This window comes from Giraffa tippelskirchi, chromosome 4, assembly GCF_054371585.1.
Source record: "Giraffa tippelskirchi isolate mGirTip1 chromosome 4, T2T-mGirTip1v1.2.pri, whole genome shotgun sequence".
NCBI classification, from domain to species: domain Eukaryota; kingdom Metazoa; phylum Chordata; class Mammalia; order Artiodactyla; family Giraffidae; genus Giraffa; species Giraffa tippelskirchi.
In genome coordinates, this window is record NC_137278.1 from 116,359,109 (window position 1) to 116,647,466 (window position 288,358).

A 288,358-nucleotide genomic window follows, 5' to 3' on the forward strand; every position below is an offset into this window, starting at 1 on the left:
TCTTTTTTTATTTCTTCTATGTCCTTGTTAAACATTTCTTGCATCTTCTCAATCCTTGGCTCAAGTCTATTTATCTGTAACTCCATTTTGTTTTCAAGATTTTGGATCATCTTTACCATCATTATTCTGAACTGTTTTTCAGGTAGACATCCTTATCTTCTCCTCTTTTGTTTGGTTTGGTGGGCATTTATCACGCTCCTTTATCTGCTGAACATTTCTCTGCCTTTTCATTTTGTTTAGATTGCTGTGTTTGATGTGGTCTTTCTCTAGACTGGAAGTTTGTCATTCCTCTTTATTGTGGAGGTTGCTCCCTGTGAGTGGGGTTGGACGAGTGGCTTGTCAAGGTTTTCTGGTTGGGGGATCTTGCATCTGTATTCTGTTGAGTGGAGCTGAGTCTCTTTTCTCTGGAGTGCAATGAAGTGTCCAGTAGTGAGTTTTGGGGTGTCTGTGGTTTTGGTGTGACTTTAGGCAGCCTGTATATTAATGTTCAGGGCTGTGTTCCTGTGTTGCTGGAGAATTAGCGTGGTATGTCTTGCTCTGGAAATTGTTGGCTCTTGGGTGGAGCTTGGCTTCTTGGTTCTATGGTAGGTATGGAGGCTTTTGGATGAGCACTTGTTTTATGTTCCCTGGAGTCAGGAGTTTTCTGATGTTCTCAAGTTTTAGATTTCAGCCTCCTGCCTCTGGCTTTCAGTCTTACACTTACAGTAGCCTCAAGACTTCTCCATCCATACAGCACTGATAATAAAACATCTAGGTTAATGGTGAAAAGGCTCTCCACAGTGAGGGACACCCAGAGAGGTTCACAGAGTTACATGGAGAAGAGAAGAAGGAGGAGGGAGCTAGAGGAGAGCAGGAGGAGAAGAAGGGGAGTCAAATGGGGAAAGAGAAATCTAGCCAATAATCAATTCCTTATGTTCTCTCCACAGTCTGGGACACCCAGAGAAGTTCATGGAGTTACTTAGAAAAGAGGAGACAGAAGAGGAAGATAGAGATGACTAGGAGGAGAAGAGGGGGAGTCAAAAGGAGAGAGACCAATCTAGCCAGTCATCAGTTCCTTAAGTGCTCTCCACAGCCCAGAAGACCCAGAGAGATTCACAGAGTTAAGTAAAGAAGAGAAGGAAGATGGACGAGATAAAGGTGACCTGGGGGAGAAAAGGGAAAGTCAAAAGGGGAGAGAACAATCAAGCCAGTAATCACACCCCTAAGTGGAAATGGATACTGAAGGTTAGATTCTTCAGTTACAAAATTGATAGCAAATACCAAAAAGCAAAGATTAAAAATCTAGAGTAGGGGTTAGACTTCAAAAATACAACATTAAAACTGCAAAACAAAATCAATCACAAAAATTACAAAAATATACATATGAAATTTGCTTTAAAAATTGGGTCTTTTTTTTTTTGCAACGTAATAGTAGGTTATAAAAATTAAAATTAAAGGAGGAATAAAGAACCTAAGATAAAGAAATTAAAAAAAATTAAAATGATAAGATTAAAAAAAAATTAGGAATTTCTCTGGAGTTGTTGAGTGCAGTGTGGGGTCAGTTCAGTTTCAAATAGTTCCTTGTTCCAGCTTATACTTCTTCTCAAGATCTATAGGCACCTTCCAATGCTTAGTCAATGCTAACTACAGGGTTTTAATCTGTTGAACTTGTCACTTCCAATGCTAACTCTGTAGTTAGCATTCCGTCTTCTTTGTTTATTTTGGCTTCCTCTGTTTGCAAGTCTCTTTAGTGTCTAATTTCTGCCCTGACACAAGAGGGAGAAAGTGGTCACTTATTTAGGCTTATTTGTTCAGGTGTGTTGTGAGGAGGGAGGAAGACTGCAAGCAAATATCATTGGCATGTGTTGGGAGTGCTCACAGTTTATGGACCACACTGGGTTTGCCCCCGCTCATGGAGGGATGTGCTTTCCTGGTCTACATTGGTCAGGATCCAAGTTTCTCTGCAGGGGTACTGTGCAAAGCAGGCCCTGTATTTTTGCACTTGTCAGGTCTAAGCTGCTCAGGTTCAGATTCTCGGATACTCCACAAAAGCTCAGACTAGGTTGAATGTGCATTTTGTGCCCTTCCCAGGTCCGAGCAGCTCAGGCAACCAGGTGCTTTGCAAGCACACGGTCCCAGGAGGACCATGTGTCTTAATCACCTTCCCAGTCCTGGCTGCTCGATTTCCCGGGTGTGCCGTGAGAGCACCAACTCAGGTGTGCTGTGTGTCTCCTCTGGGGGGATGATCTCAGGCTTCCACCCTGCTGGCAGATGTCAACCATCCAGGATCCCAGGAAGATTTGGTTAGAAACTGGGAGCCTGCTCACAGTTTGGTGGAGGATGCTGTCTCTGGGGCCGAGATCGCCTCTTGCCTTCTGGCTCTGGCTGTTGCACGCCTGCCTCTCTGCCTCCCACGGGCGTAGGGGCTGGTCTGCAGCCCGCTAGCTCTCCTTTGATATTTGCTCAATCCTTTGTTCTGTGAGCTGGCCAGGCTGCACCTTAGATCAGAGCTTTTCGTGGAAAAGTTCTCTCTCTCTTTTTTTTTTCTTTTCTCTCTGGCTTTCTCTCAGTTTTGGTTGCTATCTCAGGTTAGCTCCCTCACATTGTCCTCAGGGCATTCAGGCCCGGTCCTTAACCTAAGCATTCAACCTCCGCCTCCCTGTCCAGCCCCTGCTCGCTGGTGGTGGACGTGAGTGTCTGGGCTACTTCTCTGATGGGAGTTTCAGTTAGGCATGTATTCTGTAGTTTTTGTTTTGTTTTGTTTCCTCCCAGTTATGTTGTCCTCTGAGATTTCAAAACTCTCCACAGACCCACCAGTGAGAGGGTTTCCTGCTGTTTGAAAACTTCTCTTCTTTCATGACTCCCTCCCCAGGACTGGTCTCAGTCCCTAACTCTTTTATCTTTCTTTTTATCTTTTATATTTGATCATACCTCCTTTTAAAGAGAATGGGCTGCCTTTCTGGGTGTCTGGTGTCCTCCACCAGTTTTCATAAGTTGTTTTGTGGAAGTTGCTTAGCATTCAAATGATCTTTTGATGAATTTGTGGGAGCAAAAGTGGTCTCCCTGTCCTATTCCTCCACCATCTTAGGACAGCCCCTGAAAAATTGATTTTTTTTTTTAAAAATGTGTGCTATTTATCTTCTCACATAAAATGTTGCAATGACAAAATTGAAGCTGATTGAATACGATAAAAACTCCCATTTGGAAAAAGGAAGATTGCAAACACATTCAGTTATCAATTCCTAATAGGCAGCAATCAAGGTGTTCTGTCAATGGAGTAAGTTCTTTTGTCAGCCCAGCAGGCTGCACTTCGTTCTTTTCTCTGAAAGTAACTCTTGTGTCCCTTGTTTTCTGTGGTTCCTGGTTTTGTTCTTGGAGAGATATTCCTTAAATCGATTTAGGCTAAATATTGTTAATATTCAATAGTAATGAAATCCTCTCTACTTAATAGGCATAGGAAAAATTGTTCTTCCATTCTCATTTGAAGTTACATATGGCCATGTGCCTTTTTTTGACCAGTGAAATAAGGGGCGCCTCTTTATGATGGTGGAAACATACAGTTACATGGGAGCCATCTGCCTCAGAGAGATGTCTGATTTCACATTAAATATTGTAGGTTTAAAAAAAACTTTTTTTTTTTTTGGTCTTGTCCTATAAGATTTTGATCTTGTAGTGAAACTGTCTACAATGACTGATGCATCATTTTTTTTTTTTTTACATAGTCACATTTAATGAGTGTTAGAATGTGTGTCTTCTCTAGACATGGGGAGCTTTTGGAATCTACTTTCTGCCAGTGAAATCTCAGGGCTGTTATAGGAATAAAAGAACCTGAGATAATTTTGCAATTCAAAGTCATTTCTCTGGCAGTAAATTTATGTAGTAGATTTCTAGTTTATTCAGTTCCAGAAAATTCTGCTGTCGAGTAACCATTCCTTAAGCTCTGTTCTTGACATCACATTTAAGCCCACTGATTATCTTTTTTTGGTTATTGTCATCTGTTCTTGAATCACCTGTCTCCTCTTGCTTTTAATAAAGACATCTGAAGCAGTAAGCCATCTGAAAAACCTTCCTTAGACTAGATTTACCAGAGTTATGACTCATAAGATCTAGCTGAAATTCACAAGGAGACACCTCAAAGAAAACCTCTGAACAAAAATGCTGTTCTCTTCTAATTACATTTGAATAGCTTCTCTAAACATGATATACCAAAATTATTCAATGTAGCTATAGACTTATGGGTATGTGGTCTGCCTTCTAGGTTAACAAATAACAGCAGTTTTACCAAATATTTGCCATAATATAATAAAGATCACCAGCTTTTTAGCTGACAGTACTGATAAAATTTAAAAACCTTTAGCAAGACTCATCAAAAATAAAAGAGTACCCAAATAAATAAATCAGAAGTGAAAGAGGAGAAGTGACAAACAACACCATAGAAATACAAACAATTATAGCAGATTACTGTGAACAGTTATACTGCAAGAAAGTGGATGGCCTGAAAGAAACGTATACATTACTAGAAACGTACAAATTCTTAAAACTGAATCAGGAAGAAATAGAAAAATGAACAGAATGATTACCCGTAATGAAATTGAATCAGTAATCAAACAAGCTGTCAACAAACAAAAGTTCAGGACCAGATGACATCACAGCTGAATTCTACTACACATTTAAAGAATAATTAACACCCATTTTTTCTAAATTATGCCCCAGAATTGTAGTGGACAGAGTACTTCCAAACTCTTTCTATGAGGCCAGCATCTTCCTGGTACCAAAACCAAGCAAAGACACCACAAAAAAAAGACAGAAATTTATAGGCCAGTATCATCAGCTAATACATAAGCAAACATCCACAACAAAATATTAGCAAACCAAATTCAACAATACATTAAAGAGATCTTACACAATGTTCAAGTGGGGTTTACCCCAGGGATGCAAAAATGGTTTAATGTCTGCAAATCAGCCAATATGATATACCACATTAATAAATATGTTTGGATATTTAAACTGATAGGTTTCTTGATCAATTAATAATCCATTTGGTAACATTTGAATATTCAGTAACATTAAACAAACTTTCGTTTTGGTGTTTATAAATTACTTCCCTTCCAAAGTCCATGATGTTATATACGTTTTACTGAAATTGGGGTGAGTTAGAGGAAGTTCAGTGACATTCTCTTAGCTGCCCTTTGTGAGAATCATGAAGAGCAAGAATGCATACATATATGTATAGAAAGAGAACCTCTTTCACACTCTTGAGAATAGAAAAGAGTTTTGAAAAAGGAACATATTGCAGATGAACATTAATTACTCAAATGGTCATCATTGAGTGCTAGCTCTGACCTGGATACTATGCCAAATACTAACAAAGGAAAGGTTAGTGAGATGTAGTGTCTCTCACCAAGGATTTAGACTAATCAAAACAGCAAACGTTAATAGGTATTTTGTGATTCTTATTCAAGATTTTGAACTAAATTGATCTTCTAGCCCTCTTGGAAGCTTATTACAATTACTTGTTTGTTATTGTTGAGTCATTGAGCCATGTCTGACTCTTTGTGACCCTTGGACTGTGGCCTGCCAGGCTCTTCTGTCCATGAGATTTCCCAGACAAGAATACTGGAGTGGGTTGCCATTTCCTTCTTCAGGGGATCTTTCTGACTCAAGGATCAAACCCAAGTGTCCTCCACTGCAGAAGGATGCTTTACCACTGAGCCAAGACATGTGAACACACATCAATAGAACAATGGTGGTGGGGCAATTGTAACAAATAACTGGAATAAGACCAGTGTAGTGTGTCTGTTTGCTGGATAAAGTAGGCAGTGGAAGTCATAGTTCAGGACATCCTCAGAGAAGGCTGAATAAAAAGGAGAAATGATTTGCCAATACCAAATCACCCACTTCTGCACACAGGATGATTAAAAGGCAAGCATCCACCTCCTAGGTAAATACATATAAACAAATGTAATTGTACGACTTGGAGGACTAGAATAGTTGCAGCTGTAGCCCAGAATAAATCATCTACATTTTGGCATTTGGGACTGCTCAGGAAAATGTCAGACTCTTCACCAAGTCATTTTAAAATGAATTTTATCAGTTGGAAGGTTTCATTTATGAGTGTAAACCACATAGTAGCCTATCCTTTTACTTTATTTTTAATATAATTATATGATTAATTTCTCACAAAAATTAAAACTGTCCCTAGAGGAAAAATCTATTCAGGGAATTGAAGTAAGCATAAATAGGAAAAGAAAATCACATCTGAAAAATTAGAGAAGATAAGTTAACATATTTAAGCAATCTAGGAGAGCCAATTCCACCTAAAAGGACCACATAGAAAGTAGAGGAAATTGAACAGCAGAGAATATAAAAAAAATTCAGGAAATTATTTTTAAAGTGAAACCCAAATCCTTAAATAAAATGATACATAGATGTGTATGTGTATGTAAGTAAAGTGAAAAAAAGTGGAGTATTGATGTATTAATATTGCATTTAAAAACAACTATTAATAGACAATTCTGAATGCTTTTTAATTATTTTTCACTTCAGCATTCATTCCCTTGAAATGAACTTTTTTTTCTTTTCATTTGAGATGATGATTGTGGAAGTATCAAGATAATAAAGTCAATTGTGGTAAAATCTAACTGAAATAAAGATTTAATTTTGAATTTTTTTGAAATATTTTAGATTCCTTCCATTGTTTATACATCACCAAATTAACTCCAGATTTACAAAGGGCAAAATAATCATATAATAATTGCACTTTGAAAACTTCAGATTAGTCTGGAATCCAGTGTACACATTGGTACAATAGATGTAGAAGTCTGTTTAATATCAGAAGAAACTGAAAAACAAAAAGTTTAAACAAATTATGTGGCACTCCTGAACTTTTGTACCTGGACTACACTGTGAGTTTCTTTTTATAAAATTCAAATGAGAAAAGTTGTTTCTTATGCATTTTTAGTTTAAAATTATATGCATGCATATGATCCTCAAGCCAAACTTTTTTATTGTAAATTGTAGATTGTTCAAAATGTAGAACTATTTTTCATAAAGCATAAAAGCTTAAATAACCATATATCTAATGCCTGATTTTGGCTAGATACTGAATTAGATCTGATGGATATAGATAAAAATAAACCATTATAAGACATACCATGGGAAACTTACATCATTTGGAAATTGGTTTTGCCTCTGTTGAAATTTAATTAAAAATAATTACAATGCAACTCCATTTATTTGGACCCATCATATTACATATTACCCATCATTATTAAAATGGTAAAAGTTTCTGGACTGGAAGTTATAGATATCTCAAAATGAAATAGATTACTTTGAAAGATAACAGTCTGTACAAAAAAAACTGAGAGAAAGTGAATGCTATATTCATATTATAAAGGGTTTCTGATATAATAACCTCCCATACCTACAAAGACTCATGTTATACTGATGTAATTTTCATTGAATCTACCATGAAAATGATTAAAAATACCAGTTTTCTATTTAGTCAATTTTTGTGGTTTTGTGTATTTGTGTGTGTGAATGCCAGCACAGAGTAATGATACATTATCTACCAAAGAATGTATGATTTTAGTTGAACATCTACCTAGTGATGGGCTTCCCAGGTGGTGCTAGTAGTTGAGAACCCACCTTCCAATGCAAAAGATATAAGAGACTTGGGTTTGATCCCTGGATCAGGAAGCTCCCCTGAAGAAAGTCATGGCAATCCACTCCAGTATTCTTGCTGGAAGATCCCATGGACAGAGGAGACTGTTGGGCTACAGTTCATAGGATCACAGAGAGTCAGACACGACTGAAGTGACTGAGCACCCACGCACTACTTAGTAATACCTAAGTTGATATTAAATCAAGAAAATTAAAATTGTAGATTACAGGATGGTTTATGAGTTTTTTTGGAAAACTATATTTTATGCTCATTTGTATATCCTTCCCTTTCCCACCCAGCCCAAATTAAATATATCACTTTTTTTGTGTCTGTGCTCACTGAATATTTTATACACATATATTTTCTGTATAAGCATTGTGTTTTATTTATTGCCTTTGTTTTTTCCCCATAAGAGTGTAATCTCTCTAAGGCCAGCATATATACTGCTTGTTTACTTATCTTCTGCTCTTACCACATCCATGGGAGGTTTGCAGATGCTTAAAAAGCAGTTACTTGATCTCTAGATTAAAGCAAATATAGGATGATATGTAGGTTCTCACTGTGTGTTTGTTGTAGAAATGAGTATTTGTTTCTTCATAAACTACTCAAGAATTAGATATGAATTAAAAAAATGAAATGTTAAAATATTTTATTAAAAATAAAAAACTAACAAGCAACCAAAGCCATAGTAAGAATCATAAAGTATATTTATATATTTTTGATAAGTTTAGAACATATTCTATTCTAATTAGAAGAAAAGCCATGGTCAATGTTCAAATGACATCAATGTTGCTATTACAATGAAACAGTAAACATGTCAAAAAATTAGTAAAATACACTCTGAAAAAATATAGAATATAGAGTTTAAAAAAAATCATAACAGATTACATATCTTCATTTTTTTAACTAAGGATTACTCAGATTTCAGTGAGAGAAATGGGAAAATGGCTTGTTGTTAAGCATGGATTGTGTTGACAGATAATACATGGCAGAGGGTATTGTCCTCTGGCATTAGTACCAAGATGCTGTTGATAATGCTAAAACAGGGGAGCTTAAGCTTCTCCAGCCTCAACAGTGTAAAGGTACAAGTTTGTGTGCATGGTCAGTTGCTTCAGTCATGTCCGACTCTTTGCTACACTACGGACTATAGCCCACCAGGCTCCTCTGTCCATGGGAACTCTCCAGGCAAGAATACTGTAATGGGTTGCCATGCTCTCCTCCAGAAATCTTCACGACCCAGGGATCAAACCCATGTCTCTTAAGTCTCCTGCAAGTTTAAACTGAGCAAATTCAGGAGCTATAATTCTGCCCTCACGCCCTCTCTAAGACAATTGCTATTACTTCCTCATCCAGAGTGCCTTTCTTTCTTGTGGTTAGTCCACCATATTTTTCCTAGAAGCACATTACAGTTTTTGTGTTTGCTGCCATATAGCCTCCATCTCAGTTGCTTTTCATTCTCACTTTTGTTGCCAAAAGAAAAAAATCTTCCTGGACATGACTGTTGCTGAATTGAAACAGGAGAAGAATTTAGAGGGGAAGTTGGGGAGGTAAAAGTGAGGAGAACGCAGACTAGCTGGAAATACCTAAAAAGTTACATCTGTCTCCAAAAGTAAATTTTTATTAAAGAATAAAAATAGTTTATAAGAAATTGAAGTCAATAGTTTAACAACTATGTAAAATTTTTAATTGAGGGATTATTTATAATGTATGGAAATATCAAATCATATGTTGAGTACCAGGAACTAACATAGTATTCTAGGTCAATTATACCTCAAAGGGCAAACAAACAAACAAATCGTAGAAAAGGAGATCAGATTTGTGGTTATCAGAGGTAGAGTGGCAATTGGATACAGGTAGTCAAAGGTACGAATTTATAGTTATAAGATAAACAAGTACTAGGGGTGATGTACAACATGATTAATATAATTAACACTATTGTATGTTATATATGAAAGTAAAGAGAGTAAATCCAAAGAATTCTCATGAGGTAAAACTTTATATATATATATATATATATATATATATATATATATATATATATGACAGATATTCACTAAATTTATTGTGATAATTATTTCATGATGTATTTTAAATCATTGTGTGATATCCCTTAAACTTGTATGATGCTGTATGTCAATTATATCAATAACACCGGAAGAAAAGATATAAACAAATTTAAGTGAACTTTTTAGTCTCTATGAAGAAATGTTCTATATTGAAGAATAAAAAATATATGTTTACAATGGAAATTTTAAACTTTAGCAAATGAGTGTGCAGGCAGAACATAAACATGGTAAAGAAAATATGATTAAAGAGTCACTATGAGTTGACTATACCAAGGTCCTCATGATTATTTCTCTGTTAAAAAAAAAAAATCTACTTTTCACACCACTGCTGCAAACCAAAGTAGAGTGGTAGCTTATGTTTCACAATTTGTGTTTCTGATTTTAATTTCTCTCATATCTTTTACCTAAAGAGATTTCCATGACCTCTACAAATTGAGACTAACATGTGATCCACTTTTGCCTCCAATATTTCTTTCTTCTCATAGATACCATCAGTGATACTAAACTGAGCCTTGCTATTCTACTCCAATATTACTTTGCCGAGTTATATTAAAAAAAAAGTTTCTTCACTTACTAAAAAAAAAAAAAATTCAAGAGTAATGAGTAGAAATTGATCATAGACCTCTAGAAGTATGCACTACTCCTTGTGCATATTTATAGCAAATTATCTGTAAAGTGCATATAGAAGAATTGTACATCAGTACTTAAGACAAGGAATGAGCATTTGCTAGACACAGAGTTAAGTGAACTACAGAAGACTTACAGTTTCCACTCCTCTCTCCTCCCACCCAACAGAAAGGAACAATATGCAAGTTAAATAACTGGCAGATATCCCATGGAGTGGAGAAGTAAGATAATAATGAACCCTTTTTGGCAATATTATTACAACTGAAAGAACACCTAGGCATATACTCATATAGTTAGAGAGGTAAAATCATGCTAAAAGGCTTTCAAAATTTTTCTGGTTTTGGTTACCTGTCTTAGAACCAATTAATAACAAGAAGGGACACGAATTACCTCTGAAATTAATGATACCTTTGCCATGAGAAGCAAGCATTATCTTAATGTATTGATAAAGCATTGCTTATGAATCCAGGAAAATCTGGATTCAACTGATTTACTTTCTAGCTCTGTGATACTGCTCAAGTCACTTGCCTGTTTCTAAATATACTCTCATCAATGTAAAAAACAATATGGGAAGCAAAGGCAAAAATAAACAAATGGGCGTACATTAAACTAAGGGTTTTCATCGTGAAGGAAACTATCAACAAAGTTAAAAAGCGACCTATGGAATGGAGAAGACTTTTACAGATCATGCATCCAATGATGTGTTAATATTCAAAAGATGCAGAGAACTTATACAACTTAACAACCAAAAATAAATCGCGATTCAAAGATGGACAGAGGACTCAAATATACATTTTTCCAGAGAAGATATGCAGATGGTCAACAGACAACTGAAAAGAAGCTCAGTATCACTAATCATTAGAGAAATACATGACAAAACCACAATGAGATACCACTTCACACTGGTCAGAATGGCTATCATAAATATGACAACAAATACCAAGTGTTGTCAAGGATGTAGAGAAAACCCCTCATGCACTATTGGTGGGATTGAAAACTGCCTCTATAGAAACAGTATGGATGTTCCTCCAAAAATTAAAAGTAGAACTCCTATACAATCCAGCAAATTCACTTCTGGGTATTTACCTGAAAAAAACAAAAAACACGAATTTGAAAAGATAAATATACATCAGTGTTATCAATGTTCATTGTGGCATTATTTACAATAGACAGTATATGAAAGCAACTTAAGTACTCACTGATAGATGAATGGCTACAGAAGATGGCGTGTGCGCGTGCGTGCGCACACACACACACACACACACACACACACACACACAGGAATATTAGTCACCCTTGAAAAATGAAGCCCTGCCATTTGTGACACCATGGATGGATCTAAGTGGTATTATGCTAAGTTAAAGAAGACAGATATAGAAAGACAAATACCTTTTGATCTCACAATGTGGCATTTTAAAAAAGAAAACAAACAAACAAAACAAAATTAAAACATCCATAGTTATAGAGAATGAACAAATAGATGGTTGCCAGAAGGGAAGGGTATTAGAATGTTGAGGTAGATATAGTGGATTAATAGGTACAAGCTTCCAGTTATACAATAAATAAGCCATTAGGATGTAATATACAGCATGATGAATATGGTCAATAATATTGTTATTTTCATAGCTTTGAATTGAAACAGAAGATTTTCAGATTCGCTGTGGTGATCATTCCATAATGTATAAAATGTCAAGTCACAATAGCAGTATACTTGAATCTAATGTAATATTGTATCTCAATTATATATCAATAAAAAAGAAAGTAATACGACTTTAAAATCATATATGTTAAATATTTGGGTTAATTACACATCTCTGTTTCTCGAACTTGGAACAATTGACAATTTCAGTCAAATAACTCTCTTTTGATCCGCAGTATTTATTGTAGGCTTCCCAGGTAGCTCAGTTGTAAAGAATTCGCCTGAGATCCAGGAAATGCAAGAGACGTGGAATCGTTGTTTAGTAGAATCCATGGCTGCTGTCCACTACATGCCCACAGTACCCATTCTCCCCAGTTGTGGAAATCAAAAATATCTCTAGACATTGCCAAATGTCCCTGGAGCAGCAAAATTACCCGCCTTTGAGAGTTATTGTTTTAGAGTAAAGAACTCAGATCAGTTATTGGGAAATGCAAAAGACAGATATCAAGTGAAAAGATTAGAAATTTCTTTTTCCAGACACCAACATGCATGGCACTTTATTTATTTATTTATATATATATATATATATATTTTTTTTTAATAAATTTATTTATTTTAGTTGGGAGCTAATTACTTTACAATATTGTAATAGTTTTTGCCATACATTGACATGAATCAGCCATGGGTTTACATGTGTTCCCCTTCCTGGACCCCCCACCCACCTCCCTCCCCATCCCATCCCTTTGGGTCATCCCATTGCCCCGGCCCTGAGCCCTTGTCTCATGCATCGAACATGGAATGGTGTTCTGTTTCAGATATGATAATATATGTTTCTGCATGGCACTTTAGACTGACAGGGTTACACTTGAAAATTGTTATGAGTTTACTCAGTACAACTTCTAATTTGATAATGGAATCACCTGTACCTATAGCCTACAGATGTTACATCTCAACTTCTTGAGAAATTTGGCAGCTAGGCTAGTTTTATTCCTCACCCCCACCACTTTTCTTCCAAATCTAGAACTTAAGAAATAGCCAGGCATTGCCATTGGGATAATTCAACAATGGAAGTGTTATATTGTCTTGTATTAGAAACATACAGAGAATCTGAGGGGACATCTCAGTAGAAGGTTGGATGGAAGGCCTTCCCACACTTTATCAAATTCCTCCGTTAGATAAAAAGACAGAACTCCAAGTATAATTTTGTTCATATAATAATAGTGATTTTATTGCTTACATATGCAGTTATTAATATGAAGTAGCCAAGTTGTTGCCTACCAGCCACTTATATATAAAGATGTTGAGTCCTTGTGCTTACTTCAGCCAGGCTGGATGGTACCTTTCACTTGACAGGCAGCTTGCCATGACTCACTCAACACTTTCATAAGTTCAATAAATACAACCAAGTGAAAATTAGTAAGAAAGTGTGCGTATGGTCTCCAGATGCAATTTTGCTACTATAGAACCACTAATATAATCCAGGCTCAGTCAGTTTAACCTGGAAGACACCCAGACAATATGGAAACACTGACTTTGTTAACAGGTAGAATCAGCCCAGAGTCTCTGAAACCATACCACACACAGAAGGTTTCTACTAAACAGAAATCATTGATTTTACTATTATGTTCTTAGAGATTCGAGGATCACATGAGCATTAGTTTTCTTGCCATTATTAGTTTCAGCAAGTTCCATGATCCATCACAGTTAGACAATAGGAAACTTATCAACTAGCTGCAATAAACCTGTGAAAAGCTAATTCATCACTAGTCAAATGTCACTCATTCAATCAAGTACACACTTACTGTCCACAGGATTTTACTCTCCAAATTCATATATAAATTTTCCTGTAGATAATTTTCACTATTATAGTACATGTAGATATAGATACAAATATATAGATATAGATACGTAAACACAGATATATATATATACGTTCCTGTAGATTTCTATATTAGTATAGATGATAGATATAGAAAGAAGATAAATAGATTTAGAAAGAAATGTCAGGGAAATACATTTTGTAAAAATTGATTTATTTTGTTGTGTTATGAATAAAATCTATTCAGCAATGAAGGAGCATCATGAAAATTAATGAGCTTAGTAAGAAAGACTCAAGCAGGATTAATTATTCCCGGATATGATAAAAGAGATGATTTGAATAACGTTTTCTCCAGTTGAAACCAACTAATAAAAATCCAGATATTGAGGATTACTTTGGCAAATAATTTGGTAAACTATTGGCACTTGCTATCTTTGACCCAGGTAATTAGGAAGAAAGTTTCTCTAGATATATGATGAAACGGTAGAAAAGAAACATGTAATTTTTCATTTTTTAACATTTTATGTAGTGTAAATAGAACAATGAAATAAAAAACACAGGTATTGTCATATCTGGTTTTGTAAACCAGGATATATTAATTATTCTTTAGGTTAATTTAAAAAATTGATTTCTACTTTTCCATCAAACTATCTTATAAACAACCTTATATGTTGCCTAATTACAGGGACCTTTCCATAGTGCTTTGTGGAGGGACACATGTGCACCCCTGACTGATTCATGTCGATATATGGCAAAAAAAAACCCCACAATATTGTAATTAGCATCCAATTAAAAATAAATTAATTAAAAAAATTCTACTTCCTCTCCGTTTTCCTCAGTTCTAATACACTAAAAAACAAAAGAATCTAACAAATGTATTCATGGGTAGTGCATTCTGTTTTAGTAAATCATGTGCATACACTATAAACTGAATTAATGAAGGAAACTTATTTTTAAAAATAAGAAAAGGGAAGCTTTCAAATAGTTTGAAGCATAGGGAAAATTGCAAGATTTTCCTTTATTTTATATTCTGTGCTCACTCATGAAAGTTTATTCCCAGATATGAGTATTCCTGGGTACAAGAAGCATCAAGTGTGTGGATGGAATAGAATAAATACATAACTATTTTAAGGAGGCAGTTAAAAATGCTTCTAGTAACTATGGATATTGTATTTTCTTAAATGAAATTGCATAATTTTCTTAGTAAGATAGGAGGACTCACCATATGAATCCACTTCATGGAGTAGCATAAAGCTGCCTACTGGTTAATCTATATGAAAACTCTGTGTGATATTTAAGTATTTTCAGAGTTGCCATGGTGAAGCTGAGAGGCAGACAGAAAATCAATCCCAGAGTAAAAATTGTACCTTTAATGTTTTTATTCTTGAATGTGCTCTGAACACTCTTCTGATTTTTCTAATACAACTATTTATATTAATTAGGATAATCAATACGCCAGGCACAGTCCATTTACATCTCATATAGTCTTCCTAAGAATACTGAAAATTTGTTTATTATCCATATTTTAGATGGATAGAACTTGTCACCAGCTAATGTAGAGCTAATTTCAAATTCAACTACCTTAAACTACAAATTTCAGGTTCTTTTGAAAATATTAGAGGCTTTTCATTATGTATTGGAAAAATATGGTTTTGTGCATACAGGTGACATAAAAAATATCAATAATATTAATGTCTGATGAAATTTCTAAGAATTACCTCAGTATTTTACACATACTGTAATAGTTTGTCTATGTCTCTCAGTCTCTCTCTCTCTCTCTTTCTCTCTCTCTCTATATATATAGAGAGATGTATATTTATACATATTTGTCATAATTTAAATAGTAGAAATGGGAAGAACTAGAACTATAAAGACTTAGTAATTAGTATTATTTCTGTCGTTAACTGAGGTGATAAATATCATTTCTATATTATCATAATCAGATTAATTTAACAACAGCTTTCTAACAGAGTTCTCCTCATGACATCAATATTAACCTCATGACATGACATTGTTAGTTTTTCCAATAAGTTTTCTCTTTAGTTTCTCTTTACTTTTTCCCTAAACAGAATTTTAGGTTTTATGTATCTTTAAGGTTCATTATTTTTTTTTTTTAATAAATTTATTTATTTTACTTGGGGGCTAATTACTTTACAATATTGTAATAGTTTTTGCCATACATTGACAAGAATCAGCCATGGGTTTACATAAGGTTCATTATTTTATGTGAGGAAACTAGTTGTCAAGGATTGGGGGGGTATTACAAACTTACTGACAGAAATAAAAAACCTTGAAAGAACTGAAGTTTAGATAAAAAATTTAACTTATAAGATCTTACAAAAAGAAAAATAAAATATAAAGTTTTGACAGAGTTTTTTCCCTTATCATTGAAAATAGGAATTATTATTTTCCAGAAAGAATTTAAAGGGTTACTGTGGTTTATAAAACCAAGAACCTTTATTATAACACAATTTTGGGAGGTCACAAAGGATAGGACATGACTGAGCAACTAAGCTACACACACATATAATTGAGGAATATTTATCTGTAATTTATAGTCATCTAAAAACTCTATAATTTCAATTGCACGGTATTACTTTACCTTGGTAACTATTGTGAAAGTGAAGTCGCTCAGTCGTGTCCTACTCTTTGTGACCCCATGGACTGTAGCCTAGGAGGCTCCTCCATGCATGGAATTTTCCAGTACAGAGTACTGGAGTGGGTTGCCATTTCCTTCTCCAGGGGATCTTTCCCACCCAGGGATCGAACCCAGGTCTCCTGCATTGCAAGCAGATGCCTTTACCGTCTGAGCCACCAGAGAAGCTCATTGTAACTACTACTGTTAACCACAAATACTTTTTTATGTAGAGATGTTGTTGCAGTTAGGAATAATTTTGATTTTTAATAATTGTTTTAGGAATTTTTGCCTGCAAAATCTTTATGCAGTCTCTTTTCTACTGTTCCAGTTTTTTATTATTAGATCAGTGAAGTTTAGAATGAAAGTCAAAGCAATATAGTGTTTGTGTACTATATTTGTAGTTTCTGAAACTAGAAGCTATGCTAGTAATGAATCTAAAGGCAAGTAACAATCTGATCCCAGGAGTCAACCTTGATAAGATCCAATATACTAGCTGTAGCATCTATAGCAATTATCAAAACCTGTGGCCTACCACAAATCAATTTGCACTTAGTAATATGTGAATGGTTATCTCCTCACTTTTGCCAGCAGGCATAAGAAAGAATGTACTTTTCAGGAAAAAGCAAAATGAATAAAGCAAAATAATAGCAGATATTAATTTCCACCATAATCTATTCATAAATTCCAGTAAATGTTACAAATAAAATTTAAAAAAATGAACTCATAATCAAAACATATGCATAGGGACCTGGAATGTTAGGTCCATGAATCAAGAAAAATTACACGTGGTCAAACAGCAGATGGTAAGAGAGAACATTGACATTTTAGTAATCAGAGAACCAAAATGGACTGGAATGGGTGGATTTAACTCAGATGACCATTATATCTTCTACTGTGGGCAAGAACCCATTAGATGAAATGGAGTAACCATCATAGTCAACAAAGACTCCAAAATGAAGTACTTGGATGAAGTCTCAAAAATGACAGAATGATCTCTGTTCGTTTCCAAGGCAAACCATTCAATATCACAGTAATCCAAGTCTATGTCTCAGCCAGAAATGCTGAAGAAGCTGAAGTTGAATGGTTCTATGAAGACCTAAAGAACTTCTAGAACTTATACCCAAAAGAGATGTCTTTTTCATTATAGGGAACTAGACTGCAAAAGTAGGAAGTCAAGAAACACCAGGAGTAACAGGCAAATTTGGCCTTGGAGTACAGAATGAAGCAGGGCAAAGGCCAATAGAGTTCTGCCAAGAGAACATACTGGCCATAGAAAACACCCACTTGCAACAACACAAGAAAAGATTCTACACATGTACATCAACAGATGGTCAATACTGAACTCTGATTATATTCTTGGCAGCCAAAGATGCAGAAGTTCTATACAGTCAGCAAAAACAAGACCAGGAGCTGACTGTGGCTCAGACCATGAACTTCTTCTTCCCAAATTCAGACTTAAATTGAGGAAAGTAAGGAAAACCACTAGACCATTCAGGTATGACCTAAATCAAATCCCTTACGATTACACAGTGGAAGTGGCAAATAGATTCAAGGGATTAGATCAGATAGACAGAGTGCCTGAAGAACAATGGACAGAGGTTCATAACATTGTACAGGAGGCAGGGATCAAGACCATATTCAAGGAAAAGAAACACAAAAAGGCAAAATGGTTCTCTGAGGAGGCCTTACAAATATCTGAATAGCAGGAAGAGAAAGGCAAAGGAGTAAAGGAAAGATATATCTATTTGAATACAGAGTTCCAAGAATAGCAAGGAGAGATAAGAAAGTCTTCCACAGCGATCAATGCAAAGAAATAAAGGAAAACAATAGAATGGGAAAGACTAGAGATCTCTTCAAGAAAATTAGAGATACCAAGGGAACAGTTCATACAAAGATGGGCACAATAAAGGAAAGAAATTGTATGGACCTAAGAGAAGCAGAAGATATAAAGAAGAGTTGGCAAGACTACACAGAAGAACTATACAAAAAAAGATCTCATGACCCAGATAATCATGATGGTGTGACCACTCATCTACAGCCAGACATCCTGGAATGTGAAGTCGAGTTGACCTTAGCAAGCATCACTACAAACAAAGCTAGTGGAAGTGATGAAATTTCAGTTGAGCTATTTCAAATCCTAAAAGATGATGTTTTTAAAGTGCTGCACTCAATATGCCAGCAAATTTGGAAAACTCAGCAGTGACCACAGGACTGGAAAAGGTCAATTTTCATTCCAAACCCAAATAAAGGCAATGCCAAAGAATGCTCAAGCTACTGCACAATTGCACTCATCTTACACACTAGAATTAATGCTCAAAATTCTCCAAGCTAGGCTTCAACATTACGTGAACCATAAAATTCCAGATGTTCAAGCTGGATTTAGAAAACACAGAGGAACCAGAGATCAAATTGTCAATATCTGCTGGATCATCAAAAAAGGAAGAGAGTTCCAGAAAAACATCTCCTTCTGTTTTATTGACTATGCCAAAGCCTTTGTCTGTGTAGATCACAACAAACTGTGGAAAATTCTTCAAGAGATGGGAACACCAGACCACCTGGCTTGCCTCTTGAGTAATTGTATGCAGGTCAAGAAGCAACAGTTAGAACTGGACATTGAACAACAGACTGGTTCCAAATAGGGAAAGGAATACAACAAGTCTGTATATTGTCACCTTGCTTATTTAACTTATATGAAGAGTACATCATGTGAAACACTGGGCTGGATGAAACACAAACCAGAATCAAGATTTCTAGGAGAAATATAAATAACCTCAGATATGCAGATGGCACCACCCTTATGGCAGAAAACATAGAAAAACTAAAGAGCCTCTTGATGAAAGTGAATGAAGAGAGTCAAAAAGTTCCCTTAAAACTCAACATTCAGAAAACTAAGATCATGGCATCTGGTCCCATCACTCCATGGCAAATAGATAGGGAAACAGTGACAGACTTTATTTTGGGGGGCTCCAAAATCACTGCAGATGGTGACTGCAGCCATGAAATTGAAAGAGGCTTGCTCCTTGGAAGAAAAGTTATGACCAACTTAGATAGCATATTAAAAAGCAGAGACATCACTTTGTCAACAGGTATCTGTCTAGTCAAAGCTTTGGTTTTTCCAGTAGTCATGATTGGATGTGAGAGTTGGACTCTAAAGAAAGTTGACCGCCGAAAAATTGATGCTTTTGAACTGTGGTGTTGGAGAGGACTCTTGAGAGTCCCTTGGACTGCAGGGAGATCCAACTAGTCCACCCTAAAGGAGATCAGTCCTGGGTGTTCATTGGAAGGACTGATGCTAAGCTGAAACTCCAATACTTTGGCCACCTGTTGTGAAGAACTGACTCATTGGAAAAGCCCCTGATGCTGGGAAAGTTTGAATGTGGGAGGAGAAGGGGAAGACAGAAGATGAGATGTTTGGATGCATCACCAACTCAATGGACATGAGTTTGGGTAAACTCTGGCAGTTTGTGATGGACAGAGAGTCCTGGCGTGTTGCAGTCCACAGAGTCACAAAGAGTCGGACATAACTGAGCGACTGAACAGAACTGAACTGATAAGACTACTAAATCTGACTAGTGAACAGACCCTTTTATCATTATTCAGTGTCCCTGTAGCTCTAGTAATTTTCTTTTCATTGCAGTCTGTTTTTTTCTTCAGATATTACTATAGCCAGTTTTAAAGAAAATTAATGTTTTCATGGTATGTCTTATTCCATCACTTCATGGGAAATAGATGCGGAAACAGTGGAAACAGTATCAGATTTTATTTTGGGGGGCTCCAGAATCACTGCTGATGGTGACTGCAGCCATGAAATTAAAAGACGCTTACTCCTTGGAAGGAAGGTTATGGCCAACCTAGATAGCATATTTAAAAGCAGAGATATTACTTTGCCAACAAAAGTCCGTCTGGTCAAGGCTATGGTTTTTCCAGTGGTCATGTATGGATGTGAGAGTTGGACGGTGAAGAAAGCTGAACGGCGAAGAATTGATGCTTTTGAACTGTGGTGTTGGAGAAGACTCTTGAGAGTCCCTTGGACTGCAAGGAGATCCAATCAATCCATCCTAAAAGAGATCAATCCTGGTTGGTCATTGGAAGGTCTGATGTTGAAGCTGAAACTCCAATACTTTGGCCACCTCGTGCGAAGGGTTGACTCATTGGAAAAGACCCTAATGCTGGGAAGGATTGGGGGCAGGAGGAGAAGGGGACGACAGAGGATGAGATGGCTGGATGGCATCACCGACTCAATGGACATGGGTTTGTGTAGACTCCGGGAGTTGGTGATGGACAGAGAGGCCCGGCGTGCTGCAATTCATGGGGTCACAAAGAGTCGGACACGACTGAACAACTGAACTGAACTGAACTTATTCCATGTTTTACTTTCAATCGTCCTATATTATTGAATATGAGGTGTGTTTTCAATTGCCTAGTCATGTACTATTCTTTGTGACCCCATGGACTGCAGCACACCAAGCTTCCCTGCCCTTCACTAAATCCCAGAATTTGCTTATAGAGAGGGTGATGCTATCTTTTCTCATATTCATATAATTTGGTCATTTTTTTAAATCTACTTTATCAATCTGTCTTTTAAAAATGATGTTTAAATTTAATGGGACAGTTTAATAGCAAAACACATATATCAGTTATTTCTGAGATTTGACAGTTAAAATAAATTATATTCAAAAATTCAGTGACTTGCCCAAAATCATACAGACAGGATCAAATTTTAACATGACCAATAACCTGATGGGAAAGATTGAGGGCAGGAGAAGAGGGGGACGACAGAGGATGAGATGGTTCGATGGCACCGACTCAGTGGACATGGGTTTGGGTGGACTTCAGGAGTTGGTGATGGACAGGGAGGCCTGGCATGCTGCGGTTCATGGGGTCGCAAAGAGTCAGACACGACTGAGCAACTGAACTGAACTGAAGTGTATAACTTCTGACTTGAGTCCAAATAAAATAATTTCTAGTTTCTTCTTATACATTATACTTAACACTAGTATGAATATAAGTTAATACAAATCTTAGGATTCTACAAAAACATATAGTTGATATACAATTATTCTCACACTAGTAGTATAAGCACAGTCGTTAAATCAAGACCAATTATTTCTGAGTCATTTTTAGTCTGTAAATTTTAATTCTTTTGTATAATACTAGTCATAACTTTCACATTGGTCTTACATAGGATGGCATATGTTTTGAGTTCAAATGCTTTCTAAGGATTGCTTAAATTAGTATTTCTGAAAACTAATATGTATAGGATGTAGGTGATTTCTTTTCCATCTTGCAGAAGCAGGTTCCTATAATTTTAATACCTTTTTTCAAAGATGTACTTTTATCATTATTTTAATTGAGGTTTGAGTCCCATGATAATTGTACTATGACTTTTACAACCAACCATAATATTTTACCTTAGCTTTCATAGTTTACTACCACAAGGTGACAGCAGATATCAGGTGTTTAAGAGCAAAAATTCTTAGTTACAAAACCCCAGGAAAATGTAGTTCAGACTTTAGAAAAAATTGTACAAATCAAATCTCCTGTATAGTACATAAAATAAAGCCACTAGAGACATAATGATAAATATAAATGGCGATGTGTTATGCTGGAGATAAAATACTTTGAAATGGGCCTGCAGTCCTATGTTATTTTCTAAGTATAAACCAAATTAGTAAAATTGATATAGATGTTTTGGCTCTCTAAGTTAAATGTATTCTTCATTGGGAAAAATATCTTCCCTCTACCCATTATAGCAGCACATTTTAGAAAATGAATCATAACATTACATTTTGAGAATTGGATAAGCTCTGTTAATTGGAAAATAAGTTGGTTTGACTTTATAAATCCAGTAGGTACAAACATTTTAACTGAAGAGTTTAGATACTTAAATTATTAAAAGCATTGTTTTCAGTTTAAAAATAAGCAATAATTTTCCTTAGTAGGAATGCATAATGAAAATAATTATACATATGTAGCTTGGCTGTACATCTCCTCTCTAGAAAGTATATGGAATGGTTTAGAAAATAAATCGAATATCTGTGAGTTACCAAAAATTCAGATTAGAATCATGACATTTATGATCTTTCTTAAAATATATAAAATATTGTGTTAACAAACTGCTTATTGGATTAGAAATAGGAGGCTACATAATATAGTGGCTAAATGTTCAATTTTTAGAATAGACTGCCTGAGTTCAAGTTACTGTTTTATTCACTCTGTCTGTGACCTTTAATTACTTACTTAATTTTTCTGTGTCTGTTTCCCCTTCCATGATATACATTTAAAATTGTAGAATAACTTCTGAATTATTATTTCTATATTCTATTTCATGTTCTATATTCTAAGTTTAGTACAATAATTTCTATCTCACAAGGCTACTGAAGTATTTAAGTAGAATACACACATTCAGTTAGCATGCTCCTCACAGTTTGTAAACTCTATATAATTAAATGCTGAGCCATTTTTAAAGCAAGTTCAAATGCCTTTCTCTGTATTTTGCCAAAATGCTATATGGTTTATTGCTTTTCATGTTGACGATTCAGAAGTTCACACTATGTTACTTTGGGTGTGTATATGAGTATGTGTGGACACTTTTAAACTTTTGGACACTGTTAAACACTTCAAAGTTTTGGGAAATCTTTGAGATCTTATTGAAACCAGAACATATGAAATCTGAGTGGTCTGATGACCCAAAACACCACTGTTTTTTCCATATATTAACCCACCTTTTGGTGAGTTTTAGAGATTCAAACAGTCAGGCAATTCTAAATGCACCATGAGTTTTGTCAGTATTCTTGCTGTTAGAATTCTGGATAATGGCCAAGCTATAAAAATAGTTTAGACATGAGTAAAGTGATGGAGTCACTCATGGGGAATAACCCTGTTATCCTCCATTCTTAAGTGGGAGGTTGCAAAACCCGTCAAATAACTCAGAGGGGGATGTTGGCCCCCTCTTCATTAAAAGGGAAAAAACCCCCAAAAAACAGAAACAAAAAGTAACATGACTTCTGAGGACGTTAGCCATTTGTCTGTGCAGTTAGCCATAAATAATAGAACTTTTCATTTCCTAATATTTGGGTGTTTTGAGCTAAGGAAAGTCAAGAATCATTAAAAAATATAACAGCATAAAAATTGTTTTTAAAAATTAACAAAATAAATATTTGTTAAATTCCACTTTTGGATTCTTGACTATGAGTGGACTATTGCATTCATTTTGTTTCTCTTTAAACTTTTTTGTATCTCCATTTAATTTTTTAGATGATTTTTATCTCCACTTAATTTTTGCGATTTTTTTATCTCCATTTAATTTTTGTGATAATTTTTAAATTACCTAGATTTTAACTTTTGAAGAGAAACATTTTTAAGGAGATCACTTTAATATGAAAATTAAATACTTTTTTGTATAGCTGATATTACAAATACTGCATTGAAGTGTATTTAATAAGAGAGTTATTTTACTTTAGATACATGACAGCAGTGCCCTTCTATCTCTATAAGCAATAAAATTTGAAGATATTTTCCAAATCCACAGTTTCAGTGCATTACTTATAGAAAGCTACAATAATTCTCATGTGAAAGATCACATTAAGAGAATTTAATTATATATTGTGAGAGTCAGTGTCACTTGAGCCTAGATCAGAATATTACAGCCTCAAATTAAATTGACCCTTACTCCCTTGTGCCAGAAGATCTTTCCAGGTCAGCCAAATTGCTGAATGCAGTATACTTATTCATGTCAGTTGGTAAGAAAATCCAACTATTGTCCTAGTAATTAGGCTTATATTTTGTTTGCATTTATCTGAATCACACAGTTTTAAAAAGGTAAGAAGCCTAGCCACATATACAAAAATTTCCCCAAATGTTAGTTAATAACAGCATTCAGTAATTATAAAGCAATTTTCTCCATAGACTTAACAAAAAACTTCATAAATTGTTTTATTCAAATAAATCAATTCACGTTTTTTGTTTTCCAAATGAAAAGTACCATTTTCTATTCATTCAGTATTTAGTCAACAAATACAATTACATCCAATACCTTGAATGGCTAATCCCCTAGAAACCACTGAGAATTCCCATTTGTCTATTTTCATGCCCCTGATTTTATTTTTCCTGCCTCAGATTTCAAAAGGTCATAATGGACTTTTACTTTACAACCCCCGAAGGAGTACTGCACAGCTCTGTCTGCCTTCTGTTCAAATTGCTTAAAGAATTTGGGGCTGAAAAACCATATTCTTTTATTAGGACTGAAACATACTTCTCTACACAACCTGGAGTTGCTCAGAACAACTGGTAGAATTGAAATGAAAAGGCTTATCAAAATGCATTCTGGATGTCTAGAAAACAATTAGCAAAACATGATAATTGTCAAGTTTAATTGTATCCCTTCATAAGAATAACTTCATTAGAATGTTTGTGAATAATTTCCATACAGTGTTGGCAATAAGCCACTTTTATTAATTGTACAGTTATCTAGAAGGAATAAAAGCCAGTGAGTCCCTATAGAATCCCACGATTTCACTGATAGCTGTCATGTTTAATTATGATTATTATTACAAACAGCATTTTGAAGGATCTTTTTACATAATGTTTGTCCCATTATACTGAAAGGGATTTTTAAAAAAAAATTAACAAGTATATTGCATTGTTTAGAATATAGTTAATACACATTTTAGGAGATATTTATGTGTCATTATTTTAGACCTTGAGAGGAGTTGAAAGAATGTACCACAGAGCAAGTCAAGGGTAAGAAGGTAATTGTAAAAAAAAAAAAAAAAGACAGAGAGATACACACAGAGAGATAATATAAAAAATGACCATGCTATATCAGAGACCTGGCTTTTTTCTTAATGAAGTCTTATAAACAAAGATGAGGCCACTCAAAACATAAACTGCTCATCAAATTCTTTCTTCCTCCTCACTCCCTCCTGCTTTTCTTTTCTATGGCTTCGTCTATGATTGCGTATCATATTATGTGTGTGTATAAATTGCAATATATTCTTTGTTGAACATTACTAAATGCTGGTTTTTCTACAAACAGCTTGCTGAACAATTAAGTTTTTCATTGATTATGTAGATACTTTATTTGGTTTCCAAACACTTAAATCATAAATTTTAACATAATGATAAATACATAATAGAAATAAACCAATACTTAAAATAGTGTTCCAATTTGTTTTTCACCTATTATGAAGATAATAAGCTGATGTATATTCAGAATATTTCAAACTGATAACTGTTTCTTGCAAATCAAAGTAGAGTAGAAAATGGCAACCCACTCCAGTATTCTTGCCTGGAAAATCCCATGGATAGAGGAGCCTGATGGGCTACAGTCCGTGTAGTGCAAAGAGTTGGACACGACTGAGCATGCATGACTGCTACAAACAGCACTTCATGGTATCCTTAGAAATAGCAGGGTCTAGTGAGACCTTTTAGGCTATAGCTTCCTAAGGTTATAAGATGTAGAATTGTGAATAAGAATGTTTTTAGAGTATATATGCCAAATGCCCATATTTCTTAAAACAAAATATTTGCATTCTCATTCTGATATCGCATGCTCACCCTAGAAAGAGCTGAAAAGCAAAAGACAGAATTTCCAAGAAGATCCTTCTAGAAGTAGTTTGATAAAATCTATGTGCTGCGTAATAGGATGAACCCAGTGATATCACTTCCCAATGAGTTACATCAACACAAATACTTTAGTTACACCCATGTGCGTCTTTTTCAATAACCCCACTAAACTTTCAGAAGTATGTTAGCAGTTAATGTTCATAGCAAGTTGCCATAGCATCTCAAAACCATGTCCTGAGAACATTCTTTGCAGTTAACACTGAAATGGTCTAACAGAGAATCTCCAGGGGGATTTCTTCTTTGGCCAAGGTATCTCAGTGCCCCGGAGTTTTGAGATTCGTTTTAAATGCCAAGAACATAATGAAATCTAATAAGACATAATAACTAGTTAAATATTTTTAGCACCTTTGCTAACAGACCCAAACTGGAAGTATATAAATTCAGCAAATTTTTATGTAGATTTACTATCAGAAGCTGAATATTAGATAAAGTCAAAATCTCATAGTCCTTGTAAACATTTGTCACAACACAGAATCTGTTTTTCTATCCTTACACAACAAAGTAATATCTTTTTAACTGTAGTTATTTATCTTCATAAACTGTAACACTTCTTGTCTCAGTGCTTAAATCAACAATTCATAGCTTGCCTGTTAAAATCCCTCCACAAATCTATTCCAAAGTAGCAATCATTTTTCCTCGTCACTGAATTTTAATTTTAATAAAACTAAACAAATCCCTTACATACAGCTTTCATCTTCCTGATTTATTGTTTTGGGCCTATACAATCCCTTTTCTAGAATATTGATCCTCCTTAAATACATGTTTTTTTTAATACTGCAATCCAAATTCAAATCCCTCTGCCACCATGAAAATTTCCCCCCAGCCAGAATTAATCTAGTCCTCTTCTAAATTCCCATACACAGGAGCAATATTTGTATCCTGTCATATGTTATTTTGTATCCTTTGTTACAGTATTGGCTTATGTCTGCTCTTATTTTCAGTTTGCATAGTCTTCAAGAACAGAGGATGTATGTTTGCTTATATATTTACATGTCCTTGCCCAGAATAGTGCTTTGCACATATTATGTATATGTTTCATAAAGGAATTGGTACTTGAGTTACTAACCCTGAATGTGAGACATCAAAAGAGACACAGATAAACAGAACAGTATTATGGACTCTATGGGAGAGGGAAAGGGAGGGATGATATGGGAGAATGGCACTGAAGCATGTAAATTATCATATGTGAAACGAATCGCCAGTCCAGGTTCAATGCATGATACAGGGTGCTCGGGACTGGTGCACCAGGATGACCCAGAGGAATGGGATGGGGAGGGAGGTGGAAGGGGGGTTCTGGAAGGGGAACACATGTACACCCATGGCAGATTCATGTCAGTGTATGGCAAAACAAATACAATATTGTGAAGTTAAAAAATAGAAAATAAACTAATTAAAAAAATGAGATATCTGTCTAAAGTTTATATGAGCTCTATTTAAGCAAGATTTCCATTTTTCAGAAAGATGGCATTAACTTCCAGTGAAAGAAGTGCTAATTTATCTCAGGATAACAATCGTTGAAAACTCTTAATTATAAATGTATGAGACAGTTTCCCCATTTTTCAAACAATGCCTGTGAGCTTTGCATCACTGTTCTTGGTATGTTTGCCCTACGACTATTCAAATCCTAAAATACTAAACAATCCACCTTCAATTTTCACTCATGTTAATGACACATTCCTCTGTTTCTCTCTGGATACTGTGATCTTTAGAAGGCCTTATACTTTAGAGAACTTCTATATCTTTAAACTCTCAGAAGACAAATCTATGGTAGGTTGTGTTTTCCTGTCCACAGGATATGTATGAAAAATTAATACAATATTTTCTCCAATTTATGTACATTTTATATATCATGGGGTTTAGAAAAAATGTTGTGTTATTTTGTGTGTGTGTGTGTGTGTGTGAATATTCATGTGTAATGAACACTGCAACTATTCTTGGGAGAAAGAATTTCCAAAATAAATAAGTAATCACAGTTGAGAAAGAGAATCCTGGCAGGATGAGAGCTATCTTTAGCAATGAAGATAAATGTTAAAAGTTTTTATAATTAATTTTATAATTAAATGTTTTTTCCTATACTAATTACTTTCCCATCACAGTTGGTTTAATGTTTTCTCATACAGGCAAAGGAGAAGGTAGCAGTCTGCTATCCTCCTGCTTCATATGTAGGTGCTATGGACTCAATGATTCTGTCCCACTAAAATGTATATGTTCAAGTCCCAACCCAAAATGTGATTAGTGCGATCTTTGGTAGGAAATTAGGTCGTGAGGGTGGAACCTTCATGAACAGGATTTCAGTTCAGTTCAGTTCAGTCGCTCAGTCATGTCCGACTCTTTGTGACCCTGTGGACTGCAACATGCCAGGCTTCCCTTGTCACCAACTCCTGGAGCTTGCTCAAACTCAAGTCCATTGAATTGGTGATATCATCCAACCATCTCATCCTCTGTCGTCCCCTTCTCCTCTTGCCGTCAGTCTTTCCCAGCATCAGGGTCTTTTCCAATGAGTTGGCACTTCACATTAGGCGGCCAAAGTATTGGAGTTTAAGCTTTAGCATCAGTCCTTTCAATGAATATTCAGGACTGATATCCTTTAGGATGGACTGGTTGGATCTCCTTGCAGTCCAAGGGAGTATCAAGAGTCTTCTCCAACACCACAGTTCAAAAGCATCAATTCTTCAGCGCTCAGCTTTCTTTATAGTCCAAATCTCACGTCCATACATGACTAGTGGAAAAACCATAGCTTTGACTAGATGGACCTTTGTTGGGAGTATTAATTAATGAACAGGATTAATATCTTACTAAAAAACAACAACAACAAAAAAAACCCACAAGGATCTCTTGCTTTTCCTTCATGTATACATGCATGCTTAGTTGCTCAGTCGCATCCAACTCTTTTCAACACCCTGGTCTGCAGCATACCAGACTCTTCTGTCCATGGGATTGTCCAGGCAACAATACTGGAGTGGGTTGCCATGCCCTCATCCAGGGGATCTTCCCAACCAAGGGATTGAACCCAAGTCTTCTGCATTGCAGACAGATTCTTTACCATGTGAGCCACCAGCAAAGCCCCTCCCTTCATGAGAACACAACACAAAAAGATTGAAATCTGTGAACCAGGAAGGAGGCTCTCACCAAACACTGGATCTGCCAGCAACTTGATCTTGCACTTCCCAGCCTCCAGAACTGTGAAAATAAATTTCTATTGTTTTATAAGCCACCTCATCTATGGGGTTGTCTTACAGTCACACAAACAAACTAAGATGCTAAGTGAAAGAAGCACAAATTTTACCTAGTGCTGTAAATTATGCTACAGGCAACTTTTATTTCTATTACCCCTTCACATGTCACAGACATTTTTATTCTTTTCTGATGTGCTATTGCAGCGATCAATGCAAAGAAATAGAGGAAAACTACAGAATGGGAAAGACTAGAGATCTCTTCAAGAAAATTAGAGATACCAAGGGAATATTTCATGCAAAGATGGGTTAGAAAAAGGACAGAAATGGTATGGACATAACAGAAGCAGAAGATATTAAGAAGAGGTGGCAAGAATACACAGAAGAACTGTACAAAAAAGATCTTCACGACCCAGACAATCACGATGGTGTGATCCCTCACTTAGAGCCAGACATCCTGGAATGTGAAGTCAAGTAGGCCTTAGAAAGCATCACTATGAACAAAGCTAGAGGAGGTGATGGAATTCCAGTTGAGCTATTTCAATCCTCAAAGATGATGCTGTGAAAGTGTTGCACTCGACATGCCAGCAAATTTGGAAAACTCAGCAGTGGCCACAGGACTGGAAAAGGTCAGTTTTCATTCCAATCCCAAAGAAAGACAATGCCAAAGAATGCTCAAACTACCGCACAATTGCACTCATCTCACACGCTAGTAAAGTAATGCTCAAAATTCTTCAAGACAGGCTTCAGCAATACGTGAACTGTGAACTTCCAGATGTTCAAGCTGGTTTTAGAAAAGGCAGAGGAACCAGAGATCAAATTGCCAACATCCACTGGATCATTGAAAAAACAAGAGAGTTCCAGAAAAACATCTATTTCTGCTTTATTAACTATGCCAAAGGCTTTGACTGTGTGGATCACAATAAACTGTGGACAATTCTGAAAGAGATGGGAATACCATACCATCTGACCTGTCCCTTGAGAAAGCTGTATGCAGGTCAGGAAGCAACAGTTAGAACGGGACATGGAACAACAGACTGGTTTCAAATAGGAAAAGGAGTACGTCAAGGCTGTATATTGTCACCCTGCTTATTAACTTATATGCAGAGAATATCATGAGAAACGCTGGGCTGGAAGAAACACAAGCTGGAATCAAGATTGCCAGGAGAAATTTCAATCACCTCAGATATGCAGATGACACCACCCTTATGGCAGAAAGTGAAGAAGAACTAAAGAGCCTCCTGATGAAAGTGAAAGAGGAGAGTGAAAAAGTTGGCTTAAAGCTCAACATTCAGAAAACTAAGATCATGGCATCTGGTCCCATCACTTCATGGGAAATAGATGGGGAAACAGTGGAAACAGTGTCATACTTTATTTTTTTGGGCTGCAAAATCACTGCTGATGGTGACTGCAGCCATGAAATCAAAAGACGCTTACTCCTTGGAAGGAAGGTTATGACCAACCTAGACAGCATATTTAAAAGCAGAGACATTACTCTGCCAACAAAAGTCCGTCTAGTCAAGGCTATGGTTTTTCCAGTGGTCATGTATGGGTGTGAGAGTTGGACGGTGAAGAAAGCTGAGTGCCGAAGAATTGATGCTTTTGAACTGTGGTGTTGGAGAAGACTCTTGAGAGTCCTTTGGACTGAAAGTAGATCCAACCAGTCCATCCTAAAGGAGATCAGTCCTGGGTGTTCATTGGAAGGACTGATGTTGAAGCTGAAACTCCAATACTTTGGCCACCTCATGCGAAGAGTTGACTCATTGGAGAAGACCCTGATGCTGGGAAGGATTGGGGGCAGGAGGAGAAGGGGACGACAGAGGATGAGATGGTTGGATGGCATCACCGCCTCGATGGACATCGGTTTGGGTAAACTCTGAGAGTAGGTGATGGACAGGGAGGCCTGGCGTGCTGCAATTCATGGAGTCGCAAAGAGTCGGACACGACCGAGCAACTCAACTGAACTGATTGCTTCACTGAGTACCTGGTTCGAATATGACTTCACTGCTAAAATAAAAATGCATTCTTTTTGTATATTCCTGTTGAATTCCAGAACAATTTACAAGCCACTTTTAGAAACTAATCTGCGGTCTGGGAAAGTCACCAGGAAGATTAGATAGTATAATCAGCACACATTTGAGCAGGAGATAGTGAATTTTGCTTTTTAATACTTTAGGTTATACTTGTATAAAGTAATATCTCACTGAAGATAGGCTTATTTGTATTTCATACTTCCTAATATTTTCTATAATAAAAGTTGTTATTTTTCTCTTTTATAATCATCATTAAGATTACATTATCTGGGTATTAAAGGAATTTCTCTATGTTATGTATTGAACCTTGCTGTTAGGTAATTATAAAAGACTACCTTGCAAAAGGAAAGAAAACCAAAAGCAAATCAATAACAATAATGAGCACCGAAGAAAGATAATGGATTAAGGCAATTATAACTTATTTATAACTTATTATAAGTCACACCTACAAATCAAGAAAAGTTTTAAAGAGTTTTCAAACCTGAGTTTACAGTCCCATGGTGTCCTATTTTTTAGGAGATGACAATAATACAAGAAAAATAATTTTTTAAGTAAAATAAATAAAAGCTTTTTTATAAGAAAAATGGTCAGCAGAAAAAAAGTGGGAGAAAAAAATCAGAAGCAGATTTAAAAATGCAGAAACAGATAAAAAAGCAAATTAATTTTAATAAAAATTATTTTAGACCTGTTCTGTGCTAGATGCTGTATCAGTTGCTAAAAATAAATACTTAAAAAGATGTTTTAAGGTCCTAATCATCAATACATTCATAATGTAATAGAGGAGATTGGTATTAATGATGATAATAATAGTAATGAAAATAAAACATTTTATGTAGTAACTAGAGTAACATGTTATATGAATGTCTTTATGAAGATTATGAAAAAAGCATGTAATTTCTTATTTCAATTCACTTTTGAGCATAGCATCACATTTACAAGGATATATTTTGAGGTTAAAGTAATCATAAATTACTAGAGTAGACATAGAAGTTAATACAATTTTAATGGCTGGAGAGAGTCTCTTCACTTGTAAGAAGCCATAGCTCTTTTTTTTCAGAGATGATGAAGTAGCACAGTATTAATTTTTAATGAGAAAAAATCTAAACTTTCAGTACTAGGAAAACTTGAAATTCTTGAGATATTTGTGTTGTAGTTTTATATGCTCACATGACAGAAATTTTGGATGTGGTTTATAAAGTAGATTAAGAAAATGAGCCTTATCTTTTACATTAGTTTTATCAATATTTTTGTAAGCAAAATATAGAAAATAGACTTTCAGAAACAGATCCTTTTCAAATACTTTTAATTAGGGAATGTTTCAAGCATGAACCAAGATAGAGGAACTTTCACAATACATTGGCATAAATCCATTTCATATCTTAAATATTATTTTATTTATGTAACTATTTCTTTTTTCTCCACCCAAATGCTATATTATTGAGAGTCATAGCCATCATTTCATTTCATCTGTGATTGTTTAAACACATTTAGGGCATTTTAGATTCTGTAGAATCGTTATTTACATCCCTTAATTTTACAGATGACAAAATTCAGTCCAAAAGACATAAAGTAGTATTTCTAGTAAGTGGTAGAGTAGGGAATATTATCTGACCCCAGTGCCTCATATTGTCCTTGTACAGCTGAGTTTTAGGAATTTATAAGAAGAATGGAACATTCTCATTAAGGAGTCACAGAGGAAAAGATGATATATCAATGAAAACATGAAGACCTCATGCTCTGTTTTCAGCCCTCAACTCTGAAGAGCCATTACAGCTGCAGTGTTGCAACCCTGCAGAGTTATAGTTCTTAAGAGCATTCCCCAGGATAAATTTTGCCTGCAAATCGCAGCCTCAGAATCTACTTTCTGGAGAAATTAACCCGTTACAAAGTTGAATCTTAGAGTTAAGAATTGTCATTGTTCTAAGTCTGTATATTTTGAAGGGTTTGATTCATCCTAGAAACAATTTACATGGTTGTATGACTTTTCCTCATCAGTGGGTGGAAAGCCAAGTATAAAATAAGATGGAAAATTACTTAGTTAAGCCAAAATTGGGATGTAAACTTGGTTATAGGATCTTAAGTAAATAATGCAGGGCTTATACTGCAGATTTGATAGGAAACAAGTGGTTGTTGCAAGTACCTATACTCCTGTCATAGTAAGAAATTTATCCCTATATAACTGGCTTAGCAACATCCATGTGTCAATTAGTAGGCTTGGATAGTAGGCTGCCAGCTTCCCTAATAGCTCAGTTGGTAAAAAATCTGTCTGCAATGCAGGAGACTCCGGTTCAATTCCTGGGTCAGGAAGATACCCTTCCCCCAACTCCAGTATTTTGGGGCTTCCTTTGTGGCTTAGCTGATAAAGAATCTGCCTGCCATTCAGGATACTTGGGTTTGATCCCTGGGTTGGGAAGATCCCCTGGAGAAGGGAAAGGCTACCCACTCCAGTATCTTGGCCTGGAGAATGTCATGGACTGCATTGTCCATGGGATCACAAAGAGTCAGACATGACTGAGCGACTTTCACTTTCAACTTTTCAGTAAGCTTCCATCTCCACTGATAAGTGGTAGTACTTGCCAGGATATTATACAAACTGACAAAAGGAATACATGAAAGTCATAGACTACAATTTTTTTCCCCTCAGATATATGGGAAGAGAGGTCAGGGGGTAGTAATCTATAGCTGCGTATAATAGCAGTCACGAAGCAGCAGTAAACATTTGACCATTTTCTACTTGGCTGGGTTACCACGATTGCTAGAGTTGAAATGTGTGGGTGTGTGTGTGCACGCGCGTGTGTGTCCACGCTCAGTCGCTTGTCATGTCCGACTCTTTGCGACCCTATGGAGTGTAGCCCACCAGGCTCCTCTGTCCATGGAATTCTCCAAGCAAGATTACTGGAGTGGGTTGTCATGCCCTCCTGGAGGGGGTCTTCCTGATCCAGGGATCAAACCCACGTCTCCTTCACATTCTGCATAGCAGACAGATTTCTTTACTGCTGAGCCACCAGGGAAGCTCAGAGTTGAAATGATAAGTTCCAATTAGGAGATCTGTTTATGCTTTACCAGGTCATTCATATTTTTCTCACTCAGAGGTGGCACAGTCCAAGATACCATAAAGAAGCTAGGGGGATACAATTGTGGAAGAATACTCAGTATCAGGAACCAGGGAATACTACAGAAGATATTTTGTTGGATAGTGGGAGGGATGCACCTATATGCAGTCCTTCTTCTCTTGGTTGTTTGTATTGACTTGCTTGTACACAGGGTAGTTCTAGTTTCATTGTCTTTAAACTTCATTCTGACATACAAAAATAAATCACCAAATAACCATAACCAATAAGCAATTAGAGCAGAATCACAAAATACAAGTTTAATATGTAGATGTCAACCTCTTTCCTTTATTCCCAGCGTGGAAAATTGAAATTTAAAATATAATAACATCTATATTAGCACCACAATGTGACATACTTAGGCATAAATATAGTAACATTCGGAGTTATCGTTCTTAAGAGCATTCCCCAGTATAATTTCTGCATGCAAATCTCAGTCTCAGATTCTACTTTCTGGAGAAATCAACCAGTTACAAAGTTGAACCTATAACATTCCCAAAGAAAGGCAATGCCAAAGAATGTTCAAACTACTGCACAATTGTACTCATCTCAAACACTGGCAAAGTAAAGCTCAAAATTCTCCAAGCGAGGCTTCAACAGTATGTGAACTGAGAACTTCCAAATGTTCAAGATGGCTTTAGAAAAGGCAGAGGAAGACTGACAATACTTGAATTTAAGACTTACTACAAAGATAGAGTAATCATGAAAGTGTGGTATTGAGAAAGAATAGGCAGGTATAACAAGGGAACACAGAAGAGAGCCCAGAACAGTTAACTGATCTTTGACAAAGGAGTGAAAATAGTCTTTCAAAGAATACTGGAAAAACTTGACATTGAAATGCAAAAAATAGATTTTATGTAGATATTTAATGCATATAAGACATAAAAATATATCTTACATATATTATATATATAATATGTATATAGACAAGAGCATTACATCCTTCACAAATATTGTCAAAATGGTTCATAAATCTAAATGCAAAACACAAAGCTGTACAACTTCTAGGAGGTATAAAAAATCTAGGTTGTTTTGTGTTTGGTAATGATTAAATATACACTAAAGACATGATACTTGAAGGTAATAATTGGTATTCTGGACATCATTAAAAACTTCTGCTCTATGAAAGATACTGTCAAGAAAATGAGAAGATTAACCACAAATTGAAAGAAATTATTTGCAAAAGATGTACATAGTAAATATTATATTCCAAAATATGTTATACCAATAAAGCCTAAAAGTCAACAATAAAAAAAATAACTCAAACATGTTCAAAGATCTAAAATAGATACCTTACAAAAGAATATATACTTATAGAAAATAGTTATATGAAAAGATGGCATTATATAACTATTAGAATAGCTAAAATCTAAAATATTGATGATATGAAATGCTGGTGAGGGTGTAGAGCAATAGGAATTCTAATTCATTGCTGGAGAAAATGCAGAAGAGTACAACTACATTGGAAAACAGAGCGACAGTTTCCTAGAAACTACACATGCTCTTATGACATGATCCAGTAATTGTGGTCCCAAGTGATATGAGGCCTTATGTCCACACAAAAATGTGCACATGGATGTTATAGCAGCCTTATTCGTAACTGCCAAAGGTTGGCAGCAATCCGATGTTCTTCAGTAGGTGAATGGATAAATAAACTGTAGTACATCTAGACAATGTAATATTGTTCAGCACTAAAATTAAATATGCTATAAATCATGAAAAAACAGTGAAATAAGTGAATGAAGCCAACTCGAAAAGGCTACAAACTGTGTGATTCCCATTACATGACATTCTGGAAAAGGGAAAACTATGGAGACAGTAAATAGATCAGTGATTGCAAAAGGATGGCAGAAGAAAGGATGAATCAATAGACCCTATAGGATTTTTAGGGCAGTGTAAATGGCTCATGTGATAATATAATGATGACTACATATCATTATATGTTTGTCGAACTAATTGAATTTACATCACCAGGAATCAAACCTAAGGTAAACTGTGGACCATGGATGATAATGATATGTCATTATTTGTGTAGGTTTATTGATTTTACAAAATGTACTTCTATGTGGCAAGGATTGACAGTTGGGGAGGCTGAGCATGAGAGACAGGAGGCCAGTGGGGATTCTATGAACTTTCTGTTCAATTTTGTTGTGAACTTGAAACTTCTAAATACTACTAAGTCTGTTAAAATATGAAAATTGAAAACTGAAAAAGATAAATTGCCTAAATAACATGTATTCTGGTCTAGCATCATCCATACCCTCAGAGCCAAATATTATCAATATAATTGACAATTTAAAAGTGAAAACACCAATTAACATTCAGTTACAAACCTCTGCATTATACTCAAGATCATTAGCCAGTACAAAACTAATGTCAATGGATTAGAAGCATTTGAGAACTAATTGGTGGATGTGCATAGAATTTAGAGTCTTGCAATAGGTGATATGTTGTCAGGAATATCTAGTTTTACTGATGGTGAATATTAGTTTACTTTCAAGTTGGCGTATTTGTGAAGAGGCAGCATGATGTGTTGGATCAGCAGGTATGGTGTGGAGTTTAACCAGTGGCTGTGTGAATACCTGATCTGTAGCTTCCTGTGTAAAGACAGTTCACTTCTCTGTAAAATGAAGATGAACTAATTTTCTTTAAATTAATAAATATAAAATTCTTTGAAGATGCCTTGCATGTAGATGATATTGGATGACTATCGTAAAGGAGAGCTATTCATGTCCTTTCTCTTTGCAAGGGCAGAAGAGATAATCTACACAGGTGTAATCATGCCATGAGCACATCATTTTTCACTTTTTTCAAGTAGCCTACAAAGCATTCTCACATACTGAAATTTATGGTTAACATCACTAATAATTCAGTTCACTTCAGTTGCTCAGTCGTGTCCAACTCTTTGTGACCCCATAAATCACAGCACGCCAGGCCTCCCTGTTCATCACCAACTCCCAGAGTTTACGCAAACTCATGTCCATCGAGTCGGTGATGCCATCCAACCATCTCATCCTCTGTCGTCCCCTTCTCCTCCTGCCCCCAATCCTTCCCAGCATCAGGGTCTTTTCCAATGAGTCAACTCTTAGCATGAGGTGGCCAAAGTATTGGAGTTTCAGCTTCAAAATCAGTCCTTCCAATGAACACCCAGGACTGATCTCCTTTAGGATGGACTGGTTGGATCTCCTTGCAGTCCAAAGGACTCTCAAGAGTCTTCTCCAACACCACAGTTCAAAAGCATCAATTCTGTGGTGCTCAGTTTTCTTCACAGTCCAACTCTCACATCCATACGTGACTCCTGGAAAAACCGTAGCCTTGACTAGACGGACCTTTGTTGGCAAAGTAATGTCTCTGCTTCATAATATGCTGTCTAGGTTGGTCACAACTTTCCTTCCAAGGAGTAAGTGTCTTTTAATTTCATAGCTGCAATCACCATCTGCAGTGATTTTGGAGCCCCCCAAAATAAATTCTGAAACTTTTCCCACTGTTCCCCATCTATCTGCCATGAAGTGATGGGATCAGATGCCATGATCTTAGTTTTCTGAATATTGAGCTTTAAGTCAACTTTTTCACTCTCCTCATTCACTTTCATCAAGATGCTCTTTAGTTCTTCACTTTCTGCCATAAGGGTGGTGTCATCTGCCTATCTGAGGTTATTGACATTTCCCCGGCAATCTTGATTCCAGCTTGTGCTTCTTCCAGCCCAGCGTTTCTCATAATGTACTCTGCATAAAAGTTAAATAAGCAGAGTGACAATATACAGCCTTGATGTACTCCTTTTCCTATTTGGAACCAGTCTGTTCTTCCATGTCCAGTCCTAACTGTTGCTTTCTAACCTACATACAGGTTTCTCAAGAGGCAGATCAGGTGGTCTGGTATTCCCATCTCTTTCAGAATTTTCGACAGTTTATCGTGATCCACGCAGTCAAAGGCTTTGGCATAGTCAATATTCTTAACATCACTAATAATTAGAGAAATGCCAATCAGAACTACAATGAGGTATCACTTCACATTGGTCAGAAGGGCCATCATCAAAAATTCTACAAATAAGAAATGCTACACAGGGTGTGGAGTAAAAGGAAGTCTTCTATACTTTTTGTGGAAATCTAAACTTTTATAGCCATGGTATAGAAGTTCCTTAAAAAACTAAAAGTATAGTTTCCATGTGACCCAGTAACCCAACTCTTGGGCATATATCCAGAGAAAACCATAATTTGAAAGGATATATAAACCCCAATGTTCATTGTAACACTATTTACAATAGACAGGACATGGAAGTAACCTAAATGTTCATCAACAGAGTCTTTGATAAAGATGTAGTAAATATATGCAATGGAAGATTGATTAGATAGTTAATATACTGTATACAGTCCCAGTGCAATTCATGGAGAAGGAATGTGGAGCTAAAGCATAAGAAAGGAACAACAGGGATGCATTAGGCTTATTGACATGTTGAGTGTTACTAACAGTGTGACAGCACTTCTTGGGGCTAGAGCAAAGGTGCTTCCTATACCTTGTCCTTACAATGACATCACCATAACCCTTACTAGAGACTCAAAATCTTCAACAGCATATCATATACAGCTACTGTGAATTTACATTTGGGGTTGAGAAAGTTTTGAGGAGAGTCTGAGCCATAGATTTGAATAAATGCAAAATCAGCAGGAAAGAAGATATTGTAAGACCACAGCAAAAACATGAACTTGTGCCTGAGGTAACCATGAGATATCAGATGCCTAGGAAATATGCAGCTTTATGATATGTGTTTTCCTCAGACAGAAGTTTGAATTGGTCTTAGAGTAGAGAGAGAATATTCAACTTGTAGAAAAGACAATTGAGAAAAGATAAAAGAGAATGTATCATCAAGGTTTGAAAGTGTTTCTTAGCATAGAGAATTTGATTTATGAAGCTAAAGACTACAGAACTCAGATAACTAGGGAAAAGTTTGTGGTGTATATGTGAGTGCCTAGTTGCTCAGTTGTGTCCAACTGCAACCTCATAGACTGCGACCTGCCAGGCTCCTCTGTCCATATGATTCTCCAGACAAGGATATTGGAGTGGGTTGCCATTCTCTTCTCCAGGGTATCTTCCCAAGCCAGGGATTGAACCCAGGTCTCCCACATTGCAGGCATATTCTTTACTGTCTGAGCCACCAGGGAAGCCTCTTTAGTCAATGAAGGAGAATTTCATAAATACAAACACATCTGTCTCTAAAATGTGCTATCTACCTAAGGGAGTAATGAATCCCTTACTGTCCACTTATCTAAGAGAAGAGTAAGCTGAAGCCTTCTTATCATTACTTGAAAGAATTGTGCTAGATTTGGTACGGTATTTTAGACTAGAAGATAACCAATGACTGTGTTTTTTAATTTTGACAAAATTCAAACAAATAAAATACTTTCTAATTATTTTTGGTCTATATATAATGAAGTGAGTATAAACTGGCATTCAAATTTTGATTTCCTTTTTTTTCTCTAGAGACATGCAATTTTATGGCTGCAAAATAATCTGATACAATAGAAACCCAGGATATGGCAATAAGAACCAGATAACATGAATGTATTTTTTAGTCACCTAGATATTTAACTGTAGCTTTTTTGCTATATTAAGAAGTTATACCAACTCTACCTAGGTGTTTCATATCTTGAGTTGGAGCACAAATCCTAAAGAATTTTTAGCAAGGTGCTATTTTAACCCAATTCCATGTACAGAGGAGACTGCCAGGCTACAGTCCATGGGGTCACAAAGAGTCAGATATGACTGAATAACTGGTGCACTCTACCCCCATTTTAATACAAGCACAAGTAGATAGCTTTCATGATGTTTGTGGTACAATTCATCATAAAAGAAAAAGTGAAAGGAATATGCACCTCCAAATATATATTCAGATTCTAATTACACTTTTTATAATGCAGAGAGCAGTAAATCTACCTGACAACATAGAGTAGGTTAAATCACAGTTGTCAACATTCTTGGTGCAAAAGAATAGTGCCATTTGTATGCTTAGAAGATGGTGAAAAAGTGAGGATTTAATTAATTAGAAGGCAAATACAAAGCAAATTATACCAAATTATAAGTAATATTCATATTAAGTTGGAAATTTGATAACCAAGAAAATAATTATTAGTATTTGAGTAGTAAAGTTAGGGGATTCACTAAATAATCTACCTGCAGTGCAGGACACCTCAGTTCAATCCCTGTGTTGGAAAGATCCCCTGGAGAAGGGTATGGGTACCCAACCCAGTATTCTTGCCTGGAGAATTCCATGGACAACGTAGCCTGGTGGGCTACAGTTGATGGGGTTGAAAATAGTCGGACATGACTGAGCGACTAACACTTTCACTTCACGGTGAAGTCAAATCTCAGATATTTTGGAAACTTCTATGGTTCAGTTCAGTTCAGTTCAGTCGCTCAGTCGTGTCCGACTCTTTGCAACCCCATGAACCACAGCACTCCAGGCCTCCCTGTCCATCATCAACTCCCAGAGTCCACCCAAACCCATGTGCATCGAGTTGGTGATGCCATCCAGCCATCTCAACCTCTGTCTTCCCCTTCTCCTCCTGCCCTCAATCTTTCCCAGCATCAGGGTCTTTTCCAATGAGTCAGCTCTTCGCATCAGTTGGCCAAAGTATTGGAGTTTCAGCTTCAACATCAGTCCTTCCAATGAACTCCCAGGACTGATCTCCTTTAGGATGGACTGGTTGGATCTCCTTGCAGTCCAAGGGACTCTCAAGAGTCTTCTCCAACACCACAGTTCAAAAGCATCAATTCTTGGGTGCTCAGCTATCTTTATAGTCCAACTCTCATATCCATACATGACCACTGGAAAAATCATAGCCTTGACTAGATGGACCTTTGCTGGCAAAGTAATGTCTCTGCTTTATAATATGTTATCTAGGTTGGTCATAACATTCCTTCCAAGGAGTAAGCGTCTTTTAATTTCATGGCTGCAATCACCATCTGCAGTGATTTTGGAGCCCAAAAAAATAAAGTCTGACACTGTTTCCACTGTTTCCCCATCTATCTGCCATGAAGTGATGGGACCAGATGCCATGATCTTAGTTTTCTGAATGTTGAGCTTTAAGCCAACTTTTTCACTCTCCTCTTTCACTTTCATCAAGAGGCTCTTTAGTTCTTCTTCACTTTCTGCCATAAGGGTGGTGTCATCTGCATATCTGAGGTGACTGATATTTCTCCCACCAATCTTGATTCCAGCTTGTGTTTCTTCCAGCCCAGCGATTCTCATGATGTACTCTGCATATAAGTTAAATAAGCAAGGTGACAATATACAGCCTTGACATGCTCCTTTTCCTATTTGGAACCAGTCTCTTGTTCTATGTCCAGTTCTAACTGTTGCTTCCTGACCTGCATACAGGTTTCTCAAGAGGCAGGTCAGGTGGTCTGGCATGCCCATCTCTTTCAGGATTTTCCACCATTTATTGTGATCCACACAAAGGCTTTGGCATAGTCAATAAAGCAGAAATAGATGTTTTTCTGGAACTCTCTTGCTTTTTCAATGATCCGTCGGATGTTGGCAATTTGATCTTGGTTCCTCTGCCTTTTCTAAAACCAGCTTGAACATCGGAAGTTCCTGGTTCACGTATTGCTGAAACCTGGCTTGGAGAATTGTAAGCATTACTTCTGTGGTAGAAGCAATGAGTTCAATGTTCCACTTATCATACTATATTTTTTCTTCTCTTGTATTGATTCCAGAGATGTACGACCTCCTCTCCAGAGAGAAAGATGAGAATGCATTAGTAATAAAGAGACAACAAAATAACAAAAATTGCAGCTGACATTAACTGAAAAAAAACAAAATCTGCATTGAAAATTTTGCAAATGTAGGCAGAGTGTAGGCAAACATTCCTAAAACACAAGTATTCTGTGTACACACACACTTACAAGTCTTACACTCCATGAGAATAAAACTTCTCTTCTTTTACTGATCCTTCACTTGCCCATTCACTCATTTTTAGAAAAACATACTTGACTATTGATGTTGCTTAACAACCCTGGAACTTAGCCACCTTTGTTTGCCTCCTTTAATGTAAATACTTCTACCCACGACCCAAGCTCCAGTGTACCCAAGGTTCTCTTTCTTATTTTACACATACATTTGTTCAAACTTCACCTTTAAAAAAATAAATATTTTATTTTGGGGTAGTTTTAGTTTTACAGAAAACTTACAAAGTTAATATATTGAACTCCTGTGTATACCTCATCTAGTTTTAGTTTTCCCCTATGTTATCTTTACAAATGTGTGGTATGTTTGTCAAAAACTAAGAAAACAACTTCATTACATTAACCAAACTCCAGACTTTATTTAGGTTTCCATTAGAATCCTTTTTTTTTTTTTTAAGAATCTGATTCAGAATATCTCATTGCATACAATTGTCATTTACCCTGATTTTCCTCTTTGTGTCTTTCTTTGTTTCTTATGATCTGCACAGTTTCTGAGGAGAACTAGTTAGTTATTACATAAAATGTCTCTTTCAGTTAGATTGGGACTGTGGGTTTTGGACAGTATACCACAAAGGGGCAGTTGGACTCTAAAGAAAGTTGAGCACCGAAGAAATGATGCTGTTGAACTATAGTGTTGGAGAAGAGAAGACTCTTGAGAGTCTCTTGGACAGCAAGGAGATCCAACCAGTCCATCCTAAAGATCAGTCCTGAATATTCATTGGAAGGACTGATGCTGAAACTGAAACTCCAATGCTTTGGCCACTTGATGTGAAGAACTGACTCATTTGCAAAGACCATGATGCTAGGAAAGATTGAAGGTGGGAGGAGACAGGTATGACAGAGGATGAGATAGTTGTATGGCATCAACGACTCAATGGACATGAGTTTGAATAAGCTTGCGAGTTGGTGATGGACAGAGAGGCCTGGCTTGCTGCAGTCCAGAGGGTTCAGTTGTATACAACTGAGTGACTGAACTGAACTGAACTGAGATTTATTGTTAAATAAGCTTTAGCAAATTAATAGTAATGGTTAAAGATATATCTGATTTTAATAGAGTTTGAATGTAAAAATAGATATGAATATTAAATCAAATTCAAGTAAATATAATCTTTAACTTGAAAACATTGCTTGCAATAGAAGTAATTGTGAAAAGTATTACATGAATTTGACAGTGCATGGAATTAATTGTTTTAAGCATGAGCTTATACAAAATTCTGCAATTACATTCTAAAAATAAACAGTTTTATAAAATTTGAACAGGAATCTGTATCACTGCCCCAAAACACTGATTCCTACTTTCTCACCTACAACTACTTCAAATGCCTAAAACATACTATGATGAATCAAACTCTATTATATATATTCAACAAAAGAAGGAAGAAAAAAAGTCCTATTTTGGAATCTTAATTCCAGTGTAAAAAGAAAATGTCTAGAAAAGAAAAAAAAAAAAACAGAATGTAAATTTAACAAAAACAAAAAAAGCCCTCTCAATGCTTTTAATATGTTTTGAAAATTTTTGACTGAAAAGATCCTCAGTTGTTTTAATATTTCATATATATTTTCATGGTTTTTTGTTGTTGTTCATTTGCAAAGTCATGTCCTGCTCTTCGCCACCCGGGGAGTGCAATATCCCAGGCTCCTCAGTCCTTTGCTACCACCGGGAGTTTGCTCAAATTCATGTCCATTGAGTGGGTGATGCTATCCAACCATCTCATCCTCCGCCGCCCACTTCTCCTTTTGCCTTCAATCTTTCCCAACATCGGGGTCTTTTCCCAAGAGTCAGCCCTTTCCATCAGGTGGCCGAAGTATTAGAGCTTCATCTTCAGCATCAGTCCTTCCAATGAATATTTAGGGTGATTTCCTTTAGGACTGACTGCTTTGATCTTGCATTTGAGGGACTCTCAAGTCTTCTCTAGTACCAAAATTTGAAAGCATGAATTCTGTGGCACTCAACTTTCTTTATGGTCCAACCCGCACATCTATACATGGCTACCGGAAAAAACATAGCTTTGACTATACAGAACATGTGCATATAGATGGCCAACACAGACCACTTTGGCTATACAGACCACTTGTATACAGACTATACAGATCACTTGTTAGCAAAGTGATATCTCTGCTTTGTAATATGCTACCTAGGTTTGTTACAGTTTTCCTCCTAAGGAGTAAGCATCTTTTAATTTCATGGCAGCAGTCACCATATGCAGTGACTTTAGAGACCAAAAATATAAAGTCTCTCACTGTTTCAATAGTTTCCCCATCTATTTGCCATGAAATGATGGGACCAGATGCCATGATCTAAGTTTTTTGTATGCTGAGTTTCAAGCAAATTTTTACTCTCTTTTTTCACCTTCATCAAAAGGATCCTTAGTTCCTCTTCTTTTTCTGCCATTAGAGAGGTACTATCTTTTCTGCCATTAGAGAGGTACTATCTGCATATCTGAGGTTGTTAATACATTGTCACAAATCATTTCCTATTCACCCAGTAAGTTTTATGCTTTCTTAATGATTAATCTTGTTGGGAATATCCTAACAGTACTTAGGATAAGTAATTCTCTCTCTCTCCTCCTGCTTTTTTTCTTTCTTTTTCACCATCACATGCATCTTCATATTCAATTTAAACCTACACACACCTGTAAACATATATGGCCATGCACTGCCCTTTCAGGCATTAAGAAGGATACCAGAAGAAAGATAAGATTGATTTTCAGCTTGACCATTACAATATAAAATTTTGATGGATAAATATATGCTTATACATACTAATTATTTATACATGATAAATAAAGTATTTGTACATGATAATTTGTATCTTTGAAGATAAATGCTAATGGAAATATTTCAATAATAAGTAAAACTTTAGAAAAAATTAGGAAGCACAATTAAATTTCAAATATTGGTACTTTTTGCCCTAATACTACATATAATGCAAGATAAGCTATATTCCTTAAGAATATACTTTTTTCAAGTGGTGAATAACTCATATTAATGTAAAGAATCATTTAGAGATATAGCCAGTGGTGTGTTGGGGTCAGCTTTCATGATCTTGTCAAGAAAACTGAATGTTTCTGTTGCTTCTCATCTCTTTGTTTCATCTTTAGTGACATATTGCTAATTTAAAATCAGCTATGGTGGGAGTATTTCTTTATGCAGTGAAAATCAACAAGCAATACAAAATAAAGGGTTGTTATGTGTGTCTTTGTGTGTGTGTGTGTGTGTGCTTGGGGAGTGGATTGCTAAAAATTAGACAACACATCACTGGACATAACCAAAACCTTGCAAATTTAGCAACATGGTATTCTGTTTTCCTCCATGTTTCAAATGAATTTTTTTATTATTATAATTTATTCATTTTAGTTGGGGGCTAATTACTTTACAATATTGTAGTGGTTTTTGCTATACATTGACATGAATCAGCCATGGGTTTACATGTGTTCCCCATCTTGAACCCCCCTCCCACATCCCTCCCCATCCCATCCCTCTGGGTCATAACATTACCCCATCCCTGAGCATTCGTCTCATGCATTGAACCTGCAATGGTGTTCTGTTTCACATATGATAATATACATGTTTCAATGCTATTCTTTCAGAACGTCCCACCCTCACCTTCTGCCTCAGAATGCATAAGACTGTTCTATGCACCTGTGTCTCTTATTCTGTCTCGTATATAGGGTTATCGTTACCATTTTTAAAATTTCATATATATGCATTAATATACTGTATTTGTGTTTTTTCTTTCTGGCTTACTTCACTCTGTATAATGGGCTCCAGTTTCATCCGTCTCAATAGAACTGATTCAAATGTACTCTTTTTAATGGCTGAGTAATATTCCATTGTGTATATGTACCACAGCTTCCTTATCCATTCGTCTGATGATGGACATTTAGGTTGCTTCCATGTCCTGGCTATTATAAACAGTGCTGTGATGAACATTGGGGTACATGTGTCTCAATTCTGGTTTCCTCAGTGTGCATGCCCAGCAGTGGGATTTCTGGGTCATATAAAGATAGTTACTGAAGAGTCAGGGAAGCCTGGCCTGCTTCAGTTCATAGGGTTGCAGAGTCAGACACAACTGAGTGACTGAACTGATAAAAGAGTCAGTAAAATTGAAAAATGTGATTACCAATAAAGTTTTTTGTTACGCATTGTAGCTTGAAAGTAGTGTTGAGAATTCTCCAAGCTAGGATTCAACAGTACATGAACCAAGAACTTCCAAACATTCAAACAGGATTTAGAGAAGGCAGAGGAACCAGAGATCAAATGCCAACATCTGTTGAATCATAGAAAAAGCAAGAGAGTTCCAGAAAAACATTGATTTCTGCTTTATTGAGTAACCAAAAAGTTTGACTGTGTGTATCACAACAAACTGTGGAAAATTTTTAAAGAGATGGGAATACTAGAACACCTTTCCTGCCTCCTGAGAAATCTGTATGCAGGTCAAGAAGCAACAGTAAGAACTGGACATGGACAACCAGCTGGTTTCAAATTGGGAAAGGAGTATGACAAGGCTGTATATATGTGACCCTCCTTAATTAACTCATGTGTAGAGTACATCTTGTGAAATGCCAGGCTGGATGAAGCACAACCTGGAATCAAGATTGCTGGGAGAAATATAAATAACCTCAGATATGCAGATGACACCACCCTTATGGCAGAAAGTGAAGAGAAACTAAAGAGCCTCTTGATGAAAGTGAAAGAGGAGAGTGAAAAAGCTGGCTTAAAACTCAAGATTCAAAAAACAAAGATCATGGCATCTGGTCCCATCACTTCATGGCAAATAGATGGGGAAACAATGGAAATAGTGAGAGACTTTATTTTCTTGGGTTCCAAAATGACTGCAGATGGTGACTGTAGCCATGAAATAAAAGACACTTGCTCGTTGGAAGAAAAGCTATGACGAACCTACACAGCATATTAAAAAGCAGGGACATCACTTTGCCAACAAAGGTCCATCTAGTCAAACCTATGGTTTTTCCAGAAGTCATGCATGGATGTCAGAGTTGGGCTACAAAGAAAACTGTGTACCAAAGAATTGATGCTTTTGAACTGTGGTGGTGAAGAAGACTCTTGACATTTTCTTGGACTGCAAGGAGATCAAACCAGTCAATCCTAAAGGAAAGCAATACTGAATATTCATTGGAAAGACTGAGGCTGGAGCTGAAAGTCCAATACTCTGGCCACCTTATCCGACGAACTGACTCATTGCAAAAGACCCTGATGCAGGGAAAGATGGAAGACAACAGGAAAAGGGGACAGCAGGATGAGATGGTTGGATGGCATCACCGACTCGATGGACATAAGTTTGAGCAAGTTCTGGTCTTTGGTTATGGACAGGGAAGCCTGGCACGCTTCAGTCCTTGGGGGTCACAAAAATTCAGACACGACAGAGCGACTGAACTGAACTGCAGCTTGAAAGAGATTAGGAAGCATATCTTCAAAATATATTTTAATATATTTAAGTATTCAAGTTTGAATGAATATTTTTTAGGAATCATGATTTGTAATAAACTAAAATTCTCTTTAGAAATGTTCTAGTCATTGTCTATCCTCTTCCACTGAATTTAGAAAATGTCAAAATCTATCTGCTTGATCAGCTTATCCATTTCAAATAGCTTTTAGAAAGCAGAAAAAATATGATAAAACTCATGGATGCATTGAATTATGACTATGATGCGCTTTTAGGTTAATAAAGGTTTGAACTGATAAGGAAACAAAAGGTCTTCTTCAAGTCAGTGTTTTCTCTCTGGTCAGAAAACGTCCTGTCTTTATTTTTGAGTTTAGTAACATCCATGTTTTCTTCCATGACTGAGAAAGCTACAGATTGTGGTGTCATATGCACCACTGTTGCCTGGAGTAAAGCTGGAGACTGCATAATGAGAGTATATCTAATTGTGTTTACTTCTAAGATGTATATAGCCTTTGGGAGTAGTAGTTTTGCATTTCTGTACCATGAAAAAAACATAAAGCTTTTCTTCTGTTGCTCTTGTTTTTGTCATTGTTGTTCAGAAATGTTGGAAATTGTGTTATAAGGACAAGCTTTTTTATAGTGAAGAAACAGGTTTTCTAAATTAGCTATCGCCTAGGTGCATCACAGTTGGTCTGTGTTCATTATTACACCAAATTTAGCCAACTCTCATAGTGAAGACATAAAAGGTGACAGTTTCTTTTTATGGATTTGGCTAGTTCACATTCTCTCTAGGATATTAAATTTATGGTTAACATGTGTCAACTTGAAAAATAGGTTCCAGTTCCATTAGACACCCATTGGCAACAGAATTTCACTGAAAATGATCAGTCAATTCTCTTTATCATAAATTCCATACTTGAAAATATGCTTACTAGAGAAAATTTATTTATATCTCTTTTTAAAAGTTAATTAATTTATTTTATTTGGAGGCTAATTAATTTACAATATTGTAGTGGTTTTTGCTATACATTGACATCAATACACGTAACAGTTTCATAGTCACTTGCAGATTTTTGTGGAGAAGCAAAAAATTTGAGTTGCCTGACGCATTCCCAACTAAGGCCAAAGTGACATTGTTAATCTTGCTTTAGCTTTTATATTGTAAGTTTGAGTTCTTTATGTGATCTATTTAGTGCCAATTTTTGTGGCTTTTTGTTGGTGGTTTTATTGTTTTAAATGATACCCAAGTATAGTGTTGAAGTGGGTCTCCTGTTCATCAGCACCAATAGGCACTGATGTGTCTTAAGGAAATACTACATGTTAGATAAACTTGTTCAGGCAGGAGTTACAATGCAGTTGACTTCTATTGCGTTCATTGAGTTCAATGTTAATAAATCAATAATGTATATTAAATAAAGTTGCCTTTAGATAAAACAAGTTTCCTACTAATCAGTCGCTAAAAGTGTTATGACCAGAGGCTCACAAGGATTTAACCCTGTATTTCTCCTAGGGGCAATGATTTAGTATTCATTAATTCAGTGTTTGTAGGTACTTTATAGATTATAGCTACTGTAAATTATGAGAATGGATTGTATCTTGAAATAATGTAGTGAGATAGAATGTTATACCTTAAAAAGTTTTGTGGAGAACTATTAGTTTTCACAAACATTAATTAAGTGATACTCTTTAACTAAACAAAATATAGATATTCATAATCAAAATTTAATAAGTGATAATAATGATATAAATTTTAAAGTCACCTGAAAGTAAATTCTATAACTATCAGTTGGCCAAGGCATTCCTAAAACTTTGGCTCATTTTGAGGCTACTTGATTTTGATAATCAATATTAGCTCCCTATGGGCTTCTCTGGTAGCTTAGACAGTAAAGAATCTGTCTGCAATGCAGGAGACCAAGATTTGATCCCTGGGTCGGGGAGATCCCCTGTAGAAGGAAATGGCAACCTATTCCAGTATTCTTACCTGGAGAATCCCATGAACAGAGGAGTCCGCGTAGTTACAGTCCATGGAGTCAGACACGACTGAGCAACTAAATACACACACATAACTCTTCTGTATACTCTAGATGATGTAGACATTCAATTTTTATAATTATTCAACTCATCTAAAAACTATAATACATATAATAGAAAAATGAGGGGAAAAAACATTAACAGGGCCTACATTTTCAGGTCATCTTCCTTTGAAATACAATAAACTTCTACAGTTTACATATATCACAAAATATATTGCCTTTATAATATCAACCCATATCATTTAATAAGAAGAAAAATAGATACCATATACTGAATATATATTATGAAGCTGATGTTTTCCTTTGCTCTTTACATATTATTCTGTTTTGTCCAATAACTCATCAAGTAAACTATATTGGCATCCCAGTTATACATATAAGGATGCCGAGGGCCAAGTCTACTAATTAACAGGCTCAGAGTCAATGCTGAGCTGCTGAGGCAGAGCCCAAATCCAAAAGTGAGTAGGCCTGACTCCACAGGCCAAGAAATAAATATATAGGTAGATAACACTTTTAGCTACTAATATTTTATCATTTGAAGTAGGAAATGGCAGCCCACTCTAGTATCATCAACTCAATGGCCATGAATTTGAGCAAACACCAGGAGATAGTGAAGGACAGGGAAGCCTGGCATGCTGCAGTCCATAGGGTCTCAAAGAGTTGGACACAACAGAGCAACTGAACAACAACATATTATCAGTACATGAAAGTTCCATTTTCAAATCTACTCTCCATCTGTAATACCTAAAATACTGGCAATCTATCTATCTATCTTAATATATATGTGTAGACTATTTGCAACTTGGGATATTTCTTTAATATTCAAAGCTTTTAATTAAGAAACAGAGTAGTCATGAATATAATTAGGTATAAACTAGGATAAAGGTACTTAGGGAAATAAGTAATTCTCTAAGTTGTTGGAATGGCTAAATACTTAACAAATGATTTAAATAAACAGAGAATATTAGCAACCCAAGAAAAGAAAATCTAATGGATTTTGTACAATTATAGACACCTTTTATTAAGCAAAACTGATGACAAAACAAGTGAATATAATAAGAGTACACCTGTCTCAGAATTTAAATACAGCAGTCAGATCTCTAGTTCATTTTTTGTAAAATTCTCAGATAAATTTGGTTATGGTATTATTTTTTGTTTAATGTGTGCTATACATCATTTTAATAAAATAATTATTATTCCACCTTTACTTACTCCTAGCAAGTTTGAGCATCATCTTTCTTTTTATTTGTGACTGGATTTCTACATATTCTCCACCCCACTGAGGATCTTTCCAATTTTTCAAAGAAATATGTTTTTGACACTGTATTTTATAAATCCAGTGGAATCTTTAGTTCAGATATTACTATAGTTCTTTTATTTCAGCAAAGTCTTTTGGAGAGGACCAAGGCATGTGATCAAATGCAATTCTTCCAAAGGGCATTACAGTACAACAAATGTATTTGTTTTCTGGATTTGTGACAAGTAGCAAATTCTGTTTATAAATACAGACTGCACCATAGGTATTAGTGACACTCTGTCACATCGAATCACATAGTTTCACTGAATAATTTTAGGGTGCTTGATTTTTATTCTTTCTGTGCCTGTTTTTATAAGCTGAAGATGATCGGCTTCGTCTCACTGGAATAAAACTCACAACAAAACATGAAATCTACGCACCCTGTCGACTTATCCATCCTTGTTTAGTCATGGGTATCTGAAATGGCATTAAAAGCAGATTTTCTTTCATCTTCAAAGACAAAATAGTGCTTCTGCTACCTTCCTTTTTGTTTGTCCTTTATAGTAGGAGAATCTATCTCAAAACACTAACCAATTTACTACCTTCTCTAAAGTTTTATGGTAAATTAGGTACAGCTGAAATCAATGCAAAGTTCCTCCTGCAGGGTTTCTCAGGGGTTGATTCTTCACACATGGAATTTGCCAGGAAATCTCAATTATGGTTTGGGCTCTGCTGGAGGGTGTGCCTCCCTCTGGGGAGAATCTCTTGCAAGAGGGATGAAGACCATGCCTGCTGGACTGGCTCTGGAGTAACTCCGAGGATAAATAGACGACATGGTCTCAAAAGCATCCTCCCAGATACATAGAGGAGGGGTTTAGCAGCCACCATCACCTCCTAATTAGAAACAGGTGCACTGAATCTTTCATCAACAGCTGAAATTCTACCCTTCTCTACATTTCAGTAGTATGTCAGTGTTTGACAATTAGATGAAAAATGCCGATAAATGACTATAACAGAATGGAAGATGAAGTGAGGAAAAATACAATACCCAGGTTGAAAGTCCTAGATTCAAAAACAGAGACAATGGATTCCTCTTATGACTTTATGTAAGTCATTAATTTGTAAGAAGGAAATAAATTACCCATCATTATACTGAATAAGTAGATTCCACAGATGATGAACACATTCAGACCTGAAATAGTCATTGGCAAAATTCACAGAGTGAATATACAAATGTTTTGACTTGTCCTCAAAGACTGACAAAGAAATAGGTCTATGAATTGTGAAACACAGACCCAGGTGGCCTGGAGTCAAATGCTGACCTACTTTATAGTTGCATGATCTTGGACATGTCACTGCTTAACTCTTGTGGGTCTCAGCGTTCTCATTTTCCAAAACTGGAAGTGTTAGTAAGACTTGCCTTATAAAACTGTTGTGAGGATTAAGTGAGTTTGACTAGAACTAAAGTGCTTAGAACCCCTCTTGTCATAAGGTAATTATGGTCTGTGTTAGCCATTACTTTTGTTATTATTATTGTGTTTCTCTTTGGTATTAATGAGATTAGCCAATACGTGGCACGGCTGATCATTTCTTCTTAGAAAAATTACTTTCATTTGGCATCTGAACCACCATATTTCTTAGATTTTCTATTTCATTGTTCTTTTCCAGTATACTGACTTTTTCATCTTTGGCAGTTTGTCTAACATCACTGTCTCCAGGGTCTTTAAATTTGGGGTGTACCTCAGGGATCCTTCTTTGGACTTCTTTTCTATGTATATTTAGTCCCTTGGTGATACACTCATGACTTCAAATTCCCTCTGTATGCTGGAAATTCCCAGAAATATATATCCAGCCCATATATATTTCCTAAAGTCCAAGAAATTGTTTATTTCCACATCTCTGCAATAATCTGTACAATTCAGGAGCAAAAGCAGGTTTTCTGAGACATAAAATTTATGTAGTTTGGTGAAACTTTAAGAAAACTAATACAATAAGATAAATATAAAATTAGGCCTAAAAGTGTTTTTGTTTTTTTAAATTTTCTCCCACATGTGCCATAGAGCTTCACCATAATTTCTTCTGAGATAACTTTTAGCATTTTACCATAAATGCTCATACTATATATAATACAGTCTGTCTACACCCAACTTTTCCTTCTTCAATTAGACACTCTTCAACGCCCCTGATACCTCCCTAGTTATTGAAATCTGTATGAGAGGTGCCAGGGTTTATCCCTCACCAGCTAAACACTAAATCTGCCTCAGTAGGAGGGCATTTGAATTGATTCTAATATATTCGTCCTTCCTCTTGTTTAAAGACATTGGGGAAGAAAGTCTCTTTGAAGCCAGGGTTCTGGATACAATTTTTTTTTTTCTGATATTTTGATGCATTTGTGCAAGTCTAGGAAGAAAAAAGCTGCATGTAGATATGTTTCCTCCAAGTTTAGGCTGTTGCTTTAACAGTCAAGTTTGTGAGGACACATTAGTCTCTGAAAAGCTTTCCCGTTTCCACTCTCTGGGCTGGTGGGTGAAAGAAGCTGTGGACACAGCAGAGACTTTTTGACCTGATTTAATCTCTGGAGCACAGATTGATGTATCCATTCTCCCACCCCGCTGGAAAGGAGAGGGAGTTAATAACGTGGTAACAGGAGAAGAGCTATTGTAGATAACTGAGCTCTGGAGTCAGAACTTATCCCCACCAAAGGACTTGGTGTTGTGGGGCAAAAGAAGAACCTCAAACATTTATTGGATGTGTGTCTAGAGTGTTTATTTTTGTCTTTCCTTTTTGGATAAAACCAGTGGAGAGTATATCAGAAAAAAAAAAAAATGTAGGTACAAAGGGCTTAATGAGTCAAGTAAACATTCATGACTCAACATTCCAAAGGAGGAACAGAAATATTTCATTTCCTGGGTCTGTCATGAAGGAAGCTGAAAAGATAAAAAAAAAAAAAAAGTCTTTCTGCAGCTTAGCATGAGGCAGCCATAACAAAAGTGATTCCCATTCCTAAGAGAAAATTCTAAGTATGAAAAAGAGCACTAAATTTAGCAGAGACCACATAAGAATGAGGAGCACTTAGCAGAAATCAGTGAATGTTGAAAATTGATATCTCAGACAAATGAACCCCTGTAATTTTCTATGCATTACCTAGGAAAAATTAAAACATCCATAGAAAGATTTGTATACAGATGTCCCGGTTTTACTTATAACAGCCAAAAACCGGGAAAAAAAATAACTTTAAAGTCCAAAAATAATAGATAAAGAATGTTTTATGTTCCCATGATGGATTAGAAAGTTCTCCTCAGGGCAATGTTGTCCCCCTGGGGAAGCTCAGTAAAATGCAGACTAACTTTTGAGTGTCATGATTGAAGTGGACTGAGAGAGTGGTGAGTAGAGGCTAAAAATGCTCTGAAACGTCTTACAATGCAGAGGACACCCCCTTTATAACAAAAACTATAGGGCACAAAATATCGATAGTGCTGAAATCAAGAATCACTGTACCTGAAGTGCACCAGGAACCTGAATAGAAGAAGCTGGAAATGACGACCTCAGAAACAAATAGAAATATAACGTATTAATTCTTAAAGGGTACCGATTTAATTAGGTAGGTGATCAAGCTTTCTCTGTTTGCTTCAAGCTCTCAAGTTATTTTCTGCTTTGTTGGAACAGATTGATTCACCAAATTGCCTCTTGGGAAAATAAATTTTATTCCTAAATGAAAAAGTAAATTCTTTCTAACCCTCAAACATTTTACTTATTTTCTGATTATATAAGCTTCCCTAGTGACTCAGATGGCAAAGAATCTGCCTGCAATGTGGGAGACCTGGGTTTGATCCCTAGGTTGGGAAGATCCCCCAGAGAAGAGAATGGATATAACTAGTTCTATTATGCTTAACTGAACTTCCAAGTAGTCACTTCGGGGTTTCTATTTTAAATGAGCAAATATTTCTTGATAACAATGTATGCTGTATTAAACAATTGGGAAAAATTCAATGCATCATTTTTACTTGTCAGCTTAAACCTTAATTAGGTCATTTTCCCTCTTTATGTTTGTCTTTTCAATTCTAGATAACTTTCCATTAGCTGTTTTTTCTTTTCTGTTAAGATACTGGTTTTCTCATGCCAAGATTTCAAAGCTATATTATAGGTTTACATCACTGAGATCTACAGGTATTAAAATACAGGCACTAGTCAGACATTCAATTCAGCAATAGCTGGTATTTAATTGCTTTGCAGAAGAAAAATAAGGAAGTTATATGTAAAAATACCTACCCACTGAAATGTTTAAAATGGAAAAGTAATAGCCTAAATATCTATTTAAGTGCATGAAAAATATACAATGGAATTCAAACAAAACACTAGTTGTTAGTACCTGATGAACATTATTCATCTTTTTAAAATTTTGTCATGAACCGGTGAGCTTGTGATCTCTGGATCATTTTTTCTTAACTTGCAAGTATAGAATGTCACAACATTGGTTTTGTGGTGATCAAATACGAAAGCATTTCCGAAAGAGATTCTTATACACAGATCCTATGCAGGAGATAACATTTCAAACATAGCCAATGGCTTTTATTTGAACAGGTGTTAAAAGTTTATCTTGCAACTTTTGCCTTCAAATTTCTTCAAATACCTACATTATTTCCAGACCTTCATTGTAATTATAAACATATTTGTTTAAAATATGCATTATTCAAATAATTAAAAGCTATTTTTAAATTTTAAAGGGTCACAATTAACTGGTCTAGCCTACTATTACAATATTAAAATATTATAACTGATTTTAGTCCAGTGGAAAGGATTTCACTTTCTGAGTCAACATCTCTTAAAGGATTTATTTTGAAATAAAAATAGTGTATTAATTGCTACTCTACTCAAGGCTCAGTCCTATGTAACTTAACATAATCAGAGATTTCCATTTCATAAATTGATAACACATTTTCTTAAGAGAAAATTTAGACAAGGTTGCAGTAAACTAAGTTAAATATAAGTATTCTTCTATACTTTCAAATTTCCCTGTTCCAGCTATTAAAATGGATATTTAGGAAAGAAATTTTGAAAATAATTTTACAATATCAATGACATATTCAATGTTTCCTCCACTTCCTTCTCTTACTGTCTTAGATAGTTGGACCCTCAGCAGTTCCTGTTGTTTGTCAGTAAATGATGAACATAAATTATGGAACATATTGATTATTAACATATAGACTTTGAACAAAATTAAATTCCAATAATTGAATTGTATAGGAGAAACTGGGAGACGAGACCAGAACTAACAATTTACCGCTTGACTAACAATTTGTTTGGAGAAGGAAATGGCAACCCACTCCAATGTTCTTGCCTGGAGAATCCCAGGGACGGGGGAGCCTGGTGGGCTGCCGTCTATGGGGTCGCACAGAGTCGTTATGGTTCATGATATCACAAGTAAAGAGTATATAACAACACAGTAATTCCCTTCTGATTCAGAATGAGAGGAAAAATGGAATATAGGAAGTATCTACAATGAGCTAAATTGGGACGAAAATGACATTTACACTATAATCTTAACTATATTCAAAATCATTGCAAGAAAAAAGGGATGTAACAAGTGGTGTAACACAAACTGTTACTGATCATATTCCCTGCGTTGTTGAATTACTACTATTACTATTATTTGCTTTTCTTTGTGTATTTTCCAGAATTTTACAATTGCATGAATAGCTTTCATCTTTTCATTAGACAATAAACAATATTTTAATAGCTTTAAAAAACTGGAAACTGATAGAGAAAATATTTAGTTATTTCTCCATATCAATATTCATTTTAGAGTAAGAATAAAATCAAGATAACTATTGTGAAAGGATTATTACTTAAATGCTTAGAACAGGTAAACACAAAATATTGGTAGGAAAAGACTTTGGTAAACTTTAAAGAGTAACTTTCTATGAATGTTTAACAACTATATGAAATGTTTTGTTTTGTGTAGGCTGCAGCAAAACTATTAAAGATTTTTCCATCTTTAAGATTTAAGCTAAACATTACAGTTTAAAAGGATTCTGTAATTTGTCCTGTTGTGTATAAAAACTGTGGTTTTCCCACTGAAATTTGCAATCAGCATTTCCATAAAGTTCCTCTTATGTAAAGAAATAGCTGAAAGGAGGTGGCTATTCTATGCTTTGAAATGAAAGCTCAAACCCTTTAGAATAGGAATACTCACCAACATAGATGAACTAATAAAACATTGATTGGAGGCTTGCTAATGAACAAAAGGAATATAAGGTTTTTGCATCTATATTTTAGTTTCAATGATCATATAAACAATAAATGAAATATAGTAGTAGAGAAATGAAAAAAACGACTACCTTTAAGAAACACGATTGAAAAATAGCATAATTTCAGAGACAAGGTTTGTGGGCTATTAGACATTTGGTTCTGTCCAAAACATCCATAAGACATTGTTTCATAAGACATTATTTTCCCCAGAGTCATTTGGTCCCTTCCAAAAAGACCTTGCAATGTGGTCCTGTCCAAAATGTCCATGAGCATATTTGATCCAGGACAAATGGTTTTGGATAGGACCAAATATCAAGTATGTTTTAGTGTGGACTAGATGTCTTACGAGTGTTTTGGAAAGGAACAGATGTCTTACAAGGGGTTAGTGGAGAAGCAGTTTAATTTTAACCTCAGTTACACATGATGTCTACTCAGAATATGATCTTTCCAGGACTAAGAACATTTCTGAGTGGGCTATTTTTATGATACTACATTTTCACCATTGAAATCAAAAGAATTGTAAATAAAAATTAAAGAGAAAAAATTGATTTCTTCTTTGTTCCAAAATACGTAACATCTCAAAGACTCAAATCTTGAAACAGTTAATTTGGGGGGCATCTAATTTATGAAATAGGCTTCCCAGGTGGTGCTAGTGGTAAAGAACCCACCTGCCAATGCAGGAGACATAAGAGATGTGGGTTCAGTCTCTGGGTGGGGAAGATTCCCTGGAGGAGGGCATGGCAACCTATTCCAGTATTCTTGCCTGGAGAATCCCATGGACAGAGAAGCCTGGCAGGCTGCAGTCCATAGGGTCACACAGAGTTGGACACGACTGAAGCAACTTAGCACACATACAATTTATGAAGTAATTTATTTTGCTAATTTTTAGAAATGTTGAGATTTTGGATTATTCAGGGATACAAAATGAAAACTAAGATGGAAATAACATGCTGAGGGAAAAAATGGCATATTAAATAGATTGTTTAATCACTGTTGCCCTTTTTCCATGCCATTCATTTTATTTTACTTCCATTTGAGATTTAAATAAGGAAAATGTTTACTACATCAAAATATGATTTATCCATTTAATAATAACACGTATTACTATTTTCATTAAAGGTGATAACTCTTTTTTTTTTTTTTTTTTATAAATTTATTTATTTTACTTGGGGGCTAATTACTTTACAATATTGTAATAGTTTTTGCCATACATTGACAAGAATCAGCCATGGGTTTACATGTGTTCCCCTTCCCGAACCCCCCACCCACCTCCCTCCCCCTCCCATCCCTCTGGATCATCCCACTGCCCCGGCCCCGAGCCCTTGTCACATGCATCGAACATGGAATGGTGCTCTGTTTCACATATGACAATACACATGTCTCAATAACTCTTATTAATGATTTTATCATAAAATAGTCATCTACAAGGAGCCATGTAAATAGCAGCTAACTGAGTTGAGTTGTCAAAAAAGATAAAAGAAAACATATTCAATAATGAAAGATTTGAGAATCCATTACATGCATGATGTATTTTCTAACCTCAAATTCAATATAACTTCATGGGGGAATATAAAAAAATTACAGTGCAATAAAACCATTATTTTATATTAAGGAATACTATCATTGTTTTTTGTTTATGAGGTGACTTCCCAGTAAGCTATTTGATTTGACTGATATTTTATGCAAGTCCATTTACTATTTTAAATCAATATTTTAACTTTGATCAAATGTTCTTCAGCAGATTTCTAAAGTAAGATTTTTCATGTAACCTAGAAACATTTTAAACTGATTATTTAGACACCAGAATGGGTAGAATGTTGAAGTAGAAAATATGAGGGAAAATGGCAACTGTTTTCAAAGAGACGGTGCAAGGAAAAAGATTTTAAAAATCTTAAAGAAATCTAAAATGTGCCTTTCACTAGCCTTCCAACTGCCCAAGATTTTCCCTTGAAGAGTAAAGTTAGTAACTGCAAAGCTCTCAGAGACTAAGATCCTTTGCCTACTTACCGGTTTCTAAACTTCATCTTGCCTATGTTTATTTTTCTCTTTTCCTTAGAAATTTGCCACTTGGAAAATCTAGATCTCACTAGTTAAAATTATTCAAGGCATTGTCTCATTTAATTTAAAGTCTTTGCTTTCTGGAAAGTAATCTAGTTAACTTTCTCTTTCTCTAGGATCAGTATTTTGGATACATTTCCAACTTCACTGCCTGCCTTGTTTCTAGGCCAGTTTTCTAACTGGATGAGTCAGTGCTCTGTCAATTTCTTTTGTTTTATATAAACATTATGAAATGTTAAATCTTGATCTCTTTAATAGGATCTTTGTCAATTCAAATTGTGGGCCCTTTGGCACTCAACAGTTTCCATCAGACATTGCCTTTAAAACTATTCTGCCACATTGCAAAACATGAATGCCAAAGAAAATACTGTAGGAATCCAGCTAAGAATGTGGAGTTTAGATCAATTTTTCATAAAAACAAAAGACAAGTCTCTATTGCCACGTCTTGATGAGTTTTACACTGGGGAAACTCCAAAGTTTTGATAGTTATAGTGTTGTATATTGTATTATTATTGATTTAAATGGTTTTTTAAGAGTAATAATAAACATCAAATTGAAACGAGGAATCTTGCTTAAACTTTTCTAAGAAAAAAACTCTAAGAAATAATTTTTTAAGATGAAGAAGGAAAGCAGAAATATTTTCAGGATTTGATTTAGATTGTGTTCATGAGTGAAAGCAATAACTTTTTTAGTATGTTTGAGATAGTGACATAACAAAAATGCAGCACTGAGAAAAGAATGCTGGAGGGAATAACTTACTAAGGTTTGTTATTATTTTATTCAGCTCATCTGATATATATTTGAGTTATATTTAATTTTTATTAATAATTTTATGATTTATGCAATTATTTTTAAATATCTTAAATAATTTTTACAAAGAAATGTAAATTTCTTACAGAATTACATAAGGAGGAGACTTTCTTTATTCTTTGAATATCACCAATTTTAGAAAGCAAAAAATTCTTTGGTAAGTATAATCTGACTGTGGATTGTATTCAGAGAAATATAAATATAGCTCGCAAGGCATTCCAAGCTATAATATTGATATATAAATATTCAAAATAATATTAAATCATTCAATAAGAGTATGAATATGATAGACTATAACTAAGTATTATTCAATAAGAAGTACACATTTTTTATTGGGAAAACTTATATTCTTCTGTATATGTACCCCCAAAATGCTTATCTGAGTTAATTTTATCCATAGTTGACTGATACTAGTGACAATCCTTTCACCCACTGCACTGTGTTGCTTCTTTGTATGATCCCCAGATCCAAGCATTTTATCAGCATTGTTCAGTTTTATTAAGCGTATTTATATGGCCAAATACTTACTTTTTTCATGTATGCGTGTATAATTATAATAACATCCAATCTCTTCAAGTAATATTAGGATATCGTTGTCCTTATCCAAGGATAAAATGACTCATAGAAAATATCAATAATGGAAAACAGAATAAAGAACAAAACTGAACAAATGAATATTCTAGAATTAGAGAACAGATTATAGTGAAATAGACAATAATGTAAAAAGAGACAGAGGATAATTCCCCCAATGTCTCACTGATTAAATAACAAGCAAACCTGCTAAAACAAATTTAACCACTCTCAAGAAATACCCTGGTAATTTAAATTAATTTTGAGAACAAGTAATGTGACTACACCACGTGAGGGGAATGACAAAAAAAATTCACTGTAGAATAATAGAGGGGCTTAACATTAGTTCTAAGCAATAAAATATTATTTAGTAATGCTAGCTTATGATGAACAGTGTCAGATTTGTGATCTCTGAAGAAGGGAATTTAGCTTCAGGACCAGAGCTGAGGATTGATCACTCAGAGCTTTTGGGTAGCAGAGTTATATTACAGTGAAAAAAAGAGACAGAAAGCTTCTGACATAGACATCAGAAGGGGGCAGAGAGTGTCCCACCTGCTAGTCTTATCAAGGCCTTATATAATTTTTCAGTTGGCTTCCCTGGTGGCACAGATTGTAAAAGAATTTGTCTGCAATGTGGGAGACCTGGGTTCGATCCCTGGGTTGGGAAGATCCCCTGGAGAAGGGAACGGCCAACCAATCCAGTATTCTAGCCTGGAGAATCCCATGGACAGAGGAGCCTGACAGGCTACAATCCATGGGGTCCCAAAGAGTCAGACATGACTGAATGACTTTCATTTTCACTAACAATAGAAAGGTCTTACCAGACCCACTCCCACAACATACATTTTAAGATAACAGGGTTTAGTTAGAAGGTTCCTGTTAGGAAGGAAAACATACGAAAACAGAAAGATTAGGGGAGTATATCAAAACTCAAATCCAAATAAGTGGCATTTTTAGTCAAATTTCTGAAACAAAGAGATTAAAAAAACTTAAAAATAACCGATAGGTGAGTGTGACACTACTACTAATAACAATTTAACAAGTCAGGGATTATGGAAGACTTAAAGAAGATAGTATTAAATCAGGTTAAATGTAAAAGAGTCGTGATTAATTGCTAAATAAGATAGGATTGCACATATAAATCTTTAAGCCATCTTGTCATCTCTTTTTTCTCTTTTCCCCTGTTAATTTTTGTTGAGCAGCACCATAGGGAAAAACTTAAATATTTGTCTCTTTACTAAACAACCCAGATTTTTTTTAGTGTATGATCTAGTTTTTATTATTAGTTTTGAGTTGGGCTTATTGTATCTTGAACATCATCAAAAGTAGATTAGGATTTTCTTAAATTTTCATTTCTTATTCCAAGCATTCCACTCATCTTGTGGAAAATTCTTCATTGCTTATTTAAAATAACTACTAGTGACTTCCAATTCGAGTGTGATAACTTAGGTAATAGAAAGTCAATACTGCTGCTGATAACAACCAGAAAAAAAAGCTGGAAAAACTACAAAAATAAATCGTTTGAAGGCACCAGAGACTGTTTCAGCACAACACAGCCATTTCTAATTTAGTCCTATTACCTAACAGAGGAAAGAAGATACCTTATCTTGGAAAACAGCATCTTGTGCCTCTATTATTTTTTTAAATAAATCATTGACATAAAGTAAAAATTTATTAGACATGCTACTGATAAAATATGACAATATAACAGATGATATAAGCCAACCAAAAGGTAATTCAGATAGTAGACTTAGTAGAAAAACACTTTAAGCAACAATTAATACGTCCAAGAAAATGCAAAAAACAGCAGAAAAAAGTAGATGAAATTATGGAGACATTCACTGGAGAACTGAAATCTTAAGAGAAACAATGGAAGTTCAAAAAGTGGAAAATCATGTATTAATATCGGCAATTTAAAGAATGTAACATATGGAATTAACAGACATTTGATAGAGTAGAAAAGTATATTGTGAAACAGAAGATAGGTGAATGATAATAGTCAAATTGAAACATAAAAAATGAAAAATGTTAATAGAAAATAGAGCATAAAATATATGCTCTATATGATTATATGCTCATATAAAATATATGCTCTAAGTGATATGCACTGGCAACATCTAATATATGTCTGCCTTAAGTCCCAGAGACAGAATAGAACAGAGTTGAAGCAATATTTGAAGAAATATTGGCCTCACACTGGTCAGAATAGCCATCATCAAAAAAGTTACAAACAAAATGCTGGCGAGCCTGTGGAGAACAGGACCCCTCCCTACATTGTTGGTGGGAATCTAAATTAGTACAATCACTATGAAGAACAGTATGCAGATTCCTTAAACAAAAGTGAAAATAGAGCTAATATATGATCCAACAGTGACACTCCTGAATATATATCCAGAACCATAATTTGAAAAGATACATGCACCCCGGTGTTTATTACAGTCAAGGCTCAATGTGACCATTTCTTTAGCTTTGCAATTCAGGGAGAAGAGCTATTGAAGATATCTACCCATGGTGGGAATCTGGATCCCTCCATTTCTACAGCAATGAAGCTTAGGTTTTGGTGGGTCTACCAGTTACTTAGTTTCTTAGTTAATTCAAGAGACAATATTGGTACAAAATAAAAATAACTGCACACTCTCGCTCTCTCTTTGAATTTTATAGAGGGGATGAATTTTCTAGTGGCAGTGGCCAAGAAATTGTATTCTGAGACACGGAATCTGCCATATACCTGACAGACTGACTTTATTACCACTTCCCCCTCCAGACTTTTACACTGATGTTGTCACAGAATCTGATTCCAAATTTATTGCAAATTGCAAAGTCTTAAAACATTGTTTTGCATGGACAATATTTGTTTGTATTTACTCATATTTTCTCCTTTCCACTGTTACTTTGTTCTTGGATTGCACGTTCACATCCTGAACTTTTCCCTTTTGATTACAGAAATCAATTTTTTTTTTTTTTAGTTTAGGGTTGCATAGTGAGAAACTTTCTCAATATTCTTTTTTTTTAAATAAATTTATTTGTTTTAGTTGGCAGCTAATTAGTTTACAACATTGTAGTGGTTTTTGCCATACATTGACATGAATCAGCCATGGGTTTACATGTGTTCCCCATCCTGAACCCCCCTCCCACATCCCTCCCCATCCCTCTGGGTCATCCCATTGCCCCAACCTGAGCATTTGTCTCATGCATCAAACCTGGAATGGTGTTCTGTTTCACATATGATAATATACATGTTTCAATGCTATTCTCTCAGAACGTCCTACCCTCACCTTCTCCCTTAGAGTCCAAAGACTGTTCTATGCATCTGTGTCTCTTATTCTGTCTCGCATATAGGATTATCGTTACCATCTTTCAAATTCCATATATATGCATTAGCATACTGTATTGGTGTCTTTCTTTCTGGCTTACTTCACTCTGTATAATGGGCTCCAGTTTCATCCATCTCAATAGAACTGATTCAAATGTATTCTTTTTAATGGCTGAGTAATATTCCATTGTGTAAATGTACCACAGCTTCCTTATCCATTCGTCTGCTGATGGACATCTAGGTTGCTTCCATGTCCTGGCTATTGTAAACAGTGCTGCGATGAACATTGGGGTACACGTGTCTCTTTCAATTCTGGTTTCCTCGGTGTGTACGCCCAGCAGTGGGATTGCTGAGTCATATGGCAATTCTATTCCCAGTTTTTTAAGGAATCTCCACACTGTTCTCCATAATGGCTGTACTAGTTTGCATTCCCATTAACAGTGTAAGAGGGTTCCCTTTTCTCCACACCCTCTCCAGCATTTATTGCTTGTAGACTTTTGGATAGCAGCCATTCTGACTGGTGTGAAATGTACCTGATTGTGGTTTTGATTTGCATTTCTCTAATAACGAGCGATGTTGAGCATCTTTTCATGTGTTTGTTAGCCATCTGTATGTCTTCTTTGGAGAAATGTCTGTTTAGCTCTTTGGCCCATTTTTTGATTGGGTCGTTTATTTTTCTGAAATTCAGCTTCAGGAGTTGCTTGTATATTTTTGAGATTAATTGTTTGTCTGTTGCTTCATTTGCTATTATTTTCTCCCATTCTGAAGGCTGTCTTTTCACCTTGCTTATAGTTTCCTTTGTTGTGCAAAAGCTTTTAATTTTAATTAGGTCCCATTTGTTTATTTTTGCTTTTATTTCCAATATTCTGGGAGGTGGGTCATGGAGGATCCTGCTGTGATTTATGTCGGAGAGGGTTTTGCTTAGGTTTTCCTCTAGGAGTTTTATAGTTTCTGGTCTTACATTTAGATCTTTAATCCATTTTGAGTTTATTTTTGTGTATGGTGTTAGAAAGTGTTCTAGTTTCATTCTTTTACAAGTGGTTGACCAGTTTTCCCAGCACCACTTGTTAAAGAGATTGTCTTTTCTTCATTGTATATTCTTGCCTCCTTTGTCGAAGATAAGGTGTCCATAGGTGCGTGGCTTTATCTCTGGGCTTTCTATTTTGTTCCATTGATCTATATTTCTATCTTTGTGCCAGTACCATACTGTCTTGATGACTGTGGCTTTGTAGTAGAGCCTGAAGTCAGGCAGGTTGATTCCTCCAGTTCCATTCTTCTTCCTCAAGATTGCTTTGGCTATTCGAGGTTTCTTATATTTCCATACAAATTGTGACATGATTTGTTCTAGTTCTGTGAAAAATACCGTTGGTAGCTTGATAGGGATTGCATTGAATCTATAGATTGCTTTGGGTAGTATACTCATTTTCACTATATCAATTCTTCCAATCCATGAACACAGTATATCAGTATATTTCTCCATCTGTTTGTGTCCTCTTTGATTTCTTTCATCAGTGTTTTATAGTTTTCTATACATAAGTCTTTTTTTTCCTTAGGTAGATATATTCCTAAGTATTTTATTCTTTTTGTTGCAATGGTGAATGGTATTGTTTCCTTAATTTCTCTTTCTGTTTTCTCATTATTGGTGTATAGGAATGCAAGGGATTCCTGTGTGTTAATTTTGTATCCTGCAACTTTGCTATATTCATTGATTAGCTCTAGTAATTTTCTGGTAGAATCTTTAGGGTTTTCTATGTAGAGGATCATGTCATCTGCAAACAGTGAGAGTTTTACTTCTTCTTTTCCTATCTGTATTCCTTTTATTTCTTTTTCCGCTCTGATTGCTGTGACCAAAACTTCCAAAACTATGTTGAATTGTAGTGGTGAAAGTGGGCACCCTTGCCTTGTTCCTGACTTTAGGGAAAATGCTTTCAATTTTTCACCATTGAGGATAATGTTTGCAGTGGGTTTGTCATATATAGCTTTTATTATGTTGAGGTATGTTCCTTCTATTCCTGCTTTCTGGAGAGTTTTTATCATAAATGGATGTTGAATTTTGTCAAAAGCTTTTTCTGCATCTATTGAGATAATCATATGGTTTTTATCTTTCAATTTGTTAATGTGGTGTATTACATCAATTGATTTGTGGATGTTAAAGAAAGCTTGCATTCCTGGGATAAAGCCCACTTGATCATGATGTATGATCTTTTTAATATGATGTTGGATTCTGTTTGCTAGAATTTTATTAAGGATTTTTGCATCTATGTTCATCAGTGATATTGGCTTGTAGTTTCCTTTTTTTGTGGCATCTTTGTCTGGTTTTGGAATTAGGGTGATGGTGGCCTCATAGAATGAGTTTGGAAGTTTACCATCTTCTGCAATTTTCTGGAAGAGTTTGAGTAGGATAGGTGTTAGCTCTTCTCTAAATTTTTGGTAGAATTCCGCTGTGAAGCCGTCTGGTCCTGGGCTTTTTTTTGCTGGAAGATTTCTGATTACAGTTCGATTTCCGTGCTTGTGGTGGGTCTGTTAAGATCTTCTATTTCTTCCTGGTTCAGTTTTGGAGAGTTATACTTTGCTAAGGTTTTGTCCATTTCTTCCAAGTTGTCCATTTTATTAGCATATAGCTGTTGGTAGTAGTCTCTTATGATCCTTTGTATTTCTGTGGAGTCTGTTGTGATCTCTCCATTTTCATATCTAATTTTGCTGATCTGATTCTTCTCCCTTTGTTTCTTGATGAGTCCTGCTAACGGCTTGTAAATTTTGTTTATCTTCTTGAAAAACCAGCTTTTAGTTTTGTTGATTTTTGCTATGGTCTGTTTTGTTTCTTTTGCATTTATTTCTGCCCTAATTTTTAAGATTTCTTTCCTTCTACTGACCCTGGGGTTCTTCATTTCTGCCTTCTCTAGTTGCTTTAGGTGTCAAGTTAAGTTATTTATTTGATTTTTTTCTTGTTTCTTGAGGTACGCCTATATTGCTATGAATCTTCCCCTTAGCATTGCTTTTCCAGTATCCCATAGGTTTTTGCTTGTTGTGTTTTCATTTTCATTCGTTTCTATGCATATTTTGATTTCTTTTTTGATTTCTTCTGTGATTTGCTGGTTATTCAGAAGCATGTTGTTTAGCCTCCATATGTTGGAATTTTTAATAGTTTTTTTTCCTGTAATTGAGGTCTAATCTTACTGCATTGTGGTCAGAGAAGATGACTGGGATGATTTCAATTTTTCAGAATTTACCAAGGCTAGATTTATTGCCCAGGATGTAATCTATCCTGGAGAAAGTTCCGTGTGCACTTGAGAAAAAGATGAAATTGATTGTTTTGGGGTGGAAAGTCCTGTAAATATCAATTAAATCTAACTTGTCTATTGTATCATTTAAAGTTTGTGTTTCCTTGTTAATTTTCTGTTTAGTTGATCTATCCATATGTGTGAGTGGAGTATTAAAGTCTCCCACTATTATTATGTTATTGTTAATTTCCCCTTTCATACTTGTTATTATTTGCCTTACATATTGTGGTGCTCCTATGTTGGGTGCATATATATTTATAATTGTTATATCTTCTTCTTGGATTGATCCTTTGATCATTATGTAGTGTCCTTCTTTGTCTCTTTTCACAGCCTTTATTTTAACGTCTATTTTATCTGAAATGAGTATTGCGACTCCTGCTTTCTTTTGGTCTCCGTTTGCATGAAATACGTTTTTCTGTCCTTTACCTTCAGTCTGTATGTGTCCCTTGTTTTGACGTGGGTCTCTTGTTGACAGCATATATAGGGGTCTTGTTTTTGTATCCATTCAGCCAGTCTTTGTCTTTTGGTTGGGGCATTCAACCCATTTACATTTAAGGTAATTATTGATATGTATGGTCCCGTTGCCATTTACTTTGTTGTTTAGAGTTCGTGTTTAAACAACCTTTCTGTGTTTCCTGTTTAGAGAAGATCCTTTAGCATTTGTTGGAGAGCTGGTTTGGTGGTGCTGAATTCCCTCAGCTTTTGCTTGTCTGTAAAGCTTTTGAATTCTCCTTCATATCTGAATGAGATCCTTGCTGGGTATAGTAATCTGAGTTGTAGATTATTCTCTTTCATTACTTTAAGTATGTCCTGCCATTCCCTTCTAGCCTGAAGGGTTTCTATTGAAAGATCAGCTGTTATCCTTATGGGGATCCCCTTGTGTGTTATTTGTTGTTTTTCCCTTGCTGCTTTTAATATTTGTTTTGTGTTTGATCTTTGTTAATTTGATTAATATGTGTCTTTGGGTGTTTCGCGTTGGGTTTATCCTGTTTAGGACTCTCTGGGTTTTTGGACTTCTGTGACTATTTCCTTCCCCATTATAGGGAAATTTTCAACTATTATCTCCTCGAGTATATTTTCATGACCTTTCCTTTTATCTTCTTCTGGGACTCCTATGATTTGAATATTGGGGCGTTTCATATTGTCTCAGAGGTCCCTGAGGTTTTCCTCATTTCTTTTGATTCTTTTTTCTTTTTTCCTCTCTACTTCGTTTATTTGCATCATTCTATATTCTACCTCACTTATCCTATCTTCTGCCTCCGTTATTCTACTGTTGGTTCCCTCCAGAGTGTCTTTTATCTCCTTTATTTCATTATTCATTATATATTGGCTCCTTTTTATTTTTTCTAGGTCCTTGATAAACATTTCTTGCATCTTCTCAATCCTTGTCTCCAGTCTATTTATCTGTAACTCCATTTTGTTTTCAAGATTTTGGATCATTTTTATTATCATTATTCTAAATTCTTTTTCAGATAGGTTCCCTATCTCCTCCTATTTTGTTTGGTTTGGTGGGCATTTATCATTTTCCTTTACTTGCTGAGTATTTCTCTGCCTTTTCATCTTGTTTAGATTGCTTTGTTTGGCGTGGCCTTTCTGTATTCTGGTAGTTTGAAGTTCCTCTTTATTGTGGAGCTTCCTCACTGTGGGTGGGTTTGGACAGGTGGCTTGTGAAGGTTTCCTGGTTGGGGGAGCTTGTGTCGGTGTTCTGGTGGGTGGAGCTGGATTTCTTCTCTCTAGAGTGCAATGGAGTGTCCAGTATTGAGTTTTGAAATGTCTATGGATTTGGTGTGCCTCTGGACAGCCTGTATATTGATGCTCAGGGCTATGTACCTGCGTTGCTGGAGAATTTGCGTGGTATGTCTTGCTCTGGAACTTATTGGCTCTTGGGTGGAGCTTGGTTTCAGTGTATATGTGGAGGCTTTTGGATGATCTCTTATTAATTAATGTTTCCTCTGGCTTTCAGTCTTATTCTTGCAGTAGCCTCAAGACTTCTCCATCCATACAGCATCAATAGTAAAACTTATAGGTTAATTATGAAAAGATTCTCCACAGTGAGGGATACCCAGAAAGGTTCACTGAGTTACATGGAGAGGTGGGGGGGGTGAATGTGTGTGAGGTGACCAGGAGGAGAAGAGGGGGACTCAAACGTGGAGAGAGCAGTCTAGCCAGTAAGCACTTCCCTCTGTGCTATCCACAGTCTGGAACTCTCAGAGAGGTTCACGGAGATACATAGAGAAGGGGGAGGAAGGTAATAGAGGTGAGCATGAGTAGAAAGGGAGGAATCAAGAGGGGAGAGAGAGATCTGGGCAGTATTCTGTTCCCAAAGTGTTCTCCGGTGCCCAGAACACCCTCAGAGATTCACAGAATTGGGTTGAGAAGAGAAGGAGGAGGGTGGAAGATACAGATTCCCTGGGGGAGAAGAAAGAGCGTTAATAGGGGGAGAGAGTAATCAAGCCTGTAATCACATTCCTGAGTAAAAATAGGTACTAAAGATTGGGTTCTTAAATGTACAAAATTGATATCAAATATGTAAAACAAAGATTAAAAATCTAGAGTAGAGGTTAGGCTCTTAAAGAAAATACAATATTAAAAAAAAAAGAAAACAAAATAACAAAAAGTATAAGACACATGTATGCAGTTTGCTTTAAAAATAGCTTTTGGGGTTTTTTTTGCAAGGTAAGAGTGGGTTATAAAAACGAAAATTAAAGGTATAATAGAGGACTTAAAGAAAAAAGAAAAAAATTTTTAAAAATTAAAAAAAAAAATGATAATAGTAAAAATATATCCAGGACTTTCTCTGGAGCTGTTGTGAGCAGTGTGGGGTCTGTTCAGTTTCAGATAGATCCTTGTTCCTGCTTATACTTTTCAAGATCTATAGGCCCCTTTCAATGTAGTCGGTGTTAACTACAGGGATTTTAATCTGTTGGCCTGTCACTTCCAAAGCGCTTCCCTCTGTTTATTTGGCTTCTGTTTGCAGGTCTCTTCAGTGTCTAATTTCCACCCTGCCACAAAGGGGCAGAGGTGGTCTCTTTAGGTTCACTTGTTCAGTCTTGCTGTGGGGAAGGAGGAACACTGCAAACCAATATCACTGGCGTGTATGTGGAGAGCTCGCAGTGTCTCGGCCGCACTGGGTTTGCCGCTGCTCACGGCGTGTGTGCTTTCCCAGTCTATCCTGCTCAGGCTTCAGGTTACTCTGCCGGGGAGTGGGCCCTGAGATGCGTGCACTTCCCAGGTCTAAGCTGCTCAGGTTCAGGTTCCTGGGTACTCCACAAAGGCTCAGACTCGGTTGGGCCCGCGGTTTGTGCCGATCCCCGGTCGGAGCAGCTCAGGCAGCCAGGATTTGGTGAGCACACTCTCCCCTGTTGGGGTGGTGCAGCTTATCACCTCCCTGGTCCCCGCCTCATTTTACAGGTGCGCCCAGCTCCGGTGTGCTTTGTGTCAGTTCTGGGGAACTGGTCTCTGGCTGCGACCCTCCTGGCGGCTGTTGACACTCCGGGATCTCAGGCCGTCTTTGCTTAGAAACTGGAAGCCTGTTTGCAGTTTGGTAGGGGGTGCCCTCTCTGGGGCCGAGTTTGCCCCTTTCCAGCTCTGCCTGGCCCCGCCTGCCCGCTGTGTCCAGCGGGGGATGGGGCTGTCCGCAGCCTGCTAGCTCTCCTCTGGTATTGCTCATTCCTTTGTTCTGTGAGCAGGCCGGCAGTGCCTTAGATTTGTGCTTTTCGCGGGTTAGTTCTCTCTCTCTGGCTGTCCCACAGTTTAGGTTACTATCTCACGTTAGCTCCCTCAGATTGCCCTCAGGGCATTCGGGCCCAGTCCTTACCCTAAGCACTGCCGCCCGCTCCTCTCTGTTTAGCCCCCACTTGCTGGTGGTGGATGCGAGCGTCTGGGATTCTTTGCTGGGAGTTGCCTTTAGGCATGTAATCTGTGGGTTTTATTTATTTTTTTCTCCCGGTTATGTTGCCCTCCGAGATGCGAAATCTTCCCCCAAACCCGCAGTGAGAGGGTTTCCTGGTGTTTGGAAACTTCTCCTCTTTTACGACTCCCTCCCCGGGACAGGTCTCCGTCCCTAACTCTTTTGTCTCTCTTTTTATTTTTTATATTTTGTCCTACCTTCTTTCGAAGATAATAGGCTGTTTTTCTGGATGCCTGATGTCCTCTGTCAGCGTTCAGAAGTTGCTTTGTGAAGTTTGCTCAGCGTTCAGATGTTCTTTTGATAAATTTGTGGGGGAGAGAGTGGTCTCCCCGTCCTATTCCTCCGCCATCTTAGCCCCGCCTCCCTCAAAAGTCTTTATTCTTGTTTTACAATACATCTTTCAAATTTATTTAAAGTTTTTTTTTCTAGGTATAGAATTATACGTTAGAGATTTGCATTTCTCTAATTATTAGTGATGTTGAGCATAAGTTTAAGCATATAAAATGCTTTGTAGGATTCTTGAAAAAGTGAAAAAAGAGTCCTCATTGCAAGATTGCACCTGTGTAGAATATCTCTTCTGCCCTATCAAGGAGAAAAGACATGAATTACTTCCCTTTACAAAATGTTATATGCATTGCTTTTATACTAAGATTAATCAAAAAGATAATACATTAAAATGTCAAAATATATACATGGAATATCTTTTTTAGATCATGATAAATATTTCCCTAACATCTATCTAACAATTTGTTCAAACTGTTTTTGTTTGGAAATGGTATTTTCCCATGGTGATAAATTTTATATAGAAAGCCATTTTAAAAAAACAAATTTAGTTATATCACTATTAATATCTTCATGACTATATCTTCTAAAACATTTACAATTCAGAAAAGCTATTATCTTGAATTTTTCCATGATTACTTTAACAGCTACTTTCCCATATTTTTTTCTGCAAAGTAATGTCTTTACACCCTCTTATACTGCAGCCCTCTGTATAAGAAGTACATTATTTTTTAGGATAACTGCATTAGATTTAGCATTTTTGATTAGCACATCCCACCCTCTTCTTGATTTGCTCTCTTGGTATTATTTATGCTATTTTGGCTTATTGTCACAACGCACTGTCTAAAAGCTTTGTGTAATGTCTTTCAAGTGGTTAGACTTAGTAAACAGTACAGACTTTTTACTCAAGATGACTATATGGAATGGAAATAAATACATTGTCCATTTTTAACCCCATTTTGTAATTTAGTTACTAAAATCAAATGCATTTACTTGTGTGCACCAGCTTGGTTTTAACAGTTAAAAAAATAAAGTCCCTTAAGATGTTGTAGCTTCAAATCATACTTTAATAAATGTTCACTTGGGTAATATAGGAAACTCAACAAAAATTCAATTTTTCCAGGCACCTAAAAACCAAAGATACCAAAGAAAGAATGAATAATAGTTCATAACTTGGATAAAAATGAGTATACAATTAAAAATTTATGCCAAAAATTGTAAGCTTTTCATTTCATACAATCAACTAAACTACATATATTTCTTTAAAAATGGTTTCTTTTGTGGATGGATAACACAAACTTGATTATTAATGTTAAGGTGCTTTCCTTTTCTTTACTTAATCAGAAGTGAAGCTAGCATTATTAGTCAATAGTCACATGTTCAGCATCATACTTTTATAATATTCATGTATCATATAACATTTGTGGAAAGAAAGTTAAATATCATATTATAATAAGAGCTTCAATTGTGGTCTCATAACTCACATTGCAGTCCATCAGTCTCAGATAAAGCTTACAATAGCAGACACGATTACTTAAACAGTTCAGGAATATGTGATAAGATATTCAGTGATCTAGTATAAGTAATCATAGAGATATGCCATAATTTATTACAGTTAGATCAGCCAGTGGGTCCTGAAGCACCAGAAAAGTTATTTCACTTTGTATGTATACTCAACTAATCTTGTGATATAACAGACCAGGCAGTTGAGTCGGGGGAGGGGTGGAGATGACAAGGGTATCTGCTGCTTTTCATGTAAGCTATAATTTGAGGTCAGCAAAAACCAGAGTTTGACTTTATCTTTTCCCCTATGAAGAAGAAGTAAGATGCCAAAACATCTTAGAAGTTGGCTTTGATTCACCTGCAGGTGCAAAGAGTTGAATGTGAGTAGCCATGGTGATTGAATAATAAAAAAATAATGTGAAAATAAGTATACCTTTGAGATTTAAAATTTTACATTGGCCAAAATATGCTCTAATATTTTACAGGGATTTTTTTAAAAAGCAGAATGAAGGATACAAAAACTTACACATGAATTATTTGATTTTACAAGCTAATAGCTTATATATATATTTTTAGTAAATAGTCATGCAGAAACCTTTTTTTTTTTAATTTTTTTATTTTTCTAAAGCCATGAGCTCTCAAACGTGCTTTAAGGATTGCATTTTCTGGGAAGCACTTAAATCCTTGAGCTACATTTATTTTCTAAGTAATGGCTAAGGAATGATGATAGATATTTGAATATTTTCTCCAGAGTAAGCTTGCAGACAGTGATTAAAATGCAATGACTGATTTTACAGGGTATTATTTTTATATCCATTTAATCAAGTCAGATTTATAGAAATCTCTGTTTATTACCAAATATGAACAAATCTAGATTTAAAACAGTATTTCAGTGTTGTTTTGAGTATATTCAACCTCTGATTGCCAGAGAATATAATACCTGTAATACAGATTTTTCTAAGTATTTTATTTTAAAATGTGACTTTTCCTTGTTATCTAATTTACATCTAAAATTTCCTCTATCACTGAGGAATGTCTTATGGAATATAAGCTTATTTCTGTGTTATGTAAACTTAATAATTTAGATAATAAATCTGTCAATCATGAGTAGTCCAGATAAGAGAACCCTTCCCTAAACTGAGCAAATGTTTTCAAATACAAAGAAGGAGCTATAAGTAAACAGAACTTTATACAGAGGGGAATTTAGCTTTCCAGTTACTTCTTTTCATTAAAAAGCAGTGAAAAAATTGTCTTGATAGAAGTAGAATATAGATAATAACAGTATATAATATTTTCATTTAATTGTTATTCTTAACTTTATTAGAATTTTTATCTAAGTTGAAGTCCTAAGACTGATGTCTGACATCCTTTCAATTGATATTCCTTCTGTAGCAAGGCGTTTGAATGCTAAAGTTCTCATGCTGAAAACTATGGAGAGAGTTTCTGACATGTCAGCATAAAATTTGCTGTAGAGTAAGGCCCCACAAAATGCAGTAGACATTCCAGGCCAAATACCTATGGAGAATAAAATGTAAAGCTGCTTATTTATTTCTTAACCTTTGACATTTATAACATGTTATTCAATTGGAAATATCCAGACTGCAGAGTCCATATTTATTACAGTGTCATCAAATCTTAAAATCTCATTTTGTAGCCACCAAAGCTTACTCACTCCACATGTATTCCATTTCACAAGTTCTACTTTTTGCTTCTTTTTCCAAGTCTTGATACAATTCCCAAATACTTGGCACTTTTGAGGGGTCCTTTTGTCATGGACCAAGTTTCAAACCAATGGAGAATGACATCAACTCAATGAACACTCATGAAGGAGATTCATTTTAAATTACATCATAAACATTTTGAAATATTTTATTTTGTAATATAAATAAAAATCATGGTAATTAATGGCATGGTATATAATAAAGTTGGAATGAGGTAAACATTAATGTTTTGAGAAAAGATTAACAAAAATAGAAGTAGAATATAGGACCTCATATTTAACAGATGTACAGAGAAATAAAAGTTAACTATTAGTCTTTGTTAGGGTAGATATGGTCAATTCAGTTGAAAATGCATTAATTTAAGAGCTTTCTCTATCTTGGTCACTGACTCATGCACTATATTCATCAGATATTTATTCTTTGATGATCTGTTGTCATTCCACAAGATACATTGTGGAAAATTAAACCAGACAATTTTTTTTCCCCTTGGAGTAGTTTATAGTGTACTGAAAAAGAACTGTTAAGGCATTATTACAGTACAATAATAACTAATTTTATTAGTTAATTTAATTAGATAATTTATTAGTATATTAGATATCAGTATATTAGATAATATATATCTAATATCAGTATAATATCAGATAATATTGATATCTAATGTTGGTATATTAGATAATTTCTATGGAAACATACAATGACCCTTTGCAAGACTATAGATTGAGAAAAGACTGTTTGGGTGAGATTTTGCCTAAAATTATTCTTAAATGGAGAGTGCCCTCATATAAGAGAGAAACAGCTCATTTCTATGTATGATTTATTCTTCACATAATCTCCACTAAAAGCATTCTCTTGTTATCTTGTTTCCTCACCTCCCAGCTCCTTGTTTTTAATTATGAACAAACTGAAGCTTTATTGTTGTTGTATTATTATTGTTTGTTTGTTTCTCCTTAACAGTGAATATTTTGTTACTAGAGTTACTTAACTGTAAAGGTTATTAAGCTCATCATTATTATCTAATCACCAAGCTTTAATCGTCTCTTCAATATTAGACATAATTATTAGTTATTTTTTAAAAAGAACAAAAAATACTTTTTAACTCTTTATAGCCTCCAGAATATCTTGAAAAGTGAAAGTGAAAGTCACTCAGTTGTGTCCAACTTTTTGCAACCCCATTGACTGTAGCCTGCCATAGAAATATAGATTAGTGCTCTACACTTAATGACTTTCTTTTAACTGTTTGCTTTATACACACACACACACACACACACACACACACATATATATATACTCACTTACTTAAATGTTGTACATCCTTTATGTGTTGTGCTAAGTCGCTCAATCATGTCCGACTCTTTGCAACCCCATGGACTGCAGCCTGCCAGGCTCCTTTGTCCACAAGATCCTCCAGACAAAAATACTGGAGTGGGTAGCTGTGCCCTCTTCTATGTTCTTTATAGATTCTGTCAAATTATTTTCTATTTTTTATCCTTTTACCACTTTTTTTATGTGTTCAGTTCACCTTTTGTTTTTTACTATAAGTGATTATTTCTATTGTTATTCTTGTTATGTACTTTTCATTATCCAAACTTTACATGTAACAGTAACTATAAAATTATAATTATTAGTATCAAACTTTGATTATATTTCCATAATTTCTTACTTTTCTAAATGGTTTAATTATAACCCTCTTTGTATTCTTATTGTTTTATTTTCTTGCCCAGTTTGCCAATCTCTTTTTAAACACATTAAATAAAATACAGGTATTAAAGATTATGCATATATTTATGCATTAATCAAGGAAGAATTTTTATATTCCTAAATGGATTGGTCGAGTTGGGCTGTGAAGGAAGCTGAGCACCGAAGAATTGATGCCTTTGAACTGTGGTGTTGGAGAAGACTCTTGAGAGTCCCTTGGACTGCAAGGAGATCCAACCAGTCCATCTAAAGGAGATCAGTCCTGAGTGTTCATTGGAAGGACTGATGTTGAAGCTGAAGCTCCAATACTTTGGCCACCTGATGCAAAGAGCTGACTCAGTTGAAAAGACCCTGATGCTGGGAAGGATTGGGGGCAGGAGGAGAAGGGGACGACAGAGGATGAGATGGTTGGATGGCATCACTGACTCAGTGGACATGAGTTTGGGTAAACTCCAGGAGTTGGTGATGGACAGGGAGGCCTGGCGTGCTGCAATTCATGGGGTCGCAAAGAGTCGGACACGACTGAGCGACTGAACTGAACTGAACTGAAATAGATTGGTCATGAATTAGCCTTTTTAGCTTCATATTGTGTATAATCAACACTTCAAAATGCATAACATCATGAACTCAAAGATCACTCCATTGAAATATTTCTACTGAAAATCAATTGTTTTTTAAGCAAAAATTCTCTTGATAGCAGCTATTTTCAGGTGGCAATCAGATAAATAGCTAAGATGTTACCTCCTGGCAATTCTGATTATTTAGTCCCTATGTGAGGAGACCCATGAATAAAACCCCATGGTCTCTACCCTATAAAATCAGGGTTCTATAGATAAATTGTGAAATAAATGAGTTCACAATAACATTTGTGTGGAAGCAGAGATATTTTGGGGAGGGGATAATAGAGAAAAATACAATAAAACTTTCTAACTTTAATTTTAGCTTAAAACACAAAGTTTTGCAATGAAAACCAAAGGATTCCTGACCTGTCTATAAAAAACTATGGAAATTTTAACAAGACATCTGCTACCAACCTAATAAAATTCTTGTCATAGCCCGAATTCAATCCATCTTCCTAGTAGTTACTATTTCTTCATAATTTTCAGGATGAATTTCTCTCCCTTATTTATTTATTTATAATGAGATCTAAGAGGAAGTTGCTTAATTATAAGTTTATTCTCATTGTGTTTTAAGTTTTATTCTCTGGTGTGTCATAAAATGCTTTATTTCTAAACAGCTACCATCGCTACTTACAACACAGACAGGACTATGATTAATAAGCTTGTGTTGAAAAATTAAAATTCACGTAAGAAAAGAAACCCTTTGCTATTTCTCACCTCCCCATCTCTGTTAAGAGGAAATGTTTTCTATTGATGATGTGTTTGGGTGGAGACACAAAAGTTTAGAAGAAATCATCACGAAGATGCCAGACCCAACGGAGTAGTAAAATGTTGTAGTATTCACAATAATGAAGACATTTTTATATTCTGTTGTAGGATTTTTCCTATACCAGTATGATATAAGCACATAGTCAGACTTTATATTTACTCAGATTTTTTTTTTATTCCAGAATATGAAAAATAAAAAGGATGTGGTATGGTATTTAGAAATCTGAAAGATAACAGTTCAAAGAATAGGGCTTGCACTTGAAGAAAAGCAAGCTTTGACTGAAGACAGTACTGGTGAGGAAGAAAATAGAAGAATGTATAGATTAAATAGCTGGAGGAAATGTAGGAGTGAAAAGTAGTCAAGCTCAAAGGAATAGACCTCAGAGAAGCAGGGTTTTATTACAGGAAAAACCATTTTCTTGAAGCTGCCTCAGGGTTGAGGTGAGATAATGTGTGAGGTATAGGAAATGGGTATTCTCAAAGGAGACCTTATTGGAAGCTCAGGGCAGAAGGTAGAGAGATGATCAATCATGGAATGATTGGAGTTTCAGAGGACACAACGGGAAAATTCGAAAGAGAGAACAAAATGTCAATTTAAGTCACTGGAGGGGAAGCTTATATTATTATGTGTCTATAGATAATCAATCACAGTTGAGATAATATTATCATTTTAGGTATGAATTTAGGGGACTGGAATTACCCTCATGGTGAACATTAAGTCACATCGGTGCCCAGTGTCACACTGAATACTGAGAACTAAGTAAATGCATTTCCACAGGTCTAGTGGCCCTGGTGTGGTCAGAATAAATCATTGGACCAGGTGGCTGAGAGCAAATAATATAGTTTATCTGGCACTTGTTCCTCTCTCATAGAACCCTTGATATGGCCGCCGCGATAGACAGAGAAGCCTGGACTGGCAAGTATGGATTAGCAACTGTGTCACATCGTATGAAATTTTGCATGGACTTTCTCTCCTTTTCACTGCTGTAGGGAATAAAATTTCCAAGGATCAAATTTTTTTCTTCCAAAATGTGTTAGAATGGTGATAAATAATGTATTTCTAACAGCAATATTTTCTAGTTTTAAGAGTATGGATTTAGAAAAGTTAAAACCTTATTTCTGTGGTTCTTTATTTAGTCACATTATAAGGAAGTCCTGAACAAGGGAAAGAAAGTGAGTAGGGACAAAGTCAACCTCTGCATGAGTTAAGTGACCAAACTCATGCAGTAAAGACTTATTATGTTAATTTAGCTCAACTTTCATTAATACTATCATGCCCTGGTGTTTATATCTTTCTACAGATGCATGCAGATAGTTCATGTATCTGGACTAAATGTGACAGCATTATGACATCTGGTCTTCTAGGTACCCAGCGATTCACAGAACTATTTTCAAAAATTTAAATGACAGAACTACAGAAGATATTGTAAAATTTTCTGAGACTGAGAAGGAGATTAATACACCATTTGACAATATCTTAAGGACAGTTACATATGAGGATTTCTAGAGAATTTCTTTTGTAACCATAATTTAAAATGAATGTTCCCAAGGCACATTTCTGGGAAATTTTATTGATAGCAGCTATTTATGTGATCATTTAATTGATGACTTCTCATTGACTATTACCAATTCTAAAGTGATTCCTTCAGATTACATGGGAATTGCCTTACTTAATTTCCACACTTACCACCACACATGTTTCCTAAAACTGTTTTAAATTGAGGAGATTCTGAACTTATAAAAGCTAACATAAAAATAGCTTTTACTCTCTCAGGGCTATTTAGCTGTGCACATAACTTTGAATTATTATTCTTTTCCTACATGATTAACAGATTAAATCAGATTTCTCTCTCCTATGGTTAGGCTAAATGAGACTCAACCATGTCTCAAATTATTGATTTAAAAGGATTTATCATAAATTGCAATAGATGACAGCAAACAACAACAACAAAAAAGGGAGAAAACATACTTACAACGACTCCTTTTCTGACTTCTCACGTCACCCGCCACTCCATTTTAAACATAAGATTTGTTTACCTTCTCCTATAATTCTTATGTTTAGAATTGCTCCATTTTACCACCAATTACCAGGATTATCACTTCTTGTGTAGTGTTTTTGAAACTGAGGTAATGGATTAGAGGATCATGACCCATTAGCTGGGTTGTGAAATCAATTTAAGGTGTAGAATTTAATAAAATAGGATTGAAAATATGAGTGCATCAAACATAATAAGGATAAGCATTATTTCATGAAACTTAAGTTTCTGTAATTATTATTAGTGTGTGTCTGTGTACACACTGTTTTGTAATGTAAATTGTATTTATAACACTGGTGCGAGTTCAAAAACATTCAAAAGCAATATCCTGGAAAACAGTTTCTTTGAGGACTTGATATTTACAAAACCATGATGATGGAGCTCTGTGTGCTACAAATCGCGTTTGCTGGAGGAACTGATTGCACTGTTTTCAGCACATTGTAGCCTGTAACGCCATGTTGCCTTCATTTCTTTGATGAGCTGTATTGTGTTATTCAATAAAACAGACTGACTTGTTAATTCATCTTCATAACCACCAACTCGAGTTGTCTGGTATATAACAGACACTTAGTTCATGTTTTTGAATGACATAAAAATCAGTTTATAATTAATTAAAGCATGTTCAGTTTTGAATAACTTATTAATACTTATTTAATGATGTATAACTTAAAGTCAAAGAGAATTCTGTAATTATGCTCTAAGCATTATTTATTTTGGACATAGAAAGCACATTTCCTGCTACAACCCTGCTGAGTGATATTCTGGAAATGAATAGCTGCTATTGCTTGATTTAAAAAAAAAGAGTGAAGTGAAACAGTTTTAATTGTAATCATCTGGGAGCTTTCCAGACCCAATTAAACTACCAAATGAAGAAAGAACTCATTTGAAATGCAGATGTAACATATCTATATCACAGTGTCTGCAAACAAGATTTAACTGCCCTAAAGAAGCCTTTATAATATCATTGCTAATATTTGCTAATGTCAGAGATCTTCTGTGTTTTCTCAAGAGGTCAGATGCTAATACTCACAGAGTTGGTTGCCTGGGTACTGCCACACTCATTCAGTCCTTCTTAGGCCCATTAGCATTTAATTTTGTGAACAGAGAAATAATGACATTCCCAAACCTACTTTTGCTTGAGCCTCTCCGTTGAGGTTTTCTTGAATTTTTTACCACTAAATCATAGTTAGTATGTTCAGAAATAAGTGTAAAAACAGACGATGAAACAGAGTTGAAAATACCTGCAGTAAATTGGATTGATTTATTGGTATTATTGTCACCATCTCTAACATCCCCAAACCTACACAGTAAAACTACTCTCCAACAATTACTGATGGAATTCTGGTATTTTATGTATTATAAAAATGTTATGCAAAGTTTGCATATTATAACAGAAAATATGGTATTATAAACTAATACAATTATTTTATTGTGAACAAATGCATATTTAAAAATATATGCACTATCAAGAAACAGTTTTCCTCTCTAGTATTTTGTTAACATGAAAGATTATTTTTCAAAGAATTTCAAGATGAAAGTATATATTTTTTACAATTTCCTGTATGTAATTTATAGACATGCAACTAAAGAAAAAATTGAGAAAAAATAATTTTTTTTTCCAGGAAAAAAATTGCAAGTCATTATTTCATTCTATAAAGTTAATAAACTTTTGTGTTTATTGCTTATATAATGATAGCTCAACAGTCGTATTTGGTCACATTTTTATTACCAAAATGTTTTTAACAGCAAAAAGTGAAGACTCCTCCACTAAAATAACTTCACAGATATAAACAAAAAATCCATAATCAGGAAACACATAATCTTTTCAGAGTGTTGCTTGGCACAATTAAAAATTGTAGTCACTATATTGCCTGCATAATTTCAAGCAATCCTTTACCAAGAAAAGATAGTACTTTCATATGTAGATGAATGCTTCTTCTTAGAGATATCTTGTTCTATTTGTTTCTTTCTAAAACTAAGATGCAATTTTAGGGTTTTTTTTTTATCTCTAGCAAAATATATATTAATTTACAGTTTCTATTACTTAAATTCTAAAACGATCTGATAAACTACATTATATTGTGAAAGTGAAAGTTGCTCAGTTGTGTCTGCCTCTTTGTGACCCCATGGACTGTACAATCCACGGAATTCACCAGGCCAGAATACTGGAATGGGTAGCCTTTCCCTTCTCCAGGGGATCTTGGGAACCCAGGGATTGAAACCAGGTCTGTCACATTGCAGGCGGATTCTTTGCCAGTTGAGCCACCAGGGAAGCCCAAGAATACTGTAGTGGGTAGCCTATTCCTTCTCCAGCATATCTTTCTGACCCAGGAATCGAACCAGGGTCTCCTGCATTACATGTGGATTCTTCACCAGCTGAGCCACAAGTAAATTTAACTAGATAGGACAAAGAATGTCATCAGCAAAGCATAGCCAGATTGCTTTTTTATTTCAAATAAGATTAATCTTAGCAAGTTATACTATCGTTCTCTTTCATCTTTTTGTTGCAAATGTTGAATGCTAAATATCAATTCTGCCACTATGTTTGGCAAAATCGATAGATCATAAACTAAATCATAGCAAGTAACTTGATAAGTATGACCTAACTTTACTTCTGAGATTAGAAACAAGTCGTAAATTACACAAAGAAAGAAATGTCAACTTCTTACTGACAGTTTTATTAAAAGAAATTTAGTTGCACTATGTGTAAATATTAATTTTCTAATCCATCCTCCATACAAAGAAAGAAACTAGCTAAATTATAAAAGATTTTATTCTTGATAAATTTAATTTATTTAAATTTATAAAAAATATAATCCGTTCCCAATTAATAAAAACCTCAGAAATTGTCTTTTCTAGGAGAAATCTCTAAAACATCACAAAATCAAAACAGATGAAACTTTAATTATGTAAGTCCAGAATATGATGTCAATTGTGGGAACATAAGTGATTAGACATATTCCAGAACCTGTGGTTAAGCTATGGTCAAGCTGTATTTATTTTATTTTAATTTCTTGCTAATATTAACAAACATTAAAAATGGCCTATGAATTAGACATATTCCAGAGCCTGTGATTAAGCCATAGCCAAGCTGTATTTATTTATTTATATGTATATATATATATATTTATATTTTTAATTTCTTGCTAGTATTAGCTAGAAATTAAAAATAAAAATAAATAGTTGTTGTTGGCACTTAGTAAATGAATGAGATAATCATTAGTACTTTTGCAAAATATTTCCAGTATTCACCACTCTAGAAATAGGTAAGATCTATATCCTAGAATTCTACTTTTCCTCCAGTGATGTTTAAAATCTGATGATGATGCTTCATCAGCTTGAGCCCCTGTTCTGTGATTAGGAGAAGAAATCCTTTGCCTACTTGCAGTGAAGAGATGGCATGAGCAAGTAAGAAGTATTATTAAATACTATTTTGGTGTTTTTATAATCATAACTTTGCCTTTCCTTACTGATACATGTCAAATAATACCTATAAACTTAGCATTTTACTCCATGTCCAAAGTTTTTATTTTCTTCACAACTCCATTCTGTAATAGAATAGGTATAGTAATCCTTAGAAGGTCGTGAAATCAATAGAGTAAATCATATCCAGTATTTTTAAAAAATAAATTAAAATGAAAATAATGGAAAAGCAGCTTAAGTAAATAATAAATTCATCAGACACTATATTTATGTGTATATGTGTATATTTATATGCATATGACAAAAAAGACAGGAGTTTTCATTTATATATATGTACAATGTAAAATATAGGTCACAGCAAAACATAGGACATAAATCATATGATATTTGAGATAAAGGAAAATGAAAACATAATAATATAATTTCTGTATTCAGGTAAAGCAGTACTCAGGGAAGTTTATTATATTGAATTCATAATTAGAAAATAGGGAACATATAATAAGAAAAACTATACAATTGATTTATATGAAGGAAATTAATAAAATGCCTTTAACCATTTTAAAAGTGCAAATTAGAATTGCAGAGGTACCATTGCACATCCTCTAGAATATCTAAAATTAAAGTATATTTTCATATAAATATTTACATATGAAGGTTTATAGTAGCATAGTTTATAATACTAAAAAACTGAAAATACGCCATGTGTCCATTCAACTGGTGGGTGTATACCATGGAATACTATTCAGTACAAAAAGGGAAATTTAGTTAAAAATGCAGCAACTTGGATGATCTCAAAAACACTGTGCTGAAAGAAGCCAGATACAAAAGACTGCATATTGTATGGTGCATTTATGAGGAATTATAAATATGATTGAATTAATTTATAGTACAGAAAACAGATGACTGCTTGTAATTCAGAGTGGAGATGAACAGCTACAAAACATGAGGAAGGAGATTTGGAGAATAACAGAAATGCTTGAGATGGTGGTTACATAAATATGTATACATTTTCAAAACTCTTCATATTATACATTTAAAAATAAGTGCAGTTAATTGATTATGATATTCAGAAAATAGTGCTCATGATGTTATAAAACCTAAAATATTGAAGTGGCAGAAATGTCTACCATTCCATCTGTTTTTTTCTTCATTTGGCCACATAACTAAACTGTATTTCTCATCACTTAGTTAGGCATGGCCATGTGAATATGTTCTAGCTTTTGGACTTCTAGCACTGTGAAAGCACTGATGCTTACCAGTTTGGCCTGTTCCTGTAAAGGACCTCTATATGAGATCATCTAGTTCTTTCTTCTTTTGCCAACTGGATGAAAATACTCTAGCAATTTTGGAATGTATATATTGAAGATGGCATAGTCTTTGCAAGTTTGAGTCCCTGAATGACTCTATAGGAGATACCCTCTTATTACCACCTCATATATACACTTATAAACATCTTCAGTGGTTTATATGAATAATTTAAAAAAATCTATCTTTTAGAGTCTCTATGGTATGCCAGTCAGCCCACTCTAATAACATCTGGTATAAAATTCTGTGGAAAATAATTCTGCAATTTCTACATTGAATTTCCCAATAGACTTTCATCACCTTGGGATAAAAGCTAAAATATTTTTTTAGAAAGCCTTACATAATTTGGCCTTTGGCTGTTATTTTCTCTCTCTTTTTCTCTTTCAATGTATTTCAACTATAGTAAGTTATTTGCCATGACTCAAACACTAGCATGTTTTGTATCTGCGCTTTTGCAAATGCTGTTTCTTCAGCCTGGAAATACATTCCTCAAGATAATAGCATGGTTCATTTTCATTATCTCTTAGGATGACTTAGCCATTTAATCTATTAATAAAATAAGAGCCTATTTCCCAGCTACAATTTTCTCTGCTTTTATCCAGCTTCATTTTTCTTCAAGCACTTAGGATTACTTTCCAGTATATCATATAACACTCTTATTGTTAATCTGTTGATTTCTTGTCCCTAATACCAGAATATAAATTGCATGAGGGCATCATGAGCAGTTACAAGAGTACTTGGTACATACAAATTACTCAGTAAATGTTTGATGAAGAAATTAATTAATACATGAATATAATTATTAAGAATTTTGATCTTCTTAGAAATAAATGAGCAAAGCAGTCAGGCAAAGAAAGAATATGTTAACATGAGTAACTCATACTTTCATTGTAAGATGCTCACTTTCCCATTGGTCAAAACAAAGTTATTGTATGCATCTTGTTTGATTTTCATCTGCAACTGGAGAGAAAATCATCTAGGCAGCTGACATCAAAGAATTAGCATTTTCATAAATGTGAACAGCTAGAAAAATTGTCATTTGAAGGAACTTGTTCAGATGAACTGTTAGAGTAAAAAGTGTGCAATGCATTTTAGATGATTGAGTGCACTGCTCAATGAAAGCAATAAAGTATGTACAAGGGAAGTCACATATATTAGAACTGATATATGTAATTTCTTGGGAAAAGCCTTTACATTTTAATACGCTTTTAAGACTCTTTGATTACAAGGATATAGTATGTATAACAGTAAATAAAATGTAAAATATTGTATGTTATCATAAAAAGTTGTATACTAATTAAAAGCCAACAGTATTTATCTAAATATCGTGACAAAGAGTGTATGTTAGTTAAACTATGAGTCCAAATTAAGCAAAGGATATCACAAAGGATTTGTAATGATTTGCATGCCTATGTCTCCTGTTATTTCGTGTCTTAAAAGTAAGAATAGTACTCTGGTCATCATTATGTGGGCTTCTCAGGTGGCTCAGTGGTAAGGACTCTGCCCGCCAGCGCAGGAGACGTGGGTTTGATCCCTAGGTTGTGAGGTCCCCTGGAGGAGGAAATGGAAGTCCACTCCAATATTCTTGCCTGGAAAATCCCATGGAAAGAGGAGCCTGAGGGCTACAGTCCATGGGAGTGCAAAGAGTTGGGCACGACTGAGTGACTTAGAGCATCATTATCTATAACTGTAACTGTGCTTGGCTCATTACACAAGCAGTGCCAAATGCAGATTCTCAGTCAGTACACAGTAAGTGCCGAATGGATATTTGATGGAGGATAGAAATATTAAATGAAAAAATTAATGTAGCTATGCCTTTTGATACTCTCAGATTTGGGGGACTCAATTCTAAATTGGAAAGTATGGTGAAAAAATTATCAAAACACAGGCACTATTGTATTTTGTAGATCAGGAGTTTTCAATTTTAATGTACGTAAGAATAATTTAAGGAGCTTAAATATTTTAAGCTTTACCTGACTCAGTAAATTTAAAGTAGGAACCAGAGTCTATATCTTTAATAAGAACTATATTGATATTCCACAAATTGATATAGAAAGCCCTAGAAAGAAATTTTGGCAAATCTTTGTGTGTTTTTTATTTTTATTTAGTTGAAGGATAATTACGTAACAATATTGTGACAGTTTCTGCCATACATCAACATGAATCATCCATAAGTATATATATGTCCTCTTTGTCTTAAACCTTCCTCCCACCTCCTTCCCCATCTCACCCCTGTAGGTTGTCACAGAGCATCTGCTTTGTGTTCCCTCCCTCATAAAGTAAATTCCCAATGGTTATGCACTTTACATATGGTGATGTATATAATTCAGTACTACTCTCTCAAGTCATCCCACCTTCTTCCTCCCCTACTGTGACCCTATGCCTGTTCTTTATGTCTGCATCTCCTTTGGTGCCCTGCAAATAGGACCATCAGTACCATCTTTCTAGATTTCATATATATTTGTTAATATATGGTATTTGTCTTCCTGACTTACTTTACTCTATGTAATAGGCTCTAGGTTCATCTACCTCCTTAGAACTGACTCAAATGTGTTCCTTTTTATAGCTGGGTAACATTCTTTTTTTTATCCATTCATCTGTCAATGGACACCTAGGTTGCTTCCACGTCCTAGCTATTGTAAATAATGCTGCAATGAACATTAGGTACTTGTGTCTTTTTTAGTTATAGTTTCCTGAGGGTTATGCCTAGTAGTGGGACTACTGGGTCATATGATAGTTTTATTCCAAGGTTTTAAGAAATCTGCATACTGTTCTCCATAGTGGCTGTATCAGTTTGCATTCCGACCAACAGAGCAAAAGGATTCCCTTTCTCCACTTCATCTCCAGCATTTATACTTTGCAGATTTTTTGATGATGGCCATCCAAACTGGTGTGAGATGTTATCTTATTGTAGTTTTGATTTGCATTTCTCTAATAATGAGTGATGTTGAGCATCTTTTCATATGTTTATTAACCATTTGTATATCTTCTTTGCAGAAATGTCTGTTTAAGTCTTCTACTTACTTTTTGATTGGGTTGTTTGTTTTACTGGTATTGAGCTGCAGGAGCTGCTTATATATTTTGGAGCTTAATCCTTCGTCAGTTGTTTCATTTGTGGTTATTTTCTCCCATTCTGAGGGTTGTCATTTCACCTTGCTTATAGATTGCTTCATTGTGCAAAATCTTTTAAGTTCAATTAGGGCCCATTTGTTTATTTGTATGTCAATTACTCTTGAAGGTGGGTCATAAAAATCTTTCTATGATTTATGTCAGTGTTTTGCCTATGTGTTTTCTTCTAAGAGTTTTGTAGTTTCTGATCTTACAGTTAGGTCTTTAATCAATTTTGAGTTTATTTTTGTGTATGGTGTTAAGAAGTGCTCAAATTTCATTCTTTTACATGTAGCTGCCCAACTTTCACAGAATCATTTGTTGAAGAGAGTATTTTTTCTCCACTGTATGTTTTTGCCTCTTTTGTCAAAGATAAGCTGCCTATAGGTCTGCTGATTTATCTTCAGGCTTTCTATCATGTTCTGTTGGTCTGTATTTCTGTTCTTGTGCCAGTACCATGCTGTATTGATTATTATACCTTTATATTATAGTCTGAAATCAGGAAGGTTGATTCTTCCAGCTCTATTCTTCTTTCTCAAGATTGCTTTGGCTATTCAGGGTCTTTTGTGTTTTCATACAAATTGTGAAAGCATTTGTTCCAGTTCTGTGAAAAATATCATTGGTAGTTTTATAGGAATTGCATTGAATTTATAGATTGATTTGGGTAAGTATGGTCATTTTCACAATATTGATGCTTCCAATACAGTTCAGTTCACTTCAGTTGCTCAGTCACGTCTGACTCTTTGCAACCCCATGGACTGCAGCACACAAGGCTTCCCTGTTCATTGCCAACACCTGGAGTTGGATCAAACTCATACCAACTAATTTGGTGATGCCATCGAACTATCTGATCCTTTGTCGTCCTGTTCTCTTGCTTTCAATCTTTCCCAGCATCAGGATCTTTTCAAATGAGTCAGTTCTTCGCATCAGTTGGCCAAAATACTAGAGCCTCAACTTCAGCATCTGTCCTTCCAATGAATATTCAGGGATGATTTTATTTAGGATGGACTGGTTAGATCTCCTTGCAGTCCAAGGGACTCCCAAGAATCTTCTCCAATACCACAGTTCAGAAGTATCAATTCTTCGACACTCAGCTTTCTTACATCCATACAAGACTACTGGAAAAATCATAGCTTTGACTAGATGGACCTTTGTTGGCAAAGTAATGTCTCAGCTTTATAATATATTGTCTAGATTGCTCATAGTTTTTCTTTCAAGGAGCAAGCGTCTTTTAATTTCGTGGTTGCAGTCACCATCTGCAGTGATTTTCGATCCTAAGAAGATCAAGTCTGTCACTGTTTTCACTTTTTCCCCATCTATTTGCCATGAAGTGATGGAACCGGATGCCATGATCTTAGTTTTTGGAATACTGAGTTTTAAGCCAAGTTTTCACTCACCTGTTTCACTTTCATCAAGAGGCTCTTTAGTTCTTCTTCACTTTCTGCCATAAGGGTGGTGTCATCTGCGTATGAGAGGTATTGATATTTCTCTTGGCATCTTGATTCCAGCTTGTGCTCCACCCAGCCCATCATTTCCCATGATGTACTCTGCAAATGAGTTAAATATGCAGGGTGACAATATACAGCCTTGACATACTCCTTTCCCAATTTCGAACCAGTCTATTCCATGTCTGGATCTAACTGTTGCTTCTTGACCTGCATACAAATTCCTCAGGAGACAGGTAAGGTGGTCTGGTATTTCCATCTCTTTAAGAATTTTCAACAGTTTGTGGTAATCCACATAGTCAAAGGCTTTGGTGTACTCAATAAAGCAGAAGTAAATGTTTTTCTGGAATTCTCTTGCTTTTTCTATGATCCACTGGATGTTGGCAATTTGATCTCTGGTTCCTCTGCCTTTTCTAAATCCATCTTGAACATCTAGAAATTCACAGTTCACATAGTGTTGAAGCCTGGCTTGGAGATTTTTGAGCATTACTTTGCTAGTGTGTGAAATGAATGGAATTGTGCAGTAGTTTGAACAATTTTTGGCATTGTCTTTCTTTGGGATTGGAATGAAAACTGACCTTTTTCCAGTCCTGTAGCCACTGCTATATTTTCCAAATTTGCTGGCATACTGAGTACAGAACTTTAACAACATCATCTTTTAGGATTTGAAATAGCTCAACTGGGATTCCATCACCTCCACTAGCTTTGTTCATAGTGATACTTCCTAAGGCCCACTTGATTTTGCATTCCAGGATGTCTGGCTCTAGGTGAGTGATCACACCATCGTGATTATCTGGGTCATGAAGATCTTTTTTATATAGTTCTCCTGTGTACTGTTGCCACCTCTTCTTAATGTCTTTTCCTTCTCTTAGGTCCATACCATTTCTGTCCTTTATTTAGCCCATCTTTGCATGAAATGTTCCCTGGTATTTCTAATTTTCTTGTAGAGATCTCTAGTCTTTCCCATTCTACTGTTTTTCCTCTATTTCTTTGCATTGACCGCTGAGGAAAACTTTCTTGTCTCTCCTTGCTATTCTTTGGAACTCTGCAGTCAAATGGGTATATCTTTCCTTTTCTACTTTTTCTTTAGCTTCTCTTCTTTTCGCAGCTATTTGTAAGGCCTCCTCAGACAACAATTTTGCCTTTTTGCATTTCTTTTTCTTGGGTATGGTTTTGATCACTGGCTTCTGTTCAATGTCATGAACCTCTGTGATAGTTCTTCAGGCACTCAGTCTATCAGATCTAATCCCTTGAATCTACTCAAGGGGTATTGAATCTATTCTTCCAATCCAAGAACATGGTATATCTCTGGCAAATCTTTTTTTAAAAGCGCTAATGGCTATGATTTCCTGAATAATACCTAACAATATCAGTTATATGACTTTCTAGCTCTAAGGAAATTGATAATGTCAATTCATAAAGATTCATAATGCACAGGATTTCCAAGACTCCATTAGTAACAGTTAGCTGAAAAATGTGTACCCCCAGAAATATACAATAAGATAATTTTATCACAGTATTTGAAAGAATGAAATAGAATTTTTGAAGAAAGTAGCCAAGGCCTGTTGATATCCTTCTCACCAATAACCACTTGTGTTTTTACTTTTGTTTTTTTGCTAAGTGTAGCTAACTCTTTTGTGACTCCATGGACTATAGCCTACCAAGCTCCTCTGTCCATGGGGTTCTCCAGTCAAGAACACTGGAGTGGGCTGCCATTTCCCTCTCCAGGACATCTTCCAGAGCCAGGGATTGAACCTGCATCCCCTGCATTGGCAAGGGTGTTCTTTACCACTGAACTCCCAGGGAAACCATGCCCATTTGTTTAATCTTGGCTAAATCTATAGTTATAACAAATTAAATCTTTCTACTTTTCACCTCTAGCATTTTGTTTTGATTCAACAGTTCTTTCTCAAATATTTTAGTCACTTGGGTGGTTCCACAGCTTGGCAAGTCTAGCATAATATCCATATACATTAACACTCTCTAACTATATAGACCCAGCTACAAATTAAAAATGTAAAAATTAATTTGTAAACACAATCCTCTTTTCTCTGAAACATGATGAAAAACCCATAAAGGAAGAAATTCAATGCAACTTACCTGGTCCCTTATCCTTGTTTCTTTGCAGCAAGTAACCAGTTATGGAGAAGCAGAAAGAAACTCTAATAGATCCTCCTTGCTTTTAGCTACAAGTGCTTCAACACCTAGTCTAACCTGTCTCATCTTTTTTTATAATCTGTACTTTAGCAGCAGGAAGTAAGACATATAATTTTTCTATTTTTTCAGCTATAACCATTATTTTTTATAATTATTCTCAAGTAGACTACAGGAATTTGTCACATTGTATCCTCAGATATTAGAAAAGGTAACTGATATTTAGTCATGCACTTAAAATTTATATAGCTTTGAACAAATTCTCTGGTCCTTTAGAAGTTTGTCTCCTCATCTAGAAAAAGAGGTGGCAACAATAGCCCTCTTGTGTGGTTTTGTGAAGATTGTATCAGATGATACACAGAAAATATTTACTACAGTGCCTGGGAAAAAATAATTATTCTATTGCTTGTGTACTCATTCATTTTGAAAGACTAAATCATATATGTCTATGGAAATGAGCAGAAGTCAGTGTCAGGATAGTATCTGTGCTAATCGAAGATAATGTAAAATTTTGTAGGAAAATTTGAGAGCATAAATAACAAAAGATAACATATTCTGTTAAAAAAATGGAATACCTAACTTGAATATATATTCCAGAATATCCTTCATTTCCAGTTCTTTGATTTAGTTTCAGTATATATCTTTAGACTCATTTTATTTTTACAGATATATTTTGTTTCATATAATTTATATATTTGTGTTTTTAAATATACATACACATTTGGTGATAAAATTTCTATTAAAAAGTTTCACAGTTAAATATGCATTATACATAATTAAGCTTAATGCTTGAATATAATGTTTTATATTTCTTTCATAATATGTTTTTTCTTTAGCATTAATTAATGAAATTTAATGATATATAGATAGCTATCACTCCTGTAAAAGTGACAGTAGAAAATGTTAGCTGTTTTATAATTTTAGCAAGTAAATGAAAGGAAGTAGTATTGCTTGATTTATGGAACAAATGTAAAATAATTATTAATTGAGCAGTGAAAATAGATCATTGGATGAAGGGTGATCCAAAGAAATACGAGATTTTTTTTCATAAGCATTCACAAAATGATGTTTTTGCATTTTCAAAAAACAAAGTATTGTTTCAGAGATATAAACTTAATGTCATAAACCATTAAATTATAAATTTTTCAAAAATCACTTAATATTATTCAAGAAGGATATTTTATATATCTGTTTTATGTAAGCAAACCATTATTTGGTTTAAGTTAAAATGTTAACTAAGTAAATATGGATTTCATTGGAATGTGTTTCAGGTAGGAAGCGGCTAATTATATTAGAGAATGATTTAACATCAATAAGTTGGTTACATTCCCTTGTGTTTATATTTATGAGTGAGTCTAATTATATTTGCATAAATATATAAAAAAAAACCCTCATACTTTCAGTATCACTAAAACTTCAGGGAAAATGCTGAGAATTACTTTTCTAAATATTAATCTCCACGATTTTTTCTGAAGGTGTTTTCAAGTTTTTGACCAGCAAATAATATGTAGAAGCTGTTTTTTCATTTGTTTTCAAGAAAAATTTTGTAATATCTTTATATTTGGCCTATTATATGTAATCATTTAAACACTCTTACCTGATCGCGAGTCCATATGATTAAAATGCACACTGACATCCAAAGGGGGATACATTGTCCCTAGTTTTCTGAGTTCCCTGAGGTTTCATTTGACTATGGCATTGCATTTTTCCAAGAAACGGTCAAATTCTACAGGTTTTGTACTACACTGATATTTGCATTTTTTGCCTGAAGGGGCTGGAAAATTAGGACCAGTCACCTCAATTTTGTCAGTATAAATTTCCATTATTTTATATTTCTCAAACCTTCCTTCACAAGTCACCACCTAAAAGATGCAGTGCTACAGGCAATGACACTATGTGGATAAGTCGTGAAGAGAACTGGACTCAGTGCAAAGGATGAAATGTAGCTGCCCGTTTTCACATTAAGTCATACTCGTAGAAATGACTTTTGGCTACTCACAAAAATCCATGATTGTAGTTCTGAAGAGATGAGGTTAGAATTCTTAAAAGAGCTCTTAACTGGGAGTCATTATATATAAATTCTAAACATAGTTTTGCCATTTTCCAACTTCACTAGTTGACATTCATTGTAGTATCTCTGTGCCCCAGCCCTAATTTATTTTATGTAAACCATTATCTTATTTTAAGGAGTAAGTAAGAAGATATAGTGTGTATTTAAACTGCCTTGTAAAGTATAATGTATTACAAAATTCTTGAGGAAAAGATTTGATGATTTATTCAAGTTAACAGATACTAATGAGAGGACATGAGAATTCAATGCCCTTAAAAAATCTTAAGCAGATTCCTCACTATTTTTGATTTAATAATTTTTAATCCTAAATGTATGGTGAATATTATCAAAAATATATTTTTTCATTGATTAACTCTATCATATAGTTGTTTTCCTGTTAATACAGTGTATTTCATTAATCACTTTTCTTATTAAATCAACATTTTATTCCTGGAGTCTCTGAGATAAAGTCAAAAGGACTATGATCAATTACTCTATTTAATATTTTCCTGGATTTCGTTTGTTAATATTTTGTTTAGGGTTTTGACAAGTATAATAATAAACATGATTAGACTGAAATTTACTTTCATGTGATATTATTATCAGCTTTTGATAATAGCCATCTTAATCTCATAAATGAGCTGGGAAATGATCACTATTGTTCTCTTCACTGAAAGTGTTTGTAAAATAATTTTAATATTCTGTTTCTTAAATGTTTGTGGAAATAACTTTTGGAGCAAGTAGTTTTTTGAGCAGGGTAAGATTTTCAGTTACAAGTTAATTTTATTAGATATTCACTGTTAAATTTCTTCTTAAAACTTAGATGAAGATGGTTTTTCTAAAGTTGCTCTTCTCTTCATTTTAAATATTTATTTGTAGAGCACTGTTAGATTCACAGAAAAATTGAGCAGAAAGTAGAGAATTCTCATGTACCCTCTACTTGCTACAAATACACTCTCCCCCAGGGTTGATTTCCCACACCAGAATGGTACATTTATTACAATCGATGAACCTACACTAAAACAACATTATCGAACAAAGTCCATTAAACTTCATTGTAGACATTACATTCTATGTGCTCTCAGAAATGGATAATGCAATCACCTACATTATAGATTCGTATTGTTTCACTGCCCTAAAAATCCTGTTCTCCTATTCATTTGTCTCTCCTTCTCCATAACAAGCACTGGTCTTTCTCTGTTTCCATAGTTTTGCCTTTTCTAAAATGTCATAGAGTTTTAATTGCATAGTATGTAGCCTTTTCAAGTTATCCTTTTTCACTTAGTAATGTGAATTTAAGATTTCTCTGCATCTTTTCATTGTTTCATAGTTCATTTCTTTTTGGATCTGAATAATATTCCATTGTCTGGATGTATCATGGTTATTTATTCATTTAACTACTGAAGAACATCTTGGTTGCTTCTAAGTTTTGGCAATTGTGAATAAAGCCTCTATAAGCATCATCTGTAGGATTTTTGTGGATTTGGTTTTCACCTCATTCTGATGAACACAAAGAACACCTCCTTCTGATGAACACCTCATTCTGATGAATCACAAAATGTGATCGCTGAAACATATATTCAGAGTATATTTTGTTGGTGGTGGTGTTGTTTAGTCACTAAGTCATGTCTGACTCTGGCAAGCTAACCATGCCAGCCTCATTAATAAATGTTTCCCAGGTTTTGCTATCTAAGCTGTTTTCATTGTTTTTATTCCCTTTTTCAGACAATATTCATTAAACATGTGGGATTTTGAAATATAAGACCTATGAGATTTAAAAGTGTCTCAGGAGAATAAAAATACAACATTATAATAATGTCCCTTAACTAGGTCCTTTATTATTATAAATACTTAAACAACTTTATAGATTTCAATAAAATTTTTGAATGAATATTAATTTTAATAAAATGGTTATATTATTAATATTGAAAATAAAGGTAGAAGACATAACTCAGGTTATTTGAAATAAATTATGAACAGGTGGCTTTATTACATGATTTTATTAAGTGTTTAATCAGTGAATTATTAAAATATTATAGTTTATAATGCCACCTAGTGGATTTCTGAGTGAAACAAGTCCCTTGAGTATGATGTATAATATGAAATATATGCAAAAACAATGTTAATACATTTTTCTAGTTAACACTGGACTCTCTCTCCCTCTGTGTATATGTATATGTATATATATATATATATATATATATATATAACCACTTTCCCAATACATAGCTGACTTGATTTTCTCAAAGTGACTTCTAAATATACACATATATATGTATATATTTCTGCACGTTACTTTGAGATAAAAGCACTAAACATTTAAAAGCATTAAATTGGAACAGAAAGAGAAGACAATGCATGTTTGAGAAGTTTCACTTAAGTTTTCTATAGGTGTAGGATATTTGAATTGAGTCTCAGAGACAATAGGTAAATACCTGGCACAATTACTTATCAATAATTTCACATGAAGATAATAAAAGTAGCAAACTGTATATATTTTATAGTAATAGATAACATATTTTAATAAATTAGCATAAATAGTCATTATCAGTTAACCCTTTAATTTTTAACTCTGTGTGAAATTACTTGGGTAAGTATAAAGCTGTGATTTGCAAATCTGGCAGTATATCAGAAATCCTCTCATTACAATTTTGAGGGATAAGGCCCAAGAATGTCTGTCTCTGAAACCTCTACAAGTTATTATGATGCACAATAATGACTGATAACAGCTGGTATAAATTACTATCTAGACTTGGAGTCTAGTGTCCAGATCACCAAAAAAATGAACAAATAAAACCAAATATAGAATATTGTATTAGGATGCCTTATTTTGTGCTTGGATAAATATGCAGCATGACAATATCCCACTAGTTCCACTTTTCTGTCAATTTTTAATAATGATATATGTTACAATTCTTTGTCTCATTTCCTTTCCCCTCTTTACAATCTCCCAGGATCACATGATTCATTTCCATGTTTTTAAATACCATATATATGCTTATGGTGTATATATGGGGCTTCCTTGATAGCTCAGTTGGTAAAGAATCCTCCTGCAATGCGAGAGACCTAGGTTGGATCCCTGGGTTGGGAAGATCCCCTGGAGAAGGGAAAAGCTACCTACCTTAGTATTCTAGCCTGGAGAATTCCATGGACTGTATAGTCCATGGGGTCGCACAGAGTCAGACATGACTGGAGCGACTTAGCAGCAGCAGCAGCAGCAGCACCCCTTAACAGTCTTCAGTGGTGGTGGTTTAGTGCTAAGTCGTGTCCACTTCTTGTGACCCCATGGACTGTAGCTTGCCAGGCTCCTCTATCCATGGGATTCTCCAGGCAAGATTACTGAAGTGGGTTGCCATGTTCTTCTCCAGGGGATCTTCTCGACCCAGGAATTGAATCCGGGTCTCGTGCATTGTAGCTAGATTCTTTACCGACTGAGCTATGAGGGAAGCTCTGCTGCTGCTGCTAAGTCGCTTCAGTCGTGTCCGACTCGGTGCGACCCCATAGACAGCAGCCCATCAGGCTCCGCCGTTCCTGGGATTCTCCAGGCAAGAATACTGGAGTGGGTTGCCATTTCCTTCTCCGGTGCATGAAAGGGAAAATTGAAAGTGAAGTCGCTCAGTCGTGTCCGACTCTTAGCGACCCCATGGGCTGTAGCCTACCAGGCTCCTCCGTCCATGGGATTTTCCAGGCAAGAGTACTGGAGTGGGGTGCCATTGCCTTCTCTAACAGTCCTTAAAACTCATCAGTTATAATTCTTAGTCTTAAAGCTACTAAATTCCATCTCCCTTTGTTCTGACTACCTAAGCTCAGTCCTTAAGTTCTTCCTCTGTTCTTGACTTCGTTTTGTTTCCTCCAGCTCATCTCTTCCTTTCACTCTGTAGAGTGATACCAAAGTGAGCATTCTGAAATATAATACTTTTCAGTTCAGTTCAGTCGCTCCATCATGCCCAACTCTTTGCGACCCTATGGACTGCAGCACGCCAGACTTCCTGGTTCATCACCAACTCCCGGAGCTAACTCAAACTCATGTCCATCGAGTCAGTGATGCCATCCAACCATCTCATCCTCTGTCATCCCCTTCCTTCTCCTCCAAGCATCAGGGTCTTTTCCAGTGAGACAGTTCTTCACATCAGGTGGCCAAAGCATTGGAGTTTCAGCTTCAGTATCAGTCCTTCCAATGAATAGTCAGAACTGATTTCCTTTAGGATTGACTGGGTATCTTCTTGCAGTCGAAGCTTTAGCCCATTATTGATATCCTGAAGACCGTTTACATGATTTTTGAAATAAATTTTGTACATATTAACAGCCATATTTCTCAGAGGCTCTTCATTGATTCAACTGCCACAGAATTACCAAGGGGTGAACTTGTGAAAATATACATTCTAGAATTTACTCCCAAACCATCGGATATGGGAACAAAACTTTAAAAGAATACTCACTGCAGAACCACTGATTGTTGAAAGACACATTTTTGCAGCATTGCTGGTATAGTAAAAATTAGGAAATTTCTTCAAGAGCACTGCTGTGTGTGCTGTCTGGTCTGACCTTTTTGTGACCCATGGACTGTAGCCTGCCAAACTCCTCTGTCCATGGGATTTTCCAGTCAAGATAACAGAGTGGATTGCCATTTTTTCCTCCAGGGGATCTTTCCAAGCCAGGGATCTAACCCAAATCTCCTGTGTCTCTTGCATTGTAGGTACATTCTTTCATGTTGAGCCACTGGTACTTATTTGTGAAAAATAATAATAATAATTATCTTCTAGGACATAAATTGGGCTTCCCAGGTGGCTCGGTGGTGAAGAATATGCTTGCCAATGCAGGAGACATGGGTTTGATCTCTGGGTCAGAAAGATCCCCTGGAGAAGAAAATGACAACCTCTTCCAGCATTCTTGCCTAGAAAATCCCATGGACAAGAAGAGCATGGTGGGCTACAGTCCATGGGGTTGCAAAGAGTTGAACATGACTGAGCACTTAATCATCAGCAGCAGGACATAAGTTATCTAAACTGCCAGAAACACAGTATTAGCAAGCCAAATTTCTGTGCAAGATTTTCAAGAAAATTTTAAAGAGTGTAGTTGTTTGAAAATATAAATGTCAGCAGATGGATGAAAGAGCAGGAAAAGATACAACTGAAGAAAGAAATAAAGAACTAGAAGATGTATCCAAAGAATGTTCAGTGTAGTTACAAAGACAGAAAAGACAAAAAGAAATGTGAAATGGGAAAAAAAATAATGTTTTAATATCTATTTAATAAGATTCTTTGAAAAATAAAATGAAAGGGAAAGTTTTAACTAACAATTGCAGAACAATTTAATTAAAGCAAAGACTGAATGTAGTAATTCAAGAATTAAAAGCTTATAAATAGTTAAACAAAATATTAAAAACTTATAAGAAGTTGAACAAAATAACATATCCATAATTAAGGAAGTTACAATTCTGTATATCAGGGTAACATAACCCTCTCTGTGTCTTTATTCTTAAAAGTGACTCCAAATTACTCCTTATAAGGTAAAAGTTATTCATTAATTTACTAAATACTGCATCATGAATTTGAAGTTACAAAGTAATAAAGATTTATAAAAGTAAATTACCCAGAGTAAGTATATCAGTTATGAATAAAGACATTTCCTATTAAATACTACAGGTAATTGTATGTTATCCAAATTTGGTTATATCTATCAGGAAACGAGCTTATTATAAAGTAGCAAACAAATCCCAAATATCGGTGGCAAGAATCATGTTTAATGTTTTGTTTATCCTCAATGACTATTTTGAGTTTGCTGTACAGTCTACCCGTTGTCATCATCATCTCACCATGAAAAGCAGCCTCTCATTGCCATTATCTGCTACTGTGAGTTGTTACAGTAAAGGGACAAGATTATGGGAAGGCACTGACTGCCTCTTCAAACGTCAACCTAGCAGCCAAAACACACCACAAGACCACCACTAAATTCAGCTGGAAGGACAAAGTGCAATATAAGCAAGAGTATCTGGAAGAAGTTCAGTTTAGTTCAGTTCAGTCGCTCAGTCGTGTCCTACTTTTTGTGACCCCATGAATTGTAGCACGCCAGACCTCTCTGTCCATCACCAACGCCCGGAGTCTATCCAAACCCATGTCCATTTAGTCGGTGATGCCATCCAACCATCTCATCCTCTGCCGTCCCCTTCTCCTGCCCCCAATCCTACGCAGCATTAGGGTCTTTTCCAATCAGTCAACTCTTCGCATGAGGTGGCCAAAGTATTGGAGGTTCAGCTTCAACATCAGTCCTTCCAATGAACACCCAGGATTGATCTCTTTTCGGATGGATTGATTGGATCTCCTTGCAGTCCAAGGGACTCTCAAAAGTCTTCTCCAACACCACAGTTCAAAAGCATCAATTCTGCTGCACTCAGCTATCTTCACCATCCAACTCTCACATCCATACATGACCACTGGAAAAACCATAGCCTTGACTAGACGGACCTTTGTTGGCAAAGTAATGTCTCTGCTTTTAAATATGCTATCTAGGTTGGCCATAACCTTCCTTCCAAGGAGTAAGCGTCTTTTAAATTCATGGCTGCAATTACCATCAGCTGTGATTTTGGAGCCCAAAAAAATAAAGGCTGACACTGTTTCCACTGTTCCCCCATCTATTTCCCATGAAGTGATGGGACCAGATGCCATTATCTTAGTTTTCTGAACATTGAGCTTTAAGCTAAATTTTTCACTCTCCTCTTTCACTTTCATCAAGAAGCTCTTTAGTTCTTCTTCAATTTCTGCCATAAGGGTGCTGTCATCTGCATATCTGAGGTTATTGGTAATTCTCCTGGCAATCTTGATTCCAGCTTGTGTTTCTTCCAGCCCAGCGTATCTCATGATGTACTCTGCATAGAAGTTAAATAAGCAGGGTGAGAATATACAGCCTTGACGTACTCCTTTTCCTATTTGGAACCAGTCTGTTGGTCCATGTCCAGTTCTAACTGTTGCTTCCTGACCTGCATACAGCTTTCTCAAGAGACAAGTCAGATGGTCTGGTATGCCCATCTGTTGAAGAATTTTCCACAGTTTATTGAGATCCGCACAGTCAAAGGCTTTGGCATAGTCAATAAAGCAGAAATAGATGTTTTTCTGGAACTCTCTTGCTTTTTCGATGATCCAGTGGATATTGACAATTTGATCTCTGGTTCCTCTGCCTTTTCTAAAACCAGCTTGAACATCTGGAATTTCACAGTTCACGTATTGCTGAAGCCTAGCCTGGAGAATTTTGAGCATTACTTTACTAGTGTGTGAGATGAGTGCAATTGTGCAGTAGTTTGAGCATTCTTTAGCATTGCCTTTCTTAGAGACTGGAATGAAAACTGACCTTTTCCAATCCTGTGGCCACTGCTGATTTTTCCAAATTTGCAGGCATATCAAATGCAGCACTTTCACAGCATCACCTTTGAGGATTTGAAATAGCTCAACTGGAATTCCATCACCTCCACTAGCTTTGTTCGTAGTGATGCTTTCTAAGGCCCACTTGACTTCATATTCCAGGATGTCTGTCTCTAGGTGAGTGATCACACCATTGTGATTATCTGGGTCGTGAAGATCTTTTTTGTACAGTTCTTCTGTGTATTCTTGCCACCTCTTCTTAATATCTTCTGCTTCTGTTAGGTCCATACAATTTCTGTCCTTTATCGAGCCTATCTTTGCATGAAATGTTCCTTTGGTATCTCTAATTTTCTTGAAGAGATCTCTAGTCTTTCCCATTCTGTTGTTTTCCTCTATTTCTTTGCACTGATCGCTGAGGAAGGCTTTCTTTATCCCCTTGCGATTCTTTGGAACTCTGAATTGAGATGGGAATATCTTTCCTTTTCTCCTTTGCTTTTCGCTTCTCTTCTCTTCCCAGCTATCTGTAAGGCCTCCTCAGACAGCCATTTTGGTTTTTTGCATTTCTTTTCCATGGGGATGGTCTTGATCCCTCTCTCCTGTACAATGTCATGAACCTCTGTCCATCATCAGGCACTCTGTCTATCAGATCTAGTCCCTTAAATCTATTTATCACTTCTACTGTTTACTCATATGGGATTTGATCTAGGTCATACCTGAATGGACTAGTGGTTTTCCCTAGTTTCTTCAATTTAAGTATGAATTTGGCAATAAGCAGTTCATGATCTGAGCCAAAGTCTGCTCCCGGTCTTGTTTTTGCTGACTGTATAGAGCTTCTCCATCTTTGGCTGCAAAGAATATAATCAATCTGATTTCGGGGTTGACCATCTGGTGATATCCATGTGCAGAGTCTTCTCTTGTGTTGTTGGAAGAGGGTATTTGCTATGACCAGTGTGTTCTCTTGGCAAAACTCTATTAGCCTTTGCCCTGCTTCATTCTGTACCCCAAGGCCAAATTTGCCTGTTACGCCAGGTGTTTCTTGACTTCCTACTTTTGCATTCCAATCCCCTATAATGAAAAGGACATCTTTTTTGGGTGTTAGTTCTAGAAGGTCTTGTAGGTCTTCATAGAACCGTTCAACTTCAGCTTCTTCAGCATTACTGGTCGGGGCATAAACTTGGATTACTGTGATATTGAATGGTTTGCCTTGAAAATGAACAGAGATCATTCCATCGTTTTTGAGATTGCATCCAAGTACTGCCTTTCAAACTGTTTTGTTGACCATGATGGCTACTCCATTTCTTCTAAGGGATTCTTGCCCACTGTAGTAGATATAATGGTCATCTGAGTTAAATTCACCCGTTCCAGTCCATCTTAGTTCGCTGATTCCTAGAATGTCGACGTTCACTCTTGCCATCTCCTGTTTGACCACTTCCAATTTGCCTTGATTCATGGACCTAACATTCCAGGTTCCTATGCAATATTGCTCTTCACAGCATCGGACTTTGCATCTATCACCAGTCACATCCACAGCTGGGTATCGTTTTTGCTTTGGCTCCATCCTGTCATTCTTTCTGGAGTTATTTCTCCACTGATCTCCAGTAGCATATTGGGCACCTACTGCCCTGGGGAGTTCATCTTTCAGTGTCCTATCTTTTTGCCTTTTTATACTGTTCATGGGGTTCTCAAAGCAAGAATACTGAAGTGGTTTGCCACGCCCTTCTCCAGTGGACCATATTCTGTCAGACCTCTCCACCATGACCTATCCGTCTTGGGTGGCCCCACACATCATGGCTTAGTTTCACTGAGATAGACAAGGCTGTGGTCCGTGTGATCAGATTAGAAGAGGTGGCTGGAATATTTGTGATCTCTCTAACATCTACCATCCATCATACATGAATATAGTTTATGGGAAATAAAAGTTTGGAGCAATTTAATTATGATCATAATTACTCTCAAATTAAAAAAAAAAAAAACTTTGTATTTCTCTCTTTCTCGCTCTCTCTCTCTTACTCCTATGTAATATTTTAGTGTTTCAGGAATATATTCACCAGTCTATCTATCTCTTTCTGAAACTGGACATCAAGTACCTATTATATTGTGAGAGACGAAGAAATCACTTACATGGATACCACCCACTTTCTATGTCCCTAGAATAGTAAAATATTTAGGAAATCTCCAAGGAGAAAAAAAAAAAAAAAAAAGGTAGCTGTAGAACAGACAGACCTTGTAGGGAGTGAAGAAATTAGAAAAGGGAATTTGATCCATAGGTTATACTGGAACAAGACAATCCTTAAAATGTTGAGAGAGGTTTTAAAATCATTCCAATATAAATAAAGATTCAGGGGAATTGTCTGAAGAAGAGGAGAGTGATGTGTTCCTCTTTCCTTATCCTACTCAAGACAGAAATGCACAGCCAGGAAAAATATTGTCAATCCAAGCATTAAATGTCCCTACTAAATATAGCATGGACCGATTTAAAATGCAAAAATATAAAAACAATTGTCAGTGTTTTTGCACAGTAAACTTAACTCTATCCTACCAATGTGTATTGTTCTCAATTTATAACTTCCTGTATTTCTTTAACTAGTGTCAGTTCTTTTTTTTTTTTTTAAAGAATGTGTTAACAGTAAGTTTTCAATGCACTGTAATTCTCTAGGAAAAACAGGACAGATTTAAGTATAATTTTGGATTATTTTAATAATATTTTATTGTTAAATAATATATCCTCTCTAGAAAATAATGTAGCCAGAAGAGATAAAAGCAATCACTGAAATTTTCAAACTTGTGTAAAGCTCTTAAGATGTTTCTATTCCCTAATATAGATAGCTTAACTTTATGGGACAATACATAGTGTGTATAAATGCAAAAGCACCATTTAATTCATTGAATTATAAAGAATAATTCAATATTTTTTTGTATTTGACATTGGTAAAGATTATAAACATAAATTCTTATTTATCTGTAACTAAAGACAACAAGGAGGCATGATAATCCTCAGATCATCAAATCTCTCACAGTAAGATCTGGCACAACTAACTCAAATTTTAAATGAATATTTACTCTTTGCTTTCCCCCCTGGATTTAAAACAATTATAGTTTCACTTGGCATAGAATATATTCCAGGGTGAATAACCATTTAGTGTTAACTACACTTAGATATTCTGCAACTTTACCACAAATCAATTCTTCATCTCTTCCTTTCTATTCTTTGACTGTGAGCTCTGTACTCCCCACTCTTTTCTCCACATTAACTATGGTCACCAATAACTTCTAAAACTCTTCTGTCAAGGTTAGCACTTCAGGAGAAGGATTCACCTGCTCTTTGCTATAGGCTGGGGACTCTAGTAAAGATTTCTGAATGGCTTAATTCAAATCATGTGCACTGATCTGACTCCTACAGGAGTGGTCAGGAAAATATAACTGACATGTTTGGCTCAACTTGGGTCAGACAATGCGTCATGTTGGGCTTAGGATGTTTAGAATTGGAATGCTGTGAGCACAGAAAAAGCCTGGAGACTGATAACATGTATTGAGACCCATCTCAGAGAAGGAACAATCACGGAACCAGGTACTCTCTCAAGTGTCTCATCCTCTCAATAGGCAGTTCCACATTTTCTCTATCTCCAAACATTTCTTGATGCTAGGAATCAAAAGTAGAATGCTCATGTTCTGAGGAAAGTGAATACATTTCTCTGATATACATTAGAGAGTATAATTTTAAAACAAAAAATGTATTAACTAACCTGATTCTGATAGTCTCTTCACAATAGATACTTACACTGAATCATCACACTGTATACCTTTAACTTTTCTCTTGTTTAGTGTTCATGCACAGTCATGTCCGACTCTTTGCAACCCCATGGACTGTAGCCCACCAGGCTTCTCTGTAGAATTTTCCAGGCAGAATACTGGAGTGGGTTGTGATTTCTTCTTCCAGGGGATCTTTCCCATCCTGGGGTGGAACCCACACCCCCTCCTCTCCTGCAGTACAGGCAGATTCTTTACTGCTGAGCCATCAAGGAAGCTCATGCCTTAAACTAACACAGTGCTATATGACAATTATATTTTAACAAAACTGAAGGGCGGAGAACTCTTATAATTCGATAATCAGATAATGCTCTGTAAAAGTCTGGAAAAGATTTGAACAGAAATTTCACCAAATATGACATGAATGGCACATAAACATAGGAAATATGCTCAATAGCATTAGTTACCATAGAATTGCAAATTAAAACTATAAAACACACCCACTAGTACACAGACATTAAACAGACTACTGTCTGTTTTGGCAAAGATGTGTGCCAAATTGATATGTTGCTGGTGGTATTGTAAAATACTGCAACCATTCTGGAAGGTGTTTGCTAATTACCAAAAGACAAATGTACAATTGCCATATGACCCAACAATCCCATTTTTAAATATTTGCCTTAAAAAATGACATATTTCAGGAGATTCCCTGACGGTCCAATGGTTAGGATTCTGTGCTTTCACTGCCATGTGCTCTGGGTCGGGGAACAAAGATCTTGCAAGCCATGTGGCAACTCACTCCAGTGTTCTTGCCTGGAGAATTACATGGATAAAGGAGCCTGGTGGCCTACAGGCCATCAGGTCGCAAAGAGTCAGATATGACTGAGCAACTAACACACACACACACACACATTCCATGAAAAGGCTTGTATGCAAATACTCTTACCAACTAATAACTTTTACCTATAATAACATGGATGGATCTCACAAGGATTATGATGAGCCAAAAATAGCCAAGTGCAAAAGCATGCCTAATAAATACTTGTTCATTGTATCTTTTTGGATTTATATGAAGTTATAAAATTGTTTAAAAATAAAATAAAAATTAAAAACATCGTTATTTTACAAATCTGATGTGGGTTAGTTATGAAATCCCAGCAACAGTTTCACTAAATGTTTCATTCACAACTTGTACTGAAGCATTTTATTTATGTTAGGATAACATGTCATTTTATACAGTACGTATGTCACCAATTTCAAGCAGAAAGAAGCCAAGAGAAAAATATTCTCTTACTTTTTTCAGAACTATTTCTAATTTTCTCATTGATTCAAAACAAGAAAACAAATGAAGAATATTAGGGAAAAAAATGCCTGGAGAAAATGAAAGAATAATTGTGAGGCTTTCTTTTTAACAATTTATTCCTGGGAGGATGAATGTGAAATTCTGAAAAAATTCTAGTTTTCTTCCCGCTTCTGTCATAAAATTTTTCAGTGAATAAATACCAGGCTCCTAGTATATTCTCTTTTCAATGAATAAATACTAGACTTCTTTGTCTTTGAAATTCTCCAGGCAAGAATACTGGAGTGGGTTGCCAGTCCTTTCTCCAGGGGATCTTCCTGACTCAGGGATCGAACACTGGTCTCCTGCTTTGCAGGCAGATTCTTTACTGTCTGAGTCATTGGGAAAACTCTGAATAAAACACACAGAGTCTAAATATTTTAACTCAGTGAAATAATAAATAAGGAAAAATTTCCTATTTAAGTATATTCCCTGGACTCTTGTTAAAGAATATGCTTTTGTTTGTAGTGGTTATCACAAGTATGATAAAAGATGAAATTTGTCATTTAAGAAAAAAGTAAAGAAAAATGTTCTTTCAATAGAGAAGTAACTCAAAGTCTGCAAGTAATTGTTGTGAGTAAGAAATATGTCTGATGATGACATATTTGTTCCATATCATTCCTATTTTTCCATGAGGTATATTTAAAATTGCACAATTAGTTGTTGTTTTGAAAGTTGGGAACAAGATGTTTAATCCAGCTTTCCTAATCTCAACCACTCCAATTCTGATAGAAAATGCTAATCACGTATTTCCATGGCATGAGCACATCTAAATATTTTGAAAGATAAGTCCTCATTTAACAGAATGTTTCAAAGAATCAGAATACAATGAGGCTAATGTAAACTGATTTAAAAAAAAAATTGACTCATTCCTTGCCACTAATGATAAGTACAGATATAAGAGTATCTACTGATATGAAGTTCAGAATGTAAAATTAGACCTTTTTCATTTGTTAATTTTAGAATCAGTAGTCATCACTTTTTGGAGGTAATTATATTTCACAAAATTTTGTGATTTTTAACCTTATTTTATTTCATGCCCCAATAGCTGAGCTTAAATTGTCAAGCTTTAATCTCTAGAATTTATGCTGCAAAATATATATTCCTTAATTTCTTAAATATTATTCATTTTATAATACTTGGTGTAAGTTCTCAAAATCCAGTGTTCCACCTCCCTTTCCCAGAAAATGTTTATTTGTTCCCTTAGAAGAAGAGTTTCTCCAAGTTGTGGGAAAAATAGCATAGACTTTGGGCTTGAGCGAAAAAGAGTCTTTGTTTAGCTCTATAGTTTACTAGCATCGTGGTAATTTCTATGTCCTCATCCTGATAACTTATTTTCCTGTTACATGAGAATAGTACTTACCCTTCAGGTTTGCTGTGAGAATCATCTGATTACAGGACAGTAACCAGTATACGAGTCACAATCTAACAATTATTAAGTGTTTTTTAATCATTGTTGAAATTAAATCCTAGGATTATTCAATAAATATTTCTGTATACCTGTCAAAAATTATTTTGACAAGAAAAAATATAAATATTAAAACTAAATTATTTATTCAATGTTCATTATAGGGGACTGGAATGCAAAAGTAGGAAGTCAGGAAATACCTGGCATAACAAGCAAATTTGCCCTTGGAGTACAGAATGAAGCAGGGCAAAGGCTAATAGAGTTTTGCCAAGAGAATGCACTGGTCATAGCAAATACCCTCTTCCAACAACACAAGAGAACACTACACCTGGACATCACCAGATGGTCAACCCCGAAATCAGATTGATTATATTCTTTGCAGCCAAAGATGGAGAAGCTCTATACAGTCAGCAAAAACAAGACCAGGAGCAGACTGTGGCTCAGATCATGAACTGCTTATTGCCAAATTCAGACTGAAATTGAAGAAAGTAGGGAAAACCACAAGACCATTCAGGTATGACCTAAATCAAATCCCTTATGATTATACAGTGGAAGCAATAAATAGATTTAAAGGACTAGAACTGATAGACAGAGTGCCTGATGAACTATGGACAGAGGTTCGTGACATTGTACAGGAGAGAGGGATCAAGACCATCCCCAAGGAAAAGAAATGCAAAAAAGCAAAATGGCTGTCTGAGGAGGCCTTATAAATAGCCGGGAAAAGAAGAGAAGTGAAAAGCAAAGGAGAAAAGGAAAGATATTCCCATCTCAATTCAGAGTTCCAAAGAATCGCAAGGAGAGATAAGAAAGCCTTCCTCAGCAACCAATGCAAAGAAATAGAGGAAAACAACAAAATGGGAAAGACTAGAGATCTCTTCAAGAAAATTAGAGATACCAAGGGAACATTTCACACAAAGATGGCCTCGATAAAGGACAGAAATTGTATGGACCTAACAGAAGCAGAAGATACTAAGAAGAGGCGGCAAGAATACACAGAACTGTACAAAAAAATCTTCACAACCCAGATAATCACGATGGTGTGATAACTCACCTAGAGCCAGACATCCTGGAATGTGAAGTCAAGTGGGCCTTAGAAAGCATCACTACGAACAAAGCTAGTGGAGGTGATGGAATTCCAGTTGAGCTATTTCAAATCCTCAAAGGTTATGCTGTGAAAGTGCTGCACTCGATATGCCAGCAAATCTGGAAAACTCAGCAGTGGCCACAGGACTGGAAGAGATCATTCTTTGTTCCAATCCCAAAGAAAGGCAATGCCAAAGAATGCTCAAACTACCGCACAATTGCACTCATCTCACATGCTAGTAAAGCAATGCTCAAAATTCTCCAAGCCAGGCTTCAGCAATACTTGAATTGTGAACTTCCAGATGTTCAAGCTGGTTTTAGAAAGGCAGAGGAACCAGAGATCAAATTGCCAATATCCGCTGGATCATCGAAAAAGCCAGAGAGTTTCAGAAAAACATCTATTTCTGCTTTATTGACTATGCCAAAGCCTTTGACTGTGTGGATCACAATAAACTGTAGAAAATTCTGAAAGAGACGGGAATACCAGACCATCTGACCTGTCTCTTGAGAAAGCTGTATGCAGGTCAGGAAGCAACAGTTAGAACTGGACATGGACCAACAGACTGGTTCCAAATAGGAAAAGGAGTACGTCAAGGCTGTATATTCTCACCCTGCTTATTTAACTTCTATGCAGAGTACATCATGAGAAACGCTGGGCTGAAAGAAACACAAGCTGGAATCAAGATTGCCAGGAGAAATATCAATAACCTCAGATATGCGGATGACACCACCCTTATGGCAGAAAGTGAAGAAGAACTAAAGAGCCTCTTGATGAAGGTGAAAGAGGAGAGTGAAAAAGTTGGCTTAAAGCTCAACATTCAGAAAACTAAGATCATGGCATCCGGTCCCATTACTTCGTTGGAAATAGATGGGGAAACAGTGGAAACATTGTCAGACTTTATTTTTTTGGGCTCGAAAATCACTGCTGATGGTGATTGAAGCCATGAAATTAAAAGACGCTTACTCCTTGGAAGGAAGGTTATGGCCAACCTAGATAGCATATTTAAAAGCAGAGACATTACTTTGCCAACAAAAGTCCATCTAGTCAAGGCTATGGTTTTTCCAGTGGTCATGTATGGATGTGAGAGTTGGACAGTGAAGAAAGCTGAGCGCCGCAGAATTGATGCTTTTGAACTGTGGTGTTGGAGAAGACTCTTGAGAGTCCCTTGGACTGCAAGGAGATCCAATCAATCCATCCTAAAAGAGGTCAATCCTGGGTGTTCATTGGAAGGACTGATGTTGAAGCTGAAACTCCAATACTTTGGGCACCTCATGCGAGGGGTTGACTCATTGGAAAAGACCCTAATGCTGGGTAGGACTGGGGGCAGGTGGAGAAGGGGACGACAGAGGATGAGATGGTTGGGTGGCATCACTGACTCGATGAACATGGGTTTGGGTTGACTCCGGGAGTTGGTGATGGACAGAGAGCCCTGCTGTGCTGCAGTTCTTGGGGTCGCAAAGAGTCGGACACGACTGAGCGACTAAACTGAAGTGAACTGAACTGAACTGAAAATTACTGTAGATGGTGATTGCAGCCATGAAATTAAAAGACGCTTACGCCTTGTAAGGAAAGTTATGACCAACCTAAATAGCATATTAAAAAGCAGAGACATTACTTTGCCAACAAAGGTCCATCTAGTCAAGGCTATGATTTTTCCAGTGGTCGTGTATGGATGTGAGAGTTGGAGTATAAAAAAGTTGAGCGCCGAAGAATTGCTGCTTTTGAACTGTGGTGTTGGAGAAGACTCTTGAGAGTCCCTTGGAATGCAAGGAGATCCAACCAGTCCATCCTAAAGAGATCAGTCCTGGGTGTTCACTGGAAGGACTGATGTTGAAGCTGAAACTCCAATACTTTGGCCACCTCATGCGAAGGGTTGACTCATTGGAAAAGACCCTGATTCTGGGAAAGATTGAGGGAAGGATGAGAAGGGGACGACAGAGGATGAGATGGTTGGATGAAATCACCGACTCGATGGACGTGGGTTTGCGTAAACTCCGGGAGTTGGTGATGGACAGAAAGGCCTGGCGTGCTGCGATTCCTGGGGTCGCAAAGAGTAGATACGACTGAGCAACTGAACTGAACTGAACTGAAGCTATTTAAAGGAATAAGAGCCATCGACACTGGATCTGTTGATGTGACAATAGAAACCATCCAGAATGAAACAGATTCAAAAACTAAGTAAGAGCAGAGTACCAGAAAGTTTGAGATGAAATATTCTCCAAGAGTTTAATACATGTAGGATGTGTAAAATATGTAATTGTAATTCCCCCCAAAAGGTGAGCAGGACAAATATTGGATAAAATACTGGTCAAAGTTTATAAAATTTGAAGAAAATGTAAACTGACAGATTAAAAAATCTTAGTGAACCCTTGATTTAGTAATATGGTAGCAAAGCATAAGGGAGAATAATGGCAAGGCCAATTTGCTTATTTTAATTTGCTAATGAAGTTCATTTGATGCAGTATCTCATTTTAGGTTAACAGTTGTCAGCGTGTCAATTACTCAGGTTTGCATTTTAAGGGAAGTGCAGATAAACTTTGTTGCCGTTTGTTTAGTTTTGATATATACAAGCTTTAACATATAATCCATATTAAAAATTTTATATTTCTATAATAAGATATTGATTTTTATTTTATACTATGTTATCAGAAAATGAAATTTAAATTTTGTCTCTCTCTGGCAATCAACAGTTAAAAAGCAACAGAATATCTTCATCTTAATTTAAATATTCCAGGTGATTTTATTTTTTCAAGTCCCAGAACAATATCACTGTATCAAAGTAGAGATCCTATGATAGATGTGAAGGTACCTTCTAAACTAGGTCTTGGTTTCACTTAAAGTAGGTCTTAGTTTTGCTAGGTCATATTCTCAAACATGAAAACTTCCCCTTGGCTACAGAGAATTACCTCTCTTAGCTACTGGTGTCTTAGCCAAAAGATTTCTCTGAGATAGTACTAGAAACCATTATGGCCACATAAGTTTGATAAATTTAATATAGTTTTGTTAAGGTGCGCTCTAGAAGAGCAAGATATCTGTAGCATTAACTAAATTAAGAGAAGAAAAGATCATCTTTTCCATTTGCTTATCATTTTAAAGTAACATTTATGATGATCTCAACCAAAATTCTGTGTCTAAGTGGCATTTCTAAACAGGAAAAAGGAGGGAGTGGCTAAAAGAATAAATACTTTTCAGGCTCAAATATGTATTGTAAATCATAATGATGATATCATTAATTGGTTTGTTTATATATACAGTATATAAACAATGTTTATATATACAGTATATATTTAACAATATATATATATTGTTAAATCACTTTCTTTAAGAGTGTGAATGTTTTGGCACTTAAGAAAAAAGAGTGTGAGCGAACTGAAACAAATAGCAAACTATATAGGAAGAACAATTTTCCAATCCAATACTTTCATTCTTAAATTCAAATTACATAACCAACCCTTAATTATTATGACTTAAACTCTGTGACCAATAATATTTTAATACATGCCAAAATCCTGGAGAATTGCACATTATAATGATTATATATACTATTACATCCCATCCTGTGTTTGGGAAGTGATCTGGTGAGGGTGGGATATCAGGATTTGTGATCCCAAGACGTTTGCTTTGTTCCCAGAGTAAGGAGATTTGTGAAAGGGAGTTAGGAATCAGGTGACCCCAGGGAGGGCCTGCCTTATAGTAATTCAGTTCTTAGAGTCATATGTCTTGGTATGTTGCTGTTTATGTTACAGTTCATGTTTCCATGTGGAAGAACTCACTAAAATAATATTTCAAGCTCTTTCCTCACTGGTTATCCAGTTCTTTCTGGGGGAGAAGTGAGTTTTCTGATTAGCAATCTAACAAAACTAACCGGATATGCTTAGCTTAGCTCTTTCCTCTTTTAGAGTCAGGGGGCTCTTCATGCTGTAAATTTTTCAAGGTTAACCTCAATAGAAGAAGTTTGTGGTTTTTCAGCTATGACTGTACCTGGGTGAGTAAGTGTAATTCTTTAATGCACTGTTAGCAAGCCATGTCTTCCAACCTACCTTTTGTCATAAATAAAGATGATATAATATATTAATCTTCATCTGACTCCTTCATCTAAGCCACACTTTCCCCTATTGCACTGTTTATATGTAATTATGAAGGCTCCTATTTCTTTCTATTGCACTTTAAATTTATCCACCTCTTTCACAAGGCTGTCATTTTCATTATAGGCAGAGGATGTGAATAACTTTGTCTTATTTTAATTGCTTAAAAGGTTTAAACATAGGAAATAGGCGATGAATATTTGTGGTATAAATGGATGGAAAGAGCAGCAAGAATTTCATTTGATAAAGTATATCGTGGATTTTTTTTACATAACAAATTCTTCAGTAAAGTTCCAGTAACCTTATTCAGTAAGCTTGCTGCTGTTTACTAGAATACAAAATATAAAGGCGATAGATTTGTTCTCCAAAGGGGCCGTAACAGGGAGCCTACCATCATCCTTAGCTAGCTGACCTCTGAATATTCAAGGGAACTTTTCCAGGCAATTAAACATCCTCTGAAACATACACAGCTAAGTTTTCTGTTTCTTCTATTGGATAATTCATCTTTTACCTGTGGTTCTTTGTGTGATTCTTTCCACCTAGATCAAGTGAAAGAAACAGAAGTTTTATTAAGGGTGAAAGAGAGTCCATTGGCACAATGACAGGAGAAAGCCTTTGAAAGCGCATGTATTTCTCATTCTTTTCACAGAGCAGTCTTTCCGGTTCAAACCAGCTGTTTGATTCTCTAGGGTCCTCTTACTTAGAATATCTCAACTTTGGAAACCTTGTGGCATAAATTTTTAAAACGATATTCCAATACTGGTTTAGAACTATTCCTTTAGATCAAAATTCAGGATGCAGAAGTTTAGCATGATCAGTGTAGGTAAAGAAAAATGTATTACTGAAGTAGGTTAAAAAAAGTCATTAATATTTATTTGCTGAAATATTAGCTTATGGAATAAAGAATAACCAGGATTTAATAAGTATTAAATAAAAAGTAAAACTCTCCCAGGCCATATTATAATGCCTCAAAAATCGGGCAAGAATTTTTCCATTTCCTTTCTTTTCCAAGAGGAAAATAATAGTAATAACTATGATATTGAACCTCCTCTGGGATTTAGTAAAACATAAAAAGTCCAACCTGTGCATTTTTGGTTTTCATGACCTGAACTGAATATGACCTTCTCCCATATTTCCAACTTCCTTTCCAAAATTGAGAAATTAGTGATTTATAACATCATGTCATTTTTGGCTGAGGTAACATATAAATGATGCTGCACGTTGTTACAGCATGCAGAGTGTTGAACAAATATTTCTCTTTTCTTGCCTCTTTCGTGCTGTTTATTCACTTGTATTCCTAGGAGATGCCATCTCAACACAAAATTTTCTGGCATGGAAATCTTTAAATGAGTGAAAATACCCAATGACATATTTGGTGTAGGACTTTTGCTAGCTCTAGAGTCCCTCAAGCCTACAGGAAGAAGCTGTTAAAATGGATTCCCTACATGTTCATTTTAAATGGGTCAGAAGGTTACGTGATGATATAAAACAGCACACCAGAGCTTTAAAGATGATTTATGCTTTGTTACGCTTATTAATACTAATAATTCTGAATATTTGATATGGAGAAAATACTCTTGAAAAATATCATGTCTGTCTGTGGACATACGGTGTTTGTAAAATGCCTTTATTTACAGCTTTATATCCTTATGTTCACGTGAAGTTTGGTTTTGTCTCAAACTTAGACTTTTCTTTCTCCTAGAAGAAAGTGATTCTTGGCTTTAGTGAAAAATAAATAGAAAGGTATATTTTATACAAATGCATGATACAGATGCATGTCAAGAAAAGATGTACAATTAGGTTGAAGCACATAGGTAAAGCAAAAAAAGGATAGATGCGTTTTATAATTCCTATTTATTTCTATAAAGGGTTTTACTCATTTATTCTATTTAAATAAACTTTCATGTCATTTAACCCATGCCAGGACTTCCCTGGCAGTCCAATGGTTACGACTTGCCTTCCAATGCAGGGGGTGTAGGTTTGATTCCTCATCAGGGTACTAAGACCCTACATGCCTCACCGTACCCCCCCAAAAAAAAGAACACAAACAAAAGCAACAATATTTTACAAATTCAGTAAAACTTTAAAAATGGTTCACATGCAAAAAATCTTAAAAAAAAAATCCAGGCCATGCATTTCTATGAATTCTTTTCACGTATTAACTCAGGTAATTCCAATCATACCCCTATGAGATAGCTACTATTAGGATCCCTGTTTTATGGGTAAGTATATTGTGCTAGAGAAGTTGCTCAGGTGACCCAGCTAGTGTGAAAGAGCCAGATCCAGAGTCTGAGCTCCAGAATGTGGACTCCAGAGCCTGTGCTCTTACCCCATATGCAGGCACTGAAACTCTAAAATATTGAGAAAAACAAAACATCGAGATGCTGCAGAATAGTCTTACTAATTTACTTTTTCCTGTATGCTTATGCCTAGGAAGGGAATACAAAAATTTACTTAATGTTTAGCCTATAATTTTAGTCTGTTATTATATTGTGAATTTAACTGTCAATTTGAAAAATATATAACTACTTCAATATGTTTATATACTTCTCCTTTATTTGTGGAGGTTTAAGTGCACTATTTTTTCTCTTACAGATATGAAAATTAATACTACTAATTATGGTTAATATTTGGAGAATGTGTCTAAGCTTTTTCACACTACAGTGCAATACGAGCAGGTACAATTATCCCTCTTTTAACGAGGAGGAAACTAAACACAGGATGGTCAAACAGGTAAATGAACGTCACGGAACTTTACAGAATAATGTAGGATGTGAATAGGCAGTTTGACAAGAATCTCTGCTCTAACATATACTACATTCCCTCCCATTAAATAAAACCATTGTTCATAGAGAGTCATCCAGAATCAAAGTGAATTGTCAAGACTATAAATGCACTAATATAATTTGAAATATGAAAGGATTGTATTATTTCCTTATTAAACCTGACTAGAGGTATCCCTCTACCTCTGTCAGCATTGGGAGCCCTATCTCCCTCTGGATTAATCTATCTTTGTATCTCTATATTTATGTAGAAATACATTTGCCTACTTAGAAAGGAAAAAATATCAATTGTTTAGGTAAGTACATAGCATGTTTTATTTAGTAATCAATTATTGCTGAAAATTCCACATGTATGGGTCCAGATGTATAAGTTCGATTTCATTTTTTGCATATCTTTCAATACTTTGGGCATTTTTAGTTTAATTTTTAATGTATGAGATATTTTAGTGTCATAAAATATTAACCCTTTTTCTACCTTATTTGTTTGTTTTCTCCATTTTAAAGTGGTTCTTCAGCTACACTGACACAATGTCTGAATAATTTTCTATATCCTACATTCATTCACAATTTTAACCCAAGAATGATATTTACCCATTAATCTCAACCAAGTGCCAAAATTGAGACTAAATAGCTTTCATAAACTTCAAGTGAACGAGGAATTAGAGCTGTTCATGAAAGAAGCATGGATTTGGAGTTCATGAGATGTGGCTCCCCAAATGAGTATCAGGAACAGTTAATATAAGTAAGGAGAAAGGAATACTGACTAGACAAAATCAATAACTGTATCCTATATGAGTAAAAAAAAAAATATCATATTATCACTGCTCTCTTGCAGTTTATATTCTTGTGGATGAAGACAAGTAAATATATATATACACACAGAAGTAAATGAATATATATGTATGAAGCAGGTAAAGGTGAGAGTTGATATATTATAAATTTATATTATACTAATTACATTTGGCAAATGTGCTATCAGATTGTGCTTACTTTATAAACTTTACAACTTTTCTATGAGCTAGAGCATTTCATAAAATTTACAACTTCTTTTAGTCAATCAAAATCATTAACATTAAGAAATAAGTTACTCATACTGATCTTTATGACATATACAGTCAAATAGGAAAGACGGGATATGTAAATACATTCAGTTTTCAGTGTTTTTCTACTGAGCATCTTTTTAAAGTTGAAATGATAAATCATAATCACAATCAAGTACAAGAGGTTTAAAGCTTCAACAGTTCAGGAAAATTCCCTATAAGATTAAATAGATGAATAGTATAGATTTTTAATGAAAATATGATATACCAGCCCAACATAGACTAAACAACCCAAGTAAAGAATTTTGGTCAATTTGGCATAAACATAAGAGAATGATGACAACTTAATCCTGTGCTTATATAAGCAATGTGTATCTGGAGAAATTGTTTGACAATGTGCAGTGGAATAGTTGTAACATTTCAATAATTACTGCTGTGTATCTTATTTTAACCAATCTTCGTCAGATTCCCTGGTGATTCCCTAGTCATTTTAATTTATATTTATACTTGAACAAAAATCTTGGTTTTAAGATAATTGTTTCTTTGTAGAGTATCTCCATTTCATGTAATATATATATAAATAGATGTATAGAAGTGATGTGGAGCTTTTACTTTATATTTCTTTATAATAAAATTCTGCTTTATTTACAAAAGTAAAATGGTTATCATAATTCCAGTGGTTACAAATAGCATCACATTGAAGAGGAAAATTATTTTTATTGGCTATAAAAACCCAAATTTGATAGAAGTGGCACATTGTATCACTTCGGTGAACAATTTTTGGTTACCTCTTTGTTGATTTATAAAATTTGTGGCCAACCTACAGAGTTTACCTTGTTGTCAAGCTTTTTCCTTTTTGTATCCTTATCTCTTTTCAGAGCCATATGTTCTTTTAGAGGTACTTAAAAGCCCAAAGTTGTTCGTTTAATATACTGGCAGAACGTAGAGAAAACTTGGACTTCCTTTTCCATTAATATGCCAAGACAGATGCTCTGAGAAAATTCCTAATAAAAAAATGCCTATAAATGATGAAATATATAGAAAACATTTGTTAATATAAATTTGTTCTTGCAGGAGAGTAACAAAAATCCCCTAAGGCAAAGGGGAAAAAAGAAAAAAAAAATGAACTGAAAATTTATAAGCTAACCTTCAAGCTATAATCACACTTAGGGTATTTGCAAATTGATAATAAGAGTACTGGGTTTTAGTGCTGGACCCCAAGACATCTGCAGCTTCCATGAGAATGTTAACCAAAGTCCCCTTGGCTAGCAAAAATAGCTGAAAAGAAGAATTGTTTATTTGGGTATTTACAATATGTTCAAGGAAGTTCACACTGAAAACATGATGCTAAATAGTTCCAAAGTTTGATAGCATCCAGGAATAGCTACCAAAGGCAAGGACTACCACAGATAAAGGTAGAGAAATCTTCACTAGCTTAGAAACCCTGCTAAATCACAAAACACCCAAGAAAACAAAAACATGGTGGATATTCCCCAGAACTGAATATCATGGAGCTTCATATGATGTAAAGATTGGGTGAAATAAACAGTCAAGCTGAATAGTAAAATTATAATCATCCTTTTACATATCAAATTGGGAGAAATATATCTACAGCCTTGAATATTCTCTTATCCATTGAGCTTAGAGAACTTTCTATGCATAAGAATTTACTCAGTGAGAGGGAATGTAATATATATCTAAGAACATGTTTATAGTCACATGATTCACATCTTGCATTTGTACAGAGATGGGTGGCATTCAATTATTTATTTGATGTCCCAGTGCCTATTTCCTCTTCAATAAAATAAGAAAAATTGTACTTGCACATAAGGTAATTCTGAGTAGAAAGTGAAATTTAAAATGGGAAAGCCTGGCCACATTCTCTAAAATTTAACCATAATGAATTGTATCATTTCTGTCTATAAGGGAAATATTATTAGTTTTCTGGCAAAGTTTAAAATAGTAACCAACTGACTTTTACTCTTCTGAGTCAATATCAGAATGCTAAGGCAGAGATCAAATAGAGGAAAGTTATGTACTTCTAATCTTTGTGGCAGCTATGTGATTTCAATACAATTTTTGGCATGTCCGTGTTATAGATTGAATTGTGTCCTCCCTGCCAAGTTCATATGTTGAAGTCTTATATTCCAGTGTCTCAGAATGTGATCTGATTTGGAGGTAGGTCTTTAGGGAGATAAAATGAGGTCATTTGGGCAGGCTCCAATCCTATATCACTGGTATCCTTACAAAAAGGGGAACTTTTAACAAACAGAAATACCTATAGGAAAGATGGCGGGAGAAGAGACAGTAGAGAGATGAATGCCATCTGCCAATCAAGGAGAAATACCCTTCCCTCACAGCCCTCAAAAGGAACCCACCATGCTTGTGCATTGATTTTGGACTTACAGCGTCTGTAAATTTGAGAATTTTTTTTTTTAAGCCACCCAGTGAGTTACCTTGTTATAGCAAACTAATAGTAACTAGTGTGATTGTTATTCAGTCTATAAGTTGTGTCTGACTCTTTGCAACCCCATGAAATGCAGCATGCCAGGCTTCCCTGTCCCTCACTATCTCCCGAAGTTTGCTCAAACTCATGTCCAGTGACTTGGTGATGCCATCCAACCATTTCATCCTCTGTCTCCCCCTTCTCCTGCCCTCAATCTTTCCCAACATCAGGCTATTTTCAAATGAGACAGCTTCACATTAGGTGGCCAATATGATTTAAAAAGTGAGGGGTTAATTAATTATAAACCTAAAGTAAGCTTAATTTTTTTTTCAAATATACAAAAAATGATTTTTAACAGATTTTTCTTTCATGTTTCAAAATGATAACAATTTGTGTGTTATTCTACTTTATCCCATATGCTTGTATATAGCAGTGTAAGAAAACTCCTAGGGCACAAATATTGGTACTGATAGCATTTTCACTTTAATAAACAAGGCTTTGTCTTATTATTTTGATTTTTTGCAAATAAAGCTATCTATCAATTTGAACAATATAAGAATTTTATTCAAAGGAGTCATCTTGAAGAGAGTTTTTGCCAAAAAACTGTGACAGTTTATTTTTTATGAAGATTAAATTCAACTGAAATATTTTGTTTTAAGCCACAAATCCATGCAGATACTCGATTAAAATAAAGTTTATAGAAGTCTAGTCTTTCTTAGTCAACTGATTTGTATCTCATTTTCACATAAATGAGGGAAAATAATTCAATTGATAAAGGAAAGTACAATAAACAAATGAGTTTTATGAATGCAGTATAATCTGCCAATCAAATAGTTCAAATAATTGTTGGCATAATAGTGATAAGTCTATGTTTTGTTGTATTTCCCAGAAAAAAAAAATAGTAAAAAAAAAAAAAAAAGCTTTAGGAAACACAAACGGTTTAAAGCCAAATCTATTAATTTGGTAATGTGAGTCTTAGTTTAGGGGTGGATTTAAGAACTCCACCTCAGTCAGTACCTGGGTTTTCCCTACTAGGAAACACTCAGTCTCTGCTAACATATATCGTCCTAGGGACGGACAGTTTGACTGATGTGGATCAAGACTTGCTCAGGCCTCTGAGTCCTCAAAAGAGAGTGTTAATAAGACCCTGTCCCCAGATAGACTAGGATGAGGCCAACCCCATAACAGATAGAATTTTGCTAGTTAGATTAACCCAGTTGTTGAGAAACTGATGAATGTTTACTACTTATTGGAGGAATGTTGTGAAACCTTTTAATATGTCATTAGAAATATAACCTTTAAAATCTTCTAATCAATGAATTTAAGAGAACTAGAAATAGCATGGTTGACTGATTCATTTTGTTTCACGTCTTTACTCTTTGACTTTGTTCTTAGATACAGGTTGGGTGTTGGCCACTTTATTTGGTGCAAAAAGCTGATACAAATCAACTTCAAAATATTTTCAAGATTCCTGGATGTCTCATTGTTCCACAGATCAATTTTCTAAGCAGTTTACTCTTTTAGGTAATAGTACACAATCATAATGAAATCTGACACTTAAGAACTTTTTTCTTACTTGTCAATGATTTCCTACCTTTTTTCTTTCCTCTTCACAGGAAAATGAGATATGATGTTTTGTTAAATATGATGTTTTTAAAGTAAAAATTTCGGTAAAATATACATAACATAAAATTTACCATTTTAGGTATACAGTTCATAGCATTAAGGACATTCTTATTGTTTTGTGACCACCCAAATCCATCCTCATAATCATCTTCATCTTGAAATTGAAACCGTATCTGTTAAACAATAAGCTCCCATTCCCCCTCTGTTTGGAACTCATCTTTATATTCTCTGTTTTCATGGTTTTTACTACTCTATGATGTGTAAGTTAAATTATACAGTTTGTCTTTCTTTATGTGACTGGCTTATTGCACTTAGAATAATGTCCTCAAAATTCATCCATGTTGTCACCTATGTCAGAGTTCCCTTCATTTTTAGGTTGCATCATATTCTGTTGTGTGTATATACCACACTTTGCTTATCCATTCATCCCTCCATGGGTAGTTGGGTTGCTGCCACATTTTGGCACTTTGCAAGTGGTGTAGTGGTAAGGAATCTGCCTACCAATTCAGGAGACACAGGTGATGTGGTTTGATCTCTGGGTTGGGAAGATACCCTGGAGGAGGAAATGGCAACCCACAACTTATTCTATGAACATATGTGAACAAATTTCTCTTTGGGAACATACTTTCTATTCTTTTGGGTGTATACCCAGAAGAGGGATCTGTGGATCATATGGTAATTCTTTTTCTGAGAACCACCTTACTGTTTCCTATAGAAGGTATACCATTTTTCATTTCTGCAGCAGTTAACAGTGGTTTCAGTTTCCCCACACCTTTACCAATGCTTATTTTGTTCTAGCTTTTTTTTTTTTAGTATCTCTTTGTAGTTTTAATTTGTGCATCCCTAATTGGTGATGTTCACCATCTTTCCATGTGTATGTTATTTGCCATGTGTATATCATTTTTTGGAGAATAATTTATTCAGGTTTCTTGCATGTTTTTGAATTAGGTTTTTGTTGTTGCTGCTGCTAGTAAGTTTTAGGAGTTCTTTACAAGTCCTGGATTTAATCCTTATCAGATATATGATTTGAAAATAACGTCTCCATTCTACAAGTTGCCTTTGTACTCTGTTGATAGTGCCTTTTAATCCACATATTAAAAGAAAAAAAGCTTTATAAATTCCATTTTGTCTAATTTTTTGATGCCTGAGCCTTTGTTATAATATTTAAGAAATCATTGGCAATTTCAACATCATGAAGATTTTGTCCTATGTTGCCTTCTAAGACTTTTATTGCTTTAGCTCTTTCATTTATATCCTTGATGTTTTTTGAGTTAAGTTCTGTATATGGTGTCAAGTAAGGCTCCAAAGTCATTACTTTTGCATATGTGTATACAGTTTACATGCACTATTTATTGAAGACTACTTTTCCCATTGAATGGTCTTGTCAAAACTTGTTTAACCATATACATGAGGGCTTATTTTTGAACTGTCTGGTTTATCCCATTAGTCTATATATCTGTCTTTATGTCAATACCATACTATTTTAATTACCATAACTTTGTACTGTTTTGAAACCATGAAGTGTCAGTTTTCCCATTTTGTTCTTTATTTTCAAGATTGTTTTAGCTATTTTGGACTCGAGATCCCATATAAATTTTTGAATGGCTTTTTCTATTTCTGCATAAAATATCATTGTGATTTTGATAGGGATTGCATTGACTCTATAGACTGCTTTGGTATTTTAATAATTGACATTAAATATTGACATTTTAACAATATTCAGACTTTCAAGCCATGAATATGAGATATATTTCCTTTCATTTATATCTTTAATTTATTTCAGTGACTTTTGTAGTTTTGTATTTAATTCCTAAGTGTTTTCTTCTTTTTGTTGGTATTATGAATTTTTTTGGTAATTTTCTTTTCAGACTGTTCACACATAGAAATGCAACTCATTTTTGTGTTTTGACTTTATTATCCTCTTATTTTGATATTTTGAGTTACTAATTATTATTATTAGAGATATTAGAGTTACTAGTTCATTTAGTAACTTTAATAGGTGCGTGTATATGTGTGTGTGTGTATGTGTGTATGTGTGTGATCATCAGCGTTTTCTATGAAAAAGATCATATCATCTGCATAAAAGATAGTTTTATTTCTTCCTTTCCAAATTGAATGTATTTTATTTCTTTTTCTTACTTAATTGTTCTAGTTGGGACTTTCAGTGGTTGAATAGATGTGGTAAAAGTGGGCATTTGTTTCTTGTTATTTATCTTAGAGGAAATGCTTTCAGTGCTTCACCACTGACTATGATAGTCACTGTGTGTTTTTCACATATGATTTTTGTTATGCTGAGGTAGTTTTCTATTACTAGTTTGTTGAATGTTTTTTATCATGAAAAGGTATTGGATTTTGTCACATGATTTTTCTCCATCAGCTGAGATGATTCTGTTTTTTTTTTCCTTCATTCTTTTTACATAGTGTTTTGTGTTCATCAATTTTTATATGTTGGACGATCCTTGAACTCCTGGAATAAAACCCAATTGGACATAATGTAATTCTTTTAATATACTGTTGAATTCTATTTGCTAGTATTTTGTTGAGGATTTTTACATCAGTGTTCATAAGGGATATTGGTCTGTAGTAATATTGTATTGCGTTTTTCTTTACTGTGATTGTCTGGCTTTGGTATCAAGGCAAAGTTGGCCTTACAGAATAAATTAGGAAGAGTGCCTTCCTTTTCAATTATTTTTTGGAAATGATTGATAAGGATTGATATTAGTTCTTATTATAAAATTCACCAGTAAAATTATCTGGTCTTGTGCTTTCATTTTGTAGTAAGTTTTGATTACTCATTTGAACTCTATATATTTATAAATATTTTCTGTTTTGTGATTTTTCTTAATAAGGTTTTGTTTCTAAAAACATTTTCATTTCATCTATGTCATCTAATTTGTTGATGTATACCTTCATATTCATTTTTATTATTCTAGAATTGTTAGTAGGACCTCACTTTCATTCTTGATTTTAGTAATTGAATGTTTGCTCTTTAATTTTCTCTTTTTCTAGTTCCTTCTGTTGTAAAGTTGGGTTGTTGATTTGAAATCTATCTTGTTTCGTTTTCTTCACACATCACTTCCTTAACTTTCTCAATATCTTTCTTTGTTTCTCTGAGAATCTTTTTTTTTTAAATTGGAGGATAATTGCTGTACAATGTTGTATTAGTTTCTGCAGTTAGTTTCTGCTGTACAACGAAGTGAAACACATGATTGTGTATATATGTCAATACTAATCTTCCAATTCATCCCACATATCCATTCTCTCCATCCATGTCTCTATTCCTGCCCTGAAAACAGGTTCTCTTAAATTTCAAATGTAAAAATTAACTCCAACTTCCTGATGCACTTTGGATGTGAGAGACAGAAGTGCAACATTGACATGTTCCTTACACTAAGATGAGGTGACAGAGGAGGAGACTTGGAAGGAGATCAAGATTCCTTTTCAACACATGTTACATTTGAACTTCTTGGTAGTTTTTCAAGTGAAAACATGACTTCATGGAGTTTTGAAAAAATAATATTCCATAGAAGTCATTAACATATAGGTGGCATGTAAAGCCATGAGGCCATGGGTTATATAAAAAAAAAAAGAGAGAGAGAGAGAGAGAAATGAGTGGGAGACTAAACCCTAGGTAGCTAAATTTGGGGCCAAAAAGAAGAAGAGAAAGAGAGCGTATAAAGGAAACATAGACATGACCATATAAGTGACAGGAAACCAGGAGAGTAAGTAGTTGTATGAGTGTACTGGAGAGTTTTGTGTACAAGGTAAGATATTGTGATACAACATACTGAAACACACTCTGGGTTAAATACAATTGTTTTAATGTGTTAGTCTAGGAATTCAAGTCCAGGTTGTTAGGACAGTTTTGTTATTCTCAAAACAGCTTCCATCTCTGGATCCATGTATCTGCTTCTGTTCCAGTTATCTCCTAGCTGCAAGAAAAGGAAAAAAAAAAAGTGGCAAAAAGAGCTTACTCCTGTTTATTTAAGGTGCTAACTGTAAAGAGGCACACGTCACTTCTGCACACATCCAAATGGCAAGTAACTAATTTCATCGCACTAACTACCTACTGCAGAATTTGAAAATAGTGGTTTTTAAAAAGATGGCAATGTATCCAGCTAAAACTTTATTACTCTTGAAGAAGGAAAAAATAAATAAGTAATGATTAGGTGTTTCTTCCTTACAGCTGTAGTAAAGAAGACTGTGACTGACTTTTTAGAATATTGCACTGAGGTCAAGAAAATTTAAGACAAAGGAGTAATTATTGGTTTTGTTAAAATAGAGCTTGCTAGTGAAATTGACTTGTTTCCAGTGGAGTAGTGGGAACTTGAGTCTGATTGCTGTTGTTTCCAAAGAACTAGAGAATTTGGGAGTACAAACAAAAGGATGAAATAGCAATAGTCTTAGAGACTTTTAAGAGGATGGCAGTAGCACTGGTTTCCAGTCAAATTCATCCTTCTTGAAGTAGAGTAAGTAGAAAACAAAACAAAACATAACAGAGTCACATAAAGCAAAATTTTTATCTTGATGTTTATTTGAAAACATAAAACATTGTTTTAAGTTTTATGTGCCGACTTGTTGCAAAATGGTTTTATGGAAAGAAAAAAGTTTATGAAGAATCAGTGTGGCTAATGCAAAGACAAACAAAAACAGGCTTTTTTTTTTTTTGCAAAAAGAGAGGCAAATCTCAAGATTCTAAAGACTAAGTACTGAAAACTCTATGGTATCAATTTTAGAAATACCAACACAAACTGTTTACCTTGATTGAAGATTTTAACAACATAAACTTAGGGATAGACAGCATAAGGGTAGACCAGTTTGATAGCATTCATTTACAAATATGTGTCATATGTGATCAGATAACTTTAATATATCCCAGAAGAATTGGGAAGATTGTAAGTCTACCTAAAGGGGAAAGATACTCAGAGACTTCTTACATAACCTCAATATATTCATATCTCCAGGATTCAATGATGCATAAACATGCTCAAAGAACCACTCACCTTTATTATATCACTTCAGCCAGAATACCCAGGAAATTTAAACGACAAGTAGCAAGTTAAAAAGAGCCTTCTTGAATATTGAATGGCTAATAATAACAGAATACCTGCATGTGAGATTGAGAGTTGATATTTTTATAAAATAAAATTTTAAAAAGGAAAATTGTTTTACTTCAAAGTAACTTCTTGTTTCATTACATCCCATTGGCTTCAAAAGGTGAGTGTGTGATTTCCATGCTGTGAACATATAATTAGCAGTTACCGTAAAAGACAAAGCATAGAACATCAACAAAATATTTCCTTGGTAACAGACCAAACAAATTAAAATAAAGAAGGAACAATCGCTTTTGTAATCTGTTCATTAATAAATTCTTTTTAACTAACATAGTAGAATTCAATCTGAACATGTCAAAAAACGTTTCTTTTAAGAATAGAATACAGATATAGAGAACTGACTTGTGGACAAAGTGGGGGAAAGAGAGAGAGGGACAAATGGAGAAAGTAGCATAGACGTTTATACTCTACCATGTGTTGCTATATAACACAGGGAGCCCAGCCAGATACTCTGTGATGGTCTAGAAGGATGGGACGAGGGAAGGGGAGGGAGGTTAAGGAGGGATGTGATATATGCATAATTATATATGATTTGGTTTGTATGGCAAAAACCATTATAACATTGTAAAGCAAACTTCCTCCAATTAAAAAATAAATTAAAGCAAAAAAACAACAACAAAAGAATAGACTAACAGGTATAAAAACAGAAAATATCCAACTTACTCTTTCACATTTTTACACTCCCCCCCAAAAGTGGTTCCATTGAAAGATTTACCTTTGGCCAATAACTTTTTATTGTAGAATAAAATAATGTCAAATTAATAATGATATGCTTATAAATATCAGAATAGCAGTAACTAAACATGTAGGAAACATTTCATTTGGTCCAGAAGGAGTATGTGATGGCTCTTGCAATATATCTGCATTCACAAAATTTATCTTCTTTCTAATAACAACTGTAAATTCCTCCTGGTAACAATAAAAGCCTGCTCAATTCTGCCTTTCATCCAAAAAGGCCATTTTTATTTATAGATTATGGGAAATATTAAATAAGCTAACCTCTGCTCTCACCTGCATACTTGATGTTACTTGTGAAAGCTACATATACATCTAGGTGTTCCTGACAACTCCCAGCTTTCATGTGTCTGGATGAAGAGTCACAGGGCACTTGGAGTCTTGAGGTTGAGGCAAGTTCAGTCAAAACATATTGAGCAATCTTGAGTGTAAATGTGAAAAATAGCAGAACATGAACATTACAGCATGGGCAATTTTAACAAAGGGATTACTTTCTCCTTCCCTTTTTTGAATAAACAGATGTAAACTGTCAAAAAGAACTAATTCAAACTATAAGAAAGAACTAATGAATACCCATATACTCACACACACACGCGCGCGCAAATGCACACTGACACACATTTTTGGAAGACAAATTGAAAAAGTTAAGGTCTTTATTTTTAAGCTTGGCAGAAAATTCCTCTAACTAAACATACCTGCATATAGTGTTTATATTCTAAATACTTTCTGCTTAAGTCTATTGCATTATTCCACAAAGTTATACACACATATATGTTGCAATTCCAAAACAGTCCAACTAATACTTGTGAGTTTTTTTATAGTCTGAAAAATGATCTTTTCCCAGAATTTGTCATTCAGTGCCTAGATAATGGGCAAATCTATTACTATCTTCTTCTATGGTTAATGAAAGTTCAGAGGAATTAAGGTTACTTGAATGCAATGGCTGTTACCAAATTCTAGAATTAATAACATTAAATTCATTTCTAATTGCATAGTAATTTTGGAAAATAAGTCTTTCTGGAGATATTTTTCAATATTTCTTAAAATCACAGCTTATATTTTCTCTAAAACTATTATTTTCTGTAAATAAAGACTAGTTCTTTGTAAATAAGTCCATGATATTCCACATATTTTATAAATAACAGCATTACTGTAAAAATTGATTTTCAATATCACTGACAAAGAAAATAAATAAAAACAGCAAATGTATGTTCCAGGAAAGTCAGGGAGCATTAAATTTTTGACTTATAGCATAGAAATGTGTATTTCTTAAAGTAGAATTTACCAAATTACTAAAATTAAAATAATTATCTATGAGACTTATAAAATGATGGATTAAAATACATATACAATGAATCAAAATATTCTGAAAAAAGACCTGGGTTTTAATAAATAAGTTCAGTGGTTCCTATAATTTATGAAAGTTTGAGAGAAATAGTCAATATATCTTACAAACTGCTAAGGGTAAAAAGGAATAAAATTCAGCATATGAACTTTTGTTCTAAATAAATATAGTAAGTGTTTTTGTCAACTTTTGAGAAATACATACACCCATGTGACCCATAATATAAAGATATACAATCTAGCTATTATATATTTCCTAGAATTTTCTGAATGCTCTTTACCATCAACTCCTGCCCCATGTGTATGAAAATAATGACTTTCCAAATTTTTTGCCACCATAAATAAGATTTGCTTGATCTATTTAGGCTCCTAAAATTGCAAGCAAACGGTATTACTCTTGAAGTCTTCTTTCACTCAGCATAAGTTTTGGAGAATAACCTATGGTGTTGTATGTACCAGTGGTTTATTTCTATGTAGTGGTCTATTTTGGAGAAGGCAATGGCAACCCACTCCAGTACTCTTGCCTGGAAAATCCCATGGACGGAGGAGCCTGGTAGGCTGCAGTCCATGGGGTCGCTAAGAGTCGGACACGACTGAGCGACTTCACTTTCACTTTTCACTTGCATGCATTGGCGAAGGAAATGGCAACCCACTCCAGTGTTCTTGCCTGGAGAATCCCAGGGTCGCGGGAGCCTGGTGGGCTGCTGTCTATGGGGTCGCACAGAATCGACACGACTGAAGCGACTTAGCAGCAGCAGCAGCAGCAGTGGTCTATTTTATTGTTTGTCCATTCTCCTATTGATACACATATGGAATGTTTCCAGTATGGGGTCATTACGAAGAAAGCTGTTGTGAATATTTTCATACAATATTTTATGGACACATGTTTTCATTTTTCTTGGGTATATACTTAGAATTGGAAAGGCAAAGTCATGGGGTAGGTATAGTTTTAATTTTATAAGAAGTTTAAATACATTATTCCAAATGTCTATAGCACATATTGTTTTTTGGCTATAACATATTTTTAACACTGCCAACAGTAACATAAGCTCCAGGTATTGTGCAACCTTCTATCATTGGTTGTGTTTCTTTTATGGTGTTGGTTTTTATTTCCTTGATAACTAATGATGGTGAGAACATTTTCATGTGTTTATTGATTAATCAGAGATATTTCTAGTGAATTTTCTATTTAAAAGTGTGCGAATTGCCAGTTGACTTGTTTCCTTTTTGGTATACTCTGGCCTACTGCACTTGGGGCACATGTGCTTATGAAGACTATATCATTATGAATAATATGGATTTATATAGAAAAAACGCAGGTTATCTTTATTGTCTACTTCTTCAAACATTGAGTAAGTTTCCAAACACAGAGATGTACTTAGTGTAACAGTGTGTGCTCAGTGTGTGTGCTCAATCACTTAGTAGTGTCTGACTTTTTGCTACCCCATGGACTGCAGCTTGTCAGGTTCCTCTGTCCATGGAATTCTCCAGGCAAGAATACTGGAGTGGGTAGCTATATAACGGTAATCTCTCTAAAAGCAGAAAGTTTAGGAAGTAAGTACTGAAAATGGCTTTCTGTATGTGGCCTGCAATTCACGTTGACTGTGAGAAAATAACGTTCCTCTTGTCCATTTTAGAATAGATGAGGATTCAAACTAAAATTAAAATAAAGAAAGAAATCAAAGCAAGATATTGTTAGCACAAGATAGACCCTGGAGCTATAAGGGACAATAAATAAGGGAGGCCACTCCACTAATTGTATTTTCAAATATATTTCTATTAGCTTCTTAAGAGTTTCCAGTATAGTTCCACAAGTCTCTGAATCTCAGATTATTTTGCTTTTTGGTGTTTTATTTCTCCAAACTTTGGTTTTGATAGTTTATATTGCTATGTCATAAAGCTCCTTAATCTTTTGCATGCCCATTCTAAATTACTGTTCCTTTCATCCCAAGTTACAGTTGAATCTTCTACTTTTTTCATCTTTAGTTTATGTTAATGAATATATAATTTCCTGTGGCTGGTACATAAGTTACTTATGAATCAGCTTGACTTTCTTGAGGCTGGTGTCTGTTGGCAGCTGTTGTGTATTGCAGGGGTCCCCAAACTCCAGGATCTAATACCTGCTGATCTGAGGTGGAGCTAATGTAATAATACTAGACATTTATTTATTGTTAATTATTATTATTTTATTGTGCACAATAAATACTTGAATCATCCCAAACCACCTTCCGCCCTCCCCCTGGTCCCTGGAAAACATGTCTTCCATGAAAGCGGTCCCTTATGCCATAAAGGATGGGGACCACTGATCTGTTACTAGTTTATCCTTACTACCAAGGCTTGACTTTCCAGTAGTATTTAATGAATTACAGGTGGTCAGCAAGGTTTCTTTATGGAATATGACTGGAACTTGACATTATAAAATAAATTTTGAAATTCTATATTTTCTATAGCTTATTTTAATTTAAATAACATTGAACTTAACCTCATTTTTAAATGGGAAAATTTTGCCATTATCCAACTAGAACTAACTCATTTTTCAATATGTATTAATTGAACTTAATCTTTTTAAATACAATTAGATTACATAAACTTTTCACCTCTTCTTGGATCAATTTTGATGATTCACATGTCTCTAGACAAATATACATTTGTTTTATAAAGTTACATTTAATATTTTCTTTAAAATAGCTTAACCTGTTTTTCTAATATTACTTGCATATTTATTCCTTTTTCCTTATTTAATTTGCTGAGAGCTTATAAATTGTATTAGTTGTTAAAATACTGTTTAAAATATTTTTTTGTATTTTTGTTTTTGTTGGTTAGCTAACTTCAAAAGATAATTCCATATTCTTTGAAAATTTTCCTCTTTCTTCTTTAATGAATTATGGCTATAACTTTTCAATTTAAAGCATTTACTTTATTCCATATATATAAGTATAAAAGGGCTTCCCTGGTGGCTCAGATAGTAAAGAATCTGCCTGCAATACAGGAAACCTGGGTTCAATCCCTGGGTCGGGAAGATCCCATGGAGAAGGAAATGGCAACCCACTCCAGTATTCCTGCCTGGGAAATCCCATGGACAGAGGAACCTGGTGGGCTACAGTCCATAGGGGTCGCAGAGAGTCAGACATGACTGAGCGACTAACATAAGTATAAAATGCATTCCTTTTCATCACTTTCTAGATAGTTTGAAATTTCATAATTTTAAGTTTGATTCTAGAGGCAACTATATGTAGTTTTCCAAATTTCCAAGTAGTTAAGATGTTTGTTACGGAGAAGGCAATGGCACCCCACTCCAGTACTCTTGCCTGGAAAATCCCATGGACGGAGGAGCCTGGTAGGCTGCAGTCCATGGGGTCGCGAAGAGTCGGACACGACTGAACGACTTCACTTTCACTTTTCACTTTCATGCATTGGAGAAGGAAATGGCAACTCACTCCAGTGTTGTTGCCTGGAGAATCCCAGGGACGGCGGAGCCTGACGGGCTGCCATTTATGGGGTCGCACAGAGTCGGGCACGACTGAAGCGACTTAGCAGCAGCAGCAGCAAGATGTTTGTTAACACCCTTTTTATTACTTGTATCTAACTTCATTATATTATAATAAGAGCCTATAAAATCTTAATTGTCTAAGTTTTCCTTGTGGCAGCAACTTGAGTGGTTTTACTAACAGCTTATACTAGTGAATATTTATATAATATATGAATATTTTCTGTTTGAGAAAGCTATTTTTCTAATTTTCTTCTCTTCTTTCTAACCTTTCTTCCTCCTCTCCTAATTCCTTTTTCATTTCTTCTATTTCTCATCTATGATATATTATTTTATTTTATTATAAAATTAACTTAATTCATTATGGAATTTATTTTATTTTATATTTTATTTATATATAAATAAATCAATATCATTTACTCTTAATATTGTATTATTATCATAAATAATGTCACTATTATGTATTTATTCTCAAATTTTAGTGTATCTAATATGAATATGTCTGTATTTGTGTTTGTTTTGCTTTCAAGTAACTGTTTTTTATTACAAATTATTATTTTCAATCTTTATCACTTAATCTTATTATGTCATTGTTTAGGAAATAGCATTTAGTTCATTTGTTTCACATTAACCCAACCTGAGAACACATTATAGAAGTAGACAATCTATCCACATTCCATATGGGGCTTCCCTGTTAGCTCAGCTGGTAAAGAATCCGCCTGGAATGCAGGAGTCCTGGGTCAGTATGATCCCCTGGAGAAGAAATAGGCTACCCATTCCAGTACTCTTGGGCCTCCCTGGTGGCTCAGACGGTAAAGAATCCACCTGCAATGCAGGAGACCTGGGTTCAAACCCTGGGTTGGGAAGATCCCATAGAGGAGGAGATATGGGTTCGATTCCTGGGCTGGGAATACACCTTGGAGGAGGGCATAGCAGCCCACCCCAGCATTCTTGCCTGGAGAATCCCCATGGACAGAGAAGCCTGGCAGGCTACAGTCCATGGGGTCCCAAAGAGTTGGACACAACTAAACGACTAAGCACAGCACACTCTATATAATGTTACATATGAAATTTAATAGTGAAGATTTGCTAGAGCTGAAAAAATTTAGATATTTTTCTTTACTGTTATCCTTTAGTAATTTTACCAGGTTATTCTAAGGTTTATATTTTGTTTGGTTTTGCTTTTTATTTGTTTTTCTCATCCATTCATTGTGAATTGTCTGAGCTTTTTTCAATCTTTGAGTCTTTTCAACTCAGGAAAACATTCTTCAGTAATTTTTAACTATTGAACTTCTTTAATTTTTATCTTCTCCTGGAATTTTAAATACATTTGGTGTTCTAGATAAAAATTTCTTTTCTTTCCTATCAACACTTTCTATCAACATCTTTTCTATCAAATAAAAATTTCTTTTCTATCAACACTTTCTTCCCACTTGACAAAAGTGCCTAGCCTGGTTGGCACCTTTGTACCACTGCCTGTTTGGGGGCTGTCCTAAGAAACAAATTAAATTAGCTCAAAAACTAAGCTAGGCATTTACAGGTGGGAATTCTCAGCTAATTGCATTCCATATAATTTGGCAGCCAGTTCTTCTCTCAGAAGGGATCTGAGCAGTACACCTCTGTGCCTGTCACTAAATAGAGGAAAAAAACATCTCTATCTTTACCCTGTTTGTTTAAAGAAGCTTAAAAGAACATATCAATAATATAATGACATTGTTTAAATAGAGAAAGTAAAGAAAAATCAACAAGATTTTGAGATTAAAAAGAGCCAGAAATGTAACTGTAAGTGAAACTGCTCAGTCATGTCCGATTCTTTGCGATCTCATGGACTGTCGCCTACCAGGCTCCTCCGTCCATGGAATTTTCCATGCAAAAGTACTGGAGTGGATTTCCATTTCCTATATACATTGTATATAAAAGGTCAAATTTTTAAAAATATAAGCTTTGTAACACCTAAATGGTACTAAGAAATTGGAGCATTTTTTTAAAAATGCATTATATCCTTAGATTAAGACTTTGCAGTTTACATGAATCACAGCTCTCCCTGCTGCTATGATCGGACGAAATATCTTCCCCAGTATATTTGTCATGGCAGCAGACTGATTATGGAAGATATCCAGACTTTGTATTAATAGCATCACTTAACCAGTGGTAAGATTTTTTTTTTTTTTGCCTTTCCTATTACTCATCCTAGATTCAATGACAGCCACAGACCAGAAGTGTGCAGTAAGAAAAATCTCCAAAGAAAGTGCTCATATTCTTAACCAAAAAGTGGGAAAAGGAAACTTCGAATGGTCACAGTGGGGAGGGTTCTATTTTTCTTTCTTATATTTTTCTCTCTCACTTCAGCCACCAGTGACTGCTATGGTGGTGGTGGCAACAAAAACCACAGTGAGGGTCAGGCAGTTGCCTTAACTGAAAGGGAGGGAAAGTTTTATCTCTGACCACAGGAGTTGTAGTTCCAAAAGCATGAGCTGAAACTCCAAGGCTTAACTTCTCTCTCTATCTTGATGGCTATCCTTTGATTTGGAGGTAGTCACAGGAAGTGCACAGGACAGCAGGAAATATAAAGGCATAAGCCCCAGCAAAGCAGAAAGAGTTGGGGATTCACAGAGAAGAAAGAACTCAAGAAAAATATCTTTTAAAATAGTTTAAGATTTCCTCAGTTCTCTCCCAAGCTGCACTACATAGATCTGACTCTAAACAAAATATCAAACATTTTGAAAACTGAAATACAGAAAAAAACCACCATCCAATTCACAGACTGCCTACTGGGTGGCATATATGGAAGACAGTTACAGATACCACTAAAAAGACCTTCAGAAATTACCAAGTTAGAATTATACAAGATGATTAAATCCTAGAGATCAAATATACACCATTCTATAAAATCACTGCAGATGGTGATTGCAACCATGAAATTAAAAGACGCTTACTCCTTGGAAGGAAAGTTATGCCCAAACTAGATAGCATATTAAAAAGCAGAGACATTACTTTGCCAACAAAGTTTCGTCTAGTCAAGGCTATGGTTTTTCCAGTGGAGATGTATGGATGTGAGAGTTGGACTATAAAGAAAGCTGAGCGCCAAAGAATTGATGCTTTTGAACTGTGGTGTTGGAGAAGAGTCTTGAGAGTCCCTTGGACTGCAAGGAGATCCAACCAGTCCATCCTAAAGGAGATCAGTCCTGGGTGTTCATTGGAAGGACTGATGTTGAAGCTGAAACTCCAATACTTTGGCCACCTCATGTGAAGAGTTGACTCACTGGAAAAGACCCTAATGCTGGGAAGGATTGGGGGCAGGAGGAGAAGGGGACGACAGAGGATGAGATGGCTAGATGGCATCACCGACTCGATGGACATGAGTTTGAGTAAACTCTGGGAGTTGTTGATGGACAGGGAGGCCTGGTGTGCTGCGATTCATGGGGTCGCAAAGAGTGGGACACGACTGAGCGACTGAACTGAACTGAACTGAACTGAACCTATAATAAACAATACTACAATTGTTGTTGTTCTTCAATTGCTCAGTCGTTTCTGACTCTTTGCAACCCCATGGACTGCAACACGCCAGCCTTCTCTGCCCCTCACTATCTCCCGGAGCTTGCTCAAACTCATGTCCACTGAGTCAATGATGCCATCAAACCATCTCATCTTCTGTCATCCTCTTCTCCTCCTGCCTTCAATCTTTTCCAGCATCAGGGTCTTTTCCAAGGAGTCAGCTCTTCACATCAGTTGGTCAAAGTATTGGAGCTTCAGCTTAAGCATCAGTCCTTCCAATGAATAATCAGGATTGATTTCCTTTAGAATTGACTGGTTTGATTTCCTTGCTGTCAAAGACATTTTGCTAAGAGGGTAAAGCTTATGAAAAGGGTTTTAATCACATTAAATAAAAATAATAAAGAGAGTAGGAGAGAACTTTTGAAGGTGGTGAATACATTTATAGCATAAGTTGTGGCAATAGTTTCACAGGTTTATAATTATATCCAAATTCATGACTTCTATACATTAAATTTATATACCTATTTGTATGTCAGTCATATCTCTGGGCTTCTTGGGTGGCACTCGTGATAAAGAACCTGCCTGCCAATGCAGGTTAGATGTACGAGTCGCTGGTTAGATCCCTGGGTTGAGAAGGTTCCCTGGAGGAGGGTATGGCAACCCACTCAAGTATTCTTGCCTGGAGAATCCCATGGACAGAGGAGCCTGGTGGACTGCAGTCCATGGGGTCAAACAGAGTCTGATATGGCTGAAGCAACTTAGCACACACACATGTCTCAATAAAGTGGTATTAAAAAAAATAATGAAGCTTATGCTAGATTTCAACCCTCACAAAAGCTTAAACACAATAAAATGGAATGTCTACATTAAACATACAGATATCTTGCACACACAAATCTGTACATAAATATTCAGTACAGCTTTACTCATCCATAATAGCCCCAAATTGGAAACAACTCAAATGTTCTTTCCTGAGTAAATTAGTAAATAAAACTGTTAGTATATGCATACAAGGGATACTACTCAGCAATAAAAAGAAACAAGCTGTTAATTAATGCAATAACACAGATGAATTATAAATGCATATGCTTAATGAAAAAAGCCAATTTCAATGGCTATATATCTCAAGATTTGATTTATGTGACATGCTGCAAAAGACGGATTGACCGGGGTCAAGAATGATCAGTGGTTGCAGGGGTTAGAGGGAAACATGTAACTACAAATAAACTGATGACACCAGGGATATTTTTTTAATGGGGCACTAAAACTATTTCTCTAATTACGGTGGGGGTTGCACTGTTCTATACATGCATTAAATCTCAGAACTGCAGTCCAAAGAGAATCTTGATTTTATTTTATGTTAATTTTTAAAAATTAAAATAATTTTAGTGGGTTTCATAAACAGTCTGGAAGAAGACCCTCCTCAACTCAGTGCTACACTGAAGTATTTCTGCCTTTGTTCAATTTATTACAAATAATTTGTTCACAGCTATGGTCTCCACTTTCTAACCAAGATCAAAATATAGTACATGCGGCTGGGATTACCATCCCACATTATTCACCTCCTACCTTCCACTCAGATCCTCTTAGCCCCTCTGCAAAAGTCCCACTTTCTTCTTTCAATGTCTTCCTCTTCCTGTATCTTTAACTATAACACTGGTGCTTACTTGTGCATTCTAGAGGAGAATTTTTTTTAAGGAATGACAGGGAAATGGGTTAGTCTGAATTTTCATATTGTGCTCAGTCTCTCAGTCATGTCCATCTCTTTGCAACCCTTTGGACTTGTAGCCTGCCAGGCTCCTCTGATCACGGGATTTCTTCAGGCAAGAGTACTGGAGTGGGTTGCCATTGCCTCATCCAAGGGATCTTACTCATGTCTCCTGTATCTTCTGCATTGCAGGCAGTTTCTTTACCGCTGAGCCATCTGGAAATATCCAATTTGATGGATATCTTACTGACCAGAAGTAAAAACTGGGATTGGAAGTTAATAGGCTTTAGCACTAAAACTTTAACTCAGGTATTCTCTAACTATAAAAAAAAAATGATTTAGCTATACCAACACTGTGGAACTGATCCATTTTTTCAGTACATACTATGCTTTGTAGTATCTAATAAAAATTCAATAAACTATCATCTCATCTAAAATTAACAAATTCTTATCCATGTGTAATTAGCATTGTTTTCCTTATTGATGTTTAACTTATACAGAGTGAAGGAATAAAAGAAATATGGGTAATGCCTCTGGATTTTTTGTTCAAATTATTATATAAAATTAAATCTCAGTTTAGTTAAGCAGTAGTTTATAATTTTCACTCCGCCTCAGAGTGAGATCTTTTATAGAAACGTGAGTTCTTAAATATACTTTTGCAGTACAGGAATTCTTCCAACTGTTACTGTCACAATGTTCATAAAAATATAATTATGTTTAACTGTTAGCAGCAGTACATGGCTAATGAATCAGACACTGGTGTTTTTAATTTGATCAACATCTGGTTTTTCTCTAGTTTTACCACTGAGGAAGCCAAGGTTGATTGACTAAAGAATGATCAATTAATATATGATGGTTGACTTAAACATTATCATTCATATATAGTAATATATCTTCCTTATTCAAAGTATCCAATTATAACACAACTTTCTGTTTATGTTTGTTAATATCACTACTCTTAAATTTATGGTTGTAATTTTGTTTAAAATGCTTGCTATTTCAAAAATTCTGTTAATAGTGTTTCTATTTGCAGTTATGTTAAAGTGTTTGATTAAAAAAATAGTAAACAGTGGGTACGGAGATATCTTATGTTTGTTTGCTGTTTTATCTATTATTTATAGTAAAGCTGGTTGTTAAATCTGTTTCAATGTTTTTCTTTATGAAAACCTTTTGAAATTATGTTGTCTGACATCAATATGAACTCATTATTAACTTAATACATATATAGATAGATAGATACAAAAACAATTATAGATGTGGATTTCTACATTGGTTGGCACATACACCTATTCATATCCCTGTCCACTGAGTGGAGTTACAAGTATCCCAGTAGCAGTGAGCACATCAAGTCTTAAGACCTTGGTTTCTAAAATAAAATTCCCCAGTAAATGGGAACCAAAGTTTCTTGGGAAAATGTTTGATTCTAGTACTGGAATAGGGAAAACACAAGACAATCCAAGAGTGTTTTACAGTATCAAAAAATAAGAAATACTGGGAGACAAATGGAAGAATGAGAGTGTGTCAGAGGGAAAAGGAGCCAATTGAATAGCCTCCAATGACCAGAACTTAAACAATTTGAGCAACAAAATAAATAATGACAATATTGAGTTATAAACCAAAGAATAAAATAAATATCTAAACCCACATTGATACAAATAAATGATAAAATAAATTTAAAAGCAGAGGCTAAGTGATGTGTACTCACTATAGAATAATTCCAAATACCAAAGGTAGAAGGAATAAGAATATAATAGATGATCATTAGATCATTATCATGCAAAATATCCTAATGAATGATAAAATTTGTGGATGAAATTTTATAATATTTTATAGCCTCACTATTAATTACTATGATGGTTTTAACTTATGTGAAAATGCCTTAATAATACTACTTTCAGGAGGTAGATATTAATTCCTTTCCCCTTAAGTGTGGACTAGACTTAGTGATTTATGTTCAAAGAATAGAGCACGGAAAGTGAAAAATGTTAATTCAGCAATAATAAAAACCCACAACAACTTAACAGAATGATTTAAGCCAACATTACCCGACTCAAATCATATTAATATTATGTATTCTCTGATATGATTTAATTTAGAGGAGACTTCACCTCTGTGCTGTTCTCCCAAATCCATAACTCCAGGCTAATTTTGAGAAAATATTAGACAAACTTTAGTTAAAGGAATTCTACAAAATATCTTACTAGAATGCTTCATAAAAGTCATTGAAAAAAAAGGAAAGACTGAGAAATTGTCACAGATTAAAGTAAATATGATAAGTAAATATAGTGTGCTACCCTGGATTTCATCACGGGATATAACACTGATACTTGTAGAAAAATTGTTAAAATAAAGTCTAATTTGTTAGTATTGTATTAATATGATTCTTTTTGAATTTCATAAGTTTAGTATCATTATTTAAGAGAAACAGGGTAAAGTTTATATGAGAACTCTGTAACTATCTTTATAATTTCTCCTTAATTCTGAAAATTATTTCAAAATTAAAAAGTGGAGTGAAAGTGAAAGCCGCTCAGTGATGTCAACACTTTGCAATCCCATGGACTGTAGCCTGCCAGTCTCCTCTGTCCATGGAGTTCTCCAGGCAAGAATACTGGAGTGGGTTGCCATCCTCTTCTCCAGGGGATCTTCCAAACCCAAAAATAGACCCCAGGTCTCTCACATTGCAGGCAGATTCTTTACTGTCTGAGTCACAAATCCAAAGGATCAAGTAACAGCAAGTTGCAATCAGATTCAGTATTAAGTAGGAAAATTTATGAAATTGCAATGCTTCCACAACGGATTGCTATGAAGCTAAAGAGTCTGAAAATGATCATTATCAGCTAAAACATGGAGAAAGGAGTTCTCTGAAGCACTTTTGATAGAAGTGTATTTAATACATCTTCTTTGAAAAAACTGTTTGGCTTTATGTGGTAATGCTGAGGATAAGCTTATTCATGACCCAACAATTCTACTCTAGGTGGATATTCTTGGGAAACGCATATATTTGCACACCACAATAAAGGCCAAGGTTGTCCTCAGTAACATTGTTAGTATATATTAGCCCAAATCTCAAAAAATTGAAATGTTCATTGTTATTAGAGTGAACAAATTGTTATAGAGCTATAATGAATTAAAAAATAGACAACAATTAAAGTTACTGAACTCCAGCCACATGTAAATATTTATGTATATTATAAAAACAATATTGAAAGACACAAACACAAGGTAAAATGTTCAATATGATTACATTTATAAAAAGGTAAAAAATATAATATTATAGTGGATCTTTCATTTCAGCTAAGTCGTGTCCGACTCTTTGAGACCCCAGCAATCGCAGCACACCAGGCCTCCCTGTCAATCAACAACTCCTGGAGTTTACCCAAACCCATGTCCATCGAGTTGGTAATGCCGTCCAGCCATCTCATCCTTTGCCATCCCCTTCTCCTCCTGCCCCCAATTCTTCCCAGAATCAGGGTCTTTTCTAGTGAGTCAACTCTTCACATGAGGTGGCCAAAGTATTGGAGTTTCAGCTTCAACATCAGTCCTTCCAATGAACGAACACCCAGGACTGATCTCCTTTAGGATGGACCAAGTGGATCTTCTTGCAGTCCAAGGGACTCTCAAGAGTCTTCTCCAACCACCACAGCTCAAAAGCTTCAATTCTTCAAGGCTCAACTTTCTTTATAGTCCAACTCTCACATCCATACATGTCCACTGGAAAAACCATAGCCTTGACTAGACGAAACTTTGTTGGCAAAGTAATGTCTCTGCTTTTTAATATGCTATCTAGTTTGGGCATAACTTTCCTTCCAAGGAGTAAGCGTCTTTTAATTTCATGGCTGCAGTCACCATCTGCAGTAATTTTGGAGCCCCCAAAAATAAAGTCTGACACTGTTTCCCCATCTATTTCCCATGAAGTGATGGGACCAGATGACATGATCTTAGTTTTCTGAATGTTGAGCTTTAATGTTGAGCTCAACTTTTTCACTCTCCTCTTCCACTTTCATCAAGAAGCTTGATAGTTCCTCTTCACTTTCTGCCATAAGGGTATGTCATGTGCATATCAGAGGTTAATGATATTTTTTGCGGCAATCTTGATTCCAGATTGTGCTTCCCCCAGCCCAGCGTTTCTCATGATGTACTCTGCATATAAGTTAAATAAGCAGGGTGACAATATACAGCCTTGACGGACTCCTTTTCCTATTTTGAACCAGTCTGTTGTTCCATGTCCAGTTCTAACTGTTGCTTCCTGACCTGCATACAGGTTTCTCAAGGGACAGGTCAGGTGGTCTGGTATTCCCATCTCTTTCAGAATTTTCCACAGTTTATAGTGATCCACACAGTCAAAGGCTTCGGCATAGTCAATAAAGCAGAAATAGATGTTTTTCTGGAACTCCCTTGCTTTTTCGATGATCCAGCAGATGTTGGCAATTTGATCTCTGTTTCCTCTGCCTTTTCTAAAACCAGCTTGAAGTGTATCTTTAGGGGTACATGTGTATAGGTAATGTTTAAGTTTGTTTGGGATGCTGTAACAAAAATGCCACATACTGGTGACTTAAATAACAAACATTTATTTCTCAGTCTTAGAGGTTGAAAAGTCCACAATTAGGTGCTGGCAGATTTAGTGTCTGCTGGCAGCTTCCTTCCTGTTTGGTAGACTACATCTTCTTCCTGAGCTCTTGCCATGGAGTAAGGCATGATGGAGCTTTCTGGGATTTTTTTTAATAAGGGCATTAACCCCATTCATGAGAGTTCTGTCTTCATGAGTATAGCATAGCATGTGCAATCTCAGTTGTGTCTGAATCTTTGCAAGCTCACCACGATTCTCTGTCCATGGGATTTTCCAGGCAAGAATACTCGAGTGTGTTGTCATTTCCTTCTCCAAGGAATCTTCCCAACCCATTGATCAAATTTGCATCTCTTGCATCTTCTTCATTGGCAGGCAGATTCTTTACCACTTCCACAGTCTGGCTACTGAAAGTCCCACTTCTTAGTACCATCCTCTGGGAGTTAGAATTTCAACATATGAATTTGGGATGGAGGGGACAAGAACATTCTGGTGTAAAAACGTGAGTGAAACCAAAGAAGTAATGATCATCCGAGTCTTCATATGTTACTTATGGATCACTTGGGGATATATACCGGATGTTTTAAAATATTTTAACAATATGAAGCTATTACATGACCTTTGCTCTATGTTATGTGGCAGTCTGGATGGGAGGGGAGTTTGGGGGAGAATGGATCCATGTATATGTGTGGCTGAATCCTTTCACTGTTCACCTGAACCTATGACAACATTGTTAATCAGCTACACCCTAATACAAAATAAAATAAAAAATATATGAAGATATTTACCATAAAAATCAGCATTGTAGTTATTCCTAAGGGGTGGGGTATCATGGAACAAGGACTCATGAAGGGGTTCTGGGAAGACTGCAGGTTTCTTTCCAGCCTAGATTGTGGTCACCCAGGTATTGGTTTTCTAGTTATGTGATATGCTGCATGATACAATTTTATGCACTATAGTTATATATATTATTTTTCATATTTTTAAAAGGCAAATGTATAGGTGTATTTGTTTTAAGAAATCCAGAATCCAAACTAAGATTTTAAAATCTATAATACTCCAAAAATAACATTTGTACAATTAATGAATAGAAGAAAAGTTGATTACATGAAAGTTAACAAAGTGCTTACTGAAAGTGTCATTTGACTCTAAATTTGAAAATTAGGTATGGAATAGAGTGTCTGTGAATGTGAAACACATTTTCCTTTATATTTTGTAATATAGAATCTTAAATTTATATGAAACTTGGAATAGCGGTTTGGCTCACCATCCAGTCTAAATATTCAAAATTACTGCCAACCTGAGAGATTTGATATAATATATTTGGACTAAGCTGATACACTAAAAAAGTGAACACCAATTATGGGGACACAATAAAATCATAGGGGAGGTAGAAGTAACACAATATTATAAGTTTCACTTTTGCATCATTTCCAATAGTTTATTATTCAGTCAAATCATAATCCCAGAAAGATTATACCCTCTCTGTGGCTAACTACAACAGTCCAAGGAAAATATTTCGGTCCTTCATGGACTAGGTTATATAGCTGAAAAGAGGGCTAGTTACTAAATACATCTCTTTAAATCCCTAGGCAGACTTAACTCTTTCACTCATCCATTGTGGAGCTTTCATTTTTATTATTATTATTTTTTTTATTTTTTACAAGAGCTGCTGTCATTCCCATTTGCCCAGTTGTTCACTGATTCTAGGGTTTAAATAAACCAAGACCATGAGAAGTTATCCTAAATCCTTCTTTTGGTGCTGTAGTAAGATTTTCTCACAGCCTCTTTTGATACTGTTGCTTCCGTTTCATGGATTTTTTTTTTCTTTCCATTGAATTCTCTGTCATTACCAATACGTCTTCATAGTTGATACTTTTCCAATTATATAAGAAAAGGGTGTAAGGACTTCCCAATATACACACTTGGATCCTGACAGCTCTTTCCACATCATTTATAGTATCTAAAACAAAGACTGTTTGGGTCACAGACATTCCTTTCACTGCTCCTGGATTTTGATATCACTTTGATGGATTCAAACTAAGTAACTTCTCTCTCCATTGGACATTTGCCTGAATTTCAAGCCTGCTCTATAGGGACATATAGTCACTTCAATTTTACTTGGAGAAACTCGTTCATTAACTCTCTTGCAATACCAAGACCTTGCACATTTCCTCTGCTTCCTTTTTAGAACAACATTCAGCCGCAGGAGGATTTTATCCCTTAATGGATACGGAATCCCTAATGTGTAGGCAGATTACTAGAAGCCATTTTTCCTATGGTTTTCCATGTTTTGGGTGACTAAAATTCTAGACTAGAGATCATATCAGATTGATTTCACCCAAGGCCCAAAAGAAGAGTTTTCATGAAGTAAATGGCCTAGATGCTTGCCCAGTCAAGGGACACTCAGACATAGTTGAGAGGCAGTAACAGCCTGTAGATGTGTGACTGGTGTTAAGAAGTGTCAGAGACAGTGGCTTTCCTGAAAAATGCTATTTTTTTTCTTATGGTCATATGAGTAAACATTTGCTACTAAAAACAAAATCGAAAGTTTTTAACATCCTTCTAAAGATCTCTTCTATATAAATTTTAAATTGCCTTACTTTAAACATAAATTTTGAATAATATTATTCTTTCTAAACTCTTAATTGTAAATAGTATGAAAAACTAAATGAAATTTGTAACATGAATAGAAAAGTAATATATAGGGCACAAGGCATGAGAGTACATGAAAAAACATATTTTGGTTGGTAGTTTTCAGTTACCATAAAATTCAATTTTAGATTTGAAACCAGAGTTTTGCATTAAAGCATAAGTGCTTGATTTTTAGAGCAATCGTTTATTTCTAGATTTTCTATTTTGCTCTTTCTTCACTTAAAATAAAATTTTGTATGATATTCTGAGAGAGATGAGTCAACAATCCTGCAATATGTTGTAGTCTGTGGCTTCTGAGGAAAATTAATACCTTCTGTAATTGGAAATTTTATAGAAACCAAATCTCCAATGAATGGCACCACAAATGCTATTATTGACTCAGAAAATTACTATCTAAATAAAAATGAAAATCCATGTTGCAGGCCATTACTATTTCCTTGCCTCAAATTAATTTCCTCTACACCACCTTTCCCACAGATGACAGCCACTAGAGTTTTGACTAACCACAGTATATTACTGTTCAGATGCCACAAATAGCACAAAACATACCCACAACTGGAAAAACCCTGAGGAGAGCTCTGTTCTCATTCTGGGAGAAAATATATTTTCAGAATGATAAACAGGACAGCTAACCCCAGAGGCATTCTGATACTCACAAATATATAATGTGCTCAGTTGCTTCAGTCATGTCCAACTTTGTATGACCTCATGGACTATAGCCCACCAAGCTCTTCCATCCATGGGTTTCTCCAGGCAAGAACACTGAAGTGAGTTGCCATTTCCTTCTCCAGGACAAATAAATACTATTTTAGTGTAAATATATATAGCAAGTTTGTCCTCTTTAGCACTTAAATCTTATTTGCATATCCAATAAGTCATTTGAAGAGAAAAGCATATTTATAAAATGGTAGTTAAGTAAAAATATTTAACCCCGATGGCTAAGCAGGTAAAGAATCTGCTTGCAATGTAAGAGACACAGGTGATGCAGGTTTGATCCCTGGGTTGGGAAGATCTCCTGGAGAAGGAAATGGTAACCCACTCCAGTGTACTTGCCTGGAAAATCCCTTGAACAGAGGAGTCTGATGGTTTACAGTCTATGGGGTTGCAAAGAGTCAGATACAACTGAACACGATGCACAAAGACACAAAAATAACAATACTATCACTAATACTATTACTAATACTATTAGAAGGAGTCACTTTGAATTCATACTGAGTGTATGATTTCTCAATGTATGATAATGAAAAATCAAAATTTTTAGCTGTTAGATCAAGAGCCAGAATACACATTGGGCTTTGCAAATTCATGAAAAAACCTGTCATCTTGTTTCTTGGCCTCTTCCCTCGGTAGTTCTTGGATTCTATTTTAACTGCAAATATCCACATTCTTTTCAGATAAAGAAACTAAATCTTTTGGAAATTAAGCAACATTCCTAGAAGTAAGCAATTCATAAGAGAACCAAGATTCCAGCTCTGTTCTACTTGAATTCAAGGTCTGTAATATTTCCAATCACGTGTGCTACTCTTCTTTCCTACCCTCATCAATATCCTACAGACATAGATGTCACTCCTTAAAAAAGTGAAGTCTACAGTCATGGTTTCCTGGAGGATGTAGTGTGGCAATGAGAGGGAATAGGTATGGAAATCGGATGGAAGACATTGTAATAGTTGGGCTAGAGGCCATTAGCATCTAAAACAGAGAAATATCATAAATGGAACAAAAGAGGAGGAGAACTATGTAATGAGTACACAAAAATGTATAAGCCTTAACAGCTCTTTTAACAAAAGAGGCTGCTTTGCCCATATGTCTTTCAAAGTCCTGGGAAAAAAAATGAGTTAGGGAAATTAAATTTATCTTATAGAAAGTTTTTTTTTAATTAGTTTATTTTTCATTTTTTAACTTTACAATATTGTATTTGTTTTGCCATACATTGACATGAATCCACCATGGGTGTACATGTTTTGCCTTCCAGAACCCCCCTTCCACCTCCCTGCCCATCCCATCCCTCCGGGTCATCCTGGTGCACCAGCCCCGAGCACCCTGTATCATGCATTGAACCTGGACTGGCGATTCATTTCACAAATGATAATTTACATGCTTCCATGCCATTCTCCCATATCATCCCGCCCTCGCCCTCTCCCATAGAGTCCATAATACTGTTCTATTTATCTGTGTCTCTTTTGATGTCTCACATACAGGGTTATCTTTACTGATTGACTAAATACCATATATATGTGTTAGTATACTGTATTGGTGTTTTTCTTTCTGGCTTACTTCACTCTGTATAATAGGCTCCAGTTTCTTATAGAAACTTGTAATTAGAATTTGGGAGATGAGCTAGTTTATACTGAGCACTTGAGATAAAAAATATAAAGATTTCAGACACTGGGAGAAGAACAGAAAGATAGTGACTGAAAGAAATTATGGCCCATGGTAAATAGAAGTCTGAATTCTTGATGGCTTTCAAATTCCCAGTTGCACTCCACAAGAGGTCTGGATGTATTTTGGTGTATTTGTGGGTTTCTGTGAGATTACAGCATGTACCCATATGAAAACCACTTGTCTGAGCTGGTTCAAGTGAGTCTTTGTTTTTTGTCAAAGGAGAAAGAGAGGAAGAAAGGAAGAAAGAAAGGAAGGAAGAAGTACAAAACTTTAACTGAGAAAGAGCATAAATTGTTGAGAAAGGTTTATATTAATGGTGATAGAAGCAAAAAAAGGGTTAAAGATGTAAAAACCAAGAAACCAGCAAGAGAAATTGTGAACAAGAGAGTAATAAAGGCACAGATGCGTTGTTCCTTTTTAGAAATCCACTCAGATGATCCCAACTGAATAATGAAATAGGACATCATTTATTCATATGGCAGAAATCTTTACAAAATTTGTCTATAGGTCATGTTCAATATAAAGGGCTTTCCAGGTAAGGCAGTGGTAAAAAAAAAAAAAAAAATCCCCCTGCTAGTGCAGGAGACACAAGAGATGCAGGTTCAATCCCTGGGTGGGAAGATACCCTGGAGAAAGAAATGGCAACCCACTCCAGTATTCTTGCCTGGGAAATCCCATGGACACGGGAGCCTGGTGGGTTACAGTACAGGGGTTGCAAAGAGTCAGATATAACTGAGTGGCTAAGCAAACACACACACAAAATAAATTACAAAGAATGATAATGAAATTTAAATTTCAAATAGCTTTTAATAGTGTGCCTTGTCTTTACCCTACATTCATGAGGAAATATTCTAATCTGTCCACTAAGCCTGTGTACCTCTTTCCTAATATAAAACATTGCATGCCATAACACACATCCAGTTTATTAGATTTACTCTGCAGTTTACCCAAACTAGTATTCTTGGGCTTCCCTGGTGGCTCAGCTGGTAAAGATTCCACCTGCAATGCAGGAGACCTGGGTTCAATCCCTGGCTTGGGAAGATCCCGTGGAGAAGGGAAAGGCTACCCAGTCCAGAATTCTGAGTATTCCATGGACTGTATAGTCCATGGGGTCACAAAGAGTCAGACACCACTGAGTGACCTCACTTTCACTTTCCACATTCAACACTTTCTTCTTCTTTCAACTTTTTATTTCTTCCTAAATTACTCAATACTCCATCTTGCTTTCCCTTTAAGAAACCAAATAAGAATCTTACTTAGAGTAACAGACTTTCAGTAGATACTGATTTAGACAGTTTAATAAGTGAAACTAGTTCCTTCTTCAAAAAATTATTCCAACTTTTAGATTTATATCAAAACATTAGTAAAATTGAAAGAACTAAGGAAAATTGTAACTGAGTTGTTGCTGGATAATTTAATAAAGAATATTTAATTAGCAACAGGCATTTTCTGTAGAAACGGCAAAATTCAAACAAGTATGTAATTTTTTTTCACTTCTGACTAGAGGCTACAATGAGAAAATACTGACTTGTGGTGGGAATAAAAATATTTGAGGTTTTATCTTAGTGGGTCCAAGGAATGTTTTTCATTTTTCTTTTGAGAAGCGAGAGTAGGGAAAAATAAGAACTCTTCCTTTCCTATTATCTTTTTTGTAGTATAGATAAATGAAAAATTAGAAAAGAAAATTCTTGTACTATCCAACAGCTGGAGGGCTTTTGGCATCAAGGACTGGAAAGAATTGGAGGTAAAGGAAGAGCCTTTGATATAAAATAATTGGAAAGATGCAAAGTTTCCTTTGAAGCCAATCATACAAATTAAAGACAAAAGATTCAGGAACGGATAATCACTAATAATCAAGTTGCTAATGATAAAAATTAAACAAATATGATGAATCTTAACATTTATTGCATTTTCAGTTGAAAATGCCAAAAAAAAAAAAAGCAACAACTGAATCATATTCTGATGTGAAGAAAATGTGAATAAATACTTAATAAATCTAAATAACCTAAATATGCCTCTGGAAATGATTCAGTACCTGGAGCCAGACTAGTTCTCCTGCAGTAAACAATTTTAAAATGCACACTGTGTAAAATGAAATTATTTTCAGGTCAACAGGCAAAGTAACACTATGACTCTGAGAAAAGGGAAGTTTACAAAGTCAACTTTGGCACAAATGCCCACCTTGCTGACATGAGTCAATTTCCTGACCGCATTGCAGAAAACTAGGGTCTGAATAGAGCACTGTGGTTCTGTTGAATTGATGAGGTAATGATCAGACCTGTGAGATGGAACATCAGAGGAGGAATTACAAAAATAAAGGGTTTGAGAAGCACATGAAGGGGCTTGTTGCAAGGTCATGACTGAGAGGCACGCTGTACTTTCAGAGAGTAAGATGAGTTGAGGCTTCCCAGAAAGTGGCAACAGACTGTTTTAAACTATACTTTTAAACTAGACTTTGCATTGCCAAAAACACGTGTACCCCAATGTTCATCGCAGCACTGTTTACAATAGCTAGGACATGGAAGCAACCTAGATGTCCATGGGCAGACGGATGGATAAGAATGCTGTGGTACATATACACAGTGGAATATTACTCAGCTGTTAAAAAGAATGCATTTGAATCAGTTCCAATGAGGTGGATGAAACTGGAGCCTATTATACAAAGTGAAGTAAGTCAGAAAGAAAAACACTGGTATAGTATACTAACTCATATATATGGAATTTAGAAAAATGGTAATGATGACACTATATGCAAGAGAGCAAAAGAGAAACAGATGTAAAGAACAGACTTTTGGACTCTGTTGGAGAAGGCAAGGGTGGGATGATTTGAAAGAATAGCATTGAAACATGTATATTACCATATATGAAACAGATCACCAGTCCAGGTTCGATGCATGAGACAGAGTGCTCAGGGCTCATGCACTGGGATGACCCAGAGGGATAGGATGGGGAGGCAGGTGGGAGGGGGGTTCACGATGGGGAACACATGTACACCCATGGCTAATTGATGTCAGTTCAGTTCAGTTCAGTCACTCAGTCATGTCCGACTCTTTGCAACCCCATGAATCACAGCACGCCAGGCCTCCCTGTCCATCACCAACTCCCGGAGTCTACCCAAACCCATGTCCATTGAGTTAGTGATGCCATCCAGCCATCTCATCCTCTGTCGTCCCCTTCTCCTCCTGCTCCCAATCCTACCTAGCATTAGGGTATTTTCCAATGAGTCAACCCTTTGCATGAGGCAGCCAAAGTATTGGAGTTTCAGTTTCAACATCAGTCCTTCCAATGAACACCCAGGACTGATCTTCTTTAGGATGGCCTGGTTGGATCTTCTTGAGTCCAAGGGACTCAAGAGTCTTCTCCAACACCACAGTTCAAAAGCATCAATTCTTCAGCGCTCAGCTTTCTTCACCGTCCAACTCTCACATCCATACATGACCACTGGAAAAACCATAGCCTTGACTAGACGGACCTTTGTTGGCAGAGTAATGTCTCTGCTTTTAAATATGCTATCTAGGTTGGTCATAACCTTCCTTCCAAGGAGTAAGCGTCTTTTAATTTCATGGCTGCAATCACCATCAGCAGTGATTTTGGAGCCCCCAAAAATAAAGTATGACCCTGTTTCCACTGTTTCCCCATCGATTTCCCATGAAGTGATGGGACCAGATGCCATAATCTTAGTTTTCTGAATGTTGAGCTTCAAGCTAACTTTTTCACTCTCCTGTTTCACTTTCATCAAGAGGCTCTTTAGTTCTTCTTCACTTTCTGCCATAAGGGTGATGTCATCTGCATATCTGAGGTTATTGATATTTTTTTCAGCAATCTTGATTCCAGCTTGTGTTTCTTCCAGCCCAGCATTTCTGATGATGTACTCTGCATATAAGTTAAATAAGCAGGGTGACAATATACACCCTTGACGTACTCTTTTTCCTATTTGGAACCAGTCTGTTGTTCCATGTCCAGTTCTAACTGTTGCTTCCTGACCTGCATACAGCTTTCTCAAGAGACAGGTCAGATGGTCTGGTGTGCCCATCTCTTTCAGAATTTGCCACAGTTTATAGTGATCCACACAGTCAAAGGATTTGGCATAGTCAATAAAGCAGAAATAGATGTTTTTCTGGAACTCTCTTGCTTTTTCAATGATCCAGCGGATGTTGGCAATTTGATCTCTGATTCCTCTGCCTTTTCTAAAACCAGCTTGAACATCTGGAAGTTCACGGTTCACGTATTGCTGAAGCCTGGCTTGGAGAATTTTGAGCATTACTTTACTAGCGTGTGAGATGAGTGCTATTGGTGCAGTAGTTTGAGCATTCGTTGGCATTGCCTTTCTTTGGAATTGGAATGAAAACTGACCTTTTCCAGTCCTGTGGCCACTGCTGAGTTTTCCAGATTTACTGGCATATTGAATGTAGCACTTTCACAATGTACGGCAAAAAACACTACAACATTGTAAAGTAATAAGCCTCCAATTAAGACAAACAAATTAATTAAAAAAAAAAAAGAACAGAAAATGGAAAGATTTGAGCTGTGGCCCAACCAGAATTATTATAACTAATTAACATTTGCCCCACATCCCAAGACAGCAGAATTAAAGCCACCAAATCAATAAGTAATATTTAGTATGAGTTTATTTTTCATGTAAGAACAGTTTGTGAACTAGGAGCCTTCGCATTTAATACTGATAGGAAGTTCAGCACATGAAATTACAAGATGGTTTATAAAGTGAAAATGAGGAAGTTGTTTAACCTTCACAATGATTGATTATTATAATGGGGATTTCCAGGTTGATTATTACAATGGGGATTTTGGTTACAAATGATTATCTTATAGCAGTTCCAGGAAGATGACTTAAATTTGTTTTGTAATTATCAGAGGCATTTACAATAATAAAAATTAAGTTTTGTTTGTATGTGTGATAATTCACTTCGTTTGTGTCTGATTCTTTGTGACTCTATGGACTCTAACCCGCCAGGCTCCTCTATCCATGGGATTCCCCAGGCAAGGATGCTGAAGTGGGATGCTATTTTTTCCTCCTGGGGATCTTCCTAACCCAGGGATGGAACCAGCATCTCCTGCATTTCAGGCATGTTCTTTAACACTAACGCCACCTGGGAAGCCCAAGTTTTATGTATGTTCATGAGATATGTTTGGCTTGTTTGTGTGGCTTAAATGGTTTTGTCTGCTCGGGGAATTGTCAGGATGTTTCTTCATTTTGTACTTAATGTAACACTTTCATGGCATCCAGCTAAGATAGCAGAAGGACCACCACATATTTGTAATAAAGACCATATACTAGAGCACTAGTTCTTAATGGCAGAGAAAGTGAATGATGAAGGTTTGCCAACCAGTGGACATTTGGCAATGTCTGGGGGCATTTTTGATTGTCACAACTTGCTAAGTGATATTGGTCTCTTGTGGACCAAAGATGTTGTAAATCAACATTTTTTTCACACAACAGCCCCAACAACAAAAAATTATCTGATCCAAAATGTGAGTAATACCAAGGCTGAGAAACATTACCCTAGAATTAGATGTACTCTCTGCTCATACCCCAGACAAGCCTAAAAAATAAGCCTCAACAAGAGCCACAGGAGAAAAAAGACATATTATATACATGGTAACAGAGAATAAAGTTCTGTTGACTTTTCATCAGAAATAGTGGAGGCCAAAAATCAATTGAGTGACCTTTTTAAGTTCCGAAAATTAAAAGAAAAAAAGAGAGAGCAGAAGAAAAGAAAGAAATAAAACTGTCAACAAAAAATTCATATACAGTGAAAATATCCTTCAAAGGCAAGGTTTAAATGACATTTTTAGAAAAATGAAAGCTGAGAGTCTGTCACTTCAAGAAATGATAAAATGTCTTTCAATCTGAAAGGAAATGACAAGATAGAAACTCAAATGTACAGAAAATAAATACAGCCATTGGAAAGAAAAGCCTATGGAAAGGATGGTCTTCAGAGTTGATTCAGTGGCTCAGCATGTTCATGAAGATCCCAGATTATTTCTACCTTTCAATTTGACATCATTGGAAAATATCATAGGGTTTGTAGCAGTATGTCTCCTACTTTGTAAGCATAGTTTCTGATACAATAACAACCAGAATCAGTAAAGGGGATTATCTTTGAAGATTTAAGAAGTAAGGAAATTTTAAAGCATATCTCTTTTGCCAAAATTGAGTTGCCTGCTTATTATCAAGACACACAGAGGCATGAAGTTTTAATGACCATGATGGTTGTAGAACAGTCACTGCCATGGGATAAATTCCAAGGAGTCACCCTACAAGTCCTCTAGCACATGAAAATGGAGCCTCCAACAGTCATATCTGGACTAAATAGTTTTGTGGCCATCCACCTTCCACAAAATCACATCATCTATTCCCTTTACTGGCAATCTAAAACCTAGATGTTTCAAACGGAAATTAGTCCATTCTTCTGTCTAGCTCTGTGGTAAGTTACATGGTTTCTAGGAATGCATACTAATATACTCCATATTTTATCAAGAGCTATAACTCTTTGATGAAACCTATAAGCTCTAAGGACTTTAGTTCTCAGGATGAACGACATTCTGAGGGAGGATTGGAGATTAAAACATGTCCATCAGCAGACGAATGGATAAGGAAGCTGTGGTACATACACACAATGGAATATTACTCAGCCATTAAAAAAAATACGTTTGAATCGGTTCTACTGAGATGGATGAAACTGGAGCCCATTATACAGAGTGAAGTAAGCCAGAAAGAAAAACACCAATACAGTATACTAATGCATATATATGGAATTTGAAAGATGGTAATGATAACCCTATATGCGAGACAGAATAAGAGACACAGATGCATAGAACAATTTTATGGACTCTGAGGGAGAAGGTGAGGGTGGGATGTTCTGGGAGAATAGCATTGAAACATGTGTATTATCATATGTGAAACAGAACACCATTCCATGTTCGATGCATGAGACAAATGCTCAGGGCCGGGGCAATGGGATGACCCAGAGGGATGGGATGGGGAGGGAGGTGGGTGGGGGGGTCCAGGAGGGGGAACACATGTAAACCCATGGCTGATTCATGTCAATGTATGGCAAAAACTATTACAATATTGTAAAGTAATTAGCCCCCAACTAAAATAAATAAATTTATATATATAAAAAAAAAACATCTTGAGTTTCATTGCTTATATAACAAAACCAACTGTATGGAGCAAGATCAGGGAATGACTCCCAAGGGAATGTGAGTGTACTTCCCCTGACTGTGAAGCAGTAGGGACTGCATCTTTGGGCTCACCAACGTTAAATGATCCTCGGTTCTGAAACCGTTGACTGACAGGGTAACAGAGCACTGGATCTACTCAGTCTTCTTCCAGAGTTAGCTCCACCCACTGCATGTATTTCGGGGAGCTCCTGAGTTGGTTCTTGGATCATTCATGATTTTTTAAACTCTTTTCCACTTATTGTAGGAATTCTCTCATGGATCTTAAAGTTTCTGAGATCAGTTTGTTTTCTTTTTAATTCCTCTGCTTGCTACCTAGACACAATTAAAGCTATCTTTGCCAAGAGTCATCACTTTGAGCAAGAGCAGTCTCTCTCAACATGCATCTGCCTCTCTCTACACCTCTCAGCTCTCTGCAACACCTGTCACTGCACGTTCCTTGCAACCTCAAATGTCGTTCTGCTATCTCCAGTTACCCAAATTCTATCAGCCATGCAAATCCATTCATTGTCATCTCCCCCAGTGAGACATCTTTGGTCCAGCAGGCATCATTAATTGCTCCTTAAAGACCTTGAATTTTTTTATGGCTTATACTATAATTGCCTGAAAGAATTAAGCTCACTTTTCTCCACTCAATCATAATTTCACTTTCAAAAGACAAGTCAGGTTTTCCTCATTTATGACTCAGGGAAAGAGTAAGCCCTTTGCAGTCAGACATGTACACCTTGAACTCCACTCTTTATTAGCAGCTTGACTTTAGATAAATCACCAAGCCATCCTGAGACTTAGTTTTCTCTCTCTGTAAATAAGGAAATATAAGTGCACTTGACATTGGTGAACTTTAATGTATGTTAAACATCAGTAGAAAAATAATTATCAATATCTAAATGAGTCCATGGATGGAGCTGAAACAAATTTTCAGTGTGTCTCCAGTTTCCTTGGCTAGTTCAATTAGCAGCCTATTTAAATGTCAGTGACAAATTTTAGATAAGGAAAAAAAATAACCATGTGGGCATTCTATTTTTAGAATGTTACCAAAGTAACATCTCAACCCAAATAAAAATAGTGATATTTATTGTTCATACAATAAGATATTTATTCTACATATATACATATATATCCATATATATATATATATATATATATGGAACTTCATATATGCTGTTAAAAGTGTGGATGTTACAAAGTCTAACTGAACTATTCACTTTCAGAAAGAGAAGCAATCTTTCTAAGTGAATGCTATGGCTGAATTGTGTCCCTCCAAAGTGTATAAGTTGAAGTCCTAAATCCAAGTGCTTTAAAATGTGACATTATTCAGAGACAGAGTCATAGAAAATGGAATTAGGTTAGTTAAGGTACTTAACATTCAGGTCTAATTTCCTTTAGGATGGGTTGGTTGGATCTCCTTGCAGTCCAAGGGACTCTCAAGAGTCTTCTCCAACACCATAGTTCAAAAGCATCAATTCTTCAGTGCTCAGCCTTCTTCATAGTCCAACTCTCACATCCATACATGACCACTGGAAAAACCATAGCCTTGACTAGACGGACGTTTGTTGGTAAAGTAATGTCCCTGCTTTTTAATATGTTGTTTACGTTTATCATAACTTTTCTTCCATGGAGCAAGCGTTTTTTTTTTTCATGGCTGCAGTCACCATCTGCAGTGATTTTGGAGCCCCCCCCAAAATCTGCCACTGTTTCCACTGTTTCTCCATCTATTTTCCATGAAGTGATGGGACCAAATGCCATGATCTTTGTTTTCTGAATGTTGAGCTTTAAGCCAACTTTTTCACTCTCCTGAATGTTCTGAATGAACATTTAGGCCTGAATGTTCACTGGAGGAACTGATGTTGAATCTGAAACTCCAATACTTTGGCCACCTGATGCAAAGAACTGAATCATTTGAAAAGACACTGATGCTAGGAAAGATTGAAGGCGAGAGGAGAAGGGGATGACAGAGGATGAGATGGTTGGATGGCATCACTGATTCAATGGACATGAATTTGAGTAAACTCCAGAAGTTGGTGATGGACAGGGAGGCCTGGCGTGCTGCAGTCCAGGGTGTCACAAAGAGTTGGACATGACTGAGTGACTAAACTGAACTGTACTGAACTGAAGGTCCTTAAAGTGGGCCCTAATCCAATATGAAAGTGAAAATGAAAGTCACTCAGTTGTGTCCAACTCTTTGCAATCCCATGGACTGTATAGTCCATGGAATTCTCCAGGCCAGAGTACTGGAGTGGGTAGCCCTTCCCTTCTCCAGAGGATCTTCCCAACCCAGGGATAGAACCCAGGTCTCCCACATAGCAGACGGATTCTTTACCAGCTAAGCCACAAGAAACGCACAAGCATACTGGAGTGGGTAGCCTATCCCTTCTCCAGCGGATCTTCCCAACTCAGGAATCGAACTGGGGTCTCCTGTATTGCAGGCAGATTCTTTACCAACTGAATAGGGGAAATTTGGACAAAGAGACATAAGCATAGTAGGAAGATGATATGAAGAGATATAGAGAAGAAGGCCATCCCCAAACCAAGGGGGAAGGTTTGGGACATATCCTCCCCTCACACCCCTCGGAAGGAACCCACTCTGTCTACACTTTGATTTTGAACTTTAAGCCTTTAGAGATGTGAGACAATAGCAGTAAGCACAAGACAAGAGCAGGAAGAACAAACTAATACGGTGAACAAAGAACAATATACCAGATACTTTTATACCTAGAGGAATTGTCTGACTTGGCAAAGGAATGGACTTGCCATAAGGAGACATATTTGACAAGATGAGGAGGAACCAGACAAACTTTTTACATCTGCATAGGTTTGCATTATGATATAAAACCTAAGCGTCCCGATTGCAAAGATAATCTTTTTGACATTAGAAACCTCCCCCATGTAAGAGTAAGCAGTGGCTAGGGTGAAGCAGGGAAACAGAGGGAGACGATAGTTTCCAACTGTATCACAGGACCTTGCTGAAGGGAGGACCTGATGTAACTCTTCCAGTATTTGACATTAAAAGTGACCTGACTGGCCTGAAGTTTCAGCTATCAAAGTCATCAGTATGTAACCTAATGCAGTAATTTGGGGTGATTGCATGGTGCAAGCCACCATACAAACGATGAGCAATTAAATTTAGTTTTAATTCTTTAAAATATTTTATTTACATTTCAGTTTATCCAGACCCACCAAAATTCAAGCAGTGAAGCCCAAGAATTCTCAGCAAGTTTTAGAGTGCCTGGTTTCAAGTTTTCATGAAGAACACAGCTCTTTCTCTTGTGTCAGCGTTGATAAGTATATTTTCTTTGGTCTAATAAACTCATTTTTATGGATTTTTTCCACATTTCCTCACACAATTGGGTATAGGCAAAAGTTAATTTAAAGTTGAGACCTAATAACCAATGCCTTTTAATAATCCTACTTTATCAATGTGAAAGAGACCTATGACCTATTTAACTTTTCTGATAAATGGAGTCATAGCACACAAATCAGAGTGCATGTTCTATCCATGTTGTTACATATATCAGTAGTTTATTACTTTTAATTACTGTGCTACATTCCACTATATAGATACATACAGTGGAATTTCCATGTTCCTATTTGGCACCCCATTCCAGTACTCTTGCCTGGAAAATCCCATGGGCGGAGGAGCCTGGTAGGTTGCAGTCCATGGGGTTAAGGGTCGGACATGACTGAGTGACTTCACTTTCACTTTTCATTTTCATGCATTGGAGAAGGAAATGGCAACCCACTTCAGTGTTCTTGCCTGGAGAATCCCAGGGATGGCAGAGCCTGGTGGGCTGCCGTCTGTGGAATCGCACAGAGTCGGACATGACTGAAGTGACTTAGCAGCAGCAGCATTTATGGAAATCTAGTTTGTTTCCAAGTTTGGGAGAATATGAGTATGGCTATTATGACAATTCCAATATAAATTGTTTTCTGAATGTGTATTCTCATTAATATTTGTTAAATATGTAGAACAGACATCAAATTGCCAACATCCTTTGGATCATAGAGAAAGCAATAGAATTACAGATAAACATCTACATCTGCTTCACTGACTGTGCTAAAGCCTTTGACTATGTGGATCACAACAAACTGTGGAAAATTCTTAGATATGGGAATACCAGACCACTTTACCTGCCTCCTGAGAAATCTGTACGCAGGTCAAGAACCAACAGTTAGAACCAGACATGGAACAACAGAATGGTTCAAAATTGGGAAAGGAGAATGTCAAGCCTCCTTTATTGTCAACCTGCTTACTTAAAAGGCCAGTTGGATAAAGCACCTGCTGGAATCAAGATTGACAGGAGAAACATCAATAACTTTAGATATGCAGATGATACCACCCTTATATCAGAAAGCAAAGAGGAACTAAAGAGACTCTTGATGAAGGTGAAATGAAAGTGAAAAGACTGGCTTTTAAAATGCAATATTAAAAAAATGAAGATCATGACATCCAGTCCCATAACTTCTTGGCAAATAGATGGATAAACAATGGAAACAGTGACAGACTTTATTTTCTTGGGCTCCAAAATCACTGCACATAGTGACTGTACCCATGAAATTAAAAGAAGCTTGCTCCTTTGAAGAAAAGTTATGACCAACCTAGATAGCATACTAAAAAGCAGGGACATTACTTTGCCAACAAAGGTCGGTCTAGTCAAGGCTATGGTTTTTCCAGTAGTCATGTATGGATGTGAGAGATGGACCATAAAGAAGGCTTAATGCCTAAGAATTGATGCTTTTGAACTGTGGTGTTGGAGAAGACTCTTCAGGGTCCCTTGGACAGCAAGGAGATCCAACCAGTCAATCCTAAAGGAAATCTATCCTGAATACTCATTAGAAGGACTAATGCTGAAACTGAAGCTCCAATACTTTGGTCAACTGATATGAAGAGCCAACTCATTGGAAAAGACTCTGATGCTGGGAAAGATTGAAGGCAGGAGGAGAAAGGGATGACAGAAGACCAGATAGATGGATAGCATCACTGATTCAATGGATATGAGTTTGATCAAGCCCTGGGAGATGGAGAAGGAAGGGGAAGTCTGGCATGCTGAAGTCCATGCGGTCTCAAAGAGTCAGACACGACTGAGCGACTGAACAAAAACAAATGTAGAACAAGAATTCCTAAATTGCTTAATTTATTTCAAGAAATTACTAAATTCTTTTCCAAATGGTTGTATTACTTTAGAGTACAGACAAAAATATCAGAGTTGCAGTTACTCCTGCAACCTTTTTGAAATTTGATGTTGTCAATCTGTTTTTTCATTTTAACTTGTGTAGTGATATCTTAGTATAGTTTTAATTTGTATATCCCTGATTATGTTCAGTAACTTTTTATGTTCCTTGGCCACTTGTATATACTATTTTGGAAAATGTTGGTTTGATTCTTCTTCAATTTTTGAATATTGGCAGAGTTGGGTTTTTATTTTTGAAATGCAGGTATTGCTTATATATTTTCAATAAAAATCTTTTTCAGATATTAGTGTTTCAAATATTCTCTCCCAAAATGTAAATAATTTATTATTTTTATTTATTATGTTTCTCTTCTTTTTGATGATCTGAACATTTTAACCTTCAGAAAATTTAACTTTCTTGACAGAAATGTATAGTTTATGCCTACTATTTCCGATAAGAATTCATTGCCTAACCCAAGGTCTCAAAGATTTTCTCCAGTGTTTCATTCCATAAATTGTGTTTTTCAACTCTTATGTTGAGCTTCATAATTCATCACACACTAATATTTCTCACCTGTGATATAAAAATGGGAGAGTGAGATTATCTCTGTAGTGACAGTCTATTGTTCCAACACCATTTTTGGAAGAGATTTCTCCTTTATGCATCAAATTGTTTTGACCCTTCTGTTATTGCTGTTATTGTTATTTTATGTACAGTTGAGGTTGATTTCCTATTATTGAGCTCCATCATCAAACTCTGGAAGCAAAAGTAAGGGATCAAGTGAAAAATATATATATTAATAATTTACTAAACTGTTAGTAATATCTTGGAATTTAGGAAGTCTTCATTGCTCCTATACACAAAATTTATCTTCTGCACTTGCTGGGAGAAAGAAAGACTCAAGCAGTAGTTGTTTTAGATATTGGTTTCAGGTATTAGAGTTTAAATATAAGGAGAATTTGTTATTCCAAAGTGAGTTTGTCACAGCTGCTTACCTCAATTCTTCCTTTATTCTTTAATTTCTTAATCAAGTGATATATTTACTTAACCCTATTGTGTACAAGTAACTATGTGATTCTGGCTTATAAAAGTTATGAAAGAGCATCTGCTACCCACATGGTAGTGTTTATTTTAACTAATCTCTTTGATTATTTTCCCCTAAATTTTTCTTAGGATGTAACTTTTTGTATGACCTTTTATCTTTAAAAATGAGTCCTAACTCTTAAGAAGACTCTGCCTCAATATGTAGACAGAGCTAATTCAGAGATAAAAAGGGATAAACAGAGTAAAAGTTAGTTCCTTAAAAGGAGAACAGTATTTCAGAAAACAAGGATACATCTTTCAAGAAGCAGTGATAATCAACAGAATAAAATATTGCACAGACTAATCAAAGCTATGACAAACCTAGACAGCATATTAAAAAACAGAAACATCACTTTACCAACAAAGGTCCATCTAGTCAAATCTATTTTATTTCCAGTAGTCACGTACAGATGTCAGAGTTGGACCATAAAGAAGGCTGAGCTCTGAAGAACTGATGGTTTCGAATTGCAGTGCTGGAAAAGACTCTTGAGAGGCCCTTGGACCTTAAGGAGATCAAACAAGTCAATCTTAAAGGAAATCAACCCTGAATATTCACTGGAAGTGTTAGGGGAAACACATTGACTGAAACCGCCCACCCTGGCCAGGCACCATAGTAACCATTTGCATGAGCTGTTTTACGACAGGAGGTCCTGGTAAGGAACACGGAACTAATAAGCTACCACCAACCAGAAGAGTTCAGGAAAGGTCAAAAGCAGACACCACATGTCCGACCACCTCCCACAGTCTTTCTCACTGGCACCCATCTTGGCTGAATAAGGTGTGCACCACCAGGAAGGACTCTGAGTCAGAATGATTGGCTAAAGACAACCCGGAAACTAATCCCATCACCATAAAAACAGAGACTGCAAGCCACTGGCACAGCAGTTCTCCTGGGAATTCCCTTCCTTACCCTACTGCTCTCCACCCAGGGGCCCTTTCCCAATAAAATCTCTTGCTTTGTCAGCGCATGTGTCTCCTCGGACAATTCATTTCTGAGTGTTAGACAAGAGCCCAGTTTTGGGCCCTGGAAGGGTCCCCCTTCCTGCAACAGAAGGACTGATGCTGAAGCTAAAGTTCCAATACTCTGGTCACCTGATGTGAAGAGGCAACTCATTGAAAAAGATCCTCATGCTGGGGAAAGATCAAAGGCGAAAGGAGAAGGAGGCAGCAGAGGATGAGATAGTTGGATGGCATCACTGATTCAGTAAACATGAATCTGAGCAAACTCTGGGAGATAGTGAAGGACAGAAAAGCCTAGCATGCTGCATCCCCTGAGGTCACAAAGAGTTGGATACAACTTAGTAATTGAACAAAGAACACCAATCAAATATAAAGAGAATGACTCAATTAAACATACACACACACTGTGAATACAACAGGATAGCACTGGGAAACTCAAATGTAATTTTATGAAGATTATGACAAATGATATCATATGTCACATGTAGGACAGGGGCAAGACACATGACAAGGACTGTTCACAAAATCTTTCTTCCAGCAGTGTTCCAGAGCCAGTTTGCAAGCTAGCTTCAGTTCAATTCAGGCGCTCAGTTGTGTCCAACTCTTTGTAACCCCATGGACTGCAGCACACAGGCCTCCCTGTCCATCATTGACTCTTGGAGTTTACTTAAACTCATGCTCATTGAGTCGGTGATGCCATCCAACCAACACATCCTCTGTCATCCCCTTCTCCTGCCTTCAATCTTTCCCAGCATCAGGGTCTTTTCCAGTGAGTCGGTTCTTCACATCAGGTGGCCAAACTATGGGAGTTTCAGCTTCAGCATCAGTGCTTCCAATGAATATTCAGGACTGATTTCCTTTAGGATGGACTGGTTGGATCTCCTTGCAGTCCAAGGGACTCTCAAGAGTCTCTTCCTACACCACAGTTCAAAAACATCAGTTCTTCGGCACACAGCTTTCTTTATAGTCCAACTCTCACATCCATACATGACTACTGGAAAAACCATAGGTTTGACTAGATGGACCTTTGTTGGCAAAGTAATGTCTCTGCTTTTTAACATGCTGTCTAGGTTGCTTAAAACTTATTTTCCAAGGAGCGAGCGTCTTTAATTTCATGGCTGCAGTCACCATCTGCAGTGATTTTGGAGCCCAAAAAAATAAAGTCTGTCACTGTTTCCACTGTTTCCCCATCTATTTGCAAGCTAGCTACTCATTTGCTATTTGGAAGACGCTAGTCTTTCTCCAGAAGAAAAAAACAAACAAATGAGCTTAAAAAGCTTTGCACCGTCTCCTATGAAAAGCCTGACTTTTTCCCTAAATACCTGGGAAAATCTTGTGCTTAAGGATATGTGGTGTCTTTCAGATTCCCTAAAAACTCTCTTTAAATCTGAGAATTAATAGCAATTTTCTTGACCTTTTCCCCTCTAGCCCTCCCAATCATTTGTAAGCAAATTATTATTTTAATCAGATCAATTCTTGCTTAAAATACTTATGGTATTTATTGCTTTTTGACATAACTATGAACCCAACTGGAAGTAAAATAAAGTTTATTTAATTGTAGAAAGCAAATGTAGGAAATACTTTTAACAAAAGTAAATGAATAGGTTTATCAACATAACATTTTAATATTAATGGAAGGCAATATAAAACAAGCAGACTGCAAGTTAACATGCATGAGGTCAAGCAGACACTAGACAAAAATGACTAGTTAAGCAGAGATGCAGGAAAATATGATAATCAGGATAAATTAATGAACATATACTGACACCTAAATGATTCAGATGTATAAATAGCTAAGTAAAACTTTGTCAACTGTTGAGAAAACATGTATAAATTTTGAGGGGCAAGATAGACATAATAAGAAAATATTTGGGGAATCTCAACAGAGAAAAGAAAACTAAAACAACCAAAAAATAATCATTAGTCATTCTGTTGCAGGAGGGGGGACCCCTTCCAGGGCCCAAAACTGGGCTCTTGTCTAACACTCAGAAATGAATTGTCCAAGGAGACACATGTGCTGAAAAAGCAAGAGATTTTACTGGGAAAGGGCCCCTGGGTGGAGAGCAGTAGGGTAAAGGAGAACAGCTTTGCCACGTGGCTCTAGGTCTTGGGTTTTATGGTGATGGGATTAGTTTCCGGGTTGTCTTTGGCCAATCATTCTAATTCAGAGTCTCCAAGGTGGATGCTAGCAAGAGGGATTCTGGGAAGTGGACAGACAGGCGGCGTCTCCTGTTGACCTTTCCCAAACTCTTCCAGTTGGTGGTGGCTTATTAGTTCCGCATTCCTTAACAAGATCTCCTGTCATAAAACAACTCATGCGAATGGTTACTGTGGTGCCTGGCCAGGATGGGTGGTTTCAATCAGTGTGCTTCCCCTAACAATTCCAGAATTGAAAGTACAAAAGATGATACCAAAAAAAAAAAGTTTGTTGTTGTTGTTGTTGTTGTTGTTGAGGGGTTTAACACAACAATGGAAATAAGAAAAAAAATGAATTTCATGAATTTGAAGGTAGATTATTTAAATTCATTTACTTTGAAGACCAGAAAAAAATAAAAATATTGAAGAACTTTACTGTGTCTCATTGATCTGGAGGACAAAAACTAGGAAGAGAGCCCTCACCAGAAACCAGATTTATGGGAACCATGACTATGAACTCACAACACATGAAAAAATCAATGGCTCTTGTTTAAGTCACCCAATGTGTGATATTTTGTTATGACAGCCAGAGAAGACTAATACTCCTTATGAAATACACATATTAGAAATATTTCACAAAAGTTAAAAAAAAAAAACTATGTGGTAATAATTATGTGAATGGAAATATGTGCAAAACTGCATTCTTTTTTGTTATTCTAATTTCTGGGTTAAAAAATATATGTAACATCAAATCTACTCCCTTGTCAAAACTTTAAGCATACAGTAAAGTGCTGTTAACTATATGCATATTGTTACACAATATATTACTAGAACTTTTCTGTCTTGCTTGACAGAAACCCTGTACCCATTGAACAGAAGCTCCTCATTCTTCTATTGACCCACATCTTTGGCAACAACAATTCTACTTTCTGCTTCTATGAACTTTGACTATTTTTGATACCCCTTATAAGTGGAATCATGCATTGTTTTAGCATATAACTGGATTCCTCCATTTTTAAGGCTAAATGATATTCCATCGCATGTATATATCATATTTTCTTTATTCATTCATTAATTGACGGATGTTTAGGTTGACATACAAATGACCAACAAGCATATTAAAACATGCTCAACATCACGAATCATCAGGGGAATGCAGAGCAAAACTAATGAAATATTACTTCATACATGTTCAGATAGCTGTTATTATAAAACCATTGGAAACAATGAATGGTTTGAGGATATGGAGAATTTATAACCCCTGTGCATTGTGGTAGAAATGTAGAATGGTGCAGCCACTATTTAAAATAGAATGGAGATTCCTCAAAAAAAAAAATAAAACTGACATATAATTCAGCAATCACACTTCTAGATATTTCTCCAAAAAGAATTAAAAACAGGATTTCAATGAGATATGCACACTTCCATTTTTACTGAAGCATTATTCATAATAGCCAAAAGATGAAAAAAGGCTATATATTTAACTGTACATTTTTGAAACTATTGTGTGTAAATCCTCTGCAGACATTATTTTATATAAAGTTTCTCTCCTTCCAAAGTAGATTTGTGCATCAGAAATGACTTCATTTTCTGTCAAAATTTTCTTAATATGAAAGATTTAGAAGATGAAATATATGATTGAAAGATGACTTTTAAATCCATGAAAGCAGAGGTTTAAATAGAAGCAAAATTTGTGGCTGTTCTAATGTACCACATGCCATAAGTTCTAAGCTTATTTCTATTTTTTCTCAAAATATACAAAGCTCCATATGTCTTAAAATTACCATTCTACATGGTTCAGTAATTTAATTATCATTTATGCAAAGAATAGAGCTTTAGATTTTATGTGTGTGTATATATATATATATATATATATAAAACAAACAACCAATGTACTGATATCTAACTTATACACTGATATAGATATATACTATAGAAATGATTGATTGTATTTGTGAACTGCACTAATATTTTCCATTATTTTACCTTAGTTTGCTGCATGTAAGTTCTGTCAGTCTTACTGTCATGGAAACATTGATTCCCCATTGTAATCACTGCTGGTGTAAAACACAGCTGCCTAGCAAATGTACACTGGAATAGTCTGCTTTTAGCATCTGTTAAATCTCAACACAGTGTTTAACTGCTCTTTTTAGAGAGCATCAATCATGGAAGAGTGAGACAGAATTAAAGAGTTTAGCCCTGCTTGGCTCCCTTTGTATGTAATTTAGGCATGTATGACCCATTGCATTCATTGTTGTGCTTACAACAGCTGTTTCTTATTATTAAGAAAAGCAGCTTTGCGTGCAGAACGTAAAACAATAAATGCTAGCCATGTGGATACAGTACATTTGCTTCTCAAGGTTATAAATATACACTTAATAAAAAAGTAAGGTGATGCTCACCATATTTCACAGAGAACAAATGGTACCACTTCAGGCAATAAAGTCTAACACCTCCTGATCAAAAAACCCCCAAAATACTGAATCTAACAATTCCTATCACTGCAAAAAAAATTGTAATGAATAAAACTATGAGCCAGAATGGATCAGGTGCTTCAGAATTATGCTTCAGAAAGATCATCTTTAATGATTTTCCTAGAATTCCACCTAATTTAACTTCTAGAGACTATTAAGTATAGAAATTATTAAAGTATTAAGTGAATACAAGGATTTATCCTTCAAACAATGCACTTAACTTTATGTATATGTGTGTATATTTACAGAAACATTTTGAAAACAATTTTTTTCAGTATTTTGCCCATTTTTCAATGTGAAACTTTAATGCTTTAATAATGGTAACAAATAACTACTAATAAATAGGTTGAAAATTAATCCTATACTTCTATAGTTGCTTTCAAGTTGAAAGTTTATATATTAAAATTCCTAGAGGTGCCTTAAGGACTTCCTTAATTGGTAAACTTATCAATAGTAGAGGTCAAAATAAAAACTATGTCATCAAAATCATGACAAATTTTTAAAAGACTGTTTTCTGCATTATATTTTATGTAATATCCTCTCAAACTAAAGGTCAGTATGTTTCTAAGTGGATTTTGCTGATTCTGATTGGTGAGGTGCCTATGGAAGAAAATGTTTCCTTTTATTTTTAGTGGAAATTTGCACAGCTACAAGGAGTTCAATAAGCTAATAATTCATTTTCTTTCTTTTTTGATGCAAATGATAATCTCTAGCAGTCTTTTATTTGAGTACTTTTTAAAATTTGCTTATCCAAATTACTTTTCTGTACCCTTTTATGGTGAGAGTTTATCTTTTAAAATTTCCAAAATACCTCATTTGTTACACTTTCTTTTTTCATTTACTTTCTCTATACACACCTATTATAGGAATATTTGAAATCTTCACATTTTGGCTTCAAAATCTCTATAATATACTACTGGTAGGTAGTCTGTGAACCCTTCAAAACCAAGGACTATGTGAGACCTTGGGTCATAGTGGACCGAAAGTAAAAATGAAGTCATGTGACAGCAAGTTTTATCTTTTTGCAACCATTATTACAAATAATAGTTCCTCTCCACATACTCTTTTCTTGTCTTTTGGAGCCTAAAGGGGTTGTTTAATGAGTGTCATAAGAAAAACCTCTTCCTCTGATCAGATGCCTATTATCCACACAGAACTTGGTTTTTGGCCCTCTGACTACCAAAGTCCTCTGTATCTGGACTTGCACTGGGCTGAAGCGAATAGTCTTCCTCCACCTTCCCCAACCTTCATATCATCCTCTCTTTTACTGTTGCCCCAATAATGCTACTTTTCCATTCCAACATCTCACAGAAGTTTGTCTGAAAACAGTGGCATCATTTGTAAGTTGTTGCACCTTTATTTTCCCCTAATTCAGGTTTGAGTTCATAATACTGGGATAATGACACGTTTAAATGAGAAACATGAAGCTTTATCCCTTTGGAAAAAAGGAAGCAGACCCCTGAGGGAGCTTTATTGAATTATTTCCCTTCTGACGACTAGGACTTTTATTTATTTATTTTTTTACTAGATATGATTTCTTACTTAATGTCACTTTCACTCTCCCATCCTCTCCCACAAGAATCATCTACATTCTTTATACAAAGCAAATCCTGGTGACTCACCAGAGTTTCTAGACTTGTACTGTGGATTCAAGTTGGCAGTGTCTGCTACACATTCAGTTCACCTCTGTTGTTTCCACAGCACCACGTGAATGTGTGTTTGTGTTCAGTTGTCAAGTTGTATCTAACTCTTTGTGACCTCATGGACTGTGACACACCAGGCCTCCCTGTTCCCTCACCATCTCCCGGAGTTTGTCCAAGTTCATGTCCATTGAATTGATGATACAATCCAACCATCTCATCCTCTGTCACGCTCTTCTCCTTCTGCCTTCAGTCTTTCCCAAAATCAGGATCTTTTCCAATGAGTTGGCTGTTCACATCAGGTAGCCTAAGCACTGGAGCTTCAGCTTTAGCATTAGTCCTTCCAATGAGTATTTAGGGGTGATTTCCGTTAGGATCAACTGGTTTGATCTCCTTATTTTTGAAGGGACTCTCAAGAGTCTTCTCCTGCATCACAGTTTGAAAGCATCAATTCTTTGGTGCTCTGCCTTACTTATGGTCCAACTCTGACATCCGTACATGACTACTGGAAAGATAACAGCTTTAACTATACAGACATTTGTCAGTAAAGTGATGTATTTATTTTTTAATACACTGTCTAGGTTGGTCATAGTTTTTCTGCCAAGGAGCAAGCATCTTCTAATTTCATGGCTGGAATCAACATTTGCAGTGATTTTAGAACCCAAGAAGAGGAAATTTGTCACTGCTTCTACCTCCCCCTCTTCTACTTGCCATTAAGTGATGGGACTGGATGCTGTGATCTTAGTTTTTTTTTTTAATATTGAGTTTTATGCCAACTATTTCACTCTCTTCTTTCACCCTCATCAAGAGGCTCTTAGTTCCTCCTCACTTTGTGCCTTAAGAGTGGTGTCATCTGCATATATGAGACTGTTGATATTTCTCCTGGAATTCTTGATTCCAGCTTGAGTTCATCCAGCCTGGCATTTTGCATGATGTGTTCTGCATATAAGTTAAATAAACAGGGTGATAATAAACAGCCTTGTCATACTTCTTTCTCAATTTTGAACCAGTCAGTTGTTCCTTATAATGTTGTAACTGTTGCTTCCTGACACTCATACAAGTTTCTTAGGAGACGGGTAAGGTGATCTGGTATTCCCGTCTCTTTAAGAGTTTTCCAAAGTTTGTTATGATCCACACAAAGGATTTTGCATAGTCAATGAAACAGAAGTAGATGATTTTCTGAAATTCCTTTGCTTTCTTTATGACCCAGTGAATTTGATCTCTGGTTCCCCTGCCTTTTCTAAACCCAGCTTGAACATCTGGAAGTTCTCAGTTCACATACTACTGAAGGCTAGCTTGAAGGATTTTGAGCATAATCTTACTAGCATGGGAGATGAGTGCAATTGTCCGGTAGTTTGAACATTGTTTAGTACAAGCGTTTTTGGGAATTGCGATGAATACTAACCTTTTCCAGTCCTGTGGCCACTACTGGATTTTTCAAACTTGCTGACATATTGAGTACAACACTTTAAAAGCATCATCTTTTAGGATTTTAAATACCTCTGCTGGAATATCATCATCTCCACTAGCTTTATTAGCAGTAGTGATTCCTAAGACCCACTTGACTTCACACTCCAGAATGTCTGGTTCTGGGTGGGTGACCACACCATTGTGGTTATCCAGCTCATTAAGATCTTTTTGTACAGTTCTTTGTATTCTTGTCATCCTTCTTGATTTCCTCTGCTTCTATTATGATTTTACCATTTCTGTCCTTTATTGGCCCATCTTTGTGTGTTCCTTTGATGTTTCCAATTTGATTGAAGAGGTCTCTAGTCTTTCCCTTTCTATTTTTTTCCTCTATTTCATTGCATTGTTCATTGAAGAAGGCCTTCTTTTCTCTCCTTGCTATTCTGTGGAACTCTACATTCAGCTGGGTGTACCCTTCCTTTTTCCCCTTGCTTTTCACTTCTTTTCTTTCCCTAGCTATTTATAAAGCCTCCTCAGACATCCACTTTGCCTTCTTGCATTTCTTTTTCTTTGAGATGATTTTGTTCACTGCCTCCTGTACAATATTATGAACCTTTGTCCATAGTTCTTCAGGCACTCTGTTTACTAGATCTAATCTCTTGAATCTATTTGTCGCCTCCACTGTAATATCATAGGGAATTTGATTTAGGTCATATCTGACTGGCCTACTGGTTTTACTCACTTTCTTCAGTTTAAGCCTGAATTTTGCAATAAGGAGCTGATGATTTGAGCCACAGGCAGCTCTGCGTCTTGTTTTTGCTGACTGCATACAGCTTTTTCAGCTACAAAGAATCTAATCAATGTGATTTCTATATTGAGCATTTGGTGATTTCCATATGTAGAGTCATCTTTTGTGTTGTTGAACAAGGGTGTTTGCTATGACCAGTGCATTCTTTCATCAGAATTCTGTTAGCCTTTGCACTGCTTCATTTTGTACCCCAAGGCCAAACTTGCCTGTTTCTCCAGTTATCTCTTGACTTCCTACTTTTGCATTCCAATCACCTGTGATGAATAGGACATCTTTTTTTGGTGTTAGCTCTAAGAGGTCTTGTAGGTCTTCATAGAACTGATAAATTTCAGCTTCTTCGGTGGGTGGGGAATAGACTTGGGTTAGTATGATGTTGTGGAGAAGGCAATGGCAACCCACTCCAGTACTCTTGCCTGGAAAATCCCATGGGCGGAGGAGGCTGGTAGGCTGCAGTCCATGGGGTCGCAGAGTCGGACACGACTGAGTGACTTCACTTTCACTTTTCACTTTCATGCATTGGAGAAGGAAATGGCAACCCACTCCAGTGTTCTTGCCTGGAGAATCCCAGGGATGGCAGAGCCTGGTGGGCTGCTGTCTATGGGGTCACACAGAGTCGGACACGACTGAGGTGACTTAGCAGCAGCAGCAGCAGTATGATGTTGAATGGTTTGCCTTGGAAATGAACTGAGATCATTCTGTCATTTTTGAGATTTCACACACGTACTGCATTTAAGGCTCTTTTGTTGATTATGAGGGCTACTACATTTCTTCTATGGGATTCTTGCACACAGTAGTAGATATAAGGGTCATCTGAATTAAATTCACCCGTTTCTGTCCATTTTAGTTAACTGATTCTGAAGATGTTGATGTTTATTCTTGTCATCTCTTACAACACCATGTTCAATTTACCTTGATTCATGGACCTAAAATTTCAGGTTCCTATGCAATACTATTCTTTACAACATCAGATTTTACTTTCTTCAACAGACACATCTACAACTGAGTGTCATTTCTGCTTTGTCTCAGCCGCTTCATTCTTTCTGGAGCTATGTTTTAGCTCCAGAATAGAAAGCTATTCTTTCTGGAGTAATTGTCCTCTGCTCTTCCCCAGTAGCATATTGGGCACCTTCCAACCAGGGGGACTCAACTATTTGTGTCATATCTTTTTGGTTTTTTATACAGTTCATGGGGATCTTGTGGCCAGAATACTGGAGTGAATATCTATGTTAAATACATTGGTAGCAAAATAAAATATTTTATATTAAAATAACTTTAAATAATAAGACAATTGTTTACACTAAAGCATGAGTTGTTTATAATAACGGCTAAGATAGATTCATTCCCATATTCACAAAACTTCTATTGGTACCCATAGTATATGCTATGTACCATATTAGGCCATAGAGAAATCATGGTTAATACACATTCTATAAGGAGTATGGAATTCAAAGTCTAGTGGAAGAAACAAACACTAAACGTGAACAAAGGCTAAAGTAAATATTGACAATTTTTAAAGTTCTCTGAAGAAATAATGATAGCCTAATGAGAAGAATAAAGCAATTGAGAGTATGAGGTGGTCAGCTAAAATATTTTGCCTGATAAAAATAATAACAAATGAAGTTATGAAAAGAATGGGAGGGAAACCATTGAAAAGTACAGTGAAAGTGTCAGTCACACAGTTGTGTCTGACTCTTTGCAACCCTGTGGACTATAGACCACCAGGCTCCTCTGTCCACGGGATTTTCCAGGCAAGAATATTGGAGTGGGTTGCCATTTCCTTCTCCAGGGGATCTTCCCAAACCCAGGATCGAACCCAGGTCTAGTGTCTGAGTCAGGAAAGAGCTTGGTAGGTTTAACCATGAGACAATGAATGGTGTGCATACAAGCGGAGAACATGGAAGAAGGAAGGGAAGGGCCAGTCCAGGCAGAGCCTTATAGGAGCTGAGAAGAAGTTTGGATTTTTTTGACTTCACAATAGGACTACAGGATATATTTTAAGCAAAAAGATGTATATGATATATATATTTTTTTGCATTTGTTATATAACCAGATATATTTGACAGTGTGTCATATATGATAATGGGCTTCCCTGGTGACTCGGACAGTAAAGAATCAGCCTGCAATGCAGGAAACCCAGGTTTGATCCTTGGGTTGGGAAGATCCCCTGGAGAAAGAAATGGAAACCCACTCCAGTATTCTTGCCTGAAAAATTCCACGGACAGAGAAGCCTGGTGGGCTACAGTCCATGGGATTACAAAGAATCAGACACAGCTGAGCAACTAACACTTTTCTTCATATATGACAATATCCATACTTAAAGAGCAATACCCATCTTTACCCATAGAACTTAAAATATATACCCGTAATTTGGAAAAAGGATTGTGACTTACATTTTTACCAATTTCTAAGTGAGCTTATGTCACTTTACTTTAATATTTTAAACTAGAGTCATTATGAATGCTCATAAATACATAGGGAATTTCAAATAAAACATTCCAGAATATTCATTTTTAAGTTCATTTCTGTAAAGTGCTTTATGTGAATGGATGTCTGCTACAAAGTATACCCTGAATTTTCAGTGAAATGAAGTCCCGTGTTTACTTAGTATCATTATTTTATAAAGAAAAGTTTTTCCTTTGCCCCTCTGTTACTTTTTAAGTATTATTTTGTTTTAGGGTAAGTACAGACTTGTATATTCTTTTTTGGACATCAGTATGTTGGAATTTATTTTTGTCATTATTCATTTTGAAGCTCATTTTCTGCCAGTGGGATCTGTTTAATCTGGCTCCTGTGTGTTTTTGCCAGGTCTCTGTTAGTCTGGGAGCATTTTATTCACTTTATTGGACAATTAGATATTTTACCTTACTTTGAAATGCTCCTGACCCAGAACAATAACCAATTATTTCTACAAGAAGCACTTGGGTTTTTTGTTCATTTGGTTTGTTGGTTGGTTGCTTTTTTTTCTTTTTTTGTCAGTAGAGAATAGTATTTAGAATGGGCATAGAATATGCCCATTGCTAATGAGGAGTCAGCTTTCTTGTCTTTTAACAATGACTTAGCCTTCATGCCTTTAATTACAGTTCAAAATAATTCTCCTCTCATCTCCTTTCCCCGAGTCTGTATCTCTCTTCATACAGAGTAAGAACAGTTGCTCCTGAAAATATAAATATCTTTACTTACTACTCTCATAAAGAAATTTAACTTGAGTTTTAGATGTATGATAATAACATGATTTTAAATTCAAAGCTGTGGGAAAAGATATATTCACAAAAGTCGAATCCACATTTTTATCACTTTCAAACTTACTCCTGTGAACACCTAATTTCATTAGTTTTGGAAGTCTTTTGTTCCTGTATAAATTCTTCAAAACTAGCTTTATTTGTATTTCTTGCATAAAAAGTAACATATTATATATATACTGATAGACCTTGTTTTTAAAGTCTGTAGACTAGAAAACATACCATATAAGTTCACAGAGGTTTTAAAAAATTTTTTTATACCTGCATAGTATTCTCATTAGACTACAACAAAAATACATACACACGTGTTCATAAATGAAATTTTAATAGTATTATGTTTCATTATAGATTTATGTATTTTTTCCAGTCAATGTATGTATGCTATGGATTATGTATGCTATTGGATTATGTCTAACATATTGCTTGAAAATTATACTTGTGAATGTATTTGTGCATGTATTTTGCTTTTGATATTATGTCATTGTTTATTTATTTTCCAATTAGTAAATATGTGTCTTTAGGGAAAATTCCTAGAAATGAGATTGCTGAGCAAAGAAACAAAATAAATGTGTTTTATAAGATTTTATTCAAATCTCCATAGGGATTTTATCATTGTTCACTTGCTGTGTATGAAAGAGTTTTTACCCTCATAGTCTTGTCAATCTTGCCTTCTTTAATCATCATGAAGAATAAGCTTCATACAACACGAAATATATATTCTTTTACTTTTTAACAGTCTTTTTGAAGTATAATTAATATGCAAAAATACCAGCACAGGGATTTTTAGCCTCTAGCTTTGTATGTAAGTCATCATCCTGTCCTAACAATAAGTAAAAAGCTGAACAAATGACAAATCAATAGCTCTGTCATGATATTTCAGAGAGGTGAGGACACAAGCCAAAGCACTATCTCCAAGGCTGGCAAGACAGCAAGGAGACCACAGTGAAGCCATAGGCTTCCCAGAGCAAAGACGCATGAAAGAAAATCACCCTGGGGGCCAACACCAGAGTGGGAAAATCTATAGTTTAGTTTATTGGCAAATTGCTGAGCTTCACTGTAAACCATTCTGAAAGTTAACAACTCCCAAGAGGATTCATTCATAGTTCCCCCACCCCCTGTCACCCAGTTTTGTGAGATTTACCTCTAAGAGTTTGACCAGGTTCTCACAGTAGATGTTGGAGAAAAGTCACCTCGTACTTCCACAAGGGAAGAACAGAAATTTTAAAATATGTCAGAGCTCTCTTTCATTCATAACAAGGCCTGCCATCAAGAGAAACCAGTTAATCAGAGCCTAAGTTGCTGGAGTGTTGTCAGAGCCCAACTACTCTGAGGGAAAGCAAACCTTCGACTCCACCCTACTGTGGACACTCTCTCCCATCTAAGTGGAGAGAAAAATTTCAAAAACAAAACAAAAAAAAACTTACAAATACTGGTGAAGTTCACAGTCCAGAGGTGTAGACTCACTAAATAACTGAGACCAGTCTAAGGTCTACAGGAAGCTTCCCCTCTCTTCAGCTCTCTGAACCTCATTGCTGCTGTTGCTGCTGCTGCTAAGTCGCTTCAGTCGTGTCCGACTCTGTGCGACCCCATAGACTGCAGCCCACCAGGCTCCCCCGTCCCTGAAATTCTCCAGGCAAGAATACTGGAGTGGGTTGCCATTTCCTTCTCCAATGCATGAAAGGGAAAAGTGAAAGTGAAGTCGCTCAGTCGTGTCTGACTCTTCGGGACCCCAGAGACTGCAATCTACCAGGCTCCTCCGTCCATGGGATTTTCCAAGCAAGAATACTGGAGTGGGGTGCCATTGCCTTCTCCGCTGAACCTCATTACTGAAAGTTTATTTATAGCAGTTCCTTTATATGGTACATCCTGTCCAGCTATCAAGAAAAAAAAATTGCATGATATTCTAAAAGGCAAACGATTCAATTTGAAGAAACATAGTAAATATCAAAACTAGACATGGCAGGGATGTTAGAATTATCGGGGTGGGGATTTAAGACAACTATGGTCGACTCTAATGGATAAAGTAGACAACCTGCAAAACAAATGGACATTGTAAGCAGAGAAATGGTAATTCTAAAAAAGGACTGAAAATACTGATAAACTTAGAGATCAAAAACACTAACAAAATGAAGAATAACTTTATTAGTATACAGGATACAGCTGAAGGAAGAATCTCTGAGCTTGAAGATATCTCAATAGAAACCTCCAGCTTCTCCTCAGAAATCATGCAAGTGAGAAAAGAGTAAAATAATGTAAAATATTGGGAGAGAAAACAAAAACAAAAAACCCACCAACCTAGAAATTTGTACCCTGCAAACAAAAATTTAAAGCTCTTAGAAAATAACACAAGGGGAAATCTACATGACCTTGGGTATGGCAATGACTTTTTAGGTATAACCAAAAAAGATGTTACAGATAAAAGAAATATTTGATAAGCTCAATTTCATTAAAATTAAAAATTCTACTCTGTGAAAGACAATGTCAAGAGAATGAGAAGACAAATCACAGACTAGAATAATTTATTTGCAGAAGACACATCCAATAAAGGATCATTATTCAAAATACAGAAAGATTTTAAAACTCACCAATGAGCAAACACATAACCCAATTTTAAAGGTGGACCAAAATTTTTAATAGACACTTCATCAAAAAAGATATACACGCTGTAAATAAGCATATGATAAGATGCTCCACATCAAATGTCATAGAGTAATGCAAATTAAAATAACAATGAGATACCACTACACAACTATTAGAAGAGCCAGTATCCAGAACACTGACAACAATAAATGCTGGTAAGAATATTAAGCATAGGAACTCACATTCTTTGATGGTGGGAATGCAAAATGATACACGCATTGTGGAAGATAGACTGTTTTTGTTTTTGATGAAACTAAACACACTCTTACTATACAATCCAGGAACCATGTTCTGTGTTATTTTCCCAAAGGAATTAAAGATTTATGTTCATATAGAAACCTGCCTATTATTTTTATAACAGTTTTATTTATAATTTCTAAAACTTGGAAGCAATCAATATTTCCTTTAGAATGTGAATGGCTAATAAAAAGGTATATCCAAACAATGGAGTATTATTCAGTAGTGCTAATAAAAAAGTTATTGTTAGGCCATGAAAAGACATAGAAGAACCTTAAATGCATATTACTAAATAAAAGAAGCCAGTCTAAAAAGCCTACATGTTTGACTTCAACAATATGACATAATAGACAATGGGAAACTGTGAGGACGGCAAAAATATCAGTGGTTTCCACGGACTAGAGAGTGGGGAGAAATGAACAGGCAGAGTAGAGGAAACTTTTAGAGCAGTGAAAATATTCTGTATGGTACTTTAATGATGGGTACATGTCATTATATGTTTTTACAAATCCACAGAATGTATAACATCAAGGGTATTCCCTAATATAAGCTAAGGACTTTAAGTCTCCTGCACTTCTAGGCAGTTTCTTTACTACTAGCACCATATGGGAAGCCCTATGTTATATTACTGTAGGTTTATCAGCTGTAACAAATGTAGTGCTCTTATGTAGGGTGTTGTTACATTCACCTTGCAAGTCTGAAATAAGTCTTATGGTAATTATACGTTTTTCATATTATTTCCTTTTAATAAGATCTAGTTATTTGTGCAATGCAGTTATTCATTTTTATATTTTGAGCACCTATGCTAGCCAGTGAGATTGGCCAGATCTGTTTGTTTATTAGTACTCTTTTTGTTTTGAGGAAACTTGTATCAGGACTCTGTAATCCTTGTAAAAATGTATTGGAAAGCTCTCCACTTTAAAAAAAAAAAAATCCTCCAGAATATTTTATATAACACGAGAATGATCTCTTTCTTGAATGCTTGCTCTCTAAAACTACCTTGGCACTGTCTCTCTTTATATGTAGAAAATTTACTACCTTTTTTACATCTACTGCAGTTATTGATCTCTTGAGGAACTATACTTTTTTTCTGAGCCAATTTTGAAAATGTATATTTTTCCCAGAAAATTGACCATTTGTCTATGTTGTCAGATTTATTACCATAAAATTGAACACAGCATTCACCCTTTATACTTATTTATCACTCTTCCTTAAATCTTAAGCTTTGTGTTCTTTTTGCCCCCAATCTTGCTTGTAAATGCTTTCTCCCTTTCTTCCCTAATCACAATTAGCATAGATTTGCTGATTCAATAGTGTCTGTAAAAAGCAGGAATTTTAATTAATGAATTATACAGTTGTTTTCCAATCCATTAATTCCAACTTTATCTATAGCAATCACCCTTTTAATTTCTTTTTGTCTTTGTTACTTAAAATAAAAACATTTAATACTCTATATTTTCCTATGAGTACTGTCTTGGCTCTATCCTCCTGTTTGGGTATGTATTTGGTTCTTCTCTAATACTGATTACCATGAGATATTTAGTTTTTGGATCTGTGCTTGCCCTGTATTGTTAATTTCTTATTATTTTAACTGAATTATGTATCTATTTATAACAACCTTTTTGTATGAAGGGATGTGAGTCTGCCAAGTCTTACTTGAATGACTTGCTGGCAGGTGAAATACAACTGCTGCTGTTTGAAATGAGCCACCATCACATCTTCTGGACCAGGAATCTCATTGTTCCTCCCTGGTGTCACTAGCCATCCTGAACATTGCTCTTTCTCTCTGGTGTGTCACCCCACCTTACTCATTGCTTCCAACTTCTATTTTGTCCCTTAATATTCCCTCAAATGAAGGATCTAGTTCTTATTTTACGTTGTAATTCTATATTGTAAATAGATTGGTAGTAGACAGATGTAGAGAGTATTATGAGTGTTCATGTATACGTGATAAATTTTGAAGATAGTGGGGATCAGTATATATAACACATTTAATGTCTTTCCTATAGTCTGAACCAATGAGAGAGAAAATGGGGAAGGTGTCTCCCATCCAAATTCAAATCATGCCTGATCCTGCTTAGCTTCGGAGATTAGAGAAGATAGGGCACATTCAGGTGGTATGCTATAGACATGGAGATGTCAAAATTTCAAATTTAGAACTTGCAGATTATATACTTCAGGTGCACAGTCACCATGATTGTATCACTGAATTAAATAGGCGTATTCAACCACTCCAATACAGGCAGCATCAAAAAACCATCTTTTGAGGACTTCCCTGATGGTCCAGTGGTTAAGACTTTGCCTTCCAGTGAAGGTGATGTAGGTTCATTCCTCTTTGGGGAGCTAAGGTCACATATGCCTTGCAGGCAAAAAAACAAAACATAAAAAAACATGAGCAATATTGTAACAAACTCAAAACAAAGACTTAAAAAAATGGTCTGCGTTAAAAAAAAAACAAAAAAAAACACTGTTCCTCATAGGAAAGAGAATATCTAGGGAATCAAAACAGCTAATGTGTTATATCATTTGTAAACTTATCCTCAACTCTGGAGTCTGCTTCTGGGGAAACTGTCCTAAGAAAATGCTTCATGAGATGTCTGGGCACTTGATGCAAAGCATATAAAACATGCTATGGTTACTTATTCCATTATCTATTACAACTGGAATATCATGAAAAGATATAATCATTAATTAGCATAAAAATATTCACTTATTTAAAAATATTTATGGAGCCCACTTCTATGTAGGAGGTATTGCTTATGGAATCACCAAAACAAACATCATAGTCTAAAGTAAGAAACAAGACAGCAGAAGTTTTTCAAAGGATGAGCAAAAAAGTTCTAATTTTTTTTAATGTTTTTCCACATTCACTCACATAATAGAGTCTAAAAGTATCTGGAGTTAGAGGTGAGAATAAAATTTACTGACAAAGCTAGGGTCTGTTTTAAGTTCCGCTTCCTCCACCGGGGCGGGAGATGAGTGGAAAGTGAAGCTTTAAGAAAACTCAGTGAACTTGATTAATGCCCTCATGAAAAGTGCAATGGCATGTGAGTCCTATGTGCATGCATGCGTTCTAAGTCACTTTGGGCATGTCCAACTTTTTGCGACCTCATGGACTGTAGCCCACCAGGCTCCTCTGTCCATGGGATTATCCAAACAAGAATACTGAAGTGGGCTGCCATTTCCTCCTGCAGGGGTCTTCCCCACCCAGTAATCAAACCCACGTCTCCTGAGTTGGCAGGCAGGTTCTTTATCCCTGATCCATCTGGGAAGCCCATGAGTCCTACAGAGATATCTGAAGAAAAAGCATCTATATATCTAGCAGGTAGAAAAGTATCAGCTTTAGGTGGCTCACCCTCCCAGAGCTTGTTGGGATAAAGCACCTGTTTTTACCGAGAACCAGATGTGTGCCATGCCACAAGAGAGTTAGGATGGAACACAATTGAAGAAAACTACCTTGAGGTATAATAAGACTTAGCAGAAAGGCAATAGAAGTACCACTACAAACTTCATAGTTGAACAAAGACAAAATGACTAAAAGGTACAGAAATATGTTTGCCCTGATCAAGACATCTATAGATAACTAACTGCCAGCCCTGAGTGACTGGCAGCATCCATACAATTTTTTAAAAGAGAAAATCCAACTAAAAATCTTTGAAGTCCTGAAAGTTGAGTTATAACTTTACTCCTATATTTGTTCTTTCTTTATACCTCAACCCCGAAAAGATCATAAACTTAGTTTAGCATGATAAGAAAGGGCAGACCACCCACTTTTTTTAAAGTCATTACAGAGGGCAAAATTTTTATTAAACAAAATGTGGCTGTTTTCTCAGTACATATGCAGCGTCCAGTTCTGGATCAGAGACTTGGAACTGTTGGCTGGGAAAAGAGAAAAGCAAACCAATCATCTTTCCCAACAGACTTTAACTGGGAAAGGATCAGGGAATAATTTTTAACTTAAGACCGAAAATTTGGCAAACACACTTGACTAAATTTTCAAATGACTTAACCAAGACTGTGTTTTGTGATTTGAAGTCATCAGACACATTTTATTTACCTAAGAGTTGCCTTAACATTCATGGGTTTTAGTAGGCAACTTCCAAAATGGCCCACAATAATCTTGCCTACTGATATTCATGCCTTTGTATAATTCTGTCCCTTTATTGCAAAACTTATGTGACACTGATGTGACAGTAGTGACTGATCACTACTGAGGTTAAGTTCCCCAAAACTCTGAATTCTGTTTTTCTGGTCCTTTTTTTCTGACCTCATGCATACTCACTCTGATGAAGCCTTGTTAAGAACTTAACCTTGTTAAGAACTGTTTCATGGAAAGACCCAAGTAACAAGGAAAGCGAGGGAAGCCTACTGTCAATAGCTTTTTAGAAACTGAGGCCTATTCAACAGCCTGTACCAAAAAAACACACAAAAAACTGCTAATGATAAGTAGAATGAACTTGCAAATGGATCCATTCTATTTAAGTTTACAGATGAGACCACAGCCCTGCCCAACACCATAACTGCACCTTTGTGAAAGACCCAGAGTCTGAAGGCCCAGCTGAGCCATGTCTGTATTCCTATTGCACAGAAATGGTGATGTGATAAATATTGTTCTTTTAAACTACTAGGTTTGGGACAACCTGTTACAAAACAGTAGACAACTAAACATTAACCCAGCCTTAGTTTTCAGCTGCAGAGGTGGAAAGATGTAATCTAAGAAACTACATGTAAGAAAACAAAACAAAGCAAGCAAACAAACAAACAAACAAAAAAACAGTGAGGGGCAAAGATTTCAAATTAAAAAAAAAAATGCCTTCTGTTTATACTCTAGAGAACTTGTTTCAATAAATGCAAACCCTACAATGTCTGAATAAAATATATTATCTGATTTCAGCAGATAATACTTTTACAATTTAAAAAGGGAGATATGCACCAAGGAAGGAAGGATGTCCTGAGAAATAACTAAACATGTATGTATAGTGGAATTCCAAGGTCCTATTTTTTAGCATTCATAAACTAGAAGGCTTTGAGTTTGCTTTCTCATCTAGAGCTGACTCCATCTAACAGTGAATTGCCTCCATTTAACAATTATTTCAATATCATACAGTTGTTATCTTTGTTTCATTGTGCTTTCACATATAAAAAATTCACACTCACAGACACACACCTACACACAAACACACACATCCCCTCAGGAGAGATTTAAATGTGGAAAACTATATTGAATGGAATGGTGGTAAGAATTGAAGACATATTTATATCCAAACAACATACATTGATTTAAACAGAACTTTAAAGAGCAACAATTATAATCATTACTTCCCTCCAGTAAGAGATTTCTATAACATGCTTTACTGTATATGGTTCTCAATTTCACATCATCTCACTATTTACCTAATCAGGCAATTCACCCTGCCATTGCAATTATTTGTCCCTTTTTTCCTTAAGGACAAAAAATAAGTTTCCCTAATTTTCCACATGGGACATTTCATCTCTTCACTTTCTGAGGACTTAACTAACACTTATATCCTAAAGTCTATTTTTCTAAACCTGTGTATGCTGTGCTTAATTGCTCAGTTGTTTCCTACTCTTGCAACCCCATGGACTGTAGCCCACCAGTCTCCTCTGTCCATGGGGATTCTCCAAGCAGGAAAACTTGAGTGGGTTGCCATTCCTTCCCCAAGGGGGTCTTCCTCCCAGGTATTGAACCCAAGTTTCAAGCATTGCAGGAGGATTCTTTCCATCTGAGCCACCAGGGAAGCCCATGGTTACTTATTAAAACATTTTCTTATAAAAGCATGAAATATCTTAATAAAATACATTCTGTTTCAAGCTATTACTTTTCAGCTGATATTGGAATGTGACAGTGATCTTATTTAGTTGTGAGGATACTGAGGTTTCTTCCTGTATATCTACTTGTTTTGGGAGGAGAAACTTTCGTTCACCTTAGCTGCTTAGGGCATAACATCTGAACCAAATTTGGACACTCTTCAGCAGCATACATTCAACAGAACTTGTGTGTTGACTGCTGTCAATAAATCTCTTTTTTAGAGTTTTATTCCCAGGGAAACTAACCTGCAACTATTGGCAGAATACAATAGCAGATTTCAGGAGGATGCTAATGAAATGTATTTTAGATAAGTTGGAGTCTGGGTACTCTTAGACATACAGTGTAAACTGTTCACTAGGTAGCAGAGGAAATAAACAGTAGAGAAAACTAAGCTGAACATATAGATGTTGGAGTAATCAATACACTGGATATATTTTAAATCATAGGAGTTAATACTTTTTATTGAAAAACACTTGCTTTTGTTTTTCACGTCCACCAAATTGGTTTTCATCAGGAAGTTTTCTTAAGTTCACCACTTCCTCTTCACCTGCTTATTAAGCAGTCTAATTAAACCATATATTAAGAATTAAGTTATTCTAATAACTGAATGCTTATAATATACCAAAGTGGGTCTAAGATATGTTGTTCTGAATAACATAGAAAAGTTTCCAGCTAATTATTGAAAGGAGACAGACATCAAAGATGTGACAATAATAATCCAGACAAAGATTCTGATTTGTGAATTTGTTTGGTATATTTAGCATCACAAATAAGATCAGTGTAGTTGGAAAGCAGTAAATGAGACAAGAGGATATTATGGAGAGAAGTTGAAGAGTTTGGCAAGAGTTATAAACAGGCTTTAAACCGTGTTTCAAATTTGTTCTTTAATTTTAATAAGTTGAATGAAATTTGAGAGCTAATACAAAAGGTAAATTTATTTATTTGCTTGTTAAAACTTACTGAGCATTTTTTCTGTATTTTCTAGTATTTTTTAGTGCTGGTATTACAGGGGTGAACGAAACAGATTCCCTACTTGTCATTATCTACATTCTGATTATACAAGAAATTGACTCAGAGAAATAAATAATAGTGAAGATTAATACAGAAAATAAATATCTAATTCTGTAATAAAATATCAAGTAGTGGTAAAACTCCTGCAAAAATTAATAAGACAGCATAATAGAATAAAGAATGACAGTGGATGTTAGTTTAGGGTGACTGATCAAGGAAAACATTTTTAGTACATACTTGAATAAAGCTTAAACACAAGATACAATTGTGTTTATTACAGTTATATTTACAGTTACTGTATGAAGTGTAAAAATTTCTTGAAGACATAGATTTGAGAGTCACAAGCAAACAGATGACTTTTAAAACATGGCTTAAAACTCAACATTCAAAAAACTAAGATCATGGCATCTGGTCCCATCATTTCATGGTAAATAGATGGGCAAGCAATGGAAACAGTGAGAGATTTAATTTTCTTGGGCTCCAAAATCACTGTAAATGATGACTGCAGTCATGAAATTAAGATGCTTGCTCCTTGAAAGAAAAGCTATGACCAACCTAGACAGTATATTAAAAAGCAGAGATATTACTTTGCCAACAAAGGTCCATCTTCAAACCTATGGTTTTTCCAATAGTCATGTATGGATGTGAGAGTTGGACTATAAAGAAAGCTGTGCACCGAAGAATTGATGCTTTTGAACTGTGGTGTTGGAGAAGACTCTTGCGAGTCCCTTGGACTGCAAGATCAAACCAGTCCACTCCTAAAGGAAATCAGTCCTGAATATTCATGGGAAGGACTGATGCTGAAGCTGAAACTCCAATACTTTGGACACCTGATACAAAGAAGTGACTCATTGGAAAAGACTCATGCTGGGAAAGTTTGAAGGCAGGAGGAAAAGGGGATGACAGAGGATGAGATGGTTGAATAGCATCACCAACTCGATGGACTTGAGTTTGAGCAAGCTCTGGGAGCTGGTGATAGACAGGGAAGTCTAGTGTGCTCCAGTCTATGGGGTAGCAAAGAGTCGGACACGACTGAGCGACTGAACTGAACTGAAAACATTGATATAGGTTCACTTTAGCAGAGAGTGTAGAAAGAAAAGAGATAAAAGGAGAAGCATGAGGACTTCAACAGGCGATTTTCAGTTGAGAGGAAAGAAGTCCAATTGAAATAGTTTAAAAACAGTATAAAGTGGTGAAAAGTGTGAGTCTATGAGCATAGATGACAGTTTTGAGAAATTCTCCTAGAAGTGGAAAAAGATGTGAGAAAATCATGGATTGGACAAGAAAGTGGGATCAAAGAAGTTTGACAATGTTTCTATTATTCATTTCACTTGCTGGTGAAATATGTTCTTAATGATGCAGTATTTGGTGATGTGGTAAAGAGCAGCAATAATTTTAGCAGCAAAATTCTTAATTATGGAGAAGAGAGTGTGAGCCAAGGCTGAGGAAATGGATATAGTGTTTTGTGTTCTTAGGATTATAAACACTCATATGCAAAATTCATTTTCTATAGCCTGACTAGTATTATTTTTTTCTTCATATTCTACTTACACCTACTTAGTTTACATATACATAATACTAGCAGAAATAAAAACCAAATGAAGATGGAATTTTATGTTACCATTTTACTGGGACTTTTAAAATCTTATATTACAGAATATAAAAAGAGATTTGACCCCTTTTCTTTAAAGAGAATGAGCATAGAGTACATATAAGACTAGAAAAAATAGAATGTTTTCTATTCATTAAAGCAATATTCAGATGTATGATTTCACACCAAGTCACTATTTCATAAGTTCTACCTCTGGCAGATGAAAATTCCTGATGGGTTAATATCTCCTATGGCCACTTCTGTCTCTTCTCATTTCCTTTTTGAAGATTATTAAAACCGAGGAATTTTTTTCTGCTCAGAACTGAAAACAATTCAAAATGTATTTTCAAAAAGTTTATTATTTTTATAGAATTTATTAAAAAAAAACCAAAAAAACCCACCTTTTCCTCTTTATATCGCTCACATGAAGCATTGTAATTTTTTTAGGTGAAAATAACTTACTACTTTATTTTTTGATTCAATACATCAGTCTTGATTTTTCTGTGTGCAAGTGAGATATTCCTCATCCAAATACCAAATACTTCAGTTAAAACTTACTATTCTTTGATGAAATAGAAATTAGAAAACTATAGAACACACATATTAAATATTAAGCATTGCTTTAAAGATAGTTGTTGATATGTTTACTTAATGATCAACACCTCTGCCATTTTATATTTAAACTGTAAATATAGCAGAAGTGTTGTTGTGTTTCTAATCATAGTTTCCTGATGTTTTTAGAGTCACAGGAGAACATGCAAACACGGAGATAAGAGTCTATTGCAGAAGAAATAACAGATTAAAATCTAGAAACGCCTTGCTTCTTGAAGAACATCAAAACTGTACATTAATTTCTATTACATTTTTCACGATTTCAAGAAAGAACTAAAAGATTTTCAAACTTAGAAGGGATTCTTGTATTTGCACCACAAAATTAATTCTGAAAAATATATACTTTAAAAAAAATAATGTTTCCCTTATTAATTAGCTTTTTTTAAACCAAGACAAATAGTTATAAAATATTTACTCATTTGAAGAGAATATAAATTGCAATAGGTTAAGAAAACTCAGATTTATAGTGATAATTTAATTGTTAATGTATAAGTTCTGACAAAGCTGTATGTATATTTAAATATTTTTAATATATAAATTTAGCTTTCTTGGTGGCTCAGATGGTAAAGAATCCATCCGCCTGCGATGGAGACCCAACGTTTGATTCTGGGGTTGGGAACATACTCAGGAGAAGGGAATTGTTAACCACTCCATCATGCTGTTCAAGCTCATTGTGAAATGTTAGACTTAAATGGTGCTATTATAAAAGCAATGCTTTTTAGCAGAAATACTCACTTTCTAAACAAACAAAAATGTATTTGTTAGATGGCATTTCAAACATGCAGGATGTTTAAGGACTCAGTACACATTAGAGAAAATGCATGGGTATTTCAATTTCATCAGAGAGTATTAAGTTTTTTACTCTTAGTTAAAGTTACCTATATGCCAAGAAAAAAAAGTGTTTCTGTCTTCATTTATTTTGTGTGAGTGTGTGTCAGGGACTCTCCAAGTCATTGAGAAAATAATGGCACTCAGTTCTACCCTATTCTGTCCTCAAACTATACTACGAGCCATTAATAACTTCTTCACAACAGATCAAAACTGGGAATGATAAAACAAGTTGCAAAGTCACCATTGCAACTCATGCCTCTCTGAAGCAATGAATAATTTAACGACAACACCAGTTGGCTATAGTTATTAACAGAAAAAGGATAATAAATTCAGCCTTGCAAACTTAGTTCCCTGTTTTCTGTTTAGGATAGAGTAAGTTAATAAAAATAGTATTGTAAGAGTTTTACATATATTTACTCAGTGCATTGTCTGTGATGAGCGTTAATTTACATTTCATGTAGACAATATTCTTTTTCACTATGAATGACTCACAGTTTTAAATATTTATTTTCTCTGAGTAAGGAAGGTATTGAGTTGTTAAAATTAAAATCAATAAGAGCATGATTTTAACAGGTGATATTCTATAGAGTTACTTCAAGCTAGAACCATTATAAAAATATTCACTTGTGATTGGATGGATGAGATGAGTGATATAATTTAAAATACATGATTACAATGTGTAAATCATAATTAAAATCAAAGAACATGAAAGTCCTACATTTTGGCTACTAATTTATGTATGGTGTTATTTTATATTTCATTTGAATGATGATTTACATTCAGTTTTGCCTTTCCATATGTGAGTTTGGAATAGGAAATGGAAACCCACTCCAGTGTTCTTGCTGGGGAATTCCATGGACAGAGGAAACTGGCGGCCACAGTCCATGAGGTTGCAGAGTCAGACAGGGCTGAGCATCTGAGCATACGTGCGTGCATGTGACAATTAAGAGATGCTTATGGTCAGTCAGGCTCCAGGTCAGCTGCCATTATTATATTTCAAGTTCTCCAGTCTTAAACTTGTCTTATTGACATCACTCTTTTACTTTATTATGAAATTTACTCATTTCTCTGAGAGGGTAACTTCTTATCTCATATAGTAAAGGCTAAACTATTATCTAGACTATTTTTCTTGTTCCTATTATAAGATATTATCAAACTACATGAAACAAAACTATCCCCCAAACTTAAATGCTCCCTTTTGTTAGATAATAATAGAATTTTTTGTTTTTGTTGCTTTAGTCACCAAGTTGTGTCATATTCTTTTGCAATCCCATGGACTGTAGCCCACCAGGCTCCTCTGTCCATGGGATTTCCCAGGCAAGAATACTGTATTGGATTGTCATTTCCTTTTCCAGGGGATCTTCCCAACCCAGGGATCAAACTCATGTCTCCTGCATTGGCAAGTGGATTCTTTACCATAGAGACACCTCACATTTAACCATGGTAATAGTGTTTACTATTAAATATTTTTATTATAAAATTTGTTTTCTAATCACACATTTTCTCTCCAGTAGCCATGTTGCATTTTTGGTAGCATTATTCTCCCTGTCATCTAGGATTGAATCACTTTATCTACAATTTTCCTTTTTCTTATTTTCCATATTCACTAAAACTTACATTCAACATTCATCTCCTTTCTATCCCCACAATCATTGTTTATCCTTACATGTCACACAGACATTCACTTAGTGCATCCTGGGGACCCAGTCCTGCGGTAGGTGCTGAGGATGCCACTATGCACACACCTGGCCCCATGGACCTAGAACCTTGTAAAGAAGTCTCGCTTGTGTCTTTCAGAAGTTTTGCTGCTTGTATGCTATCATGTTCTATCAGAAATTTGTTGACTTCCCTTTACCTTTTATTTTTTTATCCAGAAGAAATATAGTCAAGTCACATGCTTATGGAATGGCAAAGTTCATAGGAGTTATTTATTTTGGGATTTTTTTTTTTTTGGCTTCACTCACCATGCTCTTTAGTAAGGCTGAAGCCTTTTTCCGATATACCCACGAAAAGCTGGCTAATATGCAACACAATTTCTAAAGTGTCTGTTGTACCAAATATGATTATCTCCTTTCCTGACTGCCTGAGTCTCCAGCACTGAAAGGTAGACAGAGTGAAGTTGTGCAATCCTGACCACACCTTTCAATCCAGATTTTTCCCACCTCTTATATTTTTATAGAAATTTATTGTTAAATTTTACCTATTGCAGGATGCAATCTCTAAACTTGATATTTTCTGTCATATTAATTTGTAGGAATTGCATTCTCTGAAAACTGTAAAAGTTATGTTGGAATCAAGACTAGAAAAGTCACCTTGAACTGTCTTTATTAAGATTAGCAACAAGAAAGAGGAGAGAGAGTGCAAGTTTTCTGTTTGGCATAACTGTATTTCTCTGAATCAGGGCAAATGGTAGAAAACAATCATGAGCCCACCTTATCTTGCAGTCATGCAGGGCTGCAGTTGTGTCATAAATTTCCTGATGGCTTTTATAAATGCAATTTATATTTAGTTGATATTTATCACAATCGCTGGCATTTGTTTTTTTATAGGTCTTAGATTTAGTACTTTTAATGAGTTTTCATGTGTCTCCTGCTTTTGGAATAGTATAAAGGAAAGTAGGAAGAAATTGACTCCATTTTAACCCAGAAGTTGCCCCCACCTCGTTTTCTTCTTTTTTCTTGTAATGTCACTATTGAATGGGTTTGTTTTCCTTTACTTTTAAAGATTCTGTTAAGTAGTTTGATTTATTTATAGTGCCATCTTTTTTTCTTTTTTCTCTTTTAGGAGGAACAGGTTTTGAAAATTTAGTTTAATTAAGAGAGAAACAAGAATAGAAAAAACAAGTGATCTAATCTTTGAATGTGTAGAGCAGTGTTTTCATTCTTTTGTATCTTTAAGCATCAGTTTAATATTATTTTTTTTTACATGAAAGTTGCCATAGGTTTTAAATAAAGCATTTTCAAACCACTTTTTAAGCATGATAAGGAAATATGCGCAGACTGGCCCATAAGTTTCTTTCCTTTTCATCCTAGTTATTTTAAACAAGTTATTTCATATGCACTACAATAAAACTACATACTTCAAAAAAAATATGATCTATGCTTTTATATAAGCATGATCACAACTAGTTTTCCCCTGCAATATGAAAAAAATACCTAATTTATGTATAATGATATTTTAAAATTTAGGAATAATTATTTTAATACTGTATAATACTATTATTATTATTAGAAGTACATTACTTTAGTATCATAAATCATTTCTATATTTTAGGGATACTTTATTGTAAAAGTAAAAACAAGTATGTCTACCTGTTGAAGGTCTAATAAAAAAATAAAATACATTTAAAAGTACAAAAGCGAGGATACATCTCATAATGGCTTGCCAGAGTAATTCTGATGAGATATGTGATAAGTAGTATGTCCTTAAGGAACAGAGTGAAGAAGGCACATCGCTAACAGCTATGTTTTCTGAATTTTAAATGAATAAGACATCCAAATAGGCTATGATTAAGTTAAACAAGAAGCTCTTTTTAAAAGGGAAGGCTATTGTCACTTTAGTTTTTAAAGCTTAAGATTTATCTCTATTATTTGCTTGAACTTTTGAGTGAACAATTTTCTTCCTTCCTTCCCTACTGATCCTTGTATTTCCATCCTCCTGGCTATCTGCTTAGCTCCCGAGTTCCCCTTTATTTTATCCTAATTAATATGACTACAATAATTGGGTAGAGAAAATAACTACAATGGTTAAGATCAGATGCCTTCTGTTTCTCTTTTGTTTAAGAGATTATTTTATATAATATATAAAAAATTATACAATTATATAAATATATATGATCATTCATATAATAAATATAAATCATATAAATATATAAAAGTATATAATTTTTATTTAATATAATATAGTTCATATAATTTTATTATAATTATAGACAACTTTTACATCAAAATTAGGATGAAAACCTTAAAAAGTGGTTATATAACTGAATTATATACAACTTGTTTTCCTCCAGCTTCCCTGATAGATCAGACAGTAAAGACTCTGTCTGCAATTCAGGAGACATGGGTTCAATCCCTGGGTGGGGAAGATCCCCTGGAGAAGGAAATGGCAGCGCACTCCAGTATTCTTGCCAGGAAAATCTCATGGACAGAGGAACCTGGCAGGCTACAGTCCATGGGGTTGCAAAGAGTCAGACTGAACTGAGTAACACTTTCACTTTTGTTTTCCTGTGTGTCTAAATATAAAAAACATTTTCCAAGAGAAGTAATCCTTATTATAATGTAAAACTTGGTTGTATTGATATTTAAAGATCTCTGAATTTATTAATAATGCATGACCTTTATTTTTCATTGTTTTAATTACTGTAAGATTATGTCATGGCACATACCAAAAGAAAGAGTTAGTGTTAATTTCTTATACGCTTTTACACTGAAAAAAGGAACTGTGTAACTCCTTTTCTATGAAATATATTTTATCCAATTTGAAAATGTGGCTGAAGTGTAATTTACTTACAGCTGGGTGATTTGCAATTATTTATCAGTTGGGAACTTCTTCACATTTATTAAAGTAATATATTTAATAAATTCTCAACAAATTCTGCATTGGGAAGGATATGGATAATTTTCTATCCAGTGAAAATTAGATATCTTCATCTTAGGTGACATTTTACCCAAAGCTAAAATAAAATTTTGATTTTATACTTGTCTTAATTTTTCTTTATTATTTTAAGCGTCTTAGATGAATCCTCATTATAATTTTGTTACAAGTTTGTCTGCTTTTAAACCCATTCAATCAGCAGTAATCAACTGTAATTTTTTTTTGTATTTTTATATGTATTAGTTGTTTTGATATGTGATCTAACTTCAAATCTGTTTTCCCTTTTATATATAGTCACGTTCAAACTTTAGCATAATAAAGTTCCAATTTCCTTTACAATGAACAATGAGTATAATCCGACTATTAAGATGTAGGGAAAGAAATGTGTATAAAATTCAGGATGATTCCTTTAAAGTGCAACTTGTGTGTTTTTCTTTTCGATTGGCTAAAACATAAATGTGAGGCTAGAACATCCAACTTGACCTTGAGGGAATATGAAGTTTGCCCAGTGGAGCAAGGAGAAGGCAATGGCACCCCACTCCAGTACTCTTGTGGAAAATCCCATGGACGGAGGAGCCTGGTGGGCTACCGTCCATGGGGTCGCTAAGAGTCGGACACGACTGAGCGACTTCACTTTCATTTTCACTTTCATGCGTTGGAGAAGGAAATGGCAACCCACTCCAGTGTTCTTGCCTGGATATCCCAGGGACGGGGGAGCCTGGTGGGCTGCCGTCTATGGGGTCGCACAGAGTCAGACACGACTGAAGCGACTCAGCAGCAGCAGCAGCAGCAGCAGTGGAGCAAATAAAGTTATATCTTTGAGGACTTTGTGGAACATAGTCTTTAATATCAGCTCTGAAATTATCTTTTCTCTCAACAAATAGTAATGAATTAGAAGCAAATATATTTTATTCTATCTTCATTTTCATTTTGTATACCTATCTTAAATATCTGTATCAGAATAAATATTGATTAAAAGTACAGACTTTGAGCCAGACTTCTAAAACTAATTTCTGCTTCTAACATGTAATAGCTATAAAAACTTGGGCAAGATATTATACCTACTGTGTCTCAGTTTCCTTATTGAAAAAATAAAGTTAACACTAATATCCAGCTCATTGAATCGGTGTAAATATTTAAAATATTGCTTTGCACATAATAATTTCTTCTTCTTTTTCTTCCTCCCCCCTCCTCCTTTCTCTTCATTCCTGTTCAGCAGTTCTTTTCAAAATATTTTGGTATACACAATGATTAAATTTATAATATGACATAAATTTTGATACCTTCTATTAACTATTAACTATTTTGGGTATTTCTAGTTATTCATTTATTTAGTTATTCAAGGAATACTTATTGAAAACTTAATATGTAATACATTTATTAACAGAAAATTAAATTTGAAAAATAATTGTCTTGTACTATTTACTTTCTTAGACTTTTACAAAGAAAATAAGAGCTTTTTCTTATTAATATATTTTACATTTTCTGCTATGAATAAATATATATATGCATATATATGTAACACAACATTAAAAGACTGTGAATGCATTTTAAATTGAATTTTTATTCAATTACATTAAAATTCACATGCAAAAATTGTTCTTAAATTGGTTGTTTTTTACTACTACACTCTTATGCCAGAAATAGCCTAATTGGAATTCTTCCATGGCATTCTAGTAGTTTGATACTTTATAATGAAAAAAAATGTCAACTTGTGATATAAAGAAGCAACAAACACTATTCAAGTTCTTCACCAAAGAAAAGGAAGTTAAACTATCATTTCAGAGGAATCAGAGAGATCTTCCTCTCCAGGAAAGAAAATCCCCCTATGTAATAATACATGGTGAGGAATAGCCGTGGAAATGAGCCACTCAGATCTCCTGCTTTGGGAAGCACGTAGTAGACCAGCAGTCCCAGCTACTGCTGCTCCACATCTATGACAAGGCCATCCTTGTACAGAGCTGCTCCCAGCTAATTACCAAGTAGACCCGGATCCTGGCACTGAACATTTCCTGTGAGAAACCAGATTGCTCTGGCAGGTGAATTGGACTCAGGCACTCACCATTACCCTGGGAAAAATTTTCTCAGAACTGTACTATCATGTGAGAGTTTTCCTACTCATCCTCCTTCCTCCTCATTCTCCTTCATAGGGCAGATCTGCACTGTGGTCTGAAGTTTATCCAACTTCCTCTCTATTCTCCACAGTCGTTTTCCATGATAAATCTTTACATGTCTCATTCCATCTGGCTATCTACTTCTTTAGGAAACAGAACTAATGCATTTTGTGTAGGAATTTACATCAGGGAGTACATACTGGCAGCCAAGCTATAGGAAACTTTATATTGTATATAAATTCTAAAGATAATATCATTAATGTTTGTAAATCTCACCATCAAATAATAGTTGATTTTTTCCAAAGTTTTTTTTTTTTTCAGTATAGTTGCTTTACACTGTTGTATCAGTTTCAGCTAATACATATATCCCCTCTTTTTTAGATTTCCTTCTCATTTAGGTTACCATAGAGAACCAAGTAGAGCTCCCTATGCTATACAGTAGGTTTTCCTTAGTTATCTGCTTTATACATAGTAGTGTATATATGCCAATGCCAGTCTCCCAATTCATCCCACCACCCCCTTCCTTTTCTCCCTTGGCATCCATATGTTCTTTCTACATCTGTATCTCTGTTTTACTTTGCAAATAAGATTATCTATACAATTTTTCTAAAGTCCACCTATATGTGTTAACATGAAATATTTATCTTTCTCTTTCTGACATGTTCACTCTGTATGAGATTCTCTAGGCCCATCTATGTCTCTGCAAATGGCACAATTTCATTCCTTTTCATGGATGAGTAATATTCCATCATATATATGTGATACATCTTCTTTATCCATTCCTCTGTTGATGGACATTTAAATTGCTTCCATATCCTAGCTATTGTAAATAGTGCTTCAATGAATATTAGAGTGCATGTGCCTTTTTGAATTATGGTTTTCTCTTAGTATATGTCCAGGCATGGGGCCAGAAGGTCATGCCATAGTTCTATTTTCAGTTTTTTAAGAAACCTCAATACTGTTCTCCATACTGCTGCTGCTAAGTCGCTTCAGTCGTGTCCGACTCTGTGCGACCCCATAGACAGAAGCCCACCAGGCTCCCTCGTCCCTGGGATTCTCCAGGCAAGAATACTGGAGTGGGTTGCCATTTCCTTCTCCAATGCATGAAAGTGAAAAGTAAAAGTGAAGTCGCTCAGTCATGTCCGACTCCTAGCGCCCCATGGACTGCAGCCTACCCCATGGACTGCAGGCTCCTCCGTCCATGGGATTTTCCAGGCAAGAGTACTGGAGTGGGGTGCCATTGCCTTCTCTGGTTCTCCATACTGGCTGTATCAATTTACATTCCCACCAACAATGTAAGAAGGTTCCCATTTCTCCACACCATCACCAGCATGTATTCTTTGTAGATTTTTGGTGATGGCCATTCTGACTGATTGGAGAAGGAAATGGCAACTCACTCCAGTATTCTTGCTGGATACTGCAAGGATTCTTGCTGGAAAATTCCAAGGACAGAAGAGCCTGCTAGGCTCCAGTCTATGGGGTTTCAAAACATTTGAACACAACTTAGAAACTAAAAAATAAAATTCTGACTGGTATGAGGTGATACCTCATTGGTGTTTTGATTTGCATTTTGCTAATAATTAGTGATGTTGAGTGCCTTTTCATGTGTTTGTTGGGTATGTGCATATCTTCTTTGGAGAAATGTCTGTTTATATTTTAAACCTATTATTATTTTGAATCTATTATTATTTGGGTTGTTTATTTTTTTGATATTGAGCTACATGAACTGTGTATTTAGGAGATTAATCCCTTATCAGTTGCTTTGTTGCAAATATTTTCTCCCATTCTTTTGTTGTTATTGCTGTCACTCAGTCGTATCCTACTCTTTGTGACCCCATGAACTACAGCACGCCAGGCTTCCCAGGTCTTCACTATCTCCCAGAGCTTGCTCAAACTCATGTCCATCAAGTCGGTGATGCCATCCAACCATCTCATCCTCTGTCATCCCCTTTTCCTCCTGCCTTCAATCTTTCTCAGCATCAAAGTCTTTTCTAATGAGTTGGCTCTTCGCATCAGGTGGCCAAAGTATTGGAGCTTCACCTTCAGTATCAGTCCTTCCAATGAATATTCAGGACTGATTTCCTTTAGGATTGACTGCTTGGATCTCCTTGCATCCAAGGCATTCTCAAAAGTCTTCTCTAACACCATAGTTCAAATCACCAATTCTTTGGCACTCAGCTTTCTTTATGGTCCAACTCTCACATTCACACATGACTACTGGAAAAACCACAGCTTTGACTAGACAGACCTTTGCCAGCAAAGTAATGACTCTGCTTTTTTTTAAAATATATTTTTTATTGAAGAATAATTGCTTTACAGAATTTTGCTGTTTTCTGTCAAACCTCAACATGAATGCAGTGACAGACTTTATTTTCTTGGGCTCCAAAGTCACTGCGGATGGTGACTGCAGTCAAGAAATTAAAGACACTTGCTCCTTGGAAGAAAAGCTATGACCAACCTAGAAAGCCAGGCTTTCTCAGGAGCCAGGTAAGGTGGTCTGGTGTTCCCATCTCTTTAAGAGTTTTCCAGTTTGTTGTGGTCCACATAGTCAAAGGCCTTAGGGTAGTATATGATGCAGAAATAAATATTTCCTGGAACTCTCTAGGCTTTTCTATCATCCAATGGATGTTGGCAATTTGATTTCTGGTTCCTCTGCTTTTTCTAAATCCAGCCTGAACATATGGAAGTTCTCGGTTCATGTACTGTTGTAGCCTAGCTTGGAGAATTGAGAGCATTACTTTGCTAGCACGTGAAATGAGTGCAGTTGTGAGGTAGTTGGAATATTCTCTGGCATTGCTCTTCTTTGGGATTGGAATGAAAGCTGACCTTTTCCAGTCCTGTGGCCACTGTTGAGTTTTCCAAATTTGTTGGGTATACTGAGCACAGCACTTTCACAGCATCATCTTTTAGGACTGGAAATACCCCAACTGGAATTCCATCACCTTCACTAGCTTTGTTTATAATGATGCTTCCTATGGCCCACTTGACTTCCATTCTAAGGGTTGTCTTTTCATCTTATGATTTCCTTTGCTGTGCAAAATTTTGCAATTTAAATAGGTTCCATTTATTCATTTTTATTTTCATTATTCTAAGAGATGGATCAAAAAAGATCTTGCTGAGATTTATGGCAAAGAGTGTCCTGACTATGTTTTCCTCTAAGAGTTTTATAGAGTATGGCTTTTACATTCAGATCTTTAAGACATTTTGAGTTATTTTTGTGTGTGTGTGGTGTTAGGCAGTGTTTTAGTTTCATTCTTTTGCATGTAATTGTCCAGTTTTTCCAGCACCACTTATTGAAGACAGTGTCTTTTCTCCATTGTATATTCTTGCCTCCTTTGCCATATGTTAACTGACCATTGGTGCAGCCCAAAAGGGCTTCCCTAAAGGCTTTAGAGATAAAGTTTAAAGGTAGAAATAACATAAATATAGCATTATTTCAATTTTTATTTGAGGTGATTTTGATGAATTTAAACCAGAAATTTTGTTTAATGTGGTACAAAACCACTTATCTAGGGATATATACCCTTACATAATATAAATCTTTAGAGGTATTACTTTTCTACTTATAATTTCTCTGGCAACTGTAAATCTAAGTTTTTGAAAGAAGCCAGTAAAATACAATAAGCAGTATTGTTCAACAAAATTACAAGAGATCAATGAGATCCTTTATATATTTATGCAATGTACACTTATTCTCTATAAGAACATTCTGTGTTTTTTCATCATATACTTTAATAAATTAAATAAATCTTTATGGAAATCTTAGCCGATTTTATATATCATTGCATATTTATTCTTTTTCACTTAAAATGATACTTTTATTAGTGTAACACACAAATAGGTGATTGTTTTTAAGTCCCCTAGTACAGACTAAAAGTTAACTTACACTAAAATACCCACATTTAAGTTGAACTGAGAGTAAGCGGTTTAAGAAATTTGGGATTAATTATAAGCAAAACAAAGCTTTTAATCTAAAATAGTCTTTTCCATGCTGTTCAATCGTCACAACATAGATAAAATAAAGGTCTTTTTTATTAATTAATAAAGAAAGCAAATAGCTTTTTGTGTCATGGAATAAGACAAATCAAGAGCCAATTAAAAGTTACCCTTTCAAAACTGTTCAGATTATTGCCCATCCTGTACAATATTGATTTGAATAAATGATAAAGCAGACACTAGATGCTTGTGTGCTCAGTCATGTCTGAGTCTTTGAAGCCCCATGGACTGTCTCCTGCCAGATTCCTCTGTACATGAGATTTTTTCAGGCAAGAATATTGAACTCAGTTATGTCTCCTGCACGGCAGGTGAATTCTTTACCACTGAGCTACCCGGGAAACCCCAAAGCAGACATTCGAAAACATGATGCAATCAGTTGAAAAGGTATATTATCTAAACCAGTGAGAATAAAATGTTAAATAAGCAAGTTCAATTCATTCATCTCACCATCTCTACTCCAAAATCTCTGTAGCTGCTGATATTTCCAGTAATCTCTAAAATTTTGATATTTTCAGAATGGTCATATAGTTAGAATCCTTCAATAGATGGTCTTTTTAAACTGGCTCATTTCATTAAGCCATATGCATTTAGATATTTTCCTGTCTTTTTGTGGCCTTGATAGGAATGTAGAGGAGTTTGCTAATCTGCTTGTCTATTGAAGGATATCTTGGTTTCTTTCAATTTGAGACAATTATGAATAAAGCTGCTGTAAACATCCCTGTGCAGGTTTTTGTGTAGACATAAGTTTTCAATTCATTTGTATAAATATATTGGAGTATAATTGCTGGATCATATGCTAAGCCAATGTTTGGTTTTCTAAGAATCTGCTAAAATGTCTTCCAAAGTGGCTATATTATTTGCATTTCCACTAGCAAGGAATAAAAGTCCCCATTGCTCCACATCTTTGGAACATGGAGTCAGCATTTGCTGTTGTAAGTGTTTTGGACTTCTACTCTTTCTAATAAATTTATAAAGCTGAGCACCGAAGAATTGATGCTTTTGAACTGTGGTGCTGGATAAGACTCTTGAGAGTCCCTTGGACTGCAAGGAGATCAAACCAGTCCATCCTAAAGGAAATCAGTCCTGAATTTTCATTGGAAGGACTGATGTTGAAGCTGAAACTCCAATACTTTGACCACCTGATGCGAAGAGCTGACTCACTTGAAGAGACCCTGATTCTGGGAAAGATTGAAGGCAGGCAGAGAAGAGGATGGCAGAGGATGAGATGGTTGGATGGCATCACCGACTCAGTGGACATGAGTTTGAGTAAACTCCGGGAGCTGGTGATGGACAGGGAGGCCTGACATGCTGCAGTCCATGCGGTCGCAGAGAGTCGGACACAACTGAGCGACTGAACTGAACTGAACTGGACTGAATAGGTATATACGAGTTTCTCGTTGTTTTAATTTGTAATTCTCTAATGATATATGAATTGAACACTTCTTTCGTTTGCATATTTACAGTCTGCATATCTGCATCAGTGAGGTGTCTATTCAGCTATTTTTATGTACTTTTCTGATCAGGTTGTTTTCATATCATTGAGTTTGGAGGAAGAGAATGATGGGTCTCATTCCTGCGAATGCTGCAAAAACAGACAAAAGCTGAAAACTGGAGACAACTGCCACATCCATCTGAAGGGCCATTGTGTGGCTTTGCTGACAGAAACCACAAGCAAATGCATTTGGAATTAAAATCTTTTTTTTTCTTTTTGCTTTTTCCTGTCTTCTAACTGCCTTCTAGAGCCCTCTATTGGCAAAGTTTAACAGGAAGTTAGCTGATACTAGGAGATGGTGGCTCCTTTGCTGTTAAGCACAGTAAACATAGCAAGTATGCAAAAAAGTGCAAATGTGAAAGTTTATAAATTTTTATTATATTCATTTTCAAAGTACTTTATAATTTTATTCAGTATAATAAAAGAGATGCCCAGAAAAAGAGATTTAAAGATGATAACCACAATCAAAAAATGGACAATTTGATTTTCTGAAAATGTTTTAACTTTTATTCTTATCCATGTACCTATACCTTTCAGTAATTGTTTTGAATTATTAGTTACTATGTTCAGCAAATGTTCAAAAAATATTTTTTAGTAAACTAACTTCACAGTATGACCTAAACTTATATGTAATGTGTGCATTTTAATTTGGTTGAACTGCTCATGAAATCACACATAAATAAATTCTTTGCTTTGAAGGTGTTGTTTCTTTCAATGTTTGTGAAAGAGAAATTCTTCTATTGGATATGCCTAGTGACATTTAGTTATTTACAAGTGCTCTGTGCAGTATACCATTCAAAACACATTTGTTTCAGAGCCTAACTGTTAAAAATATGTGTATGACATTTATATTACCATAGATTCCATACAATTATTACTAAAGTTTACAATTCGATTTTTGCCAAATTCACACTCAAAGAAAGTATACAAATGTAAATCACAGCATTTTTAAATTTCATACAAACATTTCGTATTTCTTTGTATTTGTCCAAATAGAGTTGCTTAAAATTGTTCAAGTATATTCTGTTTTACATCTTTAAAACTTGGGAATATTTCTATAGATCAAATCTCATGAAATTGTCTAGCTTAATATGTTTTAAAAATCTATTTTTTGGCATTGACATTTTTGATGATAACACAATTCAAAAGAATGCTGCAGAATGGTACCATAATTTTTGTTGCTGCAAGGTAGATTCAATGTAAATCAATATATAAAGTGCATATGTATTTGTGTTTCCTTTTATGCTATTCTGTTAATTATTTTATTCAGGAATGGATATGACATTTTATCAAATATTTTAAAGTATGTCATACTTTGATATTATCTTCAATTTATTATTATAATCAATATTATGTGGTGGTGGAACATTTGGTAAAACTCATATGTTTATTTAATAAAAGAAAATGTATTCAATGAACTTGTGCCAAGATGGCTTCTAGGCAAATGCTGAAAGTGTGAGATTGTTGCTTCATATAAGCTACCAAAGAAATGTATAAACTCATAAACAACTGGACAGATTTCAGGCAGAATTTAGATGTAATACAGAGAGCCCAAAACTTTGGATAGAACAACAAAAAAAGAGCAGCATCTTGTTCCCCAATTCTCCTGTCAATAAAAGATTCTCAAATTAAGACACAGCCTGGGGTCAAAGAAAAAAAATCAAAAGAAGGGGAGTCGCTTTTATAAGATACCTGAAAAACTAGGAGCTCTTTTCATTTGGGTGAAAGAACTTATAACAGGCATAACTTCATGATTTTGCTGAAAAAATGTATATAGACTTCTAATTATGTATATAAGGAAATTGATGTCTCCAAAAGAATTATGGGGATAGAATGTGGCAAAGAGACTTGACTGGAATCAAATACACAGAAAATCCTTGAAATTTTTAAGAGAAATACATTTTTTTAAGTTACAGCAAGCCTTAACTGAGATAGTTCAAGATGAGAAAAGTTCTCTTGGTCCCCAACTTTCTACAGCTATAAAGAAGTATAAAGATGGATAGGGAAAGTTTTTCATCTCAAAAACAAAAAACATGTTTTACAAATCTCTCTAGAAATGGCCAAAGACAATGATGGAAAAGTAAGGATGTCCCTAGCGCAAATACAAGAGCCTTAGAGAACATTAGAATGGCAAAGCAGTCATAGGGAGCAGAATCAGTGCCTAATAAAAGGTATATCTTACCCCACAGTTACGGAGATCTGGCATCATTTATCCAGGTGGATTTCAGAATGGTTATGAGCAAATGAAGGAATGACTCTTATGTGTCTCAAATTATTTAAATACACATTTTTTTTATTGACAACATCCTTTTCTTGTTTGACCATTGTATGTTGAGGGGATGTTTTCTTTCTTATTCATAAATCTTTGGATCATGAAGAACTAATCCAACATTGATATTGATATAGATCTCAAGATTTTAGGTTTCAGGCCTCCTGCTGTGATTAGATTAGGGTCTTGGGATGAGTGTGGACATGTTTTACATGCAACAAGCTTGTGAATAAATGTGACCAAGAAAGCACATTTAATAGTTTTTGGCTAACATTTTTCACTCATCCCTGTTTCCATGCCCCTTGATATATGTTTGTCTCCTCAATAACAAGTCAAAGAGCACTTTTCCTTTTGGTCAATAGCACATGGATGGAAATGATAATGTATTGATTCTAAGCCAAAACCTTAAGTACCACTACACATATACTAATTATTCACTTGTGCTCTACTAACACCTTTAAAAAGCATGTCTTAGCTGACCCACAGACCCAAGAGAATAAGAACACTGTGGCTTTGAATCAATGAGTTTTCGAGTAGTTTATTACATAGTGGTTTTTAAACAGTGGCTTATCATCATGATATGATGGTAACAGCTAACTGATGTAGTGGATCAAATGATGAGATAGTTATAAGAAAAGTTTATAAGGTACTCTTAAATTGTTTCAAGATGTTGTAACCATTTATACTTCTCTTAGCAGTACTTATAATTTCCTGTCTCTCACATCCATACCAAAAATGTATTGTGTTAAATTTTATTTTGTTTTCTTTTTTGCCAGTCTGAGTGGTTAATTAAGACCTATTAAAAATGAATTTCTGGATTTCTACTGATTTTAAGCACCTACTATGAATTCACCCCTCATATTTTTGCATTTTATCTTTAACAATTAATTTTTTATCAATATGTAGGAATTTTTTATATTTTTACATAATCAAATTTCTATTCCTTTCTTGGCAATGTGAGTTCTAAATATTTTCTTTAAGCATGAAGATTTCACTGTCACATGGCTAATTAATCATTTCCACATGCAGAAGTATATAATTGCAGTGTAGTTGAGTTTATTATTTTTGAATTTTGGTCTTTTAAAAAGTCTTAATATACCACAATGCTCAAAAGCATTTCTATAGTTTCTTCCAAGTTATTTTTGTAGTCTTGCTCTACAAATATACATATTTGTTATGAATTGAATTGTGTCTCCCTAAAAAATAGACTGAACTCCTAACTTATATGTGATTATTTTGGAAATAGGATTGTTACAGATGGAATTAGTTAAGTTAAAGTGAAATCATACTGGAATAGGATATTCATACTGGAATAGGATTTATCCAGTATGACTGGTGTCCTTATAAGAATATGGAGATTTGAACACAGAGACAGAGATGCCATATAAGGATGCCGCTGTGAGAAAAAGAATGCCAAAGATTGAAGGTCACTACCAGAAGTTATGAAAAGGCAAGGTAGAATTCTATCCAGAATTTCAAAGGACTCATGGTCTTGTTGACATCCTGATTCTGAAGTTCTAACATCCAGAATTGTGAGAGAATAAAGTTCTCTTTTAAGACATCCAGTTGCGGTCATTTGTTATGGAAGCCCTAGGAAACTAATACAAATTTTGATACTGGAAAGTGGGCTGCTACTGTTATAACTACATAAAATTATGGGAGTAGCTTTAGAACTGGATAATGGGTAGAGCATAGAAGAATTTTGAGGTACACGATAGGAAAACATAGATGGCCTCAAAGATATTGACAGATATAAGGACTTTAAAGGCAGTTCAGGTAAGGGTTCTGAAAAAAAAGTGAGAAGAGCTGCAGAGAAAGCTTCTGTTGTCTTACAGAATACATGTATCATCATGAACAGAATGTTACCAGAAATGTGAATGTTAGAGATGTTTCAGGTACAGTCTTGAATAGCATTTAAGAACATGTTATTGGAAACTGAAGGAGAGGTAATCCTTATCATAAAGTGACTGACCTTGGTTGAATTGTATATGCAGTTTTTGTGGCAAGTGGAATTTGTAAGTGATCAACTTGAATATTTAGCTGAGGAAATGTCCAAGGAAAGTGTTTCCGAAAGCGCATATATCTCTTTTTGCTGTTTTTGGTAAAATTCAACAGGAAAGATAAATTGAAAGATGAAGGTTTAAGCAAAAAGTAACCAGCACTTGATGATTTAGAAAATCCACAACCTATTTGAAAAATAAAACCAAGGGAGGGCTGGACAGCCCCTTACTGAAGAGGTTAGGGAGGTAATTTATGAATCTAATCAACCATCTCTGCATAAACCAGGAAAAAAGATGAGATTATCCAGGAAATATTTGAGGAGGACAGTTCTTGTTTGATGGCTTGGCCCCTGAGTATTGCATGGAAGACCAAGGGTTTTGAAAATCTTTTACTAATAGAAACAGTGCCTTCATGGTCTGAAAGGGAAAGAGATGAGAAGGAATGAGGGAAGAACAACTAGAGGGAAGAGCCAGAAGGCAGAGGCAGTCAGGGCTCCTACTGCCACCACAGGACAGAAGGCACAGGCCTGGGAGAGGGCTGAGGGGGCAGGGTTGCCCCAGTGGGCCCACTCAAAAGGGTATGGTGCCACAGGTCTTGAGATCTAGTGTAATTTGCATTGCTGGATTTTGGACCTGTTCACATCTGTAATCTCTTTATTCCTTCCAAAAGTTTCTTCCTTTTGCCGTGTGGGTATCTGTGCTATGCGTTTCCACCATTGTATTTTGGAAATTGACTGCTTGTCTAGTCAGAGGTTCACAGATAGAGGGTAATTTTGCTCCAAGATTAATCATACCCTGAGTATCACCCATGATTGATTTAAATGATTTCAATTATGAGACTTGGGACTTTAGATTCATGATATTTAAATGAAATTTTGGACTTAGAGTTGATACTGGAATGTTTACCACTAAGAGATATTCATATGGTGTGGATGTATTTTGCACATGGGAAGACAATGCATTATTGGGGGGTGGGCAGAAGTGAATTGTAACAGGTTGAGTTGGGTGCCTCAAAAAGATATGCTGAAGTCTTATTAACCCCACTACCTCAGCATGTGACCTTATTTGAAATAGGCTCATTGTAGATGCAATTAGTTAAGTTAAAATCAGGCCATACTAGAATAGGGTTTTCATCCAAAATGCCTAGTGTCATAAGCAGGAAATCTGCATACTGAGACAGAGATAGGACAATGGCATATGACAAAAGAGACAGAGATCAGAGTGATTCAGTTGCCAGCCAAGAAATGCCAATGACTGATGGTAACCACCAGAAATCAGGGCTTTCCTGATAGCTCAGATGGTAAAGAATCTGCCTGTAATGCAGGAGACCTGGGTTCAATCCCTAGGTTGGGAAGATCCCCTGGAGAAGGAAATGGCAACCCACTCCAGTAATCTTGCCTGGGAAATCCCATGGACAGAGGAACCTGTCAGGCTGCAGTCCATGGTGTCACGGAGAATCAGACAGGACTGAGTGTCTTAACACACACTTTCACCAGAAACAGAAGGAAACAAGGAAGCATTCTACCCAGGGCCTCAGAGGGAGCATGGTCCTGTTAACTTTTTGATTTCTGGACTCCAGAACTGTGAGATAGTAAGTTTCTATTATAAGCCACCCAGTTGTGGCACTTTGTTACAGCAGCTGCAGATAACTAATACAATATTTAATACACCAGAATATATCTTAAGTTATGGTGTGAGGTACAAATCTATCTATCTTATCATTCTTTTGATGTGAATAGCTTTTTTTCCTCCAGTGGTATTGCTTAAATAGTACATCATAAACACACACACACACACACACACACACACTGTTTTATAAAATAACTGTTTTACTTTGTATACTTTTAATAGTATTTTTATAGTCAATGCAATTTTATAATGGATTTTAATATCCCGTCTCCTTCCACTACTTCAAATATTCTATTTTGAGCCCTTTAATTCTCTATATGAATTTTTGGCTTAGCTTAGCACATAACATATCATGGCCCAAAGTTGGAATTTCATTTAAACTGTAAGTTATATTGGAGAAAAAGAACATCTTTGCTATATTTAGTCTTACCCATCCATAAGCCAAGTATATAACTTATATATGTGGAAAAGCTTTTATTTTATATATATTTCTTCTTTGGTGCCTCTTATCCAATAAAATTTAATGAGTTACTTCATTAAATCTCATGCATAGTTTGAAAGGTTTATTCACAGGTAATTTATAGTTTTGTTTGTATTATAATTAGTATATTATTTTTCTTACCTCATACTGCTGTAACAAGTTACCATAAACTGAGAGGCTTAGACAACAAGCATTTATTTCTCACGGATCTGGAGTCTGGAAATCCAAGCTCAGGATGTCAGCATAGTTGTGTTCTTGGTGAGGGCCTTCTTCCTGATTTGCAGGGAAGGGTGTCTTCCGGTTGTATGTGCATATGGCAAAAATTGAGCTCCCAGCTCTCTGTCCTCTTCTTATACAGTCGCTTGTTCCATTCATGATGATTCCTCTCTTATAACCTAACTATCTCCCAAAGGCTCAACCTCCATTGGGATTAGGTTTTCAACATATGAATTTTAAAGGACACAAAAGCCCAGTAAAAACTAGACTGTTCAGAATAGTTCAGAATATCTCTTTTATCATTCGATAGAATCTTTATTAGCCTTAGCCCTATTACTGCCTGTTACTTAAAGTATATGATATTATTTTTGCTTTGACAGATTTCTTTTGGTTACTAAGTACCTGGAAAAACTTTTTTTTTAATCTTTTAATATAATTATATTTCACTTGTGCCATTTTGATTAGGACTAGCTGGATAATTTTAACATCTGATTTTAGACTTTACATCCTTTACAAGTTGATATGTTTGCACTTACTATGACTACTGACATATTTCTATTCTATTATCTTCTTTTGTAGGACATATAATAATTATGAACGTGTATGTGCCTGTGAATGTATAGTATATAAAATCCCATAGAATTAGAAGAAACAGCTATATTACAAAGTTCTATGGGTTTTTGCTCATTTTGTTTTTTGTCAAGTATCATGTGTTGCTTTATTAATTAATGTATTTTTATTGAAGTATAGTTGATTTGCAGAGTTATATTAGTTCCAGATATACAGCATAGTGGTTTACTCTTTTTATAGATGGGCTTCCATTGTGGCTCAGCTGGTAAAGAATCTGCCTTTTTATAGATAATATTCCTTTAAAAGTTATTACAAGATAAGGGCTATCGTTTCCTGTGCTAGACAATATATCCTTGATGCTTATCTATTTTTTTATACATGGTAGTTTGTATCTCTTAATTTCCTATTTCTAATTTTCCCTTCCCCTTTCCTGGTGGTAACCACTAATTTGTTTCCTATATCTGTGAGTATTTTTATGTTTTCCATATACATTTTTGGGTATTATTTTTTAGATTCCATATGCAAGTGATATACTGTATTTGTCTTTCTCTATCTGACTCATTTCACTAAGCATAAATCACCTAATGCAAAGAACTGACTCACTGGAAAAGACCCCAGTGCTGGGAAAGATTGAAGGCGGGAGGAGAAGGGGATGACAGAGGATGAGGTGGTTGGATGGCATCACCGACTCAATGGACATGAGTTAGAGCAAGCTTTGGGAGTTGGTGATGGACAAAGAAGCCTGGTGGCCTGCAGTCCATGGGGTTGCAAAGATTCAGACAACACTGAGCAACTGAACTGAACTGAACATTCTCTGAGTTCATCTACGTTGCTGAAAATGGCAGAATTTAAATCTTTTTTGTTTTTTATGGCTGAGTAAAACTACAGTAATTAAGATAGTGTGATACTGATTAAAAAATAGATACACATAGATTAATGGAAACAATAGAGAGCACAGAAAAAAAGACGTACAATGATAAAGTTGATTCATCTTTGACAAAGAAACAAAGGGGATTTAATGAAGATTTGGTGCAGTTTTATAATAAGCCTTAATATCAGGTAGATGGAAGTCTTTTCTTCTCCAGTACCATGTGTGCTATTTTATGTCTGTGCCATTCCATGTAAACTTTAGAATCAGTCTATCAATATCAACAAGAAAGCTCACTGGGATTTTTAATGAGACTGCATTATCTATAAACAAATTTGTGCAAAATTGACATCTTAACAGTATTTAGTCTTCCAGTCCATGAACACAGAATCTTAGCCTTAATTTAGATATTCTTTTCTTTCTTTTATCAGCATTTTGTAGCTTCCACATAAAGATCCTACACATAATTTGTTAGATTTGTACTTAAGTACATCTTTGATTTTTTAAAATCTATCTTAAGCATCATTTTTTAAAGTCCAAATACCATTTGTTTATTTCTGAACTATAAGAAAGCAGTTGACTTTATATATTAACTTTATATCCTATGACCTTGCTTTACTCATTTATTAGGTATAGAGGGTTTGTTTTGCTTTGCTTTTGTTTCTGGGCAATTCTTTAGGCCTTGCTAGCTAGAAAAGCAAGTCTTGTGTCATCTATAATAAAGATAATTCTATTTTCCTTTCCAATCTGTTTAGCACTTATTTTCTTTTCTTCTTTCATTGCACTTGTTATTACTTCTAACACAAAACTGAGTGAATACAAAGAGGGAGCATTCCTTGCTTGCTCTCAATCAAAAGTGAAAATGTCCAATCTCTCATCATTAAGTATGAAGTTAGTGATAGGCCTCTTGGTTCCTGTTCTTTCCCAAGTTGAGAAAATCTCCTTATAATCTGTAGAATTTTTATTATAGATAGTGTTGGGTTTTGTCAGATATTTTCTCTGCATCAATTGTCATGATCCTATAATGTTTATTTTTTAGGTTCTTTATGTAGTAGATAACACTGACTGGTGTTTGAATGTTGAATCTATTAGCTTCATTTATCTGAAATAAATCACTTTTGGTGTTGGTGTATAACTTTTGCTAAACATTGTATGATTTGATTTGCTAATACTATGTTGAGCATTTTTACACCTATGTTCATGAGAGATATTAGTTGCAGAATTCATTTCTTGAAATCTAGTTTTGTTATAAGTGTAATTCTGATATCATAGAATGAGTTTAAAAATGTCCCACTGCTTTCAATTTTGTGGAAATATTTGTGCAGAATTGTTATCACTTCCGTGTATAGCAGGATTCACATTTATTAATTCAACTTGTTTAATAAATATAGACCTTTTCAGATTACCTGTCCTTTTTTTTTTTTTTTGAACCTGTTTCTTCTTGAATGAGTTTGATAGTGTGTGACTGTCAAGAAATTTGCCCATTTTATTAAAATTATTAAACTCACGGTTATAAATTTATTTATAGAAGTACCTTATTGTTATGGTCCTTTAATGGAACAGAACCTGGGGATACAGAGTCGACAGTAAGAAAGTGAAAGAAGGAAGAAAAGAGGCTGATATTCTCTGGTTTACACAGTATGTCAATATAACTCTAGACAAAGAGTTAGCACTGTCTACATAGGCACAGGGCACCCTCTCCAGGGGGTCTTGAAAGCCTGGGTGAGTAAGTAGATACAGAGGACACCTGTGCTCTGTGGAAGCAGCCTCAAAGGGAGAGAGAGAGAGAGAGAAATGAAGAAAGACACGGGGCCCAATGTTCTGATGGAACAGGGCGTTTATTCAAAATATTGTGGGCATATATATACTGTCTTACAAGATAGCTTTTTCAGCAGAGATAGGGATCAAAAAATCTTACAAGTTATCCAGGAAGCCTGAGGCTAGAATCATTCTCAAGAGAGGGGATTGTAAAAGTTACTTTCCATATCAGAAGGGAAGAGAGTTGTAAACGGCTACTTTTCACCATATGGAAAGGCTACTTTCCATAAAAACGAGATACATAAATTCCTATTATTTACAAGAGCTGGTTTGCCAGCCCTCTTGCACCTGCATTCAGGGGCTGTTAAGGAGCATAGGATTTATGCAAGACCGAAAACAGCACACAGGAAGCTTCCTATTAAATCCTTCCTTACACCTTATTATCCTTTTAATGTCCAGAAAGTTAGTAGTAATTACCCTCTTACATTTCTGATACTGGTAACATGTATCTTTTCTCTTCTTTCTTGGTTATCCTGAATAAAGAATCATCAATTTTATTTATCTTTTCAAAGAACCAGCTTCTGATTCTGTTTATTTTCCCTATTGCTTTTCTGTTTTCTGTTATACCAATTTCTGCTCTATTGTTTATTATTTATTTTCTTCTACTGCTTTGGGCTTACACTGGTCTTCTTTTAAAATATAGTTTTCAAATATTCTAACTTCAAATAATTCTATATCACTTTATACATAGTACAGGTACTTTATAACAAAATATTCCCAATTTTTCCCTTCCCTTAAGACATTGCTGTCATTCATAGGCTATGGTGACCCGATATATTTGATCTGTGTTTACTATAATATACCATTGTCTGAAAGTAATACTATTTTTGCTTAAACAGTATCTTTCATATCAATTAGTAAAAAAATATATGCATATTTTATTTTATTTAATTATTATGCCTCTAATATTCTCCCTTTCTTTTTGTAGACTTGAACTTTGATCTTAGGTCATTGTTCTTTTGCCTGAGAAAATCTTTTAATAATTCCCATAGGAAAGGCCTAGCCCTGATGACTTTCCTCTGTTTATATTTTTCAAAAATTTCTACTTCCCCCTCACTTTTGAAGGATAATTTCACTTAATATAAAATTCTAGATTACTGGGGCTTTTTTTTTTTTCCTTCTGTACACTTTATATATTTAATTCCACTTTATTCTAACTTCATGTTTTTTTTTCTTAATTCAATGATCACTTTGATTTTTTGCCTTATGTAAGGTACTTATTTTTCTCTCATTGCTTTCATTTCATTTTACTCTGTCTTAGGTTTTCCACAATTGAATATGATTAATAATATAAATCTAGGTTTATATTTTCTGTTGTTTTTCTTTTGCTTTGTATTTATCTATTGTGATGTTTCCTGAGCTTCCTGTAACAATGGTTTAGAGTCCATGATTGATTTGTTATTTTCTCAACCATTAATGAGGCCTCCCAGATGGAGCTAGAAGTAAAGAACCTGCCTGCCAATGCAGGAGAGGAGGCATAAGAAATGTGAGTTCAATCCTTGGGTTGGGAAAATCCCCTGGAGAAGGAAATGGCAACCCACTGCTTTATTCTATCTTATCCTTGTGATATTGTAATTATGTGTATTTTTGTCTTTTGAAGTTGCTCCACAGTTTGAATATTCCATTCCATTTTTAAAAAGTTCTTTTTCTCTGGAATGTTTCTATTGACCTGTCTTCAATTTGACCTTTTTTTTCTTGGTGTAACTTACTGTTGATCCCATCACACCTGGTATAGTACATCAGGTAATAGGAACTGAGAGAAATACCAGGGTCTCTTACTGTGAGGTCTCTCTTATTTGGCTAGAAGTTGGTCTAGCCCACTTAATTTTGCTTTAACTGTAAATTCCAGAGTCTTCCTGTTCCTTAGGTTCTTTGATTTTTGTATCCCCTCAGCATTTTGGACTTTCCTAAACAGTCATTTTTAGACATAGGCTGTGCCTTGCAGCTCTTTGAAGTATAATTTACTGTTTTGCCACAGCCCTTTAGCTGAGGTGGTAAGGTGTTGGAAAGGAGACACATTCTGTTACCTATTGATTAAATCTCAAACTTTTAGCGGGCCTATATCTCTAGGCTGTGATCTTTACAAGTGTTTCTCCATTGACATACCTTGTTTTTTTTTTCCCCCTTATATGAGACAGGAAGGGTTTTGAATGTGGGAGTTCTTAATAGAGAAGGAGAAATATTTTCACCTACAAAGTAAGATTTTGCTGTGGAGAATGTTCTGAGTATACTTCATTTTGTTTACTGATCCCTTCTCTCTGCCAGAGCTAGGAGGAGATCTTTCTCAGACCCATGAGACCACGGCAGGGACATTCTCTGGAAGTGAAGTCCATAAAATTCTGTGCCTCTCTAAGACTACAGCTTCCAAACTAGTTCACATTTAGCCTCTAAAAATGCATCAGACTCATGTTCTTTGAAGGACCCAAGAAAAGTTAATGTTCCATTTACTCAGTTATTTTTTTCTTCTTTGAAGAAAGAAGATTTCCAAGCTCTTCATAAGTCAGAATTAAAACCAAAAGATTACTAAATTTCTTTTAAAATAAACACTAACTGATATCCAATTTTAAGTAGTGTATGCAGATTTAACATGCACTACTTTAGTTAGCTATATACAATCTTCAGTCAAGATTATCAAATGTCTTCTGAGAATTAGAAGTGTTATTTTGTTCTTCTTTTTAATTAAGCAAATGGCTGAGTTTCATATCTCAGTTAATTCATCCTGAAAGAGAAATGGCATATGAAGTATGTCACAGGAACTATAATTTAAGCAAATTGTATGGAAGCAGAAGCCCAGAACTAAAGATGGCTCATATCTACTTCCATTCCCAAGAATTTGCAGAAATCTTAAGAAATATTTAAATTCCCTTAAGGAGTACAAAGAAAATCCGAGTTGATTTTATTTCAATTGACACAGACACAGAGGTATTCTCCATTTTTCTGCTTCTGATATCCCTAATAAAAATTATTGTTCTGTATGTGGATGGAATGTCCTGAAGTTCAATGAGATCCATCTTATCTAATGTATCATTTAAGACTTGTGTTTCCTTATTGATTTTTCTGTTTTGATGATCTGTCCATTGGTGTAAGTGGAACAAAATTCTGTAAAGCAATTATTCTCCAATTAAAAAATAAATAAATTTTTTAAATTAAAAAAATATATTAATCTCTGCAAGGATAAAGTGAAACTCAGGCTCTGAGGACTTAAAATAACCTGATATTCCAGACCTCAAAGACATTAAAATTTTTTTTTCAAGGAGAAGCTTTTAAGAAAATATAAGTAAAACAGTGATATAATGTTATGTTATTTAAAGTTATTTTAGTAAACTTTTTGCAACAAAAATATATTTAGACTAGTATACAAATTTTAAGTGTACAGATCGCAAATTTCAAGTAAGCATACCTTTTGTAATCAGCGCTGATGAATCTTCACAAATTATACTCACATGTGTAACAAGACCTGTATCATGAAACAAACAATTACCAGTACTTTAAACACCATCTTCATGTCCTTCTCTACCCCAGAACAATGTAAGTTTTTAGGATAGTAGCCATCAAACACGTTATAAGATACTGAGTAATTATGTTCTCTGTCATGTCTGACTCTGTGACGCTATAGACTGTAGCCCACCAGGCTCCTCTGTCCATGAATTTTCCAGGCAAGACTGGAGTGGGTTGCCATTTCTTCCTCCAGAGGATCTTCCCTACCCAGGGATGAAACCAAGGTCTACCTGCATTGCATGACTCCTCCATTGTCAGAAGGATTCTTTACCACTGAACCATCTGGGAAGCCCCGTAAGATACCAAAGGAGAGTTTAATTTACCCTTAGGAATGACTACTAGGCAAATCACTATAAATTGTTATTTAAATATTAGGGAAAAACTCTTCTAGAATGAACTTCCTTAGTAGAAGTAGGATAGGATATGATGCCATCAAAGTAACATTCATCAAAATCTCAGTGGTACAGACAAGGAAATTATATTTTTCATATAAAATGTACTTGAAGTCTGGATGACTCTCCAGGGAAACTATTTTCTACATTGCTATGTACTCACTCATCCAGACTAGTTTGTTTCTTCATATCAATAAAAGGCTGATGTGATTGCTTTAAAAAGGGAAGAGATGAATGAGTGTCACACTGTTTTTACTTCTTCCTACAACACATGGGTGACCACCAGGCACATTACATCAGGAGAATAGAAGCAGTAATATGTACTGTGTTCAAAAAGAAAGGAAAGTTGGCTGAGGTGAGGGTAGATGCCTTTCCTATAAGAAATATTTGGGGTTTTGTCTCAAACATGCTAAATTATTTGCTTAACAGCAAAAAATATTTGTTTATTAAAAGCAGAACAGTTGTCCTAAATAAAATATTTTCTTTTGAAAATTTTTTATTTTTCAATATTGATTTAGTTTGCTTTGTGCCCATATATTATTGATTCTTATTGTGTGTTTACTTTTCTCTTGCTTTTAAGGTATAGCTTGAAGACAAACTGGAGATATAGATCTAGTCTTTATCTTGTCTGTAAGGAAAATTTGTAAGAAGTTATTAAACTAGATTTCTGAATTTACTTTTAGTAGCTTAGATACTGATGATTGTGTTCTGGAATTTGGAAGAAGAAAGCAAAGGATGCCTGCACCTGTGAGGATGTTGGTGCAATTTTCCATAAAGAAAAAGTAAAATCTCACTTCACATCTTCCTGTGAAAATGGCATTGCTTAGACATGGATGGGACTCTATGGGTGGGCCTTTGTCATAGGTTGAGAAACGTATCCTCTTGCTAAGCTTGGTTCTTGGATGGGGACACTGAGATTTTTGGAAGTCTTTCTAATGTTATAGGTCTTAAAATCTTTTCTTCCTTAACCCTGAAAAAATACAACCAAGAATATAAACCTGTGACTTTAAATGATTGTTAAAGAAGGAAGCATGAAGAAACTAGAATCTCAATCAAGGCCAGTAGACTAGAACTCAACATTGATTTATACACAAAGAATTAAAGTGTTTTCTGGCTCTTCAGCTAGATATACACAAACACACATTCACATATAAAAACACAACATGCACATATAAAAACACAACATGCACATTATTTCAAACTTACAAATTTGTTTCCATCTAAAAACCCAATGATTTTGTAATAGATTTAAAAATATCACATATCAGTATATCGTCCTGTGGCACTACTTGTTTATTAAGCCCTCATTATTAAATATGCAGCATCAAAATATGGAATGATGTTGAGAGAGCCAATTCCTAGGCAGGTTGATAAGAAGTCCGGGATCTCTCAGGAGAAGAAAGGGGTCTGGGGCTCTCAAGGAGGAGATATGGGTCTGGAGTCCTCAAGGAGGAGAAACGGACAAATGATTTTTTTTTCTTAAGCCTAGAACTGATGATTACACAACAAAACAACTCACCTTAAACTCTGTACTAAGGATTATATAACAACAGTGTATCCTTCTTGAGGACATATTTCTCCTTCTTGAGAACTTTCTGACTAATCCTGTTATCCTAAAATGTATATTATGGGAGTGGGTCTGGTGTGACCTTTACAACCTTGAGACATTCTTTTTTATTTACAGTAAAAACCATTTAAAAAATATATAACTCCCTTGCTAAGACTAGCGAAGGGGGCGCTCTCTTTCCCCTTTCTGATGTCTATGTCAGAAGCTTTCTCTGTTCCTTTTTATACTTTAATAAAGCTCTGCTACACAAAAGTTCTTTGATCAAGTCTGGTCCCTGGTCCCGAAGCTAAATCTTCTTCTTTGGAGATCATGAATCTGACCACATTCCCCATAAGCTATCATCTGGGATCTTCAGGACAAGGTAAGAACACTCAGAGCTCTAGCCTCTGTGCTAAGGAAGGGTTAAAATCCATCACTGAAAAGTTAAAGAAAAAGGGGCTATTAATTCCCTGTAATAGTCCATGCAACACTCCTATTTTGGGTGTGAAAAAGTCAAATGATAAATGGAGACTAGATCAAGATTTACAAATAATAAATGAGGCTGTGGTTCCTTTACACCCCATGGTGCCTAATACTTACACTTTATTGTCTGAAATTTCTGCATGGGCCAAATATTTCTCAGTAACTGATTTAAAAAATGCCTTCTATTCTGCACCATTGATTGGGGAAAGTCAATTTCTATTTGCCTTTGAAGACCCTACTCACCCAGCTTCTCAGTTAACCTGGATAGTTTTGCCCCAGGGATTTTGTGACAGCCCCCATCTATTTGAGCAAAGTTTGTCATGAGATTTACAAAATATTAATAGTTCCAAGGCAGCAGTGCTACAATATGTAGATGATGTTCTGCTCTGTGCTGAAACAGAGGAAGCTTGCTCACAAGCCTCAGAAGACTTCCTAAGCTTTTTGGCTGGCTGAAGTTATAAGGCATTAAGGGAAAAGGCTCAGCTTTGTCACTAATCTGTTAAATATCTGGGCCTCTTCATATCAGAAGGGACCAGGGCCATAGGCCCCTAGAGAATTAAACCTATACTGAATCATTCCCTACCTATGACTTTAAGACAATTGAGAGGATTTGGGGGAATCACAGGCTATTGATGAATTTGGATTTCGGGTTATGGGGAACTTCAGTTCAGTTTAGTTCAGTCGCTCAGTCATGGGCAACTCTGCGACCCCATGAACTGCAGCACGCCAGGCTTCCCTGTCCTTCACCAACTCCCGGAGTTTGCTCAAATTCATGTCCATTGAGTCGGTGATGCCATCCAACCATCTCATCCTCTGTTGCCCCCTTCTCCTCCTGCCTTCAATCTTTCCCAGCATCAGGGTCTTTCCCAATGAGTCTGTCAGTTCAATGGGGAACTTACCTAGCCTTTATATAAACTTATAACTGAAACTCAGCAGGCCCAAACCAACAAACTGGTTTGGTCCCCCGAGACTCGAAAGGCTTTTAAGATTCTTCAAACTTCTCTCCTGCAAGCTCCTGATTTAAGCCTGCCCACAGGATCAGAGTTCAATTTGTTTGTCACTGAAAGAAAAGGTATGGCCTTGGGAGTTATGATACAACCCTGAGGACCTCACCAGCAACCTATAAGATAGCTGAGCAGAAAATTAGAAGTAGTGGAACCTGGGTGGCCACATTGGCTGAGAGTAATTGTCATAATTGCTTTATTTGCACCCGAAGCTCTCATGCTTATTAGTGGGTGAAATCTTACTATACTGACTTCTCATCATGTGAGTGGAATCTTAAACTCTAAAGTTAATAATTGGATGGCAGACAGTCAGCTTCTTCAGTATCAGTCACTGTTGTTAGAAGGGCCAATAACTAAGCTTAAAGTTTGCGGAAACTTAAATCCTGCCACTCTCCTTCCTGAAAAGGAAGATCACAATTGTTCCCAATTCCTAACTTTAAACTATGCAGCTTGGGAAGGTCTAATGGATACTCCATCAGACAATTCTGACATGGATATATTTACAGATGGCAGTTCTTTTGTTCAGGATGGGAAGCGGAAAGCAGGTTACGCTGTGGTTACCTCTGAACAGGTTTTAGAGGCAAAGTCTAATTATAATAATTGGGAACAATTAGGATCTTGTCTCAAGAAATATGCAATGTAATCATTCCTGTGCTTTCCAATCCTAGTTCAGGTCCTCCTTTTGCCTTTCCAGAAGCTCACCGGAACTGGATCCCTCAGTCATGATGGTTTGCTCCAAACGGAACCTACTGGATATCTGGCTCTTACCTATGGGCGTGGCTTCCCCCTGGCTGCATAAGGAGATGCATCCTAGGTCTAGCTTTTACGCGTGCCTTCATATTTTCAGAGCTTCCAGAGAAGCCTGCTAATAAGCCACACCTTAGAACTCACTGGCAGGGTCTGTTTTTTCACTGGTATGATTATCTGGCTGCACTACTCTTTCCCTCTCTGGGAACTGCAGATGTTATGCTATGAGTTGATGATCTGACTAACTTTATTCAACAGGCTTTACAAAACTCTCAGAAAAGCTATTTCAGCCCTTAATGCTGAACAAATACAAATTAGAAAGGTGGTTTTATAAAACAGATTGCCCTTAGATATTCTAACAGCCACACAAGGAGGAACTTGTGCCATTCATACCCAATGTTGTACATGTATACCAGATATGAGTACTAATGTTATTCGCATTACCATACACATGAACAAGATGATTCAGGTTATGGATTCTCCTGAAGCCTCAGTCACCTTACTTTGGGAAATGTTAAATAGCTCCCGATGGTAGAAATCTATCTTAATCGTAATAATTCTAATTGTTCTGTTTTTACTGTTTGCTCCGTGCAACTGTAACTGTGTAACTGGATTTGTTTCTAGCCGTCTGAAAGCTTTTAAGTTACAAATCGTTATCCAGGCTCCTATGAGTACCACAGCTACCTCCAACTATTACTTGGGGCCCCTGGGTCAGAGACCATCCATATGAGGGTTAGGAGAATATGCTGCCTCAACAATTTAGGGACAACACCCCTCAAAACAGGAAATAGTTATGCAATGAAAATGACACCCCTTTCCCTTAGCAACATAATTATCCTAAAAGCAGGGTGTGTGGGGTTGGGGGAGAATGAGAGAATCAATTTCTAGGTAGGGTGAGAAGCAGTCCAGGCTCCCTGAGGAAGAGAGAGGTGTCTGAAATTCTCAAGGAGAAGGAAAGGACAAACGTCATTTTTCTTTTTTTTCTCTATATTCCTTAGTCTTAGTCACATAAAACTTTTTTTTTTTTTAAGCTCAGAGCTGATGATTATGCAACAAAACAACTCAGTGTAAACTCTGTACTAAGAATTGGGAGTGGAAAAGGTCACTTTTCATTCCAATCACAAAGAAAGCAATGCCAAAGAATGCTCAAACTACTACACAATTGCATTCATCTCACATGCTAGTAAAGTAATCCTCAAAATTCTCCAAGCCAGGCTTCAAAAATTTGTGAAGGGTGAACTTCCAGATGTTCGAGAAAAAGCAGAGGAATCAGCGATCAAATTGTCAACATCCGTTAGATCATTGAAAAAGCAAGAGAGCTCCAGAAAAACATCTACTTCTCTTTTATTGACTATGCCAAAATTTTGACTGTATGGATCACCACAAACTGTGGAAAATTCTTAAAGAGATGGGAATACCAGACCACCCGGCATGCAGGTCATGCCTCTTGAGAAACCTGTATGTAGGTCAGGAAGCAACAGTTAGAACTGGACATGGAACAAGAGACTGGTTCCAAATAGGAAAAGGAGTACGTCAAGGCTGTATATTGTCACCCTGCTTATTTAACTTATATGCAGAGTACATCATGAGAAAAGCTGGGCTGGAGGAAGCACAAGCTGGAATCAAGATTGCTGGGAGAAATATCATTAACCTCAGATATGCAGATAACACCACTTTTGTGGCAGAAAGTGAAGAGGAACTAAAGAGTCTCTTGATGAAAGTGAGAGAGGAGAGTGAAAAAGTTGACTTAAAGCTCAGCATTCAGAAAACTAAGATCATGGCATACGGGCCCATCACTTCATGGGAAATAGATGGAGAAACAGTGGAAACAGTGGCAGACTTCATCTTGGGGGCTCCAAAATCACTGCAGATGGTGATTGCTGCCATGAAATTAAAAGACGTTTACTCCTTGGAAGAAAAGCTATGATCAACCTAGACAGCATATTAAAAAGCAGACATTACTTCGTCAACAAAGGTCCGTCTAGTCAAAGCTGTGTTTTTTCTAGTACTTATATATGGATGTGAGAGTTGGACTATAAAGAAAGCTGAGCGCCAAAGAATTGATGTTTTTGAACTGTGGTGTTGGAGAAGATTCTTGAGAGTCTCTTGGACTGCAAGGAGATCCAACCAGTGTATCCTAAAGGAAATCAGTCCTGAATATTCATTGAAAGGACTAATGCTGAAGCTGAAACTCCAATACTTTGGCCACCTGATGTGAAGAACTGACTCATTTGAAAAGACCCTGATGCTGGGAAAGTTTGAAGGAAGGAGGAGAAGGGGACGACAGAGGATGAGATAGTTGGATGGTATCACTGGCTCAATGGACATGAGTTTGAGTAAACTCTGGGAGTTGGTGATGCACAGGGAGGTATGGCGTGCTGTGGCTCATGGGGTTGCAAAGATCGGACAGAACTGAGCAACTGAACTGAATTGAACTGAAGGATTTTATAACAACAATGTATCCTGCTCAAGGACAGTCTCTTCTTGAAAACCTTCTGACTAATCCTGTTATCTTAAAATGTAAATTATGGGAGTGGTTCTGGTAAAATCTTTCTCTTGTTAAATTCTAATCCTGTTATCTTAATATGTAAATTGTGGGAGTGGATCTGGTAAAATCATTACAACCTTGAGACATTTTTTTGATTTATTGTAATAACCAACTTAAAAAAGTATATAGCTCCCTTGCTAAAACTAGCAAGTGGGGTACTCTCCACTCCCTTCTGATGTCTATGTCAGAAGCTTCCTCTGTCCCTTTTCACTGTAATAAAACTTCTGCCACATAAGAGCCCTGAGTGTTCAAGCCTGGTCTTTGATCCGGAAGCTAAATCTTCTTCAGAGATCAGGAATCCAACATTGTTCACCGAAAGCTATCAATGTGACAAACAAGGCTATGCCCCCAGTTTTCAAAGATATAAGTACAGGCTAGGCGTATCATTAACCAGCTATGATGCCACATTTATGTCACTGAATCTGTCTGGATACGCATTCTCATTTCCTTACTTGTTTCTTCACTTATTGCAATGAATGAAGATCACTTATAAAAAGTGTCTTTTAAAATAGCATACAAAACTCTGGGTCTCACTCTTACTGACTTTGTATTGGAGAGGCCATGGAGAGAGAGGCCATTCAAACAGCCTAGTTCCAGCTCCCAGTTAAATGTTGTCAAGGAAAAAGTGAGTAAGTGAGACTAGTATGTAAGTGAGACTAGTATGAGGAAAAAAAGGGGGGGGGGGTTGGGAGGAAACAAAAAACAAACCAAAAACACCAAGCTAAGCCTCAACCCATCAACACAATTATATAATGCAATAATCTGATGCTACTTTAAGCCTCTGACTCCGAGAATGGTTTTAATGTAATGATACCAGATAATAGAAATTTAGATCTGTCCCCAGGATCACTAAAGAAAATTTCTCCAAGTGATTCTAATACTCAGCCAAACTTGCAAATGGCCAATTTAAATGATAGTGGATAGATTTTCCAGTTTCAGCATTTCAGGAATCTAGGAGCATAGTCTGGTCCAGAAATAAATCAGAGTCTTAATGTGATTCAATCTGAATAAAATTCTCCATATCATCTCCTTCCAAGGTTCTAGCATTTAGGTAGTCTCAAGAGGTACTTGCAAAAATTCAGACTCGCTACCCGATATGATAGTGCTAAATGATAGAAATACCACAAATTCTGCCTTTTGCAATCCTCATTAAATGTTCCAATTGGCAGCCTACTAGTTGAGTCCTAAGTATCATGGGAAATATTGCATATCAGACTGCAACTCAGGAAAATTTATCCTACCTTTGTAGGATTTCTATTTTAACACTAACCTGTGTTTGAATATTGACTTCATCATTCAAAACTAAACAAAACAAAACATTAGTGCAGAAGTATTTTACCAGATCCTGTAGTGAACCTAAGCCAGCGTGACTGGTGTGTAAAAATGCATCATGGCCAAAGATTACAGGTTGTAAAAGATTTTCACAGCTAGTTCAGAGGTAAAGGACCAGGCCAAAGCACATAAGCTTATGATCTCCTAGTAAAAAATATTGAGATGAAGACTTCTGGTCCCAAGGAGATAAGGGCTTGATCTTACTGTTTCTCGAGAGTCAGTGGTAGGTCCTTAGCAGCAATCAGGTCTATCAGCAATATGACTGAAGGAAACAACACACTAGCCTTTTAATATTTTTATATACTATCTCATAAAACTTAAGGGAAAAAATGTTCTTCTTTACCTCCCTCTCTCAATAAATTGTCATGTACTGAGCCAGACTCTGAGAGGAGTTCTCTTTGCCTTACAATGACTTCCACAATAAACTTTACATTCGACTCATTTATACTCTTTATTCTTCTGGCCAGACGTTTGGCTTTTTGCATGTGAATTTCATCTACCCCCACCCTATGTTTATACAGCAGTTCAAGATTAAATTCTGTATAAGAAACTCCATTCCTTTCCTTTCATTGTTTTAAAACTCCAAAACAAAGAAAGTAATAAATTGTTTCATAAATTATTTCATTTATTGGTTGAGTATTCATGAAAACTGTGAGTAGATGATATGAACTCAACTTACGTGCTCTGAAATTGTGAATTATGAGTCTGTTTTCCACCATTTCACAAAATGTTCTACTCTAACTCCTGCTTGTAATTAGTTGCTTTGGAAAGAACTAAGCAGATGTGTTACAGTTTCTTTGAATTATCAGCGTGTATTTAAGACAAACTCCATCTTCTGAAGAAATCGTGTCCTCGGGGGGATTATTTGTCTTCTGCTAACAGACTTTTATTTGGGATGTGAAGTTAGTTTTAGGTTTCAGGTGTGCTGGCTGGAGATTAATGTAGCTAACAGTTACAGCATACATTTTTTAACTCAAGCTCACCACACTTGGTTCTGACTTGATTTCTAAGAAAGGTTGTTTTCCCAGGCATTGCCAGCTAGAAACCATAACTGTACAAGGATTTGCAGCAAGTAGGATTGATGTGACAAACTAGAAGAGTAAAAGTAGCTGGAAGAAAGTTTTAGAATAATTATTAAACTTTCCCTATACTACATTATGTGTACTTAGTCAGTCATGTCTCACTCTTAGTGACCCCATGAAGTGTAGCCCACCAGGCTCTTCTGTCCATGGTGATTCTCCAGGCAAGAATACTGGAGTGGGTTGCCATGCCCTTCTCCAGAGAATCTTCCCAACTCAGGGAATCGAACCCATTTCTCCAGCATTGCAGGCAGATTCTTTACCAACTGAGCCACCAGGAAAGCCCATAGTACATTAGAGATGAACTCTATTACAGATGTTGGTTTCTATAGGGAAATAAATGTGCAAGATGCATATATATTATATGTATATTATATATGTGCACATATATATCATGAAAACAAACAAAAAATTCTCAACACAGAGCTTTCAGAAAATAATACTTTTATTTTTTAGAAAATAAATATTATTGGAAAACATAAGTGGCTTGAATACTTAATATGAAAGATTTAAGGGAAAACATCACCTATTGTATTCATTTGAATATATACATCCAATTATGATCTACCAATCAGAAGATAATTTTACTCTCTCTGTTATGTTGCCAATTTATCATTTTCTACTTCAGTATTTAAGTGCTTTAAAATCCTATTCATTCTTAATAATACCCTTAATTCTTTTAATTAAAGTAGTCTCTCAGAAATAATGTTATGCCTTTTCTATTTTATAAATGACTTAGTTCCCAGTCATCAACTAAGAAAAGCACCTTTTTTTTTTTTTTGGCAAATATGCTTAGAATTGCATATTAATAAAGTTACATACTGGTTTTATATAGGATAGTATTTTGTATCCAAACAATTTTCTCCATATATTTAATTCTAAGATTATTGTGCATTTTAAGGTGTAGTATAAAGCACGTATTATCAAAGTTCAAAGGAATAATTAACAGTATTCATTATTTTTCTTTAAAAAATTAAGATATTATGTGTCCATAGATTATGACTTAAATTTCCTCAGGGCCTTTGCCCTTATAAATTATATTACAAAAATTTTCATGTTTGAAATTTTCTTCTAGTTTTGCCTGTATTTAGCCATCTTATTCATGACAATAATAATGACTCCTCTTACAAAAAAATTATATTTTGTTGAATCTGAAAAAGGACACTTGGAGTTATCAGTGCAAATTTTTATAATTTTAAAATGAACACAGCTTGTATCTTAAAGAAAAAAGTTAAGATAAATAGTAATCTGCTTAATAAAATAAAGTATATTAAAATGTATCAATTCAGTTTAGTTTTATAGTTCATGGTTTAAGCACAACTTTATGTTTAGCATCTATTTTAAATAAAACATCTGCTCCAGTAAGGTTCCTAACTTCACTTACAACATTCTCAGAAAATAAACATGAGAAAATCTTTTATCTTACTCAGATATTCTCTTAAGCAGTAAGGTCAGTCTTCAGATACTTTACACTGCTTCTCAGGGTGTATTAAAATACAAACATGGTTTGAGGCTACGGAGAGTTAAGACAACCTCTCATCTCACTCCTAACCTATACACAGTAGAAACAGGTATCCTAACTTTCTTATTTTATAAGAGGTTGATTCTAATTTAAGAAGTCATCAAAACTGTGAAAATGAAACATGACTTTGGCTCCAATCTTCCATCTGTACATTCATGTAACTCCCACTGAAACTAATTATTTTTTTCTTCAGTTTATGTTACTAGAAGTTGGGCATGCAGAAGTTTCAATTAAATTGTCCTTATTGAAATCAATGGGAGTTCAGTGATATTGATGGGGGTTACACACATGAAAAAGATGTAAAAGAAGATGTTAAAATTTGTTCAGTTAAGACCCTTTCAGCAAGGTAATATGTTTCTCAAAATTGATTCACTTCTCTTCTAAATCAGACTTTGAATTTTATGTATGCTAAATTGTTAAGCTTTTTTACATGATCAAAAATATATGTTTAAAAGAAATATAAACAGACATCTGAATTCTCCCAATTTATCATATAAAATATATTTTTTGCTCCTTTTGGTAATAAACCTGTTTTTTTTTTATTTCTTATTAATGTGTTGTTGCATGGTTTTATTGGCTGAAATGTAATTTAAAATATTGGGAATGACACTCTCCTGTGTAGAGTCTGTTGACCCTCATCCAATCCATTTAGTAACAATGGACTCTGGGTGTGGAACATTTCCTTACCAAGCCTATACAGTGGGGCTTGTCAGCTTATTCAAGAAATATCTTTTCTGGTTTCATGCTCAACAGTGTTCCTTTCCTCTGCTGAAACGTGTATGTCAGTGGACTTCAGTCATATCCCAGATTTTAGTGTTCCAGACTTCACAGAGGAAGGGTGAAAGTCCTTTTGCTGGGACATGGGGAGTGCGGCACATAGGCCAGTTGCTCTCTGACTGCTGCCAGGGACCCCTGCTAGTCATGAGGGATTTACACAGCCATTGAAGTTGATCTTACTCAGTCTCTTCTGTGTGTGACTAAAAGTATTGTTCCACCAATACTTGCTGTCTTGAGTTTTCTTTGGTGACTTTTTTTTTCTTGCTGATTTTTTGATACCAAGATGCAAGAGACTTTAATTCCTGGTGGCTAGTACTGTGATGATCTTTGCTGTTTTCCATGTAGTTGGAGTCCTACTCTGGCACTGGTAACCAGTACATCATGTTCTGCTCAATATAAAACTTTGCTGCAAATGTACTTAAAAGAGAGGAAGAGGTGACCACTGAGCAACTACTCAACCAGTCCATTAATACTCAACAGTTTAGTTGGCTATGGATGCTTTCCCCTTCAGGAAGATACAGAGCTATTAATGGAAACAACATTGAAAATCTTGCTACAAGATGTGACATGTAAGTGGGTAAGTAGTTACATAGTAGAATTAATGAAAACATGGTGTGTAGGGCCACCCAAGACAGATGGGTCACAGTGGAGAGATCTGACAAAACATGGTCTGCTGGAGAAGGGAATGACAAAACCACTTCAGTACTCTTGCCGTGTGAATCTCGTGAACAGTATGAAAAAGCAAAACTATATGACACTGAGAGATGAGCCTTACAGGTCAGTAGGTGTCCAATATGCTATTGGGCAAGAACAGAGAAATAACGCAACAAAGAATGAAGAGGCTGAGCCTTAGCAGAAACGATGCCCAATTGTGAATGTTTCTGGTGATGAAAGTAAAGCCTGATGCAGTAAAGAACAATATTTCATAAGAATCTGTAATGTTAGAGCCATGAATCAAGGTAAATTTAATGTGGTCAAAAAGGAGATGGCAAGAATGAACATCGACCATTTAGGAATCAGTGAACTAAAATGGATGGGAATGGGTGAATTTAATTCAGATAACCATTAAATACTTCTGTGGGGAAGAATCCATTAGAAGAAATGGAGTAGCCCTTATAGTTAACAAAAGAGTCCAAATGTAGTACTTGGGTGCAGTCTCATAAGCGACAGAATATTCTCAGTTCATTTTCAAGGTAAACCATTCAACATCACAGTAATCCAAGTCCATGCCCCAACCTCTAATGCCACAGAAGCTGAAGTTGAATGATTGTATGAAGAACTAAAAGACTTTCTAGAAATAACACCAAAAAAAGATGTACTTTTCATCACAGGGGATTGAAATGCAAAAGTAGAAGTCAAGAGATAATTTGGAGTAATAGACATATTGGCCTTGGAGAACAAAATGAAGCAGGGAAAGGCTAACAGTTTTTTGCCAAGAAAACACAGTAGTCATAGCAAACACCATCTTCCAACAACACAAGAGATGAATTGACACATGGACATCACCAGAAGGTGAATACTGAAATTAAATTGATTATATTCTTTGTAGCCGAAGATGGAGATGCTCTATACAATCAGCAAAAACAAGACTGGGAACTGACTGTGGCTCAGATCATGAACTCCTTATTGCAAAATTCAGATTTAAATTGAACAAAGTAGGGAAAACCACTAGGCCATTCAGATATTATGTAAACCAAATCCCTTATGATTATACAGTGGAAGTGACAAATAGATACAAGAAATTAAATCTGATAGATAGAGTGCCTGAAGAACTATGGCCAGAGATTTGTGACGTTGTGCAGGAGGCAGTGACCAAAATCATCCGCAAGAGAAAGAAATGCATGAAGTCAAAATTGTTGTCTGAGAACGCCTTACAAATATCTGAGAAAGGAAGAGACATGAAAGGCAGGAGAAAAAGGGAAAGATATACTCAGCTGAATGCAGAGTTCCAAAGAAATAGCACAGAGAGATAAGAAAGACTACTTAAGAGAGCAATGCAAAGAAATAGAGGAAAACAATAGAATGGAAAAAACTAGAAATCTCTTCAAGAAAATTGGATATACTAAGGGAAGATTTCATGCAAAGATGGGCCAATAAAGGATAGAAATGATAAAAACCTAAGAGAAGGAAAAGAGATTAAGAAGAGGTGGCAAGAATACACAGAAGTACTGTATAAAACAGGTCTAATGATCTGGATAACCAAGATGGTGTTGTCACTTACCTAGAGCCAGACATCCTGGAGTGTGAAGTCAAGTAGGCCTTAGGAAGCATCACTAAGAACAAAACTAGTGGAGGTGATAGAATTTCAGCTGAGCTATTTCCAGTCCTAAACAATGATGCTATTAAAATGCTGCACTCAATATGCCAGCAAATTTGAAAACACAGCAGTGGACTAGAGAAAGTCATTTTTCATTCCAATCCCAAAGAAAGGCAATAATGAAGAATGTTCAAATTACCATACAACTGCAATCATTTCATATGCTAGCAAGATTATGCTCAAAATCCTTCAAGGTAGGCTTCAACAATACAAAAACTGAAAACTTCAAGATATACATGCTGGATTTAGAAAAGGCAAAGGAATCAGAGATCAAAGTGCCAACATCTGTTGTATCATCAAAAAAGCAAGAGATTTCCAGAAAAACATCTATTCTGCTTCATTGACCAAGCTAAAGCCTTTGACTGTGTGGATCTCAACAAACTTTAAGGACTGATGCTGAAGCTGAAGCTCCAATACTTTGGCCACCTGATGAGAAGAGCCAATTCATTGGAAAAGATGCTGATGTTGGGAAAGATTGAGGGCAGGAGGAGATGGGGGTGAGAGAGGATGAGATGGTTGGATGGCATCATCGAGTAAATGGACATGAATTTGAGCAAACTCTGGGAGATAGCGGGCAGGGAACCTGGCATGCTGCAGTCAATGGTCTCAAAGAGTCCGGCACAAGTTAGTGATTGAACAATAACAATTTTGAATTTTAATCTACAAAACTCCATGGCATACCATTTAATTCAAATAAGCTTTCCCCGTACAAAGCATCAAGTATTACTTTAATGCATTTTACTAACAATGTTGAGAACAATTCTTTGAAGTACAAATCTATATCTCTATTATATTGATGAGAAACTGAAGCCTAGAGAATTAAAGTACAGTTTGGATTTCAATTCATGCTTTGTGACTACAGTTTTGATTTTTTTACATTTTTCCATACTGGCTCATGAATCATCTTCAAAATTCTTGTACATAGGAAAATCTGCTGATATATTATCTGATGAGCATGTCATCCCCATCTTGTTGAACTTCAATAGACTCTAAATAGCTTAAACCTCTCATTCTTTAAATCCCAATTCCCAGTTAAAATGTTATAAAAACCCTAGTAAAAGGATGTAACTCATAAATCTACACTGAATTCATGAACTTTTTATACTAATGTTTTGCTAAGATACATGTGAGTAATTATGACCACATGTTTCCCATTTTATTTAACAAGATAAAGCAATGAGAAAAGTTCTTTAACAAAATATTTTGCCTAAACCAAGACACTCAAAATAATTGTAGGATGTTTTGTCAAATCAAAATCCCCAAGTTCATAGTTTTTTTTTTTTCTCAGATTTACTATTATTACTTTTCTTTTCCTCTGCAAAATGTAGTAATAAGTATTGGATACATGAAAACCTCTGACAACAAACACCATTGCTGTTCCCAGAGCAGTGATGACTAATTGAATGAAAGCCTATTGTCTAGAGAACAAATCTCTTGAGCAGATTGAGGAACTCTTGTGTAATTACTATTTTATAATATAAATCTATATAAAATCAAGTGTAAATATACAATTTTAATAAATAATATCACACTTAAATCAGTTTAAGTAAAAAGAGGATGATATCTACTATCTCAACTCCAAATTAAATAAATACTTTTCTACAAAATTACTAAATGTTATTTTCAAGATTATCTTTTTTATTTCTCCCTTTTTTTGCTATTTAGAAGATGTCAAATGTGTCCTATATTAACTGAGATTTGAAATTTATACTATTATCATATCTGATAATCTCAATCCTTTGTGCATCACAGTAAGTAGAATTCCAAAGAAAAGGAAATAGGTGACAGACACAAAACATGATCATATTTGTATCTATCTGTAGTGATCTCCTGCCTTATATTTTGCTCCAAGTTTTCCTCAGTTTACAAGTTCCCTCTTCAGATAGCCAAGGTGGATATCTCTCCCTTTTGCCTTTTTAAAGGTTTTTACATATTAATTCTTCATCAGAGGACTTAATTATGCTGCCTTAAAATGCTACTTGAAATTGTTACTAACACCAAATTTTGCTTATATGTTTGTATTCTCTGTATCCAATAAAATGTTCTCCATATAATAGCAACTAAAAAAATAATGTTTGAATTCATCTGCCCAACTTATTGTGTTACAGCCCTGAATAATCCACATTAGGAAGCATGGATTCACTATATAGTCCTTGGTGAATTTTCAAAGAAATAATTAATTACTATAATAACTACAATTAACTAATAGTAATTGAAGTAACTTATATGTATGTGAAAGTCACTCAATCGTGTCCAACTCTATGACCGCATGTTCTGTAGCCTGCCAGGCTCCTCTGTCCATAGACTTCTCCAGGCAAGAATACTGGTGTGGATTGCCATTCCCTTCTCCAGGGAATCTTCCCAACCCAGGGATAGACCCCAGGTCTCCTGCATTGCAGACAGACTCTTTACTGACTGAGCCATGGGAGAGAATGGAGCACACACACAATTGTCATTTTAGTACCTGGTATGTATTATCGTCATACTGCAACATATAAACTACATTTTATGCATTTTTCATAAATTGTCCTATTTAACTTTCATAATCATTTTATATGGCAACAAAGGGCTAACACATTTTTCATAGATGGATGCTGAGATTTAGAGATATTAAATAAATTTCTTAAAGATATATACAGCAAAAAAAAGAAGGCATAAGCATTTAAATTAATACTTTTCAGATCTTAGAGCCAGAGTTTTCAACATGCTGCTAAACTAGACTTTTAAAGACAATATGCTAACTATAAATTCCTTGATTGCTCTTTTAGAGAAATCTTTTTTATTTTCTACTAAAAGTAGTAGAAGACACTGGTGTTATTGCTTCTAAAGAATTACAGTACCTGTCTTTTTGAAGATAGGTGTGGCTAAGGAACTTTCTTTAGCTGAAGCATTAGTGATATGACATGTTGTATGTGTCCACAATTGTCCATGTGGCATGACATTTGACAGTGGCCCGAAGACTGGAGTTCTGGTTCCCAAGGAGGCAATGTGAAACACATTTCCACAACCAACAAGTGAGAATTTTTGCTTTTTAAGCTACTGAGATTTGGAGAATTTTTCTTACCACAACAAAATCTACTTACCTGAGAAGTTCAAGGAGTTGATACATAACAAAAACTCAATTTTAGACATGTTCTGATTTTTGTTGATTTACATTCCAATGGCTTCCCAGGTGCCACAGCAGTAAAGAACCTGCCTGCCAATGCAAGAGATTCAAGAGACATGGGTGTGAACCATGGGTCAGAAAGATCCCCTAGAATAGGACATGGCAACCCACTCCAGTATTCTTGCCTGTAAAATTCTACAGACAGAGGAACCTGGTGGGCTACATACAGTCCATGGGTCACAAAGAGTTGGACACAACTGAGCAACTACACATACATGCATGCACCAATGATATACTCAGATATCAGTCAAGAAAATTCAGGGGCTACGTATCTAATTCTTTTTTTTGGTTTGTTTTGTTTTTTCCCAACAGTGTTGTTCAGGTTTACTTGATATGCAAAGAATGGCACATAGTTCACGAGTACAAGTTGAATAGTTTGGACATAGAAAAACACCTGGGAAACCGTCACCAGAGCCAAGGTGAAACACATATCCAACACCTCCCAAAGTTCCCTTGTGTCTTTCTGTTTTGTTTCAGGTTTTGCATCTGTGTGTGTGTGTAGTAAGAACATTTAACTTATATAATTGTATCAAATTTTGGAGTGCATGATACCATGCTGTTAACTATAGGCACTGTGCCTCTGCATAGCAGATCCCTATAACTGACTCGTCTAGCATAACTGAAACTTTATGCCCATTGAGCTGCAGAGGAAACAATACATTATTAGTTTAAGTGTCAGCAGTTATTTTTGGTCATTTTATCACTGGGAGTAAAGACATACAAAAAGTGATCAGATAATTATAAATTAAATGCTATATGAAAATATAATGAATAAAGCTCTTTTAAAAACATCTGTTTTCAGTTCTAAGATGAATAAGGACTGAAGATGTAAGGTAAAACATGAAGGCTACAGTTGCTCACACTATATTATCAAACTGAAATTTTCTAATAATGTAGATCTGAAATGTTCTCACCAAAAAAAGGAGAAATGAGTGAAGTGATAAACGTTTTAATTAAACCAAATGGGGAGAATCCTTCAAAAAAACAGTTGGCTTATTCATACACCTTGTTGTATGGCAAAAACCAAAACATTGTACAGCAATTATCTTCCAATTAAGAAAAAATTTAAGGCATAACTGAATAGAAAAAAATGAATAAAGACAGCTATTTTCAAACATGTGATGGAAAAGAAAAATCTTGTATTATCCTACAGAAAAAATAATCCTTATCTACTTTCCTTTCTTAAAACAATGCTTCATCTTAAAGTGTGTGAGTGTGTGTGTATGTGAGTGTGTGATTTACTATAGCTTTGGGGGACATTTTTGTTAGTGTTTTCTGAAATTATAACAGTAATAAAATAGAGACTAATTCATTTGTTGGTAAGAGATAGGGGGCTCCATATACATTCATGTTCCATGTAGCAAAATATTACTTTTAAAATTACTTGTTCACTAGTCCCATAATGATCCAAATTAAATAGATTTAGTAATTATAAAAAATACAGCAAGGTAATTCAGTTTATAAGTTAATAACTGGGCTCTGAGAAGGTCATTATCTTGTCTGGCAATGAGTAATTTTTTCATTTTTTTTTTAATGTTTCACTATTCACAAAGATCTAGATCTGATAAATAGAATACCTGATGAACTATGGATGGAAGTTCATGACATTGTACAGGAGACAGGAATCAAGACCATTCCCAAGAAAAAGAAATGCAAAAAAGCAAAACGGTTGTCTGAGGAGGCCTTACAAAGAGCTTTGAAAAGAAGAGAAGCAAAAAGCAAAGGAGAAAAGGAAAGATATACCCATTTGAATGCAGAGTTCCAAAGAATAGCAAGGAAGATAAGAAAGCCTTCCTCAGCAATCAATGCAAAGAAATAGAGGATAACAATAGAATGAGAAAGACTAGAGATCTTTTCAAGCAAATTAGAGGTACAAAGGGAACATTTCATGCAAAGATGGACTCAATAAAGGACAGAAATGGTAGGGACCTAACAGAAGCAGAAGATATTAAGAAGAGGTGGCAAGAATACACAGAAGAATTGTACAAAAAAGTTCTTCACGACCCAGACAATCACGATGGTGTGATCACTAACCTAAAGCCAGACATTCTGTAATGTGAAGTCAAGTGGGCCTTAGGAAGCATCATGACGAACAAAGCTAATGGAGGTGATGGAATTTCAGTTGAGCTATTTCAAATCCTGAAAGATGATGCTGTCAAAGTGCTGCACTCAATATGCCAGCAAATATAGAAAACTCAATAGTGACCACAGGACTGGAAAAATTCAGTTTTCATTCCAATCCCAAAGAAAGGCAATGCCAAAGAATGCTAAAACTACCACACAATTGCACTCATCTCACACACTAGTAAAGTAATGCTTAAGATTCTCCTAGCCAGGCTTTAGCAATATGTGAACCATGAACTTCTAGATGTTCAAGCCGGTTTTAGAAAAGGCAGAGGAACCAGAGATCAAATTGCCAACATCCGACGGATCACTAGAAAAGCAAGAGAGTTCCAGAAAAACATCTATTTCTGCTTTATTAACTATTCCAAAGCCTTTGACTGTGTGGATCACAATAAACTATGGAAAATTCTGAAAGAGATGGGTATACCAGACCACCTGACCTGCGTCTTGAGAAACCTGTATGCAGGTCAGGAAGCAACAGTTAGAACTGGACATGGAACAACAGACTGGTTCCAAATAGAAAAAAGAGTATGTCAAGGCTGTATATTATCACCTGCTTATTTAACTTATATGCAGAGTACATCATGAGAAATGCTGGGCTGGAGGAAACATGAGCTGGAATCAAGATTGCCGGGAGAAATATCAATAACCTCAGATATGCAGGTGGCACCACCCTTATGGCAGAAATTGAAGAAGAACTAAAGAGCCTCTTGATGAAAGTGAAAGTGGAGAGTGAAAAAGTTGGCTTAAAGCTCAAGATTCAGAAAACTAAGATCATGGCATCCGGGCCCATCACTTCATGGCAGATAGATGGGGAAACTTTGGAAACAGTGGCTGACTTTATTTTTCTGGGCTCCAAAATCACTGCTGATGGTGATTGCAGCCATGAAATTAAAAGATGCTTACTCCTTGGAAGGAAAGTTATGACCAACCTAGACAGCATATTAAAAAGCAGAGATATTACTTTGCCAAAAAAGATCTGTGTAGTCAAGGCTATGGTTTTTCCAGTGGTCATGTATGGATGTGAGAGTTGGACTATAAAGAAAGCTGAGCACCGAAGAATGGAAGCTTTTGAACTGTGGTGTTGGAGAAGACTCTTGAGTCCCTTGGACTGCAAGGAGATCCAACCAGTCCATCCTAAAGGAGATCAGTCCTGGATGTTCATTGGAAGGACTGATGTTGAAGCTGAAACTCCAATACTTTGGCCACCTGATGCGAAGAGCTGACTCATTGGAAAAGACCCTGATGCTGGGAAAGATTGAGGGCAGGAGGAGAAGGGGACGACAGAGGATGAGATGGCTGGATGGTATCATTGACTCGATGGTTTGGGTTTGGGTGGACTCAGAGGGTTGGTGATGGACAGGGAGGCCTGGCATGCTGCAGTTCATGAAGTCGCAAAGAGTCAGACATGACTGAGTGACTGAACTGATCTGACTCACAACGATATTGAATACACAAAATCAGTAACATATTACAAAGAAAAAATATTTAAGTTAAGCAAAAATACATTACATGTACAAACGGAAATGAACATAATATATAAGCATTCCTAACTGTACAATGAACTTGGAAATATGCATTTATATTAATATAACAGGCTGAGATTATATAGAAATTCATTCTTTTTGACAATTGGAATTTGGAACTATAAACATTTAGAAATATAAGGTAGTTGCATAGTGTATATTATTAGGTTTTGGCCATTAGTTTTTGATTGGTTATTTGTTTTTTGGTTTCTAAAGACATGAGAAAAATATCAATTTTGTTTAAAAAGATCAGAATCTGGTCAAACTTTATAATTATGGTATAATAAAAAGATTATTAGGCAAAGTAAGTGAGATTTTTGAATAACTTATTAAGAATATAGGTTTCAGTATTTTCATTTGTAAAATCAGATTGGATGTTATATGAGCTCCCAAGATTTCTTTTGGTATAGAATTAGTTCATAAAATGTTAAAATTACAAGTAATTTATTACACATCACATTTTAGAATAATTATTAGGTGTTCTGAAATGGTATCTTTAGTTAATACAAATGAGGATTAGCCATTTCAATCATTAATTGTATTGGGAATGCATTTTTGAAGCTCTAAAAATTATTTACTCTCTATTTTAGTCTTTTCATACACTTGCCAGAGCAAGAGAAATGAGAGCCTGTAAGCAAACACTAAAATTCCTTAGCATTTGACACTTCAAATATCTACTGGCAACATCCCCAAGATGATGTCAGCTTCTTATACAGAGCAGAACATTTATGCTCCCCCAGAGCATCTCACTTTCAGAGTTGGTGCACTTTCAAATATCAAGTACATTAACGGTTTTTCTCCAAATGGTGACTGAAATCTTTAGAAGTTTTTCCCCAATCTCAGCAAAGAATGAGATATTATGATATGAATAACAAAGTGAAGGAAATGTAAAATATATATTGAATGTCTGAGAAAACATTTACGAAATGAACAAATGCCTTTAAAAAAAAATCCTAGGAATAGGTACGGTAAATTGTATAAACTCAAAAAAAAAATCTAAACTCAATTATAATATTTTAAAATAAAGCAGTCTCTCTAAATAAAATTATTTCTTTTGAAGAGCTAATGAATAATGTGACCATTCATGCTATTTCTTAAGATCACATTTCAGAGACTTTATTGTGATTAATATTGCAACATTATTTATTTAGCATCCATAGGTAAATAAGTTGTTGCTTATAAGTCAATTTTGTACATTACCAATTTTTTCACTACCAACTTGCCTTATCTGACATCTTCCTTTGCAACTGTAATTGTTGTTTTTGTTGTTTAGTGGCTAAATTGTGTCTGTGTCTTTTGCAACCCTGTGGACTGCAGCCTGCCAGGCTAATCTGTCCATGGAATTTCCTAGGCAAGAATACTGGAGTGGGTTGCCATTTCCTTCTTCAGGGGATCTTTTCAACCCAGGGATTGAACCTGCATCTCCTGCATTGGCAGACAAATTCTCTACCATTGAGCCACCAGGGAAGCCCCTGCAACTATAGTACACTATTATAATAATCAGTCATTAAATAGATCGAAAACTGTTAGAGATTCTTACTTATGTGCGGTAAGGTAAATATTTCAACACATTGATAACAATAATTGTTGGCTTATTTTGCTTATTATAATATCTGAGAATAAAACACATACTCATAAACAAGACTTTGGGAACTATGGAAATAAAAGAAGCTGAGAAAGAAAGTCACTCATAATTCCAGTATCAACAACCATATTTCCTTTCTGAATATTTCTATTTGGTTTTCACGTGGTTAGAATAATGTATCTATAAAATGATGTGTTCTGTATTTTTCTCTTAGCCATGTATTATCAGCATTTCCCCATTAAAATTCTAAAACCCCATTTTAATAAAATAGCATGTATTCCATGTGCTAGGGCACCTTTATGGGGTAATTAGGTGACTTCTAGTTTGTTTTTTTTTTTTTAATTCTCTCCTCACCATAATGTGTGATGTATCTCTAAGGAGATAACGATATTTAAGTATCTCATGGAGAAAGTAGTCTAGAGGAAGGCAGTTTAGTGACTAGGTGACATCAAGCTTCTATGTCATTTTCTTAGAAATTCTCTTAATCTTTCCCTGAGGATTGACAAGTGTCTGCAAAATCTCCAGGCTTCATGTCCTTACACAACTCTGTTCAAACACAGAAAGTATAAGAGCTAATCAGAGCAACAGAATACTTCTTAATATACATTTTTTCCCTTGGTCATGGAGGAAATAATCTTAAGAGAACTCTAGCAACATTTTCATGATTTATTGGCCAGAACTGAATCACATGAGAACAGTCAATTGCAGAAGAGAGGTTGAAAATGAAGGATAAAGGATGAGAATTAAACTAGATTTAATTGTGCTCCATCCCCATTGTCTGGCACAATGATGTGCCCCCCCAAAAAAATCACGTTTCACATTGCAAAGCAGGGGCAGGCATCCACTACTGTTGGGTAAGTAACTAGATTAAGAAAGTCTCTGAACACCATTTCTGTTTCCTGAAAGATACTAGCAATTAATGTATGCACTAGTAGTATATAAGCGTGTATAGTTTCAGCTTAAAGGTATTGCTATTTTGACAGGAAATTTTAGTTTCTTACTGTGATGCTGTAATACTTTAATGTCCAAATATCTTTTTTTTCTACAACTTTAACAAGTATTTTTCATTCTAAACTTTTAAAACTATTTTTTGATGTCTTTATATATCTCATGCAAATTTGAGGTTGCTATACTTTAGAGTAGAACTAATTACATAGTGACACATTCAGAAAAAAAATGTGACAGTTTTTTCTGTTATTAGCTGAAACTTGAGGCCCTAAGGAACCTCCTTGTAGTAGTAGTCCCTTTCTTTGTTATTATTTGAAGTTTCTAATATATTGACTATTAGGAATCAATATGGCTGATTTTTTCAACTTTTGTCTATTAATTTTTATAATTTTCTGAACTCTGGATATTTTTCAGAATTTTGTTTAAAATTTACTCATGTATACTTGAACATATTCTATTGTTTAAAATTATCTGGTTTAGTAGTGTTTATATAAGGAAGATGCTGCTTAAAGATTTTGCTATCCATAATCAAGAGGGAAAAACTAAGGAAAGGCCATATTGTCCAGTTTCTGGTACAGAACTAGGGAATTAAATGATAATAATAATAATAAGGCCAATAATGATTAGCCCATCAGACTGCATAAACTAACAGACATCCTTCTGGAGTTACTATCATTTAAAAAGAGATAATTCACTAAAAGATGCAGAAACAGAAACTCTTACGGAATATGAAGTTGAATTGTTTGACAGTAATGAAACAATTTCTGGCATGATTGGAGAAACTTCCTCTCTTCAATGACCATAGAGCACAGAAGGTAGAAGTAACAGGCCAACCAAGACTAAAATGTTGATATGAAGTGAAAGGGTACATTTTAAAAAAATAATTTACAAAAATTTTGGTTATATATATGTACATTAAATATCATCTGAAACTTTTTCTGATCAAGTTGACCAGGGCCTAAGTCTCTGCTTCAGTCTTTGACTTTTTTTTGTCTAATCTAATGATACTCAATGATAAAAAGACTTTCTATTCCTTTGATTAATTTCTAGTTAATTATTGTTAGATTGATCTTGTAAATCTACATTTCTTAAGAAAAAGTTTATTTCTCACATAATAAGAGTATTTCTTTAAAAATACATATAATTTGTTTGTATAACCCAAAGCCTTTTTTCATGAGATAGATACAAACCAATTGTTTTCACCGTAATCAGAACAATCATAGGCATAAACCAAAAAGTGGATAAGATTAGAGAACAGGCTTCCCAGGTGGCACTAGTGGTAAAGAATCTAGCTGCCAATTCAGGGGACTCAAGAGATGCAGGTTTGATCCCTAGGTGGGGGAAGATACCTTGGAGTAGGAAATGGCTACCTATTCCAGGACTCTTGCCGGGGAAATTCCATGGACAGAGGAGCCTGGTGGGCTATAGTTCATGGGGCCACAAAGAGTCTGACATGACTGAGCACAAGTACGTATACAAACTATATGAAATTCTGATTTAGGTGAACCACTAATGATATTTTCAATTAATTATAGCGATGATAATTGTATTATGTTGATGATGATGGTGGAGTGTGTTTTTGTGCTTACTATAGGCTCTGCTCTTTGAACTACATTTTCAATCATTCCCTCTTAGTAAATGAGAAAATAGATTGTGGAAGCTTAAGTAAGTTAGCTAAGACATCTAACTAGTAAGTAAAAGGGACTGTATTCAAACACATGACTGACTTTATAATCTACAGGTTAAAACCTGGAGTAAGAGAGATAATATCATTAAGTCTAAAATGGCCAAATATGAAAGCAATAGATGGAAAAGGAAAAAGATAAAATATAGAAAATTTTAAATTATAGTAATCTCTACTAATGGAGAATATTTCCCCACTTTTAAATGAATTCAAAATGCCAGATTTAAAAACCAAACCAAACCAATTATAGTAACCATTATCTTTATGAATATTCAAGATAATGTGTGACTTACAAACATATAATTGCAACAATAAATGTATTCAAAATAACTAATATTGTTATTCAAATAATATTGAAACATTATAATATTTTATATTATATCCAACAATATTAATAATATCAGTTTTAAAGACATTATGTCTATGAATAATTTTCCCCAGATAACCAGATTTAATCATACGTATACAGATAGAGACAGAGAGAAGAGTAATAAAATAATAAGAGATTCTTCTAAAGAATGAATTCCCTCTACCAGTCCATGGAGTTGCAAAGAGTCAGACATGAATGAGCAACTGAACAACAACCAGTACCTCTCAGTAATCATTGGCTTCACTATCAACACTGAATTGTGAGTAGTAAATATGATTTATGCTTTAGAAACAGTCTTTTTGTTGTTGTTTTTTTTCAGTTACCAAGTCATATCCAACTCTTTGTGACCCCATGGACTGTAGCACGTCAGGCTCCTCTGTCTTCCACTATCTCCCAGAGTTTGTTCAAACTCATGTCCATTGAGTCGGTGATGCCATCCAACTATCTAATTCTCTACCAACACCTTCTCCTTTGGCCTTCAATCTTTCCCAGCATCAGTATCTTTTCCAATGAATTGACTCTTTGCATCAGGTGGCCAAAGTATTGGAGCTTTAGCTTCAGCAACAGTTGTTCCAGTGAACATTCAGGGTTGACTTCCTTTAGGATTGACAGGTTTGATCACTTTGCTGTCCAAGGGACTCTCAAGAGTCTTCTCCAGAAACAGCCATAAGGAATCCAAATTTTGTTTCTTTAATTTATTAACTATGAGGCTCTATCAGTAACAAAAAATCTTGGTGCCTCCATGCTCATTTCATTAAGATTTCAATATATGAAAAATTTGGCTTCTGCTTGAAAAGAAATAAATGTTGCCCATGATACAAAATGAAATTATGAGCTGAAAACCATGTGCTTAGCTCCTAGACTACTTTGGAATACAGAGAGAAATCTGAGCTCTATAACAGACATGCATCTATTCACTTTGGAACACAAATATAATATGCTACTTTAATTTTTCTCATCTCATTAATATAAATATGCAAAACAAAATAATAAGTCTTGAAGGTTAATCCCCCCTTTCCAATCTTTTTTCTAGTTTTCACTAATTGTCTGTGCTGACAAAGTTGATTTCACACATGCAGGAGCTGGGATTTAAATTTTTCAATTAAAAGAGGTCAAAACCATAATAACAAATGAAATTATGTCACAAACTGAATTATTCAATATAGAAACATAATGTAGTTTACAGTGGTCACTTTAGGTAATTCTTAAAAAGGATCCAGAAAGTGTAAATTTGATCTAATATTTCTCAATTCCAGTTCCTTATGCTTTGTGCCATGTCCTCCATTTCTGCAAATTTCTTCAGTATCTGCTTATGACCTCCTTGTCTACACTGTCAGTCTTTTTACTCCTGACTGCATTTGCTGTCTCTTTTCTGCTCTACATATGCTCTAGATAATTTCTTTACTTATTAAATCTAGTTCGTTCATTGACTTTCACAAGAACACCCTCCATCAAACATTTCTTAGTAAGTTTATGAAGACTTTTGCACTCAGAAATAGTCATAGCAGCAATCGTGACCTGCTCTCTTTTCATTCTACCTATATTCCCATCCCCTCCCTGCTCAGACAGACAGAAAGACACACACATACACACACACACACACACACACACACACACACACACAGAAATGAATTCATCATGTCATGTTATCCCACATAGAGAAATGATTTCATTTGGGAATCTCAGGGTGTACTATATACAGTGTGTCCAGAAATTCTTTCTTCAGACAGACAGAAAGACACACACATACACACACACACACACACACACACACACACACAGAGAAATGATTTCATTTGGGAATCTCAGGGTGTACTATATACAGTGTGTCCAGAAATTCTTTCTTATAATTCCAGTGTGATTCTTTAAGGACACATTGGTTTATATATAATGCTGTTCATTTTGTTGTGGAAATACTGTATAGAACTCATGAAATTGCAGTATTTTTCTCTGGGCTTGAATCCAGTATGTGCCTATGTAGAGAACTGTCCACATAGAAGATGCTCCCAGTGTTTATAGGCTGGATTGTGCTTCTGTTGGCAGTTGTTTTCATTTCTTACATGATGCTTGTATAAACAAATAGAAGTTGTCAGTCATTAAAATGGAAGGCATTCAGCTTTGTGCCTGTCTGAGAATAAAATTGGATTTCTCTGTCTGGGTCGTGCTTGTTCCTTTTTATTCCACAAAGCAAATTGCTTTTCAAGACAGCAGTATTAATGGAAAAAGCCTCTACTAAGACAGGTAGTACTAAGAGCTTATTAGCAGTAATACTTTGTATTCTCTACTGGATATCATACCAGTGGAGAATAGATTTATGAAATGCAAAACTTGTTTTCAAAGTTCTGTGCAATTTTATGTGTTTTATGCCCATCTCAATAAGCTTACCAATAAGCAGTGCTGTTATTGGACTGGCCGTTGTGGTTCTTAATGTGATTATAAGATGCCCTTCAGCAATATAATTGCTACATTAAAAAAAAGCAGGTTTATTACTTACAGAATCTAGAAATTACACAGCACATCTCATGCAGTAGGTAGATAGGTATCAGAGAAAGAGGGAGGGAGGGAGACAGAAAAGGCATGGAGGCCCAGGTTCTACTTTTATTGGAGTCAAGGGTGGGGGCCTAGAGTTTCATGGGTTGACTCTTTACTGATAAATTAAAAGCATAAGAGCAAGAATTTAAAGCATTCAGATTAGTTCAGTTCACTTCAGTCGCTCAGTCGTGTCTGACTTTGCGACCCTGTGAACTGCAGCACGCCAGGCCTCCCTGTCCATCAACAACTCCCAGAGTCCACCCAAACCCATGTCCATTGAGTCGATGATGACATCCAACCAACTCACCCTCTGTCATCACCTTCTCTTCCTGCCCTCAACCCTTCCCAGCATCAGGGTGTTTTCCAACGAGTCAGCTCTTCGCATCAGGTGGCCAAAGTAATGGAGTTTCAGCTTCAACATCAGTCCTTCCAATGAACACCCAGGACTGATCTCTTTTAGGATGGACTGGTTGGATCTCCTTGCAGTCCAAGGAACTCTCAAGAGTCTTCTCCAACACCACAGTTCAAAAGCATCAATTCTTTGATGCTCAGCTTTCTTCACTGTCCAACTCTCACATCCATACATGACCACTGGAAAAAACATAGCCTTGACTAGACAGACATTTGTTGGCAAAGTAATGTCTCTGCTTTTTAATATGTTGTATAGGTCGGTCATAACTTTCCTTCCAAAGAGTAAGCATCTTTTAATTTCATGGCTGCAAGCACCATCAGCAGTGATTTTGGAGCCCAGAAAAATAAAGTCAGCCACTGTTTCTACTGTTTGCCCATTATCTGCCATGAAGTGATGGGCCTGGATGCCATGATCTCAGTTTTCTGAACGTTGAGCTTTAAGCCAATTTTTTCACACTCCTCTTTCACTTTCATCAAGAGGCTCTTTAGTTCTTCTTCACTTTCTGCCATAAAGGTGCTGTCATCTGCATATCTGAGGTGACTGATATTTCTCCCGGCAATCTTGATTCCAGCTTGTGCTTCTTCCAGCCCAGCGTTTCTCATGATGTACTCTGCATATAAGTTAAATAAGCAGGGTGACAATATACAGCCTTGACATACTCCTTTTCCTATTTGGAACTAGTCTGTTGTTCCATGTCCAGTTCTAACTGTTGCTTCCTGACCTACATACAGGTTTCTCAAGAGGCAGGTCAGGTGGTCTCGTATTCTCATCTCTTTCAGAATTTTCCATAGTTTATTGTGATCCACACAGTCAAAGGCTTTGGCATAGTCAATAAAGCAGAGGTAGATATTTTTCTTGAACTCTCTTGCTTTTTCAATGATCCAGCGGATATTGGCAATTTGATCTCTGCTTCCTCTACCTTTTCTAAAACCAGCTTGAACATCTGGAAGTTCACGGTTCACGTATTGATGAAGCCTTGCTTGAAGAATTTTGAGCATTACTTTAATAGCATGTGAGATGAGTACAATTGTGAGGTAGTTTGAGTATTCTTTGGCATTGCATTTCTCAGGGATTGGAATGAAAACTGACCCTTTCCAGTCCTGTGGCCACTGCTGAATTTTCCATATTTGCTGACATATTGAGTGCAGCACTTTCACAGCATCATCTTCCAGGATTTGAAATAACTCAACTGGAATTCAGTCACCTCCACTACCTTTGTTTGTAGTGATGCTTCCTAAGGCCCACTTGACATCACACTCCAGGATGTTTGGCTCTAGGTGAGTGATCACACCATCGTGATTATCTGGGTCATGAAGATCTTTTTTGTACAATTCTTTTTTGTATTCTTGCCACCTGTTCTTAATATCTTCTGTTTCTGTTTGGCCCATTCCATTTCTGTCCTTTATTGAGCCCTTCTTTACATGAAATGTTCCCTTGGTATCTCTAATTTTCTTGAAGAGATCTCTAGTCTTTCCCATTCTATTGTTATCCTCTATTTCTTTGCATTGATTGCTGAGGAAGGCTTTCTTATCTCTCTTTGCTATTCTTTGGAACTCTGCATTCAAATGGGTATATCTTTCCTTTTCTCCTTTGCTTTTTACTTCTCTTCTTTTCACAGTTGTTTATAAGGCCTCCTCAGACAGTCATTTTGCTTTTCTGCATTTCTTTTTCTTGAGGATGGTCTTGATTCCTGTCTCCTGTACAATGTTACAAACCTCCCTCCATAATTCGTCAGGCACTCTATCAGATCTAGTCCCTTAAATCTATTTCTCACTTCCAGTGTATAGTCATACGGGATTTGATTCAGTTCATATCTGAATGGTCTAGTGATTTTCTCCACTTTCTTCAATTTAGAAAAAAAAAGAACAAATAGTTCAAATGGTCAGTTATCAAACCCAACTAAGATCCCTAAAACCAAAGACCCTTGGTTGGGGGAGATAGCCTGGTTCTTAACCTAGTCCTGTGGCTGCCAATATATTTACTTGAGAGAGCAGCTTTTGAGATGGTTGCCTTTTTGAAGTGAATGCCTCAGCAATCAAAGTTTAAGTCAAGAATTTGCATTACAGAAAGTAAAAACAAAACAAAACCTCAACTGTCAGAATTTACGATACAATCTAGCCTGTGATGCTGAGGCAACAGAGTCAAGGAGATTAATGGCCTGGGTAGCTGATATACTCAAAGTCAAGTGTGAAAGTGAAAGTGAGGTTGCTCAGTCCTGTCTGACTCTTTGGGACCCCATGGACTGTAACCTACCATGCTCCTCTTCCATGGAATTTTCCAGGCAAGAGTACTGGAGTGGGTTGTCATTTCCTTCTTCAGGAGATCTTCCTCACCCAGGGATTGAACCCGGGTCTCCCACATTGTAGGCAAGACGCTTTACCGTCTGAGCCACCAGGGAAGTATATCCCAGAAATTTCACATCTAAATAGGATTATAATAGCAGTTCTAATATTTACATAGCAATGGTTTGAAATTTCATCCATAGCTATTGTTTCAAACTAGGGAAAATAGGTGAGTGATCTTGACGGGACCTGGGAATCTGTTCAAATATTTGGGTAAAGTGAAGGGATGTTTTAATATCTTGAGTCATCTAGTATAAGTAGGTTTTGAACTTGTCCTAAATTGATAGATTGCCCCATATTTTTTAAAGCCAGAAACTCAGAATAGGTCAGTCCAGTTTAAGGGTTTTGTCTCATTTCAGGAGACAGTGAAACTGGTGGAGTTCTCAAGTCAGACCTATTTGGCAGTTCTTTGCAGTTATTTGCATCTGGTATTTCATATGAAGCACTTTTAAGGGAACAAAAGGAAAAATAAAGGTTAATCATTAGATTAGATTATAATCCCAGTTTCTGAGTTCTGAAGGTATCCAGTCAAGAAGATTTTAGATGTTGGGCTTGAGGCATCTTCAGATGGAGTGAGGGAAAGCCATGACAATCAGAGGTTTTTCTGGTTTTCAATTTAAATGTCTGTGGTAGTGATCCACACAGTAACAGGCATGAAGATTATCTATTTGTGAGTAGTTGTCATAATTTCTTTGAAGTTTAATGAAGTTTTTCTACTTTAGCCTATGTGGTTTTGTGAGAAGGTAGTTTTAGTTCTCAGTGTTTTCAAGCCTGAAGGGTAGGAAAAAATTTGAAACATTAGTTTGGAGAGCTGTAGCCAATATCTGGCTGCATAGAGGGAATGAGAAGAATTCAGCCTCCAAACCATTAACAGACATAAAACCCTCAAGGCAATTAACAGGTCTACAATCTGATATCCACAAAAGAGTACTGTACTTTTCCACTGAAATTTTTTCTCTCCCTAATTCACCTCATTTCCATCAGAGATAATCAAAGCAAGGTAAATTTGTTTGCAAAAGTAAGTCCAATCTCAATAAACTTGGCCTTATTACATAAGTTTTTTCCCATTCAGGGGAAAGTTAAGGGGGTTCAGGATCTGTGATATCTTGAAGGAAATGAGCATAGAGCCGGGATGGATCTTTAAGAAAGTTATGAATTTTAGGGTTTTTAGAGATACCAGGCATTTGACACATATGGCAACCTTGAGTAACAATTCAGAGCCCATTCCAAACAAATTAGAAAATCTTCAGTAATCAGTTAATCCCCCTCTCTCCTTCCCAGGGCTTCCCTGGTGGTTCAGATGGTAAATAATCCGCCTGCAATGCAGGTAGACCTTGGTTTCATCCCTGGGTTGGGAAGATCCTCTGGAGAAGGGAATGGCAACCCACTCCAGTATTCTTGCCTGAAGAATCCCCATGGACAGAGGAGCCTGACGGGCTACAGTCCATGGGGTCACAGAGAGTCAGACATGACTGAACAGTTAAGCACATCTCCTTCCTAGGAGCTGCATAAAATCTTTAAGAAAGATTTGACTTTCAGTTAAGGTATAATTTTTTTGATCTTACTACTTCTTGTTTTTAGGCTATGACCATCATCTTATGTAATGTCACTGGACAATTTTGCACAAGGATTTTGGGGGAAGTACCTAGGCCTCCATGGGGTTCTACATTTATCAAGGGGCTAGTATACCTTCTCAGGATTCTTAGGACACGTTGACCACAGATGTTCAGGATATTTATGATGGTGGTGGTTTACTGACTAAATCATGTCCAACTCTTGTGACCTCATGGACTGTAGCCAGCCAGCTCCAGGCATGAATACTGAAGTGGGTTGCCATTTTCTTCTCCAGGGATATTCCTGACCCACGGATCAAAACCATGACTCCAACACTGCAGGCAGATTCTTTACTCATTGAGCCACCAGGGAAGTCTAGGGTGTTGATATTTGTCCATTAATCTTTAGTAACATCACACCACGTATTGGACTCATAGTATCCCATCAGGTCAGCGGACAGAGAGCCACAGTAATGAGTGAAATAGTGACATGAGGCCACAGAACTCTTCCCTCTTGTGGTGCCGTTGATTTCTGGTTTCAAGGCTATTTCCCTCCTATGGGTTAGGACACAGAGTCCGGGCATAACCCTCTGACTCAGTACTCACAGGCAGAGTTCTTGCATCTGCCTCACCTACAGGAATCTTTCACCTTTCCTTATTCCTTTAGCCCAGAACTTCTCCTTGGGTGGTAACACTACCCTGGCAAATCAACCTACCTTCTTTAGCTTTCCTTGGTCTTGAGGCATAGAGGATCTTTATTAACATTAATCATCAGTTAAGGCCTTTGTAATTAGTGGTGTCATCATCTCATTGATCACACTACTTTGAGAAGATCTTTGGATTATTATGGCAGCTGTGACATTTTGGATTGGATATTGCAGGTGATACAATACAGAAGCAGTTCGTAAAAACACATAGCATGCTCATAGAACAGACCCCCATCAAGCAGTGCTCCTTTCTCAGATGGTGTTATCCACATGAGTTAGGTCATTAATAACTAAGTTGCAGATAAAAAGGTCATTCCCCTTGGCTAATTACAAGGGCAGTCATGCAGTTCTACCAACTGTGAAAATTATTTTGTGCTGGTCTCTGTCTACCAATAAGCAATGTTGTGACTGGTGCTGGTTCTTATCATTGCAAGATGTCCTTCAGCTCTAACCTTCAGGAAACTTTGAAAAAATAAAGTTATATCAGTTAGAGGACCTAGAAATTACACAGCACACCTAGGGTCACACAGTGAGGATCAGGTAGAAGGAGAGCATATGCAGGCCTGTTCAGTTCAGTTCAGTCGCTCAGTCATGTCCGACTCTTTGCGACCCCATGAACTGCAGCACGCCAGGCCTCTCTGTCCATCACCAACTCCCAGAGTCTACCCAAAACCATGTCCATCGAGTCGGTGATGCCATCCAACCATCTCATCCTCTATCGTCCCCTTCTCCTCCTGCCCCCAATCCTACCCAGCATTAGGGTCTTTTCCAATGAGTCAACTCTTCGCATCAGGTGGCCAAAGTATTGGAGTTTCAGCTTCAACATCAGTCCTTCCAATGAACACCCAGGATTGATCTCTTTTCGGATGGATTGATTGGATCTCCTTGCAGTCCAAGGGACTCTCAAGAGTCTTCTCCAACACCACAGTTCAAAAGCATCAACTCTGCGGCGCTCAGCTTTCTTCACCATCAAACTCTCACATCCATACATGACCACTGGGAAAACCATAGCCTTGACTAGACGGACTTTTGTTGACAAAGTAATGTCTCTGCTTTTAAATATGCTGTCTAGGTTGGTCATAACCTTCCTTCCAAAGAGTAAGCGTCTTTTAATTTCATGGCTGCAATCACCATCAGCAGTGATTTTGAAGTCCAAAAAATAAAGTCTGACACTGTTTCCACTGTTTCCCCATCTATTTCCCATGAAGTCATGGGACTAGATGCCATGATCTTAGTTTTCTGAATCTTGAGCTTTAAGTCAACTTTTTCACTCTCCTCTTTCACTTTCAACAAGAGGCTCTTTAGTTTTTCACTTTCTGCCATAAGGGTGGTGTCATCCGCATATCTGAGGTTATTGATATTTCTCCCGGCAATCTTCATTCCAGCTTGTGTTTCTTCCGGCCCAGCGTTTTTCATGATGTACTCTGCATATAAGTTAAATAAGCAGGGTGACAATATACAGCCTTGACGTACTCCTTTTCCTATTTGGAATCAGTCTGTTGTTCCATGTCCAGTTCTAACTGTTGCTTCCTGACCTGCATACAGGTTTCTCAAGAGACAAGTCAGATGGTCTGGTATTCCCATCTCTTTCAGAATTTTCCACAGTTTATTGTGATCCACACAGTCAAAGGCTTTGGCATAGTCAATAAAGCAGAAATAGATGTTTTTCTGGAACTCTCTTGCTTTTTCGATGATCCAGCGGATATTGACAATTTGATCTCTGGTTCCTCTGCCTTTTCTAAAACCAGCTTGAACATCTGGAAGTTCATGGTTCACATATTGCTGAAGCCTGGCTCAGAGAATTTTGAGCATTACTTTACTAGCCTGTGAGATGAGGGCAACTGTGTGGCAGTTTGAGCATTCTTTGGCATTGCCTTTCTTTGGGATTGGAATGAAAATTGACTTTTTCCAGTCCTGTGGCCACTGCTGAGTTTTCCAAATTTGCTGGCATATCGAGTGCAGCACTTTCACAGCATCACCTTTGAGGATTTGAAATAGCTCAACTGGAATTCCATCACCTCCACTAGCTTTGTTTTTAGTGATGCTTTCTAAGGCCCACTTGACTTCACATTCCAGGATGTCTGGCTCTAGGTGAGTGATCACACCATCGTGATTATCTGGGTCGTGAAGATCTTTCTTGTACAGTTCTTCTGTGTGTTCTTGCCACCTCTTCTTAATATCTTCTGTTTCTGTTAGGTCCATACCATTTCTGTCCTTTATCGAGCCTATCTTTGCATGAAATGTTCCTTTGGTATCTCTAATTGTCTTGAAGAGATCTCTAGTCTTTCCCAATCTGTTGTTTTCCTCTATTTCTTTGCACTGATCACTGAGGAAGGCTTTCTTATCTCTCCTTGCTATTCTTTGGAACTCAGATAGATCATACTGAATGGACTAGTGGTTTTCCCTACTTTCTTCAATTTAAGTCTGAATTTGGCAATAAGCAGTTCATGATCTGAGCCACAGTCTGCTCCCAGTCATGCAGGCCTGAGGTTCTCCTTTTTTGGAGTGGAGTGTGAAGGGCTAAGGTTTTGCAGGCTTATTCTTTATTGGTGAACTGGAAGTATAGTAGTGAGAATTTAGAGCACAGGGAAAGTAAAAACATGTGGCCCGGATGGTCAGTTATAAAGAGCAATCAAGATTTCTAAAACAAAGGAGCTTCAGTCAGGTAGAAACAGCTCAGCTGTTTATCTGGGCCTGTGGCTGGCAATGTGTTTATTTTAGATAGCAGTCTTTCAAGAGGATGCCTCTATGAAGTGTATGCCCAGGCAGGCAATCAAAGCTGGAGGCAGACACGTGCATTACAAAAAAGGAAAAAAAGAAAAAAAATTATCAGGTAATGTGTTACGGTGTTTTACTATTTTTTTTTTTCTTTTTCACTCCCATTCCCTTCTCATCTTGTTTGTGTCTAACATCATATTTTTCTCATTTATTGACAGTACAATATTTCATCTTGGATGCAATAGACAGCTTTAGCAAATAGCTACATTTGTGATGAAGAAACAAGATAAAACTTTTAGCATCAAAAATAAATTACAATTTTATAGACTTTATTGAGAAATTTGAGACACTGTTTTAAGCATGCTAAATTCTTGTGTATCATTTTTTTGTAAAATCAATTGCCTAGAGCATAAACCATCAATATTTCCTATGGGATTACCATATATTTTGCTATGACATTTATTCAAAAAAGGGAAATTTATAATGTGGTATAACCAATTTAAACAGATACAAAGTCAAATTTGATTTTAAAAGTTGAAGTACATATCATGTAACTTGACATATTCATTATTCATGTTCACTAGCACTACAGTAATTTCAAAGGTTTAATGGAAATGTAGTGAACAAGTGGAGTATTTGGATTTTTTTTCAATGATTTTAATTTATTTTTAATACCATTTAGAGATAAAAATGAATTTTCATTTAGATGAATGAGAATCAATGTTTACCATGGTATTAACTAATACTACGATTTTAAACAAGTCAAAAATATTAATACCGTAAAGATATGTCTCAACAAAAATAATTCATGCTTCACCTATTCCTAGGTGAGTCTGATTAAGATAATTGTATAAAAAGCAAAAATTTGATAGCTAATTTGATTTTTAAGATTTGAAAGCTTTGAACTGTATTTGAAATATTATTTAGAGATAAAAAATCACATGCCTATTTTTTAATGAAGAGAAATAAAATTACATTTATAAATATAAGTGCTTAAAAGAAAGCTTACAATCATTTTAAAGATTAGTATTGATTTACTGAAACTTAGTAATTTTTCCCAAAAGTTTCTTTGTAATATCACTTGAAAATTTTAATAATATATTGACTATATTGATATAAAATAAATACCTGAACCAGAGTTATTATGGAGTCATCTTTTCACTCTGACCCAAATTGAAAAAAAAAAAAGGGAAATTTATGGATAACATCAAATATTTTCAAAACATGTATTTGAAAGTTCACTCCTTTTTGGTTATTTCATCATAGCTTCTTTATTTTTATGATACTATGTTTGAATTAATTCATAAGTTCAATTCTTTCTTGACTCTCTGCAACATCCCACTCCAGCACTTGCCTCTTTGTAATTTTAGTGTAACAAATTTCACTATAATAATCTAAGCATGGTTATCTTTATTATATCAAATATCTGGACTAAACCTGGAAAATTCAACTGTCAAATACTTCCTGACACTTTCAAATTTCTGCTACATACCATGTAGAAAGGTGTTTTTGTATACATTACTGAATGATGGGCTCTTGTTGATGTTAGCATCCTATATTATCTTAATTTTACTAGATATTTATGTTTCTAATTATTTCTTATTTTATATTTATTTTGGTTTTATTTTTAGTCATGTTACTGGCATGTAATTGAAATATAAATGTATTCATCTTTAAAATGCATAATTTGAAAATTTGACACACATATGTATGACCATGGAATCATAACCACAATCAAGACTGTGGACATCTATCTTCTGCCTCTATCATCCTTCTAAATTTCTTCACGTCCCTTCATAATCCCTCTCTCTTTCCCTTCCTTTCCCAGCACTCATCCCACTCCCCACATAACCACCAATCCGTGTTCTATTACTATAGATTGGGTTCTAGAATTTTGTAAATGGCATCATACACTATGTATTTCTTTTCATCTGGCTTTTTTCACCCAGTATAATTATCATGATATTTATCAATGTTTTTGTGTGCATCTCAACTCTTGTACATATCAACACTTTTTAATGCTGAGTAGAATTCCATTGTATGGACAAACCACAATTTCTTTATTCATTCACCACTTGGTTGACATCTGGATTATTTAGAGTTTGGGGCTATTGTAAATAAAATTGCTATAAACAGTCAGAGAGTAAATCTTTTGATGGACACACACTTTTTTCTTGAGTAAATACCAAAGAGTGGAATGACTAGTACACATGATGATTTAATAAAAAATTTTTTTTAGAAATTTCCAAACTGATTTCTAAAATTATTCTGCAGTTTACATTCCTAAGGTCAGTGTATGAGAATTCCAGTTGTTCTATACCTTTGCAAAGTAAGTGTGGTCAGTATTTTTAAACTGTAGCCTAGAAGATATGTAATGATACCTCCTAAATTTAGCCTGAGTTTTCACTAATATTTGCTAATATTTAATGTTAAAATCAATGAAGATTTTTCTATGCTTACTTACTTGCAATCTGTATATTTTCTTTGATAAAATGTATATATCAATCTTTCAGCCATTTTTATTTTTCGCATTGAATTTTGAAAAAAATATATATATTGTGTATATAAGTTATTTATAAGATATTATTGGTTAATATTTTTGTTCTTTTTCTTGCCTGACTGTACTCTAGCACACTTACAACACATTGAATATAAGTGGTGAGAGTGGACATCTTTGCATTTTTCCTGCACTTAGAGAGGAGCATTTAATTTTTCACTCTCAAGTTATATTAGCCATAGGTTTTTTTGAAGAAGTGTGTGTGAGGTAGAGAGAGTTACCCTATTTTTCCTCTTTCCTTAGAGTTTTTATTCTGCATGTACGTTGGATGCTTCCATTTGCTTTTTCTGCATCTAATGGGATTATTACATTGTTCTTACCTTTTAGTTTGTTGATGTGGTAGATCACATGACTAGTCTTTGAATGTTAAACTAATCTTACATTCCTGGGATAAACTTGACTGAATCATAATGCAATACTCTATATTGTTGGATTTGTTTGCAAAATTTTTGTTTAGACTTTTTACATATATATCCAGGAAGAACATTCACTTGCAGTTTTCATTTCTTATTATGTATTGCTTCATTTTCTATATTCTTAATGAGTTTTTCTTTTATATTCTATCAATTGTATGCAGAATAATTTATTAATCTCCATAGTCTATAATTTTAGAGATGTTTATTTCTCTTCACAGGGAAAGGTTCTATTGTAATGTGACATATATTAAAGAACTTTGCTGTTAGGTACATACAGTGTAGGATTGTTATGCCCTCTCAATGAGCTGTACTGTTTATCATCATGAAATGACATTTTTAAAATTTCTGGTGATACTCTTTATTCTGAAATAGACTTTTATAATATAAATAGCCACTCCAGAGTTCTTTGTACTAGTGTTATCATGCGATATAATTTTCTATCCTTTTACTTTTAACACATTTGTGACTTTATAGTTGAAGTTCCTCTCTGATAAGCAGCACGTATTTGAGTCTTCATGTATTTTCTTCAATCTGAAAAATAGACCATTTACAATAAGTGTATTTCTTTTTATGGTTAAATAAATCATCTTGCTACTTGCTTTTTAATGGATCCATGTGATCTTTATTTCTTTTTGTCTTTTTTAGGCTTTTTAAAATTATTTTAGAACTCTTATTGTTTTATTTTATCTCCTTTGAAGTCTTTTTAAGCATAACCACTCATTTTGATATATTATTTTTTTATGGTTATAGTATTCACTTTTAACTTATCACAGTATATCAAATATGTAGTATTGTTGCTGTTGTTTTTGTTCAGTTGCTAAGCTAAGTCTGACTCTTTAGAGACCCCATGGACTGTAGCCCCCAAGGCAACTCTGTCCATGGGATTTCCCATGCAAGAATACTGGAGTGGGTTGCCATTTCCTTCTTCAGGGGATCTATAGTATACAATGTGTAAATCTAGTTTTATTTTTTCACATAAGTAAATAATAATTCCACCATTATCTTTCCCACCAACATTTTTCTCTTAAAGTTATTTTATTCTCATTCTGTGAAAGACATGAAAGATTCCCATCCTTTTACCTTTAATATGTCCTTGAATTTATCTGTGATATATTTCTTATAAATGGTGTACAGTTGAGTCTTACGATTTATCTATTCTGAGAATCTCTACCTTTTTATTGGGCAATTTACATTTGCATTTAACATAATTATTTATATGGAAGAGTTTAAGTCTATCCGCTTTGTATTTATTTTATATTTTTTACGTTATTTTTTCTCCTTTCCTTCTTTTCTTTTATTATAATAGGTACCATTTTTTGACAGGCACCTTGTTTCCACTATTGCTTTGCCTAAACAGGATGAGTCTGTTTAGTTTCCTAGGAAACAGAGTTCAAGACTCTAAACCTATTACTTTGTAACTCTTAGATTCGTTTATAGTCATTGGTTTCATGGTACTGTTATAGAATCTGATTTTTTTTTTTCCTTTTCAGCATGTTCATTTTATAATGTCTCAGAGTTAGCAAATTACTCAAAAGGAAAATTTGCCCATTATATCAGACCCTCCCTGCATTGTTTTCCCTGAAATTCCGTTTTGTTTTTTCCTTCAAAGCATGCTTGTGTGTCACAAATTCTAGACTGCATCTTTTTATGCCCCATGCAGAAAATTGGAAAACAAACTAGGGGGCAAAAAAGTGGCCAAAATAGGCATCAGCATAATGCATTCCATTGTCTCAAGGTTCTTGCTTCCTCAAATCTTACCTCTCTTGGATTCTTTCAAATGCCATGAACCGATAATTTTTTAATATTTTTCTCAAGTTTTTTTTATACATAGTCAGTGAGAGACTTGTTTTGGTCGTAGCAACTGTGTCATTTCAGAGTAAGGAAATCCCCACTTCTTTCTATTTTGTGTTTATTATATATGTAGTGAAAAGATTAATTTGTGCATCCAACATTTCACTTGTTTCTTTTATCATACATTCATTAAGTGAATATAAATTCTGCTGCTGCTGCTAAGTCGCTTCAGTCGTGTCCGACTCTGCGACCCCATAGACGGCAGCCCACCAGGCTACCCCGTCTCTAGGATTCTCCAGGCAAGAATACTGGAGTGAGTTGCCATTTGCTTCTCCAGTGCATGAAAGGGAAAAGTGAAAGTGAAGTTGCTCAGTCGTGTCTGACTCTTAGCAACCCCATGGACTGCAGCCCACCAGGCTCCTCCGTCCATGGGATTTTCCAGGCAAGGGTACTGGAGTGGGGTGCCATTGCCTTCTCCAGAATATAAATTAGGCACTGTGTTTATTACTCTAAGAACTGTTTGAATTAGAACAGTAGTTCAAAAAGCTTCTTGTACTCAATTGTGTCAACTCTTTGCAGCTCCATGGACTGGAGTCTACCAGACTCCTCTGTTCATGGAATTTTCCAGATAAAAATACTGGCGTGGAGTGCCATTTCCAACTCCAGGGGATCTTCCTGACTCATGTATCAAACATGTGTCTCGCATTGGCAGGCAGAATTTTTACCTTTCGCACCACCTTCTTACTGAATACAAATTTCTGTGTTCATATTATCTTTTATTTATTAAATGCTCAAGCTCTTAAGCACATGAGCGATACACACATGTTCATACACATACTTATCACTTTACTGAACTTTTTAATAATATTACTACTATATTCTGAATTATAAGTTAATTTGGAGTTTGATGTTCATATATTTAGTAATGTGATGTGGATTTTGGAACCAACTGCATGTACCTTCATATAGGATACACCTTTAGTTGATTTTAGGCAAAATAACACTAGTAATAAGAACTATGTTTCTAGAGATTATCATAATACCTGATACAAAATAGGCATGCTGGAAATGATTGCTTACTTTAGAAATGAGTAAGTCTCTAGAATGAAACATTTTGCTTAAACAGAAACTAAACTAAAATCTTAACATTATTTTATACAACATTCTTACCTCTTAAACAATTGCCTACTTCATGCTCTTCATTTTCCCTGAAAACCTCTTATCTTCCTTTCCTGTATGCACACACTGTATTTAAATAAGATACATGATAATTATTGGAGTTAAATTCAAGCCACTCAATTATATCCAACAATGTTTATAGAAAGAGCTCCTCCTATGCATTCCACTTGCACCCTGTGATACTTTTATGCTAAAATTTATGACCCAGGTTTATTTATCCTCCTGTGCCTTTTTCATTGCTTAAATATAGAATTATGCAAACTAACCACATATTAAATGATTCGGGATTCATTTTATTCCAAACTGGAGTTACTATGCTCTAAGAATAAAGATGTGAAAAAAAAATCATGCTTTGTCTGTAGTGAAGTCTAGAAAAGGAATCTCTATCTATCCCTGATATCTCGATTAATAAGAGGAAAATATTTGGTTTTATTTGGTCCCCTAAGGTTTGTGCGACTATGACACCTGTACAAATCTATGACTTTGACATTATTAACCTAAACTTTTTACTACCAAAAATTATGTGAACACATTACCACTCGGCTCTTTTTATTAGATAATATAGCTCATCACTTTACTACTACAGATTTCTACTGGGAGTTTATCATTATGCAATTGTTTTTCTCTTGAAATTGCTGATTTTTATCAGATGAACCTCTAATATCTAAAGCTCTAATTTTTAAAAATATCCTTTTGTATAATTTACAACTGTATTTTAAGTTTTATCTTTTAATAAAGAACATTTTGATATAAATGTAATTGATATTTTCATTTATCTGTATTGAAGGAATGGCATTAGAACCAAATTAATCCAATACAACATCACCTCTGTCTGTTGACAGATAACCAAATTTTTGGCAGAACTTCAAAGAGAAGATAATGAGTCTCCAGAGAGAATGAACTTTTTTTCTTTTTAGCTGATATAAAGTGGAGTATTAAAGACACAGTCTGAATGAAGACTTGCAAAGTTCATCAAAACCTTCAAGTATGTATCTGCTTTATTTGGTTCTAGCAAGATTTCACTACAGTAAAAGAGCATGGGAAGCAGCTGTTTCCAGCTGCTTTGTGCTGTTTCATTGGAGTGGAATGTTTGTTACATCAAGCTTCATTAAAATTAAATTCTATGTCCACTCTATTTACATGAAAATTAGTATATTTTATAGGCCATAGCTTATGCTTCTGCGAGGTACAGAGTAAGAATAAATAAAATGGAATATTTTAGGATATATGTAATTTAATAGAACAAAGGAAATAATTTGGAAAAAATTTTTGAAAGAACTATTTAAAGGATAGTCAGGACTTAACAGATGAATAATTTCCAAGGTTTCATGATCAAAATTCTTGGTGCTGAGAGTCCAATAATTAGTCAGTCAGGTTAAGTAATAGCCTAAAGGTCAAACTGGGAAAAAGCAACTGACTTCAAACAAAATTTATTAAAAAAATAAAGCAAAAATCAAAAGCCACACAAAACAGAAATAAGAGCATAAAAAGAAGAAAGTTTATCCAGCAATAAAGAGCAAAGCACAATATAAGTATTGCTAGAAATTCTGAGACGTAGAAAAAAAGGGGCAAATGATAAAAGATACGATTTACATATATCATAATTTATTTCCTGAAGCTGGTAGATTCTATACAGCTTCTGTGAACCAGAAAGGTGAACAAATGGTTATTAGGCATGTATTCAACAATGTTCCACTACTAAAGTCACAATCTGTCCAGGCTTCCCCGGTGATTCAGCAGTAAGGAATCTGCTTGCAGTACAGGAGACGCTGGAGATACAGGTTCCATCCCTGCGTTGGGAAGATCCCCTGGAGAAGGGAATGATAACACATTTCAGTACTCTTTCCTGGAGTATCCCATGGACAAAAGAGCCTGATGGCCTACAGTCCAGGGCTGCAAAGAGTTGGACACAACTGAAGCAACTTAGCACACACAAAGTCACAATCTGGTAAAGTGGCTTGTCTCTGGCTTCTCTCTGTTCTCCTTTTGGTAATTCTCTCCCATCACCTGCTTCCATCCTATGACCAATCATATCTCCAATAGGAATGACATTTAGATTTTGCCCTACTATGAAGCTCAAAAATCCTCTGAAATTACCAACACTCTCCATCCTTGACAGGGGAAGAAAACACATGCATTAGCTCTGTGTAAGTAAGCAAGTAAAATTTTTTATTAATCCACACAATATGTGAAAGATTATCATTTTAAACATAAAATGATGTCTAGCCAAGCAAAAATCCATTTAGTGTCAAGTGATGGAACCAATTAGAGCAAAAAAAAAAAAAAACAAAAAAAAAACCAAGCAATGTAAGGAAAGTGCTTAGTTACGGAAGTGTCTACCACCAAGCAAGTGAGCTATTTCTCAATTTTCACAGATATTATTATTTCTTCTCTAGACACACTAGGGGTATTTTACTCCAAATGTGTGGAATACAGAAAAATAGAAGGGAAAATAATTACTTTGACCTTCTTGTTAACGTCATTAAACAATACAGCTTTATAAAGGTCAACTGTTATAGATAGCCAGGCATAAGGCATTAACATTTTACCATCAAGATCAAAGGACTACCCGGCAGAAACTAGCCAACTTCATTTCTCTTATCTTGATGCTAGATTTTTCTGGTCAATATGAGCAAATATTGTTATCCCTGATTGGGAGTTATAGGAGCAGCAAATAAGCAAACTATGGTATAAAGCCTAGTCTGTTTCCTAATTTAAGATAGATTTACTTCTCAGAGAGGGTCCTACTAATTGTACAGTCACTGAATTCTAGATTTTCAAAGTTATTTTATATAAATACCTGTTTTCACGTAAAGATGATATTTTTAAAGATTATTGGCTAAATGTGTGAATATATGCCTTTATATCTTTGTAAGATGTTTAAGAGGAGTCATGAGTAAATATATGTACTTCCTCTCCTTTGGGGTAGGCCCTCCCTCATGCCTCGAGGGTATATTATCCTTTGTTTGCTGAATAAAACTCTGAGCTAACAGAGCTATAACACTGTCCACCATTTAAAGTTTTGTTGTGGTAAGACAGAACTGAGGAAATTTAACAAGCACCCGACATATCTGGTGCTGTGACTGGGTTGTAACCTGGCTGAAGCAACCTTGGCTCTGCATCCATGAAGTGCAGACAAAGCACAGCAGAAGCCCATCTTGGAGAAAGTTCACACTGTGGAAGCTCAGTGCAATGCAAACTCAGCACAGTGGAGGTGACAAGACGCCCCACATGCTGGAAAGCAGACTTACTTTTTAATGACAGGTAATTACCCCCATTACCCTACCATAGTTAGGCCTCAGGCCAAAGAATAGGGAAGGAACACAACCCCCCACCCATCAACAGAAAATTGGATTAAAGATTTATTGAGCATAGCCCCGCCCATCAGAACAATACCCAGATTCCCCCTCACTCAGTCTCTTCCATTAGGAAGCTTCCACAAGCCTCTTTTTTTTTTTTAATTAGTTTATTTATCTACTTTTTAACTTTACAATATTGTATTTGTTTTGCCATACATTGACATGAATCCACCATGGATGTACATGTGTTCCCCTTCCAGAACCCCTCTCCCACCTCCCTCCCCATCCTATCCCTCTGGGTCATCCCGGTGCACCAGCCCTGAGCTCCCTGTATCAGAGGGCTGCTGCTGCTGCTGCTGCTGCTAAGTCGCTTCAGTCGTGTCCGACTCTGTGCGACCCCATAGATGGCAGCCCACCAGGCTCTGCCATCCCTGGGATTCTCCAGGCAAGAATACTGGAGTGGGTTGCCATTTCCTTCTCCAGTGCATGAAAGGGAAAAGTGAAAGTGAAGTCGCTCAGTCGTGTCCGACTCTTAGCGATCCCATGGACTGTAGCCTACCAGGCTCCTACATCCATGGGATTTTCCAGGCAAGAGTACTGGAGTGGGGTGCCATTGCCTTTCAGAAAGAAAATCACAATCACAGAAAACTAACCAAACTGATCACCTGGACCACAGCCTTGTCTAATTCAATGAAACTATGAGCCATATCATGTAGGGCTACCCAAGACTGACAGGTCATGGTGAAGCGTTCTGACAAAACGTGGCCCATTGGAGAAGGGAATGGCAAGGCAATTCAGTATTCTTTCCTTGAGAACCCCATGAACAGTATGAAAAGGCAAAAAGATATGACACTCCCTATAAAGCATGACACAAAAAGATGAATTCCCCAGGTCGGAAGGTGCCCAATATGCTACTGGAGAAGAGTGGAGAAATAACTCCGGAAAGAATGAAGAGATGGAGCCAAACCAAAAACAACACCCAGCTGTGATGTTATTAGCATGGACATTTTAGGAATCAGGGAAATAAAATGGAAAGGCATGGGTGAATTTAATTCGTGACTGTTATATCTACTACTGTGGGCAAGAACCTTTTAGAAGAAATGGAGTAGCTCTCATAGTCAATAAAAGAGTCTGAAACGCAGTAATTGTGTGCAATCTCAGAAATTACAGAAAGATCTCTGTTCGTTTCCAAGGCAAACCATTCAGTATCACACAGATCCAAGTCTATGTCCCAACCACTAATGCCAAAGAAGCTGAAGGTGAACAGTTCTATGCTGACATACAAGACCTTCTAGAAGTAACACCAAAAAAAAAAAAAAAGATGTCCTTTTCATCATAAGGGACTGGAATGCGAAAGTAGGAAGTCAAGAGCTACCTGGAGTAACAGGCAAGCTTAGTGTTGGAATACAAAATGAAACAGTGCAAAGACTAACAGAATTTTGCCAAGAGAACGTACTGGTCATAGCAAACACACTCTTCCAAAAACACAAGAGACAACTCTACACATGGACATCACCAGATGGTCAATACCGAAATCATATTGATTATATTCATTGCAGTAGAAGAAGGAGAAGCTCTATAAAGTTAGAAATAACAAGACCAGGAGCTGACTGTGGCTCAGATCATGAACTTCTTACTGCAAAAATCAGACTTAAATCGAAGAAACTAGAGAAAACCACTACACCATTCAGGTATGACATAAGTCAAATCCCTCAAAATTATACAGAGGAAGTGACAAATAGATACAAGGGATTAGATTTGATAGGCAGAGTGCCTGAAGAATTATGGAAAGAAGATCATGACATTGTATAGGAGGCAGTGATCAAGACCATCCCAAAGAAAAAGAAAGGCAAAATGGTTGTTTGAGAAGGCCTTAGAAATAGTTGAGAAAAGAAGAGAAGCTAAAGGCACAGGAGAAAAAGGGAGATATACACATCTGAATGCAAAGCTCTAAAGAATAGCAAGGACAGATAAGAAAGCCTTCCTCCTTGATCAATGCAAAGAGATAGAGGAAAACAATAGAATGGGATCTAGAGATCTCTTCAAGAAAATTAGAGAGACCAAGGGAAATTTTAATGCAAAGATGGGCACAATAAAGGACAGAAATGGTGTGGACCTAACAGAAACAGAAGATATTAAGAAGAGGTGGCAAGAATACACAGAAGAAATATGCCTAAAAGATCTTCATGACCCAGATAACCACGATGGAATGATCACTCACCTAGAGTCAGACATCCTGGAATGGGAAGTCAAGTGGGCCATAGGAAGCATCGCGACGAACAAAGCTAGTGGACGTGATTGAATTCCAGCTGAGCTATCTCAAATTCTAAAATATGATGCTGTGAAAGTGCTGTACTCAATATGTTAGCAAATTTGGAACACACAGCAGTAGCCACAGGACTGGAAAAGGTGAGTATTCATTCCAATCCCAAAGAAAGGTAATGACAAAAAATGTTCAAACTACTGCACAATTGCAATCATCTCACAGGCTAGCAAAGCAATGCTCAAAATTCTCCAAGACAGACTTCAACAGTACGTGAACCATGAACTTCCAGACGTTCAAGCAGGATTTAGAAAAGGCAAAGGAACCAGAGATCAAATTGCCAACAACTGTTGGATCATTAAAAAAGCAAGAGAGTTCCAGAAAAATATCTACTTCTGCTTTATTGACTACACCAAATCCTTTGACTCTGTGGATGTCAACAAACTGTGGAAAATTCTGAAAGAGATGGGAATACCAGACCACCTGACCTGCCTCTTGAGAAATCTGCAGGCAGGTCAAGAAGCAACAGTTTGAACCTGACATGGAACAAATTGAAAAGGGAGTACAACAAGGCTGTATATTGTCACCCTACTTATCTAATTTCTATGCAGAGTACATAATGCAAAATGCAGGGCTGAATGAAGCCCAAGCTGGAATTAAGACTGCCAGGAAAAATATCAATAACCTCAGATATTCAGATGACACCACCCTTATGGCAGAAAGTGAAGAAGAACTAATGAGCCTCTTTTTATTTTTTTTAATAAATTTATTTATTTTAGTTGGGGGCTAATTAGTTTACAATATTGTAGTGGTTTTTGCCATACATTGACATGAATCAGCCATGGGTTTACATGTCTTCCCCTTCCTGGACCCCCCTCCAGCCTCCCTCCCCATCCCATCCCTCTGGGCCATTCCATTGCCCCAGCCCTGAGCATTTGTCTCATGCATCGAACATGGAATGATGTTCTGTTTCACATATGATAATATACATGTTTCAATGCTATTCTCCCAGAACGTCCCACCCTCACCTTCTCCCTCAGAGTCCATAAGACTGTTCTATGCATCTGTGTCTCTTATTCTGTCTCGCATATAGGGTTATCATTACCATTTTTCAAATTCCATATACATGCATTAATATACTGTATTGGTGTTTTTCTTTCTGGCTTACTTCACTCTGTATTATGGGCTCCAGTTTCATCCATCTCAATAGAACTGATTCAAATGTATTCTTTTTAATGGCTGAGTAATATTCCATTGTGTATATGTACCACAGCTTCCTTATCCATTCGTCTGCTGATGGACGTCTAGGTTGCTTCCATGTCCTGGCTATTGTAAACAGTGCTGCGATGAACATTGGGGTACACGCGTCTCTTTCAATTCTGGTTTCCTCGGTATATATGCCCAGCAGGGGGATTGCTGGGTCATATGGCAGTTCTATTCCCAGTTTTTTAAGGAATCTCCACACTGTTCTCCATAGTGGCTGTACTAGTTTGCATTCCCACCAACACTGTAAGAGGGTTCCCTTTTCTCCACACCCTCTCCAGCATTTATTGCTTGTAGACTTTTGGATAGCAGCCATTCTGACTGGTGTGAAATGATACCTCATTGTGGTTTTGATTTGCATTTCTCTAATAATGAGTGATGTTGAGCATCTTTTCATGTGTTTGTTAGCCATCTGTATGTCTTCTTTGGAGAAATGTCTGTTTAGTTCTTTGGCCCATTTTTTGATTGGGTCGTTTATTTTTCTGGAATTCAGCTGCAGAAGTTGCTTGTATATTTTTGAGATTAATTGTTTGTCTGTTGCTTCGTTTGCTATTCTTTTCTCCCATTCTGAAGGCTGTTTTTTCACCTTGCTTATAGCTTCCTTTGTTGTGCAAAAGCTTTTAATTTTAATTAGGTCCCATTTGTTTATTTTTGCTTTTATTTCCAATATTCTGGGAGGTGGGTCATGAAGGATCCTTCTGTGATTTATGTCGGAGAGGGTTTTGCCTATGTTTTCCTCTAGGAGTTTTTTTTTTATTTTTTTTTTATTTTGTTGGGTAATGTTTTCTTTAATCATCGGTTTTAGGAATATTTTTCTGTTTTTGTTTTTTGCTGTTTTTTTTTTTAATAAATTTATTTATTTTAGTTGGGGGCTAATTACTTTACAATATTGTAATAGTTTTTGCCATACATTGACATGAATCAGCCATGGGTTTGCAAGTGTTCCCCTTCCTGGACCCCCCACCCACCTCCCTCCCCATCCCATCCCTCTGGGTCATCCCATTGCCCCGGCCCTGAGCCCTTGTCTCATGCATCGAACATGGAAGAGTTTTATAGTTTCTGGTCTTACATTTAGATCTTTACTCCATTTTGAGTTTATTTTTGTGTGTGGTGTTAGGAAGTGTTCTAGTTTCATTCTTTTACAAGTGGTTGACCAGTTTTCCCAGCACCACTTGTTAAAGATATTGTCTTTTCTCCATTGTATATTCTTGCCTCCTTTGTCGAAGATAAGGTGTCCATAGGTGCGTGGGTTTATCTCTGGGCTTTCTATTTTGTTCCACTGATCTTTATTTCTATCTTTGTGCCAGTACCATACTACCTTGATGACTGTGGCTTTGTAGTAGAGCCTGAAGTCAGGCAGGTTGATTCCTCCAGTTCCATTCTTCTTTCTCAAGATTGCTTTGGCTATTCGAGGTTTCTTATATTTCCATACAAATTGTGAGATGATTTGTTCTAGTTCTGTGAAAAATACCGTTGGTAGCTTGATAGGGATTGCATTGAATCTATAGATTGCTTTGGGTAGTATACTCATTTTCACTATATTAATTCTTCTAATCCATGAACACGGTATATTTCTCCATCTGTTTGTGTCCTCTTTGATTTCTTTCATCAGTGTTTTATAGTTTTCTATATATAAGTCTTTTGTTTCTTTAGGTAGATATATTCCTAAGTATTTTATTCTTTTTGTTACAATGGTGAATGGCATTGTTTCCTTAATTTCTCTTTCTGTTTTCTCATTATTGGTGTATAGGAATGCAAGGGATTTCTGTGTGTTAATTTTATATCCTGCAACTTTACTATATTCATTGATTAGCTCTAGTAATTTTCTGGTAGAATCTTTAGGGTTTTCTATGTAGAGGATCATGTCATCTGCAAACAGTGAGAGTTTTACTTTTTCTTTTCCTATCTGTATTCCTTTTATTTCTTTTTCTGCTCTGATTGCTGTGGCCAAAACTTCCAAAACTATGTTGAATAGTAGTGGTGAAAGTGGGCATCCTTGCCTTGTTCCTGACTTTAGGGGAAATGCTTTCAATTTTTCACCATTGAGGATAACGTTTGCTGTGGGTTTGTCATATATAGCTTTTATTATGTTGAGGTATGTTCCTTCTATTCCTGCTTTCTGGAGGGTTTTTATCATAAATGGATGCTGAATTTTGTCAAAGGCTTTTTCTGCATCTATTGAGATAACCATATGGTTTTTATCTTTCAATTTGTTAATGTGGTGTATTACATTGATTGATTTGCGGATGTTAATAAAACCTTGCATTCCTGGGATAAAGCCCACTTGGTCATGATGTATGATCTTTTTAATATGATGTTGGATTCTGTTTGCTAGAATTTATTAAGGATTTTTGCATGTATGTTCATCAGTGATATTGGCCTGTAGTCTTCTTTTTTTGTGGCATCTTTGTCTGGTTTTGGAATTAGGGTGATGGTGGCCTCATAGAATGAGTTTGGAAGTTTACCATCTTCTGCAATTTTCTGGAAGAGTTTGAGTAGGATAGGTGTTAGCTCTTCTCTAAATTTTTGGTAGAATTCCGCTGTGAAGCCGTCTGGTCCTGGGCTTTTGTTTGCTGGAAGATTTCTGATTACAGTTTCGATTTCCGTGCTTGTGATGGGTCTGTTAAGATCTTCTATTTCTTCCTGGTTCAGTTTTAGAAAGTTATACTTTTCTAAGAATTTGTCCATTTCTTCCAAGTTGTCCATTTTATTGGCATATAGCTGTTGGTAGTAGTCTCTTATGATCCTTTGTATTTCTGTGGAGTCTGTTGTGATCTCTCCATTTTCATTTCTAATTTTGTTGATCTGATTCTTCTCCCTTTGTTTCTTGATGAGTCTGGCTAATGGCTTGTCAATTTTGTTTATCTTCTCGAAAAACCAGCTTTTAGTTTTGTTGATTTTTGCTATGGTCTCTTTTGTTTCTTTTGCATTTATTTCTGCCCTAATTTTTAAGATTTCTTTCCTTCTACTGACCCTGGGGTTCTTCATTTCTTCCTTCTCTGGTTGCTTTAGGTGTAGAGTTAGTTTATTTGATTTTTTTCTTGTTTCTTGAGGTATGCCTGTATTCCTATGAACCTTCCCCTTAGCATTGCTTTTACAGTGTCCCATAGGTTTTGGGTTGTTGTGTTTTCATTTTCATTCGTTTCTATGCATAATTTGATTTCTTTTTTGATTTCTTCTGTGATTTGTTGGTTATTCAGAAGCGTGTTGTTTAGCCTCCATATGTTGGAATTTTTAATAGTTTTTCTCCTGTAATTGAGGTTTAATCTTACTGCATTGTGGTCAGAGAAGATGGCTGGAATAATTTCAATTTTTTGGAATTTACCAAGGCTAGATTTATGGCCCAGGATGTGATCTATCCTGGAGAAAGTTCCATGTGCACTTGAGAAAAAGGTAAAATTGATTGTTTTGGGGTGGAAAGTCCTGTAAATATCAATTAAATCTCATTTGTCTATTGTGTCATTTAAAGTTTGTGTTTCCTTGTTAATTTTCTGGTTAGTTGATCTATCCATATGTGTGAGTGGAGTATTAAAGTCTCCCACTATTACTGTGTTATTGTTAATTTCCCCTTTCATACTTGTTTGTATTTACCTTATATATTGTGGTGCTCCTATGTTGGGTGCATATATATTTATAATTGTTACCTCTTCTTCTTGGATTGACCCTTTGATAATTATGTAGTGTCCTTCTTTGTCCCTTTTCACAGCCTTTATTTTAAAGTCTATTTTATCTGAAATGAGTATTGCGACTCCTGCTTTCTTTTGGTCTCCGTTTGCATGGAATATGTTTTTCCATCCCTTCACTTTCAGTCTGTATGTGTCCCTAGTTTTGAGGTGGGTCTCTTGTAGACAGCATATATAGGGGTCTTGTTTTTGTATCCTTTCAGCCAGCCTTTGTCTTTTGGTTGGGGCATTCAACCCATTCACATTTAAGGTAATTATTGATAAGTATGATCCCGTTGCCATTTACTTTGTTGTTTAGAGTTAGTGTTTAAACATCCTTTCTGTGTTTCCTGTTTAGAGAAGATCCTTTAGCATTTGTTGGAGAGCTGGTTTGGTGGTGCTGAATTCCCTCAGCTCTTGCTTGTCTGTAAAGCTTTTGAATTCTCCTTCATATCTGAATGAGATCCTTGCTGGGTACAGTAATCTGGGTTGTAGATTATTCTCTTTCATTACTTTAAGTATGTCCACCATTCCCTTCTAGCCTGAAGAGTTTCTGTTGAAAGATCAGCTGTTATCCTTGTGGGGATCCCCTTGTGTGTTATTTGTTGTTTTTCCCTTGCTGCTTTTAATATTTGTTCTTTGTGTTTGATCTTTGTTAATTTAATTAATTTGTGTCTTGGGGTGTTTCGCCTTGGGTTTACCCTGTTTGGGACTCTCTGGGTTTCTTGGACTTCTGTGACTATTGCCTTCCTCATTTTAGGGAAATTTTCAACTATTATCTCCTCGAGTATTTTTTCATGGCCTTTCCTTTTATCTTCTTCTTCTGGGACTCCTATGATTCGAATATTGGGGCGTTTCATATTGTCCCAGAGGTTCCTGTGGTTTTCCTCATTTCTTTTGATTCTTTTTTCCTCTCTGCTTCGTTTATTTCCACCATTCTATCTTCTACCTCACTTATCCTATCTTCTGCCTCCATTATTCTACTGTTAGTTCCGTCCAGAGTGTCTTTTATCTCCTTTATTTCATTATTCATTATGTATTGACTGCTTTTTATTTCTTCTAGGTCCTTGGTAAACATTTCTTGCATCTTCTCAATCCTTGTCTCCAGGCTATTTATCTGTAACTCCATTTTGCTTTCAAGATTTTGGATCATTTTTATTATCATTATTCTAAATTCTTTTTCAGATAGATTCCCTATCTCCTCCTCTTTTGTTTGGTTTGGTGGGGATTTCTCATTTTCCTTTACTTGCTGAGTATTTCTCTGCCTTTTCATCTTGTTTAGATTGCTGTGTTAGGCGTGGCCTTTCTGTATTCTGGTAGTTTGAAGTTCCTCTTTATTGTGGAGGTTCCTCACTGTGGGTGGGGTTGGACAGGTGGCTTGTCAGGGTTTCCTGGATGAGGGAGCTTGTGTCGGTGTTCTGGTGGGTAGAGCTGGATTTCTCCTCTCTAGAGTGCAATGGAGTGTCTAGTATTGAGTTTTGAGATGTCTATGGATTTGGTGTGCCTCTGGGAAGCCTGTATATTGATGCTCAGGGCTATGTTCCTGCGTTGCTGGAGAATTTGCGTGGTATGTCTTGCTCTGAAACTTATTGGCTCTTAGGTGGAGCTTGGTTTCAGTGTATATGTGGAGGCTATTGGATGATCTCTTATTAATTAATGCTTCCCCTGGCTTTCAGTCTTATTCTTGCAGTAGCCTCAAGACTTCTCCATCCATACAGCATCAATAATAAAACTTTTAGTTTAATGGTGAAAAGATTCTCCACAGTGAGGGATACCCAGAAAGGTTCACTGAGTTACATGGAGAGGTGAAGGGGGGGGGGCAGTTTGAGGTGACCAAGAGGAGAAGAGGGGCACTCAAACGTGGAGAGAGCAATCTAGCCAGTAAGCACTTTCCTCTGTGCTCTCCACAGTCTGGAACCCTCAGAGCAGTTCACAGAGATACAAAGAGAGGGGGGAAGAAGGTAATAGAGGTGAGCATGAGTAGAAAGGGAGGAATCAAGAGGGGAGAGAGAGATCTGGGCAGTATTCTGTTCCCGAAGCGTTCTCCGGTACCCAGAACACCCTCAGAGATTCACAGAATTGGGTTAAGAAGAGAAGGAGGAGAGTGGGAGATAGAGGTTCCCTGGGGGAGAAGAAAGAGCGTCAATAGGGGGAGAGAGTAATCAAGCCAGTAATCACACCCCTGAGTAAAAATGGGTACTAAAGATTGGATTCTTAAATGTACAAAATTGATATCAAATATGTAAAACAAAGATTAAAAATCTAGAGTAGAAGTTAGACTCTTATAAAACATACAATATAAAAAAAAGAAAAAAGAAAACAGTGTGAAAAGAAAAAAAACAGTAAAACAGTAAAAAAAGAAACAGTAAAAAAAAAAAGTAAAACAGTAAAGAAACAGTAAAAAAAAAGAAAACATTAAAGGTATAAGATATATGTATGCAGTTTGCTCTAAAAATAGGTGGGTTTTTTTTGCAAGGTAATAGTGGGTTATGAAAATGAAAATTAAAAGTGTAATAGAGGACTTAAAGAAAAAAGAAAGAAAAAAAATTTTTTTAATTTAAAAAAAAAATTAAAAAAAAATGATTATAGTAAAAATATATATCCTGGACTTTCTCAGGGGCTGTTGTGAGCAGTGTGGGGTCTGTTCAGTTTCCGATAGATCCTTGTTCCTGCTTTTACTTTTCAAGATCTATAGGCCCCTTTCAATGCAGTCGGTGTTAACTACAGGGACTTTAATCTGTTGGCCTGTCACTTCCAACGCGCTTCCCTCACTTATTTGGCTTCTATTTGGAGGTCTCTTCAGTATCTAATTTCCGCCCTGCCACAAAGGGGCGGAGGTGGTCTCTTTAGGTTCACTTGTTCAGTCGTGCTGTGGGGAGGGAGGAACACTGCAAACCTATATCATTGGCGTGTGTGGAGAGCTCACAGTGTCTCAGCCACACTGGGTTCTCCCCCGCTCACAGCGTGTGTGCTTTCCCAGTCTACCCTGCTCAGGCTTCGGGTTACTCGGCCGGGGGGTGAGTCCTGAGATGCGTGCACTTCCCAGGTCTAAGCCGCTCAGGTTCAGGCTCCCGGTTACTCCACAAAGGCGCAGACTCGGTTGTGCCCGCGGTTTGTGCCGTTCCCAGTCGGAGCAGCTCAGGCAGCCAGGAGTTTGGCGAGCGCACTCTCCCCTGTTGGGGCGGTGTGGCTTATCACCTCCCTGGTCCCCGCCTCGATTTACGGGCGCGCCCGGCTCCGGTGCGCTTTGTGTCGGTTCTGGGGAGCTGGTCTCTGGCTGCGACCTTCCCGGCGGCTGTCGACCCTCCGGGATCTCAGGCAGTCTTTGCTTAGAAACCGGGAGCCTGTTTGCAGATTGGTAGGGAGTGCCCTCTCTGGGGCCGAGTTTGCCCCTTTCCGCCTCTGGCGGACCCCACCTGCCTGCTGTATCCGGCGGGGGATGGGGCGGTCCGCAGCCGGCTAGCTCTCCTCTGGTGTTGCTCAGTCCTTTGTTCTGTGAGCCGGCCGGCAGTGCCTTAGATTTGAGCTTTTCGCGGGATAGTTTTCTCGCTCTGGCTGTCCCACAGTTTAGGTTACTATCTCACGTTAGCTCCCTCAGATTGCCCTCAGGGCGTTCGGGCCCAGTCCTTACCCTAAGCAGTGCCACCCGCTCCTCTCCATTTAGCCCCCACTTGCTGGTGGCGGATGCGAGCGTCTGGGGTTCTTTGCTGGGAGTTGCCTTTAGGCTCGTAATCTGTGGGTGTTATTCATTTTTTCTCCCGGTTATGTTGCCCTCCGAGATTCGAAATCTTCCCCCAAACCCGCCGGTGAGAGGGTTTCCTGGTGCTTGGAAATTTCTCCTCTTTTACGACTCCCTCCCCAGGACGGGTCTCCGTCCCTAACTCTTTTGTCTCTCTTTTTATCTTTTATAATTTCTCCTACCTGCCTTCGAAGACAATGCGCTGTCTTTCTGGATGCCTGACGTCCTCTGCCAGCGTTCAGAAGTAGTTTTGTGAAGTTTGCTCAGCGTTCAGATGTTCTTTCTATAAATTTGTGGAGGAGAGAGTGGTCTTCCCGTCCTATTCCTCCTCCATCTTAGCCCCCTCCCTCACTAATGAGCCTCTTGATGAAAGTGAAAGAGGAGAGTGAAAAAGCTGGCTTAAGACTCAGCATTCAAAAAACGAAGATCATGACATCTGGTCCCATCAGTTCGTGGCAAATAGATGGGGAAACAGTGAAAACAGAGACTTTATTTACTTGGGCTCCAAAATCCCTGCAGATTTTGACTGCAGCCATGAAATTAAAAGATGCTTGCTCCTTGGAAGAAAAGCTGTGACCAACCTAGACAGCATATTAAGAAGCAGAAACATTACTTTGCTAACAAAGGTCCATCTAGTCAAAACTTGGTTTTTCCAGTAGTCATGTATGGATGTGACAGTTGGACCTAAAGAAAGCTGAGCACTGAAGAACTGATGCTTTTGAACTGTGATGTTGGAGAAGACTCGTGAGAGTTTCCTGGACTGCAAGGAGATCCAACCAGTCAATCCTAAAGGAAATCCCCACTGAATAGTCATTAGAAAAACTGATGTTGAAGCTGAAACTCCAATAGTTTGGCCACCTGATGTGAAGAACTGACTCATGGGAAAAGACTCTGATGCTGGGAAAGATTGAATGCAGGAAGAGAATAGAAGACAGGGAATGAGATGGTGGGATGGCATCACCGACTCGATGGGCATGAGTTTGAGTAAACTCCAGGAGTTGGTGGTGGACAGGGAAGCATGACGTGCTGCAGTCCCTGGGATCTCATAGTCAGACATGATTGGGCGACTGAACTGAACTGAACTGGTATACATTCAAACTTCATAGTGAAAATTAATATTAATGTTCTATTCCTATTCATCTTAGGTACCATTTTAGAGATTTTTTTTTAAGTAAGTGTTCTTTTTCAGACATTTCTTATTTAGTTATATTCTTGTTCGTTTACTTATGCATTTGTTTGTTTTTTTTATTTCGTTCATTCACTTTCTAGTTTTCCTGAAAAATCAAGCTTGAAAACTTTAAGTACAATCCCTTTAGTTTCAGTTTTGTAGTAAGCAAATTTTGTTGTGAAATTATGTGATTTTCAACATTAAAATATAGAGGCATGTACATTTTTTAAAGATTACCTTTTAAGAAAAAAAGGAAGGATACAATTATATCTAAAATACAGGAAGATATTTTCCTATGACACAATCTAAAACTGTTCATTTTTTCCTAAAGAGAAGAAAGAAGTAAGCAGTAATACTTGACCACTTTGCTTATCTGAAAATTTGCCGGTTTTATAATTTTTGGATGGCCTAAAAAGACCTTTAAATATAAAGGAGGCATGAAGAAAACTAGGAGTAGTGTCTTTTTTTTTTAAATTAGTTCATTTATTTTAATTGGAGTCTAACTACTTTAAAATATTGTAGTGGCTTTTGCCATAGATTGACATGAATCAGCCATGGGTGTACATGTGTTCCCCATCCTGAACCCCCCTCCCACCTACCTCCTCATCCCATCCCTCAGGGTCATCCCAGTGCACCAGCCCTGACCACCCTGTCTCATGTATCGAACCTGGACTGGCGATCTATTTCACATCTTATAACATACATGTTTCAATGTTATTCTCCCAAATCATCCCAAACCTCACCTTCTCCCACAGAGTCCAAAGTCTGTTCTTTACATTTGTGTCTCTTTTGCTGCCTCGCATACAGGGTCATTTAGAATTCTTTCTAAATTCCATATATATGCATTAATATACTGTATTGGTGTTTTTCTTTCTGGCTTACTTCACTCTGTATAATAGGCTCCAGTTTCATCCACCTCATTAGAACTGATTCAAAAGCATTCTTCTTAATAGCTGAGTAATATTCCATTGTGTATATGCACCACAGCTTTCTTATTCATTCGTCTGCTGATGGGCATCTAGGTGGCTTCCATGCCCTAGCTATTGTAAACGGTGCTGCAATGAACATTGGGATACACGTGTCTCTTTCAATTCTGGTTTCCTCGGTGTGTATGCCCAGCAGTGGGATTGCTTGGACATATGGCAGTTCTACTTCCAGTTTTTTAAGGCATCTCCACACTGTTCTCCACAGTGGCTGTACTAGTTTGCATTCCCACCAACAATGTCAGAGGGTTCCCTTTTTTCTGCACCCTCTCCAGCATTTATTGTTTGTAGACATTTTGATAGTAGCCATCTGATCAGCATGAGATGCTACCTCATTGCAGTTTTGCCTTTCTCTGATAATGAATGACGTTGAGCATCTTTTTGTGTTTGCTAGCCATCTGTATGTCTTCTTTGGAGAAATGTCTGTTTAGTTCTTTGGCCCATTTTTTGATTGGGTCATTTATTTTTCTGGAATTGAGCTGCAAGTGATGCTTGTGTATTTTTTTAGATTTATTCTTTGTCAGTTGCTTCATTTGCTATTATTTTCTCCCATTCTGAAGGCTATCTTTTCACCTTGCTTATAGTTTCCTTCGTTGTGCAAAAGCTTTTAAGTTTAATTAGGTCCCATTTGTTTATTTTTGCTTTTATTTCCATTCCTCTGGGAGGTGGGTCATAGAGGATCCTGCTGTGATTTATGTCAGAGAGTGTTTTTCCTATGATTTCCTTTAGGAATTTTATAGTTTCTGGTCTTACATTTAGGTCTTTAGTCCATTTTGAGTTTATTTTTTGTATATGGTGTTAGAAAGTGTTCTAGTTTCATTCTTTTCCAAGTGGTTGACCAGTTTTCCCAGCACCATTTATTAAAGAAATTGTCTTTTCTCCATTGTATATTCTTGCCTCCTTTGTCAAAGATAAGGTGTCCACAGGCCTGTGGATTTATCTCTGAGCTTTCTATTTTGTTCCATTGATCTATATATTTTTGTCTTTGTGACAGTATAATACTGTCTTGATGACTGTAGCTTTGTAAGTATACTCTGAAGTCAGGCAGGTTGATTCCTCCAGTTCCATTCTTCTTTCTCAAGACTGCCTTGGCTATTCAAGGATTTTTGTATTTCCATACAAACTGTGAAATTATTTGTTCTAGTCCTCTGAAAAATACCACTGGTAGCTTAATACAGATTGCATTGAATCTATAGATTGTTTTGGGCAATATATTTTTTTTCAATATATTTTTTTTCACTATATTGATTCTTCCAATCCATGAACATGGTATAGTTCTCCGTCTATTTGTGTCATCTTTGATTTCTTTCATCAGTATTTTATAGTTTTCTATATATAGGTCTTTTGTTTCTTCAGGTAGATTTATTCCCAACTATTTTATTCTTTTTGTTGCAATGGTGAATGGAATTGTTTCTTTAATTTCTCTTTCTGTTTTCTCATTGTTAGTGTATAGGAATGAAAGGGATTTCTGTGTGTTAATTTTATATCCTGCAACTTTACTATATTCATTGATTAGCTCTAGTAATTTTCTGGTGGTGTCTTTAGGGTTTTCTATGTAGAGGACCATGTCATCTGCACACAGTGTGAGTTTTACTTCTTCTTTTCCAATCTGTATTCTCTTATTTTTATTTCTTCTCTGATTGCTATGTCTGAAACTTCCAAAACTATGTTGAATAGTACTGGTAAGAGTGGGCACCCTTGTCTTGTTACTGACTTTAGGGGAGATGGTTTCAACTTTTCATCATTGAGGATAATGTTTGATCATTGAGGATAACATGAGTTTACTATATATGGCTTTTATTATGTTGAGATATGTTTCTTCTATGCAATATTGCTCTTTACAGCATCGAACTTTGCTTCTATCACCAATCCCATCCACAACTGTGTGTTGTTTTTGCTTTGGCTCCATCCCCTCATTGTTTCTGGAGTTATTTCTCCACTGATCTCCAGTAGCATATTGGGCACCTACCGACTGGGGAGTTCATCTTTCAGTGTCCTTTTTTGTTTTGTTTTTTTTTTGCCTTTTCGTAATGTTCATGGGGTTCTCAAGGCAAGAACACTAAAGTGGTTTGCTGTTCCCTTCTCCAGTGGACCACATTCTGTCAGACCTCTCCACCATGACCTGTCCATCTTAGGTGGCCCCAAACGGCGTGGCTTAGTTTCACTGAGTTAGACAAGCTGTGGTCCATGTGATCAGATTGGTTATGTTAGGTCCATGAAACAAGGCAAATTGGAAGTGGTCAAACAGGAGATGACAAGAGTGAACATCAACATTCTAGGAATCAGTGAACTAAGGTGGACTGGAATGGCTGAATTTAACTCAGATGACCATTATATCTACTACTGTGGGCAGGAATCCCTTAGAAGAAATGGAGTAGCCATCATAGTCAACAAAAGGGTGCAAAATGCAGTACTTGGATGCAATCTCAAAAACGACAGAATGATCTCTGTTCATTTCCAAGGCAAACCATTCAGTATCACAGCAATCCAAGTCTATGCCCCAATCAGTAATGCTGAAGAAGCTGAAGTTGAACAGTTACATGAAGACCTACAAGACCTTCTAGAACTAACATCCACAAAAGATGTCCTTTTCATTATAGAGGACTGGAATGCAAAAGTAGGAAGTCAAGAAATCCTGGAATAACAGGCAAATTTGGCCTTGGAGTACAGAATGAAGCAGGGCAAAGGCTAATAAAGTTCTGCCAAGAGAACAAACTGGCCATAGAAAACACCCACTTGCAACAACACAAGAAAGATTCTATACATGTGCATCACCAGATGGTCAATACCGAAATCAGATTGATTATATTCTTTGCAGCCAAAGATGGAGAAGCTCTATACAGTCGGCAAAAACAAGAGTGGGAGCTGACTGTGGCTCAGATCATGAACTCCTTATTGCCAAATGCAGACTGAAATTGAAGAAAGTGAAGAAAATCACTAGACCATTCAGGTAGGACCAAAATCAAATCCTTTTAGACTATAGGGTGGAAGTGAGAAATAGATTTAACGGACTGGATCTGATAGACTGTGTGCCTGATGACCTATGGATGAAGGTTCGTGACATTGTACAGGAGACAGGAATCAAGACCATCCCCAAGAAAAAGAAATACAAAAAAGCAAAATGGCTGTTTGAACAGTACTTACAAATAGCTGTGAAAAGAAGGGAAGCGAAAAGCAAAGGAGAAAAGGAAAAATACACCCATTTGAATGCAGAGTTCCAAAGAACAGCAAGGAGAGATAAGAAAGCCTTCCTCAGCCATCAATGCAAAGAAATAGAGGAAAACAACAGAATGGGAAAGACTAGAGATCTCTTCAAGAAAATCAGAGATACCAAGGGAACATTTCATGCAAAGATGGGCTCAATAAAGGACAGGAATGGTAGGGACCTACAGAAGCAGAAGATATTAAGAAGAGGTGGCAAGAATACACAGAAGAACTGTACCAAAAAGATCTTCACGACCCAGATAATCATGATGGTGTGATCACTCACCTAGAGCAAGACATCCCGGAATGTGAAATCAAGTGTGTCTTAGGAAGCATCACTACGAACAAAGCTAGTGGAGGTGATGGAATTCCATTGGAGCTATTTCAAATCCTAAAAGATGATGCTGTGAAAGTGCTGCACTCAATATGCCAACAAATCTGGAAAGCTCAGCAGTGGCCAGAGGACTGGAAAAGGTCAGTTTTCATTCCTGTCCCAAAGAAAGGCAATGCCAAATAATGCTCAAACTACCGCACATTTGCACCAATCTCACGTGCTATTAAAATAATACTCAAAATTCTTCAACCCAGGCTTCAGCAATATGTGAACCGTGAACTTCCAGATGATCATGCTGGTTTTTGAAAAGGCAGAGGAAGCAGAGATCAAATTGCGACCATCCACTGGATCATTGAAAAAGCAAGTGAGTTCTAGATAAACATCTACCTCTGCTTTATTGACTCTGCCAAAGCCTTTGACTGTGTGGATCACAATAAACTGTGGAAAATCCTGAAAGAGATGCGAATACCAGACCACCTTACCTGCCTCTTGAGAAACCTGTATACAGGTCAGGAAGCAACAGTTAGAACTGGACATGAAACAACAGACTGGTTCCAAATAGGAAAAGGAGTACGTCAAGGCTGTATATTGTCACCCTGCTTATTTAATTTATATGGAGAGTACATCATGAGAAACGCTGGACTAGATGAAGCACAAGCTGGAATCAAGATTGCCAGGAGAAATATCAATAACCCCAGATATGCATATCACACCACTCTTAAGGCAGAAAGTGAAGAAGAACTAAAGAGCCTCTTGATGAACGTGAAAGAGGAGAGTGAAAAAGTAGGTTTAAAGCTCAACATTCAGAAAACTAAGATCATGGCATTCAGTCCAATCACTTCATGGCAAATAGATGAGGGAACAGTGAAAACAGTGTCAGACTTTATTTTTCTGGGCTCCAAAATCACTGCAGATGGTGATTGCAGCCATGAAATTAAAAGACGCTTACTCCTTGGAAGGAAAGTTATGATCAACCTAATTAGCGTATTTAAAAGCAGAGACATTACTTTGCCAACAAAAGTCCGTCTAGTCAAGGCTATGGTTTTTCCAGTGGTCATGTATGGATGTGAGAGTTGGACTATAAAGAAAGCTGAGCACCGAAGAATTGATCCATTTGAACTGTGGTGTTGGAGAAGACTCTTGAGAGTCCCTTGGGCTGCAAGAAGATCCAACCAGTCCATCCTAAAGAAGATCCGTCCTGGGTGTTCATTGGGAGGACTGATGTTGAAGTTGAAATTCCAATACTTTGGCCACCTCATGCAAAGAGTTGACTCATTGGAAAAGACCCTAGTGCTGGGTAGGATTGGGGACAGGAGCAGAAGGGGACGACAGAGGATGAGATGGTTGAATGGCATCACCGACTCGATGGACATGGGTTTGGGTAAACTCCGGGAGTTGGTGATGGACAGGAGGCCTGGCATGCTGCGATTCATGGGGTCACAAAGAGTGGGACACAACTGAGCAATTGAACTGAACTGAACTGATGCTGGGAAAGATTAAGGGCAGGAGGAGAAGGGGACCACAGAGGATGAGATGGTTGGATGGCATCACCGACACAATGCACATGGGTTTGGGTGGACTCGGGAGTTGGTGATGGACAGTGAGGCCTAGCGTGCTGTGGTTTATGGGGTTGCCAAGAGTCGGACATGACTGAGCGACTGAACTAAACTGAGCTGAATGTTCCTTCCATGCCTGCTTCCTGGAGACTTTCTATTATAAATGGACGTTAAATTTTGTCAAGGCTTTCTCTGCATCTATTGACATAGCCATATGGTTTTTAATCCTTTAATTTGTTAATGTTGTGTATCACATTGATTGATTTGCTCATATTGAAAAATCCTTGCATCCCTGGGATAAAGCCTAGTTGGTTATGATGTATGATCTTTTCAATATGTTGTTGGATTCTGTTTGTTAGAATTTGTTGAGGATTTTTGCATCTATGTTCATTAGTGATACTGGCCTATAGTTTACTTGTTTTTCTGGCGTCTTTGTCTGGTTTTGGTATTAGGGTGATCGTGGTCTCATAGAATGCGTTTGGCAGTTTACCTTCTGCAATTTTCTGGAAGAGTTGAATAGGATAGATGTTGCTGCTGCTATGTCGCTTCAGTCGTGTCCAACTCTGTGCGACCCTATAGATGGCAGCCCACCAAGCTCCCCCGTCCCTGGGATTCTCCAGGCAAGAATACTGGAGTGGGTTGCCATTTCCTTCTCCAGTGCATGAAAGGGAAAAGTGAAAGTGAAGTTACTCAGTCGTGTCTGACTCTTAGCAACCCCATGGACTGCAGCCCACCAGGCTCCTCCATCCATGGGATTTTCCAGGCAAAAGTACTGGAGTGGGGTGCCATTGCCTTCTCCAGGATAGAGGTTAGCTCTTCTCTAAATTTTTGATAAAATTCACCTGTGAAGCCATGTGGTCCTGGGCTTTTGTTTGTTGAGAGATTCTTTATTACAGTTTCGATTTCCATGCTTGTAACGGGTCTGTTCAGATTTTCTAATTCTTCTGGTTCGGGTTTGGAAGATGATACCTTTCTAAGAATTTGTCCATTTCTTCAAAGTTGTCCATTTTATTGGCATATAGTTGCTGATAGTAGTCTCTTATGATCCTTTGTATTTCTGTGTTGTCTGTTGTGATCTCTCCATTTTCATTTCTAATTTTGTTGATTTGATTCTTCTCCCTTTTTTCTTGATGGGTCTGGCTAATGGTTTGTTTATTTTATTTATCTTCTTAAAGAACCAGCTTTTAGTTTTGTTGACTTTTGCTATAGTCTCCTTTGTTTCTTTTTCATTTATTTTTGCCCTAATTTTTATGATTTCTTTCCTTCTACTAACCCCGGGGTTCTCCATTTCTTCTTTTTCTTGTTGCTTTAGGTGTAAAGTTATATTATTTATTTGATTTTTCTCTTGTTTCCTAAGGGTAGCTTGTATTGCTATGAACCTTCCCCTTAGCACTGCTTTTATTGAATCCCATAGGTTTTGGGTTGTTGTGCTTTCATTTCCATTCATTTCTATGCATGTTTTGATTTCTTTTTTTATTTTTTCTGTGATTTGTTGGTTATTCAGCAGCGTGTTGTTTAGCTTCCTTATGTTTGTATTTTTAATAGATTTTTTTGCTGTAGTTGACGTCTAATCTTACCACATTGTGATCAGAAAAGATGCTTGAAATAATGCTTTCAGTTTTTTTGAATTTACCAAGGCTAGATTTATGGCCCAGTATGTGATCTATCCTGGAGAAGGTTCTGTGTGCACTTGAGAAAAAGGTGAAATTCATTGTTTTGCAGAGAAATGTCCTATAGATATCAATTAGGTCTAACTGGCCCATTGTAATCATTTAAAGTTTGTGTTGCCTTGCTAATTTTCTGTTTAGTTGATCTATCCATAGGTGTGAGTGGGGTATTAAAATCTCCCACTATTATTGTGTTACTGTTAATTTCCCCTTTCATACTTGTTAGCATTTGCCTTACATATTGTTGTGCTCCTATGTTGGTTGCATATATATTTATAATTAGTATATCTTCTTGGATTGATCCTTTTATCATTATGTAGTGTCCTTCTTTGTCTCTTTTCACAGCCTTTATTTCAAAGTCTATTTTATCAGATATGAGTATTGCTACTCCTGCTTTCTTTTGGTCTTCATTTGTGTGAAATATCTTTTTCTACCCCTTCACTTTCAGTCTGTATGTGTCCCTTGTTGTGAGGTGGGTCTCCTGTAGACAGCATATATAGGGGTCTTATTTTTGTATTCATTCATCCAGTCTTTGTCTTTTTCTTGGGGCATTCAACCCATACACATTTATGGTAATTATTGATAAGTATGATCACGTTGTCATTTATTTTATTGTTTTGGTTTTGAGTTTCTAAACCTTTTCTGTGTTTCCTGTCTAGAGAAGATCCTTTAGCATTTGTTGGAGAGCTGGTTTGGTGGTGCTGAATTCTCTCAGTTTTTGCTTTTCTGTAAAGCTTTTGATTTCTCCTTTATATTTGACTGAGATTCTTGCTGGGTATAGTAATATGGGTGGTAGGTTTTTCTCTTTCATCACGTTAAGTATGCCTGCCATTCCCTTCTTGTCTGAAGAGTTTCTATCGAAAGATCAGCTGTTATCCTTATGGGAATCCCCTTGTGTTATTTGTTGCTTTTCCCTTGATGTTTTCAATATTTTCTCTGTGTGTTTGATCTTTGTTAATTTGATTAATATGTTTAATCTTGTAGTGTTTTGCCTTGGGTTTATCCTGTTTGGGACTCTCTGGGTTTCTTGGACTTGGGTGCCTATTTCCGTCCCCATTTTAGGGAAGTTTTCAACTATTATCTCCGCAAGTATTTTCTCATGGCCTTTCTTTTTGTTTTCTTCTTCTGCGGCTCCTATAATTTGAATGTTGGGCATTTAATATTGTCCCAGAGGTCTCTGAGGTTGTCCTCATTTCTTTTAATTCTTTTTTCCTCTCTGCTTCATTTATTTCCACCATTCTATCTTCCACCTCACTTATCTTATCTTCTGCCTCAGTTATTCTACTGTTGGTACCCTCCAGAGTGCTTTTGATCTCAGTTATTGCATTATTCATTTGTCTCCAGGCTATTTATCTGAAACCTCATTTTGTTTTCAAGATTTTGGATCATCTTTGCTATCATTATTCTGAATTCTTTTTCAAGTAGACTCCTTATGTCCTCCTCTTTTGTTTGGTTTGATGGGCATTTATCATGCTCCTTTATCTGCTTTATATTTCTCTGCCTTTTCATTCTGTTTAGATTGCTGTGTTTGGGGAGACCTTTCTGTAGGCTGGAAGTTTGTTGTTCCTCTTTATTGTGGAGGTTCCTCCCTGTGGGTGGGGTTGGATAAGTGGCTTGTCAAGGTGTCCTGGTTAGGGAAGCTTGTGTCTGTGTTCTGGTGGGTGGAGCTGGATCTCTTCTCTCTGGAGTGCAATAAAGTGTCCAGTAGTGAGCTTTGAGGTGTCTGTGGGTTTGGTGTGACTTTTGGCCGCCTGCATTTTAATGCTCAGGTTTGTGTTCCTGCATTGCTGGAGAATTAGTGTGGTATGTCTAGCTCTGAAACTTGTTGGCTCTTGGGTTGAGCTTGGTTTTAGTGTAGGTATGGAGGCTTTTGGATGAGCTCTTGCCAATTAATGTTCCCTTGAGTGAGGAGTTTTCTGGTGTTCTCAAGTTTTAGATTTAAGCCTCTTAGCTCTGATTTTCAGTCTTATTCTTACAGTAGCCTCAAGACTTCTCCACCCATACAGCATAGATGATAAAACATCTAGGTTAATGGTGAAAGGATTCTCCACAGTGAGGGACAAACAGAGAGGTTCACAGAGTTACATGGAGAAGAGAAGAGGGAGGAGGGAGATAGAGGAGAACAGGAGGAGAAGAGGGGGACTCAAAAGGGGAAAGAGCAATCTAGCCAGTAATCAATTCCCTATGTGCTCTCCACAGTCTGGAACACCCAGAGAGGTTCGCAGAGTTACGTAGAGAAGAGAAGAGGGAGGAAGGAGATAGAGGTGACCAGGAAGAGGAGAGGGGGAGTCAAAAGTAGAGTGACCATTCTAGCCAGTAATCAGTTCCTTAAGTGTTCTCCACAGCCAGGAACACCCAAAGAGATTCAAAGAGTTAAGTAGAGAAGAGAAAGGAGAGGGAGGAGATAGAGGTGACCTCCTTTTGAAGATAATAGGCTGCCTTTCTGCATGCCTGGTATACTCCTCCAGCGTTCAAAAGTTGTTCTGTGGAAGTTGCTTAGCACTCAAATGATCTTTTGATGAATTTGTGGGGGAGAAAGTGGTCTCCTCATCCTATTCCTCCACCATGTTAGGACCGTCCCTGGAGTAGGGTCTTAATATAATTCATTTTTCAAGCTAGAAAACTTCTCTAGAGTAAAAATGAACAATATTAATAAATCAATAATTATATGACAGTGATAAATGCTTTGATAATACTTGGAAGTCAAATGCATAAAATGATTAGCATCTTGATTTTTTCATACTCTTTCCCCCCCCCCCTTGTTTCTACCTTGGTACAGTGGTTAGTTTAGAAAATTAATAAGAAGGAATTATTCTACGTCACAGTGATTTTATGTGAGACATATTCTTCAGCCCTATATCAATACCATCATCCCCAGCATTTGCAATTTGTTCTTGTACTCATGATATTTTAAGCTGCTGCTGCTGCTGCTGCTGCTACTGCTGCTGCTGCTGCTGCTAAGTCATATCAGTCGTGTCCGACTCTGTGCAACCCCATAGATGGCAGCCCACCAGGCTCCTCTGTCCCTGGGATTCTCCAGGCAAGGATACTGGAGTGGGTTGCCATTTCCTTTTCCAGTGCATGAAGGTAAAAAGTGAAAGTGAAGTCACTCAGTCGTATCCAACTCTCCATGACCCCATGAACTGCAGCCTACCAAGCTCCTCTGTCCATGGGATTTTCCAGGCAAGAGTACTGGAGTGGGTTGCCATCGCCTTCTCCTTATTTTAAGCTATGGAACCCAAATTTCTGTATTAGCAAAATACAAAGTATGAAATATATAAATTCTTCAGTCCAGGAAAATTGGAGCCCTAAAGTCACTCTGCCTATAAAGGGTGTTGCAGAGCAATTTTCAGGTTCTTTTGCATAAAGCAGAGTTTCTTTATTCATTAAAATATAAGGTTATTTTATTTTTATTATTATTATGGTCTTATTATGTGCTTGTTTTTTGCTAAGTATTTTACAGGCACCACTTCATTTTTCTTTTGCAAAACTTATGAGGTAGACATTATTATTTTATTGTGTTCATGAAAAAAACTGAGATGAAGCTCAAACTCTTCTTATGATGCTCCAGTGTATCACAATGCTTGAAGCTATATTATATGCTTCCTTAACTAAGCTCCTAAAGCAGTGAAATAAATGAAAAATAGTTATAGATCTCCTTTACATGGGGGTTTATAGAGCACATGCCTCCCAACATCTGTGAGAACATTTTATCAAATAACCTACAAACCTGTTGTCAAGCAGAGATGATAAAGAAATAAGGCACTTTGGATGAGGTGAGTAAAACTTGCATATCCTTACTGTAGTTTTTGAGCAGCTACCAATTATGAGACACTGAAGTAAATAAGATGGAAAAAATCAAGTTCGTATCTTCTAGGAACCAACATAAGGCATCAAAATAAGATAGGTAAAAACAGCTCTTTGCTGTGCTGTGCTTAGTCACTCAGTCTTGTCTGACTCTCTGGGACCCCATGGACTGCAGCCTATCAGGGTTCCCTTGTCCCTGGGGATTCTCCAAGCAAGAATACTGGAGTGGGTTGCCATGCTCTCCCCTTCCCATCTCACCCGCTCCCCACACCCCCCCCCAAAAAAGAAAAAAAGCCAGCTCTACAGCATGGTATTATTAGGTTAGGAGCACAGCTATAGTGTGTTTCCTTGGGTGGAGAATGATAGAGAAGGGCTTTCCAAGAAAAGGGAATGAACTTACTAAAGGATGAAATACCTACTCTGTCTTCAGGATAAAGCAAATTTCTTTTGTTGGATAGACACGGACGCACACGACACAGATACATATGCATATGCATACACTTGTACATTTACATATATATGTGTAGGTAGTCATTTAAGTACTCATACCTATACATATATGCATACACCCTTAGCAGCTATGGAAAATAAACAACAATGAAGTGACTTTCTTTTAATTATTAAAATCTATATAGCATTTCTAATTCTAAAAAGCTTTTTGAATCTGAGGTACAGGAACATTTTTTTGACCCCAGTATATTTAACCATCAGACTTTCATCATAAAAAATCCTATGGATATTATTTGTGTAAAAGGAAACATAAATTTCCCTTGAAACTTTTCCGAATATTTCTTAGGAAATTGTTATTTTTGTCACCACATTTTCAGGACATTCTGAAAAGAATAATAAAGTTGTAAATGATAAGGCTCAGGCTAATATATTTGCCCTTTTGAAATAATGAAGGACCCATTCAGGAAGCTTTATCTATGGGGAATATGTTTTTCAGAAAAAGACATATTTTATAGCTGAAATTCAAAAAGGGAGGTGGGACAAGGCAAGTAAATGTGTGTGCTACATCATTTAAAATGACATTTAGAAGGAGAGTGAGTAAGAAGAAAGGGATCTGGTTACAGATATACTCAGTATTGGAAAATAAAACAAACAGTGGGTGTCTGTTTTTCTTAAACTTGACATTTCTTAGAACTTTAAGACCTGACTCACTGGAATGAAAAACTAAAAATTCATTATTACGTGACTTTATGTTTCTCTAACCCATTACATTATACAGACAACCATTTTTATTGTCTTTAATGATTTTTAATAGTCTTAATACATTGGAAAAATTATACTCACTGAATCATTTTGCCTTAAAAATACCAACATACAAACTTTATTCATAATGTGCATAACTACATATTATTTTTTAAATAATGAAGAAGACTAAAGTTTCTTTTCTTTTTAGGTTATTTTATTTGACTGTCAAAAAGCATGAAAATTTAATTCACTAACCAGTTACTTTTTAGAGACTTGGGGCAATATTTTTGCTTGAGTACATTTTTTTTTTTTCAGAGACACTGAAGTATGTGGCATAGAAAAAGAAAACTAAAATAATGTTAAAAATGTGGAAAATTGTTTGACGATATTTAGAAATCAAATGAATAAAATGATTTCCATTTTGATTTCTTCATACTTCTTTTCTTTCCTATATTTCTAAGTTGGTATGATTGTTAATTAGAAAATTAATAAGAAGGAATTATTCTAAGACACAATGATTTTACATAAAGCATTATCTTTGGCCCTATGATAATAACCATCCCCAGCATCTTGCAGTCTATTCTTTTACTCAAAATACTTTAAGCTAATAGAACACAACTTTCTGCATTTCTGAAATATTGCAAGCATACTTTATATACTACACACTCACTATTTCACAACTATGTACTTAATACGTTTACTAATGATGTACTCTAACCATGGTAGTATAATTACAAATATTTTTTAAAAATATTTTAATGAAATAATATGATGTAAGATATTTTATCACATGTGGAGTAAACATAAAACTGTGGACTAATAAAACTTTCAATGAGCCAGTGTGGTTTTCCAAATACTAAATATAAGTTTAATAGAGATGTTTTTTCAAGTGGAATACTCTGAAATTTTTAAAATTTATATTCCCTATTTTCTTCTTTTATTAATTTGTGGCATGATTATTTAATATTTTAGACATTTGTATATTCTTAGTGTACTGTTTAGGAATATTAATAAAATTATTCAGTCCAAAGTATAACTTCTTATATTGGTTAATTCTAAATATTATGTATTAATTTATTATTGAACATCATAACAGTTAATTTTATTGATACTAGATGATGTATTGTGGGCTTTTGAATACCTAAATAGACAAAAGCATCACATAACTATTTATTTAAAATAGCAAAAAGGTGTAATAAAAATAAGCTCTATGCAGCAAAAGCCAATCATTACAAGGTTTATCTATTTTATATTAATTGCCATTCAAAACTTAGCATACACACACATATATATATATATATAAAATTTCTGAGCAAATTTAGAATAAATTGAAGATATGCATGCCACATTATTCCTAAGCACTCAGTATATGTTGTCTAACAATAAGAACAATGTCATACATGACTCTAGCACAATTATCAAAATAAGATTACTTAACCTAATCTAAATATAATTAATAAATGTAAATATATTTATAAGTTTATAAAATTTAATCCAATACAATTATTTGGTTCACAGACCCTAACACCTTTCCAGTTTTCCCAATAATGCCCTTTATGTATAGCATTATTATCTGTCTTGATCCATGGTCTACTCAGGATAACACATTGCATTTAGTTTTCATGTCTCTATGGCCCCCTTAAACTAAAAGCAATTTGTCAGTCATTGTCTTTCAGGAATTTGATATTTTAGAAGAGTGAAGGCTAGTTATTTTGTAGAGTGTTCCTCACTTTGGATTTGTTTGATAACTCATTATGTTTAGGCATATCATATGATTGACATTGTGCCCCTCTCTTTCCCAAATAAAGGACTGTTTCTCACATAAAAGATAAGGCACATCTGAGTTAATCCAGTGACTCACATCATCATAGATAAGAATAAGGACAGCCCCAGAAACCTCCGTTTTTTGACTATGCCCTGAACCTGGTCTTTTTAAGCTTAAGTTCTCCAGCACAGTTAGAAGTCGCCTGATTGTTATACTTTTATACTTCTTTAGCATGATAGTCTATTGTAGCAGACACTTAGTCTGTCAAAAACTGATCTTCAATAGGTATTTTATTAATAACAACTACAGGCTACTTAGAATAGCTTTTTGCCATAATGGACTGTAAAAATGCCAGTCTCCACTTTCTAATAGTTATGAGGGTATCAGTGTCTTCAAGCTGCCAGAAGGATGACCAAACTCAGACTGCCCTGTCTCTCAGTGCTTGCTGTCTGTGACAACTTCTGGTATCAAATGTTATAGGAGGGTAAGGGGAGCAGAAGACATAAGGTCTTTAAAAAAAAAAAAAAGAATTTTTTGTTTTGTATTGTGATATAGCTGGTTAAAGATGTTGTGATACTTTCAGGTGAACAGCGAAGGGACGCAGCCATACATATACAAGTATCTGTTCTCTCCTTAAACTCCCCTCCCATCCAGGCTCCCACGTAACACTGAGAAGAATTCCCTGTGCTATACAGTAGAACTTTGTTGGTTGTGCATCTTAAACATGGTGATGCGTACATGTCCATACCAGACTCTCTAACTCTTAAAATACCTTTTAGAAACGTCTCCCAAAGCTGTACTTCACAAAAGTAGGACATCAAATTTTCACTGCCTTATCTGTAATTTTGAGGAAGGTGGTGTTGCTGTGACTTGAATCAGGAATCATAATATCAGAAGCATATCATACTTGGAAAACTGTATATCCTCCAAAAATGTGTGACATCAATGAAACGGATCCTTCATGCCTTCGTTCTTGACATCCCTGGTTTAGTGACTAATACTTTGCTAATATTAACAAATAAAAGCGATAGTTTATGTGACCCTGCCTGTCAATAGGAACTACAGAACCAAGAGAAGTTTGAACTTCACCCTGTGCCCACCTTTGCTATCCCACACATATATATCTGGCTTGCCAAATCAAATTTTTACCTGCAACCAAATTGCAAGGGAGTCTAGAAAATGCTATGACATTGGAAGAAAAGCTATGACAAATCTAGACAGTCTATTAAAACACAGAGACCTCACTTTGCTGACAGAGGCCCATAGAGTCAAAGCTATGGTTGTTCTACTATCATATATGGATGTGAGAGTTGGACCATAAAGAAGACTGAATGCTGACGAATTGATGTTTTCAAACTGTGGTGCTGGAGAAGATTCTTGAGAGTCCTTTGGACTGCAAGGAGATCAAACCAGTCAATCCTAAAGGAAATCAACCCTGAATATTCATCGGAAAGACTGATGCTGAAGCCAAAGCTCCAGTACTTTGGTCACTGATGTGAAGAGCCTACTCATTGGAAATGACCCTGATGCTGGGAAAGATCGAAGGCAGGAGGAGAGGGGACAACAGAAAATGAGATGGTTGGATGGCATCACTGACTCAATGGACATGAGTTTGAGCAAACTCCGGGAGATGGTGAAGGACAGGGAAGCCTGGCGTGCTGCAGGCCATGGGGTCACAAAGAGTTGGACATGACTTAATGACTGAACAACAACTAGAAAATGCAGTTTTGGGCTCTACAGTCTCTACAGTGCAAAGAGGCATACAGTACAAGGAATACTGAGGCACAGTCTCCTCTACAGGGTCTATTGCAGAGTCCTCAAAGCTTCATTTCTTGGCATCTTCAACCACAGTTTGATTAACTGGGTTTGATTCTGGGTTCTATCTCTTTCTCCCAGTAATTCTAGTCTCCCCTTTATTGCTCTCTCTTGCTTCTTCTGCATGACCTCTTTGCTTAAGTCATGAAGTCATTCAACAAAATCTTTCAGGGGAATTTCTTTTTAATAGATAACTCTAAGCTGGTTGTCTTCTCTGGGATGCTGTAGAGCATACAGGGAACAACTCATGTTATGGTTTAGGAAGAGATACAGGTGGTGCTTGTAGTAAAGAACCTGCCTGTCGATGCAGGAGACGTGTGTTCGATTCCTGGGTCAGGAAGCTCCCCTGGAGAAGGGCATGGCAACCCACTCCAGTGTTCTTGCCTGCAGAATCCCATGGACAGAGGAGCCTGGAGGGATATGGTCCATAGTGTCTCAAAAAGCTGGACACGATTGAAGTTACTTAACATGCACACACAACTAACTTCCAGTGTAGTCTTCACTTTTGTTGTTCCTCAACCAGTCAAGCACTATAAGTAGACCAAAATCTATTATCTTTAGAATCAATTATCTTTAGAATAATTTCTGAAGATTCAACAATTTCCAATCTGCTTTTTCATATTAATGCATGAAATCTGTAATTTAGTATTATGATTTTTATATTTTTAATTGAAATTCTTTATTTTTCTCTAACTTAAAATTTCAGTAGATATTAGAATAACTTTATCTTCAAGATGTATGAATTTTTCCAAATGTATATAATTTTTAATTTTGCTAAAAAAATTTAATATATGTAGACAGCTTGAGTAGAAGAATGTTTTCTCTCATATTTATTTCTTCCAGTTTTATTGAGATATAATTGGCATACAGCACTATATATAAGTTTAAAGTGTGCAGCATAATGATTTGACTTACATACATCATGAAGTGATTACAATAATAAGTTTAGTGAATATCAATCACCTCATATAGATACAAAATTAAGAAATAGAAAAAATATTTTTCCTTGTGATGAGAAGTCATAATTTACTCTATCAGCAACTTTCATGTATAACATTCAGCAGTGTTAATTATATTTATTGTGTTGTACATTACATCCCCAGTACTTTTAACTGGGAGTTTTGTATCTTTTGGCTGCCTTCATCCAATTTCCTTTCCTCCATCCCACCCTCAACTCTTTTAACAACAAATCTGATCTCTTTTTCTATGAGTTTGTTTGTTTCTTTTCTAAGTATAATTAATCTACAGCACTATGTTAGTTCATGTTATACAACATAGTGATTTGATATTTTTACACATTTAAAATAAAATGATCACCATGATAAGTCTCATTACCATCTGTCACTGTATGAAGATTACATAATTATTGACTACATTCCTTACACTGTACATTTAATACCCAAGACTCATTTATTTTGCAACTGGAAGTTTGTACTTATCTCCTTCACTTGCTTCTCTTCTCTCTTAACTTATTTTTCTATCCCTTACATAGAGGAAAATATTTTTTGTGAGTACTTGGAAAAATGAAAAAAGTCTGCTATTTTTTATATATTTTTTTAAAAACCTCTATAAATGAAATGGTTTTCCCTGTATAGTATTTTCAAAAACTTGAAGCCTATTTTCTATAGCTGTTATCATTCTTTTGTTAGTTGGTTTTCTGATGACCATCCTTAGATTATTTTCCACTTAAATTTAAGCCATTTCTTTTCACATATTCCCTGAACTAGTGCAATTGCCCATTTCTCTGCATCCTGCATACTATACTGAGGGTTATGCAAATTCTGAATGATTAGCAGTTTCACAGAAGTGAAGGAGAGATATTTTCTCAGTCTTTGCCTTTTCTTTACCTGCCAGCCATGAGCAAATAAAAGCTTCCACAACTGACCTCAGCACACATTGCCAGTGTCTGAAACACCAGCACTGCTTAAAGTCACTTTAGGAGTTACCTTCTAATTTATGCATGATGAGATTTGAACTAGACTTCTTGTTCCATTTCAGGGTGTCTGGTGGGATTCAATGAATACTTTTAGTTTTCTTGGCTCCTAAGAACACTGGGTTGTAGTTTTCCCATCTAACTCTTGGTTCAGCCAACCTGTTGACTAAATCACCGGCATATAGTTCCTCTCCCCTATGGCTCATTAGCAAAGAATCTGCCTGCCAATGCAGGAGATACAGGAGATATGAGTTCTATCCCTGGGTCTGGAAGATACCCTGGAGTAGAAAATGGCAACCCACTTCATTTTCTTGCCTAGAATATTCCAGGGACAAAAGAAACTGTCTGGCTGCAGTCCATGGTGTCACAAAGAGTTGGATACAGAGCACACCCAGGCCCTCTCTAATTCCATGCTAGGATTTCACTCAGCTTTAGATTAAGGCATGGTCAGCTGAGGGTTCTTATCTCATATCTTTCCTGCCGGTACTTCTCAGGGTCAAACTCTGCTTCTGGAATCCTCTGGCAGACACGTGTGGTCCAATACCATATCATCCACAAGTAATATACAACTTTTTATCCATTTCCTAGGCAATTTGATAATTTATTCTAGGTTTCATATGGAAAATTGTCTTAGTCTGTGTTGATTTTTCCTCCTTTTCCTTCTACTAATTATTTTCCTTTGGTTGCTGTTGTTCACTGCTCAGTCAGTTATGTCTCTTTGTGACCCTATGGACTGCAGCACACCAGGCTTCCCTGTCCTTCACCATCTCGTGGAGTTTGCACAAACTCATCCCCATCTAGTCAGTGATGCCATCCAGTCATCTCATCCGCTGTCATCCCATTCTCCTCCTGCCCTCAATCTTTCCCACCATCAGGGTCTTTTTCATTGAGTTAGCTCTTCTCATTAGGTGGCCAAAGTATTAGAGTTTCAGCTTCAGCATCAGTCCTTCCAATGAATATTCAAGGTTAATTTCCTTTAGGATTGACTGGCTTGATCTCCTTGCTGTCCAAGGCACTATCAAGAGTCTTCTCCAACACCACAGTTCAAATGCGTCAATTCTTTGTCACTCACCCTTCTGTATAGTTCTACTCTCACATCTATACATGACTACTGGAAAAACCATAGCTTTGACTAGACGGACATTTTTCAGCAAAGTGATGTCTCTGCTTTTTAATACACTTCTAGGTTTGTCACAGTTTTTCTTCCAAGGAGCAAGTGTCTTTCAATTTCATGGCTGCAGTCACCATCCATAGCTATTTTAGAGCCCAAGAAAATAAAGTCTATCATTGTTTCCATTTTTTCCCCATCTATTTGCCATGAACTGATAGGGCTGGATGCCATGATCATAGTTTTTTGAATGTTTCCTTTGGAATCTCCGTGAAAAATTATGAACATACTGGAGTCTGATTTCCAAGCTCCCTCCCTGTGTGCTCTCCACGTCTGTCCACACCTCAGTCCTATGCATTTCCTTCCTACTTCTCCCCTCAGGGCCAAATATTTTTATTCACACTTTTCTCAAAAATCGCTGTGAAAAAGGATCCCATAAATTCATTTACACAATAAAATGTAAGAGATATGTGCTCAGAGACAACAGAGCTTGGGCTGACAGAATGAAGATGTAAAAATCTAATACATAATTTACCTGTGATTGATGTATTGGTCCTACACACCACACCAAATGACTTCCATTTTGTTGTAGATGTTTATGGCCATCACTGAGTGGAGTTAATGTTGCTTTTAGGGAATAATTATCCTTTTATTCCTGTAGAATAGCTTGACTTGATGAACCTTTAAAGGCAGGAGAAATGTCAACAAACATGGAAATTTACAACATTTCTTTGATGTGCTTTTGGCCTCTGTGATAAACCAAAAAGTCTGCTTGTTTGTTTGTTTCAAGGTGTGTTTTAATTTAATGGGATCAGTACTTTTACAAGTCCAGAATCCTAGATTTAAATAGCTCTTTTGGTGATCAAGATACTTTATTAGTCTCCAGTTACTAGTGTCCAGACCTCAGACTAAATCAGTTCTCTATTTTGGTCCATTATGTTATCCACCAGTTTTTCCTGAACAGAACGCTTTAGGTGATAAAACTGATAACTCAAGGGAAAGGACAACTGTGACATTTAACAAGGACAAAATAAATGGTTCAATTTAAGGCCAATATTACTTTGCAGAATATGAAATGCCATACCTTAGTGGTCCCAAAAGGTCAACATTTTTCAAAATCTCTCTGAAATGCTAAGGGATATTTGATAAGAGACTACAGTCTTCATAAAATATATTTTTCTAGTAAATAGTCTCTGGCTTCCCATTTAATATGTATCTTCTCAAAGACTAAAATTCAGAAAACTGAAATCTTCTTCATTCAACCTACTTTCATTTAAAAGATATACTTATTCTTTTAAGCATCTAAATAAACATATATTTTCTTTTCTGCAAGACTGCATTATTTTCCACAACCTCCAAACCAATTAATCATTTCACTTCACTAATTGCTCTAAGTATTCTCATTTTCATGAAAGCAGAAACTGCCTATAAAAGATTTTTTTAAAACTCTGCATACAATAAGATAGTTATGATATTGTTATCAACATACAATGGAATCTAACTATATCATCTCACAGGTTTTTTTTGTAAATCTATAACTGCTCTTAAAAACACTTTTTGCTACCTTATTTTATTAATTGAATGGAAGTGAAAGACACTCAGTCGTGTCCAACTCTTTTTGACCCCATGGACTGTATAGTCCATGGAATTCTCCAGGCCAGAATACTGGAGTGGGTAGCCTTTCCCTTCTCCAGGGGATCTTCTCAATGCAGGGATTGAACCCAGGTCTCCCACATTGCGGGTGGATTCTTTACCAGCTGAGCCACAAGGGAAGCCCAAGAATACTGGAGTGGGTAGCCTATCCCTTCTCCAGCAGATCTTCCTGACACAGGAATTGAACTGGAGTCTCCTGCCATTGTAGGCAGATTCTTTACCAACTGAGCTATCAGGGAAGCCAACTGAATGGAAAATTCTGTAAATTCTACAGTGCTTCACAATTTTCAAAAGTTTAACACATGATTTCACATAATTTCATAATAACACTCTTTTTTTAAATCTCTTACTCCTGTATAACCCATCCCCATCATCCCTCTTGTCTCCCTACTGGTAACCACTGATTTGTCCTCTATAGCTTTGAGTTTTTCTGTTTTGTTATATTCATTTGTTTTAATT